The 243793-nt window shown below is 48.9% G+C and overlaps 5 protein-coding genes and 1 pseudogene across 12 annotated transcripts; 1 reads left to right on the top strand and 5 right to left on the bottom strand.

Moving 5' to 3' along the window:
* Positions 1 to 3143: 3143 nt before the first annotated feature.
* On the bottom strand, positions 3144 to 40798 carry PPP1R2 (protein phosphatase 1 regulatory inhibitor subunit 2). Of its 5 annotated transcripts, none has more exons than XR_004001921.1 (7): positions 40608 to 40790; positions 24541 to 24648; positions 21452 to 21532; positions 21015 to 21121; positions 18965 to 19150; positions 14142 to 14372; positions 10779 to 10864 (listed from the first exon to the last, which is right to left on the bottom strand). XR_004001921.1 is itself a non-coding variant. In XM_030574695.1 (6 exons), exons 1-6 carry the CDS (start codon positions 40769 to 40771, stop codon positions 3154 to 3156), a joined length of 1011 nt encoding a protein of 336 aa, XP_030430555.1. In that variant the 5' UTR covers positions 40772 to 40798; the 3' UTR covers positions 3144 to 3153. The 5 variants fall into 5 exon arrangements, 3 of the variants coding, with proteins under 3 accessions (XP_030430555.1, XP_030430557.1, XP_030430558.1); XR_004001922.1 differs by having other exon boundaries at positions 14142 to 14357; XM_030574695.1 differs by lacking the exons at positions 10779 to 10864; positions 14142 to 14372 and adding an exon at positions 3144 to 3518 and having other exon boundaries at positions 40608 to 40798.
* A 20363-nt stretch (positions 40799 to 61161) lies between these two features.
* Positions 61162 to 70607, bottom strand: APOD (apolipoprotein D). Its single transcript, XM_030575299.1, has 5 exons — positions 70451 to 70607; positions 68704 to 68857; positions 67942 to 68063; positions 63388 to 63473; positions 61162 to 61689 (listed from the first exon to the last, which is right to left on the bottom strand). The coding sequence occupies exons 2-5, from the start codon at positions 68824 to 68826 to the stop codon at positions 61454 to 61456; spliced, it is 567 nt and encodes a 188-aa protein (XP_030431159.1). The 5' UTR covers positions 68827 to 68857; positions 70451 to 70607; the 3' UTR covers positions 61162 to 61453.
* Positions 70608 to 80818: 10211 nt separating this feature from the next.
* On the bottom strand, positions 80819 to 145387 carry ACADVL (acyl-CoA dehydrogenase very long chain). 4 transcript variants are annotated; one of them, XM_030575850.1, is made up of 23 exons: positions 145347 to 145387; positions 136926 to 137011; positions 136108 to 136269; positions 125711 to 125928; positions 125316 to 125430; positions 122681 to 122744; positions 121694 to 121766; positions 120932 to 120996; positions 120084 to 120218; positions 117864 to 118008; positions 116813 to 116942; positions 114131 to 114253; positions 108890 to 109088; positions 107805 to 107909; positions 104784 to 104870; positions 98774 to 98836; positions 98536 to 98637; positions 95092 to 95189; positions 94073 to 94145; positions 92258 to 92330; positions 91314 to 91386; positions 90693 to 90768; positions 80819 to 82271 (listed from the first exon to the last, which is right to left on the bottom strand). In XM_030575850.1, the coding sequence occupies exons 5-23, from the start codon at positions 125396 to 125398 to the stop codon at positions 82134 to 82136; spliced, it is 1905 nt and encodes a 634-aa protein (XP_030431710.1). In that variant the 5' UTR covers positions 125399 to 125430; positions 125711 to 125928; positions 136108 to 136269; positions 136926 to 137011; positions 145347 to 145387; the 3' UTR covers positions 80819 to 82133. The 4 variants fall into 4 exon arrangements, with proteins under 4 accessions (XP_030431710.1, XP_030431709.1, XP_030431712.1 ...); XM_030575849.1 differs by having other exon boundaries at positions 125316 to 125928; XM_030575852.1 differs by lacking the exon at positions 125711 to 125928.
* On the bottom strand, positions 140705 to 186743 carry LOC115657578 (D-beta-hydroxybutyrate dehydrogenase, mitochondrial-like). Its single transcript, XM_030575621.1, has 5 exons — positions 186576 to 186743; positions 171369 to 171479; positions 155170 to 155311; positions 145347 to 145499; positions 140705 to 143639 (listed from the first exon to the last, which is right to left on the bottom strand). The coding sequence occupies exons 1-5, from the start codon at positions 186741 to 186743 to the stop codon at positions 143170 to 143172; spliced, it is 1044 nt and encodes a 347-aa protein (XP_030431481.1). The 3' UTR covers positions 140705 to 143169.
* On the bottom strand, positions 151957 to 153790 carry LOC115657164 (annotated as a pseudogene).
* Positions 186744 to 186853: 110 nt separating the features above from the next.
* On the top strand, positions 186854 to 223602 carry BDH1 (3-hydroxybutyrate dehydrogenase 1). Its single transcript, XM_030574840.1, has 7 exons — positions 186854 to 186932; positions 196060 to 196191; positions 201196 to 201268; positions 203686 to 203796; positions 208358 to 208499; positions 217760 to 217912; positions 221222 to 223602. Exons 2-7 carry the CDS (start codon positions 196106 to 196108, stop codon positions 221689 to 221691), a joined length of 1035 nt encoding a protein of 344 aa, XP_030430700.1. The 5' UTR covers positions 186854 to 186932; positions 196060 to 196105; the 3' UTR covers positions 221692 to 223602.
* Positions 223603 to 243793: the final 20191 nt, after the last annotated feature.

Raw genomic sequence — 243793 nt, 5'->3', positions numbered from 1 at the left:
CTCCAGGCAATACTAGCTCTGCAAACCAAGCAGTTCCATGCCCACCCTCCCCTGCAGCCACTGTCTCAAAACTCTTTCCCATGTGCCCCCCAGACATTGCCAACACACTCTTATCAACCTGCAGGCTTCAGTCTATACGCGCAGCATTCCACTCCTGCCTCATCACACTCCAGCACTGCAGACTCCCACTACCCACTGCACTCGACACCCATCCCTCTGCAGTTTGGCCCTGCTGAAGTACAGTACCCGCTGCACTGTACTCCAAAGGAGAAGGTTGGATATGATCCCTGGGCATACACATCTTTAACCACCCTAGGACCCCAACTTCCTCCTCCTGGGACCCTCCCTTTCCCACCCCCCTCAGTGCTCATGTTTTTTTTGTTTGACTCTCTCCTCCGGCTGTTTTTTAATAAAATAATTGTGTTGGTTTGAAAGCAATCTTCATTCTATTAACTGAAAGCAAACAGAGCTATGCAAAGCTACAGACAATTATCTTAAGTCTTCATATTACATCGTCTGCACCAATCACAATCACCTCCGAGCATTACAAGCACTACACTCCTGAGCAAAGCAACAAATATTAGTGGCTTTCAGCTTCAAATTGCTGCCTCAAGACATCCCTGATCCTTGTGGCCCTGCGCTGTGGCCCTCTAATAACCCTGGTCTCTGGCAGTTCAAACTCAGCCGCCAGGCCTGAGCCTCTGTGGTCCAGCCCTGAGTGAAGCTTTCACACTTCCCTTCACAAATATTATGACTATAAGCATAGAAATATTGTCATTGGCCAGGTCCAGCTTCCCATATAGGCTGCGCAGGTGGGCCTTTAAATAGCCAAAAGCACACTCAACATCATTCTGCATTTGCTCAGCCTATTGTTGAACCGCTCCTTGCTGCCATATGTTGCCCCGTGTATGGCTTCATAAGCCACGGCATTAAGAGGTAGGCAGGGTCTCCCAGGATCACAATGGGCATTTCAACTTCCCCTATGGTGATCTTCTGGTCCGGGAAGAGAGTCCCTGATTGCAGCTCCCTGAACAGGCCAGTGTTCCGAAAGATACATGCGTCATACACTTTTCCGGACCAGCTTGCGCTAATGTCTGTGAAACGCCTACAGTGATCCACAAGCACCTGGAGAACCACTGAGAAACACCCCTTGTGATTAATGTACTCGGTGGCAAAGTGGTCTGGTGCCAGAATTGCAATGTGTGTGCCATCTATTGCTCCTCTGCAGTTAGGGGACCCCACTTCTGCAAAGCCATCCACGATGTCAAGCACACTGCCCAGAGTCATGGTCTTTCAGAGCAGGATGTAATTAATGGCCCTGCACACTTCCGCCAACACGAGTCCAACAGTCGACTTTCCCACTCCGAACTGATTAGCGACTGATCGGTAGCAGTTTGGAGTAGCCAGCTTCCACAGTGCAATTGCCACATGCTTCTCCAACAGCAGGGCAGCTCTCATTCTCATGTCCTTGTGCAGCAAGGCTGGGGCGAGCTCACTACACAGTCCCATAAATGTGGCTTTCCTCATCCAAAAGTTCTATAGCCACTGCTCGTCATCCCAGACATGCATCACAATGTGATCCCACCACTCAATGCTTGTTTCCCAAGCCCAAAAGCGGCGTTCCACTGTGGTCAGCACCTCCAAGAATGCCACAAGCAATCTCACGTCATAGCTAGTATGCATGGTGAGATCAACGTCATACTCCTCTTACCTTTGTAGTTTAAGAAATAAATCCACTGCCACTCATGACATGTTAGTCTCTGGGTCTGTGCAATTCAGACAGACGACAGCAGAACAGAGGCAGGGATCAGGAAACAAACAGCCTGCCTAAGTGTACTCGAGACCCAGACCAGTAGCAGGTGCTGGGACAGAGTAAGGGTATGTGTACACTACAAAATTAGGTCGATTTAGTAGAAGTCGATTTTTTAGAAATCAATTTGATACAGTCAATCGTGTGTATCCCCACTTTGCACATTAAGTCGTCGGTGTGCATCCACAGTACCGAGGCTAGCGTCAACTTTCGGAGCATTGCACTGTGGTAGCTGTCCCACAGTTCCCGCAGTCTCCGCCGCCCATTGGAATTCTGGGTTGAGCTCCCAATGCCTGATGGAGCAAAAACATTGTCATGAGTGGGTCAGGGTACATGTCATCAGGCCCTGCTCCCTCCCTCCATGAAGGCAATGGCAAAAAATCATTCTCGCCTTTTTTCCTGGGCTACCCGTGCAATGACAGACCACGGCAAGCATGGAGCCTGCTCAGCTCACGGTCACCATGTGTCTCCTGGATGCTGCTGGCAGACACGGTACTGCAGTGCTACACAGCAGCATCCCCCTGCCTTGCCTTGCGGACGGCGAACAGTATAATACGACGGCTAGCTATAGTCGTTGTCCCATGGGTGCTCCTGGCCGACCTTGATTAGGTTGGTTGGGGGCGCCTGGGCAGACATGGGTGCTCCTGGCCAGCCTCAGTGAGGTCGGTCGGGGGCGCCTGGACAAAAATGGGAATGACTCCAGGTCATTCTCTTCTTTAAGTTTCGTCTAATGGAGATTCAGTCCTGCCTGGAATATCATGCCAGCTGGAGGCTTCTGCCTCAGGCTGCTTTCCGAGTCGGCAGCACCGTGGGGTCGCACCTACCCCACCCTACCCCTTGCTCCCATGGCTCATGAAGCCTGGACAGTAGTAAGGAGCAGTTCAACTATAGTCTGCACAAGTGCAGAATGGTTGTAGAATGTACCTTTGGACTTTTAAAAGCGCGCTAGCACAGTTTACTGACTCGGTTAGACCGCAGCGAAACCAATATTCCCATTGTTATTGCTGCTTGCTGTGTGCTCCACAATATCTGTGAGAGTAAGAGGGAGACATTTATGACAGGATAGGAGGTTTAGGCAAATCGCCTGGCTGCTGATTACACACAGCCAGACACCAGAGCAGTTAGAAGAGCACAGCAGGGTGCACTGCGCAACAGAAAAGCTTTGAAAACCAGTTTCATGACTGGCCAGACTACAGTGTGTAAGTTCTGTTTGTTTCTCCTTGATGAAAACCCACCCCCTTGGTTCGTGCTACTTCCCTGTAAGCCAACCGCCGTCCCCTCCCCCCTTTGATCTCCACTTGCAGAAGCAATAAAGTCATTGTTTCAAATTCATGCATGCTTTATTAATTCGTCAAACAAATGGGGAGCTCATTGCTAAGGCAGTGCGGGAGGGATGGGGTAGTTGTAGGGGGACATCCTAGAATGGCATTCAGCTCATCATAAAAGCGGCATGTCTGGGGCTCTGACGCAGAGCGTCCGTTTGCCTCTCTGGTTCTTTGGTAGGCTTCATGCGGCACTGCTGTGGGTCCGTTATAACCTCTGTCCTTCATACCCTTGGAGATTTTTTCAAATATTCCAGCATTCCGTCTTTTAGAATGGAGTTCGGATAGCACGGACTTGTCTCCCCATACAGTGATCAGATCCTGTACCTCCCATTCAGTCCATGCTGGAGCTCTTTTGTGATTCTGGGACTCCCTCTGCAAGCAAGCTAGAGATAATGAGGTTGAGAGTGCTGTCCAGAGCAGTCACAATGGAGCACTCTAGGATAGTTCCCAGAGGCCAATACCGTCGAACTGTGTCCACACTACCCCAAATTCGACCCAGTAGGGTCGATTTCAGTGCTAATCCCCTCATCAGGGAGGAGTACAGAAATCAATTTTAAGAGACCTTTAAGTCGACAAAAATGGCTTCGTCATGTGGACGGGTGCAGGGTTAAATTGATCTAACGCTACTAAATTCTACCTAAACTTGTAGCGTAGACCAGGGCTAAGAGGAGTTACGGGGCCAAAACCAGACTGACATGCTAAAGTAACCAAGTGCAGGCTCTGGCTAGCCTGTTGTCACGGAGTGTGGGGCGGTCCAGTCCTGCACCCCTCTTCCTGGGACCCACAGTGACTCTCAGCCAGCCAGTAAAACAAAAGGCTTATTGGACAACAGGAACGCAGGTTACAGCAGAGCTTGCAGGCACAGTCAAGACCCCTCCATCGAGTCCTTCTGGAGTTTCAGGGTGCTTGGGTCCAGCACAAGATCCCCTGAATTCCCCTCATCCAGCCCAAAACCGAAACTGAACTGCCCCTCCTCCAGCTGGCCAATTCCTTTCTCCAGCTTCCCAGGCCAAGGTGCTAACCCCCTCCCCCCCACCTGGCTAAGGTTACAGGCTTAAAGATCCTGTCCCTCACCTAAAGACATCCCCAGCTCTCCCATCCCCCACACAGACAGTCCCTACTCCATCGCACCTGTGTGTGGGTGGCACCCCCAGCCATGAATGACATTAGACAAAGGGTTCAGGGAAGGGATTTGGCTGCAGGGCACTGACTTCCATCGTCAGAAACAGCAGCTCCTCAATTACTCCCTGTAGAGAGAGAACCCTTGGCCACAGAGCCAGCCAACCGGAAGGGCCCAGCTTTAAAGGATGTGTTCCCCCTCAACTAGCTGTTCTTGAGACAGTTTGGCTGTTGAAAGCATGGCGCACAGAGGAGGTGCCCCCAGACTCCATATCCAGAGGGAGATGATTTCCCTCACTAGGAGGATCAAAAAGGTCCCTTGTGGTCTCTCACATGATGCAAAATAATCAGGTGTCAAGCTTCAGTGCTATCCAGGGCATTAGAGGAGACTGAGCATCTGTGGCCTGGGCCTGGCATGGTGCCCAGCTGGGCTTTAAGTGTCTCCTGACCCTGCTGGGTGCTGCAGCCCAGAGCCCCAGCCTGTCCATTAGTCTCCTGTTAGGCCCTCCTACTCCAGAAGCCAGGGAAAAGTCAGGGTTTGAGCAGCCCAGGGGCCCACTCAGCCTGGTAGATACTGGCCTTGCAGCACAATGATGCAATACAGAGTCATAGGGATACTGCACCTGCAGGCGAAAGTCCTGATCAGCAGAGGCTTACTGGCATCCAAGGGAAGTGTTGGCACCATACCACACACAAGCAGCAGCCAGGCCTGCAGCATCTATTTTACTGTGTGAACTTGCCTTCAGCAACTCAAGGACAGAGTGCACAGATGACTGACAGCTGCAGAATCTCTGTGGTTGCACCCTGTCATTATGTGGGAGGATTTCAATGGCATTTGGTTACTAGAGGGAATATCCGAGGGAGACGGATTCTTGTTGTGGAGTTTATGTATTAATCTGTCCTCTGGTTCCCCAAGTTTTCCCTTTACCCTATTCTTATCCTTGCCCTTTTTTGTAACTTAAACCCTCTTCTTTCCTTTAATACATTTTTTGTACCTTCTTATACATTGTCTATTCTTTCTCACTCTTGATGCCTAGAGGTCAGAGGCTAATTTATTCACACATTCACCCTCTAAGGTGCAGAACAGCCACTGAGAATCCAGTTTCGCTCTAGCCACCACCAAGCAGAGGGTTGACACTTACCAACAACAGAGGGAACACAAGGGTCCTAGGGCTCATTGATATTCAAGATGGGTCATGGAGTCTCAAGAGTAAGAAACGAGCCCTCTCCCCCATGGGAAGCATGGGTACTCTGTGCATAAGCCCCATCCTGTATGGGGGCTGTCAAAGGAGGCAGCCAGCAAGAAGTTGAGGTCCCCACCCTAATGAGTGGGAGGGAGACATTCAGCCAACTCTCTGAACACTGAGTAGGTCACTATGTTAAGCTGAAACAGAACAACATTTTGCCCTTTATTGCTTTCCTTCATGTTGTCCAGACAGCTTTTCACTTCAGTTACATCAAATCCTGAACTTTCTCCCTGCCCCTCTGGACACTCCCAAAATTTTGGAAGACCTTAATGGTGATCCCACAACTGCAGTGAGCTTTAGTGCAGAATTCCCAGCCCCGACTTGAGAACAGGTGGATCCTCAGGGTAGAACGTGACTGATAGTACCATACAACATTCTGATTAAAAATTTACCACTACACAATGTACAGGAGGACACAGAAGAATTAAGAACTGGCTGACAGATGTCAGAAAGGAGTTTGCCCCTGGGGAAACATCTAATGGGGGTAGTCCTACGCGAATTTTACAGGGGTAAGTAAGAGGCCTGACATTATTCAATGTTTTCATCAGTGATCTGGAAGTAAATATAAAATTAGTGCCGATAAAATTTGCAGATGACAATGATTGGCAGAGTGGTAAATAATGAGGAGGATCCAGATCAATTAGTAAGCTGGGTCCATTCAAACAAAATGGGTTTTAGTACAGGAAAAAAAAAAAAAAGTTATACATCTAGGATCAAAAATGCAGGTCATCTCTACAGAATACAGACCTGGAAAGCAATGATTCTGGAAAGGATTCAGTGGTCACAGCAGACAAACAACTGAACATGAACTCCCAGCACCATGCTGTGGCAAAAGGATTCATGCAATTCTTGGATACATAGAAAGAGGAGAGTAGGGAGGTGGTATTTCCTCAGAATATGGCACTGATGACATACTGGAATGCTGCATGAAGTTCTGGTGTCCATATTTTAGAAAAGACATTGAAAAAAATTGAAGAAGGTACAGAAAAGAGCCACAAAAATGATTCAAGGGCTGGAGAAAATGCCTTCCAGCAAAAGATTTCAATAAAGAACTCGATCTGTTCAGTTTATCAGAGGTAGGTGACAGCCTTCATGGGGAAAAATATTAAGAATTCTTTAATCTAGCAGAGAAGATCATAACAAGAACCAAGGGCTGGAAGTTGAAGCCAGACAAATTCAAATTAGAAATATGACACAGTGAAAGTGACTAACCATTGGAACAAACGACCGCAGGAAGTAGTGGAGCTCCAACATCAATTTCAGTAGCCAGCTGTGATACCCAGAACTGCCAAAAACTGCCCATTTTCTCTTTTAAAAAACCCAAAGTCAGAATCTGATTTTCCTAATATTAGAAGGGAGCATTGGATTAGTGGGTATAATTTACTGTGCATCTCACATTTAAGACTGGTTGCGAAGTGGGAAAAACACTAAATTTGAGAAATTACTATGAAACAGCAAACTGTAAAAACAGGTTAAACTATTTTGAGGAAGAGGACCTATACAAATCAAATAGTTTAACACAGGATACTAGGCTATGAAAAGAAATTCAGTTTTCAATAAACATTTCCATCAGTGAGTTAAAGCCATAAGCATGTTCTTAATGAACAATTTAAATGACGCTATTTACAAATGAGAGTCTAGTATAAAGTTTATTTACAGAAACTTATCTCTCCAGGAATTGACATCTTATATTCATTTTACAAACAAAAGGCTTAAAAAATAAATGTAGAAAATACTTATCATGCAAAGTGTTGCAAAACAGGTTCTTAGGAGCTCTATTCTCCAGTTTCTAAGTAAATAGTCATAACATTCTGTCTCTGCTTTTATAAACCTCATTGCAGTACTCAGCACCTGACAACCACCATGATATTACAAGTCCATAAGCAATCTTACTATCTTCTTCCTATTAGACAAGCCAAGCAGACTTTTTTCCTTTTCTTCTCCTTTTTCCCTCCCCTTAAAAGGTGGCTATTTTTCAATATGGCAGATTTACAAGAAATGACAGGTACCTTGAACAGTTTTTTTTAAAAAAAACAAACTATATATATTGCATTTTAATAATCACAAGATTTGAAACAAATTTACCTAATTTTAGCCTTTAAAATGTCTTGAGATAGTGGTGTGGATAAAGCCAAGCAATCCCAGTTCCAAACTGAAACAACTTTTAAGAAACATCAAGTTGTGCCCAAATGAAATGAACCAACCACCAGCAATAAAACAGAAAATATACATACAATCATATTTTTATAGAGATGGCAAGCGTTAAAGATGATTCTCTATATTATATTTTTTTACCAATAAAAACGCACTTAAGAAAAAGATAGACTTGTATTTCAGGTGTACTTAATTTATCTCTAATTGAGGTATCAGGGAGATCATGCATAGCTTGTTTTTGAAGAGCCCTTAGTCATCATAGGGCCTATGTACCCAGAACAACAAGTTGCTCAAAGTTAATGAAAGCTAGGGGTACATTAACAATTCAAGATAACCCCTCTGCCAAGATGGTACAGCCCACCCATACCTGGTGTTTTATGGCTTGTCATAGAAAACAGATCCTTTTTAGGATCTACCTTTGTTTACTGAAGAATAAACAATGTGTATACACAAATAAAATCCTTCCCAGGTTGTACTGAGGATGCTAACAGCAGCACCTCCTTGGGGCATTGGCTGTAAATGCGATTCTGTACAAGCAAGAATGGAAAGGGGGTGGGGGTGACAAAAGAGAACAAGTGGCTTAAACTGCTGGCCTTTTGGCCCAAACTAGTCTATAGAAACTACCATGTTTGACACTGAGTGACAAACAGCACATGCAACATTGAAACTGTAGCTTCACTGCTATGGAGTGGGACAACACCATTCAGCAGCTGTTTAGCTCCTTTGTTGTAACTGGACAGTTTGTTCATAAGTATCGTCAACCCATCCACAGAGCAGCCCTGTAAATCTAACAACTCAACAATATAAATTACCACATTTAGGAAGACAAGCACAGCAAAGAACAGACACATCCTGGCTCTCATTTAGGCAGTGGGAGGAGAGGAGAGGGGAAGGAAGAGAACACCATCCTTCATGGACACAGGTGTCCAGCAGTTAGTGCTTTCTTATATAAAAGGATGCTAAAAATTCTCATCTGTTAAGAGAACTGGAGCGTTTCTAATCCTTGAGAGCTATGTACCCTTCAACTCCTGAAGTTAATCAAGCCAATGGATGTCAGCGTCCACTAATCACCTCACCTCTCATGGGAGCCCCAGCATCTCTCAGGGTTTAGCCAAAAGTGACCAGAATCAAGTTCAGTCAATCAATATTCTTGCAATTATAACATGATCTTGGGGAAGGAAAAAAAAAAAAAAAGACTGACTGGAAAAACAGTAGCAAATAAAGCAATTATTTTTCATATAATCAAGCAAAAACAGATGCATCACTCAATCTCTTCTTACTTCCAATGGAAAAAACAATTTTACCAAGAAATCAAACCAAGATTCCATCAAACTATGAGGTTTTTGTTTGCCTTTTCATGACTGAGCCTTTAGGATTCACGTTTTCAAAATTTTACTCCGCAGCCATGAGGGCTAGAATTTTTTTTTATTAAATCAATAAATAAACTTGAGTTTCTCACTAATCACACAAATCCAGGAGTTGGGGCTAAGAAATACTAAATATTACAAGAGCTGGAAACACAGCTATCTACAAAATAGAGCATTAACCAGAGACTTAGGAACCCACACAGTAATTTGGTATAGCTCACCCGCACCCTTTCGGCAGAAGTTTTGGTCTACTGAAACATTCCACATGATTGTATTTTTCCAGTGATAAATATGGCATTCTAGTGTTTCAGAAAAGCTCACACGTGAGTTCAAAATAATTGTAAAGTAACTTTTTCATCCTTTTATTCAGACTTCACAAATACAGCGGACAGGAAGTCATTTTAAAATAGGTCCGTATAATTATGGACTTTTGGACCGTATCAAATTTAGTTCAAATTTAAGAGAAATACAGACATAATTGAATACAAAATATTCCATGACCAACTCACAGCTTTAAGTGTACTTCATTTGCAGAATAAAACCAAGTACTACTCTGAATACTAGTACATCCACACCATAGTCAAGATCTTTTGAGTGGGATGTTATTGTTTACAGTAACCTGCAGGTTCAGTACTCTCTCTCCATCAGGGCTATAGAACCACACTGTTAACAGCATGTAAATTATACATGATATGACAACCTCCCTTCTATTCTTCCCAATAGCCTTCATCTTACAAAAGCAGCTGCTGCAAGTTACATTGGATCAGGAAACTTCTACACCAGTGGTTTTCAATATACAGATGATGAGTCCCAAGATGGAATTAGGTCATCAGCAGTTACCTAGGTGGAGTGGAAGGCTGGCACAATACAAAGCTACGCCATTCCATCTCCATAGTACTGAAGTAGATTTGCTCAGACAACTACTTATCCTCAGATGCTAGCAGCATGAGTTCATGTCACAGCAAGTCAGAAGATACAAAAGATACTAAGGCAGATCTTAAGGAAATCAGTAGCGTGACGTATGGGAAGCCTGAAGTGGAAAATATTGGAGAGAAGTTCTGAGATCTGAAAAGATAAATAAGGAAAGTTCCAAAACCCATCTATCCCCAAGGGAAGAGATCATCACAATTAGATGCAAAATCAATGTCTGCACATCTTTAGTGTACAAATATCTCACCAGTTATTAGTATTGTCTTACTCAGAAACTAATAACCGATTCCAAACAGATTTCTTTTTAAACCACAAAAATAATGCAGCTCTTCTCTTTTAAAGATTGAAAAACAGGAGTCATGACATACTGATATCTAGATTAACAGGTCAGAAAAATTCTACAAAAAAGTTACACTACTAAAATAATCCTTTTTTAACTGCTAAATTCACCTGATAGTACACATCAACCTGTTATTTACTGTACTGTTTGGCTCTTGAATTCCAAAACCTTTCTACTATAAGAGAAACCACATCTAGAACAGTGTCAAATAAATAATCAACAAAACCAAAAGATACTGATTTTTTGTATGTTTTAAAGTATGCGGAGTGACAATATGCTATGCAAGTTAATTTGTCTCCAATTTCTGGTTTGATGGGTTATGAAGAAGTACTCTCCATGAAATACTAGGCACAAGAATAACCAGTTAGGCAGCTTTTCTGCCTAATATAAGAGTCTCTAAAGTTAACATTCTTGGCAATACAACACTATAACTGATATGCCTCTCAATACTTAAGAGTCGCAAAACCATGAAGCACTGTATAAGTTTGTAGCTTTGACAGGCAGTTACAGTTCTGGACAGATTTCTTCTATGATGTGCGCTCTATTATCCAGCTGGTCACTAGTAGCATGTGCTGTATAACAGAAAAAAGGAGAGAGATTACAAAACAGATTTAAATATTCATGGTTTGAACCACATGCACTCACAAGGCCTTCCTCTGTTGCCACAAAAAGCAGAAGTAACATTTGGCAACCCTGAAACATACTTGACTCAGGATATGTCTACAAAGCTATGTAACCCTAGGATTTGAAAGACTCAAGCCTACCCCGCCCCCTTCCATCTACATACAAATTGTGATAATCTAGGGCCCCAGGACCCCACCAGCATGGAGAGTCCGAACATAGGTCAAGGCAGGACCCAGGTTCAAGCCCTTTTACTTTGCAGTGTAGATGCAGCAAATAAGCGTAGATTATCAAGACCTAGGTTAACAAACCCACACTGTCCTTCACAGCGAAGTGATAATGCCTCCTATGAGGAGCGCCAGTTTAGCCAACAAATGTTAGTCACCTAAAGCTTGACGGCCAAATATGCCAGGCTAATTAGCCCACAGCAAGCCAGGTCAAGATGATCTCCCCCTTTCAAAGACAGGAACAATCGGACAGACTGGTATCCCACCTAGCTTTTGGAAATAAGTCTATGTTGTGTAGCAAACGTAAACAGACCAGTGAGAACTGGAGCCCAAACTCAGAGCTTCAGGCTATAAACCTCAGCAAGGACAAAAGCCTGACTAGGGGCCCTATTGTTTCTAGAGGGGAAAATCAACGAGCCATTACATTGGGAGCTGCCTATATGGCACCCAGTTCTATCCAGGACTCTTATCTGCAGAGGGGAGATTTCAGAGAGCACACAGCACAACTGTGGTTTTCCCATTTTATCTCTGGTATGAGTATTTTGGACCCTGAGTCAGTCAAGCCTATAACTGACAAAGGCCACTCTTCAGTTAGCAGGACCTGGGATGGAGCTTGAGTAAGACCAATATCCCTTTAAGACCTCAGCTCTGGTGACACACTTGCCTCACTTTTTGACAGTGCAGAAAAAGGACACTAGACAGGTAGGGTTAAAACTCTAGTCTCAGGATAAAACAGAAGGGCAAGAATCCACAAGGGAAGGAAGAGAGTATAGGGTGGTAGTGGTATAAAACAGGACGACAGGATAGTCATGAACATAATGTCACGTTTGCCAATGGACTCTGCCACTCCCTGGAGTCCTAACCAAGAGGTAATGCTGAAGACACTGTTTTACTCAGCTTTTTCACAAAAGCACAGATGAAAAGTCCAGATCTTCACACCCAAATATAACTGAATCAGCTTCCTAAGATAGAGACTTTAGGCAGCCAAATCATTCCCCCAGGAGAGTAAGATATACCCCACGTTTGCACACCATGGAAAAAGAGAAAAAATTAGAAGACTCTGCTAGATCTATATGCCATCTCAGAGATATGATAGATGAATGAGAAACCTCATCAACAGACTCTCACTGGTATAATGTGAATTTAGAAAAGCCACAGGCTCAACAGAAATTTGACTAAAAGCCAACACAGGAAAAAGTACAGGATGTATCAGTTTACTTATTAGCCAAAACAGAAGATGCCTTATCAGAAACTTTGGGTGGAGACTTTATTATATGGACTCAGATCCTAAGCCCATAAGTAATTACTATGAAATTCTGTCTTACCTCCCACATAACAGGCCACAGAATTTCACACAGTAAATCCAACAATTGAAGAAGTTAGCCTTCCATGCTATGTAAGCCTAGTATTTGTATGCTATAGAGCCTAACAACTTGCAGCTGAACTAGAGCAGCTCTTTTAGAAAGACATCAATGTGGGCACTCTTTTGAAGCTATTTGGACCCTGATCCAGAAGAGCTGTGAAACACTCTTATGAGTCCAAAGATGCAGCCTTGGGAATAAAATCAATAGCACTTTGATTGAGTTCCAGAAATAATGACCAGTTACCCAACTAAACAGCATGTCTAAAGCAAGGAGATTAACAAAGCTGGTAAAAATTCAAGGATGCAGTCTCTAGAACAGCAGCTATTTTAGCCCTGTGGAAATTTGTCCCAGATTTATGACTATGATGCAAGCAGTTTTCATGTCCAAACACAATGTTTTAAGGCCATATAGGATGACCTATAGGGGGGATACCATATCCAGCAGGCTCACTTCAACAACATGGGGGAGGAGGGAGGAGAGAGAGAGAGAGGTGAGAGTTATTTTGGTCTGAGAGTTTCTGGAAAAAAACCCAGTTACTTACCTATACAGTAATTGCTGTTCGAGATGTGTGTGCAGATATATATCTCACTGCCGATATATGTGTGCCCAAAGCACTGGAGTTGGAGGCTACTGCCAGCAGTACCACTAGATGACGTATGTGCCCCTACTCTCCTTGTACACTAAAATGAGGGCATAAAAGGGTTGCGATTGCTGCTTCCCTCTCTGTTTCCGGGCACCACCATCTATCTAAATGTCTGAAGTAGAGGGGAAGATGGGAAGGTCATTGAATGCATACGTGCACATCCCGAAAAACAAGAGTTACTGTACAGATAAGTAATAGTTTTTTCTCCTTTGAGTGATTGGGCACATATATATTCCATTGCAGGTGACTCACCATCAGTTCCTTCCCAGGGGCAGGACTATGGATTATATGAAAAGAGACAGTAACAATGCTTTGCTGAAGTGAGCATCAACTCATGAAGATTGAGTAATAGCCTAGTGTCTTGAGAAGGTACAAAATCGCCAACTCAAGTGCATTGAGTATATACCTACAGTTGAATGTATATGTCCACAATCACTTGAAGAATAACCAAGAGTTGTTGCCTGCCTGTGGACCTATTAAATCTGAAAGCCTAATTGAGAGCTGTCAGTTCTCTCAACATTAGCCTCATTGCAGACAATTTTCAGAAGGCTGGTAGGAATTTAAGACAGGGACAAGATATTTACTAACACAGGTTTGCTTGAAGTTCATTCCCCTTTTATCATTCCTGTTCCCCAAAAAACTATACATATAGTCAGTTACTCAAGAGAGAACTTTCAATCCACCAGCAAAGATAAAAATGAAGAGTTATAGGATTTTCAAGAGAAAAATAATTAGGCAAATGGAGCAAAAGTGAATCAGATATTCAGCCTATTACATAAAGATTAAAAGGTGATGAAGTATTTCACTGATTAGGCAAAGTGATAGAAATGAAAGAATAAACTAAACTACAGACAGTTAAGCAACAAGTTCACAAAAAGGAAAACTCGAGCTGAACTAGTTAGGAGAGTTACTGGACTGGTAAACTGGTAAATAAAGCGTTAGAAACGTATATAGTTAATTGGGCACGAGCAGTCAGTCAAGAATTGATAATTACCAGATGCAGCTCAGAAATCAGATTATGAAGCAGGATGGAGTGATGTCAAACAGCAGAGATGGAAAAATGCTGCAAAGGCGTGCCCTTCTTTCCCCTGGAGAGCGCAGCTGGGGAGCGGAGCTGCCTCCCTGCTTTATAGCAGAGAGCAGAAAGAAGATGGCAGCTTCAAGCCATGGAGAAAGGTCATAAAGATGCCTAATGGTGTCCTCCTTTCCCCTGGAGAGTGAAGCTCTAGTAAATAGCCATTATATGTTTTAGGATTATGCATTACTAGGGCCCTACCAAATTTACAGCTATGAAAAAATACATCACAGACCGTGCAATCTGGTCTCCCCTAGTGACAGGGCTGCCCAGAGGATTCAGGGGGCCTGGGGCAAAGCAATTTCAGGGGCCCCTTCCATAAAAAAAAATTGCAGTACTATACAATACTATATTCTCGTGGAGGCCCCTGCGGGACCCAGTGCAAATTGCCCCACTTGCTCCGCCCTGGGAAAAATAAACCTTCTGCATCTTGGCACAAACCCAGTTTTGAGAAAACTTCTTTACAAGGTATCACTGGTTCTCAGCATCAGCTAGTGCTAAAAGGCACTAAAACTCATTAAAAGGGTTGGACAAATATTTTCCGTCAAAACTTTCTGGATTGAAAACTAGGAGTTCTTAAAAAACAGAAAAAAAATCATGGACAATGTCTGCTTTCCTTCAAAATTTGTTGTGTTTTTTTTAATTGAAAAGCTGAAATTAGTCTGCCAAAACCTGAATATGGTTTGGGGTTTCAGAAGCGTGTGGCCAAATATTTGCTGCTTGCTGTGTGTGATTGTTTAAAAAAAAACAATAAAAAAATTCTGCTTAAAAATAATTCAAAACTTTTAAGCCACCTCAGCTTGTGATCAAACGCCTGAGTCCATCCAGTCAGAGATTTTTCCAGGTTTCTGATACTTTGCTGGCTTCCTTGACTCATATCTGTTTCCATAACTTTGAGTTCACTTAGGTTAGAACATAAGAACAGCCATACTGGGTCAAACCAAAGGTCCATCCAGCCCAGTATTCTGTCTACCGACAATGGCCAATGCCAAGTGCCGCAGATGGAGTAAACCTAACCGGTAACGATCAAATGATCTCTCTCCTGCCATCCATCTCCACCCTCTGACAAACAGAGGCTAGGGACACCATTCCTTACCCATCCTGGCTAATAGCCATGAATGGATCTAACCTCCATGCATTTATCTGTTTCCTAGGGACTGGCTCCATGGGGTCCCTCACAAACTACAGACGGTTACTGTGGGTTTGTCTTTAGTATAGACTATGTACATACTCTACAAACTGAGCATTTGAGATTGTTCCAGAATCTGGGATGAGCCTATGTTGTGAAAACTGAAATGCTCAAAATAGCACATGCGTGTGAATGAACACAGGATGCTAAAATTAAATTAACCCAAGGGTTCTCAAACGGGGGGTCAGAACCCCTCAGGGGATCATGAGGTTTTTACTGGGGGTCGCAAGCTGTCAGCCTCCACCTCAAACCCCGCTTTGCCTCCAGCATTTATAATAGTGTTAAATATATAAAAAAGTTTTTTTCATTTATGAGTGGGCGGGAATTGCACTCAGAGGTTTGCTATGTGAAAGGAGTCACCAGCATAAAAAAGTTTGAGAACCACTGAATTAACCCCTCTGAAGCCTCAGGAAGTGCAGGGGAGGGGAGGTCTCCCTTGGTAGGGATGGGAAGGATATTGCTCTTCTCATGCGATTCCCTCCCCCAGTGGCTAATTTTAAATGAAGCTAACCTCTCCTGACATGAATCTGCCTATGACACTGAAATTAAATATAGACTATAATTTGGCATTTGAGAAGTGAAAGGGATGGTAGCCTTGGAAAAGCTAACAGCTTGGCTCTTCTGCAAGCCTCAAACTGCTGAATGGGCTTTAGGGTAGGGAAAGCTGTGCCTCCCAAACAGCCTGGCCTTGCCCCCATCTGACCTCCACCCACTTCCTGCACCCCAACTGGTGACCCCCCCTCAGAATCCCAGACCCATCCTGCTCCTTGTCTCCTCACCGTCCCCCAGAGACTCCACCCCCTACCACCACCCCGGGACCCCACCCCTGCTCCCTGTCCCCTGACTGCCCCAACCCGTATCCACCCCTGCCGCTGAGTCCTGACAGACCCCCGGAATGCCCACAATCCAACCTCCCCATTCCCTGTCCCCTGACCACCACCCCCAACCTCTCCCCCCTCCCTGGGACTTCCTGCCCCTTAGCCAACCCCCTCAGCCCTGGCCCCTTACCCCTGGCTCCCCCCTCACGGGGAGCATCAGCAAATCCAGGAGCGACCCTCGACAGCTGCAGCATAGCTCCGGCAGGGCCTGAGTTCCTCCCTGCTCAGAACCGCGTGGTAAGGGAGCGGGGCTGCAAGCTCCAAGCCGAGTGGAGGGAGCTCAGGCCCCGCTGAAGCTCTCAGCCCCGCCCCCTTACCACGCAGCTCTGAGCAGGGTGGAGCTCAGGGGCCCCGCCAGAGCCACACTGCAGCAGTCCAGGGACGTTGCTGAACGTTGCGGACTGGGAGAGGGGCAGAGACGGGGACGAGTCAGGCCAGAGAGGGAGCCTCAGCCATTCTCGTGGGGGCCACTGCGGAGCCCGGGGCAAATTGCCCCCCTTACACGCCCCCCCTCCCCCTCCCCCCGACGGCCCTGCCTAGTGAAATCTGGTCTTTTGTGTGCTTTTACCCAATACTACACAGATTTCATGGGAGAGACCAGTGTTTCTCAAATTGGGGGTCCTGACCCAAAAGGGAGTTGCGGGGGGGGGTCACAAGGCTATTTTAGGGGGGGCTGTGGTATTGTCACCCTTACTTCTGCACTGACTTCAGAGCTGGACAGCTGGAGGTCAGGAGCCCACCTCTGAAGGCAGAGCCACTGCCAGAAGCAGCACAGAAGTAAGGATGGCCTGGTATGGTATTGCCACTCTTACTTCTGCGCTGGTGCCTTCAGAACTGGGTGGCCAGACAGTGGCGGCTGCTGACTGAGGGCCCAGAAATGCGGGCAGCGGCACAGAAGTAAAGGTGGCAATACCATACCATACCATCCTTACTTCAGACTGCTGCTGGTGGCGGCTCTGCATTCAGAGCTGGACTCCCAGCCTGCAGCTGCTGCTCTCCAGCTGCCCACCTCTGAAGGCAGCACTGCCACCAGCAGCACTGCAGAAGGAAGGGTAGCAGTACCGCAACCCCCCTATAATAACTTTGTGACCTCCCCCCACCACAATTTCTTTTTGGGTTAGGACCCCCTACAACACCACCACCATGAAATTTCAGATTTAACTAGCTGAAATCATGACATTTATGAATTTTTGAATTCTATGACCATGAAATTGACCAAAATGGACCATGAATTTGGTAGGGCCCTGTGCATTACCATAGAAAGCTAAACAATCAGTGGGTTTGAGAATGATATAAGACGACTCCCCAGGAGCAGTTATTGTGAGCTTTAGTCCCCCAGTAATACATATTGGTACCAAAATTTGTGATTTATAGCCAGGAATTGAAAATAGCAGTTGCCAGTCACCTTTCCCGGGGAGGGTGGGAGCCTAGACCATTTCTGTAAAATTTCTCATTTTACAAAAGACTAGTTTATCCTGTTGGGAAGAAAACCTTCCAAATATCAACTAGATGTAAACTAATGCAGCACCTTCCAGAGTCTGCTGACAGCTCTAAGGCATCTGCTACTCACAGCTTTGCCAAGCAGCATCTCAGCAAGGTTAAGATTTCAGATTCATGGCTATTACAGTCTTGCGAGCACCAGTGAAATGGGAGGGGGTGGAACACCTCAATTTCATGATGCCCACGGAAGCTGTTTCAAAGAGCTGTGCTGCAGCAAAAGTAGGCACTATAATTCTTAATGGGGAGGACACCCCAAATACAGTGTGTGTGGCGGGGGCGGGGGGGGGAAGCAGAGGCATATAGTAATGTAGACAAGAAGCTTAGCGATAGAAAGAGAAAGCATGTTCGCTCACTCTGCCCCCACCTCCAACAGCTAGAAGTGGGATGAAACTTCATATTTATAAAAAATTGCTAGCCAGAAGCTGATGCAAAGAATGGAGTCCTGAAACAAATTCCATAAACATCCAGACAGAAATCACAGCACTCTTCCAGCAGGTGAGATGGCAGGAAAGCTGGGCTTCTCAGTGCAGATACAAAAATGTAAAGTCATTTTATAAAACAGAAAACCACATGCCAATGTCCTAACTGCTTAGCTGCAAAGTTGCAGTAATGTAAGTGGAAGATTTTAGCTAGTATGTTAGAGACCGGCTCTGCTCTACTCTAACACTACATTAGTACTTATGAGGTGTGGTGCCAGCCCACAAGGTAGTACTGCAGCAGAGTGGCAAGCAAGTGCAAAGAGACACTCCTACATGCCCAGCGTTTATTTTAGTCATCAGTACAGGTCCTGCTCCCACCCCAGTAGAAGTACTGGCAGTTGCTGTAACAATGGCCAGCTAGCTCAGTGGAAGCAAGACTGGCTGCAGAGAACTTCTGAAGTGTTTTAAACACATGGGCTTACTTATCCATTGTGTCACCATGAAGAACCCCTGGGTTTGAGACATCAACAATACCAATTTGATGTATTTCTAAAGCTAAGAACCTAAATGTCAAGAGGGTGCCTAGATGCAACAATGATGGATGCTATATCAATATAGCATAGGGAAGGGGATATTCTCAGCCTTTGTTGCTACATATTGAGTGGAAAAGACGGGTAAACCCCTTTGCTTTTCTGTACTTCCGGCAGTTCAAAGGACCGCCATGCTTAAACATTTCTTTGACAATTAGATGCTCACCAGGTTCAGGGGTTTCTGTACTCATGTTTTCTACATCTACAGCATCGTGCATCTCTTGATCTTCATCATCCTCCTCATCCTCCTCCTCACCATGTAGTTCTTTTGCAATTAGCTGCCTAGCCAATTTGATATTTCGTCCTTCGTTGTAGTGCATTTTTCTCTTCATTTCAAACTGTTTCTTTTTTTCTGTGGAAAGAGCAGGAAAATATTCTTAAATACATTCTTACACTAGTTCTTTGGAAACATTCCAACATATCACTGTTTGCCAGGTAGGAGTTACCTCTCCCAGAGTGTATGTAATCTTTATGCCGTTTACGTCACTGTATGTTTTGAATTTAAAATGTTTTCTTTAAGTAATTAGTTTAAAATACTATATGGAAGGATTCTATGTTAGCAAACTATAGCTTAATGCTCTTCATTACTAGTCAAACTAACAATGAACAACGTGGCCATAAAAATTTTGCCAAGTGAAAATAAGTCTCTCAGTGCAGTGCGGTACAACTTACTCCTCACATGCCCTTACTAAGGGGATCATCTCTGTTTTGGGAAGATTTAGAGATACAGCCCCAGGAAATATGGGAAGAACAATTTAAGAATTAGACTTGTTACCACTTAATTACCCGTAACTACTTATGGAGGAGATAGTAAGAAAAATATTCTGATGTATTTTAGTCATCTTCCCAAAAGAAGGAAATCTGAATGGATTTGAGGGTGTCTTAAAAAACTGACTGCTACTCACCAAACATAAGTGACTAAAACTGGACCAAACAAAAACACATGGGAACTCTTCGTTCAGGGAATGCAAAGGCATATCTGCCCCTATTAAGTGATGCAAGACTAATTTCTCATTAGTCCTACAGACAACTTGACCAAATCACTGCAGAGGCCAGCACATCAAGCCCTAGAGCTGACTTGCCAGCTAATTGCCAAGAGGCAGCTACCAGAGGCATATTTTCCAAACGTCGAGGAAAACCTCTTTCCACCCATCCCTAAGATCCCAGCCTCTGAACATGTGCCATAGTTTTTCCCTATGAAATAGGTGGCTGGTTATGGTATGACAATTCACCACAACCATATTAATCTTTGTTCTTGGCAGCCCCGAGAACCCCTCTAGAAGTGGAGAAGTGGGACCAGAAAAAATGAGAAACAGCAATATCTCTCTGCATTCAACATCAAACACCTGGGTTTAAAACCCAAGATGTTTTACTTCTTGACCATTCTGTTAAAATGCTATAGGTCCAACTTAATTCAGAGTAGTGTCTGCTTTGAAGCTATCTTCAGACAACCTATTGAGGAATCACTATGGATATCCTGCTAGCTCCCTCTCCCAGCTGATTCATGGAATCACATTGGCTGGAAAGTGTAGCTGCTTTTCCTGCTGCTTAAGAGGTAAAAGTGCTATACAGATAGCAACAGACAGGTATTAGTAATAAAGTCAAGCAATTAACTCAAAAATTCACTTGATTAAAAAATTAATTGCGATTAATCAGTTTTAATTGCAAATGTTTGTAATTAACGATATAAAGTGAGCACTAGACACTTTGTATTCTGTGTTGTAACTGAAATAAACATATTTGAAAATGTAGAAAACATCCACAAATATTTAAATACTATTAAATGAATAGTATTCTATTATTGTTTAACAGTGCGATTAAAACTGTGATTAATTTTTTAATCATTTGACAGCCCTAATTAAGTCCAACTGAAAAGTGTGGAGATTGAGGGGTAATCTTCCAAAATAAAACCATCTCTGAGTCAATACACTAGCATTTGTGGAAACTACTCCCAAACCCTCATCTTACAAAAGCTTCTCCAAGACAAGTGAGCCTGACCTTTATGAACTTTCTCCCAGACTAGTTTAGTAGCTGCAATTTAATCTAACCAAATTTGGAAATATTCAGGTGAATAAGGAATCTAAATCACTTCTAGGGAGTTGTTTCTCCATTTTCAGATCACTGCATCTTTCTGATGGATGATACATCTCCTCCTCCTCAGACATTTCTTACTGAAAGAAAAACTATTCAACAACAAAAGAAAAAATAAAACCTACCTCGTTCTTCAGGCGTTAACTCTTCATCCTCTTCCTCCTCCTCCTCCTCCCTGCACTCTTCTTCTTGAGCTAGAATCTTGGGTCCTTTACCTTCAGCTGCCACTAACCTAATAAAAATGTACATGAAGAAGTGCTGAAGCAGAGTATCAACATCTCATAACAATTAAGTACTTAGCTTGTAGGTATACATAAAAAATAACCTTTGGTGTATATATAAAGATATTTTTGTCTATCATTTAGGACTAGTGTCTCATGTTAAGTTCGAACTTATTCTGCAAGAAGTTTTGTTTTCAATGGTGTCACTTGCATAAGAAGCTACTACTCAGCATGAGTAGTCATGACAAAAACCTGTCTTAATAAAAACAGTAATCAAGAAATGACTCCGAAGACAGACAATTTTCAAACTTTGTCAATTTTCTACTGCCAGCACCACTTACTTTTTAGCTAACACATCTGCTGTTACGGGTTCATTCGATTCTGAATCACTCACTGCATCTTCATCGTCCTCTCCGACCATACTAGAAAAAGACAAACATGCAGGAGAATTAACTCTAAAATTATCTCCGATAAACATTTCGATCAGTAGTGCAGACACTAGACATCCTTACTTATTTCAGTTCAGCTATTCCTTTAAAACTCAATTCCAGGTTTTTCTTTTTCTGGTTTAAATATTTTGATGCAAACAGTTTTGTTTCCTGTTACATAGATACTAAGTCTATTCATTGCAAGACCCTGCAGTGTAATCTACAGATAGAATTCCAAAAATGTGTAAACCTTAAACATTTAAAGATTCTCAAAATCAGTTTATCCCCATTCAAAATGCTACAAAATATTCAGCAACTAACAAAATCATCCAAAGCCCAAGATTTGGTGGTGATGGGGGACTTCAACTATCCAGATATATGTTGGGAAAATAACACCGCGGGGCACAGACTATCCAATAAGTTCCTGGACTGCATTGCAGACAACTTTTTATTTCAGAAAGTTGAAAAAGCTACTAGGGGGGAAGCTGTTCTAGACTTGATTTTAACAAATAGGGAGGAACTCGTTGAGAATTTGAAAGTAGAAGGAAGCCTAGGTGAAAGTGATCATGAAATCATAGTTTGCAATTCTAAGGAAGGGTAGAAGGGAGTACAGCAAAATAGAGACAATGGATTTCAGGAAGGCGGATTTTGGTAAGCTCAGAGAGCTGATAGGTAAGGTCCCATGGGAATCAAGACTGAGGGGAAAAACAACTGAGGAAAGTTGGCAGTTTTTCAAAGGGACGCTATTAAGGGCCCAAAGGCAAGTTATTCCGATGGTTAGGAAAGATAGAAAATGTGGCAAAAGACCACCTTGGCTTAACCACGAGATCTTGCGTGACCTACAAAATAAAAAGGCGTCATATAAAAAATGGAAACTAGGTCAGATCACAAAGGACGAATATAGGCAAATAACACAGGAATGCAGAGGCAAGATTAGAAAGGCAAAGGCACAAAATGAGCTCAAACTAGCTATGAGAATAAAGGGAAACAAGAAGACTTTTTATCAATACATTAGAAGCAAGAGGAAGACCAAGGACAGGGTAGGCCCACTGCTCAGTGAGGAGGGGGAAACAGTAACAGGAGACTTGGAAATGGCAGAGATGCTTAATGACTTCTTTGTTTCAGTCTTCACTGAGAAGTCTGAAGGAATGTCTAGTATAGTGAATGCTTACGGGAAGAGGGTAGGTTTAGAAGATAAAATAAAAAAAGAGCAAGTAAAAAATCACTTACAAAAGTTAGATGCCTGCAAGTCACCAGGGCCTGATGAAATGCAGCCTAGAATACTCAAGGAGTTAATAGAGGAGGTATCTGAGCCTCTAGCTATTATCTTTGGGAAATCATGGAAGACGGGGGAGATTCCAGAAGACTGGAAGGGGGCAAATATAGTGCCCATCTATAAAAAGGGAAATAAAAACAACCCAGGAAACTACAGACCAGTTAGTTTAACTTCTGTGCCAGGGAAGATAATGGAGCAGGTAATTAAAGAAATCATCTGCAAACACTTGGAAGGTGGTAAGGTGATAGGGAATAGCCAGCATGGATTTGTAAAGAACAAATCATGTCAAATTAATCTGATAACATTCTTTGATAGGATAATGAGCCTTGTGGATAAGGGAGAAGCGGTGGATGTGATATACCTAGACTTTAGTAAGGCATTTGATACAGTCTCGCATGATATTCTCATAGATAAACTAGGAAAGTACAATTTAGATGGGGCTACTATAAGGTGGGTGCATAACTGGCTGGATAACCGTACTCAGAGAGTAGTTATTAATGGCTCCCAATCCTGCTGGAAAGGTATAACAAGTGGGGTTCCGCAGGGGTCTGTTTTAGGACTGGCTCTGTTCAATATCTTCATCAACGATTTAGAGGTTGGCATAGAAAGTACGCTTATTAAGTTTGCGGACGATACCAAACTGGGAGGGATTGCAACTGCTTTGGAGGACAGGGACAAAATTCAAAATGATCTGGACAAATTGGAGAAATGGTCTGAGGTAAACAGGATGAAGTTCAATAAAGATAAATGCAAAGTGCTCCACTTAGGAAGGAACAATCAGTTTCACACATACAGAATGGGAAGAGATTGTCTAGGAAGGAGTATGGCAGAAAGAGATCTAGGGGTCACAGTAGACCACAAGCTTAATATGAGTCAACAGTGTGATACTGTTGCAAAAAAAGCAAACGTGATTCTGGGATGCATTAACAGATGTGTTGTAAACAAGACACGAGAAGTCATTCTTCCGCTTTACTCTGCACTGGTTAGGCCTCAGCTGGAGTATTGTGTCCAGTTCTGGGCACCGCATTTCAAGAAAGATGTGGAGAAATTGGAGAGGGTCCAGAGAAGAGCAACAAGAATGATTAAAGGTCTTGAGAACATGACCTATGAAGGAAGGCTGAAGGAATTGGGTTTGTTTAGTTTGGAAAAGAGAAGACTGAGAGGGGACATGATAGCAGTTTTCAGGTATCTAAAAGGGTGTCATCAGGAGGAGGGAGAAAACTTGTTCACCTTAGCCTCCAATGATAGAACAAGAAGCAATGGGCTTAAACTGCAGCAAGGGAGATTTAGGTTGGACATTAGGAAAAAGTTCCTAACTGTCAGGGTAGTTAAACACTGGAATAGATTGCCTAGGGAAGTTGTGGAATCTCCATCTCTGGAGATATTTAAGAGTAGGTTAGATAAATGTCTATTAGGGATGGTCTAGACAGTATTTGGTCCTGCAAAGAAGGCAGGGGACTGGAGTCGATGACCTCTCGAGGTCCCTTCAAGTCCAAGAGTCTATGAGCATAAGCCTTTACTTAAAACATGTAAGATACTACAAATGTACCCTAAGTTACTGTTATCTCATCCAATATATCACTAACTCATCACTTAAAATTCAGACGGACTACCTGAAACCTGTCATGCAGTCAGCTATAGTTCAAATAGACAGCTTAAGTATGCTGCTAAACTACTTAGGTGTAGTCAAGTATTCCATCACACTCAAGTTATTACACGAGTTTACCTGTGGTAGGGAGTGCTTGGTTCATCTATTTTCATTAAACCATAGTCCTTGCCTGCTGGATGGTACGTAGCTAGGATGTTCATTTCATCCCACTTTTGGGACTTTTTACTGAAATGAGAAAATAAAGAAAGTTAGCTTCCCCATATGCTAAAAGCAATTTTATTCTCTTTTGATAAGGAAGCAGAACGTGCAGGTCCTCCTTTGGTTTCCATTCCCTGACATGTACAAATAAGGAAAGGTCAAGACAGATGTGTGCTCCCACCCAAACTCACCCTGTTTAGATCTATTTAAACTCCAACCATACTCATGTTTTAAAAAAAACTCTGTAAACATGGGAATGGAGTCCAATAACATAAATCACCAGCATGCCTTTCTACTCATGCTCCAAACACAATCAGTTTGGTTAAGTGAGTTACCACAGTAATTCTCAATCTCTTTAGATTGAGGAGCCTATCACTCCTCTGTTCAAGCATTGCCTCATTAATTATCCATCCATATGATAGGGTTAATGGTAGGCTTTTCTTCCATCCCCTCCTCATTCTCCCAGAATAACACAGCTCACAACATAGTTACAAAGAACTGTTTTTCACTCATCTCCTCACCTGCCCAGCCAGCTGCCATCAGACTCTGCTGCAGGTCCATTGTTAGTAATCTCAATCATCCAGGAAGAAACCATCATACAGTAATATGAACAGCATCCCACCACCTAGTGGTTAACCTAAGGAGTAGGAATCTCAGCTAGGGTTGCCCAAGGATTCATATCATTAGTCCAGCAAAGATTAACATGTAGTGAGAATCAAGCCTTCAAACTATGTTCTTTAGAATTCTCACGGTTTGTACAAGATCATCATACTTTCCTGTACATGTTTAACTACACAAGCCCCCAGAAAGGAGAGAGGGGGAAGTGACATCAGGTGGTGGACTTTTAATAATTAAAAAAAAAAGTGAATCTTTTAGGACTTGTCTATGCATGGAAGTTTGCAGACAGAACTATACTAGTATAACTTCACACGGGGACACACATTCCAGGATAAGAGTGTTCACTCAGGGAGTTGTAACAGTTTAACTATGATGGCATGACCATATTGGTTCTGCCAGTAAATTTGCACATGTAGACAAACCCAAAGAGAGCAACTAGTACCCGAGGCTCAAGTGGAAAGGATAGCGTTACAGTCATAGTCAGCATAAAAAGGGAAGGATGCACACTGTTTTAATTTAGACTGGCCCAAGGATTTAGCTGACATTTGAATGAGTGTTTAAATAATTTGACCAGTTGGTTTAACTGGCATGAGAAATAAGTTTCACTCTACAGAAGCACATTTTCATCAAGAGTGAGAGAGGTTAGTGGGGAATGTCTGCCCTTCTCTCAGCAAGACACATTATAGGCCCTGGAGAACTCTTGTTGGTAAGCTGTCGCAGACTCTCAGTATGGCCAATTACATGCTTCATGTGGCATGGGTGAAGGGATTCCAGGGTGTCCATACCAGCGGGATGAAGAACGACAATGTCTCTCACTGGAATCATAGAACCATAGGGTTAGAAGGGATCACAAGGGTGATATACTCTAACCCCCTGCCAAGATGCAGGATTTGTTGTGTCTAAACCATTCAAGACAGATGGCTATCCAGCCTCTTTTTGAAAACCTCCAGTGAAGGAGATTACACAACTTCCTTAGGCAGTTTGTTCCACTGTCCTGCTGTTCTTACAGTTAAAGTTTTTCCTGAGATTTAATCTAAGTCTGCTGTGCTGTATTTTGAACCCACTGCCTCTTGTCCTGCTCTCTGTGGCAAGAGAACTTATCTCCATTTTTTATGGCAGCCTTTCAAGTATTTGAACACTGCTGCCATGTCTCCCTTTAAACTCCTCTTTTGCAAATTAAACATACCCAGTTCCTGCAGCCTTTGCTCACATGGCTTGTATTCCATCTCTTTGATCATCTTTGTTGCTTGTCTCTGAATCCCTTTCAGTTTCTCTACATCCTTTCTATGTCAGTGACCAAACTGGACACAGTACTTCGGCTGAGGCATAACCAGCACCAAATACAGCAGTACTATCACCTCCTGTGACTTGCATGCTATGCCTCTGTTAATGCAATCCAAAATTGCATTTGCTTTTTTTGCAACATCGCACTGTTGACTCATGTTGAAGTTGTGATCCACCACAACTCCCAGATCCTTCTCAGCAGCGCTGCTGCCAAGCCAGTTATCCCCTATTCTGTATTTGCACATTTGGTTTTTCTTCCCTAAGTGCAGCACCTTACATTTGTCTTTGTTGGATTTCATTCTGTTGTCAATAGCCCAGTTCCTCCATTTGTCAAGTTCCCTTTGAATTTTAGATCTATCCTCCAAAGTGTGTATAAGCCACACAGCTTTCTGTCATCTGCAAATTTGATCAGTATGCTAGCTATTCCTATATACAGGTCATTAATAAAAAATGTTAAAAAAAACACTGGATCCAGAACAAATCCCTGTGGAACTCCACTTGAGACCTCCTTCCAACCTGACATCCTTTGATTAATAGTTACTCTTTGTTTGTGGTTTTTTAACCAATTATGTATCCGCTTAATGGTAGTTCCACTGAGCCTGCATTTCTCCAGCTTACTTATGAGAATGTCATAGACCAGGAGTCAGCAACCTTTCAGAAGTGGTGTGCCAAGTCTTCATTTATTCACTCAGATTTAAGGTTTTGCATGCCAGTAATACATTTTAACATTTTTAGAAGATCTCTTTCTATAAGTCTATAATACATAACTAAACTATTGTTGTATGTAAAGTAAATAAGGCTTTTAAAATGTTTAAGAAGCTTCCTTTAAAATTAAATTAAAATGCAGAGCCCCCTGGCCCAGTGGCCAGGACCCGGGCAGTGTGAGTGCCACTGAAAATCAGCTCGTGTACAGCTTTCGGCACCTGTGCCATAGGTTGCCTACCCCTGTCATAGACTCATAGAAAATTAGGGTCATCTAGTCCAACTCCCTGCTCAAAGCAGGACCAATCCCCAACTAAATCATCCCAATCAGGACTTAGTCAAGCCAGGCCTTAAAAACCTCTAAGGAAGGAGATTCCACCACCTCCCTAGGTAACCCATTCCAGTGCTTCATCACCCTTCTAGTGAAATAGTTTTTCCTAATATCCAACCTAGACCTCCCCCCACTGCAACTTGAGACCCTTACTCCTTGTTCTGTCATCTGCCACCACTGAACAACCTAGCTCCATCCTCTCTGGAACCCACCTTCAGGTAGTTGAAGACTGCTATCAAATCCCTCCTCACTCTTCTCTTCTGCAGACTAAATAAAACCAGTTCCCCAAGCCTCTCCTCATAAGTCATGTGCCCCAGCTCCCTAATCATTTTTGTTGCCCTCCGCTGGACTCTTTCCAGTTTGTCCACATCCTTCTTGTAGTGGAGGGTCCAAATCTGGACGCAATACTCCAGATGTAGCCTCACCAGTGCCAAATAGAGGGGAATAATCACTTCCCTCAATCTGCTGGCAATGCTCCTAATGCAGCCCAATATGCCTTTAGACTTCTTAGCAACAAGAGCACACTGCAGACTCATATCCAGCTTCTCATCCACTGTAATCCCCAGGTCCTTTTCTGCAGAACTTCCACTTAGCCACTCGATCCCCAGCCTGTAGCGGTGCACGGGATTCTTCCATCCTAAGTGCAGGACTCTGCACTTGTCCTTGTTGAACCTCATCAGATTTCTTTTGGCCCAATCCTCCAGTTTGTCTAGGTTACTCTGGACCCTATCCCTACCCTCCAGCATATCTACCTCTCCCCTCATCTTAGTGTCATCCACAAACTTGCTGCGGGTGAAATCCATAACATCATCCAGATCATTAATGAAGATGAACAAAACCAGACCCAGGATGGACCCCTGGGGCACTCAGCTTGATACTGGCTGCCAACTAGACATTGAGCCATTGATCACTACCCGTTAAGCCCAATGATCTAGCCAGCTGTCTATCCACCTTACAGTCCATTCATCCAATCCATATTTCTTTAACTTGCTGGCAAGAATACTGTGGGAGACCATATCAAAAGCTTTGCTAAAATCAAGGAATAACACATCCACTGCTTTCCCCTCATCCACAGAGCCAGTTATCTCATCATCGAAGGCAATTAGGTTAGTCAGGCACAACTTGCCCTTGGTTAATCCATGCTGACTGTTCCTGATCACTTTCCTCTCCTCTAAGTGATTCAGAGTTGATTCCTTGAGGACTTGCTCCATGATTTTTCCAGGGACTGAGGTGAGGCAGACTGGCCTGTAGTTCCCCGGATCCTTCTCCTTCCCTTTTTTAAAGATGGGCACTACATTAGCCTTATTCCAATCATCCGGGACTGATCGCCATGAGTTTTCAAAGATAATGGCCAATGGCTCTGCAATCACATCCACAAACTCCTTTAGCACCCTCGGATGCAGCGCATCTGGCTCCATGGACTTGTGCTCGTCCAGCTTTTCTGAATAGTCCCAAACTACTTCTTTCTCCACAGAGGGCTGGTCACCTCCTCCCCATGCTGTGCTGCCCAGTGCAGTAGTCTGGGAGCTGACCTTGTTCGTGAAGACAGAGGCAAAAAAAGCATTTATCACTCCACCAATCTTTGTGTCTCATCTGTAAACTTCGCCAGTAATCATTATATAATTTTCCAGATCAATAGATATTGAGTAGCACTCGTACCAAGAACAGATCCCTCTGGGACCCCACTAAAAATGCCGTCACTCAGTAATGATAAGCCTACGAGGTCCAAAGCCCCACAGCAATAGATTTTCAATTCAATCTTTTGTACATACATAAAATCTAATAAAAGTGCTGCAGCAACTAAAGTCGTGATGGCACTAGGGAAAAGATTATCTTTGAATGACATAATTCTCCTTTACCACAGCATCCATTATTATTCCTTGCTTCAAGCATTAGAATCTTAAGAGTGTTTTCACGATCCATCATGTATGTGACAACACTAATAACCCTTCGTAAATAAGACACTGTCTAAACAGTAGAAGAACCCTACAGAACAGCTCTAAGGATTGTGCATTTTTATTAATCCTTTGTTGTCTGGAATTAAAAGATACTCAGCATCAATACATGACATGGCTTCTTACGCACCAATGCAACACCAAAAAACCTGAGCCCAAAATGTGCTGGAAAGTTCCCTAGCCAGCATATGAATCGCAGAATCTGACAGGGCTGGAGTCTTCCAGGAAGACATAAGCCCGGTGGTTCTCAAACTTTTCAGGCCATTATTATTCTACCAGACTCAAAAACCTTGATTGTACCAACTACTCCCATTCATCTGTGAGCACTCTGATCTGCAGCGGACCTTGAGCTGCTCCTTAACCTCAGTCTCTGTTGTAGGCAAACTAAAAGGAAGGCATCCACAGATTGCACACTGGGGCACGGCACAGTGGCACAACCTGAGAGTAAGAAGAGAGAGCCTGAAGAACCAGTAGTTAGAAACAATTAATTAGAATCCAAACTGATGCATAAGTCATCAAGGACTCAAAAACCTTCACTGCTGGGTACTTATATAACCTTGTCTTGAATGTCTCATAGCCATGCAGTTATTACTGCAATTCACCAGGTATGCTGTTTGTGGGATATAAAGGGTTACATTAATTCAAAAAGGAAAAAAAAAGCATATTTTATGTGGGTCTGTTAGCAGTTGTGGGAAGGCTTTGAAAGTAAACGGCTAATTGGAAAAACTGGACCTGAACAGTAACTGATAAGATAGAAAGAAGAGGCCACAACTACCAGGCACAGTTAATAATAAGGAAGCATTGTGTATGATGAACCAGCAATGATCCCAAACCAGCCAAAACTTTGTTTTTAGCTAAAGTTAGCAATTGGCAATGACATCACTCTATGTGTAAAATGGTATATAAAAGGGGAAGCTCTTGAGGGGTTAATTGTTAATATCTGCATGACCAAACTGGAGCCAATCAATATGGGTCTAAGCACCCCTTGGTTTAGCCCTTCGGTAAGTATCTTGATAAATACTTCTGTTTTGGGACTGTATGACTATATTAATTAGGCTTTTAGGAATGTTTAGAGCAGCGGTAGGCAAACTGCAGCACATGAGCTGATTTTCAGTGGCACTCACACTGCCTAGGTCCTGCCCACCACCCCGGTAGGTGGACTCTGTATTTTAATTTTAAATTCAGCTTCTTAAATATTTTGAAACCTTATTTATTTTACATTCAACAATAGTTTAGTTATACACCTCTACTCTGATATAACATGACCCAAATTCGGATATAACGTGGCAAAGCAGCGTTCCCGGGGGGGGGGGGGGAAGAGACAGCGCACTCTGGTGGATCAAAGCAAGTTTGATGTAGCGCGCTTTCACCTATAACGCGGTTAGATTTTTTGATTCCCAAAGATAGCGTTATATGGAAGTAGAGGTGTATATGTGATAGACCCAGACTACTTGGGAACAGCAGAGCAGTAGAAGAGAGATATAGTGGCCACTGGATAAGCAGCTTTCTGTTCCCTGACTGACCAGAGCAGGGGCTGCTCCAGGCTAATGAGAACACCTGACTCCAATTAACCTGCTAAGAGTCAAGTGAGGCTGTTAAACACCTGACTCTAATTAAGACCCCTCTGATGCTATAAAAGGGCTCACTCAGTCAGGCCAAAGAGAGCCAGGGAGGAGGAAGTGCAGCTGAAAGTTAATGAAGACACCCTCAAGTCATTGATAAGAGAGCCCTAAGGTAAGGGTGAAGAAGGGAGAAGCAGGAGAGCTGTGGGGAAGTGGCCCAGGAAACTGTAGCAACTCTAGCAGTGAAAAGGTGGGCTGCCAACAGCTGCTACCATTAGGGTCCCTGGGCCAGAACCCGGAGTAGAGGGCGGGCCTGGGTTCCCCCCAGCCCCTCATTACAGGAACATCTCCTGGGAGGGAAAGACAGGCCTCTGTCAGGATAGAAGGCTAAATTGTTTTTGGTATATGGCCATAGGAGCAACAGAGACTGTGGGAGTTCTCTCATCAACCTCCTTTCTGGCTTATGATGAAAAGGGCTCAGTAGATTGTATCCCTGGCACGAGAGAGAAGGGCTACGTGGAGGGTTGCAGTGAGCCTCTGAAGCTAGCATAAACCGCCTGGAAGTGTGGGACCCACGGGGACAAGGTCGGAGCTCTGCCACAACTATTATAGGCTTATATAATGACACCTTCTAAAAAGGTTCAAATGTATTACTGGCAAGTGAAACCTCAAATTAGAGTGACTAAATGAAGACTCCTGAAAGGTTGCCGACCCCTGGTTTAGAGCAATTGTATAAATACTATTCAGACTTTGGATTAACACAGGAATTTATGGTTAAATTAGTGTTTGGTGGTAGTCTACTTTAATATTAATAATTCCAACATTATTGGTAACTGCAGCAGGACTCCCACCAACATTAATTTCAGTTGCTCTAAACTGTCAGACAGAAGGGACCAGTACAGAATTCTCTAAGGAGAAATTCAGTAACATAAGGGGAATAGAGGGAAGTACTTTGGATGCCTATGTAGAAGAACTCCTGGCAATCACAGCAAAGGTTACTCCTGAGGGAATTCTGCGCTACTGTGTGCGCACATATTTAATAAGCCTTGCAGCTTTCTAACTTTTCATGCAGAAAAAAACTTGTCAAAATGTTGCTGCGGTTGTGCCTTATGCCCACCAGACGGCACGGTGGCGATAGAACAGAGTTGCAGCTCCCTGCAGGAAGTGAGAGCTACTTTCTCAGCACTTGTCAGGCCAGGTCAGGAGACAGAGGCGGGAGGGGGGGGGGGCAGATGTCAGAGGGGCTCATAAGGGCTAGTGGGGGAGGACATACTAGGGCAGGGGCTGAATGGGAGTGGAGGCACAGGGCCACGGGATGAGAGAGGGGCAGAGCTACACAGGAACAAGGGAGTGGCTGGGTGGGGGCACAGACACACATGGAGACAGGGGGAGGGGGAACAGGGAGATTAGGGACAGGGGAGTGGCTGAGTGAAGGCACAAACACACATGGGGACAGGGGCAGATGTGCCTGACTGAATGGGAGAGGCTAGGGGTCAGCAAGGGTCTGCATTGGGAAACCTCCCTCACAATCCCTCCCTGGCCCCCACCCCCCACAAAAATCTGTTCTATACTTTTCCCACCCATACCGAACAGCCCTCCAACTTCACACCCAGACTCCTTCCTAGCAATTTACTTCCCTCTCCCTCAGCTCTTCCGTTATCCCTGACTCCCCCAAGCCTTTGCTCTGCTTCTGAGGGGCGTGGGAAATACGGTTCTGTACTGTAGTTTAAATGATTACTGAGAGTTTGTATTAATACGCCCAGTAAGGAATCTATTTGTCAAAAAACATTTCCTGAATCTTTTGTTGTCATCTGTATTGTTACAGACATACTTGCTGACAGGTATTTTGAAAGAAATGAGCAAAATAATTGAAACTGATGTGCAGAGGCAGTCAAAAAAGCAAACAGGATGTTAGGAATCATTAAAAAGGGGATAGAGAATAAGACCAAGAATATATTATTGCCCTTATATAAATCCATGGTATGCCCACATCTCGAATACTGTGTACAGATGTGGTCTCCTCACCCCAAAACAGATATTCTAGCACTAGAAAAGGTTCAGAAAAGGGCAACTAAAATGATTAGGGGTTTGGAGAGGGTCCCATAAAAGGAAAGATTAAAGAGGCTAGGACTCTTCAGCTTGGAAAAGAGGAGATTAAGGGGGGATATAAGAGGTATATAAAATCATGAGTGATGTTGAGAAAGTGGATAAGGAAAAGTTATTTACTTATTCCCATAATACAAAAACTAGAGGTCACCAAATGAAATTAATAGGCAGCAGGTTTAAAATAAATAAAAGGAAGTTCTTCTTCATGCAGCACACAGTCAACTTGTGGAACTCCTTACCTGAGGAGGTTGTGACGGCTAGGACTATAACAATGTTTAAAAGGGAACTGGTAAATTCATGGTGGCTAAGTCCATAAATTGCTATTAGCCAGGATGGGTAAAGAATGGTGTCCCTAGCCTCTGTTCATCCGAGGATGGAGATGGACGGCACGAGAGAGATCACTTGATCATTGCCTGTTACGTTCACTCCCTCTGGGGCACCTGGCATTGGCCACTGTCAGTAGACAGATACTGGGCTAGATGGACCTTTGGTCTGACCCAGTACGGCCGTTCTTAAGTTCTTATGATTATATTGTGTTATTTTCACAAATGAAATATGCAGAATTTTACAGAATTTTAAAATAGTGTGCAGAATTTTTAATTTTTTGGCACAGAATTCTACCAGAAGTAAAAGGTCAATTGAATGGCACTGAAATTTTAAAGAACAAGACCAATGGACAACCATGGAGAGAACAATAACTGTAGCTAAACAATGAGTACAGAAAAGCACAAAGATAAGCTCAGAGGCAAAGAAACTGGCTAAGAAAATATGTCACATAGGAAGGTAGGTGATTTACAGAAACAGACTGAGGAGTTAAAGGAAGCATTTACAGAGTGCTAAAAGGATTAAACAGATTGGTGTAATATGGATACTAAAAGCAACATTAGATAAAAAGGGAAAAGAACAATGAAACCCAGTTATGACAGGAAAACTCAGGGCAGTAATAGATCCAGAGACTCTAGGACTGGAAGGGACCTCGAGAGATCAAGTCCAGTCTCCTGCCCTCATGGCAGGACCAAATACTGTCTAGACCATCCCTGATAGACATTTATCTAACCTACTCTTAAATATCTCCAAAGATGGAGATTCCACAACCTCCCTAGGCAATTTATTCCAGTATTTAACCACCCTGACAGTTAGGAACTTTTTCCCTAATGTCCAACCTAAACCTCCCTTGCTGCAGTTCAAGCCCATTGCTTCTTGTTCTATCCTTAGAGGCTAAGGTGAACAAGTTTTCTCCCTTCTCCTGATGACACCCCTTTAGATGCCCTGCAAAACACTTAGGCTTGGGCTACATTAGTGGGGGGGGGGGTGAGGGGCGGTTCGAATTAAGATACACAACTTCTGCTACCCTATTCGCGTAGCTGAAGTCGAAGTATCTTACTTCAACTTACCTGGCCATCCTCACGGCAGCGAGTCGACCGCTGCGGCTCCCCCATCGACTCCACTTACTTCTCCTGCCGAGGTGGAGTACAGGCATCGATTTAGCATGTCTAAATGAGATGCGATAAATCGATCCCCGATACATCAAACACTACCCGCCGATCCAGTGGGTAGTATAGACGTACCCTTAGTAATCAAACAAATTACACAAAAGGGAGGTTACGTGGTGATGACTACTACCACTAGACTGTGACTGTTCCTCTTGCTGATAATAGCCCACTTTCTCAACCAGCCTGCGTTAATGTCTGTGAAATGCTCACGGTGATCCACAAGTGCCTGGAGAACAAGTGAGAAATACCCCTTGCAATTAATGTACTCGGTGACTAGGTGGTCTGGTGCCAGAATTGCAATATGCATGCTATCTATTGCCCTTTTGCAATTAGGGAAGCCCATTTGTGCAAAGCTATCCACAATGTCTCGCCCAGAGTCATGGTCTTTCAGAGCAGGATGCAATTAATGGCCCTGCACACTTCCGCCAACATGAGTCCAATGGTTGACTTTCCCACTCCAAACTGTTTAGCGACTGATTGGTAGCAGTCTGGAGTAGCCAGCTTCCACAGTGCAATCACCACGCGCTTCTCCAACAGCAGCTTTCATTCTGGTGTCCTTGTGCTACAGGGCTGGGGTGAGCTCATCACACAGTCCCATGAAGTGGCTTTCCTCATCCAAAAGTTCTGCAGCCACTGCTCGTCATTCTAGACGTGCATCATGATGTGATCCCACCACTCAGTGCTTGTGTCTCGAGCCCCAAAAACGGGGTTCCTGTGTGGTCCGCACCACTGTGAATGCCATAAGCAATCTCATGTCGTAGCTAGCACACGTGGCGAGATCAATGTCACACTCCTCTTGCCTTTGTAGTTTAAGGAATAACTCCACTGCCACTCATGACATCTTAGTCAGAGTGAGCAGCATACTGGCCAACTGTTTGGGATCCATTCCTGCAGAACGAAGAGGCAGAGCGTGCACTACACAAACCATTGAAAGATGGTGCCAAATGTGGACAGAAGCACTGGGATGCAAAACAATGCACGCAGGGCATTGGGACAGGACCTAGGATGCCCTGCGACCCCCTCTGCCTTCCAACAACTCTTAGAAGTAGAAGAGGAAGACATGCTCTGTGGGATAGCTCCTCAGAGTGCACCGCTCCGAATACCACAGCAAGTGCCACAAGTGTGAAGATGCTTATTGTGCAGGGAGCTGACAGTGTGAACACACAACAGTGGTTTCCCTTCAGTGCTCTCTGAGCAGCGCTGTAACTGCTGGTCCTGTAACTCTGCCAGTGTAGACGTACACTCAGGGTTAAATCTATTAAGGAAATACAGTATAATAATATTCAATATATTTATATGCCAGTGTTATTAATTTTTACCTGTCTGCAGCCATCTAAACAATTGTGCCAACTTGAATTTGGTCAAAAATGGTTAAGAACTGTTAAAAGAACTTTATGGAGAAAAAAATAAACTTTAAAATGCATAATCCTGCTGAGATGGGGCAGCAACATAACGGGAGAAAACCTGACAGGACGAGCACAGGAGCTGAGCTGTTTTAGACTGGTATGTTACTCTGAAACCAAGCTGACATAAATACGCTGGAGGAACACGACAAGGCATTTCAGTAGAAGCTAGCAGCAGAAGTTAGTAGCATACACCCAATAAGTAAAACCAAAGACTTATTAATGACACTTTGTTAACTTTATATAATATACAATGTTAACTGTTTACAGAAAAGTACAAGATAAAAGTTAATTTGCTATCATGTAAGGTAAAAAACAAAAGCAATAACATGCAGTATACGGAGGACACATGCTATACAAAGTAAAAGTGGCCTGAAGTGATACAAAGCAAGAAAAAATGCCCTTTTATCACCACAGAAAAGTAAAAATTTGGTACAAGAGAGATTACACTAATTCATGCAGGAAAAAAATATTGAACAAGGGTCCATACCATGAAGTTACATGTGTGAGGGGTGGGGGCAGACTTAAGAGTGTTACCATTCAGAGTACTGCACAGCAATATAACCCATATGGCGGGGAAAATAGTTTGTTCCTCAACTACTGCTGCAAGACAATGAGGTGGTCTGGGAAGCCCAAGACTTTTATTGCTAGTTGCACCAGGTGGACACTTACATGTCCAGGTACAATGCCTTACAGGCAGAGCTGCCAGCATGTGGGTTCACTCTGTGGAACAGTCTCACCTTAGAGAAGTGACAGGAGTCCAGGGTAATGTGCTAAAATGGTTTGAGTTCTTCCTAGAGGGATGCACCCAACAAACAGTGATAGTAAAACTGCACCTCCACCATTAGACCCCCTCATTCACGGGGTTCCACAAGGATCAAGTCTCTCTCCAGTCCTTTTCAGAATCTATATGCAACCACTAGATGAACTGATTAGACAACATGGACTCACATGCCATACAGCTCTACCTATCGTTCACTATACACGAGCATACCACTACTGCCACCAAGAGCTCTGCACAATGCTTGATGAGATCAGCTGGCTGAGGCAGAATCGGAGAAAAACAGAAGTGATGCTGGTGGGCAGAAGAGTTTTGAAGAGTTGGCAGCTTTGGTGCATTCCTTGACAGAAAGTCCACTCCCCCACTTGGTCAATTCAGTCCATAGTAAATAACTTTTCCTTATTCACTTTCTCCACACCACTCATGATGTTATAGACCTCTATCATATCCCCCCTTAGTCTCCTCTTTTCCAAGCTGAAAAGTCCTAGCCTCTTTAATCTCTCCTCACATGGGACCTGTTCCAAACCCATAATCATTTTAGTTGCCCTTCTCTGAACCTTTTCTAATGCCAGTATATCTTTTTCAAGATAAGGAGACCACATCTGTACACAGTATTCAAGATGTAGGCATACCATGGATTTATATAAGAGCAATAAAATATTCTCTGTCTTGTTCTCTATCCCTTTTTTAATGATTCCTAACATCCTGTTTGCTTTTTTGACTGCCGCTGCACACTGCGTGGACATCTTCAGAGAACTATCCACAATGACTCCAAGATCTCTTTCCTGATTACTTGTAGCTAAATTAGCCCCCATCAAATTGTATGTATAATTGGGGTTATTTTTTCCAATGTGCATTACTTTACATTTATCCACATTAAATTTCATTTGCCATTTTGTTGCCCAATCACTTAGTTTTGTGAGATCTTTTTGAAGTTCTTCAGTGTCTGCTTTGGTCTTAACTATCTTGAGCAGTTTAGTATCATCTGCAAACTTTGCCACTTCATTTTTTACCCCCTTCTCCAGAACATTTATGAATAAGTTAAATAGGATTGGTCCTAGGACTGACCCTTGGGGAACACCACTAGTTACCTCTCTCCATTCTGAAAATTTACAATTCCTACCCTTTGTTCCCTGTTTTTTAACCAGTTCTCAATCCATGAAAGGATCTTTCCTCTTATCCCATGACAACTTAATTTACGTAAGAGCCTCTGGTGAGCGACCTTGTCAAGGGCTTTCTGGAAATCTAAGTACACTATGTCTACTGGATCCCCCTTGTCCACATGTTTGTTGACCCCTTCAAAGAACTCTAATAGATTAGTAAGACACGATTTCCCTTTACAGAAACCATGTTGACTTTTGCCCAACAATTTATGTTCTTCTATGTGTCTGACAATTTTATTCTTTATTATTGTTTCAACTAATTTGCCCAGCACGAATGTTAGACTTACTGGTCTGTAATTGCCAGGATCACGTCTAGAACCCTTCTGAAATATTGCCGTTACATTAGCTATCTTCACGTCATTGGGTACCGAAGCTGATTTAAAGGACAGGTTACAAACCATAGTTAACAGTTCCACAATTTCACGTTTGAGTTCTTTCAGAACTCTTGGGTGAATGTTGTCTGGTCTCGGTGACTTGTTACTGTTAAATTTATCAATTAATTCCAAAACCACCTCTAGTGACATCTCAATCTGTGACAATTCCTCAGATTTCTCACCTACAAAGTACAAACCAGTACTGTGTGTGTATATATATGATTAAGATTGTGACCTCCTTGGGGCAGAGAACCTGTTTATGTATGTACAGTACCATGCACGCCACTGGCACTCAATGACTTTACAGATCAAGATGGCTTATAAGTGTTCACAGGGCTCTAGAGGCTCCTGGCAAGTCTTCAGTGTATATACCACCTTTACTTTTCAGAAACACTGTGAAACGAAATATATATAGGAGTTGTTTTAAAAGGACACTTTCAGAATAAACACCATGTATTTAAAGTGAATTCTTTGCCTGTGGTACCAACACCACCTGAAGCAAGACTCCTGAAGTTTAGCTATTTATGTGGTTTGATTTTACACTTTCATCAACAAGGGCATAAAACCCAACTGATCCATTAATGTCACGCGGCTGGGCGAGGAAAGCGGGCTGACTGGAGAAGAGTTCACAGGGGACAGCCCCTACCCCAAGCGCCCACATATCAGCGCCCATGGACCATGGGCTAAGTGACAGGCACAGACTCCTCCAGCCCTCAAGGAGCAGGGGTTGCTGGCCTGCAGTGCCAGTCACACTCCAACAACAGACTGGCCCCAAGTCTGCAGCTCCTAGGATGTTGGGGAGCCTCCAGCACCCAGTACAGGCTGCTCCAGCACACCTCATCAGCTGCTCCCCGCGGGGGGGGCTCCCGCCCAGCACAGGCTGCTCCCCGCGGGGGGGGAGGGGGCTCCCGCCCAGCACAGGCTGCTCCCCGCGGGGGGGGAGGGGGCTCCCGCCCAGCACAGGCTGCTCCCCGCGGGGGGGGAGGGGGCTCCCGCCCAGCACAGGCTGCTCCCCGCGGGGGGGGGAGGGGGCTCCCGCCCAGCACAGGCTGCTCCCCGCGGGGGGGGGAGGGGGCTCCCGCCCAGCACAGGCTGCTCCCCGGGGGGGGGGGAGGGGGCTCCCGCCCAGCACAGGCTGCTCCCCGCGGGGGGGGGGGGGGGCGCCCGCCCAGCACAGGCTGCTCCCCGCGGGGGGGGGAGGGGGCTCCCGCCCAGCACAGGCTGCTCCCCGCGGGGGGGGGAGGGGGCTCCCGCCCAGCACAGGCTGCTCCCCGCGGGGGGGGAGGGGGCTCCCGCCCAGCACAGGCTGCTCCCCGCGGGGGGGGAGGGGGCTCCCGCCCAGCACAGGCTGCTCCCCGCGGGGGGGGAGGGGGCTCCCGCCCAGCACAGGCTGCTCCCCGCGGGGGGGGAGGGGGCTCCCGCCCAGCACAGGCTGCTCCCCGCGGGGGGGGAGGGGGCTCCCGCCCAGCACAGGCTGCTCCCCGCGGGGGGGGGAGGGGGCTCCCGCCCAGCACAGGCTGCTCCCCGCGGGGGGGGAGGGGGCTCCCGCCCAGCACAGGCTGCTCCCCGCGGGGGGGGGAGGGGGCTCCCGCCCAGCACAGGCTGCTCCCCGCGGGGGGGGAGGGGGCTCCCGCCCAGCACAGGCTGCTCCCCGCGGGGGGGGGGGAAGGGGGGCTCCCGCCCAGCACAGGCTGCTCCCCGCGGGGGGGGGGGGAGGGGGGCTCCCGCCCAGCACAGGCTGCTCCCCGCGGGGGGGGGGGGAGGGGGGCTCCCGCCCAGCACAGGCTGCTCCCCGCGGGGGGGGGGGGAAGGGGGGCTCCCGCCCAGCACAGGCTGCTCCCCGCGGGGGGGGAGGGGGCTCCCGCCCAGCACAGGCTGCTCCCCGCGGGGGGGGGGGAAGGGGGGCTCCCGCCCAGCACAGGCTGCTCCCCGCGGGGGGGGAGGGGGCTCCCGCCCAGCACAGGCTGCTCCCCGCGGGGGGGGGGGGGGGGGGGCTCCCGCCCAGCACAGGCTGCTCCCCGCGGGGGGGGAGGGGGCTCCCGCCCAGCACAGGCTGCTCCCCGCGGGGGGGGGGGAAGGGGGGCTCCCGCCCAGCACAGGCTGCTCCCCGCGGGGGGGGAAGGGGGGCTCCCGCCCAGCACAGGCCGCTCCCCGGCTCTCTGACCCCTGCCCTGGGCTCCCCACGGCTCTGACGGGAAGCTGCCCGCGGCTCACCCCTGCTCGTCCTCGAAGGGCCCGGGCGCGGGGCGGCGCGGGGGCGGCGGCGGGGGCTGCGCACTGCTCGGAAGGCCGCTGCCGCCTGAGCCCCGCTTCTTCAGGATGCCTTTGATGGGCCCGCGCCCCGTCGCGCCCGACGTGGAGGGGACCGGGGCCGCCATGGCCGGGCCTCTCACGCGGGGCCGGGGCGGCTCCGGAATCTCCGCGCCGCTTTGCTCAGCTACGGCCTACGCCGAGGGCCACAGAATAGCCGTCAGTGCGCATGCGCCCCAGGCCTGCGCAACGAGGGCGCGCGCGCCGCAGACCCCGGCTCCGTCACAATCGGCGAGGGGCGGGGCCAGGTGGGTGGGGCGGAGCTATGTGAGCTCAAACTGCCCCGAACCAGAGCGAGGCGGCGCGCTCCCGCAGCAACGTCCCGTCCATTCCCGCGCGCCCCGGAGGCAACGCCCCGCCCCTCCCCACGAGCTGTCGCTAAGGCCGCGCGCTCCCGCAGCAACGCACCACCCCTCCCCCCACGAGCTGCCCCTGAGAATGAGTCCCTCAGGATGACCCCCCCTCCCCCAGAGCCTCCCCTGGGATTGCGCACCCCAGGGAATGAGTCACCCCTACCCCCCCGAGCTGCCCCTGAGGACACCCCCCCATGAGCCTCTGCCTGTGAACGCGCTCCCACCGCTGCCACCAGCTGTCACGGAGTCCCCGGGCGATGCTCCGGAACTGCTCCCCACCAAGCCAGGCATGACTTTGGGGAGCCTCCTCTCCCTTGGAGCAGACTTGTTCAGGGCAAGAAGCTCACACAGCTTCACCTCCTGGGTCTCTCCTTGGAGCATTCAGCATCCTCTGCCCCTCCGTGCGCTTCCCACAGCGAGTCCACCCCAGCGGGGTCCTGGGGAAGCCACCGGGTCCTGCACCCCCACTTTGCAGTCAGACGTGACTCTCAGCCAGCCAGTAAAATAGAGGTTTATTCAATGACAGGAACAGGGTCTAAAACAGAGCTTGTAGATACAGCGAACCGGACCCCTTGGCTGGGTCCATTCTGGGGGGCAGTGAGCCAGACCCCCAGGTCTGCCCTCCACCCTCGACCCCAGCCAGCTCCAGACTCACAACCCCTCCCAGCCCCTCCTCTCTGCTCAGCTCCTTTCCCGGGCCAGGAGGTCACCTGATCTCTTTGTCTCCAACACCTTCAGCTGGCACCTTTGCAGAGGAGGGGCCCAGGCCATCAGTTGCTAGGAGACAGAGTGTCAGGCATTTAGGGGCACTGGCCCTTTGCTCTGCCAGATACTTAAGAACTGCCATGGGGACACTGAGGCACCAACACAGTATTCAGAGAAAACATTAAGAACATTCCCAGTTCGTCACACATTGCACCCACGCCTCATGCTGTGAGGCCACCCATCAGCAGCTGAACTGACCCTGCACTGCCCTTTGCACCCAGTGGGGCCTAGGACACGTACTTCTGTGGGGATTCTGCTCCACAGCGCACGTGCAGAATTCATGTTCCCCACAGATTTCTTTGCTTCCCAACAGAAAAATGACATGACAGGGAAGCAAAGAGGACCCACAAGAACGGCCATATGACCCTCCCCAGCAGTATGTCTCGGTGCCTAAGGCAGCCAGCAGAGAAGGAAATCACTAGCAGGGAAGGTGGCGGGACTGGGAAAGACCCAGCTGGTGCCTCTTACCCTGCCGAGCTCAATCCCGCACACACTCAGACCCCCACGCTGAGCCCCAACCACCTTCACCTGTAGCCCCCTGCAGAGTCCCATTTCCATTGCACCCAAAATCCCCCAATAAGCCCCTGTACATCGATGGGATCCCCCACTGAGCCGCCCACGCTCAGATTGCCCCACATAGAAGAACCCTCTAAATCTACACCTGGATCCCCCCACATTAAACCCCTCCATACTTGGATCCTGCCTTGCTGAGCCTGCCTTCCACACCTGGTCATTTGGCACAGAGGGACATGGCCCTGGGGTGTTTCTGGGGCTGGCCCAGTCCTTGCACTGCGTCTGTGTTCTAGGGGGGAGCTGCAGAGTGATCTCCCACCTCTGGTCAGCCAGTGGCCTGTGCTTCCCAATGCCATGCTGAAGCCTCCACTTTTATATGACAAATAAAATTTGTAGAATTTTGAAGAATTTAAAAATACTGTGCACAGAATTTTTAATTTTCTGGTGCAGAATGCCCTCAGGTACAGACATGATGTGCTGGGGGCAGTAGTATCCTACATGGTCAGTGTCCTGGCTCCAGTTGTTCCCATTCACAGCCCTCTCCTGCACACCCCTCTGGCCACAGGCTTGCCAAATTTCCAATTGCAAAAAACAGAACACCCCTGCCCTGCCCCTTCCTGAGGCCCCGCCCCCCACTCACTCCATCCCCCTCCCTCCAGCCCTCACTCTCCCCCACCCTGGGGCAGGGATTGGGGTGCAGGAGGGGGTTCAGGGTGTGGGCTCCAAGCAGAGGTTACCTCAGGCAGCTCCTGGAAGCAGTGGCATGCCCCACATCCAGTTCCTAGGTGCAGGCAAGGCCAGGTGACTCTGCACATGTCCCTCCGCAGATGCTGCCCCTGCAGCTCTCATTGGCTGTGGTTCCCGGCCAATGGCAGCTGCGGAGCTGGCACTCAGGGCAGGGGCAGTGCATGGAGCCCCCTTGGCCATGTCTCCACTTAGGAGCAGGAGGGAAACGCCGGCTGCTTCCGGGAGCAGCGTGGAGCCAGGGCAGGCAGGGAGCCTGCCTTATCCCAGCTGCGCCACAACCAGACTTTTAATGGCCCGCTCAGCAGCGCTGACTGGAGCCGCCAGGATACCTTTTCAACAACCTGGCGTTCTGGTCGAAAACCAGACACCTGTCAACCCTAGGCTTGCCCCTCTCCCATTGTATGCCTGCTTGCCAGACTCTTCTCCATGCAGGGTGGGGACATAGGTGCTGGAATTAGGGGAACTGCTGCAACCATTGGTTTGAAGTGGTTTCCATCCTAGCCAGAGTTTACAGTTTAGTTCAATGGCTCTCAGCACCCCCACTATACACATTGTTCCAGCACTCCTGCATGGGAAGCCTGCCCCTGCAGCTCCCCTGCAGTTCCAGGCTCTGGTCAGCTTGCTGATGGCCCCTCGGCCAGTCTGGTGCCACTTGGGATTTGGCCAGTGGCATTGAGCAAGCTTCCCCGCCTAGTGCAGCTCCATGCGCTGCTTTCTCGCATCATGGGGCTGCCACACAAATCAGAGCCACAAATTGTGCAATAAGGAACATGATCAGGGTGTTAACGCATAGCCACCTGGGGAAGCATGCCCCTTCCCTCAGCTTCAACAGAGCCCAGTTTGAGTCACCTCTTTGGGGCTTCAGAAGTTTTGATAAATGGAATCCAGAGAAACTTGTGCTCGAGAATTGTGTGGATTTGGATTACGCCAGAATTTGGATTTCTTTTCTAATTTTCTTTTTGTTATTGTATGGGGCCTCATATGCTTTGATAAAGAAGGCATAATAAACATTATTATTTCATTACTTTTATATGAGATAATTGTATGATTCATTGGGGAGCTAGCAAACAAGAGTGGCTAATAGGAGTTTTGCGAGAGAGTTCTCCAGGTGAAGGAGGAGCGATTACATGATCGTTGGGGTAAGTGTGTTGTCTGTTGTGTGTGTGTTTGCTGTGGTTTGCTTGCTGTTTGACTGAAATATACCATGTGGTCTGTTTGTTTGGGGGACCATGTACTGAGCCTAGCAGCCTGCTAAGCAAGACTGAAAGCTTCTTAACGAGGCTTTGATCGCTAAGCCCTTTAGCACCCATCAACCCTTGACCAGGGGCCAGGGCTACTTAGGAAGACTAGAGCTTTAAAAAGCCCGCTCCTAACCAGAAGAGCTAGGGAACAGGTGTGGCTAACAGGAGTTTTGCAAGGGAGTTTAGAGGCGGAGTGTGAGGAGGGGCTAGATACACATAATGTTCTTTAAACTTAAAGCCATAAATACCCCCTGATTAAAACAAAAGAACAATGAAGGAATGAGCTGCAGGAGTAAAAAGAGAATGCAGACAGAAGTCCAGCAACAGAGTGGGAGCTACCCAGTTTATTGCAGCCAATGCAGCATGAATGATATGGGCAGGTGGCGTACGTGTGCATTTGGTAGAAGGAGCTCCTGACCCTCAGAGACCATGTATAAGCTTTGGAGACCAGAGTGGCTGAACTGGAGGAGCTAAGGGAGACAGAGAGGTACATAAATGAGACTTTTCAGGACACAGTAGAACAGACCCAGACCCAGTCTGACAGCCTCTGTGCTGTTGAGGAGGATGAAAGTTTCAGGGAAGAAGAACATCCAACTGGAGCAGAGGGAAATGATCCCATAGTTGGGACCCTCCTTACAGATGACGTTGTGGTATCCTCTTGCACTGAGGATACCTCTCGGAGGAGGGAACTCCAGTTATTGGGAAGAGACAGGTGTGCAATTCAATCATTAGAAGCATAGATATCTGGGTTTGTGATGAGCCTGGAGAACCACATGGTGGCTTGCCTGCCTGGTGCGAAGGTTGCAGATCTCTTGAGACATCTAGATAGACATATTCGTAGTGCTGGGGAAGAACCAGTGGTAGTGGTACATGTGGATACCAACGACATAGGAAAGGGTAGGAAAGAGGTCCTGGAGGCCAAATTTAGGCTGCTAGGTAAGAGATTGAAGTCCAGGACCTCCATGGTAGCATTCTCTGAAATGTTTCCAGTTCCATGCACAGGGCCAGTTAGACAAGCAGAACTACAGGGTCTCAATGCATGGGTGAGATGATGGTGTAGGAAAGAAGGGTTTAGATTTATTAGGAACTGGGGAAATTTTTGGGAAAGCAGGAGCCTATACAGGAATGTTGGGCTTCACCTAAACCAAAATGGAACCAGATTCCTGGCACTTCAAATTAAAAAAGTCGTAGAGCAGTTTTTAAACTAAGGACTGGGGGAAAGTTGTCAGGTGCAGAGGAACACGTGGTTCGGATAGAGACATCCCTTAGGGAGGATCTATTAATGGAGATTCTTTATGTCCTAGAAAGGAGGAGAGGATGGAAAATGATAAAATACAGGGAGGATCTGATAAGAAACAGTCAAATGAAAAAACAGTCCCATTCAATTACATCATGTAATGGCAGACAGCTAAAAAGTGTCAGTTTTTTTAAGTGCGTATATACCAATGCTAGGCATCTAAATAATAAGATGGGTGGACTAGAGTGCCTCATATTAAATGAGGATATTGCTATAAGAGGCACCACAGAAACCTGGTGGAATGAGGATAATCAAAGGGACACAGTAATACCAGGGTACAAATATATCGGCAGGACAGAACAGGTCGTGCTAGTGGAGGAGTGGCACTATATGTGAAAGAAAGCTTAGAATTAAATGAAGTAAAAATCTTAAATGAACCAAACTGTACCATAGAATCTGTATGGATAGTAATTCCATGCTTGAATAATAAGACTATTGCAGTAGGAATATTACTGACCACCTGACCAGGATGGTGATAGTTACCGTGAAAGGTGCCACAAGACTCATTGTCGCTTTTTACAGATCCAGACTAACACCACTACCCCTCTGATACTAGGGAGATTAGAGAGGCTATTAAAATAAACTCAATAATAATGGGGGATTTCAACTATCCCCATTTCAACTATCCCCAACTCAATAATAATGGGGGATTTCAACTATCCCCATATTGATTGGGTACATGTCACCTCAGGAGGGGATGCAGAGGTAAAATTTCTTGACACCTTACATGACTACTTCTTGGAGCAGCTAGTCCTGGAACCCACAAGAGGACAGGCAATTCTTGATTTAGTCCTAAGTGGAGCACAGTATCAGATCCAAGAGGTGAATATAGTGGGACCGCTTGGTAACAGTGACCATAATGTAATTAAATTTAACATTCCTCTGGCAGGGAAAACACCACAGTGACCCAACCCTGTAGCATTTAATTTCAGAAAGGGGAACTACACAAAAATGGGGAGGTTAGTGAAACAGAAATTAAAAGGTACAGCATCAAAAGTGAAATCTCTGCAAGCTGCATGGAAACTTTTTAAAGACACTATAATAGAGGCTCAACTTAAATGTATTCCTGTCATAAACAGATGGTTAAGGGTTAATGTCTCTTTTAGCTGTAAAGGGTTAAGAAGCTCAGTAAACCTGGCTGACACCTGACCAGAGGACCAATAGGGGGACAAGATACATTCAAATCTTGGTGGAGGCAAGTCTTTTGTTAGTTCTCTTTGTGTTGTTGTTGTTCGCTCTCGGGACTGAGAGGGATGGGACATCAGTCCAGGCTCTCCAAATCTTTCTGAATCAGTCTCTCATGTTTCAAACTTGTACGTAATTAGCCAGGCAAGACGTGTTAGTCTTATGTTTGTTTTCTCAACTTGTAAATGTTTCTTTTTGCTGGAAGGATTTTACCTCTGTTTGCTGTAACTTTGAACCTAAGGTTGGGGTGGGAGGGACCCTCTGGTCTATAGGAATCTGATGACCCTGTAAAGCATTTTCCATCCTGATTTTACAGAGATGATTTTTTATCTTTCTTTAATTAAAAGCTTTCTCTTTAAGAACCTGATTGATTTTTCCTTGTTTTAAGATCCACGGTGATGGGATCTGGACTCACCAGGGATTGGTGGGGGAAAGGAGGGGGGATAGTTAATTTCCCCTTGTGTTAAGATCCAAGGGGATTGGATCTGGACTCACCAGGGATTGGTGGGGGGAAAGGAGGGGGATGGTAAATTTCTCCTTGTTTTAAAATCCAAGGGGTTTGGATCTGTGTTCACCAGGGAATTGGTGAAGTCCCTCAAGGCAACCCAGGGAGGGGAAAGTTTTGGGGGGACAGAAAGTGCCTCAGACACTGAAATTCTGGGTGGTGGCAGTGTTACTAGATCTAAGCTAGTAATTAAGCTTAGAAGGGTCCATGCAGGTCCCCCACATCTGTAACCTAAAGTTCAGAGTGGAGAAAAAACCTTGACAATCCCCCAAATTAAAAACATAGTAAGAGAACCAAAAGAGTGCTACTGTGGCTAAACAACAAAGTAAAAGAAGCAGTGAGAGGCAAAAAGACATCCCTTAAAAAGTGGAAGTTAAATCCTAGTGAGGAAAATAGAAAGGAGCACAAACTCTGGCAAATGAGTAAAAATATTATTAGGAAGGCCAAAAAAGAATTTTAAGAATAGCTAGCCAAAGACTTAAAAAGTAATATCAATTTTTTTTTAAGTACATCAGAATCAGGAAGCCTGCTAAGCAAACAGTGAGGCCACTGGACGATGGAGATGCTAAAAACTAAATGAATTCTTTGCATCGGTTTTCACAGTTGAAGATGGGAAGGAGATTCCCAAACCTGAGCCATTCTTTTTAGGTGACAACCTGAGGCACTGTCCCAGATTGAGGTGTCAATAGAGGAGATTTTGGAACAAATTGATGAACTGAACAGTAATAAGTCACCAGAACCAGAGGTATTCACCCAAGAGTTCTGAAGGAACTCAAATGTGAAATTGCAGGACTACTAATGGTAGTCTGTAACCTATCATTTAAATCAGCTTCTGTACCAAATAACTGGAGGATAGCTAATGTGACACCAATTTTTAAAAAGGGTCCAGAGGTGATCCCAGCAATTACAGGCCAGTAAGCCTGACTTCAGTACCGGGCAAACTGGTTGAAAAGATAATAAAGAAAAAAATTATCAGACACATAGATGTACATAATTTGTTGGGGAAGAGTCACAATGGTTTTTGTAAAGGGAAATCATGTCTCACCAATCTACTAGAATTCTTTCAGGGGGCCAACAGACACGTGGACAAGGGGGATCCAGTGGCTATTGTGTACTTAGATTTTCAGAAAGCCTTTGACAAGGCCCCTCACCAAAGGCTCTTAAGTAAAGTAAGCTGTCATGGGATAAGGGGGAAGGTCTTCTTATGGATTGGTAACTGGTTAAAAGATAGGAAACAAAGGGTAGGAATAAATGGTTAGTTTTCAGAATGGAGAGTCGTAAATAGTTGTGTCCCCCAGGGGTCTGTACTGGGCCCAGTCCTGTTTAACATATTCATAAATGATCTGGAAAAAGCAGTAAATAGTGAGATGGCAAAATTTGCAGATGAGACAAAACTATCAAGATAGTTAAGTCCCAGGCAGACTGTGAAGAGCTACAAAAGGATCTCTCAAAACTGAGTGACTGGACAACAGAATGTAGCATGAAATTCAAGCTTCAAACCCAGCATCCCCAAGCCCACCCCCTCAGCCAGAGCCTGCACCCCATCCCACTCCACAATCCCCTGCCCCAGCCCTGATCCCCCTCCCACTCTCCGAATCCCTTGGTCCCAGCCCAGAGCACCCTCTTATACTCCAAACTACTCATCCCCAGCCTCGCCTCAGAGCCCGCACCCCCAGCCAGAGCCCTCACTCCCCCCTGCACCCTCTCCTCCATTCCAGCCCAGAGCCTCCTGCACCATGAACTCCTCATCCCCAACCCACCACAGAACCCACACCCCCAGCCGGAGCCTTCACTCCCTTCTGCACCCCAACTACAATTTTTTGAGCATTCATGGCCTGCCATACAATTTCTATTCCCAGATGCTGCCCTTGGGCCAAAAAGTTTGCCCACCCCTGTTCTAAACACTGGGCATGGGGAGTTACCATAAAATAAAATGTTATATTTACTCAATTGCAAACTAAAGTACTTGTCCACATTCTGCTAGAAGCAACAAGGATGTAATTGTCCTTGGCTTCAATGGGAGCTATAGTTGCTGCTCCCTGAGAATACAGTTCAGAGTATATCTAGAACAGTGTCTGTAGAAGAAGGAGAAGGATATTACTTTGCACTACTATAGCTTATGAGGCTTTCCAAGAGCCTGATTCTGCCCCCCTCCCTTAAACTGAGTACTGCTTACCTCTGTGAGTCGTTCCAACGTCGTTATTTATACATTGTAATCAGTGGGACCTCTTACAGAGTAAGGGACTTCTCAAGAGAGCACTATGTGGGACTGAAGAGGTACCCAGGCCTTGTCCTAGCTTACTACACAAGGGGGAATCTCACCCGCTGCAAATAAGGGTGGAATGATTACAAAGAGTGGATGGGTAGCTTGCTATGTTACTGTGACACAGTAGAGGGAGATATTGCTTGGCAATTAAGTGTATTTGTCAAAGAAATAAAGAGTAGCAGGAGTGGTGTATGTAAGGCCTGGTCTACACTGAGGGGGGGTGTCGATGTAAGATATGCAACTTCAGCTATGGGAATACCATAGCTAAAGTCGAAGTATCTTATCCCGACTGACCTCCCATCCTCAGCACGGGATCGACGTCCGTGGCTCCCCCGCCAACTCCGCTACCGCCGCTCACTCTGGTGGACTTCCAGAGTCGACGGGAGCGCGTTCAGGGATCGATATATCGTGTCTAGATGAGACGCGTTATATCGATCCCCGATAAATCGATCGCTACCCGCCGATCCAGCAGGCAGTCTGGACATACCCTAGGACACAGGAGGTAATGGCCCTGCTGTACTCAGGCCACTGAGGCCTGTGTCCAGTTCTGAGTTCAACACTTCAGGAAAGATGTGGACAAACTCGAGAGAGTCCAGAGGAGAGCAACAAAAATGATCAAAGGTTTAGAAAATCTGACTTACAAGGCAAGGTTAAAAGAACTGGGCAGACTGAGGGGGAACCTGATAACTCTCCTCAGATATGTTAAGGGCTGTTATGAAGAGGACAGTGATTGATTGTTCTCCATGTCTTCTGAAGATAAGACAAGAAATAATGGGATTAATCTGCAGCACGGGAGATTGAAGTTAGATATTAGGAAAAACTTTCTGACTATAAGTGTAGCTAAGCTCTGGAAGAGGCTTCCAAGGGAGGCTGTGGAATCCCCATCACTGGGTTTTTAAAGAACAGCTTGGACATACACCTGTCAGGGCTGGTCCAGGTTTAGTTGGACCTGCCTGGGTGCATGGGGCTGGACTTGAGGACTTCTTGAGGTCACTTTCAGCTCTACCTTTCTATGATTCTGTGTAGGAGGAAAAACACCAAAGAGACAGTGTTGGAACAAGCTCAGTAAATCCAGATAAACTAAATAAGGATGTTGTGGATCATTGTATCCCATTAAGTTCAAATTGAGAACTGCAGCTATAAGAGGTCCCATTACCGTTGCTTCGACGTACAGGGAGGCCATGGAGCTCTACCTCTATTTTTCCCCACGTTTATCTATTTTAGGAATTTACATTGCCACCCATCACTGTAGTATCCGAGTGCCTTCCAAATAACGTCAGTAGAATAGCAAAGTCCCTGGTAGACTTCATGGAGTCTGTGGCACTTCTCCCTTTATGGGATCAAAACTCCGACTGGGGCATGTTTTTGTGTTTTGTTTTGGCGGGGAAGGTTGGGAGTAATTGGTTGGGTCATAGGCCCTGACTTTGCATTGTGCCGGGAGGTATTCGACCCCAGTTCTGCCCCAGGCCCCTCCCCCGCTCCACTCCTTCCCTCAATGCCACACACCCCCTTCCCGCCCCATTCCGCTCCTCCCCCAGCTTCCTGCATGCCACAAACAGCTGACTGTGGTGGGCGGGAGGCGTGGGGAGGGAGGGGGAGGTGCTGATCAGCAGGGCCCACCCAGTGGGCAGGAGGTACTGGGGGGAGGTGCTGATAGAGTTTCTGCCGGGGGGTGTTCAGCACCCACCATTTTTTCCCCGGGGTGGTCCAGCCCCGGAACACCCGTTGAGTCAGCGCCTATGGGCTGGGTTTTGAGAATAAAAGGGATATTCAAACTGAGAGTGACACGTATGGTAGAAAGATTCTCAAGAGGAAATCTTTGGAACTTTTCCTAATGAGGGTAATGGCAAAAGATTTCTAAACCACAGCGGTCACAGTGGTTCATAGATCAAAGTTTGGTCATTGAGGATGTGGGGCTTAATCCATTAATTGCTTCAGAAACGAGAAATGAGGCCTTAAACTGGCAATGGAAGCTGACTGGCAAGCAGAGAGAGCACTGACCTGATATGCTCACAGCAGCCTGAGCCATGCAGAAGGCGGTCAGACACATTCTGTACCAGCTGGAGCCTGCAGATCATTTTCACATTCAATTTCAGATACAATGAGCTATAGAAATCCAGCCAGGAGGTGACAAATGCGTGGATCACTCCAAGGGCGCTGGAACTGAGGGGGCCTGCGGCCGTGTCCCTCTCACTTTTGAGAAGTCTCCACCAGCGCTGGATCACTGTATGGATGGATTTCTCGACTTTTCTCCACTTTCAGGGCTGTTCTTCCTGGCATCAGGGGACTGTTGCCTTCTCCTAGTCATGCATGCATTCTTGTAGTTGCAGTTCTTCTCTACAGCGCTGAAAGGAAGTAGCAGTTTTGTCACTAATTTTAGTGATCTAGAAGTACTCAGGGCTTTATTTTAGTTCTTTAGAGTGGCTTACAAACAGATAGAGAAGTGTGCCTTGCACATCAAACAAAGTCACAAGATTTGAGGAAGTTCTTAGATCCTGTGGAGTTGTCTATCACTAGGGTACTGCTTGGTTGTGCAGAAAACAGCTTTCTGGGGTAATAAGAACTTCCTCAAATTTCATCACTTTCTGTTTGACGTGCAAGGCACACCTCTCTTACCTGCCATCACTAAGAACAGCAGCATGTAGCACCTCATAAAGAAATAACAAACATTTGTAAAATAAATACATCAAAATCCACATGCAATAATCCTCCCTGCCCCCTGGGGAGAGGGAGCGAGAAAGAACCACGTGACAGATGATAGTCATGACATTTAATACACCACTGGAAAGTGCTGAGAGTCCACGGCAATTGTGAGGTACAAGAAATTGAACAAGATATATTTCTAACGCTGGTAGACCCGATGCCAGTTCTTGACAAGGCTGTAGGCATCAGCTGAGCACTGACAAACTCATAGCTGCAAAGCAGACTAGCTCCCCTTTCACGTTAGTATTGTTCAAGATATGTAAGGATGTGTTTAGTCTCTATAAAATGCTTGTAAATTGCTGCCTGCATTAATCTCATTTGTACCATCTGTAGCCTGTGCTATAAGGTAATACATACATTTTGCTTTATAACTGTCAAAATGTTTGCTCTGAACTTGAGAATCCAGGCAGGAGAAGTGGTTCCCCTGCCCATCGAGAAGGACCATCAAAACTAAATGGGCCATTATGAAACATCACAATGCAAAGACTGGGTTGATGGCCTTCTGGCACCCATGAAGGTGCTACTTGCAAGAAAGCTTGTCCCGTCAACATGAATTAAGGAAGAAGGAAATAAAGATAGACGATATGAAAATTTTTCATCTCTCTTGCTCTTTTGACTCCTATAGGGCCGGAGCTAGGGAACAAAAGCAGAGATTCTGAGGGTCAACCTGGGTTAGCCCTAAAAGAGATTTAGGGCTGGCAGATTACTATAGCTCTGTCACCTTTTGGAACCATAGACTGGAACTCATTTGTATGGATATGCTGCCTGCTTAAACCTATACATGAATCTCATTTATTTTTCCTAGTTAATAAATCCTTAGTTAGTTTACTGTAGAACTGGCTGTATGTATTGTCTTTGGTGTGAGATCCGAGGTACAAATTGAGCCAGGGTAAGTGACTGGTCTTTTAGGACGGGAAGCAACGAGAATCTTTTGAGATTTTTGATGAATGGCAACCAACTATCACTAAATCCAGCTTGCCTGGGTGGTACAATAGACCAGAGTGCTCAAAGGGACTGTCTGCGGCTCCATGATAAGACTTTTACAGTGCTTCCTGAGTTCCCATTTATTACTGGGTGGGTGAAATCTCGTGATAGATCATACACCGGGGTGAAAGTAAGCCGGTATGGGCTGGTACGGCATACCAGTAAAAACTGGCCGCTGGTACTGGCCCATACCTAGCTGACTTTAAAGTGCTGCCACGGCAGTGATTTAACGTCATTGCACCTTTTGACCCCCACTCTCCCCGGGCCGCCAACAGTGGGCGGGGGGGGAGAAGCAGCTGCCCCGGGCCAGTGATTTAAAAGGGCATGGGGCTCTGGCTGGCACAGGCCCTTTAAATCACCACTGGAGACCCGGGTGGCACAGGCCAGGCAGCATGTGGATGGGCTAGCTGGGGGACACTGAGCCCTCAGTCCCGCCCCTTCCACCCGAGGCCCCACCTGTCCTGGGGGCCGGAGCCCACCCCAATACCGGTAAGTCTTCCCTGTTACTTTCATTCCTGCCATACACTCAGTCTGGGGAGGGGTCTGCGCTGCTTGTTGACAGTCTGCCCTGAGATTAGCACTCACAGTCATGACCCAGGGTGACAACACTGATTCCCTGATTTAAGGTTTTCTGCATATGTAGTACACCGCTACCCCGATATAACACGACCCAATATAACACAAATTCAGATATAAAGCAGCGCTCCGGGTGTGGGGCTGTGCACTCTAGTGGATCAATATAACACAGTTTCACCTATAACACAGAAAGATTTTTTGGCTCCCGAGAACAGCATTATATCAAGGTAGAGGTGTACCAAATGGTCATTACTTACATTGCATGGAGCAGTGCTGAGCAACCCATCCCATGCCCTAAGTCTACTGCTTATCTGCTTATTATTCATTATACATTGTTTACATCACAGTATGTGCCTATGGCTTCAATCAGGGCCCTATTGTGCTGGGAACTGTGCATATAGGGATTAAAAAGCCAAGCCCAGTGTCAGAGCTCACAATTTAGATTAGAGATATGACCCAACAGGATGATGAAATAAACAAAAGGTTAGAGGAAGGTGGGGAAGTAACACTAAGGCCAGGTCCACACTACTGCGTTAAATCGATTTAAACAGCGTTAAATCGATTTAACGCTGTAACCGTCCACACTACAAGGCACTTAAAATCGATTTTAAGGGGTCTTAAAATCGATTTCTGTACTCCAGCTAAACGAAAGGAGTAACCCTAAAATCGATATTACTATATTGATTTAGGGTTAGTGTGGACGGAAATCGAAGTTATTGGTCCCATTCTTTTACTGAGCTACCCAGAGTGCACCGCTCCGGAAATCGATGGTAGCTTGGGACCATGGACGCACACCACCGAAGTAATGTGCCCTAATGTGGACGCGTAAAATCGATTTTATAAACCCTGTTTTATAAAATCGATTTTACTAATATCGATTTTAAGCTGTAGTGTGGACGTACCCAATAACACAGATAACTTTTTTAGCACAATGACACCTGTGACTTGTGACCACTGCCTCTGTACTTCCTAGGACAACCTTGCAAAATTGTCAAGAGAACTAGGGGAGAAAAAACTGCTGATATTTTATGCACTGGCTAAAAGGAAAAAAAAATTAAAAAAAAAGCACTCCTGCAGGGGAGCCAGCAAGTGGGATTTTGTTTTAGGAATCTTTCATAAACCTCTTCCTGGAACACTTACTTCTCCATCTCACCTACAGTCAGTGAAGAAATGAGAGACAAGGAGCTGTGATTGCACATGATCACAGCGTCATTTCTTACATTCATTTTTTTAAATATACATTTTCCTGCGAGCAGAGTGGGTTGCAGCCTGGTGTGCAAAGGCTTTTCATCCCATCCCAGCAGTCACTCCCTTCCCCACAGAATTCACTCTGGCTATTCCACCACTCTACTTAGAGAGGAGACCTGACATTAACATCCCTGCATGAGGATTCAGTGCTCTCGATCTCCGAACCCAGCTGCTTACCCTAACCATAATTCTGTCTTTATTAGCCCCTGGGATGTATATTATAAAGTTTACCTGGTCTCAGGTTCAGTTTGCCCCTGCAGTATCTTTTTTAATCTTCACTCAATTCAAATCCTGAGGGAGCAGACTTCACTCTGTGTCTCCCTTGTTCAACCATCTTCTCCTCTGTAGATCAGAACCAGTTCACTCTCCTATTTGCCCTCCACTGGCTCTGTCTTTTATACAGACCTCAAATTTCATATAAGAATTTGCCTATATGTAACACAACAACCCTCCCTCCACACACACTTTTGGCTCTCCTGAATCCTTACTAGATGTTCAGGGACATCTCTTCATACAGGCATTCCTTACTCTGACTGTTTCACACAAAGGATTTAGATGCAGCTATCACAATCTGGAAGTTACTGTGAAGGATTTTTGCACTGCCCAGTACTGGGTTACAATGGTGCCAATGGCACCAGGCCGACACTCAGAAGGGACCCCAGAGCACAGACCATTGCCTTGCCCCCCTCCCCCCTCGCTTGCCCTGAGTCCCCACCCCTCCTTGGCCTCTCCCCCCTGAGGCTCCACCCACTACTTGCTCCCCTTCACCCTCTTCCCTCCATGCAAACAGCAGGTGGGGTCTCAGGGGGAAGAGGCCAGGTGGGACAAGGCCTCGGGGCAGAGCCCCGGGGGTGGGGAGTTCAGGGGGAAGAGGCAGAGTGGGGGCAGGGCCTCAGGGCTGAGCATGGTCAGAGTGAGGGGCAGGCCATGGTCCAGGCATCAGGGCCCACAAAAGATTATTCTGGCCCTGGCACTGCCTGCATTTATACTGTACAAACCATAGAGCTAAGGGAGCACTCAAGGACGATAAGGCCATTGTAGAGATGCTAAATGAATTCTTTGTATTGGTCTTCACTGCAGAGGATATGAGAGCAAATCACATAGCTGAGCCATTCTTTTTAGGTGACAAATCTGAGGAACTGGCCCAGACTGAGGTGTCAGTAGAGGAGGTTTTGGAACCAGCTGATAAATTAAACAGTAGAAAGTCACCAGGACCACATGGCCTTCACCTAAGAGTTCTGAAGGAACTCAAATATGAAATTGCAGAACTACTAACTGTGGTATGTAACCTATTGCTGAAATCAGCTTCTGTACCAGATTTCTGGAGGATAGCTACTGTTATGCCAATTTTTCATACAATGCACAGTCAACCTGTGGAACTGATTGCCAAGAGATTTGTGAAGGAAAAAAGTTTAACTGGATTCAAACAAGAATTAGACAAGTTCATAAAGGATAGATTCATCAATGACTATTAGCCAAGATGGTCAGTGATGCAACCCTATGCTCTGGGTGTCACTAAACCTCTGTTTGCCAGAAGCTGGGAACGCCCAACAGAGGATGGATCACTCAATAATTGCCCTGTTCTGTTCATTCCCTCTGAAGCATCTGGCAGCAGCCACTGTTGGAAGACAGGGTGTTGGGTTAGATGGCTCATTGGTCTGACCCAGTATGAACGTTCTTATACAGACTTTAAATAAAACTTCACTCATTGCAAGTCCCTCTTCTTCTTACCTCCAGTTTTGCATTTATAAATTATGCTCGTGGAACAGTGCTGCTTGTCACACGGATACAGCCTTTTGTCCTGCCACATCTGTGGTCAAATGTGTATCATAAAATCTGAAATGAAGTGGGTGCCCTCACGCTAATCCCTGCTAGCCAGTCACATCTGAGGCAGCCCAGTAGGTAGGTTGTCTGTTCCATTTCGAAAGGCCCAGGCATAGCCAGGGTGGTGACTGAGTATGAAGGTGCTTTGGTCAGAGCTGTACTGGCAAAACCATCTGAACAGCGATGGACATGGTCTCACAACTCTTCTGAGAAGTGGGTATATATTATCATCATCTCGCTTGTGCAGTGACTTTCCCAACGTACGTAACAGAAATGAAAGCAGAATCCAGCTCTCCTGACACCATGGAGTGGGCATCCTTTTCCTGAATAGTCGTTCTGGGATCCAGTTTGTAAATGCAGATGAATATGGCTCTAGACTTTGCATCAAGGACAGCTGTGGCAATAGGAGTTAAAGCTTTCCTGTGATAACAGATTAAACATGGCAGGCATCGCTGATCTCTGTAAGATCCTTCCCCCTGGAAACAAAATAGTTATGCAATGCTGAATGCCTGCAGCGTTACCAGGACACCATGTACTCCACACCCGTCAGGGATCCTCACGTAACGACTATGTACCAGTTTAGCCAGTTATAGCTGATTGCAAAGATGACAAAGTAAAACTACTGGCAGCTGACAGCCTTGCTAAAAGAAATATATGGGTTTGTTGGAATTACTGAGCTAATGAGTTAAGCTGAACTGCCAGGACTTGGGATCACTACAAAGATTCTGATGGCTGCCAGCCTGCATTGATCCAAGCACACAATTACCTTGAAATCTTGTTGGTTGCATTTAGTTTTGCTTTTGACAATAATGTTTTCTTGGCCTCTTCCTGTGTCAGGTTTCTGAAGCTGCTGCCTTCTCAGGTACTCCCTCAATGGCGCCTGCTTGCTATATGGAATCCACACCCACTGCCTCGCTGCAGTCCACCCTCAGAGTTTGCTATAGACCTAGCGCTGCAGAGTGCTGAATGCCCTGGGTTCCCACTGACCGTGAGCGGATGATACAGAGTGCCTCGCGAGCTTGAGCACGCTCATTTGTTTCTTGACCCAAGACCCAATATGTCCTGTAAATATCCCATAAGCAGCTCTGCATTAGCTCCTGTGTACAGTAGTGAATAGATGGCAAACATCAGCTGCTGCTGTACATCTTTAACAAGGATGAAGGCTCTCACAATGCTTTTTCCAGTGCACTAGCTGGTGCTACTATTTAATAGACAAGATTTCTGGAGACTAATTTGACCTGTATTGAATTTTCATTGACACTTCAGCTTCCCCAGAATTCAGATAATTGGCTGGGATATTGGTGTTTTTTCGCTCTTGTCATAGTGGTAGTTTTGTAAATGTACCCACGCTGAGCTGTAAGTGTGCACACAATACCTGTGACACACTCTGTCTGCTGTAAACAGCATCCCTGCTTCCTCTCACTGTAGCGGTTCCCCGTCCAGCAGCAGTTTGTATCACATACAGTTTGCAGAAAGTCATCTCCTGCCTGAAGGTAGCACCCTGGGACAACTAGCAAAGGTTATGGCCATTTGGGGGGCAAACGGGATGGGTATTGATCACCCTAATTTTAATCTGGAATCCAGAATGTGACCCTGATTCCCCCTGCTCCCAGCACAGGATGGAATACAAGGGGTAGCCCTTGTCTAGCAGAGTGAACACAAGACTGTCAGCAAAGAAATGTGGGGTCTATGCCTGGAATCACCCCAGAGTCACAGTGCGACCTTGGTCAAGTCATTTAGCCTCATTGACCTCCTCTGTATAAAATATCATCAAAGGGGAGAATTAGGCTTATCCCACTTGTGTAAAGGGCATCTGTCGAGGAAACACTGTATATCATTGCATGTATATCATTGCAATTATTATTGACCCACGCAGATGCTGGGGAAGCAACACTTGGAGAATGAGCTTGAGCCAATCAGGCTGGAGGAGTCCAAGCCTTTTCCAAATACCACCCCCCCTACATCATCAGATAGGAGACACCTGCTTCTAGCAAAAGGCCTTCTAGTGTCTTTCACTGTGGACTTGGCTTTGTATCTTTTTACGGCCAAACAGAAAGGAATCTCCACCTTGGTAAATATTTCAGCTCCCCTGGAAAACACCTTTTGCATCCAAAGGAGACAAAGACGTAGAGCTAATGATGGCGGAACCACATAGGAAGGGCCAGAATGGGCGGATACTGGTCAGCGCTGTGCCATTATGGGGAGAGGCAGAGTCTGCATTCTGGGGAGGGACTATGCACCCCCAGTTCCCCATGTCTGAAGGAAAAGAAAAGTCTGTGCAGCTGTAACACAGGTACTTTGGTTTCATTTGTAATGAGCTGTAGTGTCACTATGTATACAGGGCTGTAACTATGACTCCTGAACATCTATCAGGGAAAAGGTGATTTCCCGGCTACATCCCAATGAATACAAAAGCAGGATGTGAACGAGTCTTCCATTGACAGGGTGTTTAGGTGAAATCCTTGAAGTACAATATACTTACCAGGCAGGATTAGGGCTCCATTTGCCTGTCACTTGCTCAGCTTCTAGCAGAGGGAAGATGTTCCCTCTCTCCCTGCTTGCTTGCAGCTCTCAGAAACCAAGAGCAATTTAGGTTAGGACACAGGATAGACACTGCTCCCTTCTCCCCTTACGAAACTGCTTTCAACGTAGTTACAGATAGGAGAGGGCACATCCGGGCCGCCCGGGGGGGGGCAAGTGGGGCAATTTGCCCCGGGCCCCGCAGGGGCCCCCACGAGAGTTCTTCAGGGCCCCTGGAGCAGAGTCCTTCACTCGCTATGGGGACCCCGGAAAACTGTCACGGGGCCAGGGCCCCTAGAGCTTCTTCCACCCCGGGTCTTCAGCGGTAATTCAGCGGTGGGGGCCCCCAGCCACGGGTCTTCGGAGCACTTCGGCAGTCGGTCCCGGGGCGGAAGGACCCCCCTGCTACCGAATTACTGCCAAAGCGGGGGCCCCTCGCCGCCGAGGACCCCAGGCTCCCTGAATCCTCTGGGCGGCCTTGGGGCACATTCTCAGATAGGGGGTTTGGGCTATTGGTGCAGACACTCTGGGATGTATATCCAAATCTCAGATTGCTACATACAAGGCCTGATCCAAAGCCCAGTGAAATCATTAAAGAGTTCTATGGCCTTCGCAGCAGCTTATGCCCACCCCAGCAAAGCTGTTACAAGTAAAAATATATTATTGATAAACATTTTTCACCGTAGAGCTGCCAATGTAAACAACAGACAAAAAGTTCTCTCAGTAGAGAATCTTGGCTCCCAAATTCTGGCCTCCGTACAGAATCCCTCTTGTGTCGATGGGATATTGCTGGAGATGATAGTGAAGATGTAGCTGATTGAGCAGTGTGTTGATAACAGACATACCAGACATCAAGACAAATACAAAGCAACAAGCCTGCCAGATGCCGTGAGAACAGTTTTCCCCAAAGGATATTTGTACGCTACAGCCTACATCGGGGTGGACAAATTACGGCCCACGGGCTGTATCCAGCCCACCAGCCATTTTAATCAGGCCCTCACGCTCCTGTTGGCGAGCGGGGTCTGGGGCTTGCCCCACTCCGGTGCTCCAGCTCGGAAGCAGGGTTGGGGGGGCGGCTCCACGTGGCTCCTGGAAGCAGCGGTGTGTCCCTCCTCCGGCTCCTATGTGTAGGGGCAGCCAGGGGGCTCCACTCCGCGTGCTGCTCCTGCCCCATGCACCGCCCTTGCAGCTCCCATTGTCTGGAAACCACTGCCAATGGGAGCTGCAGGGGCGGTGCCTGCGGATGGGGCAGCGCGCAGCAGAGCTGCCTGGCTGCGCCTCCACATAGGAGCGACATGCTGCTGCTTCCAGGAGCAACTTAAGGTAAGCCATACCCGGAGCCTGCACCCCTGAGCCACCCCCCCACTTACCCCAACCCTCTGCCCCAGCCCTGATCCCCCTCCGAACTCAATCCAGAGCACCCTCATCCCCAGCCCCATCCCAGAGCCCTCACCCCACCATCCCACACTCTACCCTCCCGCCCCAGCCCGGAGCCCTCTCCTGCACCCTGATCTCCTCATTTCTGCCCCCAACCTGGAGCCCACACCCTCAGCCAGAGCCCTCACCCCCTTCCATACCCCAACCCCAATTTTGTGAGAATTCATGGCCCGCCATACAATTTCCATACCCAGATGTGGCCCTTGGGTCAAAAGGTTTGCCCACCCCTGGCCTACATCCTCCTGCATCCATTCCTGAGAACTTGTATTGGCCGCAGAACTTCAGAATCGGCACTCAAAGATCTCTCCTCTTTATCCAGTTGTTCACTTTCACCCAAAGCCTATTTTACTCTGAAAGAACAGAGTTTTGGTATAATTTACTCAGGCTTCTCAAAGTTCATGAGAAAGATTACACAGACAGAGTACCAATACTACTTAGCTGCTATCACACATAGACATTACAGTCAGTGTTTACAAGCTAGCATTAGCAAAATACATTGTTATTCTAAATTAAGAGGTTTTAATCAACACTAATAAAGCAACAGAGTTCATAACTAGCCTGGACTTCTTCTCCAAAACAATGGGATCTACATCTCAGGAGGACAATTCATTTGATCAGTTGGCCTAATTTTCCCAGTGTCAATCTTGTAGGAGCGGAGAAGGCTCTTCAGACGTTCCAGAGTTTCTGACTGCAGCTGTGGAGTTCTTGACAGAATCCAGGCATATTCAATGTGGAAGAGCCAGATAAAAGTAGTGCAGGAATACACCAGGGAGTAGTTTCCATAGTCAGTGGAGAGTACCCAGTAAGGGCTAGAGGGCATGGCTAGAAAAACAGCAGGGGCACCATTAGAAAATATGATTAACCAACATTTGATTGTCCTTTGTGTATATTAAGCAGTTTGAGCCGGGACGAGAAATCAGGACTCCTGGGTTCTTTCCCAGTTTTGCTACTGACTTGCTATGTGACCTATGAAAGGGCAGGACGTTATTATGAAGGGCTTTTATGTTACATCTGGTAGATTCAAGAAAGCCAACAGAATTCTGAACTAAAGACTCAATAGCAGTTATGCTGGATGTGTAATACAGCTAATCCACAGTTAAAAAACAAACCCCACACACGCTGGGATGAAAGGGAGTTTGGTGCACACGGGAGATGTCTGTGTCTGTGCCTGAGAACAGACATCAGGGGTACTGGTAACATTGGTAGGCCCAGACACGACCTCACCACAGCTCACACCTGGTGCCTGACCCTGCACCCTTAGAGTCACTGGGTCAGACCCGCAGCTGGTATAAAGCCATGTAGTATAATTCCCTTTTCCTGTTCTTATTTCATGATGTTCATTCAAAGACTCTTATTGCTGTAATTACAGCTGCTGTTTCCAGAGGCAACGTGGGGTGTGGAGGGGAAAGGCAGGGTCAAGTGTCCCTCCAGGTTGGCCTGTAGGGAGGGAGGGAGAGGGGCTCTGTCCTCCCACTGTGCCTGTCCCCTAGCACTCTCTGCCTTTGTCCCTGGCAGTCGGGCCCAGACGGGGAGCAGACAAGGTGGGACCAGACACTTCTCACCACCAGCCATTCTGGGTCACTGCACCATGCAGCACAGCAGCTGCCTGAGGAAGCCTGGCTGAGGAGGCAGTGGCAGGCCACCTTTCGCCCAGGCCCAGCTGCCGGGAACAATGACCATGCCAGCCAGAGCCCCCTCTCCGTAGGTTATAGTAACACCATTTATTAATTGAGGATCTGGCTGACATGCCTAATTCTGCTCTCCATTAGACTCGTCTACATTTAGATTGTTGACTTAAATGGAGTTTGAGTTAGGTCAGATTGACATGAGTCTGATGGAGTGGAACTTGGTCCAGCGGGACGTACTTGTGAGAATACAGGTTACAGGCTCCAGGCCTGCTTCTTCACTGCCTTGTACCAAGGAGAATAGTAGCATGTCTCATTCCCACAGTGGGCAAGTGACGTTGTGCACGGCAGCACAGAACTAGGCCTTTCCCGGATTACTTTTTGTGAATAAGAATAGTCTCCCTCCCCTCTCCATGCACACAGGAGACATCAGAGCAGCCATCAAACTGCTAACAAGGCAGCAGGAAGGAGAGTAAGGGTGGACAAAGGGAATATTTTCTGAAACAGTATTGTGCACACGGAGAAACGGGCATGTAACAGCAATGGTAGGGGCCTTGATGGCATGATAACAAGTGAAAGACAAGAAAAAAGCCACGTAATTACATTAAAATAAAACAATTGTCCAACTTCCTAGTGACCACAGAAACATTTATCCTGAACCGTTTTTCATCTGGGGGCCTTCCATGGGGCCTGGCTCTCCTCTCACTTAAATTAGTTTTACACCTAGGGGACTCCACTGATCTATACCAGTGCGCAAGCAGAATCAGGACCCAGTTCTGGGCAGAATTCATGGTGCTACTGAAGTCAATAGCAAGACCCTAGGAGCAAGATTTGGCCCAGTGCAGGGATGTCTTTAAACTTCTTCCATGATGAGCCTTTAAACAAACACACTTACCCCAGTAAAAGCTGACTCTCAGCTTGGCCAGCACATCGTCAGCCTGGACAGCCTCCCCCTCGATTTGATTAATTGTGCCATCAGAGCTCAGGGGAGAACAAGAGGTTTGGAAATTAATGACACAGGTTTGCAATCATATTTAAACAGTTATTTCCAGTAATTCACTCTCCTGAGGTGACAGGTTTCAGAGTAGCAGCAGTGTTAGTCTGTATCTGCAAAAAGAACAGGAGTACTTGTGGCACCTTAGAGACTAACAAATTTATTTCAGCATGAGCTTTCCTGAGCTACAGCTCACTTCTTCGGATGCATAGAATGGAACACGCAGACAGGAGATATTTATACATACAGAGAACACGAAAAGGTGGAAGTACGCATACCAACAGGAAGAGTCTAATCAATTGAGATGAGCTATCGTCAGCAGGGGAAAAAAACTTTTGAAGTGATAATTAAGATGACCCATAGAAGGTATGAGGAGAACTTAACATAGGGAAATAGATTCAATTAGTGTAATGACCCAACCATTCCCAGTCTCTGTTTAAACCTGAGTTAATTGTATCTAATTTGCATATTAATTCGAGTTCAGCAGTCTCTCTTTGGAGTCTCTTTTTGAAGTTTTTTTGTTGCAAAATTGCCACCTTCAAGTCTGTCACTGAGTGGTTAGAGAGGTTGAAGTGTTCTCCCACTGGTTTTTGAATGTTGTGATTCCTGATGTCAGATTTGTGTCCACTTATTCTTTTGTGTAGAGACTGTCCAGTTTGGCCAAACCGGACAGTCTCTTCCTGTTGGTATGCGTACTTCCACCTTTTCATGTTCTCTGTATGTATAAACATCTCCTGTCTATGTGCTCCATTCTATGCATCCGAAGAAGTGAGTTGTAGCTCACGAAAGCTTAAGCTGAAATAAATTTGTCAGTCTTTAAGGTGCCACAAGTACCTCTGTTCTTTCTCCTGAGGTGGTAATCTACATATAGTTGGCTAAAATAATCCAAAGTAAAACCCCACATAATGCGCGTTTCAGTGAACAGCAGCTTCCCAATAGGCACAGAATCAACTTTGAGATGACATGTTTCAACTTCCAGTAACAGCCCACTCTAGCTGCTATGCCATGCAGAGCAATCTAGATGGCAATATAGGAACATCGGGACTGCCATACTGGGTCAGAGCAGGGGGGCACTTAGCCCAGTACAACCAACTGCCTCTTGGGTGTATTTTCCTGCTTTGTACATTGCTGGATGAACAGTTTGTGTCAGCAAAATGTCAGGATGTGTTTTGCAAATATACACCCCTGGTATGGTGTGCATACAATATATTAATATAAAGAAAAGAAATAAAAAATACCCAAATTGTCATGTAGGAGACGAAGAGAGAAAAAACCCAGGGAAGAGACTGCCCTTTTTTCTGTGTTTGTACAGTGGCTTGCACAACGGACCTTGATCCATCACAATGCAAATAATAATAATAATAATAATAGGCAGGAGATGTCCTCTGGGGAAGGAAATGTGTTAGCTGTTTGGCACCTCGTCCTAGTGCACAGCCCACATGTTCTCACATTGTGCAGTGAATGTTTGAGAGACATCATTTCCTAGTCACTTCTCCTTTCCCTCTGGAATTGAGATCCCAATGCCTGAACAGGCCCAGTTCTGCTTAAAATTCAGAAATTGTCATTGTTCTTTCCACGATCCTTCAGCTTTCCCTGTCCTGGTTTCCTTACAAAGCTAACTCATAATAAAATAGCCTCCAGGGACCTGATTCATAGAATACCAGATTGGAAGGGACCTCATCTAGCCCAACCCCCTGCTCAAAGCAGGACCAATCCCCAGACAGATTTTAGCCCAGATCCCTAACGGCCCTCTCAAGGATTGAACTCACAACCTGGGGTTTAAGCAGGCCAATAGTCAAACCACAGAGCTATCCCTCCCCCTAATGCTCTACTTCCCTGTGCTTTGAGTAGAGGCGTATACCTGTGCAAAAAGGGTGTAAAAAGCTACGTGTCTGGAGCATTCAGATTTGACACCACTTCACACTCATGTTGCATGGGTGAAAGAGGCACAGCACAAGGGTGCCAGCTCTCCTCTCACTCACACTGCTGTGAATATGGAGTAACACCACTGAATGGAGAGGCAGGGCATAAGATCAGCATAAGGGAAAGGAGAATCAGGGCAAGTTGGCGGCACACTTCCTCACCAGGAGTGCTTGCACTGATTTAACTGTCAGCCCCGGGCGGCAGGGGCTGGCAGCCGGAACAGACTGATGGAAGCACTGACGCTGCGTTGACCCAACTACATCGACTGAAGCGCTACGCCTCTTGCGGTGGAATTATTAGGTTGGTACAGTGGACGGCTTACAGGGGCGAAGCAACATTGTAGTGAGTAGACACTGACAGAGCTAGGCTGATGTAACCGCCACACACACAATGCTAGGCAGTAGGGATCAGGCTTCTGCTGTTTAAGGGTAGGAGATCCTGACATTCCTCCTCCAAATACCCACAGAACTTGCCCAGCTTCCAGAAATAGTATAACATGTTCACGCCTGTCTAATTGCCCGTGTCCTACTTAGATTAAAGCATATTATTCCCCTTGCTAATTACATGTCCCAGTTTGATAAAGTAAGATTTGTTTAATTACAGACTCTGAACTATCATCCCAACATCCTCACTCAACAGCAAAAGCCCCTAAAACAAGAACTGCCCACTTCTGGGGGCTGGGAAGGGAGAGGTCACGTCGTCTGAAGAAATGAGCATGGGATTAAGAGACAAGAGATCCTGAGCTCTATTCCCTGTTCTGTCACTGACCCACTGTGGCCTCGGGCAAGTCATGGTACCTCTTTGCCTCAGTTTCCCCTATCTGTAAAAAGGAGAAAGTTATAATACTTGCCCACCTGCTTCCTGGGGCCATCATGAGGATTAGTTTGTTAGTGTCAGTACAGTGCTTTGAACATACAAAATGGTAGAAAATGACAAGTATCTGTTATGGTTGCTGCCTTGCCCCAGCAGGAGCAGAGGATTGGAAGGGGCTGACGTGTGTGAGAATGCTGAGAACGTATGGGTCTGTGCAGATGGCAAAAAACTTTCCTGGTTCCTTCTCATGGCAGCCTCCTCCATCTGCCATTGCATTCAGGAGGGCTGGTGCTCTTTACCTTGAACAGCTCGAGTTATTTTGGAGCTCTCCGGATCCTGAACAGAGTGAACTCATTACACAGACCATCATAGAATCAATCATAGAATCTCAGGGTTGGAAGGGACCTCAGGAGGTATCTAGTCCAACCCCCTGCTCAGAGCAGGACCAATTCCCAGCTAAATCATCCCAGCCAGGGCTTTGTCAAGCCTGACCTTAAAAACCTCTAAGGAAGGAGATTCCACCACCTCCCTAGGTAACCCATTCCAGTGCTTCACCACTCTCTGAGTGAAAAACTTTTTCCTAATATCCAACCGTCAGTCACATCACAGCATCCCCGTCTCTTGCAGTTTAATATGGACTCAATGAATTACCTTGCTGTTTGCAGGCCCTTCTTTGGCAAAGGAGGAGAGGAGACAGTGCGAAGCAGATACAGAGGAAAATGGGAACTGCTCATCTGCCAAGCACAAAGAATGGACTGCAATTTTGTGATCAGGCAATGGAACAAAGCCACCATGTCATGCCAGGGGATGCAAAGAACCTTTCATTCATTCACTCACAACAGCGTCCTGTGAAAGCTGAGACTATCTGACAGTACTATAGAAAAAACACCCAGACCAGTCTCTGCAAAAATTCAGAAGAGCTCTGTGGGCTTGCAAATCACAAGTAAAATACAGCAAACAATCAATCTATTTACAATGCTCATTGATTTACGTGGGTAGCTATTTCTGGTACACATTACACAGCAATTACTTCCAGAGCTAAGTGAATACTGCAAAAACAGACTTACAAATACTTGCTTCACTAAAAATGACCAATATACTTGAATTGCGCTTGTGGCCCCTTAACTGATATTTCGGTGACATTCACCTGTGAGCAAGGGGCCAGCAGAAGGCCCAGGCGCCTGTTAAGCACCAAGTGGTACAAGGGCCTTGCCCTGCCTCTGCACAGGGATGAACGTCACCCTGTGACTAGAAAGGTCACATCAGGTTTAAGTCGACGAGGACTGCAGGACAGGAAGTGAGTGATACTCAGCATATTATATTTTACAAGTCACTGCATGCATTGATGTATTTCTTATTAGTTAGTCAGGCTTGCAGTGCGACAAGACATGATAGTGCTCAAAGCATACAGCACAGAAACCAGAGACCCAAGCTAAAGCGCAAGGAGAAGGATAAAGCACGCTGGGCCATGCATTAACTCTGACAACAGATCTCTAACTTGTCCTGCCAGCTGAGTTACTGAAACCCTGAGGTGAGTGTCCCCTCTGCCTTGCAGGGTGCCCTCTGGACATGAGATGAGGCTGTGGTGGCAGATACGGAGAAAGACAATAGCAGCAGTTAGTGTAATTAAAGAGATTCTCACTGCTCAGCTGCAAGAAAACTCAAGGCTCACTGGGATCCTGCCGCAGCAATGACACAAGCCTGGAAAAATGTACCTACCGGAGCTCTTGATTTATCACTTTAATCTTCCCATTTTCCTTCAGTGAGTAATTGGCCTGGATGCAGATTCCCTTCTCAAAGCTCGCAGGCAGCCTTTCAATTTCATACCATTTCCCAACATACTGAAAAAAAGAAAACCCAGAACAAGCCTCGTTAGTGTCCTCAGATTCACAGGGATTCAATGGATGTGATCAGCAGTCTAGTTCATTCATTAACATTCTACTTATTCTGCTCAGTTCAAAGAAACTTTTCTACGTTTGTGTGCGAAGAAATGCACTAGTCCACAGAAGGGACAGAACTGGCAACCTTTAGAATTAAATGCATGTGTCCCTACAATTTAAGCTAGAAAGCCAGGCTCAGTAGGTAGGAGAGGCTGTACCAGTGTGGCCTAATGGACAGATCGCTAGACGGAGTCAGGACACATGGGTTCTCTACCACTAGCCCGCTGTGGGACCATGGGCAAGTCAATGCACCTCTGTGCCTCAGTTTCCCCATTTGTAAAATGGGGATATGGTACTTACCTTCTTTGCAAAGTGCTTTGAGATCTATGGATGAAAAGCACTGTAACAGAATGCAAGATATCACTATTAGACTCATCTTCTGGGGGGTGGGCACAGTGGGGAGGCATAACACATGGAGCAGCGAGTGGCAGCCCCACAAAATCTCCTCCGCTGCTCAGCCACCCAGGGAGGCTGGCTGATCTTTACACACCCTCTTTGCCTTACTTGCTTTGAGCCAGCATGATTTTAGATTTCTCCACACCTTGGTAACATCAAAGTTCTCCTGGACTGGTGGATCTGGACAGCGCCCCCAGTTGAATGTTTGCCCCTCAGTGATGTGGAGGAGACTGAACAGAACTGAAAGCAGTGCCAAAGTCCCTGGCATAGTCACGTGTGGATGCAAATGGGAACTAGACCTAAAAAGAAATAAAACATAGAACGTCTGGTCCCCTGGAGGAGCAAATCTGTGCACAAGGTGACAGCGCATTAGCGATAGGGTGAGGTTAGAACCACAGTCAGAAGAAAAGGAATGGAAGGATGGAAACCACCACACTCCCTGTGAAGGCTGTCTTCAAATGGCCAATAGACCACCGCCTACCTGTGGCATAGCCGAGCCCCTACCCACTGCCTCCTGGTGAAGCAAACTGCCATGCCTGTCTTTGCACATGGCGAGGAGAGCAACAGCCACCTGGAATCAGTGTGTAGGCACGGCACAGCCCTGAGCAGCAGTGAGATACAGGGGCGCTGAGGGCATTCAGCAGCTCCCAGCCTGGGCTTTCAGGCTAGTGCTGGGGTTCTTAGGACAAATAACTTGGTGGCCACAGAGTGCGGCCACCAACTCTTGCGGGTGGCCACTCTCACTCTTTTTCCTAAAATACTTAATTAGCTTTAGGAAAAACAAATAAATATGCATTTGTACATGTCCAAATAACTGTAACGTATTTATTACTAGCTAGAAGGTCTGTTGTGAAAAGTGATATTAACGAACATACAGGTATCACTTTTCACAGCAGACTTTCTCAGCCCTGACAAGTTTGGGGACAAATTAAGCCCTGGATGTGGGAGGCAGCTGGGGCTGGGCCCAAAGCCCTGTGGCCACAGGACAGAGCCCAAAGCCATGCACCCAGAGCCTGATGGCTGCCGCCATGCAGCCGGATCCCAGGGCTGGAGCCTGAAGCCCTGCGGCCAGATCCAGAGCCTGCTGCCCCGCCACCCCAGGGCTGAACCCCAAAGCTTGAGTCCCACGGCCCCTGGGAAGGTGGGGAACCCATAGCTGCTTGCTCCTCCACCGTTGTGCCCCAAGTGTCTCCAGAGGGGGGCAGGGCTCAACCCCTGATGGTGGCCTCAGCAACCAACACCAAGGCAGCGTATCCAGGAGCACCAGGGAAGGGGTTGGTACTTTGCCACCACAATCACAGCCCGGAAGCTGTGGCGACAAAAAAAGGCCCTGGTGGTGTATGCGAGAAACACTGGGCTAATGCCCCAGTCCAAGGGGATGTTCACTAACATTTCGCATAAAATACCGACTGGCAGTTAGAGAAGAAACCCCACTGCAGCCTGCTCACAGACAGTATATTACAAGGGACTTCCCGTCTTTTTTCATCTCTTCCAGGAGAGCTGGAACAATGTGTATAGTGGGGGTGCTGACAGTCATTGACCCAAACTGTAAACCCTGGCAAGGATGGAAACCACTTCAAGCCAGGGGCAGCAGCACCCCCAGCACCCCTAGTTCCAGCATTGATGATGTCTTCTGGACAAGACTGGGAGTTGCTGAGTGCTGCAAAAAGCAGCAAGAAATATCCCTGGCAAATGCAGGTGAGTCCTGCTAAGGATTAACAATAAAAATATTGGGAGGGGGTGGGGCACGGGTGCTAAGAAAACAGTCCCTTATATTTGAAATACAGTGTCAGCTCCCCTATCTACAAGGAATGCGAGAACCCCAGGGCACAAGAAAGCAGCTTCCATTTTATACTGACATGCACCTTCAATCAATGAATTTGGCAACGTACCTTTGCTGAGAAGGAGAAGCAAAGTGCTCAGCTGTGTTGATAGAGGCCCGGGCTATCAGGAACAGCTATCTAGCGAGTTGCCCTCTTATTTTATAAGTGTGCTGAGATCATCGTTATTTAATGCTAGCACAGGCCACACCCTGATCCCTGACGCGCTTGGTTTTTGGAATGCAGCTCAGATGGCTTAAATCTGCACCAGATGCAAAACTGCAGAGACTTTCTGTCTTTCAGCGGCTCCCTGAAGGGAAACAAGGGACTATGTGTTTCTGTGCAGAGCACTTGCAGCTGCAGCTCGATACTTTGCAGCTCAGCTCGACTGCATGGCAAGGGGCTGTCAGCGTGTAGGCGTGTGCTGTTGGGGTCGCCCCTCTCTGGGGCGGCTGGGAGCCAGGCTGCCTCACTACACAAGGCCGGTGAGTCAGGCATTAGCCTGATGGGGCAGGACACAAGCAGTTCAGGGCTCAGGCCCTCGGGCAAGGGCTGAGCACAGAGTTCAATACCAAGTTCAGGCTCCTGGTCCTGAGCGTTGGGACGAGGGGGAGACGGCCACCTCTGCATGGAGTGGCAGGGGGGACGCAGGCCTGCCCACTCCACTGCATCCCAGCCCGGGGCCTTGACAGCGGCAGGCGACCTGCTGCTGTGTCAATGGGGATCCTGGCCGCAACACACTGACATCAGCTCTGGGTGTGCTGCAGCTAGACTAGAGTCAGCTGCCCCCGGGCTACTTCCGACCTCCCCCTCTAGCAGTACCTGCGTCTGGTCGGCGTCCTCCACAGCATCAAGCACCATGGGCTCCTCGGGGTACTCCACGAGTGGTAAGCTGGGCAGCTCCTCTGGGTCCTTTCGCACCGGTAGGCTTACTGGCTGCTCCAGCGTCTGGTCGGCGTCCTCCATGGCATTGAACACCATGGGCTCCTCGGGGTACTCCACGAGTGGTAAGCTGGGCAGCTCCTCTGGGCCCCTTCACACCGGTAGGCTTACTGGCTTCTCCAGTGTCTGGTTGGCGTCCTCCATGGCATTGAACACCATGGGCTCCTCGGGGTACTCTGCGAGTGGTAAGCTGGGCAGCTCCTTTGGGCCCCTTCGCACCGGTAGGCTTACTGGCTTCTCCGGCGTCTGGTTGGCATCCTCCACGGCATTGAACACCATGGGCTCCTCGGGGCACTCCGCGAGTGGTAAGCTGGGCAGCTCCTCTGTGTCCCTTCACACCGGTAGGCTTACTGGCTTCTCCAGCATCTGGTCGACGTCCTCCATGGCATTGAACACCATGGGCTCCTCGGGGTACTCCGCGAGTGGTAAGCTGGGCAGCTCCTCTGGGTCCCTTCGCACCGGTAGGCTTACTGGCTTCTCCAGCGTCTGGTCGGCGTCCTCCATGGCATTGAACACCATGGGCTCCTCGGGGTACTCCGCGAGTGGTAAGCTGGGCAGCTCCTTTGGGCCCCTTCACACCGGTAGGCTTACTGGCTTCTCCGGCGTCTGGTTGGCGTCCTCCACGGCATTGAACACCATGGGTTCCTCGGGGCACTCCGCGAGTGGTAAGCTGGGCAGCTCCTCTGGGTCCCTTCACACCGGTAGGCTTACTGGCTTCTCCAGCGTCTGGTCGACGTCCTCCATGGCATTGAACACCATGGGCTCCTCGGGGTACTCCGCGAGTGGTAAGCTGGGCAGCTCCTCTGGGTCCCTTCGCACCGGTAGGCTTACTGGCTTCTCCGGAGTCTGGTCGGTGTCCTCCATGGCATTGAACACCATGGGCTCCTCGGGGTACTCCACGAGTGGTAAGCTGGGCAGCTCCTCTGGGCCCCTTCGTACTGGTAGGCCTACTAGCTTCTCCGGCGTCTGGTTGGCGTCAGGTCTCCACAGGTATGGCCAGTCCTCGGGGCAGTCACAGGCGGCAGGAGTCTCCCCAGCGGGAGCTAGGGCGCCAGCGTCCAGCCTCTCTGGCGGCCAGGCAGCTTCTGAGCCCTGGGGCTGGGCTTTTATACTTCCTGTCCTGTACTTTGACCTCTGGGGGGGGTGGGCGCAGGCTCCAGTGGCTTCACCCACTTTGACATCCGTAGGGGCTCGTCCCTCTCTGGGGCAGCTGGGAGCCAGGCTGCCTCACTGTACGGTGCTATTGAAACAGCCCGTTTTAAAAGGGTCAGTTTAAACGTTGCTCTCCCTGGTGGAGCTGCTCTCAGCCTAGCTGCGGACTGGAGATCAGGGGCTAGCTTGTGATCTCAGTTATGCCAGAGAAGGCCAGTGCAGCTGCTCTGGATTTATGCTGGAATAACTGGCTGCTGATGTGCTGAGACCATTGCCCATCATGCTGACCGATAATTGTATCACCGTTTCCTTGTGCACCTCGTCTGTCTCCATCTATTGTCTCATGTCCTAGACCAGGGGTGGGCAAACTACAGCCTGCAGGCCAGATCCGGCCCATCAGGGCTTTGTATTGGGCCCATGGGATTACCACCCAAGCCCAGAATCCCATCTCACATAAGAATGGCCATACTGGGTCAGACCATCCCTGGGGCAGGGGGACAGAGGGCTCCAAGTGCTGCCCTCACTTGCAGGCACCGCAGCCAATGGGAGCTTCAGGGTAGGTACCCAGAGGCCGCAGGGACATGGTGCCGGCTGCTTCTGGGGGTGGCGTGAGGCCAGGGCAGGCAGGGACATTGTTTTAGCCCCGCTGCGCACCGCTGCCACCCCGGAGCCGCTCCAGGAAAGCGGCACTGGGCTAGAGCCAGCACCCGAAAAGCCACCGGTAGTCTGCACCCTAACCCCCTCCCTGAGCCCTGTCACACCCTGCACCCCTCCTGCATCCCAATCCCCTGCCCTGATCCCCCTCCCGAACTCTGCACCCCAACCCCCTGCCCTGAGCCCCCACCATACCCCGCACCTCTCCTGCACCCCAACCCCTGCCCTGATCCCCTCCCGCACTCCACACCCACTCCTGCACACCAACCCCCTTCCCTGAGCCCCATCACACCCCGCACCCTAATCTCCTGCCCTGATCCCCTCCCGCACTCCACACCCACTCCTGCACAGCAACCCCCTTCCCTGAGCCCTGTCACACCCCACACCCCTCCTGCACCCCAATCCCCTGCCCTGATCCCCCTCCCGAACTCTGCACCCCAACCCCCTGCCCTGAGCCCCCACCATACCCCGCACCTCTCCTGCACCCCAACCCCTGCCCTGATCCCCCTCCCGCACTCCACATCCACTCCTGCACACCAATCCCCTTCCCTGAGCCCCGTCACACCCCGCACCCCAACCCCTGCCCTGATCCCCCTCCCGCACTCCACACCCACTCCTGCACACCAACCCCCTTCCCTGAGCCCTGTCACACCCCGCATCCCTCCTGCACCCCAATCCCCTGCCCTGATCCCCCTCCGGAACTCTGCACCCCAACCCCCTGCCCTGAGCCCCCACCATACCCCGCACCTCTCCTGCACCCCAACCCCTGCCCTGATCCCCCTTCCGCACTCCACACCCACTCCTGCACACCAACCCCCTTCCCTGAGCCCTGTCACACCCCGCATGCCTCCCACACCCCAACCGCTTGCCCTGAGCCCCCTCCCATACGCCACACCCTCTCCCACACCACACACTCCCTCCAGCACCCTGACACCCTGCCCTAGTCCTACAGTCATTGCCCTGCATGCAATTTCCCCAATCAGATGTGGCCGTTGGGCCAAAAAGTTTGCCCACCCCTGAACTAGGATTTCACTGAAGACAAGTGTTTTTGACATGTTTGAAGATGCTTCACTTAGGAGTAATGAAGTTCTCAGCCTTTGTGCTTCACATACTAACGAAGGTGAAGAGGTGTGATGTTCAGAACAGAGCTGTGTCAGGCACAAGTTGAAATGCAGTCTGTTGCCAGCTTTCTGACCCTCCCCCTCACGTCAGCCAATCGAATGGATTATCACTGCTCTAAAATGGTATCACAAAGATAGGGAGCACTGGTGTGAAATTTAAATGTTATTTAAAATTTTTTTGGGGTGGGGGTAAATAACTTTATACCTGTGAAGTCTGATAAAACAAGGCCATGTGGTTCTGGGTGAGAGGGAAGATCCTTTCATGGATTGAGAACTGGTTAAAAGACAGGGAGCAAAGGGTAGGAATAAATGGTAAATTCTCAGAATGGAGAGGGGTAACTAGTGGTGTTCCCCAAGGGTCAGTTCTAAATGTGAGGTGGCAACATTTGCAGATGATACTAAACTGCTCAAGATAGTTAAGACCAAAGCAGACTGTGAAGAACTTCAAAAAGATCTCACAAAACTAAGTGATTGGGCAACAAAATGGCAAATGAAATTTAATGTGGATAAATGTACAGTAATGCACATTGGAAAAAATAACCCCAACTATACGTACAATATGATGGGGGCTAATTTAGCTACAATTAATCAGGAAAGAGATCTTGGAATCATCGTGGATAGTTCTCTGAAGATGTCCATGCAGTGTGCAGCAGCGGTCAAAAAAGCAAACAGGATGTTAGGAATCATTGAAAAAGAGAGAATAAGAAGGAGACTATCTTATTGCTCTTATATAAATCCATGGTACGCCCACATCTTGAATACCGTGTACAGATGTGGTCTCCTCACCTCAAAAAAGATATTCTAGCACTAGAAAAGGTTCAGAAAAGGGCAACTAAAATGATTAGGGGTTTGGAGAGGGTCCCATATGAGGAAAGATTAAAGAGGCTAGGACTCTTCAGCTTGGAAAAGAGGAGACTAAGGGGGGATATGATAGAGGTCTATAAAATCATGAGTGATGTTGAGAAAGTGGATGAGGAAAAGTTATTTACTTGTCCCCATAATATAAGAACTAGGAGTCACCAAATGAAATTAATAGGCAGCAGATTTAAAACAAATAAAAGGAAGTTCTTCTTCACGCAGACTACAGTCAACTTGTGGAACTCCTTGCCTGAGGAGGTTGTGAAGGCTGGGACTATAACAGGGTTTAAAAGAGAACTGGATAAATTCATGGAGGTTAAGTCCATTAATGGCTATTAGGCAGGATGGGTAAGGAATGGTGTCCCTAGCCCTGGGCCGGTGCAAAGATATTTTGTGCCCTAGGTGAAACTTCCACCTTGCGCCCCCCTCATCCACTCCCTACCACTGCCCACCCCGACTGCCCCCACAGAACCTCCAACCCACCTGCTCCTTGTCCCCCTCCCGGGACCCCTGCCCCTAACTGCCCCCCAAAACCCCACCCACTATCTAAGCCTCCCTTCTCCTTGTCCCTGACTGCCCCCTCCTGAGGACCCCCCCCACCCTAACTTCTCCCCTAGGGCCCTATCCCCTACTTCTCCCCTGACTTCCCTGACCCCTATTCACACCCCCACCTCCAACAGACGCCCAGGACTCCCACACCTATCCAACCACTCCCTGTCCCCTGACTGCCCCCCCGAACCACCGAGCCATCTAACCCCCCGCTCCCTGTCCTTTGACTGCCCCAACCCCTCTCCACACCCCTGCCCCCGACAGGCCCCCCCCCGGAACCTGTGACCAATCTAACCCTCCCGTTTCCTGTCTCCCTGCCCCTGTCCCCAACCCCTTTCCATACCCCTTCCCCTGACATCCCCCCCGAACCACCGACCCATCCACCCCCCTGCTCTCTGTTCCTTGACTGCCCCCTCCAGAGACCCTGTCAGGGTTCCTTCCCCACTCTGAACTCTGGAGTACTAATGTGGGAACCCACATGAAAGACCCCTTAAGCTTATTTTTACCAGCTTAGGTAAAAACTTCCTCAAGGCACAGATTTCTTTCTTGCCTTGGGATCGCTGCCATCACCAAGTGATTTAACCAACAATCAGGGAAAGGACCACTTGGAGTCCTATTCCCCCCACAATATTTCCCCAAGCCTACACCCCCTTTCCTGGGGAAGGTTTGAGCATATATCCTCACCAACTGGTTACAAAGGGACTACAGACCCAACCCCCTGGGTCTCAGAACAATGGAAAAATCAGTCAGATTCTTAAAGAGAAGAATTTTATTTAAAGAGAAAAAGGTAAAAGAATCATCTCTGTAAACTTAGGCTGGTAGTTAACCTTACAGAGTAGCAGAAGTGACAGCTCTGCAAGGTAGTGGCTCAGAGAAGCCATGTGAAGGCTCCCGATCCATCCTCCCTATCCTCTGAAGCCCCCTGCTGCTGCCATCCCAGGTACCACTGCAATAGCACCACAGTGCCGCCGTTCCCCGCACAGATCTCCTTTAAGCCCTGTCCCACTCATCCCAACTTTTTTTGGCAAAACTGGGCATTCGTCCCATTAACTCTTGCCAAAGGATAATCAGCTGGCAAGAGCAAACAGAACAAATGCCCAGTTTTGCCAAAAAAGTGGGGTGCGACCCCTAGCGGGGTGCATAGGAATGTGTGGGTGCAGTGGGAGAGCAGTAACACCAGCCCTGAGCAGAAGGGAGGGCAGGTGGCTGCAGGCTGGTCCCATGCAGGGGGCCTTGGGCCAGCCCCACATGGTGTCCCGTTTTCCCTTTGAGAAAATATGGTCACCTCACTGCTTGTTAAAGCTCTTTTTAAAACTCCCTGCCCCACAGGCCAGCATCTTCACCGCAATGCACCTGGAGGAGGGAGATGTTCCTACAGCTCTCCATCTGCTTCCAGGCCTGGCACTACATTACCCCACTCGGTATTGTGTTGGGTCATTTTGTGAACTGCGCGATTAATCGTGATTCATTTTTTGAATCGCTTGACAGCCCTAAAATAAACCTCTAGATATTAGATACTAAAGGACTGGCAACAGCATGATTATTGGGTAAGATCTGCATTATATATTGACCTGGGTATGGGACTGATCTTGACATTAGAAGAACCATCTGATGAAATTGATTTTAAATAGCCACTCATCATTACGTCTAGTGTCTGGGTTGTGGCAAGGGCTGGGATTCCTAAGGATACTGCATGCCTGACTTCTAGTCAGCCAGTGTGGTGAGGCAGAAGTTTACTTTTGCCACAGGTTTGGTATAGCTTGTGGAAGAATAACCGCCACTTTGGGGTGCATTCGCCCTATTTCTCAGCCCTTTGTCCTGAAGCTGGCATCCTCAGCATGACCCACTGAGGCACAGTGACAGCTGGTGACTGGGGAGCACAGCACAGTCTGCTGGCAGATGGCCACTCATCCACAGCCTAGGGAAAACCCTGTCGTGCCTGGTCTGCATGCACTGTGCCTGCACACACATGCACAGGATAATCAGCCCCTGCAAACCATGTGTTGTGCCACCGCTCCCTGAGGCACACCCTGAATCGCAGCCTGGCCAACACCAGCAAGAGCCAGTGGCCACATGAGCGGAAAGATCTCAGTCCTCCCATCGGCAGAGGATGGCCACGGACACCATTTAGAACATGCACCCACTCAGCCATGCCCTGTGTGCCCATGCTCCACACCCCAACTCTTCAGCGACCCCTCATGCTAATCCTGGCCAGTTCTGCCTTATCCCTGCCTGCAGCCACCAGGTTGCCCTTCCCTAGTTCTGCCACTGCAGTTGCCTGCACATCATAGCGCTGTGCAGCAGAAACCAGCACGCAGGCTGCAGCCCACCTCACAGCACGGCGCCTGTGCTCTGCAGAGAAGCCAGTCAGGGAGGTCACCTCCTCCACCCCACCCCCGTACCCGGCTGGGCCCGGTCTATGGCAGTGCCTGGCAACGGGCAGCTGTTTAATTCCCCAGCATGCTGCCTCCGCCCTGTGATACCACGTGGGTCGTGCAACAAGGGCTGTGGCACCTTTCCCCATGCAATGGCTCTCGGCCTGCTGGCCACACACCCAGGCCACCATGGCAATCGTGTTCCCCACATCTAGAGCCGGGCACCAAAATGAAACCAGCTTGAGCTCCAGAGAAGCAGGGTCCCTGCAGCACCCGCTGGCTCCACAGGGCTCAAGGTGCTCAGCATTTGGCAATCAACATGATGCCCGAGTGTGGCATCTCACTCCGCAGCATTGGCCTCCTCGTGTGCTCACAACCATGGTAACCGCACCCCTGCGCCGGGGACCTGCTTTGCCCTGGGTCCCTTGGGTTATGAGCCTCGTTTAAACACACACAGGTGCCTGCCAGAGCTTAGCACTGGGAGAGCCAGAAGCTGCAGCAGCAGCCTTGTCTGTGACCCAGCATGGCCCTCATGACCAGTGTCTAGCGCAGGAGACAGGAAACGAGCCAGAGGCCAGAACCCAGGTCGGAGTTGAATGCAGAAATCAGGGAAGTGCCAGGACTGGGTTACCTGGTCTGAGTCAAGGCTCAGGACAGGCAAGCACAGAACATCTACCAGCTGCAGCAAACACCGTGAGCAGCTCCTGAACTGCCCCTGCTTAACAGCCATCCGCTGCCTTCTCCAACCAACCAGCTGAAGCCAATCAGGCAGCCTGCTACAGCCAGCTGCACTCGTTAGGTGGCCAGAGCCTGACTGTCTGCTGGGCTCTGGCCAGTGCTGCCCTGCACTGCTCTGTCTGCCATTTGCCTGCATGCTGGGACGTGCTGCACCGGCTTTGTGACCCTGACACTAGCATGAACGTACCTGGGACAGGTGATCCCTGGCCGAGCGCCAGGCATTCCTGGGATCAGTCCGTCATGTGCAATGGAGCTCCTGCCTGTGGATGTCCTCTGTCGGCAGCTCATGAATGCTGTGCTGTGTGCTCAGTGTGGGGCATCTGCTCTCACCTGTGCTGTTCAACGCTCTGCTCCGTGGGCTTGTTGCTGTCTGTGCCAGCCACCACCTGCACCAAGATGGTGCTGTCCCGGAGACCACCACCAGCTCACTCTCTGATCCCGACCCTGCCACGCTGGAGCCTGCCCCCAGCACTGTGCCGTATGCCCCTGCTGCTGCCATTCCCTCCAGAACTGCACTGCCCATGGCCACATCCTGTGTCCAGACAGCAGGTGATGCCCTGTCAGGACCTCGTCAGTCAGAGTCACTTGGGATGGATTCCTTGGGGCTGCCACCCTCCCTTTATTCCCTTCCTCCATCTAGTCAGTCACATACCCCCAGGGTCACCACTGACCGCTCCGGGAGGCAACACTTCGCAGCCCCAGGGCCAGAGTGACAGTGAAGTTGCTGCTCCAGATTGCTGCCATCTGCTCGTGCTACGTGGCCTCCTCTGGCCGGTATTGATATTTCAGCCTGGCCTCTCAGTGGCTGAGCCTCCTGCCGCCTGCCCCCCCACAGCGCCCAGGTGTGTATGCGTTGGAGAGACACATAGTGCTAAGCTCACCCCCCCAGCCTCACCCCCTTCTGCCCCACAGGGCTCTCATCCTGAGCTGCCCATCCTGCCCAATGCATGAGCGGGGGCTGATCTTTCAGAGGTGCTGAGTCTGTTTCACAGATGTTGCTCTTATTTGTCATCCTGGGGGCTCTGCCCTTTGAAAATCTGGCCTGAGGGCAGGATCATGGGTCTGATTTACTCCCCCCATGTAGCCTGTGCTGCTTCCCATAGTATGGGGCACACCGTCTGGTATGCCTTTCCATGGGCACGCAACCCCCATCAGGTTGATCCACCTCCCCACATGTGGCAAAGAAATCTACAGGAGATACAGTGGGGAGTAGGGGAGACACCGCTTGCGGGAGTGCGTTGCCCTCGCTGCAGGGCCAACTGCTCTTTGGTTAAAGCAGAGTTACTCTGCTAGAAGAGCAGCTGCTTTCCAAGTGGTATTTGGGCCATGCATGCTCCAGCCTCCAGGGTGCTACCTGCACGTGGACAAGGATTTTGCTGCAAGCTGAATAATTTGTGGCATTCCACAAAAACCCTTTTTGTTTAGCAGCCCTGCCGCCAAATGTGTCATTAGCAGCAGCACCTAAGCCTGCCCCTTTCCAGCAAACACTGATATGTGACTTTGCCTGTGGAATCTATACCTCCCACTGCACCAGGCTCTGAATCACACAGCACTCAAACAGCCCAGCTGCAGGAGACAAAGGGAAGTGCTGCATGCCAGGGATCTGGATTTGATGGGCTCCTTTAGGGAGCAGGGGAGGTTGCAGCCCTGGCTGAGCCGCATGTAAATTTGCTGAATCATACACGCTCGTTTGTTTCATGTGGAGGAGACAAAGACGGATGAGTGTCCAAATGGACACTTGAGCTCAGAGCTCGAAGCGTGGGACCCTGGGACCTGATTAGGAAACAGGTTTGTGTTCTTGGTTCACAGGATCTGGAGAGTCAGTTTGCTGAGCTTTCAGCACCTCCCTTTCCAGCTTCACACCGGCAGGGTGATACCCAGTGGTGGTGTAGCCATGTCACTCCCAGGATATAGGGGAGGGAATATCTTTTATTGGACCAACGTCTGTTGGAGAGAGAGGCAAGCTTTCAAGCCATACAGAGCTAAGGAAGATAAAAGACATACTTCACCCACCCTGTCTCTCGAATGGTCATGTTCATGATGTATTTTAATTAATATCTGACCTAAATCAGCTCTGCTGAATTCGGTCACCAGGGCCCCAGCTACTCCTGGCACCTAGGGCTGGGTGCACAGCTCACGTCAGCCAAAGAGGACCAAGCCCTCAACATGCATCAGAAGCAGGGCTTGTCCCAGCCATCATGGAAATGCAGCAGCCTCTTAGCAGTGCTCAACGTTCCCACAGCTGATACCATGCAGCCTTCTGTGAGCAAAGCCCGGTGCACATGCCCCAAGTGACGTGTGCCTCACAGAGTCACCGGGCTGCGCCCCCAGGGCCTGCAGGCTGATGGCTGCAGGGATGTGCCACCAGACACTGGAGAACATGGGCTCCCAGAATACCAGCCCTTTTGTTTCCAGCTCCCCTGGCAGCCCCGGGGCCCACATCCACCACACATGACCTAAGCTAGCCCTGCCAAGTTCTGCTTGCCTGGTCTTTCCCCTTGCATCAGCCCACAAGCAGACAGAATCTAATCTCTGCATGAGCTGCAGGCGGCTGGCAGCGTTTCCCCAAGAGACAGTCACAGAGACTGGCCCCCAGGGCTAGCATGCCCGTGCAATCCTACGCTGCAGGCAGCCCTGGCTGGAGAAGGCACCTGCCTGGACTCAGAGATGTGGGCCTGAGTCAGCCCCTTAGTGAGATCCCAGCCTACCAAACCAGAGCTCACCTCACATGGCATGTAAAGACCGTGAGAAGCTCACAGTCCCCTGCACCAGGGTCAGTAAAACCCTCAGCCAAAGGTCACGACAGCCCCAGGCTCACCCGACAGCATGACTCAGTGCTGGATGAGGCAGGAGAGCGGGGAGATGGCCAGGAGTCTGTGCACTGACTTAGCCAGGATCCTCTCTTCTTCCCCCAGAGAACTAGGGACACAATGGGGGGCGCTAGAAGCCATGGCTCAGAGCACCTTGGGGTGACCTTCTCTGTCCCCCAGCAAAGGCCTCAATGGGACCCCCCGGAGCAGGCTAGAAGGGTGCAGGCAAGAGTCAGTTAACACCTGCTCTCAGCGGGAACCCATGTGGCCCAAATTAATCTCCTTGACCAGGACGGAGGAGCAGGGGGGAGCTGGTATGTATGCAGGCTGCCCCAACAACCCACAGGGAAGGGGCTTTATGTCCACGTGCTCAGGGTTCTCAGAGAGCGGGACTGACGCATGGCCCCTTGCTGCAGCCCGCACACAGTGACGCTGTGACAGTATTGGTTTTCTCACAGCCAGGGCTAGACAGAAGCAAACAGCGTGTAATGTAATATTTTTCTATATAATAGGATTGGTAGCTGTTGCTTATTGTCAACCAAAGCACCATTTCTGTTCAGAAGCCCAGAGGGTGCGTGGCTAGGATCCCTTTGTTCTGTACAACAGCATTAGATATTAGCTTCATGTCAGCAAAGGACTGATTCCACGTAGAAGATTTCACTGCTCGGAGATTCTCTCTCACTCGCTCAAATGCCTGCGTTGGACAAAGAAACACACAGTCACTTTCTTGTATTAAACCACTTCCTGTAACTCTGGAGTAATCAGACCTAGGAAGGGATTTTACATGCAGTGGGCCAAGCTTTCAGTACTGGCTCCATGCAGTGTCGGCTCCAGGCACTAGCACTCCAAGCGTGTGCCTGGGGTGGCAAGCCGCGGGTATGGGGGGGCAGGGGGCGGGCGCCCTGCCAGTCCCTGCGAGGGCGGCAGTCAGGCAGCCTTCAGCGGTGCACCTGCGGGAGGTCCACCTGTCCCACGGATTCGGCGGCAATTCAGCGGCAGGTACATAAAATCTTCGAGACCGGTGACCTCCCACAGGCAAGCCACCGAAGGCGGCCTGCCTGCCATACATGGGGCAGCAAAAAAACTAAAGCCGCCCCTGGCTCCATGTACATACAACAAGCAGACACTATCATTGTGCAGCCGCACATGTATTCGGTCAGAAATCCCCTTGATGCTCTGATACCAGAGATCAGTTGTGATGGAGCAGGGACTGTCTGTGGGGGGGACGGGAGAGCCAGGGATGACTTTAGGTGAAGGACAGGACCTAAGCCTGTAACCTGAGCCAGGTAGGGGGGAGGGGGTCAGCACCTTTGCCCGGGAAGCTGGACAAAGGAAGGGGCCGGCTGGAGGGAGTTAGTTCAGTTTTCGGTTTTGGGCTGGGTGGTTGGAATTCAGGGAATCCCAAGCTGGGAACTAAGCTTCCTGAACCCCCAGAAGGACTTGATTGAGGGGTCCTGACTGTGCCTACAAGCTCTGCTGTAGCCTGCGTTCCTGTTGTCCAATAAACCTTCTGTTTTACTGGCTGGCTAAGAGTCACTGTGGGTCCCAGGAAGAGGGGTGCAGGGCCGGACTCCCCCACACTCTGTGACAACTGGTGGTAGAGGTGGGATCTACTGCACCCCGTCGACAGCGCTTCCTGCAGTAAGTGACTGGGGAGCAGTAAAACGAAGGGGTGACTAATCCCTGGGAGTGTGTGCCCAGTGAGAAGGACTTTGCAGTAACAGGGTCCCCCGGGGGATTGCAGCGAGCGGTCCCAGGGGCAAAGGAGTCGGCAGCTCGACCCTGGCAGAGAGGTGGTGACCTCAAGAAGGGCTGGTGCACTAGGGGTCCCCCTGGAAACCGTGGGGAGTGGCGAGCACCCCAGCCTGTGAGTGGCCAGCAGGAAGATGTATGCCAAGCAGCGCAAGTGTGACCTGATGGAGCTGTGCAAGCAGAGGGGGCTGCGCCCGGGGAGGCTCACCAAAGACCAGCTGATTGCCTGGCTGGAGGAGGGAGATCACTTTAATGAACTGATCCGTCTCTGAGGGAGGGAGCTTGGCAGATGCAGCACAGGCACCAGTGTCTGTCCCCGCTGGGAGTGGTCAGCCGGCGGCTGAGGGCTTCCTGAGACCCCCCATTCCTATGCCGAGGGGAAGGGCGGGGAGGAGCCCAGCGAATACCAAGGACACCGTGACACCCCCGGCCAGCAGGGGATCCTCCTGGCGAAGCTCACCCCCCAGCAGGGGATCGTCCCGGTGGTGCTCAGCATCCGTGGAGCGGAAGCAGCTGGAATGGGAGAGAGAGCTAAAACTGAGAGAGCTGGAGGATCGTGAGAGACAGAGAGAACATGAGGAGAGACAAAGACAGCAGGAACTGGAGGAGAAAGAGAGACAGCATCATCATGAGCTGGAACTGGCGAGGCTGAGGGGCAGCGGGGCCCCTGGCTGCGGTAAGTGAGGGGGGGCCCAGGACTGCGCGGAGCTTTGAGAAGTGCATCCTGGCCCAGCGTATGGAGGGGGAGGACATGGATGACTTCCTGGATGCCTTTGAGACGGCCTGCGAGCTGCACCAGGTAGATCCTGCGGACAGGTTCCAGGTTCTCACCCCCTTACTGGACCCCAAGGCCGTGGCATTGTACCACCAGCTGGGAGAGGAGGAGAAAGGGAACTACGAACTATTCAAGCAGGCCCTACTGTGTGAGTTTGGGCTGACTCCTGAGATGTACCGGGAGAGGTTCCGGAGTCAGGATAAACCCCCTGAGGTCTCATATCTGCAACTGGCCGTCCGCATGGAGGGATACGCCAGCAAGTGGACAGATGGGGCCCAGATGAAGGGGGACGTGGTTAAACTGCTGGTACTGGAACAACTGTATGAGCGGTGCCCATCCGACCTGAGGCTGTGGTTGAGGGACCAAAAGCCAGAGAACCCGCGACATGCAGGGCAGCTGGCCGATGAGTTTGTGAAGAGCCGGTCGGGGGGTAGCAGGGAGGAGTCCCAAAGGAACAGGCCCACCGCGATGCAGAGAGAGAGTCATCCTGGGACCTCCCAAAGGGGGAATAGGGAGAACCCCCTCCCAAGGGGAACTCCCAGCATCAGGAACAACCGACCGGTTCGAGGGGACCAACAGGACATGAGCTGCTATCAATGTGGCCAGAGGGGCCACATACGGTCCCAGTACCCCAGGCTCAAGGATAGACTGAACAGACTGACCCCACACCGGGTTAACTTGGTAGAGACCCAGCTGGACGAGGGGCAGTGTTCCCAGGAAAGGGAGGCTGGCCACGTACTGCCTGCAAAGGATGGAGGAGGGCCCCAGGTCAGCTCCTCTGGGGGGGCTGGATGCTCCAGGCTCCGGGTTTTTGGTTTACAGGGTGGGTGCGGGGCTGCCCCTCCGGCAAGAGTGCCTTGTTCCCCTGGAGGTAGATGGGAGGAAAGTCACTGGGTACTGGGACACGGGCGCAGAGGTGACGCTGGCCCGGCCTGAGGTGGTGGCCTCAGATCGGATGGTGCCCGACACCTACCTGACCCTGATGGGCGTGGGTGGGACCCCATTCAAGGTGCCCATGGTGAGGGTACACCTGAAGTGGGGGGCCAAGGTGGGCCCCAAGGACATGGGGGTACACCCACATTTGCCCACAGAAGTGTTAATGGGGGAGGACCTGGAGGTCTGGCTCAGCAACACCCAGGATGCCCTGGTCGTGACCCATAGTCAGAGTCGGCGAAGGGCACTGCGCCCTGACAATGGGGAAGGTACTTTGCCTGAGGCGCAGGACTCTAACCTGGTGGGGAGGGAATGCCCAGGGACACGACTCAGAGAGGCTGCGGCCTCAGACCCAGCCAGCGAGAGAGAGCAGGTCCCCATCCCTGTCCCAGCTGCTGAGTTCCAGGCCAAGTTGCAGAAAGATCCCTCCTTGCGGAAGCCCAGGGACCGGGCTGACCTCAGTGCGGTACAGACCATGAGGAGAGGTTGCAAGGAGAGGTTCCTGTGGGAGAAGGGGTTCCTGTACCGAGAATGGGCTCCCCCAGGGGAAGGAGAGTCATGGGGGATCAGGAGGCAGCTGGTGGTTCCCCAAAACTTTCGCCACAAGCTACTGTACCTGGCCCATGACATCCCTCTCGCAGGACACCAGGGAATCCGTCACACCAGGCAGAGGCTGCTACAGAACTTTTACTGGCCTGGGGTCTTTACCCATGTCCGACAGTACTGTCAATCCTGTGACCCCTGCCAGAGGGTGGGGAAGGCCCGGGACAAGGGGAAAGCAGCTTTGAGGCCTTTACCCATCATAGAAGAACCTTTCCAGAAGGTGGCCATGGACATAGTGGGACCTCTCAGCAAGACGACCCGGTCGGGGAAGAAATACATCCTGGTGGTGGTGGATTTCGCCACTCGCTACCCTGAGGCGGTGGCCTTGTCCTCTATCGAAGCAGACACCGTGGCAGATGAACTGCTGACCATTTTCAGCCGTATAGGCTTCCCCAAGGAAGTCTTAACGGACCAAGGGTCCAACTTCATGTCAGCCCTGCTCCGGTGCTCGTGGGAGAAATGTAGGGTCCGGCACAACTGGGCCTCAGTGTATCATTCCCAGTCTTACGGGCTGATAGAAAGGTTCAACGGGACGCTGAAGATGATGCTAAAAACATTTATGAACCAGCACCTGCAGGACTGGGACAAGTACTTACCTCACCTGCTGTTTGCATACAGGGAGGTACCCCAGGAATCTACTGGGTTTTCGCCTTTCCAACTGTTATATGGGAGGCAGATAAGGGGGCCCCTGGACCTGATGAGAGACGAATGGGAGGGGAAGGCCACTCCCAAGGGAGAGTCAGTGGTGGAGTATGTCCTGACCTTCTGGGAAAGACTTGCCGAGCTCATGGGCCTGGCCAGGGAGAATGTGGCCTGAGCCCAGAGGAAGCAGAAGGTCTGGTATGACCGCACGGCACGGGCCTGCGCCTTCGCCACTGGGGATCAGGTGATGGTTCTCATCCCCGTGAGAAAGAACAAACTCCAGGCTGCCTGGGAAGGGCCCTTCAAGGTTATCAAGCAACTGAATGAGGTAAACTATGTGGTGGAGCTGTCAAACCAGGCGCACCACCGCCGGGTGTACCATGTGAATATGATGAAGCCATACTATGACAGGGGAAATGTGGTGTTGGCCGCGTGTGGACACTGGGAGGAGCAGGGAGATGACCCTTTAGTGGATCTCTTCTCTGGGACAAAAGCTGGTTCCTCCCTGGAGGCAATTCCCCTCTGTGATCAGCTGACCCTGGCCCAGCACGCTGAGATCAGAGGGGTGCTGCATCTATACCGACAGTTGTTTTCCAAACAGCCTGGACACACTAATTTGACTGTCCACCGGGTGGAGACCGGGTCACATCCCCCTATAAGATGCTCCCCTTTTCGGGTCACTGGTAAAACTGCCCAGGATCTTGAAAGAGAGGTCAGGGACATGCTGGCTTTGGGGGTGATCCAGCCGTCTTCCAGCCCTTGGGCCTCGCCAGTGGTGCTAGTCCCCAAGAAGGATGGGTCAATCCGGTTCTGTGTGGACTACCGATAGCTCAATGCCATCACCGTATCTGATGCCTACCCTATGCTCAGGCCTGACGAGCTCCTAGACAAGCTGGGAGGTGCTCGGTACCTCACCACTATGGATCTTACCAAAGGCTACTGGCAAGTGCCGCTGGATGCAGATGCCAGGCTGAAATCGGCCTTTATCACCCCTCTGGGGCTCTACGAGTTTCTGACCCTGCCCTTCAGCCTCAAGGGAGCACCGGCCACCTTCCAGCACCTGGTGGATCAGCTACTGCGGGGGATGGAGAGTTTTGCCGTGGCGTATATTGACGACATCTGCGTCTTCAGCCAGACCTGGGAGGACCACATGTCCCAGGTTAAACAAGTGCTGGACCGACTCCGGAAGGCTGGGTTAACCGTAAAGGCTGAGAAGTGCAAGGTGGGGATGGCTGAAGTATCTTACCTGGGCCATCAGGTGGGGAGCGGCTGCCTAAAGCCGGAACCAGCCAAGGTGGAAGTGATCAGAGACTGGCCTGCTCCCCAAACCAAGAAGCAGGTCCAGGCCTTTAATGGGATGGTGGGGTACTATCGAAGGTTCGTGCCCCACTTTAGCGCCATAGCAGGCCCCATCACTGAACTGTGCAAGAAGGGGAAGCCAGACAAGGTGGTCTGGACCGAGCAGTGCCAGCAGGCTCTCTGGGCACTGAAGGAGGCTCTGGTTAGTAGCCCAGTTCTGGCAAACCCAGACTTTAAGAAGCCCTTTATGGTGTTCACTGATGCCTCAGACACGGGACTGGGAGCGGTGTTAATGCAGGAGGATGAAAAGGGGTAGAGACACCCTATCATGTACCTGAGCAAGAAGTTGCTATCCCAGGAGCAGGACTATGCGGCCATCGAGAAGGAATGCCTGGCCATGGTGTGGGCCCTTAAGAAACTGGAGCCATATCTCTTTGGGCGACACTTCACCGTGTACACAGACCACTCTCCCCTGACCTGGCTGCACCAGATGAAAGGAGCCAACGCCAAGCTCCTGAGGTGGAGCCTGCTCCTGCAGGACTATGACATGGACGTGGTCCATGTGAAGGGAAGTGCCAACCTGACAGCGGATGCGTTGTCCCAGAGAGGGGGCCCTGAACTTCCCCAGGTCACTGGGCATTGACCCCGCTCAGTTCAGTCTTGAAGGGGGGAGAGATGTGATGCAGTAGGGACTGTCTGCGTGGGTGATGGGAGAGCCAGGGATGTCTTTAGGTGAAGGACAGGACCTAAGCCTGTAACCTAAGCCAGGTAGGGGGGAGGGGGTCAGCACCTTTGCCCGGGAAGCTGGACAAAGGAAGGGGCCGGCTGGAGGGAGTTAGTTCAGTTTTCAGTTTTGGGTTGGGTGGTTGGAATTCAGGGAATTCCAAGCTGGGAACTAAGCTTCCTGAACCCCCAGAAGGACTTGATTGAGGGGTCCTGCTTGTGCCTACAAGTTCTGCTGTAACCTGCGTTCCTGTTGTCCAATAAACTTTCTGTTTTACTGGCTGGCTGAGAGTCACTGTGAGTCCCAAGAAGAGGGGTGCAGGGCTGGACTCCTCCATACTCCGTGACATCAGTCACCTCCTTTAGCCAGTGCAATGCTTGTGACAGGAGCTAGAGTCCCTGAGCTGGACATGGAGAGATTCAGAATTCACACCTTGAGCTGTTACAGTGACACTAACGACAGAGAAACCGAAGCCAGTGTCACAGGTCAGTGCAACCGCACTTGTATTCCCCTTCCATGGTACGTACGGTAATAGGGTGACCAGGTGTTTGGTTTTTTACCAAAAAGTCCAGTCAACAGTGCTACCTGGCTAAGGCAGGCTAGTCCCTACCTGCTCTGACACCGCGCTGCGCCACAGAAGTGGGGGGCCACGGGGCTCCACATGTTACACACGCCCTGAGCACCGGCTCCGCACTCCCATTGGTCAGGAACAGGCCAATGGGAACTGAGGGGGAGTGCCTGCAGACGTGAGCTGTGCAGAGCCGCCTGCATGCCTCTGCCTAGGAGTTGGACCTGCTGCTGGCCGCTCCAGCTGCTGGTGCGACAGATCAACACCCCTCACGTAGCCACAGCCCCACACAGGCCGTGCGACAGATCAACGCCCCTCATGTAGCCACGGCCCCGCACAGGCCATGCGACAGATCAACAACACCCCTCACGTAGCCACAGCCCCACACAGCCGTGCGACAGATCAACACCCCTCACACAGCCATGGCCCTGCACAGGCCATGTGACAGATCAACGCCCCTCACGTAGCCATGGCCCCACACAGGCCATGCGACAGATCAACACCCCTCACGTAGCCACAGCCCCACACAGGCGTGCGACAGATCAACACCCCTCATGCAGCCATGGCCCTGCACAGGCCATGTGACAGATCAACGCCCCTCATGTAGCCACGGCCCCGCACAGGCCGTGCGACAGATCAACAACACCCCTCACGTAGCCACAGCCCCACACAGCCGTGCGACAGATCAACACCCCTCACACAGCCATGGCCCTGCACAGGCCATGTGACAGATCAAAGCCCCTCATGTAGCCACAGCCCCACACAGGCCATGCGACAGATCAACACCCCTCACGTAGCAACAGCCCCACACAGGCCGTGCGACAGATCAACGCCCCTCATGTAGCCACGGCCCCGCACAGGCCGTGCGACAGATCAACAACACCCCTCACGTAGCCACAGCCCCACACAGCCGTGCGACAGATCAACACCCCTCACACAGCCATGGCCTTGCACAGGCCATGTGACAGATCAACGCCCCTCACGTAGCCATGGCCCCACACAGGCCATGCGACAGATCAACACCCCTCACGTAGCCACAGCCCCACACAGGCCATGCGACAGATCAACACCCCTCACGTAGCCACAGCCCTGCACAGACCATGCGACAGATCAACACCCCTCACGTAGCCACAGCCCCACACAGCCGTGCGACAGATCAACACCCCTCACGTAGCCACAGCCCCACACAGGCGTGCGACAGATCAACACCCCTCACACAGCCACGGCCCTGCACAGGCCATGTGACAGATCAACACCCCTCACGTAGCCACAGCCCCACATAGGCGTGCGACAGATCAACACCCCTCACGTAGCCACAGCCCCACATAGGCGTGCGACAGATCAACACCCCTCATGCAGCCACAGCCCTGCACAGACCATACGACAGATCAACACCCCTCACGTAGCTACGGCCCTGCACAGGCCACGTGGCAGATCAACACCGAGCTCGTGGGGGCCGAGGCAGCATATTGTACATGGGTGCTGGGCGCATGGAGGGCATGCAGGGCTCTCATGCAGGGCGCCCAAGGCATGCGGCGGGGATGGCCTCAGGGCACATGGAAAGCAGATGGAGAGATGCCCAGGAGGCCACACAGGCTGTACAGGGTGTGCACGGGGGAGCTAAAGGCACGTGGGGGGACATGTGGGGCTCTCATGCAGGGGGCCCAGGGCCTGCCCAGGGGGCTCACGCACACTGGCCACACAGGGCTTTCTTGCAGGGACTGGCAGCAAGCTGACAGCAGGGCTTGCGTGTTGACAAGCCCATACGCCTGCCACAGCGAGTGAACCAAACCCGGTCCCTCAGCCACCTGTAGCCTACCTCATGGCTCCATGTTTGACATAAGAGCTTCTCGTGCTCAGCAGTGGGTTGTCCCAGAGACAGAGAGCGGCTGGCCCTGCAGAGACAAGACGGTGGCCGTGAGGGGAGGCCACAGGGACAGGATTTTGTGAGTGCAGAAGATGTACTTGTCAGAACGGGTCTGAGCAGCCCAGTCATAGAGCATCATCCCAAAGCGACCGGGTTCCAGAGGACAGGAGTGGACTGCCCTGCTTCCCTGGGCCCTTCCCTAGAGAATAAGCCCTGCGTGCAGGTGTGGCATGTCCCGCTCACCCCGGCGCCAGCGGCTGGGATCCGACCGTGTATTAGAGACGCCCGACCAGGTGAGCGAAGGCACATTCCTGGCTTTCGAGGGAAACGGGGTCTCACTCCATTTTGTTTGGCTTCCCAGGTGCTACAGGCACAAGCAGCTCTCCTGCCACAGTGCTCTCTGCACTGGCTCCTGGGGTAGACAATCTATTGGGGCAGGGAAGGCTGCACTAGCAGCACGTGCCCACAAGCTCCTTCCACAGCCGGGGAGGGTCAGCCTAAGCCAAGCGGTGGGCAGCCCAGGCCAGGAATGGGGTTCCCAAGCACTCGCTCTCCTCTGCTAGCCGCACGTACCTGGAGATCACCACAGCCATGGCATAGATATCAATGGCAGCGTCGGCCACGCGTTTCAGATGAAACTGTTGGTCTGGTAGAAGAGACTTTAGTGAGAGGGGGCGCGTGTCCACATGCGTGTGTTACGTTACTGAAAACTAACAGCAGCTCAGCAGAACTTGTACGGAAGCCAGCGAACTGGCTCTCACCACACAGATACATCAGCAGGCCAGAAACTGCTACAATGACCCTCCCACCGACTGGAGACCCTGGGTGGGGATATGATGCCGCCGGAGCCTGGCACGGGGAGCTCACTTGGCTGACTGGCTCTAACACACAGACTTATGGAGCGTTCTCCTGAGCCAAATGCAGCCCCAGCCCCCAAAGAATTAAATAAACCGACAGACCCACCGGCCAATCACTTCTGGTGCCCCTGTGGGGTCCTGGCTCCCGGGTGTTAATGAAACGTCATGTGCATGCTGAGGGCAGGGTATGAATAGTGTACAGCTGTTCAGGAGGCCATCAGGGTCAGGGCTGCATGACGCTGACCAGGACACAGACCCTGGCCAGCAGAGCTTTGTGGTGGCTTTTGGCTGCAGAGCAGGCACACAGGGCCACTCGGACACCCCAGCTGCACCGCAGTCCTGCAGCCCAGCGACGCTCCAGGCTGGCATGGGGGGAGCTTTCACCCTGGCGTGCTGCAGTGAGGAGACCCACATCAATCCCCAAGGGATGCATGCCACCTAGGTCTGTATTCAGAGAGTGGTGCGGGGGCATAGCAAGGAATTCAGAAGGGAAATGGGGAGAGAAGAGAGCATTGCAGGAGGTGACAGAAGCGCTGCTCTGGAGCACACCCTGCCCTGGCTCAGCGCCCAGGTGACGGGTTTTACAAATGGCAGGAATGTCCTTTACGTCATCCGGTAGCCGGTTAGAAGCGGGCTCACAGCAGCTGCAGAGGCACCTACCTATCACCTTCTCGCCGTACTTCAGCAGGAGGCTCTCAACAGCTTCACCAAACAAGTCAATGGCCTTCGTCACCTTTACACAGACACAGAAGAGCAGTTCATTTCCTTTCCAAGCCAGCTGTAACCTCTCAGCAGCCACGGAGCCTGCTGAGCCCTCTGAGAGTCAGGGAGCAGCACTGGGAAAAGCGCGTCCAGCACCTGGCACTGGGCTGGCTCCTTGGGGCCAGTTGCAGGTGCTCAGACCTGGAGGCGATTGGCACTAAGCCACTTTCCAGCCCCAAGCTTGGAGCTGGTTCAGCCCTCAGCACAATTTTGAGCAGCCTCAAAACTGCCCCAACTTCCACTGGCAGGACTGGCCTCCAGGGGCCGCTCTACCAGCTGGGGATTGCTGGAGCACAATGCACTCCTGCCCCGACCCCATACCATGAGGGCTGGGAGCACGCAATATGAAGCCAGCTACAGCTGCTCTACAACACCCAAGGATTCTTTTGGCCAAGGCATTCCCCAGCTGCACCCTAGAGCAGGCCATGTGCTTTATGCTGCCTAAGCAACACAAAACACCCAGGCGGGCGCTGGGGACTGGCTCTCTGGGTGTCACTGAAACTCAGAAATCAGGCTGGGGCTGGGGAGCTAGCGCTCAGGAACCAGCTAGGGAGAGCCCTAGCTCTGGCAGTGACATGGGACGCCAAACTGCTGAGGGGTTTGGGGTCCTCTGCAGACCAGAAACCACCATCACAACTAGGCCCTTGGGAAGATGCTCAGCAACGAGGCCTGTAAAGGAATGGGCCATGGAGACAGAATGGCCATCTCGCCCCTCAAGGGTACGGCTCAATCACTTTGGCAGGGAAGTATGTACGGGTGCTGGAACTAGGGGTGCTGGGGGTGCTGCCACACCCCCTGGCTTGAAGTGGATTGGATTATATAGAGGGTTTGCAGTGTGGTTCAATGGCTCTCAGCACCCCCACTGTGCACATTGTTCCAGCACCCCTGGCAGTACGTGGGGACGCTTGTCTCCTATACTGGCAGCTCTGTCTTGTGGGTCTCCATGTGCGCTTCGCCTTTAATTTCTTTTATCTTAGATGAAGGGAAAACAACAAGAATGAAGTAAAGCAAAACCCCCAGGAGAAAGTACAGCCCCTACAAGAAAACAGAGAGAGAGAGAAATGGAGTGTGTGTGTGTGTGTGTGTGTGTGTGTGTGTGTGTGTGTGTGTGTGTGTGTGTATCCATGTCCACATTCATATGTGTACATTTGTGTGTGTACCTCTGAAGCACTGTGAGAGATGTAATGTGCTTAGAGATCCACTGATGTCAAATGCTACTAAAAATGCAAATTATTATTATTGTGCCAGAGATAACAAATCTGACAAATCAGACTGACAAATCTGAAGGAGTGAAATGACAGCTGGGCAATGGTATTTTAAAAGTGAAAATGATGTTTCAGGCTGAATCGGAAAGTTCACATTTAGCAAAGACTTTACAGAGCTAACACTTCATCCAAAACACAGGCATTCAGGTTCATTCCTAACAGTAAGCTAGAGAAACATTCCTTGCATGAACTTTGTCTAAAGCAGATGCTAGACAAATGCTGCGAATCACAAAAACATCATCATTGGTGAGCAGACTCTGTCATGAAAATTATTTGCTTTCAGGCTAAAAATGCAAGAAACATACAAAAGAATTCAGATCTCATAAAACAACAGACTATGTAAAGGTCAGGCCCTGCAACACTGGAGACGACAGCAGTTTTACCAACAACTCCAGCAGCTGCAGGGTTGGGCTCTGAGAAATAAATCTTTCAGAAAGAATTCCCTTACCAGGTATGCACTGTTGTCCAGGCCTGGGTGAACGATTCCTTCCAGAGACAAGCCAGTGGGAATCCCAACTTTACTGCAAAGGGAGAAAAGAGATGAGCAAAAAAGTGAAAGGACAAAGGGGTTTAAAACAACTGAGCAGCTCATCCAGGAGCACCTGCACGGCAGTCACTGGGGACGACTCTGCACTAGGAAGTTAGGTTCGCTTAACTACCTCACTATGGGCAGTGAAGAATTCACACCCTATGCGATGTAGCTAAGCCAACCTACGCCTGGTGCAGACAGCGCTAGGTGAAAGGAAGAATTCTTCCATCAACCTAGTTACCGCCTCTCGGGGAGGTGGATTTACTACAGCGAGGGAAGAACCCCTTCTGTCACTGTAGTATGTGTCTTTATTGATGCTGCCATGTTCCTAGTGTAAACAATCCCTGGCGCTGGAGGTAAAGCAGAGATGAATTTGGCCCAGTATCATTTCAACAACTCATCTCTAAGGTTCACTCTTACCATAAGAGTTTGAGTTCAAACAACTCCAGCTAAACCCAGCAGTGCTTGATCTCCAGGAAGTGCCCATACCAAGGTCAGCCTTTCTACAAGAACAGTTTCCCCCACCTTTATAACATGATGCATGTGATGCGCCATGCACGCCATTCTGGGCACAGACGTCAGGTCTGACCTTGCAAAATCCCACTGAGGTAGCAAAGTGTGAACACTTAAATGGACACTTGGCCAGACCACCTGGTTTAACACCCCAACCAGGGGCGTCAGAACCATGGGGGCCAGGCTGGCAGCTGGAGCCTGGGCAGCTGTGGGGGAGCCATAGACCCTCCACCTGCCCTGGGGGTGCAGACACAGGCTGGGAACAGCTCTCGGTCCCTGGGCAGGTGGAGCAGTTTAGTTCAGCGGCTCTCTGCACTCCCGCCATACACATACATTACTCCAGCACCCCGCCAGCAGAAGCAGCATGTTATTTTACACCACTGGAATTGAAAGGCAAACTGTGACAGGTTCTCTGTGTTGCTTACCGCTTTGCTCTCATCCCGATGTCTTTTAGGATGGTCTCAGTTTTCCCTGATGGATTCATGATAGTTGTTCGCAGATTCTTTAACTGGACCCCAGCATACTGAAAATGTTTAAAAAATGATGAAAGGAATTTAACTACACACAATCTTAGGGCTACACCTGCAGAGGTATATGTTCAGGATGAGACACAGGGGATTATTACAGCAGGTTCAGAGTTGTACCTGGCATCTCTGGGTTAACTATACAGAAGCGCAGAGGTTCTCAAACTGTGGGTCGGGACCCCTCAGGGGTTCCGCGAGGTTATTATGGAGGGGCAAGCTGTCAGCCTCCACCCCAAACCCCACTTTGCCTCCAGCATTTATAATGGTGTTAAATGTATAAAAAAGTTATTTTAATTTATAAGGGGGGGGGTGTCACACTCAGAGGCTTGCTATGTGAAAGGGGTCACCAGTACAAAAGTTTGAGAACCACTGCAGTAGCGAAACAGACTCAGACTCTAGGACTGGAAGGGACCTCGAGAGGTCATCGAGTCCAGTCCCCTGCCCTCATGGCAGGACCAAATACTGTCTAGACCATCTCTGATAGACATTTATCTAACCTACTCTTAAATATCTCCAGAGATGGGGATTCCAAAATCTACAACTTTATTTTCTGCAATTAAACTATATTTCAGGGTCTTAGCTCAGCAAAGCAGCTTGCTTGGATTCATGAAGAAACATTTTTGAATTACAACATTACACAGTACACAGGTTTCTGTCCATCCACTTAAGTATTTGTATACACTGCACCCACAACAAGGGCTCCATTAACTGAAAAGAGAACAAAGTCTATAGAATTACAAATTGGGACGGGGACATGTCTAAGATAGGTGACAAATCTGAAGAACTGTCCCCTATTGAGGTGTTAACTGAGGAGGTTTTGAAACAAACTGATAAATTAAACAGTAATAAGTCACCAGGATCAAGTGGTATTCACCCAAGAGTTCTATAGAAAGTCAAATACAAAATTGCAGAACTACTAACCGTGGTATGTAACCTGTAATTTAAATCAGATTTTGTATCAGATGACTGGAAGGTAGCTAATATAACACAGTTTATTTTAAAAAGGCGCCAGAGGCGATCATGGCACTTACAGGCTGGTAAGCCTAACTTCAGTACCAGGCAAATTGGTTGAAACTACAGTAAAGAACAGTATCAGAGGGGTAGCCATGTTAGTCTGGATCTGTAAAAGTAGCAAAGAATCCTGTGGCACCTGTGGCAACCTCCCTGGCCACACTATAGCAGACCTTAAGGTGGCCATCCTGCAGCAAAAAAACTTCAGGACCAGACTTCAAAGAGAAACTGCTGAGCTTCAGTTCATCTGCAAATTTGACAACATCAGCTCAGGATTGAACAAAGACTGTGAATGGCTTGCCAACTACAGAACCAGTTTCTCCTCTCTTGGTTTTCACACCTCAACTGCTAGAACAGGGCCTCATCCTCCCTGATTGAACTGACCTTATCTCTAGCTTGCTTGCTAGCATATATATACCTGCCCCTGGATATTTCCACTACATGCAGCTGAGGAAGTGGGTATTCACCCACGAAAGCTCATGCTCCAAAACGTCTGTTAGTCTATAAGGTGCCACAGGATTCTTTGCTGCTAGTAAAGAACAGAATTATCAGACACAGATAAACACAATATTCTGGTGAAGAGGCAACACAGCTTTTGGAAAGGGCAATCATGCCTCACCAACCTCTTAGAATTCTGTGAGGGTGTCAACAAGTATGTGGACAAAGATGATCCAGTAGATAGAGTATACTTGGGCTTTCAGAAAGCCTTTGACAAGATCTCACACTAAAAACTCTTAAGCAAAGTAAACAGTCATGGGATAAGAGGGAAGGTCCTCTCATGGATCAGTAACTGCTTAAAAGACAGGAAACACAGGGTAGGAATAAATGGTCAGTTTTCACAGTGTACAGAGGTAAATAGTGGAGTCCCCCAGGGATTTGTACTGGGAGTAGAGCTGTTCAACACATTCATAAGTGATCTGGAAAAGGGAGTGAACAGGGAGGTGGCAAAGTTTTCATTTGATACTAGATTACTCAGGATAGTTAAGTCCAAAGCAGACAGTGAAGAGTTACAGAGGGATCTCACAGAACTGTGTGACTGGGCAACAAAATGGCAGATGAAATTAAATGCTTATAAGTGCAAAGTAATACACACTGGAAAACACAATCCCAAGTACACATACAAAATGATGGAGTCTAAATTAGCTCTTACCACTCAAGAAATATGTTGGAGTCATCATGGATAGTTCTATGAAAACATTTGCTCAATACGCAGCAGCAGTGAAAAAAGCTACCAGAATTTTAGGAACTATTAGGAAAGGGATTGATAATAAGATGGAAATTCCATATTGCCACTATAAAAATACATGGTAGGCCTACACCTTGAATTCTGCATGCAGTTCTGGTCGTCCCATCCCCCCAAAAATAAATAAGAACTGGTAAAAGTACAGAGAAGGGCAACAAAAATGAGTATGGTTATAGAACAGCTATGAGAAGAGATTGAAAAGATTGGGACTGTCCATTTGAAGAGAGACAAGGGGGACATGTAGAAAATCACAAGGGTGTGGAGAAAGTGAATTAGGAAGTGTTATTTACCCCTTCATGTGGGAGCAGCACAAGAGCTGGGTACATTTGTTATTACTGAAGTCAATGGGACTGAATAAAGAGTGCAGAATTTGGCCCATACCATCAGCAATGGAACTTTGCCACAAAATTCAGATCAGGCTCCAAGTTCCAAAACATCCCCCCGCCTGCCCCCGCCCATCCCCCACCCCTCCTGTCACAGCTCCAGGTGCTCAGACGGAGGGTTTAGTTCAGCCAGTTTCATACGGCTCCCTCTAGCCATGAAGTCTGGATCTGGGTTTAGATTCAGCCCCCAGTTCTGGGACTGTTCAGATCTGAGCACATTTGATTCAGGCCGATCGCTGCAGCCCATACTTTACCCTCCCATGTAATTTCGGAGAGGGCTTTCAGCAGCAGTGGCTAACGCTCTGCGCTGCGGGTGAGTGCGAGGAGGCTGCGCTGCAGCTGCAAGGTTCATAGCTGACTCCACTAGAATCCCTTCCCCCTGGGGCTCCCAGGAAACATTCTCTGCAGAGGCAGCTCCACCAGCCTTTGTGCGCCCCCCTGCATCCAGCCAGCCCAGCTGCCCAGCGTAGGGCAGAGGCATAGCCCTACCCTCACCCCCACCCTGGCTTCCCCCCACACCTTGGAGAGGCTGTTGCTGGTGGAGGTACTAGTAGAGTGTAGGGACTCTGCTCCTAACCCCAGGGCAGATTCCTGGCCCCCTCTCCCAGCTGTGCAGTGCCACCTGCAACGTGGCCCTGCATGCTCGCTCTGTGCTGGAAAATGCCAAGGCCTTTAAGGGGAGGTATCTGCCCACAGAGAGCCCCTTACCTCAATGCCCGTCAGTGCCACAAACAAGCGAAGGATATCATTGGTGCCCTCAAAAATGCGGAAAATCCTCAGGTCCCTCAAGACTCTTTCAACACCAGTTTCCTGTGCAAACAAAGACCTTAATAGACTCAAGTGATCCCAGCAAGGGGAGTGCACGCAGCTGCCTTGGCTCCTGAATACAGCCTTAAAAATTATGCATGTAGTTCTACTCTTGGTGGATGGAACCAAGCTCGTTTACCTTCATGTATCCCATTCCTCCAAGGACCTGGATGCACTCATCTGTGACGTACCAGGCTGCTTCCTAAAGATAAAAACATCACAGTGCAATAGAGGGGAATGTTTCTAGTCTAGATGTGATAACTCAGATGTGTCAGCATAATAGCAGTTAGCACAGCGGCTCTGGGCAGTCCTAAGGGGGCCTGCATTCGTTAGAATACTGTGATGGCAACAGTGGTTACCTGTTAGTTATCTGTGCTGTATCTTATGATGTGCTGCATGTGTCCATCCCACTTCAGGTGAGTGCACACCCAGGGCACCAAAACCAGAGACCTTTTTCCCCTTGCAGAACCCCTTGCAGCAGCCCAGGCGCATGCTCCAGGCTCGTATTACCAGGTGACGGTATAAAGGGAGAACCACCCTGAGCCTCCCTCCTTTCTGTCTTACTGGAAATCAGTGATTTTGACTCTAGGGTAGAGGGGAAGGAGGTGGGTTGTGGGATGGACAAGTGCATCACACCTCAAACGACAACCGTCACAGAACAGGTAAGTAGCCGTTTTTTCTTCAAGTGATCACACATCCCCATTCCACATCAGGTGGCTCACAAGCATTTCGGAAAGGATGAGGGTTTTGGAGTCTGTCTGAGCAAGGACTGCAACACCGCTCATTCAAACCCAGCACCATCTCTCAGTGCCTGGGAAACAGCTTTGTGTTTAGTGAAAGGAGGCACCAACGACCAGGCTGCAGCTCTGCGAATATCACTAATGTGCACCTGACCCAGGAACGCAGCTCATGCTGCTTGCGCTCTTGTAGAACACACTGAAACTCTCCCAGGCAGAGGAACCTCAGCAACAGCAGAGCACAATAGGGTGCAGGACGAGATCCAGAAAGATATTCTCTGCCCACAGACAGGGTGACCTTTCAGTCTGGCAGACAAAGAAATGAACAGCTGAGGAAACAGCCCAAACTGTTTGGTCTTGTCCAAGTAACAAGTCAACACCCTTTGGACATCCCAAGCATGGAGCCCTCCTCATCCTCACAAGGCTTCAGAAAAAAGCTCGGTAAGTAGGAAGGAAGATTAAGGTGGAAGTGCGAGACTACTTTATTTAGAAATGTAGGGTGAGGATGCAAATCAACCTCATCTGGATAGAAAATTACATCTGGAGGGTCAGCACCTAACGCACGCTGCTCTGCTACCCTGCTGGCAGAAGCACCAAGAATGATTCTTTCATGGAAAGATGGAGCAAAGAATGTGGAGCCATAAGTTCAAAAGGTGGAACCATTAGAGCCTGCAACAGCTGCAGGATAAATATGACATTAAAGAGTTGGCGTTACCTTAAGTTTGGTTAAGGAAATATCTGTGCTATGAAGAAAGGCCCTGACTAGCATGTAGAAGAAAGGCCTTGAAAAGAATGAGTGAAAAGGACAGAAGGAATGAGGGAGGGAGGTTCAAAGAATAACTGGTGAAATAGGACGAAGGCCTTGGACCGACAGGGGTGGCTGCGGATGCGGATTATAAAGGTGTGCTCCTGCCCGAGTTTGCATAACCCTCTTGGAATCAGAGGGACGGGATTAAAGGTGTATAGTAGCCTGTCCTTCCATGACAGCAGGAAATCATCTGTTATAGATCCTGGGCTGTGACCTGCTCTGGAACAAAACAGATGACACTTCCTGTTCAGATGAGTAACCAAGACATCTATTTCTGGTACCCCCATGACTGAAAGATGGATCTTGCAATGTCCGGTCTAAGGGACCACTTGTGATTCCTGCTGAATGATCTGCAGAGATGATCTGCCAGGCAATTCTGAACACATGGTAGGTGTGAAGCTTTGAGTGTGATTGTATTTTTAATATGACCCTCAAACCCCCATAGATCTACAGCCTCTGGGCAAAGGCGATCCCACTTGGCACCCCCCTGCCTGTTCACACACAACACAGCAGCAGTGTTCTCCATGGGGACATCTACGATGCATCCTTGATGTGTGGAAGGAAGGCTTGACACGCCGTGTGAATAGCTTGTAGTTCCAGAACATTTCTGTGGAAAGAGAGTTCTTGATCTGACCAAAAACCCTGTGTCTGACTATTTCCTAGGTAGGATCCCCACCCTAGGGATGAAGCATTTATGACCAATGTCGTGGAGGGCAGAGTCGAGGAGACAGGAAACCCTTTGCATACATTGGCAGGGTCCACCCACCAAGCTAGGGATGACAAGATGCTTACAGGTTCGTGAGTCAGCATGTCCAATGAATGATGAGATGGTCAGCAGACTGATTTCACCCGCCTTGCATGTGGTGAAAAGGCTGCCATGCTGTCACGTATGGGTGCAAGTTTCCCTGTGCCCGAGAAGTCTCAGGCAATTCCTTGCTGTTGTGCAAGACTGGGACTATGGAACTATAGGACTTTGAGGTCTGCACAGAGGTCCTGCATTGCTTGGACTCTGGCCAGGCACAAGTGCCCTCTTGCTGAAGTCGAGTCTAGATCTGCCCCAAAAAGCCTGATTTTTTGGCAGGGATGAGTACTCACTTATCCTTGTCAGAACGAAGGCATCTCTGGATATCGTTGATGCCCCTGAATCAGTCATCCAGGTACAGGAATTCCTGGACATCTGGCTTTCTGAGATGAACTGTCACCAGGGCCACGCCCTTTGAAAAGACTCACAGGGCTGAAGATGGACTGAAAGGCAGGACAGTGAACGGATAATGAATGCTGGCCATGATGAACCTTCCTCCTGCAGCTCTGGTGGATGGCCTTGTGCAAATCAGTCAAGTCAAGAGTGGCAAACCAGTCATTGGGATCTAGAGATGGATAACAGAGGCTAGACTTACATGGGGAAATTTTATCTCTTTATGTATTTGTTTAGGTTTTGCAGGTCCAAAATAGTTTTGAGTCTTCTCTCAGAAGTAATGGGAATAGAATCCCTTCCCCCAGTGTTGAGGAGGGACCCCTCTGGCTTCCAACTATAAACCGGATGGTATTTCTTGGATAAGAAAAGTCTTGTGAGATTGGCGCCTGAAAAGGGACTGGGGCTGGGTAGCTAGGTACTCTGGCTAGGTACAAGGAATAGAGACAAACTGCAGGGAATAACCTAGTTCCACCGTGCTTGGTATCCAGCGACTGACTGAAATATGGGTCCAGTCAGCTAGGAAATGGGATAACCTGCTGCCAAATGGAGTGATAGGAGAGATGAGATCCAGACACAGTGGTACTCTGGCCTCGACTAAGAAGTCCAATAGGCTGCTGAGAGGTCAAACACTGTCTTGATGAAGTCGAAGCAGATAGCGGAGGAGGTGGCCTTGTCCTGTGGAATTTATGTCATCTCTGCTTGACCAGCCTGTCTCTGAGGGTAAAATGGAACAACTGGGTTGTCTGAGGATGAAAGTGCCCAAAGGTTCCTTCCCAGCAATGTAAGGGCTGCCCTAGAATCTTTTAGGGAATGCAGCGTTTCATTGGCTTTCTCTGTAAACAAATTAGGGCCCTTAAACAGGAGATCCTCAGTTGTCGGTTGGATCTGCGCTGGAATTCCAGATGACTGTAGCCACAGACAGCGTCACATCACAGGCACAGATGCAGTCACTCTAGCCTCAGGCTATTCAAGGTGGCTGGATGGGAAGTTTTGGCTACCAGACAACCCTTGTTAATCATGGCTCAATATTCCTGTCTAACATCTGCTGGCAGTTTGTCAATAGAGTTAGCCCTGTTACCAGAGACTGGGAAACTATCTTGCCAGAAGAGCCTGGTGATTTATTCTCTTGACCTGTAACCCTGACACTGCAAAAATGTTTCTTCCAAAAAGATTTTGCAGTGAAAGAATTTTTTGGAGTCATTATTTTGAAGTGGATTTGGCATGACCTTCTGTGATTTCTCATTTACTGCAGCCATCACCGAGCCCAGGGTAGGGTGAGAATAGAAATGTTCATGACATTGGAATGGCACTTGGTATCTGTTCTCTGTTCTCTTGGCAGTAGGAGGAAGTGATCCTGGTGTTTGCCATATAATTTTTGTAGGCTCCAGGATGGCTTAATTAATCAGTAGAACTACTCTACCAGGTCCTGAGGTATGTAAGACATTTCTCCAGACATTTCTCTTTGTCTCAGAGTGACATAGACAAGTGAGGTCCCAGAGAAGTACATAAAATAGATGGTGTGCTCCATGGGTTCCAGAGGGCCCATGGATAAGTCCTGGGGCCCCATGAAAAGTAGTCCATGGCCTCTTGTCTCTAGACCTGCCCGAGAGAGTCCTGGTATTAAGATCTAGATCACTGCAAGGGGATAGAGAATTATGAGATCTCCTACAATAGGACTGAGATGCATAAGATTCCTTGGAGGCACAATACTCCATGGTGCAGGTGACTGGGCCTTGTGGCTGGATGTGGCAGTAGTGGGACAGCAGGGTGGCGGACCCTGAGAAAGTACCAAGTGTTTGAGTTGCAGCTGCTCATCATAGGTACTGACATTTGCTGCGCTGAAGCCGGAATTGAATGGTACGTCACTGATGATGTAAACAGTTCCGGAGCTTGTGAAGAAGTAGCTGCTACCAATGACTCTAACTCTTGTACAATCGAGGAGTCTGGTATCAAAAGGCAAAGCAAGTCTCTAGCTGCTGCATATAGGCTGTTGTGGGTGTCGAGGATGTCATGTGTAGCCGCGTACTGGTGTGCAGATGATACAGATAGTCCAGGCCAAGGAGTTGGTCTCAATAGTACAGAGGATGGTACCAGAGTCAAAGAGCTCCCTAATGAGGAAGATCTGTTAGGCTTAGAGGCATGTGGGTCACAGGATTCAGCTTCTTGTGGGATCCTGGGGCGGGAGAACGATGCCTCCCTTCTGAACCTCTCTGAGGAGGGATTACGGAGACATCTGGTGGTCACCCCATCATGTGTAGAGCCCAAGGACTGCGTGCAAAGCAGCAGGGCTCGGAGGGAGGACACAAGTCAGCTTGCATCAGAACACAACAAAGTCTCACCTCCTGAAATGGTTTGGTCCTAATTTTGAACCCCCTACAAATCAGGCACCTACTCCGAATGTGGCCCTCCCCCAAACCCTTCAGCCACCGGTCGTGAGGGTCACGGACAGAGACTCATTACAGCCAGAACGTTGTTTAAAACCTGGGGACCTAGGCATGCCCCGGCACCCGTGTGTCAACAGGGTAACTACAAGTCTGAAAACCCAACAGAAAATGGACTGAAATGAGCCATTATCTAACCAACGAACCAAACTATTTACATCACTTTACACACTTCTCTCAGTGGAAAAGGGAAGAATTGTGCAAGCAGGCACACATGCGCCCCCTACCGACCATGGTGGTGAGGAGGAACTGAAGGGGGGTCGGGGTGGCTCTGCCCCGTTATACCATCAGCTGGTAGCACGAGCATACAGTGGTGGCGTGTGCAGCCCTGAAAGGTACCACTCGGGGGAAAAGTTCTCCAGCCTCAGTGCACTGGGCGTGCAGACACCTGATGTGGCCCGGCCACGTGCAATCACTCAGCAAAGAACTGCAGGCACTGAATTGCTGGGTTCTGCTGCTGACTGTGGCAGCAGCCGGGCAGTCAATGCCGGCAACGCTGGGGGAAACAGCCTGGTCTGGATAGAGACTTGTAGGGAAGTCAGCTCCAGTGGACACTGCTTAGTCACACCTGCCTGAACAGTCTCCCTTTGTATTGTCCATGTCCAGCAGTGAGAACCGGGTGGTTTGGGGTGGAGGGATCTTCCAGGAGAGGGGTGGGACAGGAACAGGCCGCCTGCTGGAAGCAGGAGAGGCAGATCGCAGTCCAGGAGGGAGCTGCTCTCTGGTTGATGCCTCAGCTGGGGTTCCTGCGGTTGCAATCCCTGGGATGCAGTGCCACCCAGGAGGAGAGAATACCTTGCCTCTGCAGCACGCCTTTCCCTTCCAGCAGGACACCGACGTGGCAAAGCCCTGATACCCGCTACTGCTCAGCAATGGGGCAGCATGAGCCCAACACTGACAGGCCACGCTTGCTCTGAGTCTGACCCTCCTCGCAGAGACATATCGTGCTGGGAATCAAACACACTTACTGAGGCAAAAATCTTGCTGATTGAAGCTTCAAGCTTGTAATCGGGCACCTTCATGTCCATGTTGGCGCTCACCACGTAGGCCATCGACTGAAGAGAAACCAGCCATTTGCCTTTGGTTACACTGTGTATGTGCCCAAGACCCATCCCACACCCCAGGGCAGGCTGTATGGAAGATCTGGCTTGGCTTGGCTCCATCCTCTCCCTCTCTTCTGCAGCAGACACTGCCCACCAGAGGTCTCATCTCAAAATCTATCCCTTCCATGCTCTCCACTGCAGGCATAAGGCCCATTCTGACCTGATTCATAAGGGCACTACCCTCTCTTCCTTCCATCCCCCCTCAGCCCAATTCCCTGCCCTGCACACAAGAAGCCAGACGGCCAGTGAAGGGCAAGCTGAGGGGCAGGAAGATGCAGCAGATTTCAAGTCTGTGTAACCCTGGGATCTTGTCATCATTAGCCTCATCCCGCTCCCCCCACATACCACCCAGGGGTCATTACACTCATTTGTTCTACCTTATTTGCAATTAGACTGTAAACGCTGGGGCAGGGACTGGGCCTTCCCAAATGCTCAGACAGCACCATGCACAAGGGGATTGGATCCTACCTAGGGCAGCTGGGAACTGTTGCAATACCACCAGGGCTGCCCCTCAGCGGGTGTAAACCAGCAGAGCATCACTGGCTTTCATTTACTCGCAGTCACCTCAGTGAAGCCTTGCTGGCTTCTGAAACCAGCTCATAACGGAGACTGCTGCTAGTAATCCTGCAGCCTGCTTCACCCACGGCTAGCACATGACTGCCTGAGAGGGCACACAGCTACTACCAGCTCAGCAAAAGGCCACAGCAATTAGGGAAAAATGAAATATGCATATTCCAGGTGATACTGGGAGGAAGTTGTGGGTGGGTATGTCATAAACCGATAGCTAAGGGTTAATGTCTCTGTCACCTATAAAGGGTTAACAAACAATGACCTGCAAACACCTGACCAGAGGACCAATCAGGAGACAAGATACTTTCAAATCTCGTGGAGGGAAGCCTTTGTTTGTGGGTTTGGGGTTTGGCTTTGTTCTCTCTGGGTCCTGGACGGGACTAGAGGTGCAACCAGGTTTCTGCCAATCTCCCTGCTACAGTCTCTTATTTATTCTGAATTGTGAGTAAGAAAAGGCGGTCATAGTCTTTTAAATTTTTTTTTTCATTTACATATGTGTACTTGCTGGAAGTAGCTTAAATTGTGTTTCTGCTGGAGAAAGTTTCTTTCTATTGTTTATAGTTGAAAGACCCTGTAACTGTTTACCATCTAAAGTGCAGAGATAAACCTTTTACTTTTTTCTTCTCTTTTTTATTAAAAGTTTTGCTTGTAAAAAAAAAAAAGTAAAAGGTTTATCTCTGCACTTTAGATGGTAAACAGTTACAGGGTCTTTCAACTATAAACAATAGAAAGAAACTTTCTCCAGCAGAAACACAATTTAAGCTACTTCCAGCAAGTACACATATGTAAATGAAAAAAAAAATTAAAAGACTATGACCGCCTTTTCTTACTCACAATTCAGAATAAATAAGAGACTGTAGCAGGGAGATTGGCAGAAACCTGGTTGTACCTCTAGTCCCGTCCAGGACCCAGAGAGAACAAAGCCAAACCCCAAACCCACAAACAAAGGCTTCCCTCCACGAGATTTGAAAGTATCTTGTCTCCTGATTGGTCCTCTGGTCAGGTGTTTGCAGGTCATTGTTTGTTAACCCTTTATAGGTGACAGAGACATTAACCCTTAGCTATCTGTTTATGACAGGGTGAGAAAAAGAGATACAGTCCTTGCCCATTGAAGTTCCTCCTCTCCTACAGGGTGAATTCCCTGGGATTGTGAGTTCCTGGATTGGTTGGCTCACTTTCAGTCAGGGTGGGAGAGGGAAGAGGTGTTTTGTTTGTGTTTTTTTGGGAGGATTGGAGTTGCTTGTTTTTTGTATACCCAAGGCTGCTTTCAACCTGCAGGATAGGAGGAATTACTCAAGCTGGAATTTGGCCAGGGTGCTGAGCTTACACAGCCCCAGTCCTATGAACCGGTCTGTGGGAACATTGCCAAAACTCAGCACAGTGCTCCCAATACCACTCTTGGACGCTGGTTCAGAGTCAGAGGGCCTGATTCTTCCCAAATGCACATGGGTTTCACGCCAGCTTTATGCCAGAGTCTTTATAGCATGACTCCCACTTTACAGCAGCGTAGGCAAGCACAGAACCAAGCCTAGAGAAATAAGGGCTGCCCAGTGATTTGCCAACAACACCTGGAAGTCTCATCCAAACACTGAACCAACCCAGCCTGCCAGCTCAGCCTATGAGATATGACACCAGATCAAACTGGGATGGCAGCAGGTAAAATCTGTTCTATTTGATATAGATGTTTATACCATCTGCATCACCATAGTATCTGAGTGCCAGCCACACATGCATTAAATAACATCTAATATCAAGTATCAGAGGGGCAGCCGTGTTAGTCTGGATCTGTAAAAGCAGCAAAGAATCCTGTGGCACCTTATAGATTAACAGACGTTTTGGAGCATGAGCTTTCCTGGGTGAATACCCACTTCGTCAGATGCATGTCATCTGACGAAGTGGGTATTCACCCACGAAAGCTCATGCTCCAAAACATCTGTTAGTCTATAAGGTGCCACAGGATTCTTTGCTGAATCCAATATCAAGTGTGGGTCACTATCTCCCATCCAGTCCCCAAGGCGAGAAGTGGGTGTTCAGTGGACTGTTTTGTTTTTTCGTTATGTTTATTTATATGACAACACTGCTCTGTGTTTATATCAGAGAAGACAGGTCAGATAATGTCCCTGGGACTTGAGAAGGAAGAAGGGAGGTTTGGGATGGTTCTTAGGCCATGGTGGAGTTCATTCCACAGTCTGGGACCAGCCCCCCAGAACTCCCTGTCTCCTGAACAGACAAGGTTTATCCTGAAAGTCTTGCTGTGCCTGTGCAATGGAGTTGTTGACCATGGTCTGTACCCTGCAATCAAGAAAAATTTCTCACCTCTGTAACATAGTGGAGCATGGCCATCCGTGCAATCTTCTCCTGAATAGCCCCATAGTTGCTGATCTTGTCTCCAAACTGCTTACGATTAGCAGCATGATCAACCTGGTGTTACATAAGAGCCCATGATCACACCAAGAAGCTAATGTAATACAGACAAGAGGAATTTTTGTCTGTGTCCGAGCTGCAAGATTTGGCCATATATTTCAATTTTAAACAAAATCAAGTTAACTGATGTTTATAGGAGCAGCTATACTGAGAGGCTGTATCCTACATAGCTTGTGTCAGCCAAGCTTGCTGCACACCTCAGGGGTTCCTGGCATCTCTCACATCCCCACAAGATCCCTGTGTGCCACCTTCCTACCCCCTCTAGTTCAGGGACTCACTGCAATCCTCCCATTCACTTCTTCATGCCAAGAGCTCTCTGTATGTTCCATTTCCCACTTTCAGGTTTTCCAATTTCCACCAAAATCAATAGGGTTCTGCCCAGTGATGTCTAGAAAAATTTCTGAAATTTTGCAGTCGATTGGATACAGTATTCCAAAGGTATCACATTACATCCAATCAGAAATGCCACCAAGTTAATTCAAAGGATCTTGTAAGCTCAGCCATCAGCTAAACTCCAGCCCCAGAGCCCAAGCCCTTAGCCCAATCTCATCCCATTACACAAAGAGAGAACAAGAAGAATTTCTGTCTAAAAGACTAACCAACATATGCAGCTAAGTAAGCTAAGGCCCCAAATCTGGACAAGTCTTACAAGCATGTGGAGAATCCCAGAGAAGCCATCAGGACTACACACATGCTTAAAATTAAACACAGACATTTAACTGTAATTCTATTCGTCTAAGTGCAGATCATTGACCTGTTGGATCTTCCAGTGTCAGCTCCTGTCTCTCTCCCTGGATGCACATGTAATATGGGTTTCCCAGAGCTAATCCACCATGGGGACGTCTCACAGAATAACTGACCACTGCGTCTCACTGGCTATCCTCTGCTAACATGTGGGACAGCTGGACAGTCCATTTTCAATTGCCCTGAACAAACATTCCGCACTATCTAATCCTGTTTAAAGAACAAGAACGTACAGCTTTGACAATTACTCCACGCATGGTGCCTGCCAGGGCGGAGGCCATCCCAAAGCGCCCATTGTTCAATATGCTCACGGCGACCATGAAGCCTTTTCCGAGCTCCCCAAGCAGATTTTCTGCTGGCACCTTCACGTTATCAAAGTGCACTTCAGCTGTATTGGAACACTTGATCCCCATCTTCTTCTCCGGGGGGCCACTGACAAAACAGAAGAAAACCAGAGATGGCTTCAACCCGACTGAGACCTTTGGACATGCACACCTATCTGCATGTGAAGTTTCTGCATTTGTGAATGCAAATAAGCATTCTCACGTACATGCTGGTAACTACATGCCCTGGCCCTGACCCTGCAAAGACCAAGTGCCCCCTAACTCACAGTGAAATCAATGGAAGTTGAGGGGAGCCAGCTCCTGGTAGGATCCAAGTTACTTGAGCTACATGTGATAAAACCTGGCAGTGTGCAAAGGTGGGTGCACGTTTACGTGTGGTAATTCTGTGTGCAAATAAAATGTTAACACAATGTCTTATATAGAAACAGGGAGCAGTTTAAACATAAAGTAAATTAAATAACCATTGCATCTTTCTAAAGGCTCTGGAACATTACCTTGTACCCTATGCCGGACCATGTGGCTGTATAACCTCAAGCACTGTTCCCCTGGTAATGCCAACACTTCTCTCCTAATGTTTGTCATACTCATTGTAGCAAATCACTCAGCAGAGGGAAGTTTAAAGGAACATGGATTATATTTTGTTATAAATAGAAAGTGAAAGTGGCGTGTGAGCATAATGGTCTAGCACCCTCTTGTGGCTAGAGACCTGGAAAGCACATCCAAGTATCCCTGGTTAATGTCCCACCCTATGATTCTTGACCCTACAAGGTGCTGAGTCCCTCCAGGATCAGGCATAACATTTGGCATGGCAGGATGGTGTGGTCAGATGTTCGGCTGCATGTGTGTGTTACCCCAGTGTGCTGTCCCAGCTCTGTGCAGACAGCTGGCACAGCAGACCTCGAGTGAACCGTTAAAGTACGAAGGCACCCAGCCATGTTTATTGTCAACAGCACGGTACTAGAATCCCGCAGACTCTACCGGACCATTAATACATGTATGCCCATAACAATGGACCAGCTCAGTGAACGGCAGGACTTTCTGTTCCTCTTTAGACTAGACAGAGACACTCTCTTTGAGGCTCCATTTTGTATATCAATATGAAAAGTTATGTATTGCCCCTCTGATGTAGCCAGTTACACCCCATCACCTTGTACATCTTTATCCATTACACTGTTATCCTGACCTTATCTTTAGGATGGGATCAGTGTGCTCCTGTTATCTTCAGGGATTGTGTTGGTATCAAGGTGTTCTGGTACCACCCTTCTGGAATATGTTTGTGCAAGTGCTTTGTGCCCGGTACCTCTTAGAAATGTGTGTTTTGCAATATCAGTCCTGTTCTTGCCAGATTCTGTGAGCAGGGCCGGCCTCTAACTCACAGCCTGATTTTACTATATATCAGCAAAGTTTTGACTGCTGCTTCAGCCCAAGCCTCTGATACAAGGACTCATGTCTCAGGCTCACTTTCTGCTTTTGTTTTTTTATGGGGAGGATGTTTACCCATCATCCCAGAAAAGCATAATGCATGGGCTGAAGATGACCTAGTGGGCTAAACACTGTTATGTGGTTACTTTACTTTGCCATTAATACCTCATCTGTCCCTTAGTTTGCACATTCCCTTCTATGATTGATGGATAGATTTTATTTTTTAATTGTGTTTAGTTTTTTATGGTGGGCCTGGGAATGTTAGGTCTGGGACCAGGACTGAGGAATGTAATTTTATGATTGAGCTTTGCGGGCACTTCTAGATAATTAATACGTATGGATAAAATGGATATGGTGTATATATTTGATGTTATATATGGGTATATATGTATAGTATGTATGTTGTGACAAAGTTCCTCCTCTAGCTTGGTGGGTCCTGCGCTTATTGGCAGATTTGCTCACCTCAGTGATCTTCCCCACAGTCTGGGTCAACTCTTCCTGTGTCTGATCAGGAGTTGGGAGGCTTAGGAGGAACCCGGGCCTGCCCTCTACTCCGGGTTCCAGCCCAGGGCCCTGTGGATTGTAGCTGTCTATAGTGCCTCCTGTAACAGCTGCATGACAGCTACAGCTCCCTGGGCTACTTCCCCATGGCCTCCTCCAAACACCTTCTTTATCCTCACCACGGGACCTTCCTCCTGATGTCTGATAATGCTTGTACTCCTTAGTCCTCCAGCAGCACACCCTCTCACCTTCAGCTCCTTGTGCCTCTTGCTCCCAACTCCTCACACGCACTTCCTCTCCTCTGACTCCCCCCTGCCTGACTGGAGTGAGCTCCTTTTTAAACCCAGGTGCCCTGGTTAGCCTGCCTTGATTGGCTGCAGGTGTTCTAATCAGCCTGTCTGCCTTAATTGGTTCTAGCAGGTTCCTGATTACTCTAGTGCAGCCCCTGCTCTGGTCACTCAGGGAACAGAAAACCACTCATCCAGAGACCAGTATATTTGCCCTCTACCAGACTCCTGTACCCCACTGGTTTAGGTCTGTTACAGTGTACATATGACAGCATTTTATATTTAAGCATAACAATTTTTTTCTAGTCTGGTTGGTGTAGTTTGGCCCTTGTGGTACTGCAGATAGCAACATATTTTTATTAGGGCAATTACAATTAACACCTGTATTATTATGTTTTGAAATATTGAGATAGGCATTATTACAGTCTGTTTCACAGGGCTGGGTATATGAGAAGTAAAACAGAAATCTGGAGTAGTAACATTACAAATGAGGCCTTTTTATATAAATGTTTTGTAATTAGTTATTGTACCGTGCTGTTCAGTCATGTTATAGGTTACTTTTACTGCTGGTTACCTTTTGGTAAACTCTACTGGGCAGGAAACAGGAATGATTAGCTTTTCTGTTTGATTGCACTGCTTTGTGATAACCCACTAGCTGATATAGATTTAGTTGTTTTTTATGGACGCTGCTTTTTTAGATAACCTACTGAATGGACAGTAACTAAATATAATTATTAAATATCGCTGTGTTAGGATTTAGTGTTGGTACCCAAACACTGAACAATATTATTTTGAATAATGTGTTTTATTTAGGAGGCAGTGTTACTGATCCCAAAGTGTGACTGGCACTACCAGGGAATTTGTTTACCTAATTTGTAGTTACTGTGTAACTTCATTTTTTTTATTAGGGTTTGTTTGTTTGTTTGTTTTTCGTCCATGTTGTTTGCTGCCAGTTGTTTGTTGATTTTTGCCTGTGGTTGGTTGAACAATTTAGTAAAGTTATGCACATTGTAAATGTAGTACAGTAATAAAATTGTTGCTTTTACGCAGTAGCTAAATGTAAATTAAATGACAGTTTACTTTGGTCCAGACAGTAGTTTGTAGCTGATTGCCAATTTCATAGTCCATATATGGTAGATTGAAGTGTAGTTGACCAGTTTTTTACTTATAAAGCACTTAATTTTTCTTTTTCTGATGCTTGGGTTTTTTGTTTGTTTTTTAACTGTATGCAGATATCTGGTGTTTTTGGTTTCTAGGATGCAGCCTTAAACAGCTTAAGTTAGTTATCATAATGAAGTTTGTGTTTGTTTGTTTGAGATTTTTGTAAATGTGTGCAGTACACGTTTCAGACAAGCTGCAATTCAAGGTCACTGGGAGAGCACCAGCTGGATGATGACTTAGTTTTAATGCTACCAGTCTGCTAATCTAAAATCCAACCCAGCAGCATTAATATCTGCCGGTATCTCTTGGCACCTCACTACAGGGCTATGACAGTTCAGTGGTATCAGTAACCTTTACAAGCCAGTTCAAGAAACCTGCTCAGAGGAGAGCTGTGACTAACTCCAATATTTTAATTGCACCAGTGAAATCAGCCTATAAAAACACTCAGTCAGGAGAGGAAGGCTACTCTATTCTCAGCTAGTAATGAGGAAAACAACAATAAATAACAACACTAATATTTATTACACGTTTCATTGTTAAAAGTGCACACACTAACCAATGATAACACCACTTTTGGGTGGCAGGGAAGTGTTGCTATCGCCCTTGAACTAACAAGGAAATCAAGGTATATAGTGATTAAGAGACTTGCCAAAGAGCATACAATAAGTCAGTGCTAGAAATACAGATCCTGGATTTAGTCCTAGGCTGAGCCATGTAAACATAAGGACATAGGAACATAAGAATGGCCATTAGGGTGACCAGACAGCAAATGTGAAAAATCGGGACAGGGGGATGGGGGGTAGTAGTAGCCCACATAAGAAAAAGATCCAAAAATCGGGACTGTCCCTATAAAATCGGGACATCTGGTCACTCTAATGGCCATAGTGCAAGGGTTCTCAAACTTCATTGCACTGCAACCCCCTTCTGACTACAAAACTTACTACATGACCCCAGGAGTGGGGACTGAAGTCTGAGCCTTCTCGAGCCCCACTGCCCTTGTGGGGAGAGGGGGCAAAGCCCAAAGGCTTCAGTCCCAGGTAGGGGGCCTGTAATCAGAGCCACAATGTCCAGGGCTGAAGCCCTCGGGCTTTGGCTTCAGCCCCAGGCAGTGGGGCTCGGGCTTCGGCTCGGGGCCCCAGCAAGTCTAAGCCAGCCCTAGTAACCCCATTAAAATTGGCTCATGATACACTTTGGGGTCCTGACCCACAGTTGAGAACTACAGCCATAGTGGGTCAGACCAATGGTCCATCTAGCCCAATGTCCTGTCTTCCAACAGTGACCAATGCCAGGTGCCCCAGAGGGAATGAACAGAACCAGGCAATTATCATGTGATCCATCACCCAGTTCCAGCTTCTGGCAGTTAGAAGTTTAGAGACACCCAGAGCATGGGGTTCCATCCCTGCCTATCCTGGCTAATAGCCATTGATGGACCTATCCTCCATGAACTTATCCAGTTCTTTTTTGAACCCTGTTATATTTTTGGCCTTCACAACATCCCCTGGCAATGAGTTCCAGAGGTTGACTGTGTGTTGTGTGAAGAAATACTTCCTTATGTTTGTTTTAAATCTGCTGCCTATTAATTTCATGGGTGACTCGTGGTTTTTGTGTGATATGAAGGGGTAACACTTTCCTGTTCACTGTCTCCACACCAGTCATGATTTTATAGACCTCTATCATATCCCCGAGTCTCTTTTCTAAGCTTAACAGTCCCAGTCCTTTTAATATCTTCTCAAACCTATTAAGTTATAAACTTTCTTACCTGGTCACTCCCCCGAACGCTCTCTCCACAATGAAGGCTGAGATTTTGTCCTTCACTTCCCCTGTTGGCTCCTTTACTGGGGTCTTGGCGAACACTGTGAAGATCTCAGCTGTCCCTCCATTACTGGAACCCAAAGCGAATAGGGAAACAGTGAGCCCCAGATCCCCACAACCTACAGTTAATCAGGTATTCTCTTTCCCGCTCAGGGATTTCCCTTTTTCCATTACATCCTTTTACACTCACTTTTTACTGCAGTTAATAATAACAGCAGCTAGCCTGTGTGTAATTAGCCCTAGGGACAACACTTCACACTGTCAGAGACAAATAATAATTCATCTTCCTCACCTCCTGGGAGGGAGTGATTAGACTGCATTAGCCAGAGACAATTCAGAGGTGAGGCAGATGGTGGATAAATTACACACCCTGGTTGAATGAGTGCATCCCACGCACCAAGGCTTGCATGTATACACAACTTGTAGTGCTTTACCCACACTGGTCTAGTTAAAGTGATACAGCCCCTAGTACAGACACTATGGGAGGAGGAATCAGCTATAGCATCATACGGCCTCTTTATACCGATATAGCTGAGTGCATACCAGAGGTTGCACCAGTGTGAGCAATTTGGTAAAAAGTTACACCCCTACCTGACAAAATTATACTAGTGCCAAACCTGTGGGTGGAGCAGACCTACAGGGAAGAAGAGGAAGGCTGTCGCAGGAAAAGGAGCCAGGGATGGGTAAAGTAAAGTTGACTCCCTTTCTTTTAGCTAAGAACTTGTTATACCTTCCTGCTGGTTGTCTTCCCTAATATAAACCTGCTCTTCTACCCCTTCACCATAACTTTCCCTAACACCTGACATACAGCTGGCACTGCCCATTACACACCTTAAAACATGGCCTAGAGAGACAAGGGACTTGCCCAAGTCATACAGGCACTCAGTGGCAGAATGGGGGCTCGAACTCAGGAGCACCTCACTCCCAGTGTGGTGCTCAGTACATTCTACGTTGCTGTTTCTCCTTGGCCTACAGGAAAACATCCTGATTCAGTCACTGGAACCTAAGCACATGCTGAAATGTTGTCTTGGCTCAGGACCCTAGTTAGCACTGGTCACAGATGCTCGCTAACATCTTACACCCTAACCAGCAGGGGCAGGGGAGCTGGTTCAACTGACATTAGGAACCACCCTTCTGAATTGTCACTCCAGCTCTGCACATAAGGTTTGGAGAAGTCCCACATCTCCCCCTCCTTCCAGGGCCACAGCTGCCTCTCTGTAGTAGGGTCTGGAAGATCCCAAATGACCCAAGGAAGGCTGCTCCCAGGAGATGTCCATCCTGGTGTGCAGGACAAGAGACCTGGACTGTTTAGATCAGGTTCTGACAAGCCCCAAATCCTCTGAAAGCTGCCAAAAGATCAGAGGTGCCCCCCACCCCCAGTTAGCCAAACCATCCGGGCTTTTGCAGAGTGCCCTGTGGCCGGGGACCCAGCTGCCCGTTCTCTTCCAGGATGAAGGAGGGGCAGCTGTGCCCGTGTAAAGTTGACATAAGAGCAGATTCATTTCCCAGTGGGGGTGCAGACCTGCATAGTCTAGGCAGGACAGTGGCTGGAGGGAAACACTTGTGCAAAAGGGGTTTCAAAGACTAGCCTACAATATTTAAAGCCTTTGCCCTGTGCTGTAGGGGGGCCGAGTCGTACCAGAATGGCATATAGGCACTTTTTCCACACAGAGGATACTCCACATGGTGTCACCTTGCACGCATGGTGTGTGTGTCAGGCTACATGGGGGGGTCTTCCGGTAGTATGGACATATGTACATTCAGGACTACACCCCGGCCTTTGGCATGAGCCTAGCCTTCTTGTTTGGCTTTCGGGGGGGCTGCTGCACATGCTGCCGGCTCTGCGATTCCATTTCAGAGCAGGTCACATGTTCCCCATTGAGCTCCCTGCTACAAGCCTTGTTCCCTCTCATGGGGTGCAGAACCTATCTCAAGGAACAGGTTTCCCTTGGGAGGGACTGGGGCTAGGGGAGAGAGAGACTGAGAATGGAGGGGCAGGGCCAAGGGGCTGTGACTAGTGTCCTGGGAGATGGGGGGCCCTAAGGGGCTGTGACTGTCATTGAACAATGGGCAGGGGCAGCAAGAGGCCATGACTGGTGCTGGGTAGGAAGATGAGGGGCACAGGTTGGTGCTGGGTCAGGCAGGGGGCTGTGACCGCATCATGGGAGATGGAGGAGCCTGACTGACACCTCAGGGGCGGGCGCCAGAGCAGCCAAGAGAGGGAATTGCCGCCCTGTGAACAAGGCTGTCCCACACTCAGTGTCCTCGCCCAGCGAGCCGGGGGGGAGGGACAAGGAACGGAGCGCACTGCTCAAACAAAAGCTGCTGACTCGCCAACGAACTTCACTTCCCCACTGAACACTTCCAACAGGGAAGGGCAGGCAGGAAATGCTGACCCCAAGCAGGGCTGGGCCTGGGCTGCAGGATTCATCCCCCTCTCCGACCCCGGCCGAGGACCCCGGGCCGGACCTCGCAGGCTTTGGGAGCTCCATTCGAAGGGCATCTCCTGCTGTTATACTCAGCACGGGCTCTGATGGCTTTGGGCACTTCCTGTGTCACTGGGGCCTGCAGAAGCTCCTGGCTCTCATGGGGCCTCGAGGAACCCTTTCGGCCTCCCAGCTTCTCTCACCTGATCCATATTTTCCCACCGTTCAGCGTGTAGAATTTCCCACACGGGCTGAGCTCGGCGAGGGTTTTAATAGACGCCGCGTCTGAGCCACTAGATGGCTCTGTCAGGCAGAAGGCAGCCATGGTCTCCCCTGCAGAAGGCAGCAAAAATGGTCACCAATGGCACAGAGAGACAAAACAACCCACATGCAGCCAGGGCTCAGCAGGGGGCCCAGGACCCCCACTGCCCCGAGGGCTCCCCCCCATGCAGCAGGGATTGAGTCCGTGGCAGGCGGGCACATAGGGAGGGATGAGGATGGGGTACATCTGTGTGCACCCCAGTGCGACCAGCTGGCCGTATGTAAACGGACAGCTACAGAAAGCTGCACTTTTCTGCAACTCGGCTGGTGCTAGCAGGTGGCTGCCTTGCCTTGGCCATCCTGCAGATCCCCTGCTGGCACAGCGACACGCCAGCCTGCAGTGTGAGCTCGAAGGCTATGCTCTGGAGCAGGGCTGGAACTGTGAGGCCCAATTCGAATACCCGGCAGTGGTCCGGGGCTTCAGTGGCACTTCGGCAGTGGGGGAGGGGAGTCTGCTCTGGGTCTTCTGCGGCACTGAAGGACCCTTCCCCCCACCCCGCCCGCTGCTGAAATGCCGCCAAAGGCCCGGAGCGGACACACACACTGCCGCCGCCAAAGAGCCGGACACCACTCCCAGCTGCCGGGTGAGTAAAAAAACTTTAAAAGGTGCCTAAGATGCGGGGCCCTCCTAGGCACGGGGCCCGATTCTGGGGAATTGGGGGAATTGGCTTAAAGTCGGCCCTGCTCTGGAGGGGCTTGAGGGCTCAGTGCAGAGAAGCTTGCACAGATCTTGCCTGTGCTACACCTAACTCTCCCCACTGCTCTCAGCCGCCCGCTGTCACCACCCCTCCCCATAGCCTGCAAGCAGAGTGCTGAAAGCGTGGCTCAGAGCAGTGTCTGGGAGACCTGCAGAAACCCAGAGGGTGGATAAAGATCTACATTATACTTTGCATAGGGCACAACGGCGTGAAGAAAACAGACCCTGTTCCCTACCAGATGCTAGTTTGGGCAGGTATTTCTCCTTCTGACTCTGGGTCCCAAAGAGCAGGATTCCCTTAAAGCCGATTGACTGATGAGCACCGAGGCTAATGCCCACACCAAGGTCGTGCACTCCAACCACCTCCACAACCCGAGCATACTGAAGGGAAAGCAAAAGAGAAGTGGTGGGGACGGGGATTAGGTTGGAACTGCTGCCCAGTTTGACCTTCAGATGCAACAGCTTCTGGGGACTAGCAAACACTCCGCATCAACGCCAATGTTGGCACTGCTCCACATCTGTTCCCCTAATCACCCCTGCCATGGCCCAATGCAGGACACTGGGGGCACAGACCAGTCATCAGGAGCCTTCAGACACTATCAGGCCCCATTCAGCTGTCTGGTGCCTGTACCGCACTGTGCCTGGCTCAGAAGGGCAAAGGGGAGGAGGTGGAGGAAGGGTTGCATAGAACTTTTAAAAAGAGGGAAAAGAAACCCCACACCTAGCGAAATATGCACATTGGAGATATTACTGATACATTATCTGTCTACCACTGTGTCTGTCTTGACTATTTAGGGACTGCCTCTGACTGTTTGGCCGAGCAGCACCCAGCCACCAGAATCGATAGAAATGAATATTTATTGATGGAATTACTAGAAAGCAAGACTCAGAGAAGTGACTAGACTACTGTCATACAGCAAGAGGATACCAGGCCTGGGAACAGAACCTGGTTCTCCTCATTCCCACGCTGGTCCCCATGCCACATTGTCTCACCTCTGAGCTATCCAGGTGATACTTTCACACTCTCTAGCTACTATAATGGGCACAGGATAAAAATATAGATGGAGGGATGGGTGGAGCTCAGCACAGCAGCGAAAGGCTTTCCAGCGACTGTTGGTCTACTGCCCATAGGAACAGCCCTGGTCTGTGTGGGGCTGACAGGTGACATGGCTTCAGAGTTCTCAGATCTTCCAGAGGGTTAGGCCGGGTGGCTAACTGTATTTTCTGTGCTGTTACGATTAAACTCTGGCAGCAGTAATGCTTGGACGCTGCATAGGGAGGTGAAGCTTGTCTGCACACACGGACACATAACTGTATGTGGCTCATTGGTGACTGACAGCATGCAGCAAGCTGGATTCATAAGCCAGATGCACAGGACCCCAGTTATAGTACCACCTCTCAGACTGAGCAAAGCCACGCTCCCCAGGCAGGGCTTAATTTGGAACGAAACAGGTGCTGGGGCTCCAGCAATTTTTTTACTTTCATAGCTGATGAAGCAGGCCCAAAGGTGCCGGGGCTCTGAACCGCCAGGCCTGGAGGTGCTGGGTTCTGAACTGCCAGGCCCAGAGGTACCGGGTTCTGAACCACCAGGCCTGGAGGTGCCGGGGCTCTGAACTGCCAGGCCCGAAGGTGCTGGGCCTCTGAACCGCCAGGCCCAGAGGTATCGGGTTCTGAACCGCCAGGCCCGAAGGTGCCGGGGCTCTGAACTGCCAGGCCCGGAGGTACCAGGGCTTTGAACTGCCAGGCCCGGAGGTATCGGGTTCTGAACCGCCAGGCCCGGAGGTACCGGGGCTCTGAACCGCCAGACCTGGAGGTACCGGGGCTCTGAACCGCCAGACCCGGAGGGGGTGGGGCTCTGAACTGCCAGGCCCGGAGGTACCAGGGCTTTGAACTGCCAGGCCCGGAGGTATCGGGTTCTGAACCGCCAGGCCCGGAGGTACCGGGGCTCTGAACCGCCAGACCCGGAGGTACCGGGGCTCTGAACCGCCAGGCCCGAAGGTGCCGGGGCTTTGAACTGCCAGGCCCGGAGGTACCAGGGCTTTGAACTGCCAGGCCCGGAGGTATCGGGTTCTGAACCGCCAGGCCCGGAGGTACCGGGGCTCTGAACCGCCAGACCCGGAGGGGGTGGGGCTCTGAACTGCTCCCTGGCACAAATGATGCACTGCCCCTTCGCCTCTGTATCACGACCACATTCTTCTCTGCTCCCAACCTCCTCCAGGAAGTGACTCTACCACATTACAACAGTAGGAGCCGTGGGCCAGCGAGGAGAGAACGGGCCCGCCTGACCTGGCAGGTCAGGACAGCTCTCACGCTCTGAGTCAAACCCAGGGGACACTGGATCTGAATTCCATGCCTGGCTCCACCCATCACAGGCCTGAACCAGACACCCAGCTCCAAACTCTCTGCCTGGCCCCTACTGTCCCCTCAGGCCTGCACCCCCGAACGCTCCATCTTACCTGGGTGTTCGTCAGCCCAATTCCCCCCAGCTCCTCAGGAACCTGGAGCCCAAAGGCTCCCATCTCCTTCAGCCCTTCCAGGGTGGCTGTCTCAATGCTCTCCAGTTTCTCGTTCTCCGCAGGATCATTAACCTCCTTCAAGTAATGAAAGGGAGCGAGTGAAAGGCAGATGCAGAGCCCAGGTGAACGCTGCCCGGGCTGCGTGGGGTAGGGCCGGAGGGGCTGGGAAGGCTATGTTTATGCATTGTGTACCTCTGTGGCACCAAGGAGCTGCTGGATCCTAGAGCAGGACAGCTGGATGCTGGTGTGTTAGTGTCCTGCTGTTGCTGTGCGACTAAGCCTGATGGTCAGTGTGTGTGTGTTGGGGGGGTGGGCCTTGGAGTGGGCAATCTATGCCCTGATTTCCCTTCCCCTCTGCCCCCACCTCACACTCCCTTCCTCCTCCCAACCTGCCTTCTGTCTCTGGGGAGAGCCAGCCATGCAGAGCCACCCTGCCCTTCAAATATCCCTGCAGAAAGGCCTCCCACATGAGCTCCTTCACTGCCAACATCTGAACGCCTAACCCATGCCTTGGTCTGACAGGCTGGTGGTGCTTTACATGAAACATGGGCAGTAGAGGAACTCGGGAAATCACAATCAGGAGAAGAACGTGGATGTGCACATGTGCATCTGCATCCTCCAGGCTTCAGAAAGAGGGTGGATTCCCCAGGAGAAGTAATTTTTTACATGGTGGTGAGGAGGGCCATCCCATGTCACTGTCTGAGGAAGACAGAGTCTTTTCTTTTCTTTACCACACACGCACACGTCAGGCTAATCCATAATCAGACAGGCAGCAGACTGCCACTGACCTCGAAGAAGCGGGTGCAGGGATCTACCAGGGCTTGCAGGGACTGCATCTGCTCCATTGAGAGCACTAAGGAGGGACAAAGATGCAGCTGGATTAGCAGGATGTGTCTAACATTCATCACTTTATTACATGATTTGACACCAACACCCTTATGTGAGGACGCGCCTTCTAAGACTGGATGTTTGTCCAAGAGCTCTGCTGTAGTCCAGAAGGGAATTCTTTCAGGGTAGTTCTGTGGGATGTGTTATGCAGGAAATCAGACTAGAGCTGTATTGCTCAGCCTTTTTGACACCAGGGACCAGCTTGCTTGCAGGGAGATCTCAGGGGCTGATGCCAGTCCAAGGACCGGTCATTGAGAAACACTGGACTAGAGGATCATAGTGGCCTTGGAATCTATTAATCAACCTGCAGGGGAAGAACTGGCTCAGCAGAATGGCAACAGGCACTGGCTAATGCGTCTCTTCTCAAGGCTGCTGGTTCAAATCATGTCCCAGTGCACAGGCCTTTGAATCATCTCAGCCTACTTCCACTCGGACCAGTGTCCACACCACAAATGTCACCAGTGTATTTGGCCCCCTGGCCGGCTGACTGAGCTGAGAGCTCCAGCGTCCGTGGAAACTGAACTAGCCTTTCACTGGGGGCAGGAGGAGCACATGACCTGCATTCTGTGACTTGGGTGGTTTTGCTCTACAATGCCATTAAGCCAGCATATGCCACCATTAGCAATAAATCTGTAAAGAAAATTTAAATAAAAACATCCTACCTGAGGGGAAAGGAAAAACATTGTCAGGTACAAACTGCCCATTGAACAGGTTCATGACAAAGGATGTGGATTCCTGGAGGAGACAGAGGATAACAAGAACATTTACACAAATGAGCCCTGAAGAGTGGTGTGGTACTAGGAGATGGAAGTTCATGGTCTGCTTTCTGCACAGCTCAGAGGAGGGGAGTCCAGGAGGAGAACCACTCCTGTGCTGACTGCAGAACCATGGCACCCTGCAGGACGTGCTGAGAAGCACTGTGAAAATGTACGGATGTGAAGAGGGTATTTTTGCCTTTGCGGAGATCTCTGGACTGTGGTGCACCCAACTCCCACAGAGAGGTTCCATCTCTTCTCAGAGGCTCATAGCTCTCAAGATCACTGACAGCTGTTCTGATGATGGCACGCTTCCACCTCGTGTTTCATTGGCTGAGCATATTGTCACTCTGCAGTGTAGCCTGTTGGGAGAACTGCCTGCCCAGGCCGCCAAGACCCCCCTTTATTGTCATTGTGCAGCGGACTTGGATGCTGTTAAGAACTGAGCTGCTTTTCAGATTTTCCTCCCAGTTCTTATTCGCACACTTGCCTCAAACACAACATGAATCTCATTAGAGGTAAGGCCTCTAAGCTTGTGTTTTTAGCACCATTACAGTACCATACCCATTATGTTACCCTAGAGCCAGCAGGAGAAGCCTCAGGCATTGCTTTATTTTCTTCTTTGGTGCTTTTTTTTTAATATGATAATACTATACACTGCCTCTGAGGCTGAGCAGATCTGATTGCCACGCCCAGCTGAAGTCAATGGGAGCTGAGGGAGCTGAGAATCAGGCCCACAGTATCTATCAGAGTACGGAGGAGTCCCCCAGGAGTCCCCCCTGGGGAAAACAGCGGTCCCAACATCAGTAATTTAACACAGTCTAGGACAAAGCACAGACCTGCAGCCACTTCCCAAGGCTTTCAAAGCAAAATTATACAAGCACCGTGACTTACCTTGTTTGCTTGACTTGAGTATCCCTCTTTTTGATATGTTATATAGTATGGAGGCGATGTCAGCCTGGGGAAAAGAACAAAACTGCTGTGACATCACGCAAGTACAATTTTCACTATCAGTCACAAGCATTTACTTGGGTGACTGGCAGCAGTGGAAGGCATGTGTCTGTGGTTTGGTGGTCACTGCATGACACCTTTAAAGAGAGCCTGAGAGACCCCCTGGAAAACTGTAAACGGAACCTGTTTCGATGGCATCTCCAATCTCCATCTTTACTACCAGGGATTTTGCACAAACGCAGGATCTTCAGTTCTTTTGCCCGCTGGTACTTTATTGCGGAAAACAGGCAGATGGGAGTTTGTTTATTAAGAGTAATTAATTACTCAGACTCCCCAAATAGAGATGGATCTTGTGAACAAGCACTGGAGTTGGCTTTTTAGGGTATGTCTTCACTGCAAAAAAAAAAAAAAAAGTGTGTGTGTGGGTGCTGTTCTTAACTCAGGTTAGGTAATCCAGGGTAAAACAGTAGTGAAGGCACAGCAATTTGGCTTTTAACTTGGGTTAGCCACTTGAGTTAAAGCCGATAGGAGAGCCTGGGGTTGACTTGGCCTGCTAACTGTGTTAAAAACAGAGTTGCCATGTCTTCACTGCTATTTAAATCCAGCAAGCTAACCTGAGTTAAGCACACATTGTTCTTGGAGGGGTGGGGGGCGCAATGAAGACATTCCTCTAGAATCTAACTCTCTCTCTCTTGCTGCATAGGTATTATGGTGCTGGACACACTAATAATACTTAGATATTTGAAGTGTCAGCCTCTCCACAGCTAATGCTAGAAACAGCTTCCAAAAAGCCCTCCTTTAACTTTGTCTTATAAGATAAGTTTGACCTGAGACCTACCAGATACAGTCCGAAGCCAAAGGATAATGTTTCTACACACCTTGAAGAAAATAATAATAATAGGAGATATACCAATCTCCTAGAACTGGAAGGGACCTTGAAAGGTCATTGAGTCCAGCTGCCTACCTTCACTAGCAGGACCAAGTACTGCTTTTTACCCCAGATCCCTAAGTGGCCCCCTCAAGGATTGAACTCACAACCCTGGGTATAAGCTAATGCTCAAACCACTAAGCTATCCCTCCCCCCTAAGAAAGCTTGTCAACCTGTTTCTGAGTTACAGGGCTTTAAAGTGCCCTGAGGTGAAGCTCTGACTTTTCTAATATTTTTTGTTCTTAATCAAACACAGCTGGTTTGGCCCCTGGGAACTTGCTGTAGAGTTACAGCTCCTTGGAGTGCGGCACTAGCCAGCTTAGAAGAAAACAGGTTGTAATTTAGCAAACTTAATGATAATTATTTTTGTGCATAGTTTTGGGTCCAATTCTGCTCTCACTGATTTCGATGGAAGTTATGGGCACATGTGTTTCTTTGTCCTTTATAAGAGTAAGATTGTTCTGTGCTGTGAATGATGGATCAGTCTGCTCCTCCCTCTGCTTCTGTAACAATGGGTCAGTCTGCTTCTCCCTCCCTCCTGCAAACAATGGGACAGCCTGCTGTCCCCTTCCTCACGCCCCATAAACAATGGGTCAACTGCCGCGCAAATAATGGGTTAGCCCACACTACCCCCCACACAAACAATGGGTCAGCCTGCTCTCTGCTCCCCCTGAAAACAATGGGTCAGCCTGCTCTCCCTCCCCACAAACAATGGGTCAGGCTGCTCCCCCCCAACAATGGGTTGGCCTGCCCCCCCGCCACACAAACAATGAGTCAGCCTGCTCTCTCCTCCCCCTGAAAACAATGGGTCAGCCTGCTCTCCCTCTCCTCAAACAATGGGTCAGCCTGTTCCCCTCCGTAAACAATGGGTGAGCCTGCCTCCCCCACAAATAATGGGTTAGCCCACTCCCCCACACACAAACAATGGGTCAGCCTGCTCTCTGCTTCCCCTGAAAACAATGGGTCAGCCTGCTCTCTCTCCCCTCAAACAATGGGTCAGCTTGCTTCCCCCTCCCCCTGAAAACAATGGGTCAGCCTGTTCTCCCTCCCCACAAACAATGGGTCAGGCTGCTCCCCCCCAACAATGGGTTGGCCTGCCCCCCCAAACAATGGTGAGCCTGCTCCCCCTCCCACAAACAATGGGTCAGCCTGGTCTCTCCTCCCCCTGAAAACAATGGATCAGCCTGGTCTCTCCTCCCCCTGAAAACAATGGATCAGCCTGCCCCCCCATAATGGGTCAGCCTGCCCTCCCCACACACAAACAATGGGTCAGCCTGCCCCCCCACACACAAACAATGGATCAGCCTGCCCCCCCAATAATGGGTCAGCCTGCCCCCCCCACCTCTCCCCTTCTCCCTGCCCGCAGTGCTGGAAAGGGCAGGAGGGGCGAGGAGTCCCTGGAGCTGCCCCCAGGGTTACTGCGTTTTAGCTCTGGCACAAGGACAGAGCTGGTACCTCAGACACTCACAGGCGTTATGGCCTGAAGGGACCATCATGGCCCGGTCTGCACATCGCAGGCCACAGAACCGTGCCCACCTGCTGCTGTAATGGACCCCTCACCTCTGGCTGGGTTACTGAACTCCCCAAGCCATGGGCTAACCATTTCAAATCCGCCAGCTGTTCTAATAAGTTGGGCTCAGTTTACTCTACCTGAAGGAGGGCGTAGCCAGAGCTTGTGCCCAAAGTTGCCTCCTCCAGCTGGCACTCAGTCTAGTGCTGATCAAACGAAGCATTCTCTCTGCCGGTGCTGCTCAGCTCACTTCCTCTGTGGAAACAAGAGGAGGGTGAACACAAGACAAGGTGGACGCAGCAATTTATCCCCAAATCCGAACCATTTCATCCCTCCAGTCGAGGCCAACATCACCAGGGGACCTACCTCCCTTCTAAACATCCTTCCCCCAACCCCTCCTTTTTGGGCTTGATCCCAAATAGCCCCTACCAGGGCTTTCCCGCTTCCATTCAACGGCATGTGTAGCCTATACGGGATCTTCACTATTTCCCATCCCAACATTCAGCCCAAATCCCGTAGTGGGTTTGTGACTTACTCCTAGAAAGCCACTGGGAGGAGCACCTTGCTGAGTAGATTGGCACAGAGCTTCTCTGCTGTGGAATCTTGATAAAGACGTGGTTGCTTCTGCACTGTGACATCATTGCTTCAGGGATGATGACACTCAGAGTATTATGATATCATCACCTGTATTATCTATAGTCTATTATCATCCAGGGGAACCAATCAAGGATTAAGGTCTCATTACGCTAGGCGCTGCACAGGCATACAATAAAAGGTCAGCCACAATGAGATACCAGTCTTGGTAATCAGACACAACAGGTAGATAAGCAAAACAAATAGGGAGGAGGGGTGAGGGGAAGATGAGGTGACAGTGAAAGGAGCAAGAAATTATCCACGATACACAGCAGTTTCATCGCACCACTTGCCCACTCATTGGTAGCTGGTCATAGGCTGACACCGGGGAAGAGTTTTAAGGAGGAGGAAATAGATCTGGGTTCACCTTAGGCCATCTCTCTCCACTAATAACTCATCCAAGCATGGTTTGATGCTACTCAGTGACATATGAACATCCGGAACTTTTCCAGATCATTGTGAGTGAAGAACACCCCAACAGAATGGAAATGCCTGATAATTAGCATAATAAACTGTGCTCTTAGCTGTACCAGTCCAGAATAGGATGTAAGAAATAAGCAAATGCTGCATTTGCTGCATTTCTTGGTTTGCTCCTGTGGTTATAGCTGCAGAAAGATTACTATCTCTTGTGATGCTATTCACATTTGCTTTGCAGGCCTGAGTTTGATCCGTAGAAAATGGAGTAGGAAGCCAGTTCTGGATGGCAAAAGGTAGTCATAGGAGGGTTGAAGTATAGACCATCACAGTCATCATTACAGGGTTAAACTCAAACCTTATTTGCCAGAGGTGTGTCTGTGGAAACCGCACATAGCCAGGCAGGATTTTATTGTTATTTACACGCTGACATAAGGTGCATGATGCCTTCCACACAAAAAGGAGACCAAAGGGCAAACAAAGCTGGATTTCATTTACACCTGTGTAAATCTGCAGTCACTGCATTAAAGGTAGTGTACACCAGGGTAGCACATAGTAGCATGAGGGCCCAATCATGCTCTTACTGAAGTCAGTGGGAACATCCCTATTGACTGAAATGGGAGTACAACTGGGTGCAAAGGGGCTACTTCTGCAACCCCCTTATTCACATAAGTAATCCCACGAGCACAGGTTTCCAGGATTGGGCCCTTTATCACGACTTCACAAGGAAGGTACTGAATATTGGGAGAAGAGAGAAGGGTTACAGCAATGCGAGTATATAGTGGCTTTGGTTATCAGTGGGCATAGCTTAAATTCTCTGAACGATACAAAAATAAGAAACCAAGTTAAATGGAAATTAAAAGAAGCAGTCACAAGGGTGAACTGCCTGCAAATTGCATGGAGACTATTTAAAAAAAACGTATTAGAGACTCAAACTAAATGCATACCCCACAATTAAAAACAAACAAACAGTAAGAAGACTGAAAAATGCAGCGTAAAAGAGGCAGTTAAAGGCAAAAAAGCATCCTTTAAAAATTGGAAATCAAATCCTACCGAGGAAAATATAAGGAGCATAAATTCAGGCAAGTCAAGTGTAAAAGTGTAATAAAGCAGGCCAAGAAATGAAGAGCATCTATCTAAGGACACAAAAAGTAACAGCAAAATGTTTTTTAAGTACATCAGAAGCAGGAAGCCTGCCAAACAGTTAGCAGGGCTACTGGGTGAAAAAGGTGCTAAAGGAGCAATCCAGGAAGACAAAGCTGTTGCTGAGAAGCTAAATGAATTATTTGCATCAGTCTTCATTGCAGAGGATATGGGGGAGATTCCCACACCTGAGCCATTCTTTTTAGGTGACAAATCTGAGGAAGTGTCCCAGATTGAGATGTCAATAGAGGAGGTTTTGGAATGAATTGGTAAATTAAACAATAATACATCACCAGGACCAGATGGTATTCACCCAAGAGTTCTAAAGAAACTAGGGTAACCAGACAGCAAATGTGAAAAATCGGGATGAGGGTGGGGGTAATATGAGCTTATTTAAGAAAAAGATCCAAAAATCGGGACTGTCCCTATTGGAATATCTGGTCATCCTAAAAGGAACTCAAATATTAAATTGCAGAACAACTAACTGGTATGTAACCTATCATTTAAATCAGCCTCTGTACCAGATGACTGGAGGGTAGCTAATGTAATGCCTATTTTTAAAAAGGGTTCCAGAAGAGATCCTGACAATTAGAGGCCAGTAAGCTTAACTTCTGTACTGGGCATATTGGTTGAAACTTTAGTAAAAAACAGAATTATCAGACACATATATAAACACAATATGCTGGGGAAAAGTCCACATGGCTTTTGTAAAGGGAAATCATGTCTCACCAATCTACTAGAATTCTTTGAGGGGGTCGATAAGTATGTGGACAAGGCTGATCCAGTGGATATAGTCTTGGACTTTCAGAAAGCCTTTGACAAAATCCCTCACCAAAGGCTCTTAAGCAAACTAAGCAGTCATGGGATAAGATGAAAGATCCTCTAATGCAGGGGTAGACAACCTATGGCATGAGTGCCGAAGGCGGCACACGAGCTGATTTTCAGCGGCACTCACACTGCCCAGGTCCTGGCCACCGGTCCGGGGGGGCTCTGCATTTTAATTTAATTTTAAATTAAGCTTCTTAAACATTTTAAAAACCTTATTTTCTTTACATACAACAATAGTTTAGTTATATATTATAGACTTATAGAAAGAGACCTTCTACAAACATTAAAATGTATTGCTGGCACGCAAAACCTTAAATTAGAGTGAATAAATGAAGACTTGGCACACCACTTCTGAAAGGTTGCTGACCCCTGCTCTAATGGATCAGTAACTGGTTAAAAGACAGAAAACAAAGGGTAGGAAGAAATGGTCAGTTTTCACCATGAAGAGAGGTTATTTACCCTTTCTCATGATACAAGAACCAGGAGTTACTCAATTAAATTAATAGGCAGCAGATTTAAAACAAACAAAAGGAAGCACTTCATATAACACACAGTCAACTTGTGGAACTCATTGCCTGAGGATGTTATAAAGGCCAAAAGTATAAGTGGGTTCAAAAAAGAATTAGATAAGTTCATGGAGGTTAGGTCCATCAAGGCTATTAGCCAAAATGGTCAGAGATGTGACTCCATGCTCTGAGTCTCCCTAAACCTCCAACTGCCAGAAGCTGGGACTGGATGACAGGGGATGGATCACTCAAAGTTACCCTGTTCTATTCATTCCCTGTGAATCTTCTGGAGATGGGACAAGAGCTATGTTATTAACTGTTGTAACAGGATTCTTTGCTGCATTAACTGTTGTGGTATGTGAAATTTTTCTAAAATCCCCAGCTCCTGAAGGCAAGTTATTAGGTGAGAATCTCAGCTTGCATTTTTTAAAGTAAGTTTCTAGCTCTGGGGATTGCAGCAAAAAGTTGAACACACATATCTGGACACCTGACCCAGAAAGGTGGAGTTGCATGATCTACAATGGAAAGACAAAAAGGATCAAAACCCAGAAAGCAAATCAAAACCACCCAACATTTCTTAGTTTAAAAATAATCTCAGTTTTAAAGCCAGCCTTGTTCTGTTTGGGTATGTCCACTCTAGAATAAAAGGCTCAACACACAGCTATAGCTGGCTCAGATTAGCTAACTCAGGCTCAAAGGGTTATGGGCATAAAAATGTCTGCATAGACATTTGGGCATGGGCTGGAGCCCGCGTTCTGGGACCCTCCTCCCTTGCAGGGTCCCAGAGCTTGGACTCAGGCCGATTACACAGAAATCTTAGAGCCCCGCAGCCTGAGCCAGCTGAGTAAACGTACCCTTTGGGTGCTTGTGTTGGCAGTGCAGCATCCCTGGCTGACTGCAGCCATAAAGCTGGCTTGCTTCTCCCAGGAGGATCAGGTCCATGTATGGGTGCTCTGCAGTGGCATGGAGCCAGCCGAAGGGCTCTGATGCCACACACCCTTCCTGCTGCCAGGGAGTGCAGAAAGTGGGTGTGGCTGGGGCATCCCTGCACTATGCAGAGCCTCAGCTGTGTTCTCAGACACTTGCGGCTATTGTGGTGTGGCCTAATTTACAGCAGCCCCCAGGCTGCTCTGAATACAGCATAGGGCCTGGCTCTGCATAGTCCCTGCAGGACCTCATGCATGCTCTAAGTACAGGTGTTTTGGGATCTGGCCAATAGTCTAGCGCTTGGCATCTACTGCTCATGAAGACTCCATCTATGTATCAGAGAAAATTTTGTGGTTTCTGGTGCACCAGTTCCATAAATTGACTTCTTTTAAATAGAGATGAAGACTTAGGCTAAAGGGATTTCTAGCCTGTGAATGAAAGTCCTGGGGATTCCAAGATGTAAAGCAAGTGCAGCTTGTCCCTTAAGAATCTGCAGCTTGCTTGCATCATCAGCCAGGAAACAAGGTGGATCAAAATTCTTTCATCTCTATTTAAAAGAAGTCAATTTATGGAACTGGTGCACCAGAAACCACAAAATTTTCTCTGATACATACCTACCAGGCATTGACGTTCCTGATCTGTCACAGGAAGAGAGAGATGTGAATAAATACTTTTATCCATTGCCTTGCCATATTTGTAACCGTTGGAATAAATAATGAATCATGAGGAAAAGAAATCAGAGACTACTTCACAGCAACAATCATGGTGTGGAGAAAGGGAGAGAAATTTCCAGAGAGTGACAGGCCAAACAAAGCCCTGGATTCAAACACCTCATTGAGCGCTGGGAAAATTCACATCCAGACAATGTGTTTCAGATGTGCATCTAATTCCAACATTCCAAATATTTATATTTGCACCACTTATAGGCCTTAGGTGGCAGGCCAGTCCTCGCCCACAGACACCCTGCCAACCTGAAACATATTCTCACCAGTAACTGCACACCGCAGGTTATTCTATCTACTACCCAAGATCCACAAACCCGGAAATCCTGGACGCCCCATCATCTCGGGCATTGGCACTCTCACTGAAGGACTGTCTGGATATATGGACTCTCTACTCAGACCCTATGCCACCAGCACTCCCAGCTATCTCCGTGACACCACTGATTTCCTGAGGAAACTACAATGCATTGGTCACCTCCCAGAAAACACCATCCTAGCCACCATGGATGTAGAGGCTCTCTACACAAACATCCCACACACAGATGGAATACAAGCTGTCAGGAACACTATCCCTGATGATGCCACAGCACAACTGGCTGCTGAGCTCTGTGCCTTTATACTTACACACAACTATTTCAAATTTGATGACAATATATATCTCCAGATCAGTGGCACTGCTATGGGCACCCGCATGGCCCCACAATATGCCAATATCTTTATGGCCGACCTGGAACAACGCTTCCTCAGCTCTCGTCCACTCACGCCCCTTCTCTACCTACGCTACATTGATGACATCTTCATCATCTGGACCCATGGGAAGGAGACTCTGGAAAAATTCCACCATGATTTCAACAGCTTCCACCCCACCATCAACCTCAGCCTGGACCAATCTACACGGGAGGTCCACTTTCTTGACACCACGGTGCAAATAAGTGATGGTCACATTAACACCACCCTATATCGAAAACCTACCGACTGCTATGCCTACCTTCATGCCTCCAGCTTCCATCCCGGACACATCACACGATCCATTGTCTATAGCCAAGCACTGAGGTACAACCGCATCTGCTCTAACCCCTCAGACAGAGACCAACACCTACAAAATCTCCACCAAGCATTCTCAAAACTACAATACCCGCACGAGGAAATAAGGAAACAGATCAACAGAGCCATACGTGTACCCAGAAGCCTCCTACTGCAAGACAAACCCAAGAAAGAAACCAACAGGACTCCACTGGCCATCACATACAGTCCCCAGCTAAAACCCCTCCAACGCATCATCAAGGATCTACAACCCATCCTGGACAATGATCCCACACTTTCACAGGTCTTGGGTGGCAGGCCAGTCCTTGCCCACAGACAACCTGCCAACCTGAAACATATTCTCACCAGTGACTGCACACCGCACCATAATAACTCTAGCTCAGGAACCAATCCATGCAACAAACCGCGATGCCAACTCTGCCCACATATCTACACCAGCGACACCATCACAGGACCTAACCAAATCAGCCACACCATCACTGGTTCATTCACCTGCACATCCACCAATGTAATATACGCCATCATATGCCAGCAATGCCCCTCTGCTATATACATCGGCCAAACTGGACAGTCTCTACGGAAAAGGATAAATGGACACAAATCAGACATTAGGAAAGGCAATATACAAAAACCTGTAGGAGAGCACTTCAACCTCCCTGGCCACACTATAGAAGACCTTAAGGTGGCCATCCTGCAGCAAAAAAACTTCAGGACCAGACTTCAAAGAGAAACTGCTGAGCTTCAGTTCATCTGCAAATTTGACACCATCAGCTCAGGATTGAACAAAGACTGTGAATGGTTTGCCAACTACAGAACACAGAAGATCCTTGCTGCAAAGAACGTGCAATCTAACTATAAGACAAGAGACAGCAGATGGATACAGACAGATGGGGGAGTCCAAGGACCCAAGGAAATACAGATCAGTATGATGGGCTATGGTCACCGCTGTCAAGTTTTTTGTGGCCATCACAGCAAAGGAGAGTTTTGAGAAGGGATTTGGAGGAGGGTGAGATAGCTTTGTGGCTGTTTATGAGGAGATCCTCCCAGGCATGAGGAGCAGCATGGAAAAAAGCATGAAGGTGCCTGTTTGAAAATTAAACAGATGGTCAACAGTGGCTGACTTCATGGGCTGACGGGAGTTAGGAGCTGATACATGGATAGTGAGTGAGAGATGATCGGTAAGGTGGGGACAGGCTGTGACGGCAAAGACGAGCAGCCTGTGTCTGATGTGAGAGAGCAGAGAAAGCCAGCAGATGAATGCAATAGGTGATGTATGTACTTCTGGAGGTGAGAGAGACGGTGTGGGGGCTGCTCTAATGAGTGAGAGCACAGACTATATGGCCATCAGGAGAGAGGCCTTTGAAATTACACTGCTGTGGCCTAGAGTCAAGAGAGTCAGGATCCCTCCATGATGGCCAGGAGTAAATGCCAGAGTGGTACGTATTCCAGCCAGAGCTGCCCTGCTCCTGGAGCTGTGGATGTGCATGGAGGGAAGAGCAGACCCTTGAGATGGAATGGGGAGAAGGGACCCAAGGGAGGATGTGGCTGAAAGAAAAGGGAGACAGGAAGAAAAGTAAGTTAATTCTTCTGGACTCAAAGCATCCACACCGGGAGTTAATCAGCAATAACGAGCCTGCTTTCAATTCCCACCTACCTCAACCGAGTTTACGGCCCTGTGTAGATAAATCCAAAAATATGTTCAGGGACCGCATTGGGGCCTCTGCTTTAAATCACTGGTGTAAGGGAAGGGGCAGGATGAACCAGGGGTCTGTGCAGCCCAGGTGAGCAGAACATGTAATCACAGGCACAGGCTGGCTCAGCCATGGGTAGGACCTGTCCCTGTATCAGAGACTCCTGCTGCTCCCTGCATACCCAATGGGGCCAGGTTTTTACAGCTGTTGTGCAGGATGTTCAGACAATGAGTCCAGCTCCCTGGCAGCTCAGCTGTTCCTCCCCTCCTTTCCTGGACAGCACTGCAGCGTGTGGCTGTGAACAGAGAGGCCCGAGCAGTTAATTTCAATCCTGCTTAACTTGCACAGAAGGGACGGTGCCAATATCTACAGCCTCAGAGTTGATGTTCATTTTGGCACCTTGGTTGACTGAGTTTCTGGCGCATGCTGTACCTGCCATATCAAATATTTATGAACAGGAATATGCAGCGAGCTCGGTATGTTAAACTGCTGAGACAACAAACACAGCAACATCAGAGAGCTGTCCCTTGGGGACCCTGCAGTGAGCAGGCTTTGACAACAGACATAAATGCACGTGCTAATCTCCATGGGGGGAGTGGGTCTCTACCCTGGTGCTGGAGGAGGGAGAGTATGCCAGGGGTGTCACGGGTTAGATGGTCTTTGAGCATCCTGCTTTGGTGCCCCATAGTGCTAAGAGCAGGCACCTCCCAAGCGTCTCTCCCACACATGCTAGCGAGCCAAGGCCCATGATGTTATAACTCAAAACACGTTCATCATGAGGTATCCCGAGAATCTCAAAAGTTACATGGGGTATGTTACCATGTCTGTCAAAGACGTACGAGTCAGTAGGCAGTACTAGGCACTGAGATGGGTAACATCATTTAGCTAGAACAATAAGAGATTCAGCCACTGTTTGACTGTAGCGCACGAATGATGCCATTTATTGAGACCTCAGTTTCAATCTTAGCTGAGCCCTCTAGACTGAGGAACAAAGCAGCACTTCCTACTATTTTGGCACCACTATGTTTTGTTTGCTTGCACAGATATAACCCAAGAACAATTCAGAGAGGCAGACAAAAAACAGGGAACTACATTGATAGGTTATATTCTGAGCTTCTAACAGGAAGTTCATCACAGCTGACAATAAGCATTTCTCCATGTTCTAATGCCCACATGTTAAAATAAGTGTAAGATATAGATAGCACTGTCCGTAACATCACCATCCGGTGACTCCCAATAACCTTACATAATTTACATTCAGTATTGTACAATCACCATTGTCCTAATTCTCACTGAAAAAACGAAACTACACTACAAGACTATGGAGAAGGGGCAACCACAGCTGCTGTCTGTCTGCTGCCTCTCTCAGTACTTTGATGCTAGTTTCTAGAAATAGAAACCATGTCATCAGCCTGCCACAAGCCACTTTCTTTGCAGTTCCAGACACCTAGAAGAGCCTCCTGCGCTCATGATCTGTGTTCACATCTCTTCTGAACACATCTTTTCTCCCCTGTGCATTTTGATTCCTCCTGTCCTTTGGTGTGACTTGTTATTTCACTTTGGGAAGTCCTGGAGTTATGGCTGGAATCACAGCTGCTCTGGGGTTTGGAATTTTGTTTTGTGGTTGAGTCAGACAAAACCTGAGGCTATTAACAGTGCATCAGGCCGTCCAGACAGATGTACCCAGCTCCCTGTTAAAGATTCTAGGAGGCCTTTCCTGCACTGAGCAGAACTAGAGCGATCCCTAGGAGGAAATCTAAACACAATGAGTCCCATCACATTCCCCAAGATCTCTGCACAAATCCCCCTTCTTCTGAGCAGAAGGACTCTCCCTAGGGCAGCATTTCTGAGGGGGGCAGGGGATGTGCATTAGTCCTCTCTCTAGAGCTCTACATGGACTACCTGGAAAAGTGGAAAAGTTAATCTAGTTCCATGGGCCCCTGTGCACTGGGCAGCTAAGATGGACCATGGGGAATCTCTGGCAGCCCAGCTCCTTCAGGGCTGCACTACCCTGGGCCTGGTGGGACTCCCCAGCCAGATGGGAGGCAAGGGGCCTCTACATAGCTAGCCCTGTGTTTTCCTGCAGCCTAGGAGATCTGTAAGGTTTGGGGTCAGAACCTCCCAGCAGCAGGGTTTGGCAGGAACTCTGCGAGGAAACCTCAAGGAATTTTCCTTCACCTGGTCCCCTCAGGCTCTGTGTGTATCTGTGTTACTGCTAGATAGAGAAACCAGGGCCCACTCCTGCAGCCCTTGCTCCAGTGAGGAGTCAGGCCCTAAAGCAGCACAGATGCTCTGTGGGGAGGGTAAGAAACAATGTTTTCTCCCAAGGGCCCCATCCTGCTCCCAGCAGTAGGTTCGTTCGTTGCTGGAGGGCAGAATTGGCCTCCACCTATGCTGCCGTAGCTGCAGCGGAAAGTGCCTTTGATGTGTGCTAGACGAGGAATGTTACACAGCACAGAAACATGGTCAGGCTCAGACTGACACAGGGCGCCTTAAACATTAGAGTGTGTGCATGGGGCAAAGCTCGGCGCCACCACAAACGGGCACAGCTGCCCACCGTGACGTTTCAATGTGGTCCGCTAGCCGAACTAACCCATTTTGAAATGATGATGAGTTACATAATTTAAAAAAAATACTCATCCCGACAAACTAAGAAAAGACAAGAGCTGCCAGACCGACAACAGGAGTGGATTGGTCACTGTGCCCTTGGGCTACAGCAACCCATGGGAAAAATGTGCTCTGCTAACAGAGCTTGATCAGAGACTGCCATGATGTGACTCGTGTGTGTGGGGAAATCAGGATGCACAAGCTAATGAGTATCAGCAAATGCTCCACCACAACGAGGAACCACTTCTCGAAGTGAAACAGTATTTTTCCTGTACAACAGTTGAGGGAGTGCATTTCGGAAATGATAAATACCACAACAACTCAGAAGTATCCAGCATCCAGCTGAAAACAGCAGGGGAGTGCAGAGAGCCAGCAACTACACAACTGGAATTTGGCCAAGACACTTGACCAACTCACCTCTGCTTGCAAGATGTTTCATGGGCTGTTATAACCACAGGTTACCATGACCTCAGTTTTCTGCCTCATCCAAAAGAAACTTAGTTTCTCTGACCCATTTCAGGGATTTTTGCCCTCTGGCTGCAAGAGGTTTCTGCGCAAGTCACTTTCTTCTCACCCACTCTGATTAAAAATTGGGAAAGAACATAGATAAATTGCAGCTGTGTAAATAGCTTTCAAATTTCCTTAACAAACCAACATGGATTAAAAAAACATTGCAGCCTAACAGGAAAGTAACTGATTTATTTGCAGAACAGGGCTATTCTAACTAAACTGCTCTGGCTTAGGAGCTACCGAAAGGCCAGCCAGCTCTACCCACCTGCTTTAAACTCTCATTTCTCTGCAGTTGGTTAAGTATTTTCTTATCTGGTATGAAAAGCTTCACGGTGCAAATATTCACAAGTGCCTGTATCTTTACAGTTGCAGTGATTCAAGCTGGTTAGGAATAAATTCTCTTTTATACTGTGTTTGCATTTAGTAACCAGAGACTAAAACAAATGGTCAGCTGCTGTTATTGCTTCATTTTCCATTAACCTTCAACAGACTGTCTATATCTAGTGAGCTTCCATGTTTGCATCTGCAGGGGTCTCTTTAGTGCAGGGGTTCTCAACCTTTCCAGAGCCTCATTAGTCTTGTGTACAAGTTTCACCTCACTTAAAAACGTACAAAATCAGACCTAGCAAGTGTCTCAGCACGCAATTACTGAAAAATCCCTCTTTTCCTCATTTTTACCATATAATTATAAAATGAATCAATTGGAATATAAATATTGTACTTACATTTCAGTGTGTAGAGCAGTATAAACACGCCATTGCCTGTATGAAGGTTTAGTTTGTACTGACTTCGCTAGTGCTTTTTATGTGGCCTGTTGTAAAACAAGGTAAATACTTAGATGAGTTGATGTACTCCTAGGAAGACCTCTGATTACCTCCAGGGGTACACGTGCCCCTGGTTGAGAACCACTGCTTTAGTGTCTTTATGTTACCTACAGCTGATCATATAACAGCCACTACTGTTCTCATGCTATTGCTGTTAGAACTCTCTGTTTTCCCATTATTTTTCTGTCCTGCTTTCCTCTCTGTACAGTTCTCCAGATCTGACCCTTCTATTCGTATTTCACTTTTTCATTACAAAGTGAGTGTAAATTGCAAAACTCCTTTTAATTCTAAGAAGTAGCATTAGGGATTCAGATCAGAAACATATCAGGCCCTGTGCTACTCAGATACCTAGCAGAAGCATAAAGAGCAGATTCAATAAGAACTACAAGGAGTTTTTGGCTTCCACAGCTTGGTGCCTGGCTCCAGTTGGCGACAAAGGAGAACAAGTCACCTTCTGGTGAACTCTAAAAATTAAAGGTGTGGAGCCACATTTTCAAAGTGCAGCACATCCGACAGCGAGCACACCTTTGCACACGCCTAGTCACTCATGGAAGTGCCCAGTAAACCCACCCAGATCTGGTGGTTGCATGGGTACAGGACCAATTATGTGTTCGAGTGCACTAAAAGAGCAAACTGGGTGCACACAATGGGATATTTGTACATGTAAGTTAAGTGAACACAATGGCACGTGGCTAGCTCTGGAATTGGCCTAGTGTAGGATCTCTCCCCTCATCTTAATCTATTTTTAATTTTAATAAGTCACTCCATTTAATTGTAGCTTTTAACTTCCTTATCATGCCCATGACTGTCTGCATACATAACTATTACATACTCCCACATTCAGAAAGAACCGTCAGTCACTGCCACCGTATGTGCCACTGCAATGAGCCCCATAACAAGAACAAAAGTTTAACTGCATGGCATACTGTGACTACCAACAGAATCATGAACCCAGGGCTGGAAAGGAGCACCTGGGCCAGCTTGGCATTGTTTGCCTGCTCACAGTTCACATAACTCCCTCCATTGTTAATAAAGAAGTATTTATCTGACACTTGCTATTCCAGAACCGCAGTGGTGGGAGTTTGTCTGCACATAGCTTTCACCCCAACAGGAAGTGATACTGGTGATTGACAGCTCATCTGAGAGTTCTGAAAGGGGTGGAGAAGAAGCATGCAGCAGCAGTCCAAGGACAGGCTAGGGACCCAGCAGTTCCTGAGTTCTAATCCTGGCAGTGACACCAGCTCCTGCTGCCACCTTGGGCAAGTCATGTACCCTTTTAGGTTTCAATTCTCCATCTGTGAAAAGAGGATAATTCTATCTGGCCCGGCAGCTCTGTGTGCGTGTCATTGTCTGCAGAACGCTAGGCCAATGAGCAGTGCTGTAAATGAGCACTATTGGTCAGCCTGAACGGCGTGGTTCTGAGAAAATTGCACCATAGAGATAGGGTTACCAGGTGTCCATTTTTCAACCAGAACGCCCAGTCGAAAAGGTACCCTGGCGGCTCCGGTCCAGTAGTGAGTCTTGGGTGCTCCAGGTAGTCTTCGGCGCCAGTGAATGTTCTTCTTCCTTGTCCTTGCTCTGTGCTGCTCCCGGAAAGCAACCGGCAGGTTCCTGTGGCCCCTAGGCATTGGGGTGGCTAGGGATTGGGAGGCTCTGAGCACTGCCCCTGCCCCCAGTGCCAGCTCCACAGCTCCCATTGGCCAGGAACCGCAACCAATGGGAGTTGTGAGTGGCAGTGCCTGCGGACACCAAGGCAGTGCACACCGCGCAGAGCCACCTGGCCCCCCACGCACCTAGAGGCTGCAGGGACCTGGTGGTCACTTCCTCAGAGCCATGGTAAGTGCCGCTGGGACCCCACGCCCCACCTCCTGCCCCTCATCCCCTGGCCCACCCCAGAGCCCACACCCCTAGCCAGAGCTCTCACCTCCCCACACCCCAGCCCCCCTCTGCACCCCAAATCCCCCAGCCCCATCTGAGTCTACACCCCCAGCCCAGAGCCCATATTTGCTCTCACAACCCCAACCCCCTGCCCCAGCCCAGTGAAAATGAGGGAGTGTGGGGAACAGCAAGTGATGGAGGGGGGTGGAGCAAGTGGGGGTGGGGCCTCAGAGGAGGGGCAGGGGGCCAGGCAGGGGTGTTCAGTTTTGTGTGTTAGAAAGTTGGCAACCCTACATGGAAAGTATAAAATACAGCTGCTGTTCGAGTTGCTGAGCTTCCTTGCACACGGATGGAGCCCGAGCAGAGACAGTGAAGCCGGGCAGAACGTTTGCTTGCAATCACAAAACAGGTTAAACAGGTTCCACCAACAAGAAATGACATTGAGATAATAATCCTTATTTTGTCTGTCTTGCCTATGCAGACCCTAAGCTTTGTAGGACTGGGGACCTCACATCTGCACAGCACAGCACCCACCACAATCTTGGTCACCCACCATCCAGATCTTGGATGTGGCCTTCAGGGGCAACCGTAACACCACTAAACCAAACAATAATGAGCTGAATTGGCTGGGGAGCCTGTGAACTGTGGCCCTCGACTGATGGCCGCTGAGCTGCTCTGGTGTTTGCAGCCATGCGTTGGGGGTCTGTCAAGAGCCTCAGTGGTGTTGAGCGTACAGCAGCATTTGTTCAGTGCATGGGGGGAGTGGAGGTGTGGTACCATGGTACCAGTGCAAGCTACATACCTCTTCATCATTCCCTCCTATTGGCACCATAGAGGGCAGGTCTGTTTCAATGACAGAATATGAACTCCTACGATTTTAAAAGCCACATAGAATTCAATCCTGGAGCCCTTACTTACCTGAGTCCCTTCACTCCAATGGGGCTACTCAGGTAAGTAAGTGCTCCAGGATCAGCCTGTGATAGACCTGGCCATATCCTGGACAAACATTATTGAATTAAATGTGTGTGTCATTGTGGGCCAGAGGCTGTCTGTAATTCCACAGGGAAGGGAGTCCGCAGGTCACCAGGAACTAAGAATAGTGGAGGGCAAATTCACTCATGTTGTAACAACTCCTGCCAGGCACCACTGCCTGAAAAGGCTCACGGATACTGGTTCCAACTGGATTCTCTAGATTATCCAAAAGTCCTTTCTTTGTTGGTTAAGAGCCAGCCTCTTAAGTGACTTAGGTCTGCTTTCTGATCCAGCACCTAGACAGGCCCTTCTAGCCACGGGAGGGGTCCCATTCCTTTTTGAGCAGGGCTGAAGGGACTCATGGAGGGGCTTGTTCTGAACCTGTCCCCACAGGAAGACCCCTGTGTGGGATTGGAAGGACTGATTCCAACCAGAGCCAGTCCTGGGATGATCACTGGTAAGCTCTTCAGCATGTGTGTAGGTTCTTTTATTGGTTTCAGAGTTTCCTTTGTCCTGCTTTCACCTCAAGCATGCTGTGCAGTAACTTACACCTATGGATAATTACGCTGTTGAGAGCCTCTGAGGGGAAGGCAAAGCAGTTGGCTCAGGCCATCCGACAGCTGAGAATTCACAAGCAGAGAGCTGTGCCGCTCCGTAGGGAGAGAGACACAGGTCTGCACCTAAGAGAGGTGATGGCTGAGGAGCCAGGAGCTTGAGAGTGATCGCTGTGCTGGACCAGAGACGCCCTGAGCTGTGACAGAGCCCACAGAGAAAACAAGAGAAAATGTAAAAAATACGAGTATTGGAAAAACATTGTTCTCTATAAATCTCCTTTATTTTCCCTTCTGTGTAATCAAGTGGTACTTAGTGTTCCCAGAATTTCACAGTGCAGGTGGCACAAAGGATACAGAGGACAGCAGTGGTAGCTTAACACCAGGGTATCTTATCTGTTCCAGTAACAGGCATCCTGCATCCCTGACATTCTCTGTACACTTGTGATCTGCAATGGAAAATAGCCCTACAGCCCAGAGTTTCCAATCCTTATTTATAACACATGCCCTCTCCACACAAGCTCCACGTAAGGCCTCCCTTACTCTCAAGAGGTTTCACGACATCAAACAGCATTTACAGCTGGATTCAGACTCCAGCCACAGGTACAGTCCATGTCCTCTAAAATGCTGCAACTCACGTACGAGGGCAGGGTCAGGATGAGCGCCAAATTGGTTTGAAATTCACTTTCATCTCACATCGTTTGAAACAGAACAAACAGCAGTAGCAGGGGGCGTGTGTGCTGTATACCTGTGCTGAAGTTGGACGATTGATCCCCCACCTGACCAGCAGTGCCGGGAGTCAGATCATGTTCTTACAAGCAGCCACTCCTTAGAGAAGGGGTGAGGTGCTGAACAACTCCAGCACTAGCAAAGACAAAGCAACAAACAACCGGCCCTATCCCCGAGTCACCAGCCATATCTACTCTCATTAGCTGCAGAGATACTAGGAAGGTTTCTGAGGAGACACCTATTGTCATAGTGCCATTTCATTGTGAAATTAATAAAAGGAAAGAAATGAGGCCCCTCACAGCATCCACTCAGGGCTTTGTACTCAGACTATCCAGGCATTTCAGTGTCCTGTGGGGATGGTTCTTATCCAGTGTGGGTGTCTAGGGGTTATTGAGAAGGCAGGTTAGGCAGGGCCAAAGAGGGGCCAGTTAGCACCAGACAGGAGGATGCTATTTGTGCTGGGGACACCCACCCATTAGGAGCTGGACTGAACCTCTCCCGCCCCAATTCACTCTCCCCAGTGCACTGCGCACGCAGCGATTGTGGCATCCCCTCCCTCTCAACCCGGAGGGGGTCCAGGCCAGCAGCAGGGCTGGAGGCTGCATGACCAGGACGTGCTCACAGGACCCCCTACAATAAGCAACAACAATAATCCCTCTCTGCTGTTTCCTACAGGGGTTCTTGTCTAACCAACAGACCTGAATGGCACAGTCCCTGGCTACAGCCCTTCACGGAGTTAACGACCTCAACACCAAACAGCCAGTCAAGCTCCCAGGAAGCACCACCCAGCTCCAGAGAGCCCTGTCCTGACTTCTGATCAGCCAACCCTTGCTTCTCCCTCTGAGGGCCCTCGTCCAGCCGTCTAGTGAGCACTAGTGAGGCCCAGCTGCACTGGGGGCTGAGAGCCTTTGCTCAGCCAGGCGCACAGCTGAGATGCTCAAGCCCCTGACAGGGGTTATTAACCCATAAATCTCCATGCTGCTGGCTGGCTCAGCATGGCTTTCTCCATGGGCTCCAGTGAACCAAGATATGGCAGGTTCTATGAACTCTGGACGGGATGTGACAATCTGTCCGGCCCACCCCCAGGGCAGTGGATCTAGGCAGGAGATTCTCAGTAGGAAAAACTGGGGTCTCTGGGGGTGGAGGGGCAGGAGCAGCTGCTGGGGCAGCCCCAATGTGGTTTTATTCCCAAACTGGCCCAGATGCCAAGTGCCTGTTTGTCTTCCAGAGGTGAAAGTCTGCCCATGAAGGGGCATTTCTAGGGCTATCTAAGCCCCAGGCTTTGGGCCTGTTGCTCCAGCAGCCAATGAGAGAGCCAGGGACGGTTCCAACCCCCTTTAGATGCGTTCCCTCCCAGTGCACGTCTGGGCCCTGGCTCTAGCAGTGGTTCTGTCTGCTCCCTGGTTACAGTGCCTGGCAAGGACAGTCTCTCCCTACTGAGATTTTGCACATGCGGAGCCGTCTAGATTTTTCCTAGCCTGACCCTGCATAATTAAGTCATTTAGAGGTCACGCCACTGTTTTCCCTAGAGACGGCTGGTGGAGCCATGTGACTCAGCAATATCACGAGGACGGGGAGCAGAGAAGCTGTGATGACCTATTTCTGATCGAATGGAAAATGCTGCTTTTGTTTCCCATATTAGCTCTTTTCTTTGAGACATCTACTAGCATCATCACAACCGGCCTGCCCTTGGCAAGATCCCATTAGTGAGAGAAATCCATCCCGGGAGGAGCTCACCAGGCCTCATTACACCAGGAAAAGATTTGTCTCATTATACCAAACCTTCCCCTGCCTCCTCCACAGCCCAGTGGAAAATGTCCTTGGAACAGCAAGACTAGGAAGGGGCCAGACTCAGTCTTTTCTCAGTGTTCTGAAGCCCTGATCCTGCCCAAACCGCCTCGTGCAGAGAGACGTGGTGTTCCGGACCCGCCCATCTCTACCTACCACTGATCAGTTTTAAGATCCGAATACACACAGTGAGTGGGTGCTGTCAGGCCAGTTATTTAAAGTGTGGCTCAGTAAATATACAGCCAGTCCGCAACTGCGGTGGGCAGGTGAGTGATGACATGCAGCCTCATGCGCCAGTGGGGCTCCATGGGATTGTACCGAGTGTACGGGTACTTGGAAGTAAGTGCATCCGTGATGTCGTTCAGGACGAGGGACATGTCCTTCAGGCCGCTGTTAATGAAGGACTTCATCAGGGTTATCTGGCGTGTGAAATACGGTTTCCCATAGTCTTCCTGGACAGTTTTGCTGGCTCCTCTCCATAGCTCCTCTGCTTGAGCTTCGATGCTCTCAGGCGTCAGAATGCCAGTAGCAGCTACAAAGTTGCTGGGCTCAATGAGGATAACACGAACTCCCCAGCGGTACATTTCCTGCCGGAGGCAGTCAGAGAAGGCTGCCACGCCAAACTTGGAAACACAATAGGAGGAGCGGGAAGGGCTGGCCATCCGCCCTAACATGCTGGTGATGTTCACCACACGACCTGGAGTGGGCAGAGACAGGAAAAGGAAATTGGTAGCCTCTGTTCTGGACTGGGCAGGATGGACGCCCGAATAGACTGGTGACAGGATAACCTGTTCAGGGAATAATCTCCAAACAACAAACTCTGTTCTGGAGGACAAGGGGCTCTTCAGCCAGGACACGGCAGCAAGCCCCCTCCTTTGAGCCTCATGCTACTGACACATCCTCTCCCTCAGCCCTGGATGCTGACTGACATCCAGAAATCACGCTGTCGTCAGGGGTCCCCAACACAAACATGGTGAATCTCATTACCGGTCATCTTCTCAATCTACGCCCTCTCCTCCCTGTGCCTGGAAGACCTTGCTCCTCTCCACCTCCACACCAGGAATAATTCCACTGGTACACACACTGTGTTTGATAGCTGGGTATTAGCCAAGGAAGAGCAAGGGACAGAAGCAGAAGCACCATGTTTGTTGCGAGCACACAGATGGGGATTTCCAATCGCTACGGCCACTCCATCCGTTTCATAAACTCACCAAAGAGCTGCAGATTATCCTCATTTCCGGGTAATACAGACTGGGCTGGCTCAGGAGCATTTGGGGCTCAAAGCTGGGAGCCCCAAGACTGTCTGGGTGGCCTTCTCTCCCCCCTACTGCCAGCCCCCCCGACCCCCAATGCCAGTGCAGGGGAGATTTCTCTGCAGTCCATTCACATATCGGTCTGTGTCCAGAACTGGTGGGTAAGCATGTAGAGAGTGATGGGAGAGGGATGGAACTTTCCTGTTAAACAGGAGGGGAGGGAGCTGTGATTGCAGCCCTGCTGCAGCTGTGATAAAGGGGAGATGTTCTGATCCCCCAGGGACAGCTCATGCTGTCCTCACCTCGGTGCTCTGCCAGTGCAAAGTGGTTTGTACTCCAGCAGGGCTGGGAGCAGGAGTAATAAACCTCCTCTAGCATTTCATCCAGCTCCTAGGGGTTGGGGGCGGGGGGCAGCGCACTGGGGAGCCTGCAGCCGCAGGTTCCGCTACGGTCGCTGAACTGACCCTGAAAATCCTCTCCGCGCTTGCAGCAATAAGGAGTTTTATGGTGCCAAGCTCTGGGGCTTGAAATGTTACAGCCACATGGGCAGAGTGGCACACTTGGTTCCTGCACTATTGGTCACACCCCCTATGCATCCTCGCCATGACAACGGAACAGGAATAACAACATATAATCTTGGCGGGCAGTTACTTATTCTAGGGCAGCTGGGATATATTTAGCAGCACACAATATAAATGATATCTGGAAAAAACATCTCAGTGTCACCTCTTGTGTGTCTGTCTCCCTTCCCAGAGCAGGAGGCTGGGCTTGCACTGGCCTACTGCTGCCTGCCTCCAAGAGTCCTTCAGCTTTCCTCATATTTATCACCTCACTGGCGTGTTTAGCTGGGCTGGCTTTTTGGGAAGCATCTAAAAGGGCTCAGTGCATAGATATTGTTATAACCTCATTTATCATCCTCTCTATAGCTCGGTCCTCCTAATGACAGGAGTTACACAAGGTGACTTGCTATAGATCTGCAAAATGCTCATACTACAGGCCAAATCCTACCCTCCATCATGTCTGTACAGCCTCAGAGGCTTCAGTGTGCTTGCAGAGGTGTCACTAAAGGCAGAACTTGAGATGTTTTTAGTGGCTTTTCCCTGTTGCTTTGCAAAGCTTCTGACTGCGGCCATGCCAGAGGCCATCTGTACCTTTAGCTCTGCGAACAAGGGGCAGGAAAGCCTTGGTCACTCTGACAGTTCCCCATAAGTTGACGTCTGCCACCTCCTTGTACTTGTCTATGCTTGTGAATTCCACCTCTCCGAAGGCTGATACTCCAGCGTTATTCACCAAGCCCCAGAGCCCTGCCAAAAAACAAGAGAGTTCAAGGGTTTAAGTGGGGGGGTCCCTCAGGGAGAAACAGCTCTTCTGGGATTTTATCTTCTCTCGGGGTAAAACAATCCACTGGCAAAAACAGGACATTTTCATCTAGGACAGTGAAATACACCAACAAAGAGAGGAACCACAGTGGGCTAAGGTAACACGGGAATAACAGAAGTAGGGATGTAAATATTGTTTTAAAAGTTAATTGTTTAAATGATTAAAATATTTTGTTTAAATGGTTAACCAATTAAAGGGCCAGCCGGCCGGGCTGGGGCTGCTCCAGACGGTGCGGAGGTTAACAGTTATGGCAGATTAACCGGTAAGACTAATGCTTATCAGTTAACTGGTTAAAGTTTTAAATTCCCAAACAGGTGAGACAGAAGAGCATCAAGGCATTGGCTCAAAGCACCAGAGAAGTCAGTGAGGGGCCAGCACTTGAACTTCCAACAGGAGGACTGTTGCTTGCTGTCATGTGGTTGGTTCTCCTGAGGCTGGGACAGACAGACATGCAGGATGGGGCTGTATCTGTCCCACTCTGGCTGGTGTTTGACTGAAGAGCACAAACAAGAGAAGTAGGCCCAAGTTCCCCTGGAGCAGCTGCCTCCCCAACACTGGCCCAGTGTCCTCCTCAGGCCAGAGAAGATGAAGGATAACACTTGATTTGGGGAGCCTAACCTGGGCTCTGATTTCCAGAGGGGCTCAGCACCCACGGGTCCCACTGACTTCTGGGGGAATGAGGGTACTAAACAGGCTCAAGATGGGCACCCAAAACATCAAAGGTCACTTCTGAAAGTCCTGACTTAACCATGGCACCTCTGCAAGGTTCTGCCATCCAAGTTCTTTCTCCTGTGTTTGCAGAGGGCAGCAACTCATAACCAGCCCACAATTTGGCTACTTTCAATCCTTACTACAGCAGAACCTTGTTAGTTTGCACTAAGGACAGGAGCCTCCAGCAGTGTCTGCAGGACTGAGCCCTTTCTCCAGTGTAAGGACTGTCTTTCTTTTAAAGTCCTGTTTATATCCATATGGTGCTATGCAAGCAATAGACAGTGATAATGACAGAGCAAACAGTAGGAAAACAAGGATCAGACTTTGCAAAAATCTAACCAGTTATCTAGTCACCTATTTATTATTTCTGTTGTGGTAGGGCTCAGTCATAATCAGGGTCCCCATTATACTTATCTGCTCACCTGTCGTACCACATCATGAACAGGCCCCTCTGCCTAGCCAACCATAGACTCCAATGCCCTTGTCCTCTCTGAGCCCCTTCTCCCATGCTGTTCCTTATGTCTAGAATGCTCTCTCCAATTCATTTCATTCACCCTCTTTCAAATCACTTCTCAAGTCTCGTTTCTACGGTGATGGCCTCAGCTAGCTAGATACGGGTAACATGTAGGCAGGCGGCCTGTTGGAAGAGCCACTGAAACCTTGTGTTCATTTATTCTGGTGTCTGTGTACATATGATTATTTTAAATTGAAGATTGTAAATTATACATATAGCTAAATACAGGCAACGCTGTGTACCTATTTCTGCTACACACGCTGCTCCCATCTCCCAGGGTACGTCTACACTACGGGATTATTCTGATTTTACATAAACCGATTTTGTAAAACAGATTGTATAAAGTCGAGTGCACGCGGCCACACTAGGCACATTAATTCAGCGGTGTGCGTCCATGGTCCGAGGCTAGCGTTGATTTCTGGAGCGTTGCACTGTGGGTAGCTATCCTGTAGCTATCCCATAGTTCCCACAGTCTCCCCCACCCATTGGAATTTTGGGTTGAGACCCCAATACATGATGGTGCAAAAACAGTGTCACAGGGATTCTGGGTAAATGTCGTCACTCATTCCTTCCTCCGTAAAAGCAGCAGATAACCGTTTCGCGCCCTTTTTTCCTGGGTGAACCGTGCAGAGGCCATAGCATGGAAAGCATGGACCTTGCTCAGATCAATACCGCAATCGTGGACGTTGTAAACACCTCGCACATTCTCGTGCAGTCTATGCTGAACCGGGACCTGCAAAGCCAGGCGAGGAGGAGGTGGCGGCTACGGCAGCACGGCGACGAGAGTGATGAGGACATGGACATAGAATTCTCTCAAACCGCGGGCCCCTGCGCTTTGGAGATCCTGCTGGTAATGGGGCAGGTTCTAGCCATTGAATGCCAATTTTGGGCCTGGGAAACAAGCACAGACTGATGGGACCGCATAGTTTTGCAGGTGTGGGACAATTCCCAGTGTCTGCGAAACTTTCGCATGCGTAAGAGCACTTTCACGGAACTTTGTGACTTGCTTTCCCCTGCCCTGAAATGCCAGAATACCAAGCTGAGAGCAGCCCTCACAGTTGAGAAGCGAGTGGCAATAGCCTTCTAGAAGCTTGCAACACCAGACAACTACTGGTCAGTCGGGAATCAATTTGGAGTGGGAAAATCTACTGTGGGGGCTGCTGTGATGCAAGCAGCCAAAGCAATCATTAAGCTGCTGCTACGAAAGGTTGTGACTCTGGGAAACATGCAAGTCATAGTGGATGGCTTTGCTGCAATGGCATTCCCTAACTGGGGCGGGGGCGATAGATGGAACTCATATCCCTATCTTGGCACCGGAGCACCAGGGCACTCAGTATGTAAACCGCAAGGGGTACTTTTCCATGGTGCTGCAAGCACTGGTGGATCACAAGGGACGTTTCACCAACATCCATGTGGGATGGCCAGGAAGGGTTCATGATGCTCGCGTCTTCAGGAACACTACTCTGTTTAAATGGCTGCAGCTTCCCAGACCAGAAAATAACAGTTGGGGATGTTGAAATGCCTGTAGTTATCCTGGGGGACCCAGCCTACCCCTTGATGCCATGGCTCATGAAGCCATACACAGGCAGCCTGGACAGTGGTCAGGAGCTGTTCAACTACAGGCTGAGCAAGTGCAGAATGGTGGTAGAATGTGCATTTGGCCATTTAAAGGCGCACTGGTGCACATTACTGACTCGGTCAGACCTCAGCCAAACCAATGTCCCCATTGTTATTGCTGCTTGCTGTGTGCTCCAGAATCTCTGTGAGAGTAAGGGGGAGACCTTTACGGCGGGGTGGGAGGCTGAGGCAAATCACGTGGCCACTGATTACGCACAGCCAGACACCAGGGCGATTAGAAGAGCACACCAGGAAGCGGTGCACATCAGAGAAGCTTTGTAAACGAGTTTCATCACCGGCCAGGGTACGGTGTAACTGTTGTGTTTGTTTCCCCCTTGATGAACCCCCCTCCCCCTTGATTGACTCCTTCCCTGTAAGCAACCCACCCTCCCCCTTCAATTACAGCTTGCTTAAGGAAATAAAGTCACTATCGTTTTAAAAGTCATGTATTCTTTATTAAAAAGACATTATAAAAAGAGGGAGAGAAATGACAAGGTACTCCGGGTGTGGTTTTGGAGGAGGATAGGAGGGAAGGAAAACGCTACTAAAAACATTTCAATGTAATGACATCCTTTTGGTTGGGCTGTCCACAGGGGTGGAGTGGGCAGGTGCACGAAGCCTTCCCCCACGCGTTCTTACACGTCTGGGTGAGGAAGACATGGAACATGGTGAGTGGTGAGGGTGGTTACACAGGGGCTGCAGCGGCACTCTGTGACCCCGCTACTCTTCCTGAAGCTCCACCAGACATCGGAGGATGTCAGTTTGATCATGCAGCAGCCCCAGCGTTGCATCCCGCCACCGCTGATCTTCCTGCCTACACCTCTGATCTTCCTGCAGCCACCTCTCATCTCGAGCGTCCCTTCTATCCTCACGTTGGTCCCTCCTATCCTCACGTTCACTGGCATCTTTCCTGTAACTTGATACTATGTCCTTCCACTCATTCAGATGAGCTCTTTCATTGCGGGTCACTTCCATGATTTCCGAGAACATTTCGTCTTGCGTCTTCTTTTTCCTCCGCTTTATCTGAGATAGACTTCGGGATGGAGTAAGGAGACTTGACGAATGTGCAGCTGCACGAGGGAGAGAAAAAAGGGAGAGAAGTATTTAAAAAGATACATTTTACAGAACAATGGTTATACTCTTTCACAGTGAACAACACTATTCACCTTATGTAGCACGTGTGATTTCACTACAAGGTCGCATTTTGCATCTTAATATTGAGTGCCTGCGGCTCTGGTGTTACAGATCTCACAGACGCAGGCCCGGGCATCAGAATTCAGCTTGCATGCGGCCATGGTAAGCCACTGTCTTTCGGCTTCTGCAGCCTTCACATACACAGTGCCCTCCTTTCCCAAATACCAAGCAAAGCCCGTTTAGTGATGCTTCTTTCCTGTTAACATGCAGCAGCAGAAGCCACCCCCCACCTCCAATTCTGTGGGATGATCGCTTTACCCCTCCCCCCACCGCATGGCTGGTATCATGGAAGATCACTGCTAATCACCTCCCTTCCACTCCCCCCACCGTGTGGCTGGTAGCAGGGAAGATCCCTGATAGCCAAACATGAAAAAGCTCAGGGCTATTCCCCTCCTCCCGCTTGGCTACGTGCAAGGAAGGATTTCTTTTAAGCAACAGGCAAACAGCGCAATAGGAATGGCCATCTCTGTCCCCTTACTTAAATTCCTGAATTTCAACCCGGTTACCATGAACGATATCACTCTCCTGAGGATAACACAGTGAGATAAAGAACGGATGTTTCTTGAATGCCAGCAATCACCGGGACCATACGCAGCTAGGCTTTGTCATGCAATGATACCAGATTACTTGTTACATGCATGGCATGGTAAAGTGTCCTACCATGGTGGACGGAATAAGGCTGCCTTGCCCAGAAACCTTCTGCAAAGGCTTTTGGAATACCTCCAGGAGCGCTTCATGGAGACGTCCCTGGAGGATTTCCGCTCCATCCCCAGACAGGTTAACAAACTTTTCCAGTAACTGTACTGGCCGCGAATGCATCCCAAGTCCTCAGGGCAAATCAATCATTAAAAAACACTTGCTTTTAAACCATGTTTTATATTTACAAAGGTACACTCACCAGAGGTCGCTTCCATGGCTTCACTGTCTGGGCTAGTGGCTTGGGAGGGCTGGGAGGGTAATTCCATCTGGGTCAGAAAAAGCTCCTGGCTGTTGGGGCTAACGGAGTGCTGTGTGCTCTCTGCAAGCTCATCCTCTTCTTCCTCCTCCTCATCTTCCTCGTGCACAGAATCCTCAGGCTTGGCTGAGATTACCAACCCCACCTCGGAATCCATGGAGAGGGGTGGGATAGTGGTGGCGGACCCCCCTAGAATTGCATGCAGCTCAGCGTAGAAGCGGCATGTTTTCAGTCCTGCCCCAGACCGTCTGTTTGCTTCTTTGGTTTTTTGGTAGGCTTGTCTGAGCTCCTTAACTTTCACTCTGCACTGCACTGAGTCCCTGGTGTGGCCTCTCTCCATCATAGCCTTGGACATTTCTTCAAATGTTTTTTCATTTCCTCTTTTGGAACAGAGTTCTGTTAGCACAGAATCCTCTCCCCATACAGCGATCAGATCCAGTACCTCCCATGTGGTCCCTGCTGGAGCTCTTTTTCGATTCTCAGGAGACTGCATTGTTACCTGTGCTGATGAGCTCTGTGTGGTCACCTGTGCTGGTGAGCTCTCCACGCTGGCCAACCAGGAAATGAAATTCAAAAGTCCGTGCGGCTTTTCCTGTCTACCTGGCCAGTGCATCCGAGTTGAGATTGCTGTCCAGAGCGGTCACAATGGTGCACTGTGGGATACCGCCTGAAGGCCAGTACCGTCGATTTGCGGCCACACTAACCCTAATCTGATATGGTAATACCGATTTTAGCGCTACTCCTCTCATCTGGGAGAAGTACAGAAACCAATTTAAAGAGCCCTTTATATCAATATCTACATAAAGGACCTTGTTGTGTGGACGGGTACAGCGTTAAATCGGTTTAATGCTGCTAAAATCGGTTTAAACGCGTAGTGTACACCAGGCCCCAGACAAACTCTCTGTGTTACACACCCACCTGTTAAGCGTTGTCCTTATTATAGACTGTAAATTCCTTGGGGCAGAGACTATCTTTAATTGTAAGTTTGACCAGCACCCAGCAAAATGAGGCACCAATCCTGACGATGGTCTGTGTGGCGATAGCACGCACAGATTATAAATTATGATAAGAATACTACGGTACTAGGACACCGAGTGCCTGATTAATCCCTGGTGTAATTTCACTGAAGTAAGGGAGTTTGGCAGAGACTTGTACTGTCAGTGACTTTGCCAAGGCCAGAGAGGGAACGGGGCTTACAGCAGAGCTTTGACACAGGAGTTCTTGGCTCCCTGCCATGTCCTGGCACAGGTCTCTCTGTAAGCAGAGCTTGTATAATAAATTTAGTACATTTAGAACCATTTCTGAAAAAGCTAATTAAAGCAGTTAATCTTTTATGAGATTCCATCATTAGTCAATCATAGCACAGTAGTATGTAACAGAACTTTGACAGTCATCTGGCACATATGGGGCATGCAGCACAACCACATGTTTAAAGAGTATTATCATTATTATTTGTTTAGTGTCAATACTGGTGGGTACGACCCAAGATCAAAGAGAAATAGAGACTCTCCCCACCCCAAAGGTTTTATTGTCTCAGAGCCCAGACACTCCATCTGGAATGCTGTGCTTTGTGTGTGTTTGGGAACAAATTCTACTCCTGAGGGCATTCTGCACCAAAAATTAAAAATTCTGCACACAATATTTTAAAATTCTGCAAATTTTATTTGTCAAATAAATATGGAGGTTCCAGCCTGGCACTGGGGAGCACAGACCACTGGCTGCACAGACGTGGAAGTTCACTCTACAGCTCCCCCCAGGACACAGACTCAGCAGTGAGGCTGCACCCAACCCTGACACAGTGCAAGGACTCAGCCTGCCCCAGAAATACCCCAGGGCTCTGCCCCTCACCATGGGCAGGCAGGCTCAGCAAGACAGGATCCAAGTTTAGAGGGGCTTAATGTGGGGGGATCCAGGTGTGGGTTGAGAGCGTTCTGTGTGGGGCAAACTGGGTGCAGGCAGCTCAGTGGGGAATCTGGGTGCGGGGGAGGGGATCTGGATTCACAGGAGCTTGTTGGGGAGTTCTGGGTGTAATGGCAATGGGACGCTGCAGGGGGGTCCAGGTGAAGGTGGCTAGGGTTCAGTGGTGGGGGAGACTGGGTGTGGGAGGGATAGAGCTTGGCAGGGCAGTCTGGGTGGGGGGCTCAGTAGGGGTGTCAGATGCTGGGGAAGTGGGGCTCAGTGGGGTGGAGATCCACGTATAGCTGGTTGGGCCTCGGTGGGATAGGGATCCAGGTGCACGTGGCTCATTAGGGTGGTCCAGGTGCAAGGGGAGTGGGGCTTATCAGGAGGATGAAGCTCAGTGAGAGGGTCTGAGTATGAGGGGATCTGGATGCATGGGTAGTGGGTGGATGGGGGAGCAGCTCCCTCTACAGGAATGTCTCCCCCTACAGCTGAGGAGCAATGGGTGCAGGAAGCGGGGGGGGGGGCAGTTTGCAGAGCTTCCTGCAGCCAGGAAATAAATCTGGGGGTGGGTCTGATCCAGCCCCAGATGCCGTGCAGGGGAAGAGGAAGTCCTGTCCTCCCCAACCCAGATAGGACTAGTAGTTGAGCCCAGCGCAAGGTCAGAGCCCCCAGCCAGGTCTTCCCCAGTCCTGCCTCCTGTCCCACAGTGATTTACTTCTCTGCCAGCTGCCCTGGGCACCCAAAACATACTGCTGGGAAGGGTTGCACAACCACTCTTGTGACTTCCTTTTTCTGAAGGAGGAGCAAGTCATTTTTCTGCAAGGGCGCAAAGAAATCTGCAGGGGACATAAATTCTGCACATGTGCAGTGGTGCAGAATTCCCCCAGAAGTAAAATGCTGAACTGTATTTTCAGTAAAAATGTAGAATCTAGATGGACACAGCATCACTCTGATTCTGTGTCCCCTGGTCTTGGCAAGAAGGTTGGGTTGGAACTTAGTATGAAGCAAGCCACTGTTTCTATGGGCATGGGTTACTTTCGCCCAGCTGTCTCGCGTTGTGTTGGGCTTGCCACCAAGAGTCACAGTGTGGTGTTTAGCATTGTATACATAGGCCCATCTCTTTCCCAAGGAGAATTCAGTCTAGTCCCAGGCATAACTCTGTTAATTTTCAGAAGGGCAGTGTGCTCCCTCTGGTTTCGGAGGCCATATTTATAGCCAGCAAAAATGGCCTCAGACCACAATCTCCCAGACATGGTGGTGTCCTGAAGTCTTGATCCCAGCAGGTCCCCATGGCTCTGCCACAAGATGGCAGTGAAAGGGAGCTGCCATGAGCATGCCTATGGCAGTGAGTGACTACATAAATCTCCACGAAGGAGGGACTGCCCACCTATCAGACAGAGAAGTGCACAAGGGATCCTGTGCCCAACCCTGCTAGGAACCAGACTTTTATCTCATTGCCACCGTCTGAGAAACAACAGTGCTGTTTGCTTGCAAGCTGTCATTCTGCACAGCATAGCTCTGTGCTGCCGCTGCTGCTAACGTGCTCTGTGTGAAAAGCTTAGAGTGGTGTGAAAAGGTGTGGAGAGGAATCTGATGAGACAGGGCGGGTGTGGAATGGTTGTGCACGAAGGACAGAATTGTGCACACAGAGCACACTCAGGGGAGGAGGTGGGATAGCTCAGTGCTTTGCGCTTTGGCCTGCTAAACCCTGGGCTGTGAGCTCAATCCTTGAGGGGGCCATTTAGGGATCAGTGGGGAAACAAAAAACAAAAATCGCACACTGCCAGGGACAGTACTTGGTCCTGCTAGTGGAGGCAGGGGACTGGACTCAATGGCTTTTCAAGGTCCCTTCCAGTTCTATGAGATAGGTATATCTATATATTTGACTTCAGGTTATTTCTTCTTTATATTTAATAGCATCATTCATGTAGGGATTAAGGACGTTGTTGTGTACTTTGAATGAAGGTTGGGACTATCTTTCTGCCACTTTTAATCTGCCCAGAACCTTAACACCTGCCATGAGCAAGGAAAAAACTACTCCTGGCCCTACCCCACCTCTTGGATGCAGCAAACCCCCAAGTGCTCCTGTGAGGATGTCTCTGGACAGAGAGCTGTGGGGGAGATGCTCAATACCCTGACATGTGATGTGTTTATCATCAGTCCTAGTCTGAGGCTGATGGCTGGCTAACTCCTGTGTAGGCGGCCAGGCAGGCTCTATGAATACAGTGGAGCAGGCACAGTGGGAACCACCATGGCCAAGAACCCTCACAAACTCCCCGAAACAGGTTCAGATACAGAGAGGAGAGACAGAGAGGCACAGGGAGGTCCCATTTCAAGCTCCAATCCCCATGGCCAGCTTGGTTACCTGCAGTGCTGCTGAGTAGTAACTTCCCTCAAATCCAGCAGGAGCCAGGCCGTTTGTAATAAGAGATGGCTGCTGCTCACCAGCACGTATCTGTGCTGCTGTCATGCAACAGTCTAGTTCCCTTCTGCACCTTCCAGAATGTGACAACAAAAAAACAAAGCCAGGAAATGCCTCCCACACAACACTCAGATCCATTACTATGCCACTCGGATAACCTTAACTCTGTCCCTAGGGGGGTAACTCCTTCTTAGCAAGGGTTCACGTAAGTGAATTTAAAAGGCAACTGGTCTGAGAGCACAGGCTCCCCCAGCCTGTAACATTATCCGCACTACCTACCTTTCTCCGGCTCCTTCAGATTGTTCTTCACAAACTCCACAGCCTGAGCCACTTCCTGGTCACTGCACACATTTAGCTGCAGCACTTTCATGCGATCTGATTTAATGCTCTCCAGCTCCCTGGCACCATATCCATTCTCACCCTGCCCAAGAGAGAAAGGAGAGAGATGCCCTGCTCAGACAGGATGGCAGTAATCCAGCCCCACGCCCAGGACACAGGCTTGGGTTGTTGGAAATGCACATGCAGAGGTGCCCCCAGACAGCCCATGCAATCACACAATGCAAGTCCAACCTTTGAGAATTTACCTCTCATATCTGACTCAATTTCCCCACCCAGCAAATAGTGAGACTGACTCTGTTTCTCCCTGCCTCATAGGTGGATTCATTGGTTATTGTTTGCCCTGCAATTAGAGGGTGTAGAGAGAGCTATGTAGGTGCCGACCGATGTCAGTGCTCTGTGGGTAACAGAGCCAACATTTTCAAAAGGATCACAGAAGTCCAGATTTTCTGGGCTTGAGACTAAATGGCTTTTCAAGCAGCTCCCCTGAATAGCTCACTCTAACAATTCCTACCCATTCTACTTAAATGTATTCTTTCATTCTCTTTCAGAAGCAAATGCCAGACTACAATGCCAAAGGCAATTCCTCGCTGGCCGAGTCTGAGAGCAAACAGTCTAGTGCTATAAAAAAGGAAAGGTCTAAAACATTGACAAGTGAACCTTCTGTTTAACAATTTGCATTTGTTACAAAAGAGATCAGGAGGCGTAGTAATGGAAGTGTCAGGGAGATGCAGCCACCTCTGGGGGGAGAATGGCAGCCAGTCAGACACCTGGTTCACAGCAAGAAGGGAAGAGGAAATGCTGGGTAAGAACATGAGAACAAATGCTTACTCCACCCTGAATAATGAGAAAAGATAGGTCAACTCCACTTTTCTTTATGACCAGTGTCTTGTCAAATTTACTTTCAGGGTCTTATGCAATAGCACAAAGCTGCAATATTTAGTTTGCAAACACTGAAGTGAAAATTGAGGGAAAATATATTTTCTGGAAATTTAAAAAGAATAATGGAAACAATTCTATAGGAGCTTAGTTTTGTTGAGGTTATTTTTGGTTTTGTTGCGGTGTTTATTTTATATTTGTTGCCATGTGTATTTAAAAAACAACAACTTATATCTGAGACCATTCCATTTACCTGAGCTCAGTCATGGGGCTCCAGAGAATCCAGGCATCTTAGAGCTGATATCTAGGTCACCATTTCCTCCTCTCCTTCTTACCATCAACCTTATCAGGGAGGAGACATTTGCATTTTCATGGGCTGCTATTAGTCAGCACTTCTGATTGATCTGATTTCTTCTTTACTTGCATACAGCTTCCACTTATTGTAGGCAAACAAGAAGGCAAGTGTATAGTCCCACATCATGTTACAGTAGGTGGGGAGATTGCCTGTCTTACTCCACAGATACCTGCTCGACGGCCTTTGCAGGAAGGCTGAAGTAAATATTGCATATTTACTTAGTTGCTTTTACTGGTGTTGTAGATTACCTGTCTCCTGCAAGGTGTACAGTTCAAAAGTGCCTTCCTCTGACAACCTCTTCAGCTAAGCAAAAGAGTCATGTGGTTAGTCAGAGTGTCAATCATGCTGATATAGATGGGGTAACTCCATTAACTTCAATGTGGAGTTACTCCAGCGTTACACCAGTGTAACTGAATTCAGGATCTGGCCCCACAACATTTCCTTTTAAACCTGAAATGTTTCCAGGCATCACAGAAACACAGGACGAAGCAGTGGAACTTCCCAGGTGACTGGACACAAGACACAACAGCATTTCTCATACCTTTCTGTGTACATGAAAGGAAACCTTCCAAAGCGTGATATTGGCATTTTGGTAGGCATCATGTCAGCATCACAACGTTATGCTCTCTTTGAAGCAAACTGTTTATACTCGGTACGCTGCTGCTCACTGTATCTTGGGAAAACGTTGTTAAAACTTAGCTTTGGATCATACAAAGAGCTTTTCAGCTGCTTCACAGTGAACGAAATGAAGCCAATCCAGCTCACGAACAGAGACTTACTGTATCTGTGCTCAAGGCTTTTCTTGTCATTTCAGAGTGTTAAGAACCAGGGCTCCCTAAGTAAGTTTGCTCCCCCTTCAGCCCTTCCTAAAATAAAAAGGAAACACATTTCCAATACTTCTGCCAAACAGCCATTGGTCAATGACTTGGAAAAATAGCGTCGCTCATTAGTATTTCTCACCAAAATGAGAATTTTCTTCTTCAGCCAAGGAGGATCATCTGTAGTTACTGCCCTAAACTCCTGCAAATCACTCCGTGCTGAGAGAGTATATTGGTTTGGAAGGTCTATTTTTATACCAAACAAGCATCAGAATAACTGTCTGACATGACTACCCCTGCAGGGTTGGCCCTGCCCCTCCATGGTCCACCTTTTCCTTACCCCTCTGGGGTTATGTGAGCTCTGGGAGGGCTGCAGGAGTGCTCAGGCCAGGCATACTTCCCAGGACTGTTGCAGTGTCTCACTGTACCCCTCACGACCCCAAGGATTCTGCTCTGTGCCTCCTACTCCCAGTGTCTCCTGCAGGATCTGCCTGAGTTGTTTCCTGGATGGTTTTTTGGGTCTGTGTCACTGACCCTTGCTGCTCCTGACTCTGCACCATGATGTATTCTTGGGTCTCTGGGAGGGAGGAGAGGTCGTCCAAGAGAATGCACATTGGGTACAAAACGGAGAGAAGTGTGCAGACCTGGTGTTCCCACTGCACCATCTGCCTCCTTTTCTCCCCTGGTGCCCGGGAAGAACCATACAGGGGACTCATCCCTCTTGCAGATGGGTCCTCATGCAAGATGAAACTCCCCCCAGAACCTCATCCATGTCATGGTGTTGATTTATCAGCAGAATCTGGGCTTGGTGCCCAGATTCCGACAGCAGCAGCTCCATCACCCTGAGGACACAACTTCTACCCCTTCGCCTGCTCTTTGTTGTATTTGTTCTTTCTACTGCTTCTGTGCTTTCAGGCTGGGAGGGGAAGTTTAAACTGCATCATAATGTGTGACAGACACAAAGTGAGGGGGTGATAACTTTTATTGGATCAACTTCTGTGGATGGAAGGCACAAGCTTTTGAGGATCCCAGAGCTCTTCTTCAGGTCTGGGGACATCTTTAGTCACTACATGATGCTGTACGAAGCATATTGCACGCCATCTTTACTGAGTGACGGAGGCAGTCTACACTCTTTTTTTACAATAAAACTGTTGTGACTAGCATTTATCTTGCCTCTGTCTGTGTGACTAACACAACATGGTGTCAGAAGATAAACACCAGAAACTACAGAATTTTGCCAAAATGCTAAAGGTCCAAGCACCAGAGAGCTTCAGCTTCAACAGACCATCCGACTGGCCCAACTGGACAGAGCACTTTGCACGTTTTTGCATTGCAAGTAAACTCAACAATGAGACGGGGGAGGGGAAAGCTAGTTCTCTCATCTGTGCAGGGAAGCTGAATGTACCTTTCAATCCTTGGTCTTTGGAGAGGAGAGCCACAAAAATATAATTACTCTGGGGGGGCTGGCTAAGTTTGATGAGCATTTTATACCTCAGCCTAGTGTGGTTTATGAGCGAGAGATTTTTTACCAGCATGTCCAAACACTGGGGAGGCTGTGGAATCTCTTATAGGAGGCTTGTATGACGTCACAGAAAACTATGATCTTGAGGATAAAAAGGAAGAGCAGACTAGAGACAGTAGCGCCAGGTATTTTAGCAACAGACTATCAGAGAAACTGCAAATTAAGAGAGATTTCTAGATAATACTTAGTCCTGCCATGAGTTCAGGGAGCTAGAAGACCTCTCGAGGTCCCTTCCAGTCCTATGTAACCCTTCGCACAGCAACAGAAATGACAAGACAACTGGAGAGGATTAAAAATCAAAACAGAGACCAGAGGCCGCCAGAAAGAGACCTACAGGAAGTGACTTACAAAATGAGGACAGGAAATTAGCACAGCTGTAAAAAGCAATTGTAATAAATCCTCAAAGGAATGTCAGGCTTACCCCACATTGCTTTTGAGGATTTATTACAATTGCTGCATATGATGTGGGAAAGTCACAATCCAAGAGGTGATTGTTCAGCCAAAGGAGCCAAATCCCATAAATGCACAAAAACGGGACATTTTGCCACTGACTGCCCATGAAGGGGTTGACTCACAACTAGCACCTTCTTGTGGCTGGGCGTAGCATAGCAATTCTCCGCATCATGTACTTTCGGCTGATGGTCATTCCGGTGCTGTGATCATCTGCCTCTTCCTGCGACTTGGACCTTTGGCCAGGTCACTTTAAAGTCTCTCCTCTTCTGGGTAGTTAATGAACAAAAACAAGGGAATTAACACAGACGTTAATCCCAAAGCTGGGTCAAGGCTCTCTTCCTTCAGAGGACACTCATTGGTCTAGGGCTCTAACCTGCATTTGCAGGTAACAGAAGGCAGCGGTTCCCTCTCAAGGTGAGTCAGCATCTGGCCTCCCTCCCCTCAGGAAGGGGCCATTGGGCAACAGTCAACTGGGGAGCTTTGCCTTCAGTCTGCCCTCTCTCCAGCAGCTGAGGACTGAAGGTCTGCTCTCTTCCCTGGTCTGCCATCAACTGAGCTGGGGTTCTCCCTCTTCAACCTGCCATTTCTCACATCTGCTATGGGGCAGCACCACCTGAGCCCACACTAGCTCATTCACCCCTTGTTGTCCAGTGTGGGGTCTGCATACCCCATCACCCGGCTGCACACATGCAGTACAGGAAGTGAGCACGGAAAGTCAAGAGACCTTTCTTCTGGACTCAGTCACAGGTAATGACACAGAGCCAGCCTGGAGGGTGAAACTGAATATCTGAGGCAAGACTTAATTTTAAAATAGATTCAGGTGTGGATGCAACAGTCATACCAGAAGGGCCTTCTAATCAACTTCAACCTCTCCTAGAGCTGAAACCAGCAGATACTGTCCTAAATAAGCCCCCAGGTACTTTGGCAGCACTGGACAGTTTTCCACAGAAGCAACCTCCAAAGACAAAAGCTTTAATATTACTGTGGATGTGATCAGAGGCTGACAGTCTCCTCTGTCTCAGTGTGGTTGCCATGATGGATGGAGTGAGAAAGGTGGAAGGAGGAGATAGACTATTTGGTGTACTGGATTTTTAAAAGGGGATGCAGTAGAAAGGCTGCTGAACCACATAGCGTACATATGCCCCCACAAAATTCCTATCCCATTACTTCATACAGTAGAAACTGAGTTAAAGGGAATGGAAAAGAGTGACATAATCAAGAAAAGATCTGAGCCAACTGCATGGTCTGCACCGATGGTACCTGTTATAGGGAAAAATACAAACCTGTATGGATCTTAAAAGACTTACTGAAGCAGTAGCAAGAGAAAACTATATCCTTCCAGCACTCGGAGACTTGCTTCCTGACATGGCAGGAGCTACTGTATTCTCCAAATTTGATGCCTCAAGTGGTTTCTAAGAGAGCGCTACATTGACTACATTCATCACACAACTTGGGAGATTGTACTTTCAAAGATTACATTTCGGGATTACCAGAATTCCTGACATTTTCCAAAGAAAGATGGCAGAGCGGCTAAAGAACATAAACGGGGTTGTCATTTTTATGGACAAAATTTTAGTATATGGGTCATCAGTGGAAAACAAGACAAAACCCTCAGTAAAGGTCTGAGCTTAATCAGTGAACCTGGACTCAAGCTAAATAAAGAAAAGTGTGTTTTCCACCTACACCAAAATTAACTTTGGGGACAGATAATAAACAAAGATGGAATTAGTCTTGGCTCTGAGCAAATAAAAGCAATTAGAGAATTGAATGCATTTGTTCCAGAACTGAGATACTTAACGGGGATGGTAATTTATTTTGGCTAATACCTGAAGATCTTTCTACAGTGGCAAAATCCTTGAATGAACTATTAAGCTACAATACCATCCAGTTTATGGGGGCCAAATCAGGAGATTGCCTGCAAAAGGGTAAAATAAATTATCTCAGCTGTTCCAGTTTCAATGTTCTACAATGCAAACATACACACAATGGGCACTGCCGATGCCAGTAGCCTTGTCCTTGGTGGTGTACTGCTGCAGGTATATGGATCTGAGCTGAAGCCAGCTGGATTCTGCTCTTGTACACTTACCAAAGCAGAAAAACGATATGCACTGATTGAAAAGGAGTGCCTTGGCACGTGTATGAGCATGTGAGAACTCCTACAGATATCTGCATGAATTACGTTCCTTTAAACTGATAACTGCCCATAAACCTCTTGTAACCCTTATCAATGGAAAATACCTATATCAAGCACCAATGAGATGCCAGTGTCTTTTGAACAGGCTCATGCAATTTAACCTTATCGCTGAATATACTCCTGGTAAAAATCTGGTAACAGCAGACACACTGTCATGGAGCCCCGCATTGTACTCAAACACCTGTGGGCCAGAAGAAGATGAAAAGGCTTTTGTAGATGCTGTGGAAACTTACAGACAAGTGTCAGGCAGGAAACTATACCCGCTACAAAGAGCAACGTCAAGAAGTTTTTAGCTACATTCAGGCAGGGTGGCCCTAGTATCTGAAGAACACAAGACCACCTGTGACAAGATACTGCTTTGCTGTACGCAGACAATTAAGCGAGTCCAATGGCCTAATGATTAAAGGTGATTGTACTATCATCCAAAGTGCTTTGAGAGGAGAAATTCTAGACCTCATCCATCCAGGTCATCAAGGACTAGCTAAATGCCATGAATGAGCCAATCCGTCAGTGTGGTGGCCTGGAATCAGCAAGGACATGAAGGGATTATTTAGTCTGCAGAAGAGAAGAGTGAGGGGGGATTTGATAGCTGCTTTCAACTACCTGAAAGGGGGTTCCAAAGAGGATGGATCTAGACTGTTCTCAGTGGTGGAAGATGACAGAACAAGGATTAATGGTCTCAGTTGCAGTGGCGGAGGTTTAGGTTGGATATTAGGAAAAACCTTTTCACTAGGAGGGTGGTGAAGCACTGGAATGGGTTCCCTAGGGAGGTGGTGGAATCTCCTTCCTCAGAGGTTTTTAAGGTCAGGCTTGACAAAGCCCTGGCTGGGATGATTTAGTTGGGGATTGGTTCTGCTTTGAGCAGGGGGTTGGACTAGATGACCTCCTGAGGTCCCTTCCAACTCTGATATTCTATGATTCTATGAATAAAATGTTTCCATGTGAACACTGCAGAACTAACAGACCGACATAACGCAAAGAGCATCTAGTAGCAATATCTCTACCAACTTTCCCAGACCTGGAGAAAAGCTCTATGTAGCTCAAAAGCTTGCATATTTCACCAGCAGAAGTTGGTCCAATTAATGGTATTACCTCCCTCACCTGTCTCTCTAACATCTTTACCAGACAGCCCCTACAGGAGGCTAGCAGCAGACTGATGCATATTCTGAGGACATCATTACCTAGTTGAAATGGACTATTTTTCTAGATATATTCAAATAATATATTAGAAAGATGCAACGTGTTGCAGGGTTATCAAGAAATTAAAGAGCACATTAGCCCATTCTGGTATTCCAGAACAATTATTGCTAGACAATGGACCACAATTCACTGCAGCTGAATTTACGTCATTCCAGAGTATTACTTTGAACACACCACTAGCAGCCCCCGTTACCCACAAGCAAATGGAGAAACTGAGAGGGCAGTACAGACAGTGATGAAATACTGAAGCAGGAAGAGCCATTCCTTTAGTAGGAACACCAGGAGCCTCGCCCAGCTCCTGATAGGAAGGCAACTCAGGTCTACTGTTCCAACCCTGGAAAAGAATCTAGCCCCGAAGTGGCCAGATCTGTTGAGGAGTGGCTGAATTAGATCAAAAGGCAAAAAATAGTTATGAATATTTTTATAACCAATGTCACTCAGTTAGAGAATCGCCTGATCTGGAAACTGATGGCCATGAAGGAAAAGGATGGAGAACTCCAGTTATTGTAAAGAAAAAGAATGCATCGCCCAGGTCACAGACCATTGAGACAGGCGATGGGGAGTTCAGCAGAAACTGCTGACATCTTCAGTTTGTTCCAGAGACTCAGTAATCAACTGAGAACAAGATGCAGAACAAGGAAGAGGAAGATGAACCGACTCCGAACTTGCCAAGCCAGCCACTGCAAGGGAAAGACAGCCTAGTCTCCAAGATGTTACCCACTGTAGCTGTATAGTTAAAGAACCAGTACCATTCAGGGATGAGTAATACACAGACACATATTGAAATGCAAAAAGTTAGTTTGGGGAAAAAAAGCACTTTTAAAGTAGTTAAAATACAGAAAAGACAAAAGGGGGGAGATGTGATGGGAAGCTTAAACTGCCTGACATGTAGTCACTCGGCGGCACTGTGTGAAGCGTCCAGCCGCACATCCTGGCCAAGTTGGAGGCAGGCTACACTTTGTGTGCAGAAAAGTTTAGTGTTGTGGCTGTGCCCATTGTGCTGCTATTCCTGTGTGACTAACCTAGTACAGCTATGTCCCCCGCCCATGGGAAGCTGGCCCTCCCTCCCTCCTTGCTGCAGCGGCACACCACAGACTGCTTTCACTGGAGTTGACTTTGCTCTGCCCTGCCTGCTTGTGTCTTCACAGCGCAGCCCTGGCCACCTCCTCTGCTCGGAGGATGCTTCAGTGCTTGGGGGCCAGCAGCAGAGAAAACCTTCTCCTCCATGCGGGCAAGTCTCTTTCTTCTTTCTTTCAGTTCTCTCCTCTCTCTTGGGATAGGAAAGTGCCCGTTCAGTCCTGACATGGATCATGATGTGGGTCAGGCCAATCACAGCAAGGCCCGTGTGGCATGGGGTCATGTCATGGGGCAGGCAAGTCTCAGCGATGCCCTTGTGGGGTCATGTCATGGGATGGGCAGGGCGTGAGGAGGCCTGTGGAGTGTCGCAGGGTGGGGATGCTCTGGCGGGAGGTGCAGCATCGTGAGGTGGGAAGGACACAGGGAGGTCCTTGTAGCATGGTGTCATGATGTGGGGCAGAGGAAGGCCTGTGAAGTAAAGTGTGACTGGGTAGTGTGGGCAGATCATGGGGAGATCCGGGGAGCATCACTAGGCAGGGCGGGTGGGTCACCAGGAGGCCTGTGGAGAGCGGTGTCACAGGGTGGGACAGGTGGAGGTCACCAGGAGGCCCGTGAAGTATGGTGTCAGCAGGCAGGATGTGGGGGAGGGTCACCAGGAGGCCTGTGGAGTGCGGTGTCACCGGGCGGCATGGGGGAGGGGTCACCAGGAGGCCAGTAGAGTGTGGTGTCACCGGGTGGGAGGGGGGGCATGGGTATCACCAGGTGGGCCGTGCAGTGCGGCATTGCAAGGCGGGATGTGGGGAGGTCACGACGAGGCCTGTGGAGTGTGGTGTTGCAGGGTGTCACCAGGAGGCCCATGGAGTGCGGTGTCACTGGGCGGGACGGGCGGGGGATGTCACCAGGAGGCCTATGGAGTGCGCTGCCACAGGGCGGGATGGGGGGGTGACCAGGAGGCCCGTGGAGTGTAGTGTCACCAGGCAGGATGTGGGGGGGCACCAGGAGGCCCGTGGAGTGCAGTGTCACTGGGTGGCATGGGGGGGGTCACCAAGAGGCCCATGGAGTGTGGTATCACCGGGTGGGACGGGGGTGCATGGGTATCACCAGGTGGGCCGTGCAGTGCGGCTTTGCAAGGCGGGACGTGGGGAGGTCACCATGAGGCCTGTGGAGTGTGGTGTTGCAGGGTGGGACGAGGAGGGGGTGTCATCAGGAGACCCATGGAGTGCGGTGTCACCGGGCGGGATGGCGGGGGTGTCACCAGGTGGCCCATGGAGTGCGGTGTCAGTGGGCGGGACGGGGGGGGTGTCACCAGGAGGCCTATGGAGTGCACTGCCACAGGGCGGGACGGTGGGGGGTGACCAGGAGGCCCATGGAGTGTAGTGTCACCAGGCAGGATGTGGGGGGTCACCAGGAGGCCCGTGGAATGCAGTATCACTGGGTCGGATGGGGGGAGAGGTCACCAGGTGGCCTGTGGAGTGAGGCGTTGCAGGGTGGGATGGGGATCACCATGAGGCCTGTGGAGTGCGGTATCGCAGGGCAGGACGGGGGCATGGGTGTCACCAGGTGGGCCATGGAGTGCGGCATTGCAGGGCGGGATGGGGGGAGGTCACCATGAGGCCCGTGGAGCACAGCGTCACGGGGCAGGCGAGATGTGAGGAGACCTGGGTGGTTGTGGGGAGTTTTATTGGGAGTAGCCCAGGAATCTGCGCTGCTTCCAAGATGCCATGGGAGACCTAGAGGATTGACTCTTCACATGGCTTCAGCACCAGATCTGACACAGGATGTTTCCGTTCCTACTGGAATCGGATTACTAGTGACAATTTAGTCCAAATTAGCTCCTTAGCCCAAAGCCCATTACCAGGGAGTTTTCACACATGCTGCCCATTCGCTGCGCAGCATTAATGCAGATTCAGAAGAAATGCTGAAGACCAGCATCTTACTACAGAAGGGCCTGACCTCAGGGGGTGCCAAGAGCTCCCAACTTCCACCAATGTCGAACAGGTCCCACAGCCTTGTTCACCTGCTTTCTGCCCAGGCTGGTATTATCTATGGGGCTCCATTCACCATTCCTGTACCATCACCTCCCTGCTGCCTCACACTGAAGTCAAGAGGCTGCTCTGCCATATCCCTGTTGTTTGAGGAACCCATAGAAGAAGAGCTGCAATTTAAAACAGCTGTGCCCATTTGTCCCAGCAGGACAATCTGGAGCTCAGCCTGTAAAACAGAACTGGAGAGGAAGTGTTTAATGACTTGGGCCCCGCTAACTACCATGGGGCCAAAATGCACCTCGGGAGCTGTGAGAAGTAGCAGACACGGGTATGGATCCTTTGGAATGTGACCCCACCGCCTTCCATTGCTGAAGGGGCAGCAGAGACCTTCCAGGGACCATAAGGTTTCTAAAAAGTGACAGCATCAGGGAAACAAGAATTAAAATCCTGTGCTCTGATAAAGCAACCAACAGCAAGCCACAGAACAGACAGGTGATAGTGATGCTTCCATATGACCCGTCCTCCAAGGATCTCAAAGCGCTTTACAAGGATAGGTGATTATTATTACATTCTTTGTGCATATGGGAAACTGAGTCACGGAGTGGTAGTGTAACTTGCTCAAGGTCATACGGCAAGCCTATGATATCACTGGGCATCGACCCCATGTTTCCAGCTCTAACCACTAGACAACCAGTGGACCACAACCCCAAGGGGTCACAAAAGGCAAGCAAGGGACATGGGCTGGGAATGTTGCAAGGCGTTGAAAAATTTATAACAATCTAAAGCAAAAAAATCTTGCTGCCCTAATCCTGGCAAGGTCAAGCATTCACTCTCAACATCTAGAAACGCATCCATCTGTAAGTTCTGTAGGTTTAGTATTGTTATCAGTGAGACATTTGTTATTTTTACTTTTATAGTAAGTTTAAGGAACGGTGGGGGTGATGAAAATAATTTTTTACTTTAAATGAGGCATCGCCAGCCTAAAAGACTGAGAAATCCTGCACTAGATCACTCTGCCTCCTAGGCCAATACCAGTTGGGGTCAGGTTTTAACTTGTGACCAAGAGGTGAAACTTCCTTGCTTCTGAAAATTACCAGACTAGTCATATAGAACTCCAGATAGTCAGGCTGACTGTGAGGTCAATTTAGTTCATTTATTTGCCCTCAAATGCCCTCTCTGCTCTCCACTAGTGTGCCAATCTCCTGAAATAGTCCTCCCTGTAAACATTCGACTTCACATTTGCTCCATCCTTCCACCTGCTGTTCCCATCTCAAGCCCAAGCATGCTGCGGTGAAACGTGACGCAGCAGCGAAGGGCCAGCTCAAAGCACCGCATGACGCTAGTAATAGAGGATTTACAGAGCCTTTGGATGGAAATTTTCATACAATGGCAGTTGCCCAACAGGACTTTCTTCTGCTAGGTTATGAAGTATGTCAGCTGAGGTGTCTTGCCTGGCCAACTTTCCTTTCTGGTGCAATGACCAAACGTAACCTTCGCTGACAATAGGCAGCCGGGTGGGTCATGTTTGAGCTGTACTGCGGTGGTTTCTGGGAGTACAGCTGTGGTCTCCAGCCATCCAAACACCTGGATACACTGACTACCTTCAAACATTTCCTAGTCAGCTTTAAATTATCTTAAAAGAACACAGAAAAGTAAAAAAAAAAAATATTAAAAATCCTGCATTTTGTTTAACCTCTTATTAGTAAAATCTTCAGTTGTTATATCAAAACCTGAATTGACTTGGCTCTCTCAGTTGCTCCTTTTTAAATTTTCCTCTAGGCTTGGCCCATGGAAATAAATAGGCATGTCACTCCCCAGGCCTCCTGCACTGGGGCTACTCCAGGAGACTGTTTGGAAGATGAAGTCAGAGCAGAAAGGAGCTGCCTGCCTTTCTGGGAGCATGCTGCTCTGGTGCTCCATACTCTGTACTCACTGCCAGTGATCCTAGAGCGTTTGGGAGCCAGTTTCCCGAGACCCCCATATGTGCCCAGGGGATACCACCATAGGAGCAGATTCTGTGGGTGCTCCAGGGCTGGAGCACCCATGAAAAAAAATAGTGGGTGCTCAGCACCCACCAATCAACTGTTCGGGGGGCCCCACCGACCAGCTGTTTGGCAGCAGGCGGTGGGAGATGGGGCAGAAAGAGGCAGAGTGAGGGTGGGGCCTTGGGGAAGGGGCAGAGTAGGGGTGGGGCCTCAGATGGGAGCGGAGGTGGAGCACCCACCTGGAAAGAAGAAAGTGAGTGCCTGTGGATACCACTACAGCTACAATTGTTGGAGACACTTAAGCTAACCACAGCCCTGATTTAAAGCCGGGGATGGGTGGGAGGAGAACGGGAGAGGAGATGGGCCTGCTGGAAGCACATTTGCCCTGAATTGTCTGAAGCTCTGGAAGTCTCTCCCTGCCTTATTTTTCATACATCCCAAATATGCTAGATGGCCTCTCCTCCCAATCAAGCAGAGTTCACAAGAGCTTTGGCCACTGCCCAAGAACTTACAGTCTACACTGATATGGCAGAACAAGCGAGTAGGACAATGATAATATCGCTAGCTACCTCACTATCCACCTTCAAATCCCCTCAGCGCCCCACTTCGCTAGAGGGCCTACAAAAAACATGACATGGGTTAGACTGCTGGTGTGCAGAGCTCACTGCCTGTCATGCCAAGCAATATTCTTTCATCGAATACTTGTCCTCCTCCATCTGTCTGTATCCAGCTGTTGTCATTTGTCTTATACTAACGCTGCAAGCTTCTTGGAGTAGGGGCTGTCACTTTGTTCTGTTTTTGTACGCCTAGTGCAATGGGGTTCTGGTCCATGACTAGGACTCCTGGGCACCACAGTAACACAAATATCCGTTTCAACAGACAATGGTATAAGCACTGAAGCAGTTCAGTTATTGTGTGTCATGTTACAATATCATGAGTGGTTAATAAGTCCAATTCCTGAGCAACAGCAAAAAAAAATTCTCTTATCAGCATGCATTTGACTTTTGCTCTTAAGATGTGTGATGCTGAAGACATTCCCATCTGATTGTGTATGGGGATGTACTGCCTTGGTGCTAGAAAGTATGATCAAGCAGCAGAGAGGAGACTATACCAAAAGTGTTGGTGCCTAAACACATTCCTGTTTGACACCACTGCAGATTTCAAAGCTGTCAGATTGATTTTTATCTTTCCATGATGGCATGAAGGCTACAGTGCAGTGTAATGGTGATCAGACTGAGGAGGACTGGGGCCCAGCCAATCCTCTCTAGCAATTGGAAAAGGCCCTTCCTGCTGATCAGTTCAAAGCCCTTGTAAGATTTATGAAGTCCATGTAGAGAGATTTTCCTTGTTCTTGACACTTTTCTTGCAGTTGATTCAGTCTCAAGACCATGTCGATAGCTGATCTGTCAGCACTGAAGCCTCTTGAGTCTCTGGATATACACGTTCTGCAAGAACTTGCAGTCTTTGGAGAATGACCCACATAAATGCCTTGCCCACAACATTAAAGAGAGAGATTCCTTTGCAGCTGCTGCAATCACTCCAGTCTCCTTTGGTTTTGTCCAACATTATGATGTTGGTGTCCTTCATGTCTTGCGGTTCCCCTCCTGCCCTCTGGCAGGAAAGCAAGACATTATGTTTAAACATATGCACCATCTGATGTGACCAGTTACCTCTGACCTGAGCCTTCGCAAACCAGTTACCTCTGAGATGGCCTAAGACTGATGAGTCATCCCTGAGACCAGGGCAGGTGCAAGGATGTTTCGCGCCCTAGGTGAAACTTCCACCTTGCGCCCTCCCCGCGGTCCTGCTCTGAGGCACCTCCCCATGCCGCAGCTCCTTCTCCTCCGCCCTGAGATGCCCCCCTTGCGGCAACTGTCCACCCCCCACCCTCTGCCCTGAGGCACCCCCACACCCCAGCTCACCCCTGCGCCACGCACGAGCACCCCGAGCATGCCATTGCTGCTTCACTTCTCTCACCTCCCAGGCTTGCAGCGCCAATCAGCTTAGGCGCCACAAGCCTAGAGATGGGAGAAGTGAATCAGCCACGGTGTGCTCGGGGAGGAGGTGGGGCAGGGGTGAGCTGGGGCGGGGAGTTCCCCTGTGTGCCGCCCCCACCCCCTTACTTGCTGCAGGCGGCCCTCCCCACATCCCCCTGCCCCAGCTCCCTCTGTCTAAATGTCGGTGGCAACCAGGGTGGCCAAAGAGCTGGCCGCCGAGGTCGCTGTCAAAGAAAATGGTACCCCCCAAATCCCAGTGCCATAGGCAACCGCCTAGGTCGCCTAAATGATTGCACTGGCCCTGCCTGAGACAGTGTGATGAGTCATCAGAAGCAATTACCTGCAGATCTCATGATAGGCCCCATGCATCCAACCCGGGTTCAGCCAATCCACAGGTGAGGACCCACCCAGCTGATCCCAAGACAGGCATACAGGCTCCTAAGGGAAGCAGTGTCTCCAGTCTGCTCAACACCACCACCAGGCCAGGAACACACCCATTGCCTAGTAATCCTGACAGACTGCTTCCACTCTACCCAGCCCTGCTGCAGCCTGCTCCTGCCTTTGCCTGCTTCCATGCTAGCCAGTCCCTGTTCCAGCTCCTGCCTCTGCTGGCTGCCCAGCAAGTCTGACGTTTACAGTCATAATTCATAATAATAATGTTGTTCTATGGTAAATACTTATAAAACTGTGTTTCCTCTAGTGTGGGCTCCGAAAAAAAAAAATCTGCTATTAGACACCAAGGAAAAAAATAACTGATACTTGGAAATGTTGGAGTAAATGTTAAATTCTTGGTTGGAGACCAGCACAAATAAAACTTAACAAAAAAAAAAAATTGCAAAAAAAAAAAAAAAAAAATATGACACCTGTTCTCCTTTCTTCTGTACTTCAGATGGAATTTCATCTTTTCATGTAGCTCAGAAGTAGGCAACTTATGGCACACGTGCCAAAGGCAGCACGCAAGCTGATTTTAAGTGGCACTCACACTGCCAGGTCCTGGCCAAGGGTCCAGGAGGGCTCTGCATTTTAATTTAATTTTAAATGAATCTTCTTAAACATTTTAAAAACCTTATTTACTTTATATACAACAATAGTTTAGTTATATATTATAGACATATAGAAAGAGACCGTCTTAAAACATTAAAATGTATTACTGGCACGTGAAACCTTAAATCAGAATGAATAAATGAAGACTCAGCACACCACTTCTGAAAGGTTGCCGACCCCTGATGTAGCCATTCCTGGTGCTAGGAGGCAACTGACTTTACAGACTCATTTACAGACGGTTCTATATCAAGATCTTTGGTAATCTGAAGATCTCACTTACAGCTGTTTCAGAAACAGTGCTTCAACATGAACAGAGTTCCTGGGAGTGCTCCACCTGGCATTGCATCTATTTGCTTCTGTCGATGATGTCTCCAATAAGAGATTTGGGTGGGGCAGTTTTCTTGGCTGAAGGACCTATTAATTTGATAGTCTGTTAGGGCTTTTCCACGGCCAGCTGATTGACTCGCAATGCTGAGCAAGAAATGTTGAAGTCTAAGCAGAGAAAATGCTTAATTTGCATTTTTTTTTAAAATGCAGACACATTTTCATTGATACTTTAAATCAGCATGTTACTATCCCTTTAAAATATGCCCTTCACAACCTCTAACAGAGTTAACTTAATGTAGTACTCACCGCCAGCAAACAGCCAGCAAAGACAGTGAATCCATGTGCATGCAGCTGCTTTGCCAAGGCGTGTCCAAACCCTTTGTCACAGCCTGTTATTAGCACTGCCTTCCCATCAACCTGTGCAGGAGAAGCCAACAGTTTAGAGGGAGTGGATACACTCTGTGATAGCAGGAGCTATTACAATGCTGCAGAACCCTATTAAAATTACAGTACATAGGAACGGTGCAGCCCTGCGAGCAGGCTTAGCACACGTCAATAGTATTTTAGTAGAGATATTGGCTACACCATATGTCAACAAGCCCTAAATTGCTCTGAAGTTGTCCAAATTCTACCCCGCCCCTTGCACTGCCATTTACACTCATGCACAATGAGTGTGAGACATTACCAGACAAAATCCTCTATAGTTATATCATTGGCACCATTTCACATCCCCTGTGCACAGCCATAAACGACACCACCAGCTGCAAGGCACAATGGACATAACTCTGCTGTCACATGATTTTACACCAGACTAACTGCATTGACTTTCTCCTGGTTTACACCAGTGTAAATGAGATCAGAATGTGGGCACTTTTGTCCAGAAATGCCATGAGCTCTTGAAAATGCAACGTACAACCCATCTCATAAAACATGCTTCCATTCTAACAAGAAAACCAGACTATTTATGCTACAATGACACTGACAACAGTTCCCTTTTTAAAAAGTAAATCAACATAGACAGAAAAAGGCAGCAAAATTTCAGACACCAGCAATAAGAGATGACACCAAAATTTCACAAAACATATTAAAACTCATCTAGTAGGCTGAACACAGCAGTTGGGAGGAGCACTGGACTGGGACTTGGGAAACCTGGGGTCTATTCACAGCCCTGCCTCTGCCCTGCTGGTTGACCTTGGACAAGTTACTGCACTGCTGTGCCTCAGTTTCCCCACCTGAAAAAATGGGTATAATGCTACTTATGTTGCTTGAGCTTGATGGATGAAAAAATGCTATATAAGAGCTAGGTGGTATTGTTATTGCTCCCCATCAGGATGGACACAAACGTTGCTGATGTCTTGCGGCCCACCAGCCGATTACCCTGATGGGTCGCATGCCAAAGGTTGCCGACCCCAGCTCTACCATATCCCCCCCAGTCGCCTCTTTTCCAAGCTGAAAAGTCCCAGTCTTATTAATCTCTCCTCATATGGCAGCCGTTCCATACCCCTAATCATTTTTGTTGCCCTTTTCTGCACCTTTTCGAATTCTAATGTCACACAGTAACCCAGAAGTCCTTAAAACACACAATCTTGCGCTCTAACTCCTAACACATACCCCCTCCCCTCTGACTGAACTCGCCGTCTCCTATTCTGTTCATCATGGTACCTTCAGTTATGTGAAACAATTAAACTTTAAAGTTTAAGTGAGCCAGCAACACTAAACTGTGTGCCCTGTGTTTATGGCTGAATGGTCTGTAGCTCTCCAAACCGAAGCTAGGGCTGTATAATATGGTATTTGTACAGGCTCCCTTGAGCACTATCTTTCAGGCGATAATGCTATACAATAAAAAAGGGTAAGAGGAAGCAATAAGGAACTTAGGTCTAAAATGTCTTTGGGGAGTGGCTGACAACCCAATATTCCCTGTGTTATGCCACAAGAGACAGCTTCTGGAATAAGAGCCCTGCACTCGGGCAACCTGTCCAGCTGTCCCTTCCAGATAACATGGGGCTGATTGCTCATTCTCCTATTTTGTTGGTTTTTGCTGATGTATGTAGCAATAATAAGGAAAGAAGTTTAATACGGAAGAACTACAGTATAATAAGGATCAGATCATTGACAGAAGGCAGAGCAGAAACTGATAAGGGAATGAATAAGATCCCCTCCTTTACCCACTGGAGGTGTTGTTGCTTTTACAAGCTCATTTACAGACTTAATGATCCTAAATTTAAGCTGTGCTTGAAGCAAGTTGCAGGCACAAACCATGATATGAAGGACAAAAGGGAAATGAGAATTTAAATATACGAGGCTTGATTCTGTTCTCACTGGCACTGAGTCAGGCCCAGCATGAATCAGGCTGTGGAAACTTATCATGGCCATCTCTACTCACCTCCAGCACTACACTGCTGCCCTCGCCCTCTCTGGGGTCAGAATGGCTCATCCCTCTCCCCACTGTATGTCAGCTCTGTTCCAGAAAGTTCAGGAACCGAACAGAGACTGTTCTTGTCACTTCCAGGGCTATTCTGGAGCCAGGCAAGAGGGAACAAAACGAGCCACAACTAATTGTAATCAGGTCCCCTATCAGCCAATCTTACCAGGGCACAGATCAGCTGAGGGAAACAAACGCCGATCCATAGAAAGGGGAGTGGACTCTATCAGTTTGAGATTCATTAGCTCAACAGTTTTTCGAACTGGGCAACTGTTTTGCATCCTCCAGTAACAAAATAAGCAAGAAATGAAACAAAGTAAATGAAAGCACGTTAATGAACCCCTCTTAACTATGTCTGCCTCTGGGGAAAATCTACGGAATATATTTAATATTTAAATATATTTAAATCTACGGAATATATAAACATTGCCAATAGCATTTACTATTATCTTACTTGCCAGTAATGAAATGATTGGCAGCAGACGAGCTGCTTGTATGCAACAGCTGCAGAACTGGGTCCCAGGAGTAGCATCACTTTAGCTGGTGCCCTGTTCCTTGGGGAGGAGCCAGTGATCTCACGATCCCATCGCTAGCTTTGTTATCCTCTGGCACGTAGCTGGTGGGTATGTTATCCAAGGGCAAGAGGGCTGCCTGGCCTGCAAGGACTGTGGGCAGTCCCCATCCCTAAAGAACTCCACTATACTGAAGGGGGATAAACTGCCCTGCTCTGTGAGGGGCAGGCTAGATTAGACCTAACAGGTCTTTTCCATCCCCAGTTCCTACAATTCTGTAAGGCAGTGGCTCTCAGCCAGGGATATGTGTATCCCTTGGGGTAAGCAGAGCTCTCCAGGGGGCACATCACCTCATCTAGATATCTGCCTAGTTTTACAACAGGCTACATAAAAAGCACTAGCAAAGTAGGTATAAATTAAAATTTCATACAATGGCGTGTTTATACTGCTGTGTACACTGAAATGTAAGTACAATATTTATATTCCAATTGCTTTATTTTATAATTATATGGTAAAAATGAGAAAGCCAGGAATACTTCACTAATAATGTGCTGTGACACTTTTGTATTATGATGTCTGATTTTGTAAGCAAGCAGTTTTTAAGTGAGGTGAAACATGGGGTACGCAAGACATATCAGACTCCTCAAAGGAGTACATTAGTCTGGAAAAATTGACAGCCACTGCTGTAAGGGACACTCCTCAGCCTATGATGTAACAAACTAAACTGCTGCCTAGTTAATGAGACACAGAAAGAGAGACCATTGTACTTCACATGGCAGGTTCTATTCTCCTCTCGTCTCTGGATAGGCTCACCTTCATTCTACTTTGGGATTTCTGCTGTGAGATGAACAGATCTGGGCCAGGCTCAGTGACACTGGTAGGGCATGTGCCTGCATCCAGCTGGGAGAACAGATCTGTGAAGGTGGACTGCTAATAGCACCAATAAACCCATTGAGAGGGGGCATCTGTGGTAAAGCTCTAGGCTGGGATTCAGGGCGTTCAATGCGTGGCTCTGCCACAGATTCCCTGTGTGACCTGCGGCTAATCACTTAGTGGCTCTGTGCCTCAGTTTCCTCCATCTAAAATGGAGACAGTAGCACTGTCTGGCCTCACAGGATGCCATGAGCACAATAAATACATTAATAACTTAAGGCATTTGGATACTACTGTGATATATAAGTACTTAGACATGCTACACACACATCTCCCATATAGAGGTGTGGCTGTGCAAATGTACACCTTTCAAAATATATCACTGTGTACATGCCATGTTCCTGCTCTTTATTCTGTCTCCTAGAACGACTGCTTAGAAGATATTCAAATGATCACCCAAGCAGCATCCCTCAACATTTGAAAATCAGGTTAACTGAGGCCTTGTCTACACTACAGGGGAAATCTGACCTAAGCTATGCAATTTGAGTTATATGAATAGTGTAACACAAATTGACATCGTTTAGATCTATTTATCGCAGGGTCCACACTATGCGATGTTGACGGGAGATGCTCTTCCATCGACACCCTACTCTTCTCGATCCAGTGGAGTACAGGAGTCGACAGGAGAGCGATTGGCTGTCGATTTAATGGGTCTTCACTAGACCCACTAAACTGACCACCAATGCATCGATCGCCTCTCATTGATCCCCCAGTAAGTGTAGACAAGCCCTGAATGCTTGCAAACATGAAGGTCCCACAGCCCTGAGTAGAGCAGGCAGATGCAGCATGGTTGGCAGGCAGCTCAGGAATGGTAAGCAGGCCGCAGCCCTGACACCGAGTTGCTAGAATGATGTCAGGCAAATCACTTAGCCTCTCCATGCCTCAGTTTGTCCTTCTGTGAAATGGAGATATTACTAGTTAGTTGCCACTCAAAGGATGGTGAGGCTTCTTTCACCAATATTTGTACAGTGATTGGAGACAGCAGGTGCTATAGACTAACCAGCATATAGGTAACTCACCCCACATAGTTCTGCCAGCGCACCTTGGAGCTACTGACATGCTGGAAAACAGAACTCCTGGCTTTGTGATGGCTTTGGTGGGATGACTCAGTTACATCACACATGCTAGCTCACTAGTCTATATGCACAGCACTGTTATATCTAGATGATATTTTCCACAAAGGCAAGTTGTGTGTCTAATTACACTACAATAAATATTCACTTAAACCTGCACCCAAATCAACACATTTACAGTTTACTTATTTTTCTCAAAAAAGGGTCTGATCTTCTTTAAAATAATTTGTACAATTTCCACACACGCTCAAAATCAGACCCTATGATTGCAACAGAGGCAAAGTTAAGCAAAGTAGCTGGATAACCTCAGCCTTTCCAGATAATTTGAGAACCCGCATACACTTGTCTAGACTTTTTCCTATTCCCTCTCTCGCTGTCATTTGTTTTTCAAGGTCCCATCCCCTGTGAACCCGTCCTTGACATCCTCCTTATTATCTGGTGCAGCGTGGATTCATTTTAAGTTCAAAACAAGCAGTTACAATACTGAACTTTGTCTGTTCCAACATCAAACCCTTAATTTCACACTGCTTTCCCAGGCACTTAAGGGCTTCCATCCTAGTAATGGAACCGTTTCAAATGCTGAGGCAACTTCACAAAATATGAACCAATCTGGATTATAACTACTGAGAGAAGATCCAGAGTCTGGCAACATTCCTCTGCTGAATGCCGAGCCCCCCTCCCCCCCCGAGTTGCTGATTGTTCTAATGTTCTTGATAATATGAATTAGCAAGTAACAGGGCGGTGCTGCTTTGAGAAATTAGGCGGTCTGCTCCCTTTGTAGGGGTCCTGGAACAATATGTATAGTGGGGGGGGGGGCGGCGAAGAGCCATTGAACCAATTGTAAACCACTTCAAGCCAAGGGGTGCGGCAGCACCCCCAGAACGCCTAGTTCTAGCACCCATGTCCCTTTGTGTATTCAGCCATATCTACGGATCTCAGTGACACAAATCAGATTTACTCCTCTTGGCCGTGGCTATACAGCATGGGCGGGGTTCTCCTCCTAGGGACTTTGCACATACTGCATGAAAATGCTGTGAGAATGGGAGTCTGTGGACTCCTGGCAGCAAAGGCAGAGGGGTCTATTTTATACACTTTCTGACAAGTTCAGTATGTAAAAGTGGCGGGTCTTTAGTTTTGTAAAAACATAAATGTTTCTCTTCACTGAGGAACACAGGAATCGCCAACCTTGATCAGACCTGAGTTCCATCTAAGCCAATATCCTACCTCTGACAGGGGCCTGCACCCCATGTTGCAGAGAAAGGTGTAAGAACCCCACAGAATGCCCCCAACATTATGGCTCATCCTGATCTCTAATAATTAGAGTCAGTCTTAAGCTCTGAAGCGTGAGGTTTGATATCCCTTCTGCAGGATTTTTATCACTAATTATAAGTCTGAATATTTCTTGACATCCATATAAATGCCCAGTCCCTTTTTGAATCTTAAATTCTTGGCCTCAATGACTTCTTAGGGCAATGAGTTCCGCCTTTAATCATGTTGTGTGAAAAAGTGTTTCATTTTATCAGTTTTGATTTTCACACCATTCCATTTCATTGAATGTCCCCTTATACTTCTGCTATGAGACAGGGAAAACAGAAGTTCCTGATCTTCCTTCTCTAGACAACTCATCATTCTACATACTTTTTATCATGCCCCTTCTTACTCATCTCCTTTCTAGCAGTCACAGTCTTTTCAATTTCTCTTTGTACCAGAGTTTTTCCAGACCCTTGACTGTTCTTGTTGCCCTTCTCTGAACCCACTCGAGTTCTGCACTATCCCTTCTGAAATGGGGTGGCCAGTTCTACGCACAGTCCTCTAGCTGAGGACACACCATTGACTTAAATAAAGGCATTAAAATTGTCTCCATATTATTCAGCATCCCACTCTTCATGCATCCGAACATCTTGTTTGATTTTCGGCAATAGCTGCATAGTGAGAAGTCTTCATTGAGCTACCCATAATGATGCCCAAGTCCCTTACTCTGCAGTGCCCTGCCTAGGTTTCTCCTTCTGCTCAAGTCCCCTTAAGCACTCCACATCATAGTCCCATGGTAATTAAAACTCTTCCTCTCTGAGGTCCATTTTATTTAGTCTTTACACACATTGGCCTTTCAGGCCCCAACCCCAGGTCAATGTTTTCTGAGGCTTCTGTCATGCATAGCACTCCTAACCCCACCTAGCTGGAGTCATAGGCTCCCACTCAAGCTTCTTTCTGCAGTGACTACCCCAGGGCACTTGTCCTTTCCTCCCTCATCTCACCAGGCTTGGCCTGAGTTAATCACATGACATCAGCCATCTGAGGAAGTGAGCTGATCTTGTCACAGGTTAGACTGGCCCCGTTTTCCCTTAAAGGGGCCAGCCAAGTTGAGACAGTTTATTTAGAACCATGTGAGTGGCAGGAGTAATTTTTTCCCTCCAATTTCCATTACTTTGCCTTTGTAAACATTAAAATTCATTTGCCATTGTGTTGCCCACTCACCTAGCTTGTTTAGGTCTCTGAAGTTCCTCAGAGACGTCTCTTATCCTAAGTAACTTTGAGTCATCTGCAAATTTTGCTCTCTCTCTGCTCACCCTTCCCAGATCTTTAATATATTAAACAATGCTGGACTAAATGACCTGCACCCCAAGGCCACACAAGAAGTCTGTGGAAAAGCAGGACTTGAACCCACAGTTCCCAAGTCATAGGCTAGTGTTCTGGACCATCCACCTCCCCTTACTTTCAACTGCCTCCAGTTAAGACAGCCTCTGGAGATAGCAGTGAGGTACAGATGACTACCGTTTCCCAGGCTGTCTTTGGGGAAGACAGCCACCTCCACTGGGCTCTACAGTTTAAACCAAAGACATTTCATTTCAAAAGCATAAAGTGGAACATCAGCAATTCTGTGCCAGTTGCTAGGTTTACTTTTTTCTTCTACCAATTTCTAATATTAAAGTACTGCAAAAAAAAATTAAAAAATCAATTTTTCCATTATTTTCACGAGTCTGTTAAGTAAAATCAAGGTCTCACTTATGAGTCAGAGCATTCAGTTTTGCAGCACCTCAGTTATCATGCAATCTTTTCGCACTTATTACAAGAGTTGACAGACTTCAAAAAAATTCTTCCAAATATTGATGCTTCAGGTACATCAGTTCTTCCATAACTACATAAGAACACAAGAACAGCCATACTGGGTCAAACCAATAGTCCTCTAGTCCAGTATCCTGTCTTCTGACAGGACCTCTATCATTTTCCCCAAGTAGTCTCTTTTCCAAGCTTAACAGTCCCCGTCTTTTTATTCTCTTCTCATATGGAAGCTGTTCCATACCCCTAATCATTTTTGTTTTTCTTCTCTGAACTTTTTCCAATTCTAATATAGCTTTTGAAGACAAGGTGACCACAACTGCACCAGTATTCGAGGTGTGGACTTACATAATAGCAGTATTATATTCTGTCTTTTATTATCTATGCCTTTCCCATTGGTTACTAACATCGTTAGCTTTTTTGACTGCAACTGCACATTGTACAGATGTTTTCAGAGAACTATCCACAATAACTCCAAGATCTCCTTGTTGAGTGGTAGCAGCTAATTTAGATCCCATCATTTTGTATGTATAGTTGGGATTATGTTTTCCAATGTGCATTTCTGTGCCTTTATCAACACTGAATTTCATCAGCCATTTTGTTGCCCAATCACCCAGTTTAGTGAGATCCTTTTGTAACTCCTCTCAGTCAGCTTCGGGCTTAACTATCTTGAGTAATTTAGTATTATCCGCAAACTTTGCCACCTTACTATTTAACTTAAGTGTCCCATATTCATAATGTCCACAATAGTATTTCTGCTGAATCTTCTTTATTCCAAGCAACTGCCAGATTGGATCTGATATCTATGTTATATGTGTACTTATTTTTACCCACATACACCTTAAATTGGTATATGCTGAGGGTGAGAACCTGGGTTCAAAGGGATAGCTGATCTTGTAATGCTATCTGTTTGAATCCAGCCAATGAATCTCTATAATAACTAACAGGCTTTGCTGGTTAAATTGCAAACGAGAAGTTCCCAACTAAACCACTAGAGATGAAGTCTCGGCCACAAGGAAGTAAATGGGCATTTTGCCATTGATTCAGAGGGACCCAGATTTCAGCCTAGGGGCCTGATCCTCTTCTGACTTACCCCAGTTTGGACCAGCTGTTAAGCATGAGCGAGCAATTCAGGCTTCTGTGCTTATCTAGTCCTTGGTCTGTCTGCTGAAGATAGTAGTTTCACTAACTCAGGGCAATTGAGGTGGTGGGTTTTGTGGACCCTGAACTGAGATCACCGAATTCCTCCCCCACAGGCACCACACGGTGCAAATATGGACTCAGCATGGGAACAAGTTCACACACCCATCTCATGGGCCTGGTTCTCTAATATCTCATTCATATAGTTCTGTGAAACTCAGGAAGCAACAAAGGAAAACAGTCCTTGCATAGGCTCAGTTTTCATCAGTTCTACTCTCCTAGTGGGTGGAAGACATCAGGCACCAGGTAGAAGTATATACTGTAATTGACTGGGCTAGTTCATATTAGCATCATCTCCAAAATCAGGCGGGATTTCAAAGCCCTCTTTTGGGACATGTGGTTCCGCTCTCCATGATTAACCACTTCCTGAGCTAGCTGCTGAGATAATCCTTCCTTTACTCGAGTGGAAATCACTAGAACTGTGCCAGTGCTTTCATCACGGGGCTATAAATAAAGCAGCATCCACTCTAGGCTGGAGCATAGCACATAAGGGAGGTTCTGTGGTCCCTGCAATGTAAGTTGCACTAAAGGTCTGCACTAATGGACAAATGCAAGAAACTTGCCCATTGTTGTGCTGTGTGAAGTGCTCACAGCTGTGGTAGCTGCACCCTGAGCAAGACTGCATCCCCGCACAGTGTGCTGACCTGGATCCCCACAGAAATGAAGAGACCTGCAGCCCCCCTTTTGCAGCTCATGGCAACTGAGAGAGCACTGGAGTGAACTGTGAGCCTGGGAAAAGATTAGCAACAAGCTCTTGGGACTGGCTGCCCATTGGCACTTCCAGCCTGTGGCCAAGGGTCTTTACATTTCAGATCCCTTGGATTGCAGGAGGGGCTGTGGCCTAGGCTTCTTGGGGCCCTATGGGCAGTTGGGGAAGGGACATATTAGAAGGCCCCTCTCCCACGTAACTAGAGTATATCTGTACTCAGCGGTAATACAGACACGCTGCTCAATCCCATGGGCTTGTCCATGGGCCGAGGGCTCAGAACTGACTGGGTCATGCTTGCTGCTAGGGAACATGAGGGGGCTGAGGAATTGGCACACAACGTCCCAGGACAAGGCTAATGTCTGCTCCTGCTCTGACTGTGGCGTGACCCATCTCAGGTCACAGACATGAAGAGGAAGAATGTCCAGGATGTGTTTGTGTGACCCAGCATCAGCAGGGAGAAGGAAGGAGCCGAGGCCAGGGCAGAACAGCAGGGCCGTTCCTGTGCCTCAGGGATGGTGAAATCCTCAAGTGCCTAGCCTACTGTGGCTCCAGGGCCAACAATATTTATTTTAGCCCGTGTGATTGACTGTTCTGTGTAATTCCAGCAGTGGTGGGGACCAGCACAGACCAGTCTGACAGCAAGGCCAGGACTTTGCGCAGAGCTGCAAAGAGCGAATGCCCTGTTTGGCAGCCGTGTGTTTCTGGGAGGAATCCTGGAGACAGTTGAATTACTGCCGCTTGTCAGGCATGCTAGACAGAACTCAGAGGCCGGGTCCTACTGCCACTGAAGTCAATGGCAAGGCTCCCATTGGTTTCAGTGGCTAGGGGATCCGGCAGTATGTGGCAGAAGCCAGGAAAAGTAGCGTAAATACAGCAGAGGAAAATCTTACGGTGGCAACTTGCTTGGTGTCAGCTACAAACAGCAAGATTTTATTGCTTGGTCTGATCCTGGGGAATGATTCCCACTGTCCTTTAATACTGCGACTGACACTTGGGAGGTGGTTAGTACAGGCATCTCAAAGCCCCCTGAAATGCAAGTGTTCCTTGCAAGGACACCACGGTTATTTCAAATGGTGGCTGCACATCCCCCCTCTCTCTCTAGGAAGGTACAGCCCAGGGCTAAACAGAGCCTCTGAAATCTGCTCTAGGAATTATTATGGTGAAGTTCGATGGCCTATGTTATCCAGGAGGTCTGACTAGATGATCACAATGATCCCTTCTGGCCTGGGAATCTGTGAATCTATAATTCCACTGCTGTTAGTGGAGTTACTCCTGATTTACGCAGGTGTGAAAGAAGAGTTGGGTTAAAGTAGCTTTTCAGTGTCAGTTAAACAAAACCTAAAGAGTCTAAAGACTGAAAGAGGCAAATAAAAGATTAATGGAAGTGAACCTTGAGAGGAAAGGAAGAGAGAACAGGGAATGGGAGGAAGAAGGTGGAGTTACTGTGCGGGATTCCTTGGTCTTATCCTTCAGTTTTCATCCTTCCCTGAAATGTTTCTCCTAAAGTTCTTTTTTAAAAAGATGGCCCTGAAGTAGAAATGAGCTCTGTTTCACCTGTGTAGGTCCCCGCCACTCCCTGGGGGTGTGCACATGAGTGGGTCCCTACCCCTCACTGAAGCAGGTGTGCAGGGTTATTGCCCTGGGAACTGCAGGGTACCAGTGCACATGGGGCAGGCTGTAGATGGGGAGGACAAGGGGCAGGGCCAGCTGGACGCAGGCGGTGCGGGGCTGGTTGAGGGCAGGGCAGGGGGTGCGGGGCAGGGCTGGCTGCGGGCAGGGGGTGCGGGACTGGTTGAGGGCAGGGCAGGGGGTGTGGGGCAGGGCCAGCTGGAGGCAGGGGGTGCGGGGCTGGTTGAGGGCAGGGCAGGGGGTGCGGGGCAGGGACGGCTGTGGGCAGGGGGTGCGGGGCAGGGCCGGCTGCGGGCAGGGCAAGGGGTGCGGGGTGGGGCTAGCTCAGGACAGGGGGTGTGGGGCCGGCTGCAGACAGGGCAGGGGGTGCAGTGCGGGGCTGGCTGTGGGCAGGGCAGGGGGTGCGGGGCGGGGCAGGGCTGGCCTGGCTCAGGACAGGGTGCGAGTGCCGGCTGCAGGCAGGACAGGGAGTGCGGTGTGGGGCTGGCTCAGGACAGGGGTGCGGGACCAGCTACAGGCAGGACAGGGGGTGTGGTGCGGTGCAGGACTGGCTGTAGATAGAGGGTGCAGTGCAGTGCAGGTCTGGTATAGGACAGGGGTGCGGGCCGGCTGCGGGCAGGACAGGGGTGCAGTGCAGTGCGGGGCTGGCTCAGGACGGGGGTGCGGGGCCGGCTGCGGGCAGGACAGGGGTGCAGTGCGGTGCGGGGCTGGCTCAGGACAGGGGTGCAGGGCCAGCTGCAGGCAGGACAAGGGGTGTGGTGCGGTGCAGGGCTGGCTGTGGGTAGGGGGTGCAGGGCAGGCTCAAGATAGGGGTGCGGGGCCGGCTGCGGGCAGGACAGGGGTGCGGTGCGGGGCTAGCTCAAGACAGGAGGTGCGGGGCCGGCTACGGGCAGGACAGGGGTGCCGTGCGGGTCTGGCTCAGGACAGGAGGTGCGGGGCCGGCTACGGGCAGGACAGGGGTGCGGTGCGGGTCTGGCTCAGGACAGGAGGTGCGGGGCTGGCTGCGGGCAGGACAGGGGTGCGGTGTGGGGCTGGCTCAGGACAGGGGTGCGGGGCCGGCTACGGGCAGGACAGGGGTGCGGTGTGGGGCTGGCTCAGGACAGGAGGTGCGGGGCCGGCTACGGGCAGGACAGGGGTGCAGTGCGGGGCTGGCTCAGGACAGGTGTGCGGGGCCGGCTACGGGCAGGACAGGGGTGCGGGGCGGGGCTGTCTCAGGACAGGGGTGCGGGGCCGGCTACGGGCAGGACAGGGGTGCGGTGCGGGGCTAGCTCAAGACAGGAGGTGCAGGGCCGGCTACGGGCAGGACAGGGGTGCCGGGCGGGTCTGGCTCAGGACAGGGGTGCGGGGCCGGCTGTGGGCAGGACAGGGGTGCGGTGCGGGGCTGTCTCAGGACAGGAGTGCGGGGCCGGCTACGGGCAGGACAGGGGTGCGGTGCGGGGCTAGCTCAAGACAGGAGGTGCAGGGCCGGCTACGGGCAGGACAGGGGTGCAGTGCGGGGCTAGCTCAAGACAGGAGGTGCAGGGCCGGCTACGGGCAGGACAGGGGTGCCGTGCGGGTCTGGCTCAGGACAGGAGGTGCGGGGCCGGCTGCGGGCAGGACAGGGGTGCGGTGCGGGTCTGGCTCAGGACAGGGGTGCGGGGCCGGCTGTGGGCAGGACAGGGGTGCGGGGCTGGCTCAGGACAGGAGGTGCGGGGCCGGCTACGGGCAGGACAGGGGTGCGGTGCGGGGCTGGCTCATGACAGGAGGGGCGGGGCCAGCTACGGGCAGGACAGGGGTGCAGTGCGGGGCTGGCTCAGGACAGGAAGTGCGGGGCCGGCTGCGGGCAGGACAGGGGTGCGGTGCGGGGCTGGCTCAGGACAGGGGTGCGGTGCCGGCTGCGGGCAGGACAGGGGTGCGGTGCGGGGCTGGCTCAGGACAGGGGTGCGGGGCCGGCTGTGGCAGGACAGGGGTGCGGGGCTGGCTCAGGACAGGAGGTGCGGGGCCGGCTACGGGCAGGGCAGGACAGGGGTGCGGTGCGGGGCCGGCTCAGGACAGGGGTGCGGGGCCGGCTGCGGGCAGGACAGGGGTGCGGTGCGGGTCTGGCTCAGGACAGGAGGTGCGGGGCCGGCTACGGGCAGAACAGGGGTGCGGTGCGGGGCTGGCTCAGGACAGGAGGTGCGGGGCCGGCTACGGGCAGGGCAGGACAGGGGTGCGGTGCGGGGCTGGCTCAGGACAGGGGTGCGGGGCCGGCTGCGGGCAGGACAGGGGTGCGGTGTGGGGCTGGCTCAGGACAGGAGGTGCGGGGCCGGCTACGGGCAGGACAGGGGTGCGGTGCGGGTCTGGCTCAGGACAGGAGGTGCGGGGCCGGCTACAGGCAGGGCAGGACAGGGGTGCGGTGCGGGGCCGGCTCAGGACAGGGGTGCGGGGCCGGCTGCGGGCAGGACAGGGGTGCGGTGCGGGGCTGGCTCAGGACAGGAGGTGCGGGGCTGGCTACGGGCAGGGCAGGACAGGGGTGCGGTGCGGGGCTGGCTCAGGACAGGTGTGCGGGGCCGGCTGCGGGCAGGACAGGGGTGCGGTGCGGGTCTGGCTCAGGACAGGGGTGCGGGGCCGGCTGCGGGCAGGACAGGGGTGCGGTGCGGGTCTGGCTCAGGACAGGAGGTGCGGGGCCGGCTATGGGCAGGGCAGGACAGGGGTGCGGTGCGGGGCTGGCTCAGGACAGGGGTGCTGGGCCGGCTGTGGGCAGGACAGGGGTGCGGTGCGGGTCTGGCTCAGGACAGGAGGTGCGGGGCCGGCTACGGGCAGGACAGGGGTGCGGTGCGGGGCTGGCTCAGGACAGGGGTGCGGGGCCGGCTGCGGGCAGGACAGGGGTGCGGGGCGGGGCTGGCTCAGGACAGGAGGTGCGGGGCCGGCTGCGGGCAGGACAGGGGTGCGGGGCTGGCTCAGGACAGGAGGTGCGGGGCCGGCTACGGGCAGGGCAGGACAGGGGTGCGGTGCGGGGCTGGCTCAGGACAGGGGTGCGGGTCCAGCTGCGGGCAGGACAGGGGTGCGGTGCGGGGCTGGCTCAGGACAGGGGTGCGGGTCCGTCTACGGGCAGGACAGGGGTGCGGTGCGGGGCTGGCTCAGGACATGAGGTGCGGGGCCGGCTGCGGGCAGGACAGGGGTGCAGTGCGGGGCTGGCTCAGGACAGGGGTGCGGGTCCGGCTGCGGGCAGGACAGGGGTGCGGGGCGGGGCTGGCTCAGGACAGGGGTGCAGGTCCGTCTACGGGCAGGACAGGGGTGTGGTGCGAGGCTGGCTCAGGACAGGAGGTGCGGGGCGGGGCAGGACAGGGGTGCGGTGCGAGGCTGGCTCAGGACAGGAGGTGCGGGGCGGGGCAGGACAGGGGTGCGGTGCGAGGCTGGCTCAGGACAGGGGTGCGGCGCGGGGCTGGCTCAGGACAGGAGGTGCGGGGCCGGCTGCGGGCAGGACAGGGGTGCAGTGCGGGCCTGGCTCAGGACAGGGGTGCGGGGCCGTCTGCGGGCAGGACAGGGGTGCAGTGCGAGGCTGGCTCAGGACAGGGGTGCAGTGCGGGGCTGGCTCAGGACAGGGGTGCGGGGCCGTCTGCGGGCAGGACAGGGGTGTGGTGCGAGGCTGGCTCAGGACAGGAGGTGCGGGGCGGGGCAGGACAGGGGTGCGGTGCGAGGCTGGCTCAGGACAGGGGTGCGGTGCGGGGCTGGCTCAGGACAGGAGGTGCGGGGCCGTCTGCGGGCAGGGCAGGGGTGCAGTGCGGGGCTGGCTCAGGACAGGGGTGCGGGGCCGTCTGCGGGCAGGACAGGGGTGCAGTGCGAGGCTGGCTCAGGACAGGGGTGCAGTGCGGGGCTGGCTCAGGACAGGAGGTGCGGTGCGGGGCTGGCTCAGGACAGGAGGTGCGGGGCCGGCTGCGGGCAGGACAGGGGTGCAGTGCGGGGCTGGCTCAGGACAGGAGGGGCGGGGCGGGGCGGGGCAGGGTGGCGGGTACTCACAGGGAGAGCGGCGCGGGGAAGCATCGCTCGGAGCAGCCCGAGCAGCAGGACGCAGCCCAGGCCGAGGCGAGCAGCCGGGGACGCGCCGGGCAGCGGCAGCAGCAGCAGCAGCGGGAGCCCCAGGGCCAGCGGGAGCAGCAGCCGCCGCAGCAGGACCCGTCCCCGCATGGCTCCCGCAGCGTCGCGCCGCGCCCCGGCCAGACCAGGTGCTGCAGCCCGCGGGCGGGCGGGCGGGGCCGGAGGAGCAGTGAGATCACTTCCCGCCCGCCCGCCCGCCCGCAGCCCATTGCAGCCGCGGGAAGCGAGTTACACATTAGCCGGCGCCGGGCGAGCGTCCCAGACACGCGGCTCCTGCAGGTAACTCAGCAGCGGCGCGGGGCGGGAGCAGCATCCGAGCGCGGCCGCCCAGCTCCGCCGGGTGCTCCGGGCCGGACCGGGGAGATCGGCCGGAGCCGCGCGTGGGGAACGGGAGCCGGTGCGAGTGTACGGGGGGAGGCAGACACAGAGACACACACACAGACACGCGCACATGCACACACACACACACAGACACGCGCAGAGACACGCGCGCACGTGCACACACACACCCAGAGACGCGCAGAGATACACGCGCGCACACACTCAAAGACACACGCAGACACAGGCGCTGGGGGATTTCCCAGGCCTGGCCTGGTGGATGAATGAAGGTCAGAGGGGCCATGCCACCTGGGCCCCGCTCTGGCACGGGAGAGGCACGCGGGGGACGCCGGCTGTTGCCGCTGGGGACTGGCGAGCTGGCATCACTGTGCGGCCCTGGCAGCGGGATCTGGAGGCAGACGCCAGCAAGGGCAGCAGCTCAGGAGCAGGGGCTGCTCCATGCCCACGCCCCTGCTCCCATAGGCTGAGGATGCGGGTCTGAGGCAGGCGCGTCACCGCGTCAGATGCTGAGGGCTGGCTCAGTCTGGCCCCTTGCCAGCCTGGGCTGTGCGCTCAGGATGTTCTTGTGCTGAAATGTGGCTGGGCGGGTTTAAAGGACTCTGCTTTGTCTGAGCCCTGTGCTGGGTGCTTGGGGTGTGTGGCCAGCGCGGGCCAGATCCCTGCAATGTGTGGCTGGAGCCAGAGAGTCAGATGTCAAGGGACTGATGCTGATCCAAACAAAACCCACAGATGTCTTCCCTTGACTTCAGCGGGGTTGTTGGATTGCTATCTCTGCATTGGAGGTGCCTGGCCCTGGCACACGCACAACTGTCTTGTACCCAGAATTCCCCCCTCCCTCACCCAAGCGGCCATGAGGAGACGACTTCCCCAGGTGTAAAGGGGTGAAGGATGTAAGAGCAGGACACCAGCCTTGGGTCCTGGGTAATTTTATGCATGACGAGACTTTTTTTTTCAGTGAGAAATAGTGGCAAGAATCAAGGGCAGAGCCTGGCCCCAAATGGCCAATGTTTAATTTATATTATTATCCTCTTTGGTACAATACTTTTTAAATAGATCTTCCAATTATTTATCTCAGTTTGTTAAATTAAAAAAATCTACACAACCTGAACCTGTTACACATTATTAGTTTGTGAGTATATAAATATTTTTGCCCATTTTTCACCCTTATTAATCACAATACAATTAATGATACATACCATTTATCCTGCCAGGTTCTTTATTAATATTTACTAATTGAGCCTCCCAATAAGTATCTGTGAAATAGGGAAGTTTATTGACCCCATTTTATGGGTGGATAAACTGAAGCACAGAAATGTGTATTGATTTGCTCAAGGTCAGACAGCAAGTCATTGATGAAGCTGGGAATGGAACTCAGCTCTGTCTCCTTAACTAGCCCCTAGACAGCACTGGGTTTCCTGTGTGAACCAAGTTTACAACTGAAAAAAAGAGGGCCCAGGTTTTCAGTGTTTCTTCAGGTGAAGCACCACAGACTTCAATGACTTTGTTGCTGGAAGTCTAACAATCACTGCTACACTTTCACACAATTTGTGTTCCAGGCCTTGTCTACACTAGGGGGTAAGTCAGCCTAAGTCATGCAACTCCAGCTATGTGAATAACGTAACTGGAGTCAACATAGCATAGGTTGATTTACTGTGGTGTGTACACAACCTGGGTAGATAGGAGAGCGATCTGCAGTTGATTAGCGGGTCTTCCCTAGACCTGCTAAATCGACCCAGGGTGCATTGATTGCCACAGTGTTGATCCTGGGTAAGTGTAGACATGTCCCCAGTTTGTTCTGTATAAGGACTTGTCTCTATTAGGGATTTTTGCATGAGAATAGCTGCCTTGGTGCAGCTGAACTTGTGCAACCCACCACTTTAAATACACTGCACCAGTGGGATTTCCCCTAATCTGAAACTGGGATAATTGCACTGGTGTAAGCCCTGCCCAACCAATACAGTCAACTATTATCACTGATCTGGTAGAACATATGAAATCACTGCTAGTAAAATTTGCAGATGCCACAAATCAATGGAGTGGCAAATATTGATGAGCTCAGGTCAGTTATACAGACTGATCTGGAGTGCTTGGTAAAGTGGCTCATTTGACCAGCATGTATTTTAATATAGCCAAATCCATGTAAGAACAAAGAATGTAGGTCAGAGCGAGTATCCTGGAATGCAGTGCTACCAACAAGGACATAGAGGTCACGACAGATAGCCAATGAGCATGAGTCCTGTACATAAGAGGGTTAATGCAATCCTGGGTGTATAAGCAGGTGTTACCTCTGTAACAGCACTAGTGAGATTATTACTGGAATAGTGTGTCCAGTTTGGGGTCCACATTTCAAAAACCATGTTGAAAAATAGTAAAAGAGCTACAAAAATGATTCCAGTTCTAGAAAACCTGCCTTGTATGAGAGACGTAAGAAAGTCAATCTATTTAGTTTATTCAAGCGTAGTTTAAGAGGGGACTTGATCCCAGTCTACACCTATCTACCCGGGGAAGAGATTTCTGATGGTAGAGGGCTCTTTCGTCTAGAAGAAAAAAGCCAAACAAGATCCAATGCTTGGAAACCGCAGCTAGAGCTTTATTTCAGACTGGAAATAAAGTGCACACTTTTTATACTGAGGTAATGGACTGCTGGAACAACTTACCTAGGGCTGTGGTGGATTCTTCATCATCTGAAGTCTTTAAATCAAGACTGGGTGTGTTTCTATTAGACATGCTCAGCCAGAAGTTATGGGCTTGCTGCAGAAGTTACAGAGTGAGGTCTTCTAGCCTGTGTAATGCAGAAAGTCAGACAAGATGATCACAATGGTCCCATCTGGCCTGAACATCTCTGAATCTACATTGGGGCTTTGCACCGGTACTGCACAGCTGCATTAGGGCTTTACACCGTTGCTGCACATTTGCACTGGGGCTTTGCACCACTGCTGCACATCTACACTAAGGTGCAACCAGTGCAAACATTCTTAATACTGGACTCTGATTTGCTGAGTCCATTTTGTGCTACTTGAGCAGAACAGAGTTGACATAAACTGGCTCACGGAGAACCCCCCACACGGGTGGGGAGGGAGAGGGTCAACACAATCTCCCCATGCCTGGTATAGGGGAAAGGTGTGTTGGGTTGTTCTGGGGCAGGCAGGGAGTAGCAGGGTGGAGCTCCATGGGTTCAGCCCTTCACTGGCATCCCAGCACTCAGGGACCTGTGGCATAAATTACAGGTATTTCTCAGCAGCTCTGATTTACACCAGGGCTGGGTAGCATGCATTCGGAAAGCTGCCACCAGCCTCCTGACGCAGAAACTTGGACTCAGCTGAAAATCTAACCCTTTACATAAACAAACAGTAACATGTTAATTAGGCAGAGAATGCATCTTCCATCCACATTTTCATGGTTGCAAAGGCTTCTTCAGAGTAATCCTGGATCTCTCTACGTAATTAGGGACTTTAAAAAACCCAAACTGGTAAATATGTACCTATGTCTAGAGATAGCAGAATCTCATCTACATGGATGTATGTTTTTGTAACTAAATACACAATGATCCTAATAGACCAGAGGAGCCCTTCCATTGATATGGATTTATCTGGTGTGATTAATCCCCTCCCTGTCTTTAAATTTTTAGGGTAGGGATGAAAATGTGCTACATCAATAAGTCTTCCTTAAATTTGAATGAGTTAAAGGGTACTACGTTCTATTCAGAGTCGGGGGAAACATCTTTCACTTGGGAGGTCTACTCAAACCTTTTCCGTATGTCACAATGGCTTACCTGCATTAAGTTCCTATATTATTTTCAGTCTTTCCAGCGGTGTGAGCACTGGTATTTACATTTCTCCAAATATAAATACTTTCAGTTTCTCTTATGCAGTAATGCATTTGCCTGAACTACTTTTGATTTTAATTTAGCTAGCAGGTGCAGAAGTCATAGTTTCTTCGTTTAGACTAATTCACTGAAAGTTGAGAAACTGATGGGGAATTGAAAAAACAGGAAATCTTGTTTTTTCTCATCTCATCTTTGAATGAAGATGGGTGGGAGAGGACTAGATCTACTAGCTCTAAAAACCTTGAAGCATGTGGGGCCAGATTATCATAGGCATTTAGGCACCTAAGGATACAGACAAGCACCTAATGGAATTTCAGAAGCACCTGTGGTTAGGTGCCTAACTCCCATTGATCTCTACTCCATGGATTCCAATGGGAGTTAGGCACCTAACCTGCTTAAGTGGTTTTGAAAATCCCAGTAGGCACCTGTGTACATCTTTAAGCATCTAAATACCGTTGATAATGTGGCCCGTGGTCTCCAGAAACAGTCAGTTCTCTAGCTATGGGGACTATTTCCTTTGTTTAATAAATCAGTTAGTTTTAAATGCAAAAGATTTTTGATACTCTTTTTCTCACATATTGAAGACATTTAAGGTAATCTTTTAACTAATAAAAATGCTGTTTTTCTACATTTTTAATTGAATTCCAATTTCCAAAGCATCTTGACACAAATCCCACGTAAACAATTACCATCTAGGAAATCAGAAATATCATTCACCAAATTCTAACATAATAAAAAAGTAAAAATTAAGAATCTGAAAAAAGTATATAAAGATACATAATTGGTTAGCTTTCTGTGTATAGATGTAATTCATCCTCTTGGCTAGCAAAAGGAAGTTCAAAATGTTGTGTAACGGCTCTATTTGTTTGGAAATCCACACGTTTTCATGATTACCAACCAATGAGAATGAACTTTTCTTTAAGAATAGAACTAAAACATACAAATGCAAAACAAGATTAAAATCACTTACTTCAATGAAGAATTTCCTGCTTCTTGGTTTAAATCATTCTTGAAATCAGTGATTTAAAATCACTTTGATTTAAACCTGTCCATCTTGGCGAGAGGCACTGAGCAAGTGGAGCTGCTGGAATCCCTACTTTTTGCTCCCAGCAGCCTTGGAAGAGGGAAAAAAGAAAAAGTATCGCCCTTCCTTCTCCATGTGACAGCAAGCAAAGGAGGGAGACAGAATAGTGGCAGCCTGGTGGCCTGCCATTGCTTTAACATAGGCCTGGTTCAAGAACAACTGAGCCTCGCTGCAAAGCTCGTTAGCAAGACCCTAAATTCAGCGTGCTGGTGTAATGAGCCCCCACACCCCCGCCAGGGGCATTGGCTGGGATTGGACACTAACAGTGCAGGCCTCTGAGACAAAGGAGTAGCTCCTTTACGGGGAGCAGTAATTTCAGAACGGGTGTGGGTTTGTGGAGAGAGATCAGATTATAGCTGGGGGAGGGGCTGTGAGGTGCCCCCTGCAGACCCATGGTTCCCCGGGGCTCACACTCACCACAGAGCTCCATCAGCCACACAGCTCTCACTCCATGCCTGGGGTCCCAAATGTGGGCTCAACCCATCCGCCCTTTCCTGTGGGGCTCCTAATTGCGTGTGTGCAGCTCTCCAAGTCCCAGTTACGGGGAGACCTGGGTTCCTGGGAGCGCAGGTCATCCAGCGTGCAGGGAGAGACACAAGTGGAGACCGGAGAGCACCCTGTGAGACCCCAGGGGGAACATAATGCGGGGAGGGGGCCCAGGAAGGGAGGTGTAATGGGGGACATGGTTCTGGGGGGATGGGGGCTCCAGAGGGATATGGGGGCAGGGTGTACAAGCCCTGAAGGAGGAAAGTAGACTGTAGAGGGGGGAGTGAAGAGGAGTGGGGAGGGAGACGCTAATCACCCTGCTTCTCCTCAGCCCGCCCGCCCAGCTCCCTGAGGCACCTAAGTGTCACCTCTCCCCACTGAGAGCCCCAGACGAGAGGAGAGCCATTCTGCCCGCAGAGCGGGCACCCCAGAGGCAGGAGGGGTCACTGCGGGGGAGCTGTGACCAGGACAGGTGGGGGGAAGGTCAGTCAGGGAGCCCAGTGCAGCAGCCAGCGGCTTTGCAGTGTTTGTCAAAGTGTAAGTAACAAGGTAAGCAAAGAACATTAGGAGCCTGTCCCCGACCTGCCCCCTCCACAGGACCTGGCTTTGGAGCAGATACAGCAGCATCGAAGCCTGCCTTGGGGTAGAGCAGGGAGGGGGCCTTGGACCTTTGCAGCTGTGACTTCGGCAGCCCTGTCTGAACCGGCTCGGCGTGTTTGGGTCACGATGCTGATGTGGCCAAGCCCTGACAGTGCAATGCGTGATCCAAAGTCACCCTTGCCAGGTCAGAGCATCACCCTGCAATTTCTCTGGGCTCACTGCAGTTCCCATTTACCGAGAACTTTGCTTTGCTGCCCCCTGACACAGCTATTCTCTTATCAATACAACAGGGTTTACAACTAGCTGCAATTAACTGCAGGGGGGCTTAAACACAAAGATCGCAAGCCCACATATGGGATTTGCAATATCACATGGGACCAATAGTCCATCTGCTCTAGTATCTACTGCCCAGCTAATATCTCTGGAGTGCTCTCACCTCACAGGATTGAGCCCTCATTTCCTGGCCAGGCTCTGGCCTGCTGCTCAGACCCACAGACTGTTGTGTCTCCTGCATGCTGTGCTCCAAAGCAGGTTTTACTGGACTAGTCAGTCTCCATTTACAATATGAGCGGCAGCAAGCTAGTACTGTACATTTCACATGGCAGTCCCTAGTGCAGGGGAAGGCAGCAGAGGGTGAGGAGAGGGGAACAGCAGATTCGACCAAAGGAGCAGAGCAGATTTAGTGGTGGGAAGGCAGATAGAACAGAGGATTGGGGGGGGGGGGGCGGGAGCAGAGCAGGTACAAAGGGGAGTTGAGTGTGCCTGCGGAGCAGAGCTGATACAACAGGGGTGAGGATGGGTGGAAGAGCAGGTGTAACGGGGCGGGGCAGAGCAGGCACAACAGAGCAGGAGGAGAAGCAAAGGAAGAGGAAATCGACTGGGAGACGCCAACCCCTTCCAAGTCACATGGGAATGCACCATAACCTTCTTCCCTCCTTATTACTTCCAGCAGGAACACGGCTGGCTCTCCCTGAGACACATGAGGAGAGAGGGAAGCTAGAGGTCATTCCGGAGAGCGCTCTGTTTAATGTAACAACTGCCTCTGGCTCTGGCTGCGTGGGGCAGACAGATCACACCAAGGGGGGGGGGGTGCAGAATATGGGCAGGGTGAGATGGACAGCACTGGAAGTGGCGAATACAAATCAGGAGAGAAAACCCCAATCATCTTCCCTTCCTGTACAACCTTCCCATGACACACAGCCAGTCTCCCCCTGGCCTGGGCTGAAATCCATCTGCTCTGCACTTTGGCAGTTGTGCAATGATGTACATAGAGTTAAAATTCTTCTGCACAAAACGCTCAGATCCTGAAGCCTGAGAGTTTATTACCCTTGTTATCATTATCTGTGCTTCCATAGATGCAGATTTTATGAGTAGTCATAAAATGTTCTTGGATTTTTAAAAAAAATCTAGACAGCATTACTAGTGCTGCTGACCCCTGTGTCACTGTATTTCCACTGTCTGACCAGAGAAGGCATTCATCTCCTTTCTTCTAAATGTATTGCCCGTCAGTTTCATGCAGTAATCTTCTCACCTGAGCATTGATGGTAGAATAGACCTGAGTAATGAAGGAACCTTTGATCTGTCTGAGAACCTCAAAGTTCAGATGCTTGTTAGAACCAGGCAAACCTGAGTTTGTAAAGCTAGCTAGCACAAACTTTCATGAGAATAAATTCATCTGCAAATTTGACACCATCAGCTCAGGATTAAATAAAGACTGTGAATGGCTTGCCAATTACAAAAGCAGTTTCTGCTCCCTTGATGTTCACACCTCAACTGCTAGAAGAGGGCCTCATCCTCCCTGATTGAACTAACCTCGTTATCTCTAGCCTGATTCTTGCTTGCACATTTATACCTGCCCCTGGAAATTTCCACTACATGCATCCGTCGAGGTGGGTATTCACCCACGAAAGTTCATGCTCCAATATGTCTGTTATTCTATAAGGTGCCACAGGACTCTTTGCTGCTTTCATGAGAACAGTCTTTCTTGCAAGATTTCCAGTATTTCTTCCTTCTGACCAAACTGTAAAGGCCCTAACAACAGCACTTTTCATGGAATGTTCTCATTTCTGGCCAACTTCTGTTCCAGACAGATCCCAGAAGTGCAATAACAGCATAGAATTATCCATCTATCCACAAACACACATTAAAGATTAACCAGTATTTTCCAGCTTAAAAGAAAATAGGTTTGATTCAGGTTTTAGGAGAAAATTTAGATCAGATTTTGTTTTATACAAAATTGCTTCACTCTTGGAAAGGCCCCTTGTTCTTGTCTCCTGCTTTTGTGCATGGTGTCAAGTATCAGAGGGGTAGCCGTGTTAGTCTGGATCTGTAAAAGCAGCGAAGAATCCTGTGGCACCGTATAGACTAACAGACGTTTTGGAGCATGAACTTTCGTGGGTTTATACCCACTTCGTCGGATGCATGTCATGCATCCATGCATCCAGCGAAGTGGGTATTCACCCACGAAAGCTCATGCTCCAAAACGTCTGTTAGTCTATAAGGTGCCACAGGATTCTTTGCTGCTTTTGTGCAGTTTTTCTTTTTAGAATACCCTTTTCAGTGACTTCCTGGGCTTAGATCTGTATTGCCAGCCATTTGGGGCATTACATTTCAAAGAGCTGCACACATTTTTAGCCATGTGGCTACCACTGGCATTAAAGCCCAGGAATGTTTTGAAAATGTAGGATTTAACTTTGCTCAGAGCACTGGATTTACATTTAAACAGTAACGTATTTCAGACAGCTGACTTAAAACTATGTTACTTGAGGAATTAATTTACATTTTTTCTAAATGTTTAAGAAAATACAGAGATTAAGAAGCAATACATCAATGAAAATGGAGATTTTTGTAAAATGACCCATTGCTTTTCTGTTTACTTAAACCCCTTCACTTTTTTTAAAAAAAGTAGTTTAAACTGGTAGATGTTGCCTGAGCTGTTTATCTCACTGTGTGGGGTGCAGGGGGGGAAGATGAGCCTACTTTGGACTTTATTTTATTGTTAAAATACTAGGAGTCAGCATGACTATAAAAGTGCAGAGCAAATAAAGGAGAGGTGCTTTCTTGTGTTTCAGAGCTAAAGGGAAAAGAGCTTGCTGTTGGTACAGTTTGTGGATCGCAATGATGCTGGCTACCAGGTTTTCCCGGCCTCTGTCACTTTTCTCTGTGAAAACTCAGAATTTCAGGGACATTGGAAATGGTCTCAGGTAAGGAACCTGGGGGGCATGGAAGAGTGTGAGGGCTAGCGGGACACACGTATCAAGACTCCAAACTTTGCTTCTTCATTTCAATGGGATTAGTTATAATCCTGGCTCAGACAAAACACCCTCTTCATTCAGACCCAGAGTTTGATTTGAGTTTGATTGGTCTAAATTTAGAGTAACTCCCCTCACTTTACTGGACTTGTTCTGGAATAAATGAGTCCAGAATCGGACTCACAGAGCTGTGCTTGAGCTGAGACGGCAGAGTTTGGTCTGGAATTTGAATGGAGGAATCAAATTGTAAAATTAGGTTGGAGTCTAAACTCCTGTCTCCCACAAATGCCGTCTAAAAATGTTACTGATTTATAAATAATGACCAATGTTGGATAATGAAGTCAGAATTTCATTTTAAATTATAGTGTAAAAAATGACTGCATTAGTTCACTTTCAGGGCCAAATCTTGTTAACATTTCTGAGCAGGCAGTGCTCCCTGCCGTGAGTAGTCCTTTAAGGTCAATGGGATGATGTTTAGTAGCAGGTGTTTGCAGGATGAGGCCCTACATTAATTTCAGTCCTGCAAAAGGACTTAAATTTTACGAAGAATCTTCTTTCCAACTCAAGTTAAAATAACAAGAACTGTTGTAAGAACTCACATAATTTCTTTTATGTAATTATTTCGATTTACACTGATGTCTCCATCCTTTCCTCTTGGCGCTTTTACAACAATTAAAATGTATTTTATAACAATAGAATCAGGGCATGAGGACTGACACACAACCAAGTCCTCATCCAAATTCATAGTGCACGATATTGACCTGTCACAGTAATATTAACCCTAATGTGCCCGCTGTCCTTCAATCCACCTCCCCCACCAGAGCCAGAGCCAGATCCAAAGCCAGCTGAAGTCAATGAGAGTCTTGCCACTGACTTCAGTGGACTTGGATCAAGCCCCGAATGTCCAAGAAAAATGAGAGACCAGTTGGAGGAGGGAATATCTTTTATTGGACCAGCTTCTGTTGGGGAGAGAGATGAGACTCCAAGCTCTTCGTCATGAAAAAAGAAGTACTTCACAGCATACCTGGAAAGTTAATTAATCCTGGCTATACTTATAAAATGATGGGCTCTAAATTGGCTGTTACCACTCAAGAAAGAGATTTTGGAGTCATTGTGGATAGTTCTCTGAAAACATCCACTCCATGTGCAGTGGCAGCCAAAAAAACAAACACAAATAGGAATCGTTAAGAAAGGGATGATAAGACAGAAAATATCATATTGCCTCTATACAAATCCATGGTATGCCCACATCTTGAATACTGCGTGCAGATGTGATTTCCCCATCTCAGAAAAATTGGAAAAGGTTCAAAAAAGGGCAACAAAAATGATTAGGGGTATAGAATGGCTGCCATTTGAGGAGAAATTAATAAGACTGGGACGTTTCAGCTTGAAAAAGAGACAACTAAGGGGAGATATGATAGAGGCCTATAAAATCATGCCTTGTGTGGAGAAAGTAAATCAGGAAGTGTTATTTACTCCTCATAACACAAGAACTAGGAGTCACCAAATGAAATTAATAGGCAGCAGGTTTAAAACAAACAGAAGTATTTTTTCACACAACGCACACAGTCAGCCTTTGGAACTCCTTGCCAGAGGATGTTGTGAAGGCCAAGACCATAACAGGGTTCAAAAAAGAATTAGATAAGTTCATGGAGGACAGGTCCATCAATGGCTATTAACCAGGATGGGCAGGGATGGTGTCCCTAGCCTCTGTATGCCAGAAGCTGGAAATGGGTGACAGGGGATGGATCACTTGATGATTACCTGTTCTGTTCATTCCCTCTGGGGCATCTGGCATTGGCCACTGTTGGTAGACAAGATACTGGGCTAGATAGACCTTTGGTTTGACCCAGTAGGGCTGTTCTTATGTTCTTAATTAGGTATCTGGGTGTGGAATCGGCAGACATATGGTGATGACAGAAAAAATATTTCATCAGTTAGATGAATAGTTCGTCACCTACCAAGCATTCAGGTTGATAGGAAACACCAGGAAATAGTTCAGTTTCATTTCCCATGTGTGTCTGGAAGATGTGGAGGCCATGTCAAACCTATGGAGGCTCGCAGGCTTTGTGCTTGTGGCCCCTCAATACTAGTCAATAATGGCCCAGCCCTGGACTCCACTCAGGCAAAACTCCCACTGACTTTGTTTATCCAGCCACCTCACTTTGAGCCCAGCCCTGAACGGCACTGAGTCTGCCCCTACTGACATCAGAGGGCCTTGGACTTTCGGGGTGGGGGCTTGCCTGAGTGAAGAGTGTGGGATTGGACCCTAAAAAACATTGGAAGCTTTGGCATTGGTTACTGATGACTTTGCAGATGGCTCATGGAGCTGACAGTTTTAAACACTGAAGACTGAAAAACTATGTAGAGATTTTTTTGTACAAACAGCATGAAACTTTGGTCCAGATACTGCAGTCAGCTCCACCCAGGCAGACACCTGCACCCAGGAGGACCCCAGTGGGGCTACGGTCCCCTTTGCTCACAATACATTTCTGTTTCCTAAATGCACACTTTGTTTCTCTACTCTGCGTGATCTGAAGTACACACTGGCTGCTAGCCAGAGGTGCAATGGAAGTCTCACCATCGACATGAATGGCAGTGCTGTTGCATTGTCAATATTTAATGCAGTGTTTCCCAAACTTGGGACGCCGCTTTGTTTACCTGCCCTGTCCCCAGGTCCGCTGATCGCGGCTCCCACTGGATGCGGTTCACTGCTCCAGGCCAATGGGAGCTGCTGGAAGCGTCGTGGGCCAAGGGACGTACTGGCTGCTGCTTCCAGCAGCCCCCATTGGCCTGGAGCAGCAATCCGCAGCCGTGATCGACCGGACCTGTGGACGAGGCAGGTAAACTAACCAGCCCGACCCACCAGGAGCTTTTGCTACACAAGCGGCGTCCCAAGTTTGGGAAACACTGCTTTAATGCAATGGGATAACATTCTGCACACTTGAATCATGGGGATTCTAGATGGTCTAGACAGTATTTGGTCCTGCCATGAGGGCAGGGGACTGGACTCAATGACCTCTTGAGGTCCCTTCCAGTCCTAGAGTCTATGAGTCTATGAATCATGACAAATTCTGCCTGAGATTTGCATATAGTTAAATTAATCAAAGCTAACAGATTTAAGAGAACAAATTAAATTCCATAACCATCAGCTCACTGTATCGTCAAAGGTCTCTGATGTGCTCTCTAGAATTCAGTTGTTGTATAAGGGTGATTAAAACTGGTTCACACCATAAAAGCACATTAAGAGGCCTAGTGTCATGCACATTTGCTGGGACTTTCCTTTGCTGGCATCAGTACTGATCAGCAACTCACCTTCATTTCACTCGCCTGCCCCACAAAACAAGATAGACAAAATTCACAGTAATCTGCACAAGATTGCTCTGCTCTGCAACAGCAAAAGGACAACAGTCAATCAATGTGTTTTAAGTAAATAGCAAAAGAAAGATGACTTTGAAAAATAAAAATGTTTCATGCAACTAAGATGAATGTTATGAAAATGTTGTGGGATGCCTGGTCAGTATCTCAATTCAGTAATCTTAGACACAGCCAGTTTGTGACGTGCGCCTGACCTCCACAGCAATTCAACCTCTTCACGCTTGGCTTCTGCTATTTCAAGAGGAGGCAGGGCTTGTGACACTGCAGCTGAGGTAGAGAAGGAGCTGGCCTGTGGAATGGCAGGTGAACTGTAGTAACCCGATTCGTTAAACATACCAATATCAGTTCCGTCCAACTAGATGTTTCCACCATACCCATCTGAGGCATAGCCCATTTCCTGTCACAGCTCCATCCAGCCCTAGATGCAGCTGAAGAAGCTGAGTGCATGTAGATCTTTGTACAAAGTGTTATAGTGTGGCACACATTCTTTAGGGGGTACCTCTGGCATCCGATGAGGATCTGCTTGCAAGTAGCTGAACCAATTTACTTGAGAGAGAGTGAGAGAGCACTGCTCCCTGAGAAAAAGTGTCTGAGAGACCCAGCCAGGGGATAGCTAATGAAATGCAGAGGGAAGCTGAAATACTTGCAGGGAGCCAAAGGGAGAGAGCCAGTAGCAAGATGCAGCTGAGAGGCAGCAATAACAGTGACTGAAGGAACCAGAAAGAAACTGACACCGCCCCAGAGAAGAGGTGATTGCCTGGGGAAGGAATTTGGATTGCTCTCATGGATGTTCTGACTGAGCCCTGACTTTGTAAGCTGAGGAAAGAGCTAAGCGAGTGAGTTGCTGCCAGTCACATGGTTCTCCTAATAGCTGCTCCTTCCGTGGAAAGCATCATCTCTTCCATGTCACCCTGCATTTGTAAATGCAGCATGTCTGGAGATGAAGTGTACAGAGGGGATTGTAACCTGTATGGCTGGCATGGCTCAAAGCCACACAAACTCTTAGTTAAACAATTATTAAGCGGGGATGTGAGAACTGCGTAAGAGTGTCTGATTGGTGCAGACTCCAGGGCAAGAGAGGTGTTATTTAGGGGATGGGAGGGGCTGTAATTAAGGTAATGAGGTAGAACTGAGTAAAGGAAAATTTAAGCTGAATATCAGAGACTGTCTCCTAACAGTAAGTTTTATTGGACAGTGGAATGGTTGACAACAAACCTGCTTTCTGGGTATTGAATACTGAGTATTGCTGCTCTCAGAACCTCAAAACGTCGGACTGTCCATTTCATGTTTGAGTATATCCGTGTGTGTTAGATTAGTGACTGTTTTATAAGGCTCACTAGTATCCTGGCAGCTTCAGCTACTGGGAATAGCACCAAGTCTTTTGAGGAAAAAATGCTTGACACAGTGGAGAAAAAATAGGTATAGGGAGATTTGCAGACCAAGCCCTCTGTTCTCAGATTACATCCTATGCTGGGACAGGAGTAAAACTAAATTACCTCTTTATGGCTCTTGCCTAAGTTTCAAGGTCGGTGGCTGGGAGAGAAATTCTGTGCCTGATTGTTCTCTTTCCTCTTGCAGGCCTGTGCAAGGATTTTGCTTTCCGTTCTTGACTCCAAGTGGCAGACGTTCGTATGCAAGTGAAATAGATCAGGTGAGTGTACAGCGCTTTAAAAGAGCTGTCTCTGACGAGGTAGGATTTTTAACACAAAGATAGAAACCTTGTGACAAAATTCTCCTCTCTGATCTGCACTACAGAGCCTGTGTTGGACCTCTCTAGCATATTACACATTCTTTCCTAGTGTGTAGCGTCCATTAACGAAGAAGAGCACGTGGTGAAATTGAACACCCTGACCAGTGTTTTTTCTACTACATTAGGAACTCACTTACCAGTTGGAAAGCTCCTCTCTAAGGAAGTTTATACAGTTGCATTTTGATACCTTGTATACAGTAGTCCTGCCCCCTATGAGTGGATGTTAGGGGCAGAATTCTTTGCTGGAGGAAATTGGTGTAGCCCCACAATATGTTTCCTGGCACTTTGAGGAAGAACTGGGGTTTACAGCTGTGGTGCATCAGGGGACACCTTGTCCAGTGGTCTGGGACTCAGAAGATCTGGGTTCAGTTCTCTGCTCTGCTACATGCTTCCTAGGTGACCTTGGGCAAGTCACTTAGTCTCTCACATCCCTATATGTGAAATTCATTCCTTGATTTGAAGGCCAGACAGCACCATTAGATCAGTTAGTCTGACCTCCCGTATAACCCAGACCCAGTTACCCCAATACTGAGCCCACTGACTTTTGGGAATAATAGCACTTGTGCTGAGGATACAGCACTTCAAGGACTGTGCGTCACTCACACGCACTGGTCATGGGACCTGCCATAGATCGTGTCTTAGGTTACAGTTCCACCTTCCTACCGTGCTAGGTGCCCCGGTGTGTGGATTTCAGGGACAGGGAATGTTGTCGTCTGAAGCACTTTGGGATGAAAGCACCATGCAAATGCCAAGTAGCATTTTTCCATGTGCACAATGCGCCTCCCAAACTCTCACCATGAGCTAGTGTTTAAAACGTGTTTTCTGACAGAAGATCTCCATGGCTATAGTACCAGGCATAATTATTTGTATTGCTGTAAATTACAGTTAATTAAGGGTCAGATTCTGCCCTGTGCCCTGGTGGGGGGAAGCCATGGAGTCCTCAGGAGCACAGGTAGATCAGCCTGCCCAAATGCCTCCTGGGAATCATTGGGGTGTGCTGGCCAAGCAGTACCTCCCCTTTCTTCCCCCCCCCCCCCCACTTTAGTGAAGGTACCGTGTGCTCCCCCCCTTGGTACACAAATAACACTGTTAGCTGATCAAGGGCATGGCTCCATCCCTCCTCATCTCCTTCCTGACAGCTAGTGCTTGCCTGCTGGGGCACCAGAAGGGCCATCCTCCCCAATACACTTGTGGCCAGGCTTATACCCTCCTGCCTTTGCACATGGCACAGGCCTGACATCATAATAATCCCTGACCGCATTAATCACAGGTGCTGCTCCAACCCCGAGCGACTAACAGAACCTTGGGGAGAGTTCGGTCGGACTAGCTAATGTCATTGTCGTTCAGCCCCAGTGTGACCTGGGGGAAGCCAAGTGTCTAGTTTTGAACAGAGGCCATGGTAAATGGTTCTTCACTAACGGTACTGATAGCAGCACCCTCTCTATGTGTAATGCCTGGTGCAAATTGGGCCAGCACGTCAAACCTGGACACAGTGGCCTGGGCCTGTATCTAATCAAAATGGTAGAGTCAATTCCTCTGCTCCTAAAGGAAGTCAGAGCACTTCACACACCGCTTATAAGGATTTGAACATCCTGCACCACTGACATCCAGCCATTCAATGTTCTTAGGAGGAGAAGTGAGTATTAACTTCCCCTTTTTGACCTTCATAGTGAAAAATAGCTAGGCAAAAAATAATATTTTACATTAACCAACTGGTTTACCATCCAAATATTAAACCAGTCAGATTCTGCTTATCTTATGAGATCTGATGAGATTGTAACCAGAGGGTTTGTGTGTTATAGGGTGGCCACAGGAAACAAGCAGTGAGTAGGATTAAACTGCAACCTTTCTTTAATCACATTGACATATTTCTCCCCCGTAAGTTCTCGTTTGCATATTGCATTTATTCATTCCTGCTCGGTTCAGCAAACCCTGAATACAGCAGGGCAGTTCTAGGTTTGGAGAACATCTGAGCTTTGTTGGTAGCTCTTTATGGTATTTTCAGGCATTATTTCTAGGTGTATATGAACTGCTGTAGGGGTTGCCTGGTCTCTGTTCTGCTTGAGCCCATCACCATTGGATGCTGAGCCATTCTCCCGGTCTGGGATGATGTTAATCCCTGCCTCTCACAGATATTTGTGAAGAGCTAATGTTTGTTGCCTTTTGGATGTGCCAGATTCCACCATCTGGTCTGCAGCTGAGAGGACATCCCTGGGAGAGGATGCCTCTAACCTCATATATGAGTTTTATTCCTGCTCTGCAATTCACTTGTTTCAAACACTCTCTTTCAATATGTTTTATTTTGTCTTGTTTTATAGATTGGCAGCAAAGCTGTGCTCATTACTGGCTGTGACTCAGGATTTGGGTTCTCTTTAGCCAAACATCTGCACTCCAAAGGCTTCATTGTCTTTGCTGGCTGCCTGTTTAAGGTAGGGAAATAAGAGAGCTTGGTCCTTCATCTAACACACATGCACTGTAACACACTGCACAATTTCCTATCACTGGGTGTCACGCCAAGAAATGACACAAGCATTTGTTTCACTTCCATGAGAATCGGAAATGGGCCTAGACCAGAACCCCAGATCTACCCACCCCGAGATTTGGGGGAATTGCACATCTGAATTCAGATCCAAATATCATGGCTCCGACCCAATTTAAAAATGGGCCAGAACGTAAAATCTGGACAAACTGACTTGGGACCATCTCAAATCAGAATGTTGGAGTCAATTCCGGGCTGAGTCTTTGGACCTAATCTTCCGATAAAGTCTATTTATTTAAAGTGTATTTTGACTAATTTATTAGTGCACCCACCCCCCAACCCTCTGGTGACTAGATGGCACATGGTGCAAATTCACTGTTTTCCAGAGTCAGAAGTACAGATAATCCCCAGTGTAAATCAGGAGTGACTCCAGTGAAGGCAGTAGCACTGATGCGAGTGAAGTCAGTTCCTAGGTATCCTAGCCAAATTCTGTCCTGATTTCCCTGTTTATTACAATGAGGGTTTCAATGGGGTGTAAGACAGGCCAGAATTCAGGCCACTGTGTCAGCGTGAGGCCAGCCAGTTTCCTGTGGGAACACACTTTGTTCTCAGTAGGGTACAAAAGGGTGGTTACCTATTTTAAAGCCTGTGTCAGGTGTAATCATAGAATCATAGAATATCAGGGTTGGAAGGGACCTCAGGAGGTCATCTTGTCCAACCCCCTGCTCAAAGCAGGACCAATTCCCAGCTAAATCATCCCAGCCAGGGCTTTGTCAGGCCTGACCTTAAAAACCTCTAAGGAAGGAGATTCCACCACCTCCCTAGGTAATCCATTCCAGTGTTTCACCACTCTCTGAGTGAAAAAGTTTTTCCTGATATCCAACCTAAACCTCCCCCACTGCAACTTGAGACAATTACTCCTTGTTCTGTCATCGGGTACCACTGAGAACCGTCTAGATCCATCCTCTTTGGAACTCCCTTTCAGGTAATTGAAAGCAGCTATCAAATCCCCCCTCATTCGTCTCTTCTGCAGACTAAACAATCCCAGTTCCCTCAGCCTCTCCTCATAAGTCATGTGCTCCAGCCCCGTAATCATTTTTGTTGCCCTCCGCTGGACTCTTTCCAGTTTTTCCACATCCTTCTTGTAGTGTGGGGCCCAAAACTGGACACAGTACTCCAGATGAGGCCTCACCAATGTCAAATAGAGGGGAGTGATCACATCCCTTGGTCTGCTGGCAATACCCCTACTTTTACAGCCCAAAATGCCATTAGCCTTCTTGACAACAAGGGCACACTTCGACTCATATCCAGCTTCTTGTCCACTGTAACCCCTTTTCTGCGGAACTGCTGCCTAGCCATTTGGTCCCTAGTCTGTAACAGTGTATGGGATTCTTCCGTCCTAAGTGCAGGACTCTGCACTTGTCCTTGTTGAACCTCATCAGGTTCCTTTTGGCCCAGTCCTCTAATTTGTCTACGTCCCTCTGTATCCTATCCCTACCCTCCAGTGTATCTACCACTCCTCCCAGTTTAGTGTCATCCGCAAACTTGCTGAGGGTGCAGTCCACACCGTCCTCTAGATCATTAATGAAGATATTGAACAAAACCGGCCCCAGGACCGACCCTTGGGGCACTCCACTTGAAACCAGCTGCCAGCTAGACATGGAGCCATTGATCACTACCCGTTGAGCCCAACGATCTAGCCAGCTTTCTATCCACCTTATAGTCCATTCATCCAGCCCACACTTCTTTAACTTGCTGGCAAGAATACTGTGGGAGACCGTATCAAAAGCTTTGCTAAAGTCAGCCATGCCCATATCCTAATTATTTGCTTCAAAGAGACACTGCCAGGTACATTAAAAATGTTTTTAATATAATTCCCACATTTTTGCCTTTCCATTCATTTTTTTAAATTGTATAATTTTTTTTTCTTCTGCATTGTTTCAAATTGTGGTAGTGCAGCGCTGGCAAAGGGATTTATTCAACTCTGGCTCCCTCTACTGGCTCTGCAGCAAAAGGACAGGGAGTACTGTAGGGCCACGGAAACCGTTCGTTTTAAAACGACCTGAGGGCAGAACAGTGGCCACTCTTTTTCTGAGTATTTCTACTGAGCTTTTGCAATAAAAGATTAACATTATGGTCTGTCAGTGTAGTCCGTGGCAGAGCTAAAGATTAAAACAACAAGGAGTCTGGTGGCACCTTAAAGACTAACCAATTTATTTGGGCATATGCTTTTATGGGTAAAAAACGTCTTCAGTGGAGGATTTTTACCCACAAAAGCTTTTACCTCAGAGTGTCATTTAGCAGGATTTTCTTCTCTGGGAGTTTATTTCCCAGCTTTTCCAAGATTTGCCATGGGAGGGGTATTTTTTGTTTCACTTGTCCTCTCTTACTTCCTCTGGCCCTGTCTTCTGATTCTGAGGAATTTGCACGCCTACATTTTGTGACTTCCTCCTGGCATCTCTAGATGTACCATTGGACCTTTCTGGCTACACACTGACCTCAGCACCACCTTGTGTTTGAGCAAGCAACCAACGTCTGCACTGAGCTGTCTTTTCAATCACAATCAAAACAAGCAACCCCAAAAGCCACACACTGGTCTGAAAGTGCTGCATTTTCATACGCCTCTCTGCTGAACGCTTCTGTGTGAATCGAGCACATGATGCCTTCTTGTAAGGACAAATGCTAATCACTACTAACAGCCCGTGCTGGAACAAGAGAGCCAATCCAAGGAAAGATGGAGAAGAGAATAGACAAAACTTCGGAGATTTGAGTTAACGAACTCCAGAGAAATCCTACCAGGAACCAGAGCAGATGAGGCCTGAGAAAGGAGGAGCCTTCAGGAGAATCCTTGGAAGAAGCGGAAGTGCAGGGACTTAGGGATCAGTGGCCATCATTCTGCCATCACAGTGAGATGTTGAGATTGGACAGATGGGAGGATCAGCCTTCTGATTGGGTAGGCTCTGAGCTAAGGGAAAGGCTGAGGGTATGTTCATACTATGAAGACTATCAGCATTGCTATGTCAGCATAGCCCCATAGTGTAGACACAGCCTACACCGATGGAAGGAGTTTCTCGCAGTGAGGAGAGGACACATGAGGCTTTTTCAAGCCAGACTTTCACCATCGTCACCAAGGGATCTGTGCAATGGCCAGGGCTGTCCAGTAGCTAGTGCTCTCTTGCCAGTCAAGGGCCCAGTCCTGAGAAGTGATGAGCCTATGAAACTCACGGCCACATCTCAGCATCAGGTCCAAACCGTGCTGCTGATGCCATGTGGAGAGGGAGGAGCAGCCGCGTGTGCTGGGGGCCAGGAGGCAAGAACAGAGAGAGCTTAAAATATGGTGTAAAATATGACCGAATGAGAGTCCAGGTGGATACGTGAACACAGCTCACATTTCCACGCAGCTGGGGGGAACCGCTCGGAGCAGACATATCAATGAGAGTGAGCTGGCCGGGAAAGAGGCGTATAATAAAAGAATGAAGTGAGAGTAAATGCAGCCAAGGGGATGTGTCCATGGGTGATCTCTGGCGCAGTGTCATCATTTGGAGTGTCCTGCTGCCGGGTGGCCTGGATCAGCTGGAGAGAAGGGCAGTAAAGATAGTGAAGGGGTTAGGGTGTAAATCCTGACAGGGCCTAGTGAGGGGATTGGGCATGTTCAGCTGAGAAGAAAGGTGCCAAGGAGGGGAGATAGGAATAGAGAGGGGGGAGTGATCAGGAGCCGGCCATGGGGAGGATGACAGCAAGGCAGTGGAAGAGGCTCTGTTCTGTGAAAACTGCCAGTAGAGAGGAGGACAGCCAGGTTCTTTGGCCTCAAGGCACCATCCTGAGCACTAGCAAGGCCACAAGCACCTCTGATCTGCACGTTCACCTCTTCACAAGTGAGAGCTGCTTGTGAAAACCCAGGACAGCCAGTAGCTTGTAGGAAAGAAGAGTGCAGAGACGCCCACTCATTATGAGGGGCTGGACTAGATGCCCCAGTGCCCTCCAGCCCTGATTCTGTGATTAAGGACTGGAGTTTGTGCTCAGTATACAGCTACTCTCACTGCTGGGTGATTTTCTGCACACAATATGTTATCGTATCCCAGCCAAACGTGAGTCCTAAAGATCAAGTCTCAAATCCAACTGAGTTACTTGCCCAAAGAAGTGGGGACCCAGCCCCCCTTCAGTCGCAGTGTGGGGCATTACCCAAGCCCCATAAGCCTGAGTCATATGGAAGTAACATCTCATACTCTCTCCTTCCCTCAGAAAGGATCAGATCTTCAAAGCAGATTCAGTGGGAGACTCAGCAGCCAGGGCTAACTGGTCAGGGGAGGGTCTCCCGAAGGGATATTCTTCCAGGGGGAGCAGCCCCCACTCCACCCCAGATCTGTAGGGGCAAGCCAGCCGTCTGGTATCCACCCACTGAACTCTCATGGTTTTCTTTTAGCGGCTGCCCTGTATTTGGCCCTTTTCTTCTTGCACAGACTTCACCCAAGTCCCGAAGAGACATAAACTGATTTCTTTCCTCTGCCTAGGACCAAGGAGCAGCAGGTTCTCAAGAGCTGGACAATATGAAGAGTGAGCGAATGAGAACTATCCAGCTCAATGTCTGCAACAGCCAAGAGATTGAGCAAGCGGTGGAGCATATAGGCGCCAGTTTGAAGGACCCCCAGAAAGGTGGGAGATCGTTCATTGGGTTTTGTGCACAGACTTACATGGAAGGAGCTCTCTTGGCTTGCGCCTCATGTGATTTTCAGGGCAGGCTTCAGAAGCTGTGTGTGTGAAGGGAAGAAAGCTTCAGGCAGCAGCAGTGCCGAGCAGGCTGTCCTATCCAGACACGCCAGGTCACTGTGAGGCTGTCTGTCACTCGGGGCCTGGCTGCACTGGCAATTTACAGCGCTGCAACTTTCTGGCTCGGGTGTGAAAAAAAACCCTCCTGAGCGCAGCAAATTTTAGCACTGTAAATCCCCAGTGTAGACAGTGCCCCAGTGCTGGAAGTGTAGAGCCGCGCTTCCTGCGCTGGTAGTTACGCCCCTTGTGGAGGTGGATTTTTTTAGAGCGCTGGGAGAGCTCTCTCCCAGCCCTGCACCATGACCACACAAGGTATGTTAAAGCGCTGCCGGTGTAGACTAAAAGTAGCCTCACCTATCCAAAGGTGTGACTTGCCAGGAGCATGCTGAGTGCCCCACATGGCTCAGGCTCAGTGGGAATCTTGCTGCCCACCTCCAGCTCTGCTCTGATGCTTCAGCACGAGCTGCTGCAGCAGGCAGCCAGAGCCTTTATAATCCTCTTTCATGCTGCAGCAGGGCCCTGCAGTGACTGCCAGGCACAGCAGGGCATCTTCTGGAGCATCCCAGTGGGGCAGGAGCCACCTGAAGCAATGTAGACAGCAGCATATGGTTTGAAATGTGTTAAGAATCAGCTGGGTGCCAGCTGCTCTCTCAGTTACTCACCCCCCTCTCCCAGTTAAACCGTGACTTTCACTGGCTCTCTGCACTCTCCTAGTACAGAGCTTTGGCCCTGGGCTACACCAGCACAGTCCAGCACATGGAGCCTACTGAGGAAAGTCCTGCAGGAGGGGAGAGCAAAGCACTTGAAACCTCTCACTTTTCCTTTAGGGGCAGGGAACAGTTGGCCAGCACAGCCCCAAAAGTGAGTTATCCAGAATGGCCAGGGGATGTGTGTGTTGTGTGTATCTCACAGCCTCCTCTGGAGGTCTGCCATGGAGCCCCAGCATAGGGGAGAACATCTCCCATTTGGTGAAACCCCCAGTGGGAGGATGCTGGTGCAAATTGCCTGTGGGGGTAAACCACCTATCCCTTTCTTAATGATTCCCAACGTTCTGTTTGGTTTTTTGACTGCCACTGCACATTAAGTGGATGTTTTCAGAGAACTATCCACAATGACTCCAAAATCTCTTTCTTGAGCTGCAAAAGCTAATTTAGACCCCATCATTTTGTATGTGTACTGGGGATTATGAGGGAGAAAAGATGGGGGAGGTAATATCTTTTATTGGACCAACTTCCGTTGGGGGGGAGAGATAAGCTTTTAAACTTTCACAGAGCTCCTCCTCAGGTCTGGGAAATGTACTCGGGAGTCACAGGTATGCACAAGGTGGAACAGATTGTTTAGCATAAGGAGTTAACACATATTTCAAGGGACACCTCTCCAGTCATGGGAGGAAAGGAAGTGGGAGGGCGGCAGCTGTGTGTGAGTGTGGAGGGGTGTTAGTGGGTTACAGATTGTTGTAATAAACCATAAATCCAGTCTCTCTATTCAAATCATGATTTTTAGTGCCTAAAAAAGTTATGGGGCTGCCTGGGCTCCCTTGTCTGTGTGTCTTGGGAAGCATGCATAAGGTCCCCATGGTGGGCTTGTGTGGGATGAGGTTGTAGGATTTCTTTGGGAGTTGTTTGGGGAAGGATTTGATGATATCCTGACATTTCTGGGTGAATTCTGGTGTGAGGTCTTCTCTGAGTTCAGTAGAGCAGGCGCTGTCAGATGAGTTGTCGTTTGGCCTCATTAGCATAGTCATCATGATTGAGGACTACAATGGCGGCCCCTTTGCCTCCTGGTTTGGTCACTTGCCGGTGGTTGGATTTCAGGGGCTTTATAGCTACCCTCCCAGCGGTGGAGAGATTGTGTGGATATGGTGTTTGTTAGGGTTTCTCAGTCAATGTTTTCCCTGAAGCAGTCAATGTAACAATCAAGAATGTGGGGTGTCCAGTCAGATGACTCTCTTTTCTTATGACTGTCGGTGGGGGCATGGTAAGTGTGGGTGATGTCGTCACTGTTGTGAAAGAATTCTTTGAGGCAGAGTTGCCGGAAGAATGTCTAGTCCTCTGCATGTTAGTATGATATCAGGGTCTGTAGTGGGTCAGAAATTCAGCCCCTTGAAGAGGGCAGATAATTCAGCTCTGGCATGGGGTAGCATTGATAAATTGATGATGTTGGGATGTCAAGTGGTGTCCATGTAGAGGATCATATCCTGGAACAGGCCACCCAAAGACCCCAAGAGAACCTGCTTCAGTACAGAAATAAAACCCCCTCTGACTGCACACCCCTAGGCGTCCCCTACCACCTCTCACTGGAACCCATATGGGGTACCATCAAACAACTACAACCCATACACAATAGGGACCCCATCCTGAAACGTCCTTTCAGGCCTTTCAAAAAATCCCCACAAATGCTCCAAGCTCATCATCAGAAGCAAGCTCCTCACTGACCAGGACCCACCAACTCAAAGAGGCACTAGACCCTGCCAGAACAGCAGATGCAAGACCTGCAGACATATCTCCACTGCTTCAATGATCAACACCCCCCATGACACATCTTTCAAGATCCATGTGTCCTACACATGCCTGTCACAACATGTGGCATACCTCCTCCAGTGCATTGAATGCCCCAATAACAGCTATGTGGTGAAACCGGACAATCATTGTGCTCTTGAACATAGGTGCTGGAACAGGGGGTGCTGCCACACACCCTGGCTTGAAGTGGTTTCCGTCATAGACAGAGTTTACAGTTTGATTCAATGGCTCTCAGCACCTCCACTATACAGATTGTTCCAACACCCCTGCTCTTGAATGAACTTGCACAGGAAAATAATAGACAAAAACACCCCATCATCTGTGAGTGAGCATCTTCACAAAGTCATTACTCTGTCTGACCTGTCAGTCCTCATCATCAAAGGAAACCTGCACAACACCTTCAAAAGACGAGCCTGGGAACTTAAATTCATAACTTTGCTAGACACTAAAAACCATGGACTGAATAGAGATGCTGGATGTATGGCTTATTACAACAATCTGTAATCCACTAACCGCCCCCTCTCCACCTTTTTCCTCCTTTTCCCCCTATGACTGGAAGCATTTAAGTTTCATGCAAGCGCATAAGTCCTGACCATGGGGAGCAGCTCGGCCGCTGAGCCGTGGTAGGATTCTTGAACTAGGCGTTCTCCAGTGGCCCCGATCCAATATGCATCCTCAGGCTGTCTAAGAGCACATACAGAACTGGTCTCCACACAAAAAGCAGCCAAGGAGGGGGTGGGTCCCTTGTACTCCGTAGTGCTGTGATTAGAGCACTCACCTGGGATGTGTGAGGCTGAAGTTCAGATCCTCACTCTGTCTGGTTCAGAGCCGAGCTCCCACTTCCCAGCTGAGTGCACGAACCACTGGGCTGCCAGGTGGGGGGCAGCAGTAGTGCCACCTTGCTGGTCTGGAGCGAGAATGGGCTGACGGACCTCACTCCAGAGAGGGGCTGTGGCTGACTCCCAAGCAGGGAAGGGTGCCTTACTACATTTGAGGGGAGGGACATAGGCCACACCCCTTTCCCAGACAATTTCCTGCTCTTCACTCACAATCGCTTTCCTAGGCAGCCTGTGCGTTGCACAGGGAGCCTGAGCGCCTGCCTCAGGCCTGTGGGCTCCATGGGGGAGCAGGGCACCTAAACTCAGCCATTGCAACGCTGAGCCCAACTGCCCCATGTGGAAGTAGCCCCGCGCCTGTGAATTTGCCCTGGAGGGAAAGCTGTAGCCATCATTTCACAGCACACGAGGCTCTCCTGGCTGAACTAGACCCTTTACCGGGCAGAGCTGTTACCTAATCATGCTGCTTTGCCTGTATTTGTATTGAGAAACTCATTAAACTACAGACACAGATTCCTTTTGGACATCACATCCTCTCTGTTCCTCAGAAGAACCAGCAGCCAGTTACACAGGCCCTCTGCCATTCTGCGTCTCCTGCTTGGGCAATAGGGATGAGGGTAGGGTGAGCCAGCCCATGTCATGTCTGGATACTGTTCCCCCATTTGCTATTAAGGAAGGTGCCAACTAAACTCCCTGGGCTTCTCTCTCCTGTAGTTACTAAAGTCCCTGGAAGGGGCGTTAGCAGTTGTTGGAGTGGGCCTGGGTCCGGCAGCGGCAGCAGGGTGCCGGTTCACACCAGCAGGGCCCGGCTCTGGCAGCAGCAGCAGGGTGCCGGTTCACACCAGTGGGGCCGGGCTCCGGCAGCGGCAGCAGGGTGCCGGTTCACACCAGCAGGGCCCGGCTCTGGCAGCAGCAGCAGGGTGCCGGTTCACACCAGTGGGCTGGGCTCCGGCAGCGGCAGCAGGGTGCCGGTTCACACCAGCAGGGCCCAGCTCCGGCAGCGGCAGCAGGGTGCTGGTTCACACCAGCGGGGCCCGGCTCTGGCAGCAGCAGCAGGGTGCCGGTTCACACCAGTGGGGCCGGGCTCCGGCAGCGGCAGCAGGGTGCCGGTTCACACCAGCAGGGCCCGGCTCTGGCAGCAGCAGCAGGGTGCTGGTTCACACCAGCGGGGCCGGGCTCCAGCAGCAGCGGCAGAACGCCGGTTCACACCAGTGGGGCTGGGCTCTGGCAGCGGCAGCAGGGTGCCGGTTCACACCAGCGGGGCCCGGCTCTGGCAGCAGCAGCAGGGTGCTGGTTCACACCAGTGGGGCCGGGCTCTAGCAGCGGCAGCAGGATGCCGGTTCACACCAGCGGGGCCCGGCTCCGGCAGCAGCAGCAGGGTGCCGGTTCACACCAGCGGGGCCCGGTTCCAGCAGCAGCAGCAGGGTGCCGGTTCACACCAGCAGGGCCCAGCTCTGGCAGTGGCAGCAGGATGCCAGTTCACACCAGCGGGGCCCGGTTCCAGCAGCAGCAGCAGGGTGCCGGTTCACGCCAGCAGGGCCCGGCTCCAGCAGCAGCAGCAGGGTGCCGGTTCACACCAGCAGGGCCCAGCTCCAGCAGCGGCAGCAGAGCCTTGGTTTACGCCAGCAGGGCCTGGATCTAGCGGCAGCAGTGCACTGGTTCACGCCAGCTGGGTCCGTCTCCGGCGGCAGCAGTGCACTGGTTCACGCCAGCTGGGTCCGTCTCCGGCGGCAGCAGCGTGCCAGTTCACACCAGCTGGGTCTGTCTCCGGCAGCAGCAGCGCACCGGTTCACGCCAGCTGGACCTGGCTCCAGCATCAGCAGTGTGCCAGCTGGGTGCTGGCCCGGAGTTCTGATGAGCCAAATCTTTCTTCATCCTGAATGGAAAACCTGCTTGTGTCATCAGCAGGACTGGTGCCATGCGCGATTTGTGCACCAGGAGGTGCCATGCCAGAGCTCAGCTTCTCACCCAGTGAACTAAGGGAGAGGCTGGCATGGAACCAGCTGTGATAATCTTCCTCTATTGTAAGCCCCACTCTGAGGCTGGGGAAGTTTCCTTATGTTCTGTCCCAATTCACTTCATCAGGCAGGCCTCCTGGAAGCTGAGGAGGCTTCATCTGCAGGGTTCTAATGACGGCACTTGGTGCTGCTGTGTCTCTGTTCTCCCAGTGCCTCACAAACCTCCCTCCATCCTAGGGGGCGAGCATCATTAGCCCCATTTTACAGGTAGGGAGATTTTGGCTTACAGAGGTTAAATGACCTGTCTCAGGCCACATAGCGAATCTGGGGAGGAGAACCCACATCTTCCACACCTGGGCCTCGACACTTTGGTGTACAGAGCCTTTCACTTGCAGGCTGCCCATTGGAATCTAGCCCATCTGGGCTATGTGTATAGCTGAAGGCTGCTACCACCTCACGTTTGTTTGGTGGGTCTCAGTCCTGATTCAAACAGAGAGGTGACCACATTGCAAAGTAATCCTGTTAGCATTGGTAGCCTCCTTGGCAGTGCCAGGGCCGGCTCCAGGCACCAGCATTCCAACCTGGTGCTTGGGGCAGCAATTTGCAAGGGGCGGCAGTCCCTGTTGTTTTGCCCGCAAGCAGCGCGCCGAATTGCTGTCCCGGGCGGCAGGGGCAGTCCCTGTGCCCTTAGGGCGGCAGGCGCGTTTCCGCGGAGGCGGCAATTCGGCAGCAGCTTCTATGTTTAGCTGTCCGGGGCAGCTTCCGCTAAACATAGAAGCTGCTGCTGAATTGCCGCTGCCGCAGAAACGCGCCTGCTGCTCTAAGGGCACACTGACTACCCCTGCCGTTCGCGGCAGCAATTCGGTGCTCTGCGTGGGGCGACGAAAACCGTAGAGCCGGCCCTGGGCAGTGTCAGTGGAGACAGAGAGAGAGAACTCATTCCCAAAGTTGGTCGTCCTGGAAGATCAATGCTGAAGCACCCAGAACAGTGTGGGGAAGCGAGTACCAGTGATGCCTGCTGCATTTCTAGAATCCACAGCAGCCAGTAGGGCTCCACTCACATTCTTTAAGTTAAGCACTAGCTTAAGTGCTTTGCTAGATTAGAGTGAGAGTCCTCCGCTCCTAACAGGAGCGAACCCTCAGTTTCTGGAGCTGTCCATCCTGAGACTGCCAGCAGTTTTGTTTTGCACTGTTCATTTGTTAAATCAGACCATTGTGTCTTTGTGGTGTTCACTTTACAGGGAGGGTGTGTGGAGGGGGAAGACGGCCACGCTGTAGTGGGAGAAGGAGGAATTTCTGAGTACTAATCTCAGCTCTGACACGTACGGCAAGTCATCTGCTGAGGCTGTCTCATTTGCCCAGTGCAGACACTGAGGCTCCTTCTGCTCAAGGCACTGTGAAGATTAACTCCTTAGTATAGCCTTGTGCACCCAGAACCCCCACTGAGGCCATTAAAGTCCACAACAGTTCTGGATGCTCAAGGCCGGCAGGGCTGGCACCAGTGTCAGGGAAAAGATTTGAAGTTGGGTGCTAATTATGTTTTGTTTATTAATTAATACATTGCAGCTTGTAAGGTAACATGCATAATTAGCCCTGTTCAGAGGCAACAGAGGCCTGGGGAGGAGGATCACTAATTGATTCCCATATTAATGTGCTGAGCTGGGGCACGAGTGGATGCAGTACCGCTCTCTTGTAAACCCAGAAGGGCAATTGTGAGGCCCATTTCTGGACAACTGGAGATTAGAGACAAGTGGAAGTCACGCCTGGTCTTCTAAAAACCAATCAGCTAAGCAAATAATTCATAGAAATGGAGATCCCCTCTGGGAAGTTTCCTGCAAATCCGCTAGGACTGTTAACGCTTTCTCAGACGGTACAGGCTCCAGCAAGGAGGCCGGAATAGACTTGTGTTCAGCCTGAGTGAGAGAGATGTCTACTCACCGGAAATGCCTCCCTGTGAGGAGAGGACAGCACTTGAGCTTCAGCTCTCTGAAAGCCCCAGGTGCCCATAGGCGTCTGATGGAATGTTAGGAACACTTCGATAACCAGCAATTTCCTTCCCCTAAGGAATGTCCTTAATTCAGCCCTGGAAGCAGAGGACTGCCATGGGGATGAGTAAGGCTCGAATCGAGGTAATACAGAGGAAGCCAGAGACTAATTGTTCCATAATTCATATAAAATAAACATATTACTCCAATTAAGTATGTGTCTAAATCTTCCAGCCCAAAATTCTCAGTTGCAGATGAGGAGTTTGCCCTCTTTGGCTTAGTTCTCAGAACATGGGCTCTGTCAAATACACCCAATCAGCAGGTAGCATTTGGCTTTTACTAGACAACAAAGCGAAGCCATCTCATGGGACTCTGCAACAGCCTTTTATGACAGTCAGCTTCTTGTACCAAATTGTTTCAAATTATGTCACATTCCTCCTCTAATTCATTAATCACTGAAGCCTGATGAGAACAGCAGTGGTCACTTTTCTTTTCCCTAGAACAAAAGGAAGAGGCACACATCACACCCTCCCCTCCCCCAGCATTGCAAACCTTCTGGCTTTTATGTCAGCAGTGGAGTTTTTAGCTCAAATTAGCGGCTTGACAATTACTTTGAGGCAGTTAATCCATTTGTAAAAGCTAGTCTGGACACTTCCTACATGTTTGTTCCGACTACAAAAGTTTGTCGTTTACCTTAGGGCTTGGGGGAGTGTTCATACTAGCCTTTACAAATTGGTTAATGACCTTGCAGTGCAAAGCTCTGCTTCAGACCTGCCCTTTATGGAGAGGCTGTCTGGCTTTTGCTTTCAGATGTAGTTTCTTTTTAGTCCAATTCACAAAGAATGTTTCTCAGGTTATGAAATAAAGTGGCACAGATCCGCACTGTTCCCTGTAATGTGGTTCCTTGGGTTTTATTTCACCATGCAGATAACAGAGATCTGAGGAAGGGACAATCTGAATCTGCATCCAGATCTCAAACTTTGATCTTCCCCCTTTCAGTCCTTTTCAGGATCTCTGCACCTCCTGAGTGGAAGCACCAAAGTACTGTTAGGCTCCTACAGTATTGCAGGCCTGGTCCTGACACAGGAAATATGGGAAGATATGTGTTGTATGAGAACTAATGCTGTTGTGATGATCACATGACATTTCAGCCCAATCTAGCTATGATAAATTTGGATTCGCAGAGACAGTTTCAGTTTTGCATTTTCTTTTTCCAGTGTCTCTTTCCTTGTATGCCTGCACTGTGGCACGTAACTAGCTCTGGACAACACTCCATTGTCTCTACTAGATCTCACCAGTTCTTGTTATTTGCATTTGGAGACGGGAATTTTTTTTCTCCTGTATTTTAATGTGATAAAGGAGAAGGAAAGTTTAAATGTGACTGAGATTCTGTACTTATTTCATTTAGAATATCATAACCATGGTTTGTAGTGCTCTCTGAGTTAGGCATTGCTGAACAGATAGGTGAGCACAGATTTGGGTTCTTTACAGTCTGGAATGCATCTTTATGGGTTATGATGGGAAGGCAGTGAGGCCTAGTGGATAGTCTGGAACTCAGGGTTATAACCTGGGTTATATTCTTGGACCTGCCACTGGTTGCTAGGCGATGTTGGGCAAATCACATCTCGTCTCTGTGCCTCAGTTTCCCCATCTATGAAATGGGGAAAATGATGCTGACTTCCTTTGTATGGTGCTGTGAAAGCCACGGATGAAAAATGCTATCAGACGTTGGTATTATTGTAATTAAAAGCTGCACAATGTGATTCAATAATCCATTAGAAAGCCCTTTCCCAGGATTCTGCCATTATTCACAAAGTGGTGATTTTTTGTGCTTGATTTAATCTGCAGGGCTTTGGGGGCTGGTTAATAATGCCGGGATCTCCACATTCGGAGAAGTAGAGTTCACCAGCATGGAGACCTACAAGGAGGTAGCTGAAGTGAATCTGTGGGGGACGATCCGAACTACCAAGGCTTTCCTCCCTCTGATCCGGAGGGCCAAAGGTGAGTGATTTCCCGCATGTTAGCATCCCCTGAGCTCTTCTGCTTCTCGGGTGTGTTAGCAGATGAAGAGCTGATTCCCATTGCCCTGCACCTGGTGTGGCCAGGGTGAGGGGTGTGTGAAATGCTACCAGCTGAGAAGGGCCGTGTTCACACCTGGACACAGTGAGTGTGAAAGAACGCCACTCAATAAAGGGAAACAGAGAAGCCACCCAAACAGTCTGCTAGTGACTTTCCCCCGCAGTGCAGGGTTCTATATTCCTGTCCATCACACCACATCTGAGTGCAGGATTTAGTCCATCATGGGATGGGTTTCATAACTCCTTTTAACTGCTTTGGAGTTGCTGGACATGATAGATATGCGGCCAAAAGTACCTCAAGTATCAGAGGGTAGCCGTGTTAGTCTGGGTCTGTAAAAGCAGCAAAGAATCCTGTGGCACCTTATAGACTAACAGACGTTTTGGAGCATGAGCTTTCGTGGGTGAATACCCACTTCCTCAGATGCATGCATCCCAACCTCACATGCATCTGAGGAAGTGGGTATTCACCCATGAAAGCTCATGCTCCAAAACGTCTGTTAGTCTATAAGGTGCCACAGGATTCTTTGCTGCTTTTACAAAAGTACCTCCTGAGTTGCCCTTCTGTAAATAAACTGGCTCTGCTCTTGCTGGCCTTGAGAAGCTACAGTGGCATCAGGGAGATTGTTTCCTGCTGCGTCTCAGGTGGCTCTGGGTTTGTTATTGTAGGGTGGCTCGACATAATGAGTGCAGAGCTGCTGGCACGGGGATTGTTAGTGTCAGGTGACTCTTCATAGTGAGTGTGGAGCTGCCAGCAATGGGGTTTCTAGACTAAAGAGCACAAACCTGGGATTCACATGGATTTTGCAAAGAGACGTAAGGGCAAGAAAGTCCTCTATTGAGCCAACTAAGCTATTACATTATAACTCTTCTTCACCTCAAAGCACACTACGGGTATGACAGCTGTGTCTGGGGTGTTTCATTAACAGCAGTGAGAGACAGGAAGTGCAGGAAATTACAACATCCAATTAAATTGCACTAGCCGAGGTTTCCAAATGGTCTCTAGGCACAACCCCAGGCAGGGGGCATCTGAGTGATGCCATCGAGGAAAAAGAGGCCGCCGTGGCCACACCCCACTGGAATGGTCCCAGCCTCCTAGCCAAGCAGAGATGTGCTCATAGCATTTGTTGCTGCCAAACCAGCAAGGACCCTTAGGCTGCTCTGCTCGCTGCCTGTAGGCAGGTAACCCCTTCGCTCAGGAGGCAGACACCAATCCCACCTTGTCCTCGGGTTGACTCCTCCTGGCAGCCTGTGTCACCCCGGACCTTTTATCCTCACTATTGTACAAGCTCAGGCTGGTGTCAGGGGCTTTGAGGACAGCCATTCATGTGGTCTGAGAGTTACTTAACGGCCTGCTGCTGAGCACCCTTAGTTCCCACCACACAGGATTGGCCCAGCTGCTCATCCCAACCTCTGCTCAGTGCCTCGCTGTCACACTGCGTGAAGTGCTGGTTCTGCCGTGACTAAGGCCAGAGTCTAAGGGCACGTCCTGCAGCTGTCTCCTCCTCTGCAGTCTTTGCACTTGTCAGACATGCCGTGTGAGGCTGACTTTGGTCACAGAGTTCTGCTCCCGGTTCGTCCTAGTGGTTCTCGGCCCTGGGCAGGCGCAGGAATGCTGGGTATGTGGGTGGCTGCTCTCCCCTGTGCTTCTCTGGGAGCAGCTATGCCTAGAGCGTCGCTGTGCAGGAATAGCACACGCCCACGAATGCCTTGCAGCCGGCAGGTTTGTTTGCTTTCCCCCACCAGTCAGTGACCAGCGTGACGCGGAAGGGTAGCAGAGGCAGCAGGAGGAGCTGAATTTGGAGAATGTAACTTTGTGTCAGTTCTAACTTGCTATTTAAATCTGCCTCCCGGAGAACAATGTAAACTCCCTGGCGGGCGGGCAGGTGGCTGGTGAGAGCACTGCCCGTGGGCATGTGCCCGTCACGCACTGCAACAACCCACAGCTGGAGCCACCAGCAGGATTAAATCTTCCTTCAGGCTGAACTTGTAATAAGGGGTGAGCAGCCCACGGGGCCTCTCGGTGCAGCCTGGCAACAGTTTTCCTAGATGTCCAGGGGAAGACTTGGCTCCTACCTGCTCCTGTTCACATTTTCATATGCTATGAAGGGGCCAAAGTGCTCTCGATTGCCACTCCACTGAAGTTGGTGGGTTGCCTCTGGTTTCTAAGGTTGTTGCTGGGAGCAGGCTGTTGTCCTGTGTTCGTATTGCTAACTCAGTACGCCCGGGCTGATGCTCAGAAAGACCCTAGAATCCTGCCTAGCTCTGGCAATTAGCAGACATCACTCTGCCCTGCCAGTCCATGTGGCTGAAGCACCATTTCTGGAAGGGTTGTGACTGATGGCCTGGCTGTCATGGAAACAGAGGAATGGTCTCTCACAGTATTTCAGGCAGAGTGGCAGATTGCAGAACACTCTCCTCCCTTCCAGAGGGTTGGCAGCTGTTTTCTACTCAGACAGATCTAGCTCTTTACTGGTGAACCTCCAACCTCTCTGTATGCTGCAGCCCATATGCAGCTGTCTTGTAATGACTGGAGCACTTTGCTGTACACTCGCACCACTGCCGTGCCTTTGGCAACAAAAATGAATTTGCATACAAATAGTGCTAAGCATCCTTCAAAAACATTGTGTAGCTGGACCGTGCATCTCTGTGCAACCACATACCTGAACGGCTGATAACACAGCTGTACTGCTGCACCCCTCCAGGGAAAATCCAGACAGACCCTCTGGTTCAGCAAAACTGAACGAAAAATGAGGCAGAAATTCGCCTTATCCCAGCACAGGGATAATCTCTGACCATTCTCCTCCCTTGAGGGTGAGATTAGCTGCTGGGCAAAAGGGCACATGCTGGGGACTTCAAACTGGGAGGAGCCCAAGGAACCATGAGAAAACTTGTCTCAGCCCTGTATTTCTCAGGAAATCTGCACTGAATGCCTTTGCTTCCATCAGCCATCCTGGGTCCCTCTGCGCTGGCATTTCAGCTCCACTGGCTGAGTAGCCTTTGGTCCTTGGTTTGCCGATTTACCACAATTAGCAATTGTCATGCACTGTTATCCCATTTGCACACACAGTCACGGTAATTACACACAGTGCTCCACGCCTAACTTGAAAAATTGCCCAAGGCCCAGGTGATTTCAGGAGCATCTGACTTCAGAGCCTGTTCTGTCTAATGTGTTGAGTATGTAGTGCTCATTCCTTCTGCTGACGTCCCTGTGATTTACCTGGCACCTTCCTAGGTCGTGTGGTGAACATCAGCAGCATGATGGGTCGGATGGGCAGCCCTGCTCGATCGTCGTACTGCATCACTAAGTTTGGGGTGGAAGCCTTCTCCGATTGCCTGCGGTACGAGATGCACCCCCAAGGAGTGAAGATCTGTGTGGTGGAACCTGGGAACTTCATAGGGGCCACCAACCTGTACACCCCGGAGCGAATTAAAGCCATAGCAGAGAAAATGTGGAAGGAGCTTCCGGAGACGGTGCGCAAAGACTACGGCAGGAAGTACTTGGATGAGCAAATCACCAAGATGGAGAGTTACTGCAGCGGTGGTTCACCAGACACCTCGCCAGTCATCAATAGCATCACCCATGCACTGACGTCGTCCTCCCCCTACACCCGCTACCACCCCATGGATTACTACTGGTGGCTGCGCGTGCAGATCATGACGCACTTGCCTGCTGCTATTGCGGATCGGATCTACATTTACTGAGGCGTCTCGTCACTAGGCTGCCAAGGTGGGAGGTTAATTTCAAAGGGCATGTTGTACAAATTTCCCATTAGTCACTTTTGTATTTTTTTAGCTGATTTCAAGGTACCAAAATTTAGATCTAAAAGGTTAATTTAAACATTTGAATGTAATTTAAAAGGCAGTAATTGTTGCATTGGACCTTCTGTAGGCAGGAATGTGTTATGTATATTGTAGGGACCCAGCTCTGTACTATTTATTTCAAATATTCCTTTTTCTTTTCCAAAATCAGATGCCAAGTTACACTCCTCATTGAATTTACAATTGCTCTGAAGGGATTTTCAGTCTAGTTGCAGCTGACCAAGTTACACCAGCTTTGACAGCTCCTATAAGAGGCAGCCTTCACACCATAGGCCGCAGGCCCTCCTGCTGCAATGGCATATTGCTGCAGACTGTTGGCTAAGGGTTGTTACGGGGACTGGCCATAATAGCACAACTTACTGCTGGTTTCTTTAATCAGGGATGCCATCCTATAGCACTGAAATGAGCAGCTGATCCTGTTCTTTAATCATTACATTTATGAAGATGGAAACTGGGTCAAAGGGAGCTGTTCAGTCTCTCTCTCCCGTACACTTCCTTTCCAAGGAGTTCGATAGATCATGTGCCCAGCCCTGAAGCCCTTGCTCCCAGCTGTTCTTTCCTCACATGACTATTCCATTGAAGCCAATGAGCGTGAGAAGCATTGCATAGGCGAGTAAGGCTGCAGGATCAGCCCATGTTAGTATTTCTCCTTTCTTCAGCAGTAGCTGAACACTGTGACTTCAAAGTAAAAAGCTTTGAAGTATGTTTAATTGCACTAGTGTTGATATAATGTAGTGCAGCAGCAGCACTGACCCATTTCCATATGAGAACCAGTTCCTGTATTTTGCCAGGATCATTCAGAACCAACAGTTAAATTCACCGTGACGATGAACGTCATTTTTTCACTTGGGACCTCAGAGTTGCATCACCTTCTTAGCACGGATTGAACAGTGCCTTGCACAATGGGGCTATGATCTGATTGGGGCTTTTAGGCCTAATGCAATACAAACAGTACATAACAGGAGTAATAATTTACACTGAAGTAGTCGTGGAGCTGAAACATTTGTCTAGCTAATGTAGTTTGGATATGATCTTTAGTAGAAAATCAATTAAAAAAAGGAATAAACTTTAAGGGCAGTCTAATATCCATGATGGTTATGATGTTTACATGACTCAGAAATAAGGCTACAATTTTGTCATAGAGGTCACAGTGGTCACAGAAATTGTGTATTTGAATAAAGTCCATGAAATCTTGGAAATGGCTGTAAAAACACAGTTGACTAGGCCTCCAAACTGAGTGCAACCTAATCCACGGTGTGACGCTCGGGTTTGGTCCACTGATCCCTCTGTCTCCATCTACAAAAGTGCAGAAGGGCCAAACCTGAGTGGCACTGAGACCCCGTGTGCTGGGTCACAATGCCTGCAGTAGGGAGCCAAGCCTTGCCTCGCAGGACAGGAACCACTGCTGTGGAGCGAGTGTGGGATGGGCTCGATCTCCCACGCCTCCTTTTCTGTGACTTATAGATTTTTTCTCCACACTCCTGTCATGAAATGTACTAAAAAAAATTGCCAAAATCGCAGCCTTACTTAGAAACATTTTGTACTGTAAAAAAACCCACAAAAACACATCCATAAAAATCAACACCAGCAACAAAAAAGCCTTTCACAGAGGAGTGCTGAGTGTTACATTTTTGAAGCGTGGGAGGTGAGCAAAAATGTAACTGCGAGTTAATTTTGTTAGACAAAATGGAGACAGAGGATTTGTTGCGCTGTTGTAAGTACTGTAGCAAGTGGAAAAAGGAAGTGATTAAAATATCCTTGGGCTTGATTAACATTAAAACTAATGGTGATAGAGTCCACAGGCTCCAGCTTTTTGTTTTTTGTTATTTAAGGTGAGAGGTTTACATCTGGACTTGGCCTGACATTAACACCTGAGTTCTGCAGGTTTGGTACAAGAGGAGGACATGTGCACACACACACTTTACACAGCTGTTGAATTGTAATAGGTTTCTGTGGTCTTATAAATTCCAAGTTGGGCTCTTTAAGACTCTGACTGTAAGTAATTAATTCAGTCTACTCTATCTCATGACAAATACCGGACTCACACATACTACTTAGACCCAGACATCTAGGGCTTCTTCTGTGTAAAACGCCCATTGACTTCGCTGAGAGCTGTACACGTTAAAAAGCTGTAGAACTGAGCCCTGTTGAGCCTAACCGGGGACACCAAAACTGTTGCATCAATTTAATGGAATAAGTGTGCCCAGAGTGTCAAAGATGTTAACAGGACCCTGAAACTGTCCAATATTATCAGGTTTCAACAAGGTTCGGGGTTTGGCATTCAGCGACCTCAGCCTCACTAGTACTATGGCAAACACTCCATTCAGCAGCTTTTTAACCTTTTATTAAAGCTATAGAAAAAGAAGAAAAACCACTTAAAGCGTTTGAAATGTAAAGTATTAAATAAGGCGCTTTTTTTTAAACCAGATTTCCTTTCCCTTTAGCTGCAGAGAGTTTTATAAGGAAAGATGCCCTGCCTGACGCTCTTTCAGATAGAATGACAGTCGATGTAGTCATCGTTCTTTGGGGGGCCGGGGGGAGAAAAGTTAGTTGAGATGGGGTGGAGCTGTTGTTGCTGAAGTCCGATCCCATTTCCTAAAAGACAAAACAATGGACAGGCTCAAAGAAGAGAGAAAGGACAACAAAGATAGGAAAGGCAGCTTCTGTCTCTGGTGTCGACTCTTCTTTGCATCCTCACTGCTGGAGAAACAGACGCAGCACATACTCTAAGAGCCACTCTGAGACCTGGTAAACTTGTATCAGGATCTGACTGTTCAGGGCATTTCTTTTAACTCCCTCTCTGGTCACAGGCTTATTCCAGCATTACAAAATACAGTCTTGTCTGGCAAAGCCAGACTCTTATTAAACAGAAGGCAAAAGGAGAGAGAGAAAAGAAAAGAACTAAGCCGGGATTTGAAGGAAATGACACATGCCAGGTGCTGGCTGGGATTTAGCTGAAGCTGGTGGAGATTGTGATGTCACCTGGGTCTCTCTCTGTCCTAGTCTGGTCACTACATCTCCCAGAATCAGGCCCAGTGCTCTTCAAAATGGCAGCCTCTGTGGGCACTGTATATATGATGGCATGCCAGCAGGGGCACACTGGCAGGGGCAGGCCTACGGCATCCTTGGAAGTACAGAACTGTCTAAGTATTCTGGGGATGCAGCAGTGGCCTCCCTATGTGCATTGCAGGGCAGGATTAAGACCCCCATGATACATTCATAAGTATACAGTTTGAGCAGAAGCCCCCTGGAAAAAGCATCCATGAGAATGCCAGACTAAGTCAGTAATTAACTATGTTAGAATCAATTAAGCATGTTAAATTGAGATCTCTGGCTCACATTTCCCCTAACAAGGATTGTTGATCCTAAACAAGTATTGGCAGTGCTTAAGGCATCAGCAAGTCAGTATTTTAATGGTCAAGAGGAGAGGAGCCACTTTTACAAATAAGTTCAAAGGTGTTCAAAACTCTGGTTGTTGAATTATTCCACTTTTGGCTAGGAAAAGGTGACAGTACGTAGTGAACAAAGCGCTCTGTCTCCTTTGTAGTGTGTTCGTTTCAATGAGGAAAGGAAGGAGCCTTTCCTAACACCACAGAGCTACCTACAAAGGTAGAACAGATATGTTCTCAAGGCTCCGATTACAGGGGCTCAGAGCCAGAGAATGCACTCTCAGACGTGAATGGAACACAACAGGGAAGCTGGCTTGTAATAGACAGGTTCAGCAATGCAAGGGCATCTACCCCTTTGGCTCAATAGCTGTGATTAAGTCCACGCTTTAGTGCTGGGGTGCCCAGGAGTGAAAGTAACTTAAAGGACTTACCGGTACTCCAGAGTCCTGCGGAGGGGGAGGGGCCTCAACCGGAAGAGGCATGGCCTCTATTGTAGGAGGTGGGGCCTTTAAATCCCTGGGCTTTTAAATCAGAATTTAAAGGGCTCGGGGATTTGGCTGAAGCTAGGAGCCGGGCCTTTTAAATCACCCCCGGAGCTACCAGCTGCAGAGGCGGCTGGAAGCCCTGGTGTTTAGGCAGGGATGAAAGTAATTTACATTTCTTACCCATATGGTCCAATTGCAAGCAACCCACCTCTCCTACGTACTTCATGGATCCCTCCCATTGCATAACATAGATAGATAAAATAAAGCTTCTATTACTACTACCAGTACTGTCTGTAATAAAACTTTACTATTGGAATAAGCCTGAAAAAGTGAAAACTCACTGTCACATTCTTCTCCATGTCTTCCCTCCTCCTCCAGCCAGGCTGCCGACACTAGGCTCCATGCTTTCTCCCTGCCTGGCACTCAGCAGCTGCAGGAGCTTTCCTCCAGCTTGCAGCAGGGAGACTGGCTGAGGGAGGGAGAAGCCTGCTTCCTGCATAAGAACAGTTTAAACTCAGCTGTTCCCTGCACAGTTCAGTAACATTTCAAAGAGAATCTGCACGCAGTTTGGACATCACAGCCATGATCCTCTGCTGGGGAGGGAATGGGATAGATTTGAACTTGGAAATGGTTCCTGATTTTGATTGTGTTTTTTGTATAGAGGAGATCCCCCTCATTCCAGGGGCAGAAAAGAACTGCCCCTGCCATGGTCACACATCCCCGCCCCCACTCAACAACAACTGGGAATGAAATTAACAAGGATGCCAGAAACGGCTCCTAGCCCTGGGGGTTGAACTGCGCAGGGAACAGCTGAGTTTAAACTGTTCTTGTGCAGGCAGCAGCAGCAGGCATCTCAGCCAGTCACCCTACTGCAAGCTAGAGCCTAGAGAAGAACCCTCGGATGGGGGGAGGAATGCAGAGCCTTTTCTGCAGCCTGGTTGGAGGAGGGGGAGGGAGGCGACGAGAAACCAATGTGATAGTGAGTTTTCCCCTTCCACCTGCTTTTATTATCTCTGGATTTAAGCTGTGCAGCCAAATGCTTGTATTTGTTGTGTGTATTAGTATTGGAGAGATCCCCTCATCCTGGGGGCAGAAAAGGACTGCCCCTGTCATGGTCAAACACACCCTCCCCCCAGCTACTGTGAGTGAAATTAACAAGGATGCCAGAAACCACTCCTAACCCTCGGGGGCTGAACCACTCAGGGAACAGCTGAGTTTAAACTATTCTTATGCAGGGGGCAGGCTTCTCCCTCCCTCAGGCAGTCTCCTTTTCTTACCGGTCCTCCGTACTGACCTGTACCAGCTTACACATGTCCACATGGAGATCTATAAACTGGACTCAGACCGTGCTCTGTTTGAAACAGGAGCAAGGGATGCACGTAGACTCCTTTGTATTTATTGCTGATGAATTCAAACAAGCGATTTCTATACCTCTGCCAAGGAGAACGCACGCAGACTTGGTCATGTGCATTTTTAGTTACTGTTTTACAGTATGAACATTTCTATGCATATTTGCCTTATACCCTGGGCTCCTGGCAAGCTGCCAAGGCAGCACTCGATGTTGCCAAGCTTAGGACCTCTTGGTTTAGTGGGATGCCCAGCCACTGTGGCCCAATTCAGCACATACAGGACCATGTTACCAAAGTGATGGGCTTGAGCTGGCTATAGACACAGATTCCAAAGCCAGAAAGGACCATTGTGATCATCTAGTCTGACCTCCTGTACAGCACAGGACATAGAACTGCCCTAAAATCATTCCTAGAGCACAGCTTTTAGAAAAACATCCCGTCTTGATTTTAAAATGGTCAGCGATGGAGAATCCATCCCTGCGCCATGGTAATTTGTAGCATGACTTCACAGCCCTTGCAAGCCTTGCTCTGCTTCAGGAAGTGGCTAGAGCACGAAGTCTCACACTCATCTCACCTGGGGAATGGACTTGGTTGATCCAGCAGGACCTAGAGGCAGGGCTGTGATGAGCGAGCAGAGCTTAGTGGAGGTCTGTGTTTTGGGGTGGAGTTCTCCTGGACCAGCCAGGGACTCCTGCCCACTCACTGTATCTGCTGCTTGCCAGTATGCCTTAATCACCACAGACGGGGCTCCGCCAGTCAAACAGGGTGGGTGGGTTCTTTAAAGCGCTGAGCAATTTCCTGGCTGCCAAGAGCATTGAGCACTACAGGCTGAGTTAAAATGAGTAATTGAATCTCATGCTTCAGGGTGCATGCTGTTTGCCGTGGGGAAGGGAGGGGCAAGAGCCATGTCAGGCAGGAAGCCCACCCCGCCCGCAAAATACTGTGCATACCCATAGCTTGTCAGATGTTTGTTGGAGGCCTGAGGCAGGCTACCTTCCTCTAGAGCATCAGGTATTAACAATGCTAGAGGCATGTTTTCTGGACCCAATGAGCTGGTCTAAATGGCAGATGCGATACCTGCCACTGCAAGGCGTCTGTGGTACAGCTAGCGGCCTTGCTGCTCTCAGTGCTGGCCAGAACACATCAGCCTCATCAGTTCCCAGGCCAGCCATATGCTGTACACACTCTAAGGGGGGATGGTGGTATCTATGCTGAGGAAACAGAAGAAGGGAAAGGCTGAAGCTCCCAATTTTGCAGCCGACCCAAAGATTGGGGGAGGCCTGCAGAGGACAGACCGATATAGCTCGCTTGGTAAGCTGGGTGCAAGCCAACAATATTCCTTTTAATGTGGCTAAATATATATGTAGGCCCCCTCTATTAGCGGGGCCTCGGAACTTAATTGGGAGTGTTCTGGCTGGGATGCTGCAGTCCACCCTCAGTGACGACAGCTCCCATGATGCCTTGGGGAAGAGAGAGACATCTGCATCTGAGGCGAAGGAAGCCTCGTTCTGGATACAGAGGCAGCATGCGGCGGGCTCCCTGGTGTGTGGGGAGCTGAGAGCCTGGCCAGGGGACTAGGGCAGCTTGTGGCGCTCTGCCCGAGCCGCTGAGAGTGCCGGGGCATTTGGCACACAGGGAGCTGCGGAAGCTGTTGGTGGGTGTCAGCAGAGACTGTTGCTGAGCCCAGAGCTGACTGAGGATGGCCTGCAGCGCAGGCAGTGGGAGTAACCACCTCCTGTGTTGGTTGGGAATGTGCTTACAGGGGAAGAGGGACAGCGACAGGACCGTAAGCGGGTGCCTGAGTTTGAGAAGAGACAAAGCGGCCTTGTCATCTAGCCAGGAGCCAGGTTCCTGGTTTCTGGGAACAACAACTCCCATCTCCAGAGGGGCTGAGCGGCACAGAATGATCCCACAGTAGAATCACCCTGCCCAGGGCTGCCTCGGCTAGACCAACAGAGCGCTGGCCCCAGCTTTGAGATCTTCACATGCACCCACAACTCTGACGGTCAGAGGAGTGCACACTCAGGAGTAGGGTAAGTGGTGCTAGTATAAATGGGAGTTGGGTAAGCTCTGTTTACAACTGTAAACTGCATTTATTAAATGATTTATTGACGTGCCCCCTACTGATTTAAAGCGCTTGTGCCATTTTAATTGTCAGTCTTTTATATCACGTTTTTCTAGATGGATAAGTAAAGGGGTGTTTGTACACTGTTTGTATATTGTTTATAATTGGTACTTTGGGGTTAGACCATTGCATAGCTTAGCTCAGGTGTGTTCCTGGAGACTCCCAAGGCAGGCCAGTGAGTGTGTGCAGGACCCAGCTAGGTGGAGACTCTGCCAAGCTTCATTTCCTTTGTTAGTAAAAGGGCTGCAGCAGAGGGTTGGCCAGCAAATCCCCACCTACCCACCATCACCACCGGGAGACTCAGGATCGCCTTTACTGTCAACATCAGGTGCCCCGGCACAGAGGGGCATGTCACCTGCCCCAGAGTAACCCAGGAAGGCATGGTGAGGGTGTGTGACAACATATCCATCTAGGAACAAAGAATGTAGGCCATCTGTGATCGGAATCCCAAGGGAGCTGCATTGAGGTCACTCAGGGTGAACTGCAAAGAATGGGGCAGATAATCCCCACAACTGGTGGATATTTACCAAATAGATTTACCAAACCAGCACAAAACAGCTTCTCTAATACCTCACTGGTTGCCCAGAAGCCAATAACACAGTTCCCTTAAAGCAACCCAGCCTTAGGCCTCCACCCAGACACCCAAGTCAAATATGATGAGGATTACTGAAAAACTTAATCATATAAAAATGTTCTACCAATCCCAAAGGATCAGACACATTACCTCCCAAGTTAATGAATAGTTCAGATCTTACCCAAATATGCATTTACAGCCAATTCTTATTAATAAAACTAAAATTTATTTAAGAAGAAAAGAGAGAGAGAGAGTATTGGTTAAAAGATCAGTCTACATACAGACCTGAGTACAGTTCTGAGATCAGATTAATAGCAGAGATGGTGAGTTTTGCAGTTGCAAAGAGTTCTTTCAGAATTAGTCCATAGGTTATAGTCCAATGTTCATATTCAAGGTGGTCCAGATTAGGACTGGAGATCTCGGTCTTGTGACTGAAGCTTCCCCTGCGTGAAGCATCAAGCAGATCTGAGATGACAGGATCAGGACCCCAGACATCTTTATACAGTTCCATGTCCTTAGGCGAACAATAGGCAATCAGAGAGACTTTGAAGTGGACCTGTTTTCTAAGTATCACCAGTAATTAGCTACATGGATTAACATAAGGCAATTGCCTATTTTCCACCATTCATAGATGATTTGCTATACATTTCAAAGAGAGATATCACTATGTTTATAGTTCATTTAGATGTTAATATTTCCTTTTGATCTCTGAATTAACAGAATACAGCAGAGACAGGGACTGCTCAATTACAATGTTAACGTCTAACAATGTATATGTAAACACACAAAAATTATCTACCAATATGTCCCTAAAGGTCGAATCTGGATCAATTAGCCTGCAAGCTGCTTAACCCTTTCTGGCCATGGGTCACACCATTCTTATAGGATGGGGGACTCTAACCTGGGAAGCAGTGTCGGGGGCAGGGGGTAATTAGCTGAACATGAGCTCCAGTGTGACACTGTAGCCAAGAGGGCTAATGTGATTCTGGGCTCCATAAAGAGGGAAATCATGTAGGAGTAGAGAGGTTATTTTCCCTCTGTATTTGGCAGTGTGTATCTGTGTGTGACTGTTGCTGGAATGGTGTGTCCAGTTCTGGTGCCCAGAATTCAAGAAGGATGTCAATAAATTGGAGAGGGTTCAGAGAATAGATACGAGAAAGATCACAGGATTAAAAAACCTGCCTCAGAGTGATAGAGTCACAGAGCTCAGTCTATGTAGCTTAACAAAGAGAACGTTAAGGGGTGACTTGGTGACAGTCTGTAAGTATCTACATAGGGATCAAATATTTAATATTGGGCTCTTCAATCTAGCAGAGACAGGTCTAACAGGATCCAATGCCTGGAAGTTGAAGCTAGACAAATTCAGACTGGAAATTATGCATAAATTTTTAAAGTGAGGGCAGTTAACCATTGGAACAATTTACCAAGGGGTGTGCTAGATTCTCTATCACTGAAAAATTTAAAATCAAGGTTGGATGTTTTTCGGAAAGCTCTGCTCTAGGGATTATTGTGGAGCAGTTCTTTGGCCTGTGCTGGACAGGAGGTCACACTAGATGATCATACTGGTCTCTCCTGGCCTTGGAATTTATTAATCTGTTATTGATGATTTTTAGAAAGGTGCCTAGCAGCCCCATTATGCTGGCTACTGCAGACACACACACATACACATACACACACATATACACACACACACACCAAGAGACAGTTCTTGCCCCAAAGAGCTTACAGTCGCAATAGAAAAGACAGAAAAGGAGAGGAAACTGAGACACAGCGCGGGGCAATGACCTAACCAAAGTCACACAGCAGTTCATTGGCAGATAGTTTTAAGTCCAGTTCTCTTAATCTAAGTGTTTGACCTCCAACTACTTATAGACCCCAGAACAGGTAATTCTGTTCAGCAGGCCAGACTCCAAGCTGCACCAGCCACACATGACATCTGTTTTAATACAGAATTATTAAAGTTAGACATGGCACAGATCAGTTAGGTTGCTGAGCCTGTCTCTCTGCAAGGGCAGCATACAGATTCCGAAGAGATGATGCATTAGACATGAAGTGGTGCCACTCTTGTTCTTAGCCAGACAGGAAACCCAAATAATGATGCTGCACTTGACATCTACAAAGCATCCTTTATCACAAAGAATTCTAAAGTACTGTGCAGGCTACACACACAGAGATCACTATAGCAACGCCACCCACCACTGACATGCAGACACTTTCTTCCGCAGAAGAAATGTGATAATGTGCATAGCAGTGCAGTGCAAAGAGAAGTCTGGGATATTGGCCAGTACACTGGGGTTAACACCCTTGTTCTTGTGAAAAGTGCTATGCAGTCTTTGACCTTGAGGTCAATATCTATAATAATAGGAGATGTACCCATCTCCTAGAACTGGAAGGGACCTTGAAAGGTCATTGAGTCCAGCCTCCTGCCTTCACTAGCAGGACCAATTTTTGCCCCAGATCCCTAAGTGGCCCCCTCAAGGATTGAGCTCACAACCCTGGGTTTAAGCAGGCCAATGCTCAAACCACTGAGTTATCCCTCCCTCCTCTGGTTAGGTGACTCTTGGAAACTGGAAGTGGTCACCAGCTAGGAGATGGATCTGGCTGCTACAAGGGCAGTGGGAAGGCTCTGACAGCTGCAAAGCAAATCTGTGGACTAGTTAGGTAGCTGCAAGGCAGCTGGAGCTCTGAGGAGTCAGTTTGCAGATGAATATGTTCAACCACTGTGTTCTGTCACTTAATGACCATCTGGCCAGATGGGCCTCTGCGTAGGTCCTGTCTGGAAAATGTTAGCACATCACATCTCCCCCTAGTACCAAATTAAGGCATTTGGTACTGATGTAACAAATCACCCACTGCTATATCCTGCAACATCTGGGCTTTCCATTTTTTAGCTATAGCTCCTTTTGCACTTTGAAGTTGATTTTATCAGCCAGTTTCTGGAAGAAATAGCTTCAGTAAATGAAGAAAGGAAATTTAGCCAGTCCAGCCTCTACCTGAAGGGCAGTTGGCACAAAAATACTTCAGAGTGAGCTGGGGCCGAGGTGCTTCTGACTGCAGTGTGTGGCTTTGCAGGGAAATTAGGTCCCTTTGACTATTGTTTGACAGAAATGTAGGCAGCTGCCCTCACATGTCTTATCAAATTAAAAGGGAAAATAATTACTCATTGCTTAAATTATGGAACACAGGCTGTGCGAGCCCTGAAGGCTGTCATGGAGCTCTCTGTTCTAGGTGCAGTGCTGCATGGCTCAGTGTGCTTCAGCTTCCTGGGAAAAGAGACGATTGTCACCAAGGCTTTCTATGTAAAGACCATGTCCTTCTATAAATAGCTTTTCCTGATGTAGTGGAAGGCAGCAATGATGGAGTATTTTTAACCACAGCTGTTACATTTTATTTCAGGTCTTAATCAGGGAAAACATGAAGTTTCACCGACTTTCAAGACCCGTTGTCTATATTTGTCTTTTAGGGTGATGAATGTAATGTTTTGAAACAAGGTTCTGTCTGCTTATTAACATGTCATCTGGATCTAATAGTGGGTTTTCTGTACTGTCTGGAGAGAGTTATTCTGTAGCCATTAAATTGGATCACAGTGGAACTGGGCCTTAGCCAGCACCTCCAGACTGGACAATTCTGCCTCCAAATCCAGAATGAAACTCCCAATTCTAATCAAACTGGGATAGCTGAGGGACCCAGCCCAGCCAGCTCACCCAGCCTGTTGGAGTGAGCGTCTAAGAAAACAAGTTGCGCACTGGTGACCTTACCCTGAGGGATGTGCCTGAGATGTGAGGAGGGGACCACAGGATGGCATGGACAGGGGCAGCGAGTTGTATGGGCCCGTGCTGCCTGGGCTCCAGCAAATTCAGGGCCCAGGGGGCCCGGGTCCACCAATGTTCAGGGTCAGGTCTCTCCCCTGGCCCTGTCTCCACTGCCGGCTACAAAGGAGCAGCGCCTGGGGCAGGCTTAGGTGGTTCCTGCACCTGCAGAGGGAGGAGAGGAGGAGGTGCATGGCAGCTCCCCCCAGCAGGCGATTCCAGGGGTGGAGCTTATCCTAGCTGGATCTCCTGAGCAGCAGCCTGTGGGGACTTGGGTGAGTGTTGTGCCTGCTGAGAGACCCCCTCTCAGCTCGCTGCTGCCGGCAGGGAGAGGGGTGGGGGGAGACCTCCTCTCTGGCCCCCCACCCTAGAGCAGCCTGCCTGCTGCACCCCAAAGTCCTCATCCCCAGCCCAGCCCCATGCCCCACATCTCCTCCCATGCCCCAACCCTCTGTCCCAACCCAGAGCCTGCACCCAACACCGAACCCCCTCCCAGAGCCCACACCCAGCACCCAATCCCCCTCCTGCATCCAGCACCCTAAGCCTCCTCCCACACCCCTTCCCGCACCTCAACTCCCTGCCCCAGCCCAGAGCCTGCACCCAGTACCCAAACTCCCTCCCAGAGCCTTAGGCAGGTGTGGGGGGTGGCGGGCGGGACTTGGACCCATTCTGAGCACCAACAAAAATTATACAGACCTGTCCCCTCTGTTGGTAATGTGAATATCACACAAACTCCCCCACAGTCTGAGCAGCTATGCTGTTGTCCGCAGCCCTGGCCCTCTCTGTATGTGGCCAGGGCACACTCCATGCCCCCCTTGGCTGCTCTCTCATGGGCCTGATACCCATCTGCATGTGCAGTCAGGTAAGACAGAGGGAGAAAGGTTCTTCGCTAAAAGGGCAGGAGCAAGTTATTGTCTGGGAGACGGGTGTTTACATGACCCTCACCGCCCAGCACCTGCAAGAAGGCTTAGGCATGGAATGTATGCCTGCCAGCCTGTCCCCACTCCACCCTTCCAGCCACAGCTAATCATTGAGGGAAGGAAGCAGGGGCACACACATCCTGGTGAGAGAAGGGACTTTCCTGGGGAAAGGAAGGCTCAGGGATTGTCTACACTTACAGCACTGCAGCAGTGCCACTGTAGCACTTAGTGAATGCCTATGCTGACAGGAGCGTTTCTCCTGTTGGCATTGTTAATCCATCTCCCCAAGAGGCAGTAGCTATATCAACAAGAGAAGCCCTCCCAGCGACATAGCACTGTCTGCACCAAGGGTTAGCTGGGTAATGCTGCATCGCTCAGGGGTGTGGATTTCCATACCCCTGCATGATGCAGTTCTACCAACAGAAGTTGGTAGTGTCGATCATGCCTCAGGCTATGTGAGTGGGAGAGATGGACCAGTGAAGGTCCTTTCAGTACAGGAACCAAATGTAACCCAGGCAGTAAAGCCTGCTAGAGTCTGTAAACAGCTTAAAACAACAGGCCCAAAAGATCTGAGCTGCCTAGTGACACCGAATTTCAAAGATCTCATTAGCTACTTCACAGATGATGATCTTAACTGAAACACCAAGCTAATGTGTTTGTTCCCCAATCCCAAAATGCTTTCCATGCTTCCCCCCCCGTGCAAAGTCCAAACTACCCCTACCAACTGCCCCTCATCTGCCATCTGTAATGCTGCCATGGGCTGACAATACAAACGTGCGGGTACACTTACAATTAAAAAGTTAGAGTTACTAATGTAAGCAGGGTCTGAATGAATTCTTCCCTGAGAGCTAGCTGGGAGGGGAATTGACTATGGGAGTGTTTATGTAAATACAGTTTGCTCCTGCTCTGTTTACATATTCATCAGATATAGGATCAACTTTGGCTGATGTTGGGTACAAATGACCATAGAACTGACTGCAGGGGCAGTGAAATATGGTTCCCAATGTTGTAATTATTGTAGGAATACAGGAAAGCAGGACTGTGCTTAACCTGTCCCAAATGAGGGGGGCCACCCTCAGTTGAAAGAAACTTGTTAAGCAGGGGTTTGAATGTCAGTGCCCTGTGAAAGTAAGAAGGGTGGGGAGAAGTTTTTCTAGTCAGAAAATGATACATCTTCAAGGGTTTTTCCTAGACTGGTTTAACCTGTTCTTCCCTACTGTTCAAAGAATAAAGCTAAGGAGACTTCATTAAAAGCCTTTTTGTTATGTTAAATGCCCCATCAGAGTTGTGGTATGACTGTGTCTTGCTCTGCCTGCTAAGAGCTAAAAATTACAGAGAGCTGAAATCACTTGACATGGAGCAATGTTTTTGCTTAGCGTGTAAAGAGCTGAACTTTACTAAGAGACTGATGTGCAGAGGTTACAGCAGAGACAGATGATTGACAGTCAGCTGGTAGAGAGAGTGGTGAGCAGGCAGCCAGCAGCGGGGGTGGTGAGAGAGTAAGGTACCTCTTTACCCCGCCCAGGAGGGGAGGTGAACTCTGCAGATGAACCTCTGAACTCTGGGTCTGCACTGACCAAGGACAGCAGAAGAGGTATCTGAGCCTCTAGCTATTATCTTTGGGAAATCATGGGAGACGGGGGAGATTCCAGAAGACTGGAAGGGAGCAAATATAGTGCCCATCTATAAAAAGGGAAATAAAAACAACCCAGGAAACTACAGACCAGTTAGTTTTACTTCTGTGCCAGGGAAGATAATGGAGCAGGTAATCAAAGAAATCATCTGCAAACACTTGGAAGGTGGTAAGGTGATAGGGAATAGCCAGCATGGATTTGTAAAGAACAAATCGTGTCAAACTAATCTGATAGCGTTCTTTGATAGGATAACGAGCCTTGTGGATAAGGCAGAAGCGATGGATGTGATATACCTAGACTTTAGTAAGGCATTTGATACAGTCTTGCATGATATTCTTATAGATAAACTAGGAAAGTACAATTTAGATGGGGCTACTATAAGGTGGGTGCGTAACTGGCTCGATAACCGTACTCAGAGAGTAGTTGTTAATGGCTCCCAATCCTGCTGGAAAGGTATAACAAGTGGGGTTCTGCAGGGATCTGTTTTGGGACCGGTTCTGTTCAATATCTTCATCAATGATTTAGATGTTGGCACAGAAAGTACGCTTATTAAGTTTGCGGACGATACCAAACTGGGAGGGATTGCAACTGCTTTGGAGGACAGGGTCAAAATTCAAAATGATCTGGACAAATTGGAGAAATGGTCTGAGGTAAACAGGATGAATTTCAATAAAGATAAATGCAAAGTGTCCACCTAGGAAGGAACAATCAGTTTCACACATACAGAATGGGAAGAGATTGTCTAGGAAGGAGTATGGCAGAAAGAGATCTAGGGGTCATAGTAGACCACAAGCTTAATATGAGTCAACGGTGTGATACTGTTGCAAAAAAAGCAAACGTGATTCTGGGATGCATTAACAGGTGTGTTGTAAACAAGACACGAGAAGTCATTCTTCCGCTTTACTCTGCGCTGGTTAGGCCTCAACTGGAGTATTGTGTCCAGTTCTGGGCACTGCATTTCAAGAAAGATGTGGAGAAATTGGAGAGGGTCCAGAGAAGAGCAACAAGAATGATTAAAGGTCTTGAGAACATGACCTATGAAGGAAGGCTGAAGGAATTGGGTTTGTTTAGTTTGGAAAAGAGAAGACTGAGAGGGGACCTGACACCTAAAAGGGTGTCATCAGGAGGAGGGAGAAAACTTGTTCACCTTAGCCTCCAATGATAGAACAAGAAGCAATGGGCTTAAACTGCAGCAAGGGAGATTTAGGTTGGACATTAGGAAAAGTTCCTAACTGTCAGGGTAGTTAAACACTGGAATAAATTGCCTAGGGAGGTTGTGGAATCTCCATCTCTGGAGATATTTAAGAGTAGGTTAGATAAATGTCAATTAGGGATGGTCTAGACAGTATTTGGTCCTGCCATGAGGGCAGGGGACTGGACTCGATGACCTCTCGAGGTCCCTTCCAGTCCTAGAGTCTATGAGTCATGAGTCTATGAGCAACTGTGACTGGGGTTCAGAGAGGGCTTGGGCATGTGAAAGGGGCTTTTGGGTTGCTGGACATAAGAACCTGAGGGGAAAAGGACACTGCCCAACCTACATGGGAGTGGGTCTTTTATTCATAGTTTATGTTTATGAAACCTGTTTGTGGTGTTTTCTCAAATTAATGCCAAGTTACTTCCCTCCTTTTATTAAAAATTTCTTTTCTACACTCGGACTCTGTGCTTGCAAGTGGGGAAATATTGCCTCTCAAAGGCACCCAGGGGTGATGTGTAAATTTCCCAGGTTACTGGGTGGGGGCTCAAGCCAGTTCTGTGTTGTATCAATGAAAAGGAACCCCTAGATATTGAACCTCACCCTGGCTGCAGCTGGCTTCACCTGGCAGAAAGGTTACACCAGAATATAAATGATTGGTGTCAAAATATACAAACACAGCGATCATGGGTGGATTAGAATGAAATAGTCTCCATTTACAGTCACATTCCTGCCTGCTGCACTGGAGTTCTACCAAAGCTGCTGCAAATTGTATATTCAGCTGTGTGCAAATAATGGGTTGTGACCTCTACACAGGATGCAGGAAGGGGCGGTTTCTGGCTAGCTTTCCAGGAGGGAAAAGGTTGTGACCCACAGATACAGTGTACAGAGGGCCTTGGTTGCACACTCTCCACAATTCAGCTCACTGGCAGGAAAACTCCATGTGCTTCTCTCTTGTTTTTTCTCTACAATAACAAGTTTCCCCACCACCACCCCACCACATGCTGCAGGGGTTTAGTGGATTGCCAGGCACCCCGGGAAGCTGCAAATGTGCATTTAAAGCAAAAGCTTACCTGATAGTTGAACCTTTGGCTTTGTGCTAGCAAAGCATTAATGGAATTTGGTACTTGTGCTGATTACTGAGCATTTAATTAAAAAACAGCTATTTCAGTCTCAATGAATAGCTGATAGGCTTGTGGGTGGAGTCTTTTCCCCCTCACGTTAAGGGATACAGGAAAAGAGAATGATGTATTGCAAGGCAGGGGTATTTTCATTCTCTGCACAAACCTTTGTTGGTGTTGCCATTCCCAGCTCCAAATATGTGGCCATTGTCTGGTCCTCTCTGGGTGCAGCAAATGGATGAAGTGAGCCATAGGGCAGCAACTGAGACAAGCAAAGTGTATGGCTAACAATGATATAATTAAAAATAGAGAGGGAAAATGTGTTGTGTTTGGTCATCTTATCCACGTCGTGACCTTCTCTGCCTGTGCATGGTTCTTTCCTATCTTTCTAGCTGCTGTCCTGAAACACCTACTAGATGTTTCATCAGAAAGCCCAAAGTCCCTCCAGGTGATCTGAAAAGAGGATTCCATGAGACTGAGTAGCATAAAAATGTCACATACCATAAGTAGGCCAGAAACACTATAATTCCCTTTCTGGCCTCTCCTTCAAGCCATCTGTCATCAAGATAGTTTGCAAAAGAAAGCAATAGAGAGAATAGCATTCTGTGGCACGTGGAACACATCTCACTGAAGGCAAAGCATGCTGCTGCAGTCCTACCTGTACCTTCCTTTTGGCTGTGGTGTAGCACTCAGCGAATGTGTGGTTGAAACCAGAGTTGAACAGAAGGTATGTGTGCTGCAACTCTTCTGACACGCTGTGAAAGCCTGGCCATTGGGCTGCCTCCTCCCCGAGGCAGTCACAATCTGTTTGCTGCCATCGGTGCTCATTTTGGTCACACCAAGCCATGGTAGTTCCCAAACTAATGCCCAGTAATTCTTCTAATATGAATCTGGCTCTTCTATGCTGAATGTTGTCCCTGGAACCCTTCTGAGGCCTGGTTTGAGGCCTGTGGGCCCAGTTTCCTTTTAGTTGTGTGACACGCAGGCTCTACCTGCTGATGAGATGTTTTCTTTTTGAATCCTCCTCTTCCAGGGATTGGCAAAGATCTAAATGAGGAGCTTTGAACACCTAAACATCCAGCTTCTACCAGAAAAGGGTGAATATAGCCAGATAATTTCTGATTCTAACTCTGGGAAAATTATGACATTCCACCCCAAGACAGGTGAGGAGATGAGGCCAACACCAGAGGGGATGCACACAGAGACTAGAGAAGGGACACAAGTGCAACAGTCCCATTGCTGTGACACAACTCACTGTCCTGAATCAGGCTTAAGTGAAGCAATTTCCAGGTAGGAGAAGAAGAATTAGTTATTTGTGTCAAAGTAAGACTCAGGATTCACAATTTGTCAGACCACTCTGTTTTATTAGCACAGTGCTATGCTAATACAGTCAGATAATGTGAGCACCATGCAAGACACAAACTATCTTATTTATACAGATAAAAGGGCACGAACATAACAAGATAGAAAAGGAAGCAGAATCTGATAAGCTTATCTGGGCTAGACATGGATAATTAATTTCCTTACTAACTTTTACCAATCTCTGGTTAATGTTTCGCCATTATCTTAAGTGGACTCATTGTTTGTGCCTTAATGTTTCTTTTCCTAACACCTGTATTTCAACATTTCTTATTTCTGCTTAAAGGAACATACAACATTTCTTTATACATCAGAGGGTAGCCGTGTTAGTCTGGATCTGTAAAAGCAGCAAAGAATCCTGTGGCACCTTATAGACTAACAGATGTTTTGGAGCATGAGCTTTCGTGGGTGAATACCCACTTCCTCAGATGCATGTAATGGAAATATCCAGGGGCAGGTATATATATGTGTGCTAGCAAGCAAGCTAGAGAAAACGAGGTCAGTTCAATCAGGGAGGATGAGGCCCTGTTCTAGCAGTTGAGGTGTGAAAACCAAGAGAGGAGAAACTGGTTCTGTAATTGGCAAGCCAGTCACAGTTTTTGTTCAATCCTGAGCTGATGGTGTCAAATTTGCAGATGAACTGAAGCTCAGCAGTTTCTCTTTATAGTCTGGTCCTGAAGTTTTTTTGCTGCAGGATGGCCACCTTAAGGTCTGCTATAGTGTAGCCAGGGAGGTTGAAGTGCTCTCCTACAGGTTTTGTATATTGCCATTCCTAATGTCTGATTTGTGTCCATTTATCCTTTTCCATAGAGAAATGGACACAAATCAGACATTAGGAATGGCAATATACAAAAACCTGTAGGAGAGCATTTCAACCTCCCTGGCCACACTATAGCAGACCTTAAGGTGGCCATCCTGCAGCAAAAAAACTTCAGGACCAGACTTCAAAGAGAAACTGCTGAGCTTCAGTTCATCTGCAAATTTGACACCATCAGCTCAGGATTGAACAAAGACTGTGAATGGCTTGCCAATTACAGAACCAGTTTCTCCTCTCTTGGTTTTCACACCTCAACTGCTAGAACAGGGCCTCATCCTCCCTGATTGAACTGACCTCGTTATCTCTAGCTTGCTTGCTAGCACACATATATATACCTGCCCCTGGATATTTCCATTACATGCATCTGAGGAAGTGGGTATTCATCCACGAAAGCTCATGCTCCAAAACGTCTGTTAGTCTATAAGGTGCCACAGGATTCTTTGCTGCTTCTATAAGAGAATTTGTTACCAGGAAAGTTCCTTGCAAGTTTCAGCCCCACACAGTTAGAATACTTTGAGTAAGTGTGGCTTTCAGAAGCTTATCAGCATCAAAGTCAGGCTATGTATCTTTTGACATTCACCAGTCATTGGGGTGAAAGAGAGTAGAATTCTGTCAGAGCTGAGCTACAGAGGACCTGCTGGTGCTTCAGCTCTTTCATGCCTGGGGGCTTACTACACCATTCATTCCAGAGCTGGACCACTTACTGGGGCTTAAAATGCTTTCCCATTTTGATGGAGTTGGAGTCTTCAGATGCACAGAGGCAGAAACGTCCCCTTAGCTGTCAGTTTATGTGCAAAAGTCTTAGAAGGCTCTTTTGGAACTGGAAATAAAGAACCACATTATCTGCATAGCTCAGAGTATCACCAACTGACCCACACTACCTGGCTGGCCATCCTGTGCTGCATGCTGGATACATCCCAGTGAGATGCTGGAGGCTGTGAAGTGCTGGTATCTCTGCTTAGCAGTAAGCACAGACTGAGCTGACCCTGCACTTCGTAGCAAAGGACCTCAGTTTGCAACGTCAGTGGCTCAGCATCCAAACACATTTAGCAACTAACAGATCTTCTGTGCTGGAGATGATGAACTCAATTCAGCTGTGGTACAACCCCAGTGATGTCAATGGGACATGTAGCTGATTACGCCAGAGCTGAATTTGGTCCCCAACGTTCTGTCCTGATAATGAACTATTTCCACTGATACCAGAAACCCTGGGCTATAGAATCACGGAAATGTAGGACTGGGAGGGCCCTCAAGAGTTCCTCTACTCCAGGTTTTAATCACCGGCAGGGTCAGTGGTCACTGGCACTTCCTGGGTGACAGATCCCTTGGACTACCTACATCTGACTTACCGACCCTTTGGGCTATAGACCTTACTGTATGGGGTGTGGAGCAGCCTAAGGCCTGAAACGAGCAACAGGGCACCCAGCAGAATAGACGGTAGCAGCAGCATTGCAGTAGGGCCCAGCACTGAGGTGTCTCCATCAGATCATGAGGGGGAATGTGGAGCGCCAGTCACAAGGCATGACATGGAGCAATGGTTCCCAGCTGGCACCAGCACAGCCACCCATTTACAAATCAAACATTGGTCAGTTACAAGGCGCCATCATGGCTGGAGGCACTATACAGGTTTTGAAGTGAGAGCAAATAACATCCCAGATAAGGAGCATGGTAACTACTGATCCCCAAATACTACAGCTGCTGCCACTACAGCAATGCCTCAGACTGAGGCCTGTCTGCACAGGCCTGTTACAGCAGACTAGCTTCACAGTGGCTTGCATCCCCACACAACAGCTTTTAAACACTAATTATTTGGGGCCCTAGGTTGCAGGAAGTAACCCTCCTCGGAACAGGAGGATTTCCACTTCGCAGTGAGTTTAGATTTTCAGGTACATGTGTCCACATTCCTAACTACTCCGCATCCAGCAGTCCTCCAACTACTGTCTCATGCTGCACTAGAGCTGCCCAGAAGGGGGGGCAAGTGGGGCAATTTGCCCCAGGCCCTGCAGGGGCCCCCACGAGAGTTTTTTGGGTCCTTCACTTGCACCAGGGGCCCCAGAAAACTCTCATGGGTCCCAGGTCCCCGTAGCTTCTTCCACTCCGGGTCTTCGGCGGCGGGTCCCGGGGCGGAAGGACCCCCAGCCGCCGAAGTGCCTCGAAGACCTACAGTGGGGGGTCCTTCCGCCCCGGGACCCATCGCCGAAGTGCCGAGTCTTCGGCGGCAATTCGGTGGCGGGGCCCCACCACCTCCAAAGACCCCAGGCCCCCTGAATTCTCTGGGCGGCCCTGTGCTGCACAGCTTCACACCCGGATCAGCCTGTCTTTGTAGCTTTTTGCCCTTCTCTGAACCTTTTCCAAGTCTAATATATCTTTTGCGAGATGGAGCAACAAGAACTGCAAGCAGAATTCAAGGTGTGGGTGTACTATGGATTTATGTAGTGGCGTTATGATATTTTCTGCTTTATTATATAGACTATAGATAAAAAATTACACTACATGAATTTAAAAAATAACAAAGACGATAGTGCAAATGTAAGACCAAAGGAACTGTGTCATGGCCAATGTAAGGAGTTGTGACAATCTTCTGTAAATGGTGTATTCAGAAAGGTTCTCATTCTCCATCTCTAGGTGAGTTGACTGCTCTGGGAAGGGCCTGTAATTAGGTTTACTGAAATGGTGGTCCCAGCAGGGTACACAGGGTGGCATAAAAGAAGATATGGGCCCTGCCTTCAGGAGCATATAAGCCATGGCAGACTCCCATTTCAGCAAAGGCTAGCATAGGCTCCTACCAGTTCAAACAAAGAGGCTGCTCTGTTGATGAAGCTGCTGTCCACAGACAAGGATCTTGTGCATTCAAGTCCCTCAGCCAGATGCTTGTACAGCTGGATGGTGCAAATAGCTAAACTGGCACCCGCACAGCCAGTGTGTCCAGACCTGCGCCACAAACACTGGTGGCCTCTACATAGCATGACCTCATGTGCACTGTACTTAAGAGGGCATGCTATGCAGAGGCTGCTGTTTTATAGAGCACAATAGTAGCTTCCTGGTGGGGTCTTTCAGGGGCAGACAGTGTTATCTCTCAGGCCAAATCTGGCCCATTGGACCCAAACCCCATCTGCTGATGGCATGATCCCATTTGGGTCATGACCTACAGTTTGGGAACCTATGAACTAAAGGGAACACCATGACCCTGGATCCTTTGGACCCTAGGTAA

The sequence above is a fragment of the Gopherus evgoodei genome, chromosome 9 (genome assembly GCF_007399415.2).
Source record: "Gopherus evgoodei ecotype Sinaloan lineage chromosome 9, rGopEvg1_v1.p, whole genome shotgun sequence".
Taxonomy (NCBI): domain Eukaryota; kingdom Metazoa; phylum Chordata; order Testudines; family Testudinidae; genus Gopherus; species Gopherus evgoodei.
Note: the sequence above shows the minus strand (reverse complement) of the source record. Positions and strands in the feature narration are given on the sequence as shown.

Excerpts from the sequence above, each read along its gene's own strand:
- PPP1R2 (XM_030574695.1), bottom strand. The coding sequence starts at position 40,771 with ATGGCGGCCCCGGTCCCCTCCACGTCGGGCGCGACGGGGCGCGGGCCC. Across the intron at positions 24,649-40,607 it reads CCCTTCGAGGACGAGCAGGG|TAAAAAGTCCCAAAAGTGGG; the intron begins GTGAGCCGCGGG and ends TTCTCATTTCAG. Across the intron at positions 19,151-21,014 it reads GTTAACGCCTGAAGAACGAG|AAAAAAAGAAACAGTTTGAA; the intron begins GTAGGTTTTATT and ends CTCTTTCCACAG.
- APOD (XM_030575299.1), bottom strand. The coding sequence starts at position 68,826 with ATGCCAGGGACTTTGGCACTGCTTTCAGTTCTGTTCAGTCTCCTCCAC. Across the intron at positions 63,474-67,941 it reads GTGATAAATCAAGAGCTCCG|CTCTGATGGCACAATTAATC; the intron begins GTAGGTACATTT and ends TTCTCCCCTGAG. Across the intron at positions 61,690-63,387 it reads GAGAGTCAGCTTTTACTGGG|CCATGCCCTCTAGCCCTTAC; the intron begins GTAAGTGTGTTT and ends CTGTTTTTCTAG.
- ACADVL (XM_030575849.1), bottom strand. The coding sequence starts at position 125,398 with ATGCTTCGTTTGATCAGCACTAGACTGAGTGCCAGCTGGAGGAGGCAA. Across the intron at positions 109,089-114,130 it reads GCGTTCGGGGGAGTGACCAG|TGGCCCCCCGGAGAAGAAGA; the intron begins GTAAGAAAGTTT and ends CTGTTTTGTCAG. Across the intron at positions 82,272-90,692 it reads GTCAAACATGGAGCCATGAG|GCATTTGAGCGAGTGAGAGA; the intron begins GTAGGCTACAGG and ends TGTCCAACGCAG.
- LOC115657578 (XM_030575621.1), bottom strand. The coding sequence starts at position 186,743 with ATGCGGGGACGGGTCCTGCTGCGGCGGCTGCTGCTCCCGCTGGCCCTG. Across the intron at positions 171,480-186,575 it reads TTCCCCGCGCCGCTCTCCCT|GTTGATGGGAAGGCAGTGCT; the intron begins GTGAGTACCCGC and ends TCTCCTGCACAG. Across the intron at positions 155,312-171,368 it reads TTGCTGGCTGTTTGCTGGCG|GGTGAGAATGGATATGGTGC; the intron begins GTGAGTACTACA and ends TCTCTTGGGCAG.
- BDH1 (XM_030574840.1), top strand. The coding sequence starts at position 196,106 with ATGATGCTGGCTACCAGGTTTTCCCGGCCTCTGTCACTTTTCTCTGTG. Across the intron at positions 201,269-203,685 it reads ATGCAAGTGAAATAGATCAG|ATTGGCAGCAAAGCTGTGCT; the intron begins GTGAGTGTACAG and ends CTTGTTTTATAG. Across the intron at positions 208,500-217,759 it reads TTTGAAGGACCCCCAGAAAG|GGCTTTGGGGGCTGGTTAAT; the intron begins GTGGGAGATCGT and ends TTTAATCTGCAG.